The sequence below is a fragment of the Agelaius phoeniceus genome, chromosome 3, assembly GCF_051311805.1.
Source record: "Agelaius phoeniceus isolate bAgePho1 chromosome 3, bAgePho1.hap1, whole genome shotgun sequence".
Classification (NCBI taxonomy): Eukaryota; Metazoa; Chordata; class Aves; order Passeriformes; family Icteridae; genus Agelaius; species Agelaius phoeniceus.
Genome location: NC_135267.1, coordinates 35,837,049 through 36,070,881, shown reverse-complemented (window position 1 = coordinate 36,070,881; position 233,833 = coordinate 35,837,049). Strand labels below are relative to the sequence as shown.

At 38.3% G+C, this 233,833-nt stretch overlaps 2 protein-coding genes across 7 annotated transcripts; both read left to right on the top strand.

Moving 5' to 3' along the window:
- Positions 1 to 58,554: 58,554 nt before the first annotated feature.
- Positions 58,555 to 151,718, top strand: MBOAT2 (membrane bound glycerophospholipid O-acyltransferase 2). Of its 4 annotated transcripts, none has more exons than XM_077175056.1 (13): positions 58,555 to 58,738; positions 76,082 to 76,227; positions 79,610 to 79,687; positions 116,489 to 116,584; positions 120,517 to 120,572; positions 127,680 to 127,734; positions 128,516 to 128,699; positions 134,353 to 134,545; positions 136,840 to 136,943; positions 137,279 to 137,343; positions 142,072 to 142,204; positions 144,676 to 144,827; positions 145,311 to 151,718. In XM_077175056.1, the coding sequence occupies exons 1-13, from the start codon at positions 58,667 to 58,669 to the stop codon at positions 145,531 to 145,533; spliced, it is 1,557 nt and encodes a 518-aa protein (XP_077031171.1). In that variant the 5' UTR covers positions 58,555 to 58,666; the 3' UTR covers positions 145,534 to 151,718. The 4 variants fall into 4 exon arrangements, with proteins under 4 accessions (XP_077031171.1, XP_077031173.1, XP_054486475.2 ...); XM_054630500.2 differs by lacking the exon at positions 58,555 to 58,738 and adding an exon at positions 58,995 to 59,120; XM_077175058.1 differs by lacking the exons at positions 76,082 to 76,227; positions 79,610 to 79,687.
- A 3,707-nt stretch (positions 151,719 to 155,425) lies between these two features.
- Positions 155,426 to 230,902, top strand: KIDINS220 (kinase D interacting substrate 220). Of its 3 annotated transcripts, XM_054629520.2 has the most exons (30): positions 155,426 to 155,583; positions 162,869 to 163,018; positions 167,258 to 167,356; positions 168,752 to 168,850; positions 170,287 to 170,385; positions 171,333 to 171,434; positions 171,866 to 171,964; positions 172,866 to 173,063; positions 174,753 to 174,851; positions 177,198 to 177,296; positions 177,964 to 178,062; positions 179,001 to 179,178; positions 179,696 to 179,860; positions 181,205 to 181,384; positions 181,732 to 181,897; positions 182,778 to 182,929; positions 185,263 to 185,552; positions 189,292 to 189,432; positions 190,041 to 190,284; positions 190,452 to 190,540; positions 191,508 to 191,652; positions 193,233 to 193,395; positions 208,569 to 208,747; positions 211,849 to 212,075; positions 216,219 to 216,329; positions 217,213 to 217,269; positions 223,531 to 223,671; positions 225,459 to 225,557; positions 226,418 to 226,666; positions 228,525 to 230,902. In XM_054629520.2, exons 2-30 carry the CDS (start codon positions 162,911 to 162,913, stop codon positions 229,791 to 229,793), a joined length of 5,346 nt encoding a protein of 1,781 aa, XP_054485495.2. In that variant the 5' UTR covers positions 155,426 to 155,583; positions 162,869 to 162,910; the 3' UTR covers positions 229,794 to 230,902. The 3 variants fall into 3 exon arrangements, with proteins under 3 accessions (XP_054485495.2, XP_077031168.1, XP_077031169.1); XM_077175053.1 differs by lacking the exon at positions 217,213 to 217,269; XM_077175054.1 differs by lacking the exons at positions 216,219 to 216,329; positions 217,213 to 217,269.
- The last annotated feature ends 2,931 nt before the right edge of the window (positions 230,903 to 233,833 follow it).

Here is a 233,833-nt window from a genome sequence, read left to right as displayed (position 1 = left end):
ATTCAATATTAATATCTTAGGGTCACAGTATTTGTGAGGTATGCCCTGGATGCATGTGAACACTGCTGTGTGTTACCTTTCAGGATGCCCTCAAGCAGTGCCGCCCCTCTCAGGGAGCCTCGGGCTGTGCTGTGCTGAGGATGAGGCCTCAGGCCCCTGGGCTATCTCAGGAATGCACATAGAGGGGAAGCCCTCCGGGATACTGACTCCTGTAGTTACCTTGCTAGAGTCCCAGAGAGGTTCTTCTAACATGAATCTGCAGAGCTTGTGTTTCCCCTGGCTGGGCTGCTCTCTCACCCTGTGTCACCATCCCAAACCACCACAGCCATTCAGTCTCTGCACTGGGCCATAAACCAGCCTGTTGACACAAGGGGAGGAGAGTAACTTCTGCAGAGGAAACTCAGTCTTTCTAGTACCCAGGCAGTTGTAAATTCTTCTGCAGTCACAATGTTCACGAGAAGCACATGGGTCGCTTCTGAAAGCTGAAGGGTCACTTCTCAAGCCTCAGGTCATGCTGAACCTGTCATCATTCCTGTCAGTAGCTCAGCTGTGTCTAAAGACTACACAATGGAGGTACCCTTACACAGACATGGCCTTTTGATCTTATTCTGATCCTACAGCTCCAGATCACCAATGAAAATAGGCAAGGTCAGCAGTCTGTGGGCCACTTTTGCACTCACCAGACCATATTCAACACACTACTCTGTTGTGTCACATCCCTGATGTATAGCTTGAGATAAGGTGATTTCTCTTCTGAGAAATTAAAGAATTACAATTCCGTGCCAGAATCAGCAAAGTTTCAGGTGACAGCACTTACATGGAAGACAACTGGATCATGTTTAGGAATGAAGAGACATTAGTTCCCATGGGCACAAAATGGGCAAGATGAGGAATGTTCTCAGATTCAAGAATTTTTAGAAAGAAAGAAAAGTCTGTATTGTTGTCAAACACAAAGCACCTTTATTCCTCTCATAAATTTGCTGTAAAGGACCAGTTCCTGAAACTCAGTTCAGAAGACAGCAGTGCTCCATTGCCCCACTGGAATTTAGAATCTTGAAAGTGGTCTGTCTTCAAAAAGCTGCTTATAATACTACAAAACTCTAAGAAATTAAATTCAGTAGACAAAGACTGTCTAAAACCAAGAACTAAGACTGAAGTTCACCTGGCTTTAACATGGAAAACAAGCATAGCAATTCAAAGTTTCCCCATTGTAATAAGGTATGGCTTAAAACAAAGTAGAATTTAAACAAAAGAGCATAAATCTATTTTGTTTCCCAGAGTCAGGCTTGCAATCAAGAGTGTAGCATATGAGATCAAGCACTTCATGAATGTCTGCTAAATAAAATATGATGACCTTTAAAGTGAAGAATACATTTAGAAACAAAAGTAAGCCTGCAAGCCTGGCATCTTCTATCCTTGTATGGTAAAGTCCTCACTTATTCAAAAATATGCAAGATCAACTGCCTTGAATGGGAATATCTGGCAGTGATGAACTTAAAGCAACATGCTCTAGTGGAAGGTGTCCCTGCCCTTGTCAGGGGCATCAGAACTGGATGATCTTTAACATCTTCTCCAGCCCAAACCTATTCTATGATTATATAAACTTGGATGCCTTTCAGGGGCTATACTTTGCTACATTTTTTGCTTGCCTGCATATGATGACCTGGAATCCATAGTAACGGTAGAAAATTAGTTTGGTGGGACAACTTCTTGGTGGTAGGGGACATGGCAGGTCCTAGGCAGTACAGAAAGGAACTCTTTTCCGAGTGGTGGGTTCTGCTCTTGAATTTTGCCTGAACATCATAGTCCAGAGGTGTTCTGGACTATGGAAGCTACTGACACTTGTACTTAGCTACTTGGCATTCCAGGCTTACAAAAGGCCTGCATCCTCCTGTGGGAACTGTTCATAGCTGCTCTGAGTGGTAGGGAAAGATGCTACAGAGACTGTACAGCTTGGGCCAACCCCTGCCTAAGGAGGCTCAGGCAGAAGGATCCAGTGGAGAAGTTATACTGAGAAGACATAGTTTGTATAGCATGGCACTGTGGCTATATGGATAGACTGAAATTGAGTGTTTCAGCTGGAAGGGACCCACGGTGACCATCTGTCCAAGTGCCCGACCACCAGGGCTGACCAACATTAGATGTTGTAAAGGTTGGTGTCCAAACACCTCTTAAACACCGACAGGCGCAGAGCATTGTCTCTTAAGGAAGCCTGTTCCAGTGTCTGACCAACCTCAGAAATGCTTCATGATGTCTTGTCTGAACCTCCCCTGGTGCAGCTTGGAACCATTCCCATATGTCCTGTCACTGCATCCTGGGGAGAAGAGCTCAGCACCTCCCTCTCTCCCCATGTCCATTCCTCAGGAAGCTTTAAAGCTTCACCCTCAGCTGCCTTTGCTCCAAACTAGACAAAGCCAGTGTCCTCAGCCACTCTGTGCGGGACATGCCTTCCAGCCTTTTCACCAGCCTTGGTCCCTCACTTTGCTAATTATGGCTGCTTCAGTCACAATGACTCTGCACTTCATGCGTTTGAATTTAGCATTTTGTGGGTTTTAAGCACATCATTTTATTTCCTGCACTGCCATCTAAAAATAACTCTGCAGTCTGCTCTCATCACACTTACCATAGTACCACAGTCTTAACTTTCCTTGTATCTTACCTGTATATGCACAACCTGAGTCATTACCCCCCAACACTAGCAGCTATCCATTTTAAAATGCAGTCCTGAGTATGGAATTGCTGCCAGGCACTTTCAGAACTCAAGGGGAGATCTAGCAGTATTTCTACAGTTGCAGGACAGTGTATGTAGGGACCGTCCTAGGATAATGTGGTCGTGTTAAGTTAGACCTAATATGGCAACGGAGTTTCTTAGAGTACAATTATAATGTTTTGAAGTACACAAGAAAAGTATGTGGGAAATGGTGAACAGGTGAAAAAGCAAAGCATGTGGATTTAAATAATCTCTGCTGCTTCAAGAACAGCACAGGCACTTAGGCAGTAGAAAGATGTGCATGTCAGAAATGAATAGATTAGCTAGCACCTAAAGGCATGTAGACTTCAGAGAGAAAACAGAATGAACTAAACCTAAATCAACACAGCAAGATGTGTATTAATTTTCCAGTCTTCCTTATTACTTATTAAATGCAGTTTAAGGAAACAAAATAATTTCATTAAACAGGGAGATTTGGGATAACTAACTAAGCAACTTTTAACTCTTTGAAGACAACTTTTATGATGGTAATAATAAATCCACCACAGGCGAAACATTCTAGCTTTGAACTTTATCCATGAAATCATTATTTTGCCACTGAAAAGAAGACCAAAAAAATCAACTGTTTATTTATGAGGCATTTATTTTGGATAGAGAATTAAATCATAAGCATGAATTATATATAAAACATTTGTGCTAAATGGAAATAACGAAAAAGCCTGAGAAAATACAGATTTGTCTGAAGCACTGCATTATACACACTGTTAATGTTTGCTAAGTAACAGACAATCTGAATGAGGCTCAGAAGGTCTTCAATATGTACAAAAACCCAGAGTGCTGTAACAAAGACCCCCTTTCATTGGTGTTATCTGCAGCTGATCCCTACTGAGCTTTGTGGGATTAGTGGCAGACAGTGACGAACTTCAGTAGAAATGTACAGACTTTTGGATGCCACAAAGCTCAGTCCTTTTACATCAGCTTTATTTGTATTTGAACTGAGTTACACTCACTTCTCTTAAGGTATCTGACAGTCTTTCTTTTGGTGTCACTATCTAATATCTAAAAGATAGTGAAAAGTAGTAATGAGCACACAGTTCTCAGTGGCTAAAAGAATGTGTCATCAGTACCTAAAGGAAAAAGAGAAAACAATCCTTTGGTAAAGTCCAGATAGGATGAAAAATTTACATAATCGTGATATGCATTAAAATAGCAATAACAAAAAATATTGCTACCTCAAAAATGCATTTAAATAGTCCACTCAGAAAATAGTAACACTTAGAACCCAAGGAGATGTAATAAATACCCTGTGCTGCAAGTAATTAACTTTTCATGCCTCAGCACAAAAGGCTCTGAGCATATTATCAATGAAGTGAAACAAATCACATGCCAGCGTGTTGCTTGGTGCATAGGAGATGATTAAAAATAATTTTTTTAATCCTTCCTTTATGCTAACATAAACATTTACAATATTGTATGAAGCAAACAAAAAATAAACACCAATAACTGACTTGCCATTAAGAATTCAAATGCAGCAGTGCTTGGATGCAGGGCACTTGCTTACTGTGATGCATGTAAGGAGCCTTAAGGCAGCCCCTTAATTCCTCTGCATTAGCATCCCAAGTAGCAGCTCAGGAAGGAAATCTGGCTCCACAGAACTAGACTGTCCATATGGGTCAAAGTAAGCTGAGAAGAGGATTTGCTTCACAATTGCTGCCTGCATGAATGGCAAGTTATGGAAAGTATCTTCACTGGCCTGAGAGCTGATGCAATCCACTCCCTCCTGTGGTTTCTGAGCATCTCTGAAATGATGCTACTCTGGTGTAAACTGCAAGCAACCTAATTTGATATTTATGGGCTTACAATCTAGTTTTGTCCTGTAGGAGAATAATAAATTCGGCTAAAACTTATAAAAAATTCCACTATATGCTTCAAAGCACATATGTTATTATGAAGGCAGCTCAGACTTCTTCTGACACATTTTTAAGTGTTAGAAAACTTGTTGAGTAAATACTACATTGTTTCATCTCTAACCAGGGAAAAGAATTAGTGCAGTAATTGCAAAGCAATTTATGAGAGTCAATCAAGAGGTTTGATATAGCATTCCAAGGAAATCACATGATTTCCATTCACATATTTTCATTATCTTTGCACTCGCAGACAACACAACACTCTGTTTCCAAAGCTATTGTAAAAAACCAACACATATATATATATATATATATACATATATATATGAGGAAGTTCTCTAATGCAGGATGTCTGATTATTTGCCCAGATTGATCTGCGATCCTTATGGCTTGAGTTGTTCTGTTTTTACTTTTTCACGTATACAACTGCAAAATTGGAACAGTGTAGGTACACCCTACCAATGAAAATTTTTAGTTTCCTGCACTTAAACAAAAAAAAGTCTAGATATTGGCAGGTCCTTTTAAAAAATTATCATGTAGGAACAGGATAAACATAGCTGCACACTGTTTTTCAGCTTCTATAAATGTACCAAAAAAAGGTAAACAAAACAAAAAAATTGAAAAGAAAAGAAAAGGAAAATAAAAATACATAGCCCATATTTTCTTTTATACAGGAAAATTTATGGAAACCTAGAAAGTGGAGTTAATTTTCACATACATATATAATGAAGTATAAAGTGCTTGTATGTTAAATATGTATCATACTGGTGGAGCCTTTATAAATGTATAAGAGAGAGATTTATTATTTATATTGCTCCAGGACTGTACTTGATTCTTTTCAGTAAAAAGCAGAAGGATGTGTCTCCTTCCTCAAAGAATATAAAATGCCTCTTAAGCAAATATATTGGATTCTGTACCTTTAAATTTGAAACAAGCTATTTTATGGGGATGGGATGGTGTGCAGAATGAAATGTAGCCATAAATGTTAAGGTTTGTGACATACTGTGTATGGTTCAAACTGTTATATCTATTCCTATATGCATTCAATTAAAGAACCCATCTTCAATGATGTAGTCTAGTACACTCCTGGGAACTAATCCAATGTCTTTAGCTATCTGTTTTACATGAAACCAATTATTGTAATATCTCTAATGTCTAAGTGGTATTGTCCTGAGTGCTATTTTCAGCATGGTCCAAAGTATTGATTTCAATGAGCTTATCTATCTATTCTACAAATTTATTATGCTCTCAAGAATATCCATGGAGTGACATTAGCATATTTTTATTCCACAGCCAAATGTTCAAGCAAAAGTAATATGAAATAAATAATCAGCTGACTAAATTTAGTGCTCTCCACTTCTGTTTACATAAAATGACCTCTTGCTTGATCTCCCTCTGTCCTCATTCGGAGTTCCCTGAGACAGCCCACATCCATTACGTGTTTTAATGCTGTTTTTCCCTGCTGCTGTGTGATGCTAGCTCAGCTCTGCTATAGACTGCAAGCACTGTCCGGAAAACTCTGGAAAAGATAATTAAAGCAGTGTTATAGGAGTTTGCAGAAGAAAAGTTCTGTCTCTAGCTACCACAAATTATCATTGTTTTACAGCAACAATAAAACATACCCAGAGGCACTGAGGTCTCAGTTAGGCCACTATTTAACCACGTCTGAGCTAATGCAGTTCTCCCTTGTGCAATTCTGCTTTTCCAGAAGTACAAGGGGGATAATTATCTAGTCCTAAAGAGTGTTTAGGCTTTGTGCATTAACATAATGCCTGTTTGTTGCAAAACAATGTGTTGTTTTCATACGCTATTGTTAGCAGGTTCTGACTTTCTGTTTGCATGACAAGTGCAAGTTTGTGGAAAACTTCGAGCAACTGCAAGGCAGCTACACATCATTATGACTTCTGTTGCCATTGGCAGGGTTTGTTACTGGTAGCTCACTTTGACTTGCTGGCACTGTCTAACACACACTCTGTGAGCTCTTCAGTGACCTCATGTAGCAATCCTGCACTGACCTCATTTTATAACAAAGTTTTCATTTATGCCGAGATTTTATAAAACTTAGCAACAGAACAAGTGGAAAACTTAGATTTGGTGATGCTGTGGAATGCCTTTATTAAAGGAAAATAGCTAAAATGCAATGGAGTGACAAAACCCAGTACTTGCATCTGAAGCACAGGAAGGGGAGGTATGCAATGATTCAGTGGCAAGGTGCAGTGGGGTGACCTGGTTTTCATTTGAGTGAATTTACTGTATGTCTCATGAGGAGCTTGCCAACAAAGCTTTAAACAAAGACCATGTTTTAGGGTCTGTCTTGTTAAAGAAGTCTCAGGATGATTCAAAACTTTTCAGATGAGACAAGTACATACAGCAAAGTGTGTTGTTTCAAAGGAAGAACATGAACTTGCTGGTATGACTGTGGGGACACAACAGTAAAAGTGCAGTGAGGAGGGATGCCTGCATGAGTAGAATAGTAAAGGTACCAGAGTAACACTAAATATCTGTCTGGAAGCTCATCTTGTAAGCTGCTCTTGTCACAGGTAGCCAAGACATTGCATGCCACACTTATTCTAGGATAAAATCTCTCAATGTACTTTTGTCTGAGAAAATAAAAAAAAAGAATTCTGCACAGGGAATACTAAAAAAATCTTCTGTCTTTTGAATGGCCAGGACATAATAATTTTTTCCATCTCAAAAATCCCAAGATGTCTCTCCTTTCTGATGAGTTTTCTGTTGGAAAAGCATGCAGTTATCGTTTCTTCCACTAGCACTGGATGTCTATTGAGACTGGAAATCAGCCTGAAGCTGAATCAGGCTTATGGACTCAGTAACAATGGGAAATACACTTCTGTTGGCTCCATCTGTCATATGCTTATCAAAACTGCTAACACATCGAGTGTATTTTGATATGTAACATGTAATAGAAACAATAAATCCTTTGACTTTCACTTCATGCAGGATTGTATAGAAACATAGCCAAACTATAGATGTGTTTGCTTCCATTTTCCTAATTTCTGGGATGTAAGTTCTTAAGCACTAGCCTGCACTATCAACCTATTGAATTAAGCTTCCTCATGCTTGTGGTGACGGTGATTTTCAGCTAAATCTATAGGAAATATGCATTGGAACAAACATTATCCAATGGCAGTTTTAAGAGAAAGGAAGTTGTTATTTATTGAATATTGCTGGAGGGGCTAAAATAGCATAAATAAACAGAAGAGAAGACAAAGGCCAAGGGAAGTACAGTCTACACAGCTAATTTAAGCATATTTGAAACCTCTGCAAAATTCACATGAAAAATAAAAGGATTGCTTTATGATATTTTTCTCCACTTGGCCCAAATTCCTATATTGCAATAAAAAAATCAGAATTTATCAGGGCATCCATCAAGGATGAGTATACAGTTATGTATAGTATTCCTCATTTAAGATTAAGAAGATACTAAACACTTCCATGTCAAAAAAGCAACTGAAGCACCAGCTGGCTTCATCCAAAAGAAAACACATATATATACAGAGGAATTTGTTGGGTATTGTTTCATTCTTTCTGGTTTGTCTTTACAAAAGGAGGCAGAACCATGACTTGGACAAAAAAAAAAAAAAAAAAAAAAGGATAGATAGGGAACACCCACCAAAGTCTGGTGATCTGAGAAAAAACTGAGAAAGAAGAAGGGATTTTTAATCAGATTTTGAATCGGAAAGATTTGAGGATATGAACTATAGAATTATACAGTTATTTTGATTTTTCTTGTGTTTTGAATAAAATAATCTGTTTGGAAATAAAGGGAAGAATAAGAGCAATTGCTCTCAAACCAGCTCCCCCTTCTCCCTGGCACAACCCCTCTAGAACCCAGTAAACTGGTCAACCTTTTGAATCACAAGGCAATAAGAGTGTGTGTTTGGAAACAGGAGACTGGAACTATTAACAGGATCCAGAATAAACCTGCAGTGTACCAGGATGTCTGTTCTTCCAGGACTCATTTTTCCACCAGAAAATCTGGAATCAGATGATGACAGCTTGTATTTTACATTGTCATTCAGCACTGGAGTGTAAGCAATAGCAGAGCACTAAATGACATTTCAGCCTGTCCCTTGGGACACAACAGGCACCGCTTCCAGGCTTCCTCTTCTTGTAGCACTGCATGAGCACATCCAAGCAGCTGAAATGACACAAACAATGAGATTCAGCTACACAAAGGCATGAGCAAAAGGACAACCTAGCTGCTAAAGGACAGTAAAAAGTGGAAAAGCTCAGCAAAATTACTATTTCCATAGAGGAATTTAACTGAGGAGTACAAATAGTTGAAAGAATTTCTGTGCTGATCTTCAGTTTCATTATTATTACTTTCAAATCAGATCATGCATGTAGTTCAATAAAATAGGTTTGGTTGACAAAATAATTGCTATACCATTCTGATGTATCTTAAAAGAGAGGAGGTGATTCCAGAAGCATTTTCCCAGAGTGTACTTGTTAGTGTAACACACTGAAGGACTTGAGGAGAACTGGATAAAGAACTTAATATTATTTAGCAGTCTTAATCCAGAGAATAGTGCTCAAATAGGTGACAACATATAATATATACAAAAGCACGACTTATTAAATCCTTCTTATTTTGGTAAATATGAGCAATTATTTTTATTTGAATTAAATTAATTCAAGCAAATTATAATAAAGGTAATTAAAAGAGCAATTGAATAATAACTTGAAGACTGAAGAGGAATGGTGTTGGGAGTATGGATTGCAGAGTTATCTGGGCATCTGATTTCTGAGCAGAATCCTTTCAGTGTGCTAAGAGGGGACTCTGATTGCAGCAATATTCTTAACCACATCCTGGTAATTCTCTTTCATACCTAATAAATCTCTTTATTGCTTTGTTTGCTCTAGGATGCAAATGCAATGATGTGTATAAATTATAAGATCATAAAAATTTAGTCAGTGGTGGCACAGGTCATCAACTCATCCCAAGATTGTATCACCAACTTCCTCACAAACCTTATCTGAACAGATTCTAAAAACTTAGTGAGTGTGATTGCTGCAAACAATGTAATTCTACTGCTCTGCTCCTCTGCACTAAAAAGTTCTGAAGGCTATTATGAGGCTTCCCTTTGTTTTTCCTCCACAGGATAAATATCCTTTATTCTTCAATTCCTTCCTTGTGTTTCTAGACGTCCAATTCCTTTTATTGTTCCCTCATGGTTTCTGTCCAGATGATGATACCTTCTGTGTTTTTGTTGGAGAGGGAGCAGCTGATGGAGTGGTAGTGCCAGTGGCCAAGGGATCTCTGCACTTTGTGCCACGTTCTGCTCTCCTGCAGCTTCCTCCACCACCACACCATGGCATCTGTGCCCTTCATGTGGCAGTTGTTGTATTTCCCAGGACAACAAGATTCCTTCTAGCACTGAAAAATCCTTCTGGGTGAGGAGCAGTGGATTGTAAGAGTCGCTAGATGGGATGGACACAGAAGGACGCATGATGAGATTCTGACCTTTCCAGCTCTCCACAGTCCCTCTGCCTGCCGGACCTGCCCCGTCTTTGCATAGTTCAGCCTTTGTTACATTTAAAAAAAAATCTGTTACATTTTAACAGCTCTGGGTTCTCTGCCCTTTTGCCAAGCAGAAAAGTTGCAAGAGTAAATTGGAGGATTATTAACGTGGTGTTGGGAATAATCAGTGAACCTCAGCTTGGGGGATGTAGGCCTTGCCAGCCCTGTGCCAAGTCTGGGGTCCAGGGTGGATGCAGGAATAACACCTTAGAAAAGACTGTGAGCAAGCTTTGCAGAGCACAGTTGTTTACTGCTTTCACTCCAGCACATGTATAATTTCCCAGCCCAGCAAGCAGTGGTCAGGGATTGTGCACAGCACAGTCGGTCAGGGCATTCTCCTCAATTTGCCCCTCCCACTTGTCCCGGGTGAGTGAACAAGCTGTGGCAGGCACAGGTGGTGACCGGGGCTCCATTTGGGCTTCTTGCTCTCTGTCTGGTGCCATCTGCTCCTCTTTGCTCCTGCAAATTCCATGCAGGAGACAGCAGAGAAGCAGAATCATTTTCAAGTTAGTCTGAGATTTTTCTTCCCTTTAAGGAATATTCCTCTGGCCTTCAGGTGATCAAGCACATTTTCTCCAGCCACCCAGGAATGCTCATCGCACAGCTATGAGACACCTCCTTTCCCATGGGATGATTTCAGAGGGGGAGTCCCTTTATTCACATTGCTACAGTGACTTCCTAAAGCCTTAGTTGAGGCCTCTCTCTGTTTACAGTGCTATGGCACCTGGAGATGTCACATCTGAGCTGCTGATTTCCTGCTGCCCCACACAGCCCAGCCACGTTCCCATCCCTCACATTGCACAAGCTCACAGAATTATGTGGTGAGCTGACTCTGAGAGCTGCTCTGACAAAAAAAAAATCACTTTCTTGGCACAGCCAGCTGTCAGCCCCCTGAACTGTCTCAGCATGTGGTTGAATTAGAAGCGGTGGTAACAAAAGAAGAAAAGAATGGGAATGTAAGTGGGAAGTCCTGCAGATGGCAGAACTACAGTGACCCAGATTTAGTACCACTGATAGCCATACAATTGCACTGTCCCTTTGTGGTGTGTGTGATGAGCTTTAAGTGGATCCATTCCTCTTCACACCGCTCTCTGACCACTTCCAGGTAGATATCCAGCCTACTGCTGCTGCTGAAGGTACAGGTGAACATGGTGTGTTGCTCATGTGGCAATAGGCTGGAAATTAGGATGATAAACATTGTATCTACTACTAAGTGAGGTGGTAAAGGTGAGTGATTGAGCAATGCACAGGTCCCACATGATTGTGGAAACATGGCTTAAGTATATAGGTTTCCATCACTTGCTCTGAATTCCCTCTCATGTCTTCTGATTTTTTTCGTACAAATCCAAACCATTTTGAATTCTGATCCTGTCAGTCAATGTCCTTTCAGTCTTCTGCAGTTTCATGTTGTCTGTAAATTTAATAGAAATGTTGCCTAGTCCATCATCTAGGTTACAAATGAAACTTTGAATGAAACTGGACCTGGGCCAGATTTTTGTAGCCCCAAGCTTGATAAAAATAGGCTTCCTGATCAATCCCTCAATTTAAAAAGTGGGTCCATTAATAACTACTCTTAGCATATTGGTGTCCAATTAGATTTTGTACCTACCTTCCATTACTTTCAACTAAATGTCTTCTGAAATTCATCCCTCCCAGCTGCATGCCACCTTCACTGTATTAATGGAATCTCATATACCAAGATGATAAGCATTTTCAGGGACAGTTTATTTCACCTCTAAAGGCAGCTCATTTCTACACTTAAGGCCACCTGAATACATAGTAGCTAATCTTCCCACAATGGTGGGAAATTAATATGGTGATTTCACAACAGAGTGACAATAAATAAATTACCTGTCACTGGTCTGCAGTGACAGGTAATTTCTGTGAGTGTTTGCAGAGTCTAGAAGCCAGCATCTTCCTCATCCCTTTCTTTCATGCCTGTGAATGAAAATACTTGCTGACTTTTTTTCACAGAAAAGCAAAAGAAGCAGAGCCTCATTAGTGGTGGCTGTTCTCCATAGTTTTGCAGCCAGCAAGACTGTTTATGATTTCTTTATGGAAGTGGGGCATATACATGGCATCCCCATGGCAGGAGAGCACACACATTGTTTAAAACAGTAGCTCCTTGCACATTTTCATAACCGGTTGAGGTTGCAAACCCAGCTGCTCCCACAATAAGCCTTTATATTCTAATGCTATGATATAGCATCTTCAGTATTGTTCTTCGAAATATTCTGTTGTTCTTTTATGTCACTGTCTTACAGTTCCCTACTTTCTGCAGGCAATTGGCACTAAAGGGAAGGAGCTGGCAGGTAACCCCTGCCTCATGTGTACTCTCTGTTTAGACATTAGTTTCACTGGTAAACTGAAAGCCAAAGAAAAAGGTGCATGGCAGTGGAACTGTAGAAATAATGTCAATTGATAACAGCTAAAGGAAGAGTCTTTCCTTCCACAGAATTCAGAGGAAAGCTTAACTGCAGGCTCACGACTGATTCAATTTCATACATGAAGCAGTTCATCTCTGCTTTTGCAGAGTGCTTGCAGTGGTTTTGCCAGTGCTTGCAGTAGGTTGTGTCTAGAGGCGGTGCTGGCTTTGCTTAGTGAGAAAGTATTATTTGAAGTGTCCCACCAATCTTTAAGGCACAAGACCTCCTGTACACATAAGCAGAGAAGCATCTGAATATAAAACACTTAATTTAGGTTTGCTGTCATGGGATAGCATTTGTATGGTGATACAAGTTCACTGTGGTGATGGTATTAAGCGCAGAGAAGTTATTTTCGCTCTTCTTATACAAGAGAAATTGTAGAAATCACCAGATTTTTTTCCCTTTCTAACTGAATTATTTTGTTGGTGGTGATAAAGATGTCTCTGTAGTAAGATGGACAGAATTATGTCACAGCAACATGCAGTCAGTCTCTAAGTCTGCCAGATATTTCAATTTTGACCTTTACTGTCTGCAGAACTGGAGTTAATTATGACTGGACAGTACTTACCACTTTTAGTCTTCACGGAGATCTCTTAGCCAAACTGCTTGTTAATGATAACATAGTGTCTGTTCATAACTTCTGTGTTTTTTAATGTCTGTGTTGGCACGGTTGTAACAGACCATGATAATGACCTTCAAATTGTGTTACACTTAGATGTCACGTCTGGTAATCACTTAGCACACTGATACTACATCAGTGTGGTACAGGGGTCATGAATCCCCTTTGCCCTGCACCTTGCTAGGTAACACATGTTGCTATAAAAATCAAGGTAAATATGATACAACTCTGATATTTAATATTTTATAGTCAGTTTCTGGCATATAAATTAATACCTCACCAGGTAGAGGTGAAAAACATCTTCAGGCAGAAGGGCTTAAATTCTTGATCTTCCTCTGTGGCAGAAAATCCACAGGGTGTGATACTGCATGTAGAATTGTGATTTAGAATTTTGGAAAATTTTGCCAGAGAACTTCCAAAAATATGTTGACACTACCCCACTATTTGGAAGTAGTAGGAAAAAAAATAACAGGAAAGCCCCAGTCACCAACAGAAGACCACCATCTTGAAACAGAGACATTTAATCTGACAGCTCTGAATAGAAACAGATTTCTCAGAAAAATGTTCAAGGTCTGTTTAAGGGGATGTCTCCTGGAGAAGCGTTAGGTTATTGTTCCCTGCAAGCAAGAAAAAGATCAGAGTCACAGTAAGAGTTGTGTGGGATGTCCTTTACAATATGCCTTGATTATAGAAAAATTAGTATATGTTTAATTCTGATTTTACTGCCTGAAAGAAGAAATAGGATGCTTATGAGAAATTTATTCCTACATTAAGTGAAATCCACCACAGTCTAATAATTTTAATGCCAGGATATCTTCCCACAGTCTAATCAGAGAGACATTTTATTAAGCAAACAGCATCTGACATTACTATTGCAGTGTCAGCCTACTCTTGCTAGAATGAAACACCCAATAAAGCTATGTAGGATGCAATTTTAGAGTTTTCTAAGCTGCTTTTTTCACAGATATGGAGATATTTCTCCTTAAAGCAGAGGAAGTTGAAATATCAGTAACTGCTGTTGTAGGTTACCACCCTCCAGACTTTCTATGAATGAGATCTAAGATTTCAAGGTTAAAGCACTCATTAATTTTTTTAGCTCCCAGTAACTACAGTATCCACTTTATTAAAAACTCTTTGAAGATTCTCAGCAAGTTCATGAAATCCAGCTGGCTAATTCTAATAAAAATGACTAAAATTGGGAGGTTCACCTTAAGGATTTGCACTTCTTTGTCAGTTTAGTTAAAAACCTGTTTGACCTGAAGCAACACAATACAGCAATGATGCATCCCAGATGACAAGATGAAGTGCAGAGAAGGAATCCTGTAAGGGGGGGTGTGTTCAATTTTCAGAGTCATAGTTCCTCTCCACAACCAACACTTATCCTGTTGGCTTAAACATTGAAGACCTTGGTTTGTTGTTTGCTTTTGGTTTTTTTAAATACTTTTTGCCCCCCTAAATTTCAGGCTTTAGGATAAATCTACAAGTTACATCAAGGTAGCAAACATACTTCAGCTGCAAGTTTCCAAGGCTTTATTATGAACAGTAATCTGCAGAAATGTTGTTTTAATACCACTTCCTCATAGACATTCTGGATACTCATGCCACGTATTTATTGTCAACAAATATTTGCAACATCTTGCAAAAAGATTTGTTCATTTGCCCAGAGCCTAAATTTAATGTGGCTCAAGATGTAAATATCATTAAGCTGTTGCAGTTTATTAGAGACAGCCACTACATTTTTAGCATTTGTTTTTATATGGTTTCTTACAGACATGGAAGAGACTAATTTCTCTCCCTAAGCATGGGAATAACAGATGGTGTCAGTCAGGTAGAACTGCCAGGGTGTGTATGAACAGACAGTCAAGAGACAAGAAGATTTACTTTGGAAACACAGAAGAGAACAACAGCCAAAATGTCCCTTTTCATAACTGCTTGGGCAAGAATTTTCTCCTTCCTTCTTCATCTTCTCCTAAGCCCAGGGCAGTGGTTGGGAGTTATTTCAAATGTATTCATATCCCTCTTCAAAATTTGAAACGGGAGTTTGGAACAAGGACCAGGCTGAATGTCTTGCAGGAGGGGCTTAAATTCCCAAAACTTCAGCTAAATGGGCTCTCACAAAATATGTAAACTTTGCTTTTCCATTTAAAGGCTTGTGATGGATGAGTGGTCAGAAAAGCAGACATAAAGTCTTTCAGTCTCTAAAATCTAAGAATACGTTCAAGTGCTGCCTTCCAAAAACACTTTTCTGTGCTGCAGCAGAAACTTACCTGATTGTAGAGTCTTGGTAGTTTTGTGTGGTATTTGCAGTCTACCAGAGATGTTCCTGTAGGGGGTTTGGGTCAGTGAGAAGCTGCTCATGAAGCCAGTCACCATTTCCCATGATATGTGGACTATGTTAAGAAGTAGTGGCTCAGGGTCCCATGCTGAAGATGAAAAATTCTGGAAAACTTAAAAAGGTTGAATAATTGACTGGACTTGAGGCAGCATCCTACAGCCCTGGAGGGTTTCTCACATTTAGATTTTCTTCTTCAGAGATTTCTTGACTGAAGAAGTTACATGAAAAATTGTCTGTTTTCCAAGGCATTGGTTCATAGAAAATCATAAAAAATTGGAATACCCAAATCATCTGCAAAGCTTTTCCCATGACAAAAGATTTGATGAATCTCCACTCATAGAACACTTTGTGTGAGAGTGTGAGGCTGCCAAACCAAGTCTGGCAGGCCCTTTCAACTTTTGGTCATAGCTCTGCCCATTTCATATCTCCATGATCCATTCTTGACCAGCTAAAGGGATGTGATTTCCCATCACAGAAACCCAACCTGGGACATGTCTATTTGTGCAGATGTAGAACACAAGATGCCTGATCAGTCCCCAGCCTGGTGGCTGCATGGCGATGGTGTTTGAAACAGATTGCTTTGTTTCAATACCCTCTCTCTAAAATGGCATAATGTCAGGCTTAAAAGAATATTTATAAGTGGAAATTTTTTTAAAAAATCAAGTGAATAGTGGGTTTTTTTCTGCCTCTTTGAAAAGCTAATAGGTTAAGGAAGGAAGCATTTCACTTCTATGTAAAATGCCTGTTTACAATTCTTATATTTATAATTCAAATATTTGAGAATTTCTCATTTTTACAGGCACTTGTAGTGACAGGGCAAGGGGGAATGGACTCAAGGCAAAAGAAAGTAGGTTTAGATTAGATATTAGAAGGAAGTTCTTTACTGTGATGGTGGTTTGACATTGCAACAGGTTGCCCAGGGAGGCTATAGATGTCCCATCCCTGGAAGTGTTCAAGGCCAGGCTGCAGGGAGCTCTGAGCAACCTGATCTAGTGGGAGGTGTCCCTGCCCATGGCAAGGGGTTTGGAATGACATGGTCTTTACAGTCACTTCCACCCCAAACCATTCTATGATTCTATGATCCTGGGATTTTAGAAATGTCCCGATTTAGAGCAAAATATTAAAAGGTCTCAGTGATTTTGTTTCTGGTCAGCTCTAATTATTTATGCCCACCTACATATGGGCAAAACCTCTTTATTTTCAAGCAATTTTGTCAAAAATTTTGTCAGATCTTTGAGGAAATTGCAAGATGAATGAGGTGTGCATAAATTCCAAGTGCTCTGGAGCTTGTGGCAGCAGTGCATGGGACAGCCTGGCCCTGAACTGCAGGACAACTGGGTTGCTGTCCATCTGCACCCTGTTCTGGCACTCAAGATCATGGGACATCAGAAGTTGACTGGTTATGGTTTCCCACAAGCCTCCTCACAGCAGTGGTCCTTTTCACACAGCTCCTGGGCTTGAAATTCCTGTCCCCTCCTAAAGTCCCTCTTCCCCTGAAAAAGAAAGTGCACTTAGTCCCCATTTCACAGCCTGGGTAACTTCCAGGATGATGGGAAGAGATGGAACTTTGGGCAGAAATTCAGGTAATAAGTGGCCTTTGTGGCAGATTCATCAGAGGAGTTTGTCAGACACTGTTTGCTGCAGGGATTCTGGGGGGATTTAGGTTGAGATTAACCAAGTAGCCCGGCTCTGTGCTGGGCTGGCTGCTGCTCTTGCTGGTTGCTGCAGGAAGGATGTACCTCTTCCCACACCACTGCTCCAAAGCCCCTTGCAGCTGTTCCCAGGGACCAGAGTATCCTGTTTGCTATCACAATAAATTATATCCTGAAGTACACAGGGACATGTGTAGAAAGGGAACTACTTTTCAAGTTAATGTGAGACAAACAGGCCTTTGTGAGCAGAAATTTTTCTTCCATTGACAGCTGTCCCTCACCTTGGAGGTTTAATCTGTTCCAGTTTACCCAGGAAATTTATTCAAACTCTTGACCCATTAAAAAAATCAAACCAAAAACCCAACCAAAAAAAACCCCCACTTGTACAAAACTTCTGAGGGATGCAAACTTCCAAAATTCCACTTCCAAAAATCACCTAGTGCTTTGGCACTAAGCCGTGGTGTGTGGGAAGCAGGAGCTGAGGACCTTTTGGGAAGTTGCAGACATATCTTGTGTCTGCTTCTGTTGCTTCCTGAGGACTCTGGCACTCATGGAGCCACAACAAACCCAGAAAAACCCTGATACTTCAGGGTGTATTAAAATCCTGGTGCCTTAGGAATACAAAGATCATTTTTTTGGACCTTACCCTTTACTGGCATGAGGATTTATAGCTCTGTCAGTAGCATTAGTCACAATATTTTGGATCTTTTTTCATTAACTGATAAGAGTTCTGCTTTCAGATCTGAAGTGCAGCTGAAAACCACACTAATGCAAAGAATGGTTTTAGTGATGGGTGGGAAAAACAGGGATTACCCAGGCTACTGGAAAAACTTACTCCATCCTGCAGTCAAATTCCTCATGAAGTCAAAGGGGAAAGCAGAGGCTTTCAGCGATTATAAATTAGCCTGGCAACAATAACTTTAATTATGGTACGGCCACAAGAAAGTTCCTAGTCCACTTCATCCTTCCTTTCCAAAAGTCAGTTTAGATTTCTTCTGACAGACACATATCAAAGATCTTAAGAACAATTGAGTGTCCCATTTCCTGAGTGGGACCTTAATCTTGTAAAAAATATTCATTGCACTCAAAGGTTATTTCTGTCTTGTTTTGACGCTACAGATTTAAAGAATGAGATCATTTCTGTTGAATGTCCAGCTGTTTAGATCTGCATCTCTATTTTAGAAGCACAAGAGGAAAACACAGTGTCTTTGCCAGAAAAACAATCAGATAATAAGATTGCATTCTGTTTAATTGGGAAAAAAGAATTGGACATAATATATTGTGTGGATGAATCTGTACTGATAAGAATTCCCAGGCCCTAAAATTGTTTAGTCTTGAAGTGACTGCCATTCTGTGTATCAATTTACTTTTACCTCTTGCACTATATTTTTTCATCTTCATGCATAAGGTATTCCTAATATGCTATATTTCCATGCTGAGCTAATTTTCCTGATTTTATCACAAGACTTAGGGCTGGTGTTTATCTTCATCATGCCCAGTTCTGGAAGTGATAGAGGAGGAATCTTAGATATTGTTTTAGTGAAAGGTTAATTTCTGATCACAATTGCTACAGTAAAAAATTACTAGCATAATGAACATCAGCCTAGAGTTTCCACAATATTTCCATGATACTCATCACCAAATGAGTTTTTTAAAGCAGAAGAGTTTATGTGTTTTAGATCCTTACAGAATTAATAAAAAAAACAGTGGAAATTAAGTAGAAGTTGTAGCATGCAGCAAGACGATTATTCTAAATTTTGCACCATGGTAAGGTGAAGGAGAAATGCTGTGGGCTTTGCTCAGTTGTTGACATACAGTCATTGCCTTGCTGTTGTGGGATGTTTTGGATGGAATACAACATGGTCACTATATTATCAGAGAAATTATATTTTTCCTGTCTTTACTATTCCTTTAGATTATTTCTTATTTAACCTTGTTTATGGGCTTTGAAATTAAAGAACTATTATAAGAGTTTGAGATACAAGAATTTTAGTAATTTGAAAGATTTTAGCATGATGATTGATTTATTATGATGTATGCAGCACAGAGAGAGTGTTTAATTATGGCACAAGGCACTTCTCCTTTACATGGAGCTGTTCAATTATGAATTCTGTGGTGGCTCTGGAGATGGAATGATTGAGCTTGAACAATAAAGCAAGACAGACACAGCTAATGCTGTACTGGGATGTGGTAAAGACAGACCTCATGGGAAAGCAAAGTACTCACACAAATACAATCACCACATAATCCATTAATTATAATTTAGAATATTTTCCACCAAAATCTCAATGCTGACAAATGAAAACAAGTTCTGATGCCATCCCTGCTGTTATGCCCTTACCCTTCTAAATGGACATGTAGCGTTTTATGATTGCTGAAGACATAAATACAAGTCTTCCATTTAGTCTGCTTTGATGATGTCTCAATGATTTGCTACAGTGAGAAACATTTACACAAAGACATACTGGATATCAGGCAGAATTTCCTTCACACACCTTTAGTATTTTTATAACTAAAGTGTAGTTGAAATTTTAAAAATATTAAGTTCCACTGAATATTTTTGCTATGTTCCTACTCTATAAATTGGCAATTGTAAATCCCCTTCTACTTGAAGAGGCTGACCCATTTTCCTGTTTTGCTGTTGTCTGCATGAACTGAATTTTGCATCTTGAGTCTGCCACTGTCTCCTACTTACAAATTGTCAGAGTGGAACAATCACTCTTAAATCCACAAAAGACGTTTTTTCTTTTGCACCATATTCAATAATGTTAGGAATTTTCAGGCATTTGATGCCAAAAGAATAGTATAATTTAAAAAAGGAAACAAATCTCTGTCTCACAGGGGTAATTGGAGGCACAGGATGTGAATGCTAAGAGGATACAAACCACCCTTCACATTACCTGACACCTACAGAGAATGCAACATGCTGAAGTGCTTTTCAGCTCCTTGTTATCACACACTGCTCTATCACTACCATATTAGAGTCATATCTTTTGTCTTCTTGACCTCTGGTACAACACCCTTTGCCTCCTTCCTAACTTGTCCTTTTGGAAAGCAGTTTGCCAGAGGCCATGAGCCTTTGGAGAGGACCTGGCCATGGCCTGCTGGGTCAGACTCCTCTGAGCAACGCCATCGCCAGCAATGGCAGGGGGAGAAGGAGCAAATGTCTTTGTAATCTGCTTTACAGGTCTGAAGAACAGCTGGAGAGAGTAACTTGGCAGTCAAAAATGTCCATTGACCATTTCTGGTATGCTGACATAGCAAAAGAAATAGGAAGAATAGATACAAGTTCTCTTAGTTCTTGATTGGAACTTATTTTTTTTTCTAAAAGTTAACTAGCAGAAGTTGCATTGGAAACAACACTGGTCTTCCAATTGAAGACAAAAAGATATTATAATAGTTAATGTCTGAATTAACTGTTGGGTTAATTCTTGGGTTGTTTAGCCTGGAGAAGAGGAGGCTCAGGGCTGACCTTACCCCTCTCTACAGCTGCCTGAAAGGAGGGTGCAGCCAGGTGGGGCTTGGTCTGTTCTCCCAAGCAACAGGGACAGGACAAGAGGACACAGCCTGACGCTGTGCCAGGATAGTGTGTTCTTCATTGAAAGGCTGGTTGAGCATTGGGATGGGCTGCCCTGGGAGATGGTTGAGTCACCATCCCTGGAAGTGTGCAGGAAATGGCTGGACATGGCACTTAGTGCTGTGGCTTCATTGATATGGTGGTATTTGGTCAAAGGCTGGGCTCAAGGTTCTTTTCCAGCCTTAATGATTTCAAGATTCTATGATTCTACTCTATGATCAATCATAGAGAAAAAACTTAAAAGACACTTCAGCCCCAAGAGGAAGGCTATCCCAAAATCACATGGGATTTCACACATGTGTAAGAGAAGGCCAAAAGGGATAAGTTTCAATTTGATGATCCACATGAGCTGAGGCAGCAACTGCTGCCCAAGTGGACACTTGGTCCCATCCCTGTTGGTATAATGGTAATTATTCCAACACATCCCCATGCCACCTCTTCCCATACTGTCCCTTGCACTGGAGCTTGTCTGACCTGGTGCCTGAACTAAGGGAGCTGAACTGGCAAAAATTCATTGACTCGTATTTTTCAAGTGGGTAGTGGGTAGTGTGTTTTCTGTCAGTTTAGACTTCTTAACTGGCCTGGGATTTGATCAGGCAAGTACCAGCTAAAGGGCTAAAGCCAAGGGTGGGTAAGGGGAGGCAGGCTGTATTTTGGAAACTTTGCTGTATTTGAAACGATACCCTTGTACTCATTTCTTTGAAAATTATTTTGGTTTATAGTTCTACCATTACCAATCACAGTAGAACATTCCTCCTCTAATTTAATTGTTAAATAATCTTTAAGGATTGGGAAGCAGTAAACGTTGCTGTGGTTGTAACTACTACTTTCCTCTGTGTTAATTTGTTTATTTTTTCCTAACGCAAAAAATGTGAGAGCCTATAGATGCAAGAGCCTTTACAAATGTATTTTATCTCCCTTTTCTTTTTAATGGTTTGTGTCTTCTTTTGTATAAAAGCTCTTAAGTTAGCTTTTAAGAGGACAATGGTTCACAGAGCAATTATGACAAATGTAAATCAATTTAATTCAAATTGTCATATTTTTATATGTCAAACACCCTTTTGAGGTGATAGTTTCTTTGTTAATCAGTACTGATATTCTTCTCTGCATTTCTTCAAAGTGTGGACTACTGTTTGTGTTTCTCTTCCTTTTCCTTAAAACTATCTTGGAAGAGTCATATGGACCACTAATCATCCTGTAATATTTTATTTTTATCTCTAGGATTTCCAATGTCCACAGCAAGGATGTAAAGAACCAATCCAAGACAAACTGCTTAACCCAACCTGTAATTTCTAGGCCTGCTGCATGCTCGTGCTGTGATCATTGTCATCTTGTACAGGTTTTGTTTTGTATTCACCCTCATCAACTGCAAATCATTTCTGAGATTCCTACGCTTTTCTATCCCAGTCCAAACCCAGCTTGCTGTGAACTCTGCTGAAAAAACTCCTTTCCAAATTAGAATAAGTTAAACCAGTTGGTAGTGGCCACCTTAGCTGCATGAACAATTTTAACAATATTTGTGTGCATTTCTGGCTTAGCTGTACCCCCTCCTGAAACTCCACCTTTGCAAATGAAGGAGCAAAATATTGTTTGACATGCTCTGTGTATCACAGTAAGAAGCACTTTAAGCCTTTTCTTAGATCCTCTCATGAAAGGGGAGTTGGCTCTATAGATCTAAAATTCCTTTTAATGTTCATTACCAGCTTGAGGACTTACACAGCCTCAGGCACCAAGAGTTTGCTGTCTGCATCATCATAACTTTCAGAACGGTTTTCAATATCACAAGTGCAGCACAAAATCTTTCACAGCTTAATGGAAATACAGGATATTTCTGGTGGGAGATAGAGCAGCCACTCAGTAAAGTGTATTTTTTAAGCCAAAATATTTTTTTAACTGAAAGAAGGATATTAATTCAGAGATCGATAAAGATAGATAGATAGATAGATAGATAGATAGATAGATAGATAGATAGATAGACAGACAGATCATACATACGTACATACACGTTCCAGCATAAAAAAACTCCCAAATCTATGTGTGCAGGTATTGATTTACTCTTGGCTCCACCTCACCGTGTGAAGAGCGAGAGTCGCCCATGGCCCTGATGCAGCAGCGCCTCTTAGTGATGGAAGTCAATTCTGCATTTGGCTACTACGGGAAAAGGAATATTTTTCTTACCTTTCAGTTTTCTTGATTCCCAAGTCACTAACACAGCAGACAAACATTTTAGCTTCCAACAACTTATACTTGAGCGTTATTGTTATTACTCAAAACACATTTCTTGTTGTTTTTGTGGATAGGCATCGATTTGCACCCCAATCTCCCCTTCAGATCATCAGTTGATATTTCTCTTTTTTTATTTTTTTTTTTGCTTAGATATACTTTTAAAATCTGAAACACATCTTTTAACTGGTACTGAAACAAATTCTCATCTTAAATCTACTAAGGATGCTTTTAGATTACAAGGTATTTGATTTGCTAACCAGTAGAATTTCTAAACAGTTTTCAGTCTGCGTTCTTCTTTAGGAATTTTTTACCAGCTTAGCTGAAATTAAATGGAAACCTTTTATTTATACACTGATACTGAAATATAACTTTTCAAGCCACCTTTGCCTCTTGCTTGCTTTCAGTCTGATAGCATCCTTTACAAGCATGGTGGAGAGCAGTTTATTACTGGGAGACCTGACCAACATGAGTTCAAAAGACTCATGAAAATGAAAAAAAAAAGGTACAAGAAGAATGGAAGGGACTAAGTGAAACTCATTTAATTCAACTGGTCTCTACAATAAAAGTTGATTCTGAATCCTTGATACAAATTACTCCAGTTAATGAAAAAAAAAAGAGGTGTATTTGTTATTTTTAGAGTCACAATAGTACACCTTTTATAAAATCCAGAATATTTTTTTTGGGAAAACCTGGTAGCCTGCGTATCTTCCTTCCTATGCCCAGAAATACTTCGTTTTATGCCAAGTATGTTTCAGAAAAAGTGATGATGCAACTGGTCGGATGGGGGACTATGACACTGAAGTCCTACACATGTGGGGCCCAACTGAACGTGCCTAAAGCCCTGAGTAGTTCACGCTGGCCTTCTTGTACGCTTTTCAAACCTTAGCATTAGAAACTTCATTATGGACTAGTTTAGCGTTTCCTCTGGTTCCTTACCATCTTGTGAGACTCATTTCGACCAGGCTGCTTTAGTCCCCCTCACGTCAGATCAGCTGGGTCGGGCGGTTCCGGGCCGGCTCCGCGGCCTCAGCCCCGCTCTCCCCTTTCCGCTCGGGAGTGAGCGGGAGAGGGGCCATTCCGAGAGCTTTTGAAGCTGCTGGCAAATTGCAGCCGCATTCTCCACAAGGATTGGTGCTGCAAGGCAAATCACAAAGCAAGTGCGTCCTGTCCCCGGGGCGCGTTGATTTTCAGCAGCGTTTCGGTTCTGCCAAAGCGCTTCTCCCGCGGGTCTCTGGGCCGAGGAGGGCAGCAGTGGCTGTTGGAGGCCTCCAGAGGGAGATCCTGCTCATGTCAACCCGAACGCCCATCTGCTGTCTAATTCCACACAGAATTCCTCAATGTTTGGTGAAAGAACATGATCAGGGCGTGGAGGGGGAAGCTAGAAACCCTGTGGCTGAAGAAACAGCTGCAGCACGAGTTCACTTTAAATCGAGAGAGACTCTTACCTGGAAAAACATCCCAGTCCCTCCAGTCAGGGGAAAAGCTGAAAGCAGAGTTCACAGAACCCATTATCCATTATCTGGAGAACCCACCCAAATTACGGTCTGTAATCGTTTATCACGAGAGAATGTGATATTGAATTATCAGTCTGGATATGAGGACCATACTGAGTGTTAGCAGTTCTTTACATAGCTCAAAAAAGAACACACAGACATGGAGGAACAGCTGTGGTCACTAAAAGATGGTTCAAACCAGAAGCAAATCCCTGCAAAAACCAGAAATGGATGTGTTTTCAATTCAGGGAGTTCAATTCACTGGAGTGTGGTTATTTCTATTTAAATGAAAATATGTTATAGCAGTGGTTTTGAGATGTTATTCTCCTGGGATGAGCACTAGTAAACAACTACACCTTTTCCAAAATGTTACTTGTACTGAACTGGCCTAGCAAGTGCTTAAATTGCAGCAGTTTAAAGATCACAAGCAGGAGGGGATACCAAGGAGTGTTGGCTGTCCAAGGCAGATGTGATGAAGCCCCTGACTGGGCAGAGCCACAGCTCTGCATAACGCCTTAGCCATGATGGCAGTCAAAAAACATCAGAAAAGATGGTCCTCACCAAAAATCCTCAAGGGGGCAATAAACGTGACCAAAACTACTGTTCTATACCAAAGAGCAGTGCCAGAATTGAAGAGCCTCAGACTTCCTTAGGGATGGGTGAGAACTGATCAAATCACACTTAACATATGTGGGAGAATAGATTGTAGGAGAATAGAGATAGTGCTGAAGGCAATCTCGCCCCTGAGGAGTTGCAGCTGCACTAATTACCAAAGAGTAGGAACAGGCCTGCCCACAATAGGGCACAGCTTTGTCCAATAAGGATGGGTGTTATAAAAGAGTGGGTTAGCCCCTTAAGAGGGGAGCTGGAGATTGTCGATTGTGCTGTGAGGAGCAGTGAGGGTTAGGTGGTTGTGCAAGGGATAGGCAGGAGTCACCTGGCCATGCAGAAGGAAGAGAAAAGGAGTCTGTGTTGTGAGAAGCTGCTAGTGGGAACTCACAGGGAGCAGGTATGAAAGTTTTATGGTAAGGTGATAAACTGATGGTGACAGTCAGATTGGTGCCAAGCACTGATGCAAACAATTGGTGGCCCGTATGGGGATGAGTCCCAGCAAACATAAGCTGTACTAGACAAAGTTTTAGTTTAATCTGTCTGACAGTTGTTTGCTATTGCCACCAGTAAGGTGTTTGTATCACTTTATTTGGATCTGGAATATAATATTTGGATCTTGTCCTTTAGCTCTGGATTACTGGTCCTGACTGAGGGTCCCTTTCCCAGCCTTGCCACCAGGAGCAGCTGGTGAGCGAGTGGTGAGAAGCATTGCCTGGATCACCTGCCCTGACTGCAGAGTGGCAGCAGTGCTCATACCAGCTCGTTAAAGGAGCACTTGTGGAAGTTCATCAGCTAAAAATATTGAAGAAAATGAATGTGATGGAGAAAGTGCTAAGCCTTTGCTATGTGTGCCCCAAAGGGCTCTGCCCTGATGCTGTGCTCCAGTCTGGGGTGAGGCTGATCTTACTTGCTGCATTTTTGTTAGAGATTTCTAAAGACTCTTCACTCCTAAGTGAAAATATCCAGGTCTGTCAGGTTTATATTGCATGGCTTCACATCCTCTGTCCCACTGCCTTGTTCTCTACTCAGTGTTGGGGAGGCTCCATCTGAAACACATCTTTCAGGAGGGGTTTTTTGGTCCAGTTAGGATGGAGGCAGAGAAAATGGAGGGGAGGATGCCAGGATTGTCAAGGGCCTACACTTACAAGGAAAAGTTAAAGGAGTTGTATTGTTTCATCTGGTGAGAGGAGGATGAGGAGTATGATGAAAAGGTAAATTCTGTAGGAAAGAGACAAATATCAGGTGAAATCCCATGCCTATCCATAGATCATAAGCACAAGGCCTTATTGATAACATACTGTGCAGTCATAAGGAGCTTGTGATATCATATGGTTACTCTGATTGAATTAAAAGTATTTTCTAGTTGTCTAGCACATCAACATATAAGGCAGTCTATGACACTTCAGAGAGAAAAAAGAATTAAGCTATCAAGTAAACATAATGTAGAAAACCTGCTACATTCACAAAAAAAATGCAGAATGCAAAGTTTGGTAAATAATTCTAAAGTTGGGATTGAAAGCAGAAAAATCAACAATAACTTTTAACTATAAATAAAACTATGGTGAATAAATAAACTATTAACTATAAACTTTTAAATGTTTTAACAAAGTCCTGATTTGTGAAAATATTTATTTGTCAGTAGTTTTTACCATAAAAAATGTTTGATGCTGATAACAAAAATCACTACCTTTCTTGAGGTAGAAACACAAAACCTTGAATTCAGGCTGGTGAAAGCCAAAGACAAGTTATGTAAACCCTTTAACTAGCCCTCAGTCTAACATTCTTCATCATCTTCATTTTTCCTTTTAACTGGCAATCACCATGTTTAGGTGAGCCAGCTGGCAGCTGGGTTTTGCCCAGCAGTACCTAAGAATAGCTATGCTGCTTTGGCTTCCTGCTCTGAAACTTCTTTTTTCTGAACATTTGATCCCTTAAGTGTGCTGACAGTCAAGGCTAGTTTGAGTCACACTCTTGTAAGAATATTTCTTGAAGATTTGAGTATTACTACAAGATCTGTCACAGAGTGAAACGTAGTGTGTCATGTTCCTGCTTAGAAATGACTTGCCTGAAAGCTGTGACCCTGATCCTGCACACAGAAACACACACAAGGATGTTGACACTGGAATAACCCCCAAAACCACTGGAAGTATCTCAGGCATAAAGCTATCCATATAACCATGTTTGTGAGTTGCTGACTACTGCAGACACATGTACTAAGATGATTATAATGCATTTGAATACATAATACAATCTAGCTTTGGTTTAATAAGGTGAAAACAAGTAGATGAACAAGGTTCTTTTTTACCCACAAACTCTTGAAACCTGTCCTCAGCAGGTTTAAATCAATTTAGAGCAGAGTACCTGGCCCAAATATTTTATAACTTGGAGAGGGAAGTGAATTACAGAAAAAAAAGGAGTGAAATGCATCAGAGCACTGAAACTGATAGGAGCAGAGAACTAAACTGATAGAGGCTATATTTTTCTTGCTTCCACAAATAAGAAAACTATGCTGAATTAAATGGAGAAACACAGATGTTTGTCAGCATCTTAGCCTGGGTTAGGCAATCACAGAATACATGAAATGATCAAGGAAACAGTAATTGGCCTATGAAGCCTTCTTTCTTTATGTTGATAGACAGCTGAATACAATAATAATTATGATTAATTTAAGATAAAAATTAACTCAAATAATGAAACCAGTAAACTCCAATGATTTAATAGTTAGTGGGGCTATGATTATCAGGTCTGTTTATGGACAAGTACAGTCAGAGGCTACAGCTGACTTGGCAGGACTGTAGGCTGCAATGCCTTGCTTGTGGCAGAGGTCAGTTTTGCTGGGTACTAATGAATCCTGCTGAAGGTTGACTGGCTCGGACAATTCCTCTCCCAGTAGCAGGTGCTTTATATCAAGTGTTTGGGCTTACTATTTCTAAATAAATCACAGCTTAAAATCACAGCTTATTTAAGCTTATAAGAGTAGACATATGTTACTTATTTTTGAAACTTCACTAGTCTGATTTCTTTAATTACTGAGAAAAATTTAAAGATATGAATGCCAGTATTACATTTAATTTCCTTGGACTAAATGGATGTAGTTTTCTTTGAAGTGATAAGGAAACAGAAATCTGAAACCTGTTCTGGTTTGTGTCCATGAGTCTCCATCAACTGTTTCACCTTCTGATCCAAGTACCATCACTAAGCTCTGGCCACTTGCTCTCAATTACATTGTGTTAGAAGCCAACCATCACTGTTGATTGAGCCAGAAGGTGAAGTGAGGAAAGAGGAATCTGTGTATAAGAAAGTACAATCCTGAGGCTGTAGTTGCCTGAGAATGCAAGTTTTACTTAGTGAAACCTTAGCCAGTGTCCTGGAGGCCCTCCTGATGAACTTCCCACAGGGAAAACATGACTCTTGTGCAGCTTAAAGCGCTGTTGCACCGCAGGGTGCTGATGTTTTGCTCCTAAGGAACACCACCCTAGGCTTTGTGAAGTGGGGCATGCTGCCAGCGTGGCACTGAGGGAGCTGAGCCACCCTCTGCTCCCAGCCCCGGCCCGGCGCCGCTGGAGCTCGCTCGGGCCCCCACTCTTGGCAGAGTTTCTGTGTGATACAGTCAATAGATCTGGATCTCCTCATCCAGCAGCTTCTCACTGAGGCTGCCCAGAGAGGGACCTTCCTTTGCCGCGGGAGGTGAGCGAGGAGCAAAGCCCGAGCAGCACTCGTGCTGCTGTGCATTACCCAGTCTAACTCTGCCCACACCAGCACACACCTCAAGCATCTCTCTCTGAAACCCTTTCCCAGGCTGTGCCTCCATCAGCCCAGAAGTGCTGCTTTGCACTGCTGACCTCTGTCCCAGCAAAATTATGATGAATATAGCAATTTGTTTCCTTGGCAGAGTTTCTGTGTGATACAGTAGATAGATTACATCAATCAAACAAGCAATCCACCCATCCCAAAGGGATAATAAAAACCTGTAAGGGCTGATGTATTGAACCAGGCCAGAAGCCCATCTAGTTCATTAGTCTTCCCTGAAAGTGGCTTACACAGGGTGCTTGGGAAGCATGTGGTGATTCTTCCCCAGCTCACCACCCATTCCTCAGTGATCTGCAGTTAACTGGCTTGCTGGGAGTCGACATCTTTCTTTTCACTACACTAGAGGTGTTTTTTTTCCATGAATCTAATTGCTTTAGGAACATGCACAAAATTTTGAAATCCATGACACCCTCTGGAAGTGTTCTGCACCTTTTTGCTTTGGAGGTTTGCTTAATTTCCATTTTTGTCTTAACCTTGCTCACCTTGTTTTATTAACTGAAAGCCTGATGATTTTACTACTTTCTGACTAGTGAGTTGTGGTGGATAATTTAAGGAAGGTAAAGAAGGTACTGGGGGATTTAACAGGGAAAGAAGTATTAAAAAGATGTAAACACTCATGATGCTGAAAAATTTTGTGTAGTACTAAGAAAAAAATGAAGGGAAGAAAATGAGAACTCTGTTTAGGTTGTGAAGAAAAATGCTGTCCAACAGTGCAATGTATTCCTATCTGAAATATCTAGTAAGAGATTGTCTGTGTCTAAAAATGGACTGGACTGGAACCCGTAGGAAAGACTGGGTGAGGATACTTCTGCATTGACATTAAATAGCTACTAGATGCTTTCTCTCTTTGCAGAGTTCCTTTATGTTCTTCCATACATGAGAACCAAACTGCACATCTCATGTTTGTGTCCCTGATCTTTGTGCCTTGGCATTTGATCTAGTTTGGGTTTTCTTCCTTTAGTTTCAGATAAGAGTTCTAAATGGATCATATAATCATCATTATATGTTAGAGGAGGAAGTTTTAAATCCATTTATTGCTTGTCCATTTTATCTCCCAATATCCCATAAAGATATGGCTGGTTTAGGAAATAGTTTCAGAACAATTATCTGATCAATACCTGCAGAGAATTAGCTCAATTGGCTCCAGGTGCCTCTCATCACAGTCAGGCAATTGTCCTTCCTTGTGCCCCCTGGTCCTTCTGCACCTGGACACACACAGGGCAGTGGTATGGAAGCAACTTCTGCAGGGCTTTCTGTGTTGTAGGATTTTGCATCTCCTCCATGCCCTCTGAGGACACACAAAGAATGCAAGAGGAAATAGTCAGGCTTTGCATCTGTGTGGATTTACTGCTTATTAAAACACCAGTATTTCTGGACATCAGATGCCCAGACTGGAAATCTAAATAAGTTGGTAAAAATAAACAGGGCAGACAGAACTCAGTGCTTTAGGTCTAATCCCAACGATAGCGTGGCGTGGCCTCATTTCACACTGGGAGCTGGCAGAGGTAGCAGATAAGGAGAGAGTGGTGACAGATGCCAGTTGGCACCAGATGAGGAAGCCTGGGTTTATAGCCCACACTGTGAGTTAATAATGGCCACAAAAGAGGGCACACAGACCAAATTGTATGCACTGGTGAGAAAGCTTCTTAAAAGTCAGTCCCAACAAATGAAAACTGGGGTTTCTGTGCTCCAGTGTAATGATTGTGCTGAGCAGAATACATGCACTGCTGTGGATGCAATTGCCAAAGACCTTTTCAAAATTCCTTTAAGTTTTCCCTTCCTTAAAAAAAATCACATAAAATACAGCTGAAGAAAAAAACTTTCTGAATGACTCTGGCTTATGAGTGCAACTTCTCAGTCTGTTATAGCAAAGGATGGTAACTGAACAGAAAAGTGTGCTGGGATTCATCAGCTACAGAGTGTCTTTTTAAAAATTACTAAACCTCTATACTCAGAGAGGTTTATACTTCCTTTATACTTTATACTTCCTTTATACAACTTTATACTTCCTTTAAGACGTGGTGCGCTTACAAATAGGTGACTAGGAGAAATTAAATGTCGACATACATCTGTTCTGGTTTTTTAGAGTAAACAGAGAAATCTTCAAGTTTTCATTCCTTACCTTGGGGAGAATGAGGTGCCCTGCAAGGCAGATTCTTTCACTGCTGCTGCTGTGTGAGGCTGTGCCTCTCACCCACATCACAATGTAATGTGAGCAGAAGTCTAGGAAGGAGTTTACTAGGAAATAAATGCTTGGAAGTGAGACGTAGGACACGGGGTGTGGAACTAAGTGAGACAAGCTATTACTACAAGCAATACAATGAGGAATTTTCATAGATATTAAAAGATACATCTAAATGCTTTGAGGTAAGATGTTGAGCAAATTATTTCATCTTCATACAATGGTTCAAAATGAGGATAATTATACTTACCCTATTGAATAAACTAATTAGAGATCTAAACATAGAAGCACAGTATGTTCCTAATGTGATTATCCTCAGCTCAGGGAAGAAAGCATACCAGAGAGACAACTGGAAAGGGAAACAAAAGGAATGTCAGCCCTCGGTCTGATGCCAAAGTGGCAGAAATGCCTCTATGGCATTTAGATAAGGACTGCCATGAGAAATTCATCAGGCACCTTCACAGCTCTCTTCCTCCTTCATTAGCATCAACTCATGTACCAGTGGTTGTTCAGGTGCCAGTAAACTAAATGGAAGTGGCATCTTCTTCATTTGACAATGTGCTAACTCCAGCATAGGGCAAACAACTCCATTGTTTCATCTTCTGATCCTCAATGGGCAGCATGTGCTCCTGTGCAGACAACCTGTCACTAACACCAGATATAAGATGGAAGGGGGGATATTTGATATATTTGGTAAGTCCAAGGGGGATGTGGGAAGAAAGCAGAAGATGAAGTCAATTGTTTGTTTTTTTAATAGCCTTCAAAATGCAATACAACATTGATACAGTGAGGAGTCTGTGCTAAGTCAATATGTTGGTACCTAATTATTTTCTACACTTGACACTGATCAGGCATCCAGCAGGGACAAACAGTGCCCTTCAGTACCGGAGACTGAACGTAGACCAGGAAGACCTTATAGTAGAGCTCAAATGGAAAATCAGGAATCAAAACAAAGCCAAACCTTTTTGCAACCCTCCAAGTTACTCTTCATTTCATTGCTCCAGACTGAAAGAGGTTTAAACAAAGTCTTTATTATTTCTCCATATAGAATGCAGCATGCTAACCTCAAAAGCTTGAAAATGGAGAGTAACTCCTGGTTTGGCTTTGGCTGGCCTAATCTTCTCATTCCTTTTCTGACACATTATACTTAGATATGAAATACTGAAAGGTAAAGTTTTGGAAAGCAGTGCAGTACACCTGTGCTGGTAGACCCTGTCAGCAGAGTGGTTATGATAAGTACCTAGATTTTGTAACATGGCAGAATTGCAGCTCTCCTTGCTGTTTTAGTGAAATAAATTATTTGGGCATTTCTGTATTACATAACTGGCTCTACATCCAAATCTTTAGTCAATAAAAATTCATCTATTGCAAACCATATTGTGAGCTGGCAAAGCTCTGACAGCAATAGAGGACTTGGCTCAAGTAAACTGGGCTCTATCCCACCAACTCTTAGCTTCTAATACTACTTCTTTGCATTGTTTTTTCAGCTGTCTCCAAAGCAGACAAACCTAATGAGAGGAGATTGTCCCATCTCTGCTCACTCCTCAAAAGAACACTTCGAGGTTGGCTCCCTAATTCTTCTTGCTTTTTGTCAGAATACATGGAGAAGTATCTAAACATGAAACCATTCTTTGAATCTTGGTTCCAGGGTAAAACTCACCCTGCAATGGTTATGAGAAATAAATACAGTATTCTAGGCAGATTTTTCAGAGTGGTGATAAGTATCCTTCAACTGCTAAATGCAAGACTGACCTATTTTCTTTTCTGCTTTCCTAAAATTCCATTGGTTTCTCTTTTTTTTTACAACAAGGTGGACAGAAGATTTGTTTTCAGAGGTTTCTTGGTAGCTAAAATTCCTTGGTTTTTATTTTGTTTTATTAAAGGCATGCAAAAATCCCTCTACAATGCGCTGCCTATCGGGTTCACTTGCTTAATTAAGTTATTGTGGTGAAGTCATTAGAGCTATTACAGTTTATATCAATTACCTATAGCTAGCCCACCATTAGTAATAAAATCTTAGTATCTTACTTTGAATTCTGGATGCTACCTTTCTGCTAGGGGGCAGAAATAATAACATGACCATGTAATTGAAAATGTTGTCTCCTTTTTACAGCCCAAAGTGAATTTTCTCTCATTGTCCATGTATGTATGTCCTTTCTTAACTACAACAGTAAACGGATCAAAAAACCCCTAAGAAATAGGAAACTGTTCAGCAACAAACTTCATAATGTGGTGTATAACTGGATGTTGGTGAATTACAAATAGTGCATCCATATGATTGCCAAACTAGGCATGATTTGAAAGGAATATGGATATCCACACCAATCACAACTTTTGCTAAGTATTGTTCCTACCTTGCTTATGGCTATATGGTTTTTCTCCAGGATTGAAGCTAAGTTTGAAATGAACAAAGAGAGAACGGAAAAGGTGCACATGAACATTCTTGGTAGGCACATCATAAATTAGCTACTGTAACAAGAATGATAGGTCATGTGCTCTTAAAAGATCAAGGAAACAAAACCTGAGGTTGAAACTAACAGTGCAATTCACCTGTGGGAGAAGTGGCCAAATCCAAAAAACCCTCAGGACTTAATGTCTTCCATAATGGCCACATCTGATTCTCTGCCCACTGTAGTCATAGCACAGGATATTCTCTCAACAAGTCAGAGCTGTTGTTCAGTAGCAAGTGGGGCTTTGGGATAAGAAAGAGAACATTCAGCATTTGGACTGAATTTATGTGTATTTAAGATCCTTATAAAAATTAAAATGGATAACAGTCTGTATAGGTAGCCACTGTCAATAATAAACCAGCTCCAACAAGTTACATAGCTGACATACAATATTTCAGACTGCTTTTTGTGTCTCTTGTTTTACCACAAGCTTCTTGTGTTTGCCACAAGGATTTTCACTGCTACAATATTTAGTTGATATAAATAAGAGCCTCTTTGAATTAAGAGGGTATGAGTACCAAATAAAACAAACTATTTCCTGGATGTTCTGTGAAAGCATAAAACAGCTGTCCATATTGTGCAATCAGCTGCTGGTTGTCTGTGTGCTGGTCTATATTCTACTTCTTTTGCTTCAGTATATGAATACAATTATTGAAAGAAAAAATAAAGTTGCTGGAAATGACAAGTCCATGTAGTTTTTCAAGCATGAAGTCAGTGTTCTATGGTGCACACCACTACAAAGTCAAGAGCTGTCTACTCTTGTGAAGCGCTGTACAGGAAAAGGGACCACATAACTGAAAATGTCTTTTTTTAAAATCTACAAAGGAAAAATACATTAGGTGTAAGATCCAGACATGATTGCATGGCTATTTTAAAGAGTAAATTACATTTAGCGGAGGCTATCTCCATCTGATTCTGTGAAGCTGCACAAGGGATGAGTGACTGCTTCTAGGCAGGACTGGGTCTGCCTGAATAGATGGCCAGGAGAAATGCCCTCTGCCTTACCTGCAAATGACACTGATGCTAGATAGAGTCTGCCTGAATAGATGGCCAGGAGAAATGCCCTCTGCCTTACCTGCAAATGACATTGATGCTAGATAGAGTCTGCCTGAATAGATGGCCAGGAGAAATGCCCTCTGCCTTACCTGCAAATGACACTGATGCTAGATAGAGTCTCACTACAGACAAAAAACAATTGTAACAGCCAGACCTTTTTGCAGGTTCCTTGTTCATTTCTGTTGATTTTAACATCAAGACATTATATTTGTGCTCTAGTTTAGACAGCACAGGGCAACCCTGTGGCACTTTATGCAGGAGGTGATACTGCAATGACAGCATGATACTGCTGAGGAGGTGATACTGCAACTCCAGCCTTCTTGTGAGCAGAGACTCCCTACACCTATAAATGATGGATGCTGGAGGTGAATAGGAAGAACAGAGCCAGCTCCCTACATATTCAGAACTGAGGGAAATGCTTTTTTGCCTTCTCCCTGCAAAATGGAAGCCCAGTCTGAAGGAGTTTCAGGTTCAATGCATTATAGTCAGGCACTGCCAATCACTGACATTGTTATCACTTAATCAATACTCACTCAGGAGAGGTCTAGGCTGGATATTAGGTAAAGATTCTTCACCCAGAGAGTAGTCAGGCACTGAACAGGCTCCCCATGGAAGTGGTCACAGCACCAAGCCTGCCAGAGTTCAAGAAGTGTTTGGATGATGCTTTCAGGCACATGGTGTGATCCAGGCTTGTCCTGTGCAGGGCCAGGAGCTGGACTAATAATCCTTGCAAGTCTCTTCCAACTCAGGATATTCTACTGATTCTATGAATACATTTTTTAAAATGAACATATATTCAACATTTCTCTTCAAATGTCAGTGTAAATCTTTTTCAGGCATAAAATACTGAGTTAGCTGAATTTGAATAGAAGTAAGGTAGAGAAAATACCCATCTTTATTACCCAGTTTGATGATTTAACACACTTCAGCTTTTAAATTATTTAAGCAGCTATACATTAATTTTTTAATCCATCACCCTGAAGACTGCATAAAATAGCTACTCTCAAGAATTAGAGAAGAAAGGTTTTGTCTACATAGCGCAGTGAAGTTTTGTAAGAAGCTTCCCTCTGACTAGCTCAGAGAGCAACATTAACATTCCACTTCTGGGTTATCATGGGCAAATTGCAGACAAATTCCAAATCTGTATCCAGTCTACTCATCAGTCATCACACTGGCTGAGAAATTGTTTGAGCTTTGGAGTTGGTACATAGCTAAAGGGAACTGGTGAAGCCTGGAAACAGCTGGGTTTACTCAGCAGCACAAGCCTTTAGTGAGCTCCTCTTGAGCTGGCTTTGATATTCCTGTGCAGCACAAAGACTGATGGAGTGGAAATTGAAAATGCAAACCTAGCTTTTATAGGCATCACTTACTGAACAGAGTGCAAAAAAGTATTGCACATTTTAATATTGACAAATAAAGCAAGAGAATGAAAAGTCATATTTGAGAAGGGAATAGCAGCTTAAAACACTAAAAGCCTAAAAAGTGGCTGCAAATCAGCAGTTAGAGTGAATAACAATTATAGTGAATAACATCCTCTGCTGTAGAAAGGCTGTGTCTCAAAGTATACAACTATCAAATATATCAATAATGCATGAACTGGCATTATGATTGCCAGGCCATGACTGGAATAATGGACTAAAGACTTCTTCCCATCACACTCCAAGTATCTCACATTCTGTGTCTGAGAAATGAAAAGCACAGCTCAGTTACAGTGCTTGCAAATATTTGCCTGAACTATCCATGGACCTCAGGTTCTCCATTATTTAAGGACTACTAAACCAGCTGTCTACATCAAGAATTGTTTTCTTTATGTGCTGGACATGAAAGAAATGTGGGAATCCAAATGCTGACTGTTTGATTTGATAAAGTGCATTAGAGTTGCCCTTTCAAATATCCAGTAGGTCTCCTCTTGACTCATTATATTTTTAGTTTTGTAATTGAATAATATTTATTTTTACAACAATGCTTCATTCTTTAAGTATATTATATACAGATGTTCTGCATATTTCTTTGGTAATTACCTCAAATGAGTAAACTAGAATCTGAAACAGTAGATACACAGTCATATTAATCATTAACCTGCCATTGTTCCTGTAAGACTAACCGAACTGCCTAATACTTGGAGCACAAGACAACAAAGTGCTGACAATACAGAAAAGGAACTACTATAAAATATTAATTTTAGGCTCTCTGTAACAAAAATGCATATAGAATGCTGATGGAGAATTGCAGGGGTGTGATACAAAAGGGAAAGTTTACATCACATTAGAAAACCTATCGAAAGACTTGATGCCAGACTTTATCTTGTGGATTGAATTTTTAGGAAAAAAGACAATGGTTCATGGAACATAATTAAATCAATCAGTTAGTACATATTATAGGTCTTATAATGCATGACAGCTCTGCTCATACAACATAAAGCCTGTGTGTGAATGTGGGTTGTCTACACAGGACAGGGATTTGTGCTTGCTACTGCCTTTCAGCATTGGATTTCACTGGTTGGTTTAGCCCATTGCTATTTCTGGTGCGAGGAGCTGAGACTCATCCCAAATCTGTCTCCTTCTACCAGCCCTCTGCCATGGATCCTTCCAGGGGAGTGTATCCACCTTTCCTTGTCAGGACTGACTGCTATTCCATGTCAGTAGGTGATTTCTAGGCATTGCATTCATGGCACTCTCTTTCCAAGCCTCTAACTTCTTTTTCAAAACTCTGTCTGTGGTGGCCTCAAGATGATAGAATCAAGCAATACTGCCCAAATTTAACTTGAAGGTTAATGTATGGAACCACTATATGATTTAAACATACAACACCTCAACAAGCAGCTATGTTTTATAAGTGTACCAGGAATAAGAGCTAGTGTTAATATGTACTTCAAAAAGGGTTTCCACACAAACAAGAGATTTCCTTATTTAGACAAAGGTAGAAGCTTTATTTATGTAGATGAATAGTTGCATTGAAATTGGGAAGATTATTTATCTGCATTTAACTAACCCCTAATCCTCAGCCACATGGTGCTGAGTGTGAATGGAGACCCAGCTGACCGAGGTGCAGCAGGCCTTGCAGTATTGACAGCCAAGTTACAATATTAATCACATTTATGTAACATCTCTTGCACCTCCAAGCACTTTACGAATGTTAACTAACAAGAAGCCTGCCCATGCTCTTTTTGAAGTCAGTGGCAGCTTTCCAGTTGTCCTCAAAGGGAGCAGCACAAGCTCTGAGACTCATAATAACGTAAAAGTAGGTTAAGGATCTCTGTGTTCACTGGAGAAGAGAGGGATAGTGGAGCTGAGGAACAGAACCCAAAGGGCTTTTCTCTAACTGTAGGGCTGCCTTTCTCTGGAAGAAACTGTAAAACAGTTTATTGGTGAGACCACAAAATGAACCATAAAGAGGGAGCTGCTTATAAAGGCTTAAGCCATTGTTGCTTTAGAATGTGATCTTTTTCTTATTCCAGTAACAACAGGAGACAAAGCTGGGCTTCCAGGGATATCCCTCTACAATTGCTGCAATGGCCCTACAAAAAGCTGCTCCTTGGAAAGGCTTTTTTTTTTCTCCCTGAGGCATTCTCTACAGAGGTATACAGCATTTCTAGAAGCCTAGTTGCCTTACTACTACATTTTCTGTGCCCATGACTGACCTGTTTATTCACCAATGCTCTTGATTTCTTGAGCCACAGTAAATAATTTTAGAAGGAAGTCAGTAAGTATCTGCACTTGCACCTTAAGCACTTTCCTGGTAGCTGTCCTCAGCACTGATTCCCATTTTAGCCAAGTGCTCTGGCATCTCATCTTCATTCAGATTCTCACAGGCAGCCAGAAGTGCTTCTTTTGTATCATATGCAGAGGCCCTTGTGCAGGCATGAGGGTCATGGCTCTGCCAGAAGCTGCAGGCTTAACCATCCCTTTTGCAAAGATAAATAGTGAAATGGCACCATTTCAGCAGTAACTGGAATACAGTTACAAAGAGGATATTATCAGAGACAATAAATGAAAGGGGAGGATTTTGCAGTATAATTCAATATATTTCAAGAAGGCCCCAACAGTGCATCCAAAAGGAAGGAACTGGAAAATAGCCTGTAGTAATTTTCTTCTAGTCTGCCTATATTTTAGAAGATTGAATTAATTTTTTGTGGATGATTCTGCCAGGGAGCCTACAGCCTATTTCCAGGCAGCTCTCCATCAAACACCCATGTGACATAGAAAATGTATATGAAGGCACTGGAAGTTCCTGTGATGCCATGTGTGCTATGCTGTCCATGTGGCTCAGCAAGGAGAATCGCTGTAGCAGGTTTCACCAATATAAATTAGATTATTTGGACCTTATAGAAGACATCTTCACAGAAATTGTCTCTGCTTAGCAGTGTGCAGAGGGAAGAAAGGCTCATAAGTGTTAAGCATTATGTTCCAATTCATCCACAAAGGAGATTTAAATGGGCACTTTTATGGGTACAGACAGGACCACCTTCCTGCCTTATCCATCCCATCACTCTTTCACTCTTTTTCTTTTAATATATGCTACATGGCATCAGCTCTAGAGATGTAGAAGTTATCTCTGCAACATGATCCCCCCCGCCCCAATTTCTGACCAAATTTGCTGCCTGCCTCCCAGTTTGCAGTCTGCTCACCATCCGTCTTCATTGACTTTTCCCCTACACCACTGTGAGATTAGAACACCGCAGGAAATTAAAGGCAGTGCATATAAATCATGTTTATTGTTGCCTCAGATACAGAAAGATAACAAGAATCAATAAAAAAGGAATGATGACTCATGGTTTTATTAGTATACCCAGTTTTTCATGAGCTGAGTCTTCAATGGTCTAATTGGGCCACTGAGATCTTGATGAATTCATATATTCCTGGCTATTTATCTTCTGAAACCTCAGTTCCTGCTTTTCCATAGCACTTAAAGTCATGAGGGAAAGAACTTTACTACTCTCAGAGAACCTGAAAAATTCCCGAAAGCTAAAGAGGTTTGTGAAGGCAGAATTCATCTTAGCCACAGTACCTGAAGCAAAGAGGTGGTGCTCAGGTCTATGAGCAGCCTAAACTGGGGAGGAAGATAACTGCCAAAACAACAAACATAACTGGTGGTCCAGATGACTGAACTGTTGTCCTTCCATCTTCTACCCTCACAAGGCATAAAACCTCCCACCGCTAATGGAACTACACTTTCTCTCTGTGTAATTAAAGGATCAATGTATCAGGAGAACTTTATTTTGACCATTCCCTGTGATTTTTGGTCTTTTATCGCAACTTTTGGTGATAACTTTATTGCTATAAAAAATTCATTATCATATTTGAACTTGTTACTACTATTTTTTTTCTGGAAAATGTTATTCAAATGCAGTTTGAATACCTATGGACATCATAATATAAAATTCATATAATCATCTGCAATAAAATCAGATGCAAATGTGTTTCCCTGCTTACAGCATAGTTCTTAACCATGGTTTTCTCTTTCCAGCAAATGGGATTTGTTTCCTTTACTGCTTCATACACTTCCTGCATCCTTTTTAGTTGTTGAATTTTGCTTTTATCCCTCTCCAAGAAGTAATCTTTGCTCTCCCCAATGTTCTACAATAGCAAATATATTATTTGATACAACAAACCTCTTTTGCTTGAAATTGTTCATTTCTAACTGCACTTGTGAAAAAAGTCTTGATAAAATCACATTTGACTAACAGTTCTTTATTTTCAGTGCTTATCAAGTACAAATTATTGAATATTTTGGCCAATTCTTTCCATCAATTTTTTTTTTTATTTTTCCACAACAAAGTTTAGGGACTGCAGCTAAAAAGCAGTTTGCTACTAGATTAACTATTGTGTTGTGGAGCATGTCATTCAGAACAATTTGTCATAACTATATCAACAGTCTAAGAAAGGGGCAACCAACTCTCTATGGAACAACATGCACTCTTGCTTAATCCTAGAATAAAAATGGCTATTGGAGTTACATTCAAAGATGTTAAGAGTGGAAAATTTAATTTAAATCTGAATTGCATGAGGCATGCACTGGACTTTATGCTTAGGACTCACTGGCTCTTACAGGTTGTGGTTTATGTCAGGTAGCACTGGAAACTCACAGCCTGTTTTTCAATAACATTTTACTTCTGATTTTTTGCAGTACATAGAAGCAAAATTAATAAGTTTTTCTAAATGCAAAAGCAATGTTTTCTTCTTAAGTGTAGGAGAGCTCAGTAGATTCCTCTGACTGTTTGACAGTGGTTTGAAAATTACTTAAAGTGCATTGAACAGCTGTACATCCAAATGTACAGCATTTATTTAATGCCAGCAAAGGAAGTGTACAGCTTTGTTAACTTGATGTCCATTCTTTCTGCTAAGGATCCATGGACATTGCCAATGGAAAAGAAAAAAATCTTGTTATGCCAGGCAGCACAAGTGAACACTGAATTCTGGGCTGTCAATCCAATCCAGCATGCTGAGTGGCTAATTCAAAATAACACCAAATTTTATGAATGGAATGGTTAAAGAAAACCTTTAAAACACACACAGCAAAGTAATAGCAAATGCAGTTCACTGTAGTTAAATTGTACTTGCAACAAATGACTTGTACTGACTACTTTAGGGCACTGGCAACAATTGAAAGAAACAACACACAGATAACTTAAAATACTGGAAACAGCAACAATGCCAGGTGCCCTGTAAGGGAAGGCTCCAGGGCCAGCAGTGGGAATGGGACTTTAAAGCAAATTGTGAGTTAAAGAAGCAGATGAAAGGAGGTGTGCTCTTCAAATTAAAGCACACAGTAGGTATCAAGGTACCCAAGTTGAGTTTTACTGACACTAGAATAAACTACTGAGTTCTGAAAAAACTTTCCAATGGGAGTTACAAGGACAAATAATAAAACAGAGCTTATAAACTGATTTAATTAATTTATAGAAGGAAATATGTGAGGTGGTTGTCAAATAAAACCAGAGATTAATAAAGCCAGAGGTTGTCAATAAAGCCAGATAGCCAGACAGGCTATGCAGAGATGACGCTACTCTGGTGTTCCTCTTATACTTTTTTCTTCAAATATCCCATCTCAAAGCAGATGCAGTTCTTATATGAAGAGATGTTGTGCCCAGCCTTCTCAGTGACACAACCAGTGTAACTTGTCCCTTTCTGGAATTTGACAACCATAAAAAAGAAATAAAATGAGGAAATAAAAAGCTTTCTTTTCTGCCTTGTGATTACAGTGTCCCACCCTATCAAACCCTTCCTGCCCGTACAGCCCTTGCCCCTTGTCCTACACAGGCACTCCCCAGTTCCTTTAACTGGATTTTGATTTTGATTACACAGTGAGTCAGGCTTAGTAAATCAGCGTAAAGCATTACACTTTTATTAGTCACATGCATTACCAGAGTTGTTTCATGCTGAGTGCCCAAATTTATGCTTACTTACATTATCTTGGCACTATCAGACTAACTCCATCAATATTTGTAAAGTGCTATGCTCTTGTATAATAAGAACTGTACATATATAATTAGTAGTAATTACTACACTTTATCATTAAACAAAAATTTGCATTTAAGTCTAAATTCCTGAGTAATCTTGAGCTCAATCTGGACTTCTACTTCACAGCACTGCAAAGAAGAGAAAAAAGATAATTCTAAAGACAATAGTTTTATGGTATTGTCAAAAGTTCTTAATTAGATCATATGTTAAATCAAGAAATCTCAAGCTTATCGTTGTTGGGAAACAAGGATGTAGTCACACAACGAAAACATGTGCTGGATGAATCAGGATGATGTGGCCACTTGGTTCTCCCCTGCTAGTTGCCCTCTCAGCCATTCCTTGGAAAGACTCAGACTGCTCCACAAACCCAGGAGAGTGCCTGCCTTCCTGGGATGATGCAACAGCTATACAAATAAAGAAAATGTGTGTCCAATCTTGCTATATTTAAAATCTTGCTTATGGGCAAAACCCCCACATTCCTTATGAGGAAAGACGAGAATTTATTTTTGGTATAATCCAGTCCCTGAGCACACGCCAGGGACCGATGCCCAGCTGGGTTGGGAGTGAGTTCCTGCTCACGCCTCTGCCCAGAGCCCCCGGGAAGCACCTCCGGGAAGCACCTCGGTGCTCCTGTATCCACTCTGTGGCCTAAGGGCAGCCTGACTCAGGGGGGCTCAGATTTCACCCCTGCACCTGCTTCAGCTGCTGGCCCCACTTCATGCTGTGCATTTGCACTGTGGCTGCAGCAGAACCACAAGCTGCTGGGAATTAAGCCAGTACATCCTTCATTCACCATCCCCAGATCTCCTGTTCTTTGGACAAACTTGCCCATTTTGCTGCTTTGGGGCACTATTGTAAAACTCTGTTTGGCCTACAGCCTCTCATTCCCAGGGGCTGCTCCAGGCTGTCAGCCCAAGTCATGCACATTCCTGACATGCAGGCATCAGTAGGAAGGGTACAGTCAAATCCTGGAATCCTGGTAAGATCCCGGCAGGGACACACGGGCCCCGTGACTCCAGCTGATATATTAAGCACATTGCAGCAGTGCCATTTTGAGCAAGGGTGCACACAGCAATTTGAGGGGAGCAGCAGGCATATGTCTCTAATCTCCTGAAAGGCAATGGATCTGAACTGTGCCTGGACATGCCCTCATCTCCAGTCTTTGCTAATTAGAGCCCAATAAAGTGCTTATATTGCCTTAAGTACTGAGATTTCTGAATTTTTTTTTTCTTTTTAAGAAGTCACTGTTTCAAAGGACAAAAATGACAGGAGAGTAGAAAGGCATTCCATGAAGTGTTACTGTGGCACATATGTGACCATTTATCCTAATACCCTGTCTGGAACATCTTCCTTAACAAACAGTTCCCTCACAAGCTAGAAGAATAATTGGGGAACCTGATGCACTAGGAGAAATCTTTCCATGCTCTGAGTGACATTGTCAAAATATGAAGCACTGACTTTGTTATGGTTTGACAAACATCTCTGTAAACAGGGAGGAGATTTCTGGACAGAGGGTTACGATCTACAGTTAGAAATGGAAGAAACCAAGTTAAAACTTTATGGCTGCTGCTTGCATGGATGACTGCCAATAGGAGGGGGTTTTATATATATAAACTGAGCAATTGTATCACTTTGAATTTGCATAGTGTTGGGTGTTTTAAATTATGTAATACAGCATGTCTCAGTAATTGTCACAAAAGGTTAATATATTTAAAATATGCAATTATGTGTATAAATATTAAACTGGCAAGAAGTCTGGTTTTGTCGTGGTTGCAGCACTTGAGGACAAGTGCAGTCAATTCACATGGGAAATAGCTTTCAGAAGCAGCTGACAAATTGTGCTGCATTACTTGGTTTGAAGGCTGTCTCCAGCCAGGTATGGGATAGTGATCTACAAAGGAAACCATCTCATCCAGTTTTTCCCCCTAAAATAAACTGCCTTGTATACTTGGCCAATTTCTTCACAGTGAGACATCACTGATGGATGTGCTGTTTTGAAACCCATGATGCAGCACCTTCCCCAACACTGCCTCAGTAAGGGCTGCAGAACTGTTAAATCAACTGTATCCTTAAACCTCTTTCTCCAAGGTTAATTTAAACTGGCAATATCTGTTTTTATAGAGGGTTGTCCCCTAAGTGAAGATGGTTTAAGGTGTGTGGTAAATTTTGCAACCTGTACTTCACTAATAATCATTGTTATCATTGTCTGTGGAAGGATAGTGTTTATGAATTAGTCTAAGGAAAAGTTTAAGCAAAGTTAAGTTTTGATTAACTTTTAAATTGTGAGGCTGCTTTAGTTAACATGAAAAGTCACCAGAGGTCTGTTCTACTGGTCTGTTTTAGGTGGGTGCTGTCCCAGGCAGTGCAGCAGCCAGCACTTTTTGGAAAGGGGTCCTTTGAACAGTCACAGAGGCAGACCTCTCACATGGGAGGTCCTGGAGATAAACTACACACAGCTCACTTCTGCCCCCTCTGCTGCAGCAGATAAGCCATTCTTGTGGCAATGCTGGTTGGCAGGTGGAACTGAAAAAGTAGTTACTTCAGATCAGCACTCTCCCAGATCTATACAAAAAATAATAATTGACAAATTTAAGGGAAAAAGCATTTCAGGCAATGGATTTGGTCAAATAATAGTGCAATTTGTGCTTGAGCTTTTGTAGTTCAGAAAATGTCTCACTTACATATTATGTGTTCAGAAGGCTATTCTAAAACTTTGCAGAGCCTGAAGAGAATGTTCAGGCCATGCTGGGCTTAGACATTCCTTCTCTTCTCCTTTCAGAGATCTCTAAGATATAAATATCACCAGTGAGTTGCCCAAGCTAAAAGAAGGTCAAACAGGCCCAAGACTTAGATGCTAATTACCTGTTTAGACACATTAATACCAAAAGGAAAACAACTTCCATAGGAAGTTAGTAAGCTATAAAAGGTGATTTAAACAAAGCAACAAATAACAAAAGCCACTTTCTCACAACATGATATGTTGTCACTCTGATATGATTTCCCAGAAACTTCTGAGGTCTGCTGAGCTCAAAGGGGAAACAAGAAAAAAATAAAATTAAATCTGCAAACTGCAATTCTGTAATTAATTCTCAAATTGAAAATCCAGGTCTTGATATCTGAAAAAGAATATTGAAGAGACTGGTTTTTCCCACTGCAAATACTGTGAAAAAAGGAGCATGAGTACATGGTCACCACAGTGTGAGGCCAGGAGAAAATGCACCCCTTACCCACATTAAGAGGTAAAAAATCGCGAAAATTATTGCAGGCATGGGGGACTTGCAAACTCTGTCAGGGTTCTTGAAAAATAAATTCTTTTGTGGACAGAGACCAGAAATACTTTGAGCATTGGCTCAGTGACGAAGCCACCACTGGCACTTTTGCCAGGCTCTGAGAAAAAAAGTCTCCCACAGACACAGGGACACATGATCCCCATCCCATAAATCCCCCTCCAGGTTCAGAGGCAAGCATCCCAAACTCCTCTAAACTTTGCTCTGTTGCTTTTCAGAGAATGAAAAAGTCAAAGATGAGCATTTTATCAAATGTTTGTGTGACCTCCCATAGTGGCCATAGTCCACACCAAATGAGGAAGAGATCTGTGAGAAAAGAAAACCCTCAAATGCAGAAGAAATTACAACTCCTGTCCCAGGCCAAACATTTCACAGGCTGAATTTTGGCTTGTTTTCATACAATACCACAGTTTAAAAGTACATTTACTTTTTCTTAGCAATCTGATGGGGCTACTTAAATATTTTCTTGTACATTTTGTGAATTATCTCTGACAAAATACCCCAGGCAGAAGAACAGACACAAAAATTAGAAAATTAAGCAAATATAGACCACACAGGACAAAAGAAATGAGGACAATGTGTTGTGAGGTATTTTGCAACTTAACACTGTAAATGGTTGCAGGCAACTACTTATTAAAGTATCTGTAAAGGGCAGGGAATTAACTTCAGCATTCATTTCACTAGTGCCTCTTGGCTTAGGTCAACATTGTTTAGGTGACTGTTTTATGACTGTGGAACTCTGTTACCTATAAACAACTAAGAACAAAGTGTTCTGCACATCCCAAATTGTGTCAGGTTGCTTTCAGGCCACGTCAGAAGATGACAGACTCAGCTCTCCCTAAACTGTGATAGAGAAGTGTACATGTAGCCATAGGTTTTGGCAGTACAAGGAGGGGTGGGCTCACTTGTTTCAGAACATGTTGAAACAGAGATTTCATCAAAATGCGCTTGTGAATGTTTCCCAACAGTCTCCTAATCCTGCAGGACAGAGGAACACTACTATTTGAGGTTAACTTGGCTCTTTCATATAGTGCAGTTAAGGGAATATTTGTATCCTATAACTTGAACACTCTAAAAACTAAAAAATATTTCAGGTGTGTTCCTGATGACATGTCTAGACAATTTAGTCTCATAGTTTACTTCCAATGCCAGTCTAGGGTAGCCAATCTCTACCATTTCTTACTAAGACACCAGAGATTTCAGGCAGATTTTCCTGCTCTGAAAAGCCTACAAAGTATCAAGTCTTCAACACCTGTACTGCTTCCTTCCTGCTTTATCTCCTCAGTGCTGAATTGCCTCTGTGCACTAAGTCTGCCCATTGCTTCCCAGAAAGAAAACATGACTTGCAGACATAAAGAAGATCCATGTTTTTATTGCTGTAGTTTTGTTTTATTTTGTTTGTTTTGAATTCACTTTGGTAAGCAGGAAAGTCAGAATCTAGTTCAGTAAAGTGCAGACATTGGAGGATTAAAATAGCCTCTAGCTTTGGACTAATAAAAAGCACAAATCACTTTCCCAAGGGGAGAAGAGTGTTTTATTGGGTCCTGCAGGAAACCAGAAACGCTCCTCCCAGTAAAATACAGACCAAAGTTCCAAGCAGTACAGCATGCACATGGCTATTACAACCTTATAAAGCCTTCAGGAAGCAGACAGGGATAACAAAAAAAAAAAAAAAGCTTTAGATTTTCCAATTTGCAGGACAAACCCAAGTATCTATCTATGAGCAAAGGGGAGAATAATGCAATTAAACAGCATAAACTTTTCAGTGCCTTCAACACAAGCACATCTGTCAACAGGCTTTTTCATGTCAGGTATAAAACACATACATAGTCTTCTAAATGCTCTAAGATTTAAAAACAAATTTCTGCCTTTTTTTTTTTAGGATCTATGGTGGAATTGTATAAATGAGATATTTACTTCAAATATTGAATGGATTAATATTTTTATGGTTTGTGATGCAATTTACATACCTGCAGGAAGTCTTAGTGATTAATTTCTTGGCATTTTTGTCTTTTTTGCTGTAAATTTTTTGAGAGGAACCATGCTTTTTTATTTATTTGTGTAGAACCATCATGCCAGAGACCCTGCTACTCCTCTTCCATAACATGGTTTAAAGAAAGAATCTGACAAGGAAGCAGATGGCTGAGAAATAGATGTCCAGTCTTTGTCTTCTTTCCCAAATACACAAGCAATAACACCCATCTGTTACTGAAAAACAAGGAAGGAAAGCCTTTGCAGTTGTTCTGGACAGACTAATTATATGTTGGCCAAAAAGAGACTATTGGAGCCTATGATGAAAGGAAAGGGAAGTTGTTGAATCTTTGCTGAAGTCCTCACAGCTGAAAATGCAGATCCATGAGAAATGTCTGAATTTTGAAGAATGGCTGTAGAATCTCCTATCCAAGGGAGAACCTGAAGCTTAAGTGTGGTGTGTCTCCAGGTGTGTGACATGCCGTTCTCCACAAGGAGATGGGAGGGGAAATAAAGAACACAGGGAAAAAAAAAATTAAAATAAAGACAAAAAAGGGAAGGGAACTTAATCCAGAGTAGGTAAAACTGCAGCTAAGAATAACCTGCAGGAAAAGAAGTGATTTACTTGAGTGCTGTACCTGGCACTATCCAAAACCTTACACCAGCCCAGACAACTCCAAGATCCATAAAGTAAATGGGAGCTACCAAACAAAGATTCAATAAAATGATGGAGAGAAGCATCTTTATGCTGCTTCCCCTTTATTTAGTGACATTGTTGCACATGTACATAAAAGCCACAACTTGCAATTTCTTCGACTTGAAAGTTGAGTTGAATCCTTCAAAAATACATTAAAAACACAAATCTCTGCATGGTTAAATAATAGGGTTTCCCAGCAGGCTTCTTGAATTAACAAAATTCAACAGAAATTGAGGACTTTAAATTACTTTTTCATTCAAAGGTCCCTCTACAATTAAAAATCCCAATCTGTGTGATATCCATTAGCAAATTAGTACAGAATGCCAAAAGGAAGAGTTTAGGTCCACTCTGCAACCATTTGTTTTTATATGTATTGCTCTCCTGATATGCACAAATCCTGTATTCTTGAATATTCTTGAAACTCCTAGCCAACAATTTATCTTGAGGCTTTACCTTGCTCCTTATGCTCTTACACTCCATTTGTAAATAGCAGAATGTACCTCAAACTTTTCTGACTATCCTGATTTGATAGACTCACAGAAGAGTAATAGTTGAATCGTGAAGGGACCTCACCAGAATGTTGAGTTCAGGCCCTACCCTGCTCAAACTTTAGTCAGCTACAGCAGGTTGTGCAGGACCTTAGCAAGCTGGATTTCAAGGGCCTCCAAGGCTGCAGACTCCACAACTGCTCTGGGATACCTGTATCAGTGCCTGACCACCCTCACTGTAAAGAAGCTTTTCATATATTTAAGTGGAATTTCCTGTCTTTTAATCTGTGCCTATTGCCAATTGTCCTTTCTGGGCAGCAGTGAAAAGATACTGGTTCTGTGGTCTTTTACTACCTTAATTCCTTCTGGTATTTATACATATTGATAAGGTCTACTGAGCCTTCTTTTCATCCAGGTTAACATTCCAACTCTCAGCCTCTCCTTGTATGACACATCTTCCATTCTCCTAATTATCTTTGCAACATTTCACTTAACTTTCTCCACTATGGGCATGTATTTCTTGTGCTGGGGAGCCCAGAACAGGACACAGGTCTCAAGGTGTGATCTCACCAGGAAGAATTATGTCCCTTGACCTACTGGCAATGCCTGGATGTTGTTGGCTGCCTTTTCTCCAACTGCACATGGCTGTTTCACAGTCAGCATTTTGCCCAGCAGGAGTCCTGGATCCTTTTCTGTAAAGCTGCTTCCCAGGCTCCAATGTGTACTAGTGCATAGGGTTAATCATCAGCTGCTACAGGACTTAGCATTTCCCTTTGTTGAATTACATGGGGCTCAAGAACAAGAGTTAGCCCATTTCTCAAGCCTGATTTCTCAAGCCTGATTCCCTCTGAATGTCACACACACCTGGTTTCAACCACTCCTTTCAACCTCCTATTGTCTGGAAACTTGTGGGTGCACTCTGACAGCACCACCCAATATAAGCCTTGGTATCAATTGCCATGGTACTTTCTTACTGACTGATCTCCAACTGGACTTTGTGCCCAGCACAGCCCTTTAAGGCCAGCAGTTTGTCCAGTTTTCAGTCCATCTCACTGTCCATTTATCTAGTCTGCACTTTATCAGTTTATCTATATGGAGGTTACAGGACACAGCATTGAAAACCTTGCTAAAGCCAAGATAAACAACATGTTTGAGTCTCCTCTCATCCACAAAGCCAGCTCTTCTATCACAGAAGGCCACCAGATTGGTCAGGCAAAGTTTCCTCCATTTATATCCATGTTGAGAACTCCTAATCACATTGTTCATGATATATTTGAAAATTATTTTCCTGAGGATTTCTTGTATTATGGCCTCTCAGAGGTTTAGGTGAGGCTGACAGGCTTGTAGTTCCCTTCATTTTCCTTCTTGCCCTTCTGGAATATAGCATGGACATTTGCTTTCTTATAGGCCCCAGGAACCTCCTCTGATTTCCATGACCTTCCAGGTACAATTGAGAGCAGCCCTGCATGCATGGTTGAATCCCACCAAATCCTACTGACTTGCCTGTGCTCTGTTTGTTTAAACATTTCCTAACTCAATCCTCCTCTGCTGAGGTTAAGTCTTCAGAGCTCCAGACTTTTCCACTGATCTCCATGGCCTAGGATCCCTGAAGGCAAATCCTACCAGTAAAAGCCAAGGCAAATAATTTAGTTCTGTGGTATGAATAATTCAGTTTTATTTAGCTGTGACACTTTTGTATCTGTATTAGAAGTAGCAAATGAATGCAGGCAATGACTGAGGGATTCTTGAACATCCTGCACCTGAACAATATCTGTTTAAAACTATTGTTCTTAGTGGTGAGCATGGACCTTGAAAGATGAAAAACTGTTATAAGTAGCTGAGGGCATTTTCCTGCAGAATCATATTGTGATATTGGCAACATAAATGTGGTCTAGGGAAAGAAAGAAGAATGACAAATCTCTCACAAAACTGGAACAATATTTTAATTATCATAAAAAAGCAAAATTTTTCCTTGTGAAAAGAATATGAGGAAAGTATTCTTTTTTCAAATAAAATCCGTAACTTTTATACCTAAATACTGCAGATAATGCAAGAATGAGAGCAATCGTTATCAGGCCTTTGAAAACTGAATTTTGAAGTTTCTGATTGAATTCCTGTTATTGTATTGTTAAGGAAGTGGCCTTGTTCACTGAGCTGAAGCAACACTGGAAGAGCTTCCTGTTTAAAGCAGCAGGGAGTGCAGCCCTGAGAACATCAATCACACAGTTCATGATATTAACTTGACTGGAGCATTGCAGGAACAGGGCTCCAGTCAGCTTCAAGGGTCCCCTGCAGTGTTATATATGGCAAGATCCTGCAGTTAGTATTTCTTCACTGTGACACAATAACTCTCCAACAGAAATGGGAAGAGAAGGAACACTAGGGAATTGATCAGTGGTTTAGCAACCTCTCTCTCCCCAGTACCTTTCAAAAAGGTGTAAAAAATTTAGAAGTCAATTACATAATAATCTACACATAAGTTTCTTTGACAGAACCGTAATTTCTTAGCTTAATAACTAAATGTCCAAAGCTTAAAGATTTATATCCTTTGTGATTTTAAATTATCTCTGCTGTTGCTCTTATTTTTTAAAATACATTTAAGAAGGCTCTTATGTTCTGGTAATGATTTCCAAAGAATAAACACATACTTTTAAATTTGTTTGTTCTACATTCTTTCATGAAATTTCTAGACAAGGAGATACAGTGGTCCTAATAATCTTTAATAGTTAATTCTTTATTAAAAGTAAACATGATCATAGTTGGTCAATAAAAATGCCAAAACTAGGAGCAGGATTATCAAAAAAGCAGCAATGTCAGATTTGCTGTCTACAACAAAGATCTGTGGACAAATATAATGAAATGGACTATTCTGATCGGCATAGCAGTGGATGTTATGAACAGATTTTCTTATATGCAGACATAAATCCTGATTTTCAGAGAAGTGATGAAGGTGCTACCAGCTTGAAGAAAGAGATGGAATACTGCTTCTTCATTCAGGTTGTTTAATCATTCATGACCCTAAATACTCACACCTTGATTAAAGTACAGTTCAGAAACATTAAATTTACTTTCATCATAAACACCAATCTCAAAAACCATAGAGGAGATAATAGACAAACCCTGCTTTTACACACAATGTAAAGGGTGAAAAAGAATGAAACACAGCACGATAAATATATCTAATGATTTGATTATGATTTAACTGAACTATCAAGGAAAAAGAAAAGAACTTATATATACCAATGAGTATATTCAATTTAATAAAATGCTTCTTCAGTTTCCTAGATAGGTTTCCTGAAAAATAAATTTATATCCTAGAGTGTTTCAGGTACACATACTGCAATTTTAGGAAGAGTGCTCCTTGACTGAATGGTTGAACTTTATGCAAATGCCTTCAATTATGCAAGTAACACCACTTATAGAAATGGAACACATATCTGAGCTCATGAATTGAAATAACTCTCAGAAACCTGAACACCAGCATGCATCTTTGACTACTCTTCCCAGAACATTACTTAGTAAAGTTTTGGGCATGTTGTTAGGAGGACTATGGTATAATGACTTATCTCACGAATTTGTATTTGGAGAATGTTACATATCCCCTTGTGTTTGCAGATGGACACTTAGCAGACAGGACATCAAGCAAAAACACAATGAACAAAAGTAAACCTCAGTGGAGTATTTTTATGCTCAGTGGCTGACAGTGAGAGGCTCTTGGTCCATTTCCTCTCAGGTCTGGAGATCTCTGAGCTGACCAGCCTGTCCTGCTGCTCTGACCAGCAAAGGCTCAGCTCTAGAACAGCTTCTCACGTGTTGTGCAAAGCAAGAGAAAGGCACTGGGGGAGCAGGTGAGTACCAGAGCAACTGCAGAAACATCCAGTGATGAATTCAACTGCACTGGGCTGTTTCTGGCTACAGCAAACAGGTCTAACATCCCAAGTACCTACTTTCCTTTCATCATGTCCCTCAGCCTGGTTCTGCCACACACCACCAGTTCTGATCACTAAAAAGTCCATTGTGACCTAGCGGCTGTCAAAGAGGAGGCACCTCAAGCTGTGCTGACTGATCTTGTTGGAGTCAGAAGCAGCAAGGGAGGAATTTTAAGAGCAGGAGTACCAATACTATGTGGAGAAGAAAATAATAGGAATGATGGGAATGAAGTGGGAATGAAGTGTTTTACGTCCAATCTTATCCTTTTTAGTGCAGATATATGCAACTGAAATAAAGAATTTAAAATGAGTAGCAGACAATGAAACTAATAAGGCACATGAACACTGAAGATGTCTTATGACAAAAACTTAAAAAATGTTTCAAAAATAGGAGAATAATTTAAACTCAAATGAACACGCAAGACTAACCCCAGAAACCCCTGAAGGAAAGTTTCCTCCTTCTTACTGAACAGAAATATGATCAGATTGAACATGCATAAGAACAGGAAGAACCATCCCAAACTAAGTAGCAATGACCATGTGGACTGAGAAAGTTATTTAGTGCAAGCCAATCCTGGGACACTGGAAACAAAAATGCCACAGTTATCCCTTTCTCTCCTTTAAGTTAACTGTGAACTTGACGTAACTAAAGGAAAACTTACTCGGTAAGCCTAATTTTATATTGCATTTTTGTTATTTACTTTGCATCCCCTCCTACAGTTCAACCTTTGCTCTTACAGTAAACTCATTTTATTCTGAAAGCTTATCTTGGCATTAAAAGCAACTCTAAAGCAACTTTGGGATGAATAAGGCATATTATTATTTGAAAAAAAAATAATCCAAATAAAGAAGAATCTCAGTCCTATCTTGTTGCACTCAACCTACGGCAAGTGGGAGGAACCTTGGGAGCTGAGCTCTCTAAGCAGCAAGGATCAGTTTGAGAACTTGTAATATCTGGTATTGAAGAAAGTCAGGTCTCCCCTTTCAGCCGAGGAGACATGATACACAGACATCCCAGAAACCTGAGAAACTTGTAAAAGGTGTTATTTCTATGCCCTGCTGTTACAGTATGACAGGAAATAAAACTTAATTATATATTCACTGCACACTTCCTCATATACATTTCACCTGAATATGGGTTTTTTTTAGTAGTTAAATCAATGAAAAAGGTAGATTTGCCAGTTTTTTGCTACTGTTTTATAGTAGGTTCCTTGCAAGGTTATCACCAGCCTCTCCCATCCACTGTATCTCCCACAGTCTATAATAAATATTTAATTAAGCTCAAAACAGCTGTTCTTAAACTCATAACCTAGCTTTGAAGTTCATTGCTTTTATTTCAGTTCTGAAAAAAGAGCTTCTGTTCCCTAAACTTTTCAGAGTGACAACAAAACCCCAACTGCCTGTGGCACTGGTTATTACATTTTGAAATGCTGTACATTATCAGTTTGGAATGTTTCTCCATAAAAAATTTTTGGTAGAATTTACTTTTAAAAGGTAACCCCTTTATCAAAGTATCTTCTTGTCGAAGTCAGTTGGCTTAGCCTTGTCATGAAAGCAGGAAGTTCCTTTAGCAAATAAATTACAACTTCTAAGATCTGTACATAAGGGTTGATATTTACAGCTAAACAGTAAGCTTTAGTCAGCTTTCACTCATCCTTCTTTAGAAGCTCTGTCTGATTTTGTTAACTTTGTCCTGTAATTAAAAACCAAAATGGTCTGAGCTGAACATGACTCTGTTTTTGAGACACTGACGCATTTCCCCATAAGATAATTTCTAAGATGTAAGCACTTAGAAGAAACAAAATTGATTTAAATAAATTATATGATTGAAACTGATTGCTGTCTTAATAACAGAGACTGTTGTTCACTCTCAGAGCAGCTCTAAGACTAAAATAAGTCAAAAATCAGAAACCAAAGCATTCTGCTAAAAGAGCCAAAGGGAGACTTATCTGTCTTGTATCTAAGCTGTGGAAAGGAATTTATATTTTTCCTCATAAGTAGAGAGAGACAAACAAATGTTACTTGAACTAGCAATTAACAGTATCATCATGAAGAATTCCAACAAATATTAAGGAATTACACAGAGCACTAAATTACTAAAATAGCTGAAATGGCTAATTAAAGATTATATAATTTCAGAAAACATCTGATGTGAGGTTTACTATGCTGTGCAGAATATTTAAAGATATAGCAAAAGACTGCTTTGCAGGAAGGGGAGGCAAGAATACAAATACCTGAATTTTTAGAGCAGATTTTTTAATTAAAAGTATTTCCATTTGACTGGCATCAGCTTTTGCAGAAACATTCTTCTCTTTGGAATGAAGTCTCAAATACTTCAGGCTAAGCAAGCTAGATAGGAAAGTCTAAAATAAGACTTACTGTGCAAAAGTGGTTGACTCTCTAACACTGAAACTCATTTTCCTTTTCATTTCTTTTGCTGGAAGGAGTTTCAGTAATTGTTCCTATTTTCTGACTGTGAATGTGTTCCTAGAATGGCCTTATCAAACAAGGAGGAACAAGAACTGTACACAATGGTGCATCTAGAAACTTTTATCCCTTCCTGTCCCCTGCCACAGTGCTTCTCGTTTTGTTATTCTATTGTAGAGTCTCATATGGGAAGACTGGTATTGTTAGCATCTGAGAATCTTACAGTGTCATTCAAATAAACAAAGAAACCTCTAGTGTTTGTTACTTCATTCTGACAGATTGAGGAACCTCTGTAGGGCTGAGATGCCTTCGTGATTTTTTGTAACCAAGAACTAAAAGCATTTAGAGGACCATAAAAACTTAATCAGAAGAAGAACATCAGAAGTTGTTCATGGTATGCCAAGCCACTCTCCTGGAATTACTTAAATCACCACATCTTCCTGTATTCTGTCTGACAGCCTTTGGTGGAAAGAATTTTCTTTGTGGAAGTATCACTTCTTGTTTTCTTACATGAAAATATTTTAAACAGTAGGAATGTAAGTCATGTTTATTGAAAACTGTCCAATTCACATGAAATTTTACAGATTCACTACTCTCAGTACATCAGCTTCTGTGTATCACTCACCAGTCTTCCTCTTCACAGCATCATTTACCTTTCAGGACCAACTGCACTGTCATTGTGTCGATGTGATGCAGAATGCTGCCTGTCGCCAGACAATGCTTCACCTTCCCACATGCAGTATTCTCACACAGGCAGGAAGTTCTCTGAAACCATCTGTAATAAAACCTTCTTTCAAAGAAAACAAAGAGGAAAAGCAGAAGACCTAGTTTACGGCAGTGCCAGTGACAGCCCTTACCATACATTTATACAGCAGACATCAAAGACAAGCCACATTTTCTCTGTCAGAAGTCTCTTATTTTCCTGTTACTTTCTTCTGAGCAACATTTGTACACCTCACTTTTAATTGCAAACTTCGATTTTCAGCTCTGTGGGGCAGGACACCTTTTGTTCTTCCATGTAACCAATCTCCCCCACCAAGGGAGGGTTTCAACAAACAGACTATTATTTTGTAACTGTTTTCAAGATGTATTTCTGTGATGTTGTGTTCCCTAACACACACCTTCCTAAATAAGAGCACAAGTAAGTCTTCCCAAAGCACCACATTTCTCCACTGAAAACTTGTGAAAGACATAACTATGTAACTTAATGCCATAGGTGCAAGCTATTTTTGATAATACTGTGATACACAGTATAGATGTATGCTTGACAGATGAACTCCTAGGAGTCATACAGGAAAGAATATTTTTGCTATTTTCTGAGCATTGCAAGAATACTGACAAAAGAATAAAAGTTACCAGAAAAATAAAACACTGTGTTTTAAATCCAACCAACATTTATGCTGCAATATAATGAGTTTGTTTCTTTTGTTAATTGGAAATAAGGAGTTTGTTCAGTAGGTCAATTCTTTGCTGCCAGTATTTCATCAAAGTGTCAGTAATGGCACCTCCATAGATTTATACAGATGCACCAGAATAATTGCTTGTGATTAGACTGATTCAGAATTAGGTATCAGCCTTTTCTAAAGCAGCTCTTCTGTGGCTTCATTTGAGAATGTTTAGGTTAAGATTTCCAAAGATTTCGTGTGTAGATATGTATCTTAATAAAAGAGAATCAGATAAAGTGAGCTGAGTCTTCATATACATATATACATATGTATAGCGTAATGGAGCCTGTACTGAGCCTAGTGACACTGCACTCCTATGGTGTTATTCACACATATATATAATTTGCAGGTTTAGATTTAAGAGACTCATTCAGAATTAATTGGGAAAAGTTTGAGGTTTTTTTCCCCTTTGTGAAAGCAGCTTTTTTTTGCTTTACCACAGGAACATTATGCTATTGCTTCTGCAGATGCTACCTCAATTGTAATTGCCTGTCATGCAGTGAAGCAATCTAATTAAAACCACTTATTTGCACCTATTAACCAGTCTCTTTAAATTCAGACAAAAGACCTTACCACAAGCTAAAACATAACTACAGAGTGTGGTCTGCAATTCAGCAAGAGAAACAACGTGTGTTTTCAGATAATTACACTTACCTCCATTTCCCTGCTATTAGCAATTAGCACTAGCCATGAATTTAAATGGCTATGTAAATCACTACACCTGGCCACTAATCCAGACACGCTCAGACTGCTAGCAGAATATTGGATAATGCATTTTATCTTTTACATGCTTAAAATGGTGACTTTTTTGTGTTGAGGGCAAATTTCTGATTGTATCGTGGTTTAGAGGTGCAGCATACAAAAATTATAAAAAATGTTTGATAGACTGCAAGAAATAACTTGCAGTTTTATCTCAAGAAACACAGGGATCTTGAGCAGTTTTATAGATAGACCAGAATATTCCTTTGCAACCTCCTTCACCACGAAAATATTGTCTTTTAGAAAAATTAATATTTCAGTTATTTCATAGGGAAAAAAATCTACAGAAACCTCTAATGTAAATAGCAGGCAGGGCACTAAACCAGAATAGCTTAATAAGTAGCCTACTGCATAAGCTCATCTGGTAGAGTTTTCTGCTCTTCCCTGAAGTGCTGCCTTCACTGAAGTGCTTTGTTTCACACTGGGTAATGCTGACTGGACAGGTGGAAGAGTTGTGCTGTGCACAATTCAGTACTATGGCCATCACATCACTTCTTGCTTTCTTTAAGGAAACAGCACTGCTAGATTGAACCCACTGAATAACTGATGCTTTTGTCATTTCACGTTTCTGGTTTTAAGAAATAGGCCAATAATAAACTAAAAATATATATCTTACAGCATGATAGACAGACTACCTTAAGTTCATGGGTGGCTTTAAAAACAGGATTTCTTTACCCATTTTTCGTGCCACTTCTGCAGGGCTCCAGGCCATCCTCATGCCCAGTGTGTATCCATCCCTCATCCAGCTCTGTGTATCCATCCCGGCCCTCTGTGAGGGCCCGTGGGCCCGTCTGGGAGAAAGGGCGATGGCTGGGAGCCAGACGGGCTGAGCTCCTCATTACCTCAACAGTTACCTGCACCCACACGGTCTGGGCTACCCCCAGCGACAGACACGTCCTCAGGGGCCACCTGGGCCAGCCATCCCGCCAGCACCACGCTCCCTGTCGGGCTGCCCCTGCTCGGCGGTCCCTGCCCGGCTGTCCCTGCGTGCCCACCCCGCGCAGGGAAGTGTCGTTTCCCATGAGGTGCCCGCATCGTTCACCCACCCGCGCCCTCAGCGCTCACCCCGCACACCTAGGCGCAGGTCAGCGCTGGGAATCACAGAGTCAGGCAGGAAGAGACTCTGAGACCATCGGGTCCAGCCTACGAGCGAACGCCACTAAGTGAACTAGACCAGCACTGAGCGGTCTTTCCTTAAACACCGCCAGGGACGGCGACTCCACCACCGCCCTGGGCAGCCCATTCCAATGTCTAATAGCTCGTCCTGCGAAGAATGTCCCCTAATACAGGCTGGGACCGGGTGAGACAGCACCGGGCCCTGCGCGGTACCTGCGCGGTGCGCGCAGGTCCCTCCCACTCTCAGCGCGGAGCGGCGGCCGCGGCACCGCCTCGTCCCGCCCAGCCCGCTGGGGGGCGGGGATTGGGCGAGCCCGCCCGTCACTCCGCGGCGGAGCAGCGCAGCGATTGGCCGCCAGCGCTGCCAGTCATCGGCGGAGCCGCGCCCGCCCCTTGTTGTCACGGCGCCGTGCGGGGCTGGGGCCGTTCGCGCCGCTGTTGTTGCCGCCGCCGCGGGAGCCCGGGTGGGGAGCGGCGCCCCGGCCTCGCCATGGCCACCAGCACCACGGGCTCCACTCTGCTGCAGCCCCTCAGCAACGCCGTGCGCCTGCCCGTCGACCAGGTGAGGATGGGGAGGCGCCCGCCCCGCCGCCGCTCGCGCGGGCTCGCCGGGGAGGGACCGCACCGCGCCCCCGCTCCGCGCCGTGCCGCCCCGCCCCGGCCCCCCGCGGCCCCTCCATCCGTCGGCGGGGCCGGGCCGGGGCGGGCGGCGCCCGGAGCGCGGGGCGGCCGCGGCTCCTCTCCGCACCCGCGGGCGGGGGGGCGCCGGGGCGGCGGCCGCGCTTCGCGGGCAGGTGCGCCCGCCCCGGCTGGTCCAGCATCCCGCCCGCATCCAACCCTGCCCTGCCCGGCCCTGCCTCGCCCCAACTTGTTGGCATCGTCAGCCGGCCAGATGTGGATCCGCAGCTGGGAGTGGGGCCGGGATCGGTTCAAGGGATGCAAAGGTTGGGAAATAATTGCAAATGCAAAGCAGCGCGCTGCGCCTGGATGCGCCTGCCAGGGGGGTTTACACGCGGTGTTAAATAATGTGCGCCGCACACAATGCTGCTGGGAATTCCTATGTGCTTCTAGGCAGAGCGTTTCTGTGGTATCTATTGTCCAAGTGATATAAAAATTCCTGAAGGCTGTTAATCCCGGTGTCTTCACAAAATATCAGAAGATTACAAGATAAGATTGGGAAACTGAGGTTTGCCTAGTTTAATCACTGAAGCTGGACCAGAATGTTTGTTTATGGGGGAAGTGGTCTAGACCTCAGAAATCTACAGAATATTTATATATTTAGGAATACATAAATACATATCAATTTTGTAGAACCAAGAAATTTCATGTGAGGAATTTTTATTTTTGTTTAATGCTTCATTCATGTACATATGAGTGAAACACATCAAGGAAAACAGTCTGTGCTTCAGAAGAGGGAGACTTTGATGGCTTGTTTTTACAAAATACACCTGATGAGTGAGAGAAGTAACTGGAAATGAAATACAGAGGAAGGAGCATGCTTAGTGAAAGTATTTTGGAAGTGACTGAGTTACACATTCTTCTTTTTTCTTCCCCCATTCCCCAGCCACTTGTTTGAATGGAAGGATGGTTAAGGATATACATGAAAAAGTACCTTCTAGAAAACTGGTAAAACAGGCAAGTTGAAATTGAGCTTGCTGGGATGGAATGGATACTGTGCACCCCTTGCAATGATACCTGTGGCTGGGATCGATGGCACCTCGTGGCTTGGTGCCTCCTACCTGCAGGTGGTGAGCTGCTCTTGCCAATTGCCATGTGGTTATTTCCATAAAATGTGCAGCTTCTACAGGATAGTGTAAAACACGTCAGAGTTGACAGTCTCTATATGGCATGATGTCGGTGGTGTATAATTTTATACTCACAGTAGTAAATTTATAGTCATAAATTTAATTGTTTATGACATGGTGTGACTACTGCCAAAGTTGTTTTTAAATTGTGGTACAACATTTTGATGCTAACGAAGTTACTTTTTATCAAAGCCTGGAAAACTTCCCTGTATTGAATGTTTTGCAACAGATGCTCCTGTAGAGCCAAGAAGTTTTTATGAATTGCACTTTGAGCTCTGTTGGTGCTTTTGAGAGTAGTCACATTGGAGGGTGGCTAGTTTAGAAAGTTTGTTATAAGCAGTTGGAAGTCAGACATACATTGTTTTCAGACTGTACATAATATAGGTCCAGTTGTGTATGAAGAGCACTGATTGTGACTGGAGTAGGAACTGAAGAGCTTCAAAATTTTGCTGCACTGAGGAGAACATATCTATAAAAAACTTGTTTAAAAAAAGCAGTTTTTTGCAACCTCAGCTCAAGATTCTATCTTGATAGTAAGTTTGTAATACAGAAGGAATGTGAATTGTGTTCAGTGTAATCAAATCAAAGGGAGTGAAGGAAGATAACGAGGTCAGGGAAGAAAAAGGAAGTTCTGATACTCTGATATGTTTGCTCAGGGATTATGCTTGACATTTGGTGATACTATAAGCATATTCAGAATGAAAATGTAGCACTGCTTTGAAAAAATAATAGAAGAATGAAGGTTTTTGGTTAGTACATTGTTTCTACTACTTGCTCCAAATGCGTACTATGACTACAGTCATACCATTATAGCAGCTGCTTGAAATAGGCACTCTGGTATAATACCAGCACTCAACTGCTGGAGATCAGTAGGGGGTTTTTTCTCCATTCAGTTTCAGTTTTGACCACAAGCAGATACTAATCTTTCTCCAAAATGTTGCTTAAATTGTGATTTAGATTTAAGCTATTACTATCTAGTTATCCTGCTAAGGCGTATAACTCTTGGAAGACAAATTGAGGTAGCATGTGTCCGTGTTGCCTTACTCTCTGGTTCTTAAGGAAATGAATGGAGAGCCTTCCCTATTTGGCAGTGCATAGAAGTAGAAATTAAGTTCAAGGTGAAGTTGCTATCTTTAAGATTAATCAATCAGATCCACATCTGTGTGAGAGAAATTGATTACTTTTGTACTTAATGCTTGGCAGAACTAGAGACAGAGGTTTGAGAATGGTGTTGGTTATTGGCTAGTTGGAGGTCAGTGCAAAATATGAAGGGTGAGCTCCATCAGAGCCATTTGACACAGCAGTCTTCTCCATGTGCCCAGCTGCATGGCAAAAGAAAAGCTTTGTTGCTCTAACAACTTGCTGGACATTTTTTCTTGGAACTAGAGTACTGGGTAGCTAAAGGAATGGAGAAGAACTTGTTTTCTTCTTCTGTGTGTGCCTCCCAACAAGGTATTGTGCAGTTAACTCGGTGCTTTGGCTCTCGTTTTGTCTTGCACCAAGTTAACCTAAAGGGCTACTTGGAAAAGTTAATCTGTTCTTTATAGGCTTCTTGGGCCAGTTTTTCTGTTGTTATTTTCAGTCATTTGATGAAAGGGAAGATGCTTGGTATCAGCAAGAACCTAGAACAAACATACCTTTCTTCTTGTATTTTGTAGTAGGAAAAAAAAAAAATCACTGCTTGGGAGTGAAAAGCCTGGTAAAAACTGTTTCTTTTCACATCTTGGAGAACGTAAATTGGCTGCTCAGGAAAGGAAGCATTCTGTCAACAGCTGTGGCACATTAGGTCCTTAAAGTTAATGAATGAGTGAATAAATATTAATGTACTTGATAGTCCTTGTGCCTTCTCAGGGGACAGAAGGAAGAAAAGTAGCCATGTCCTTCCCAACCTGGACTACTTCCCAAGAGAAGTATAGGAAGGTTTACCATAAAAACTTGGCTGCAAGAGTATCACATGTTGCCTAATGCATTGAGGTTGCAATTTGAATTATTTTATTGTAGTTACATCTGTCACCTAGCTTTATATTTTTCCTGTCTGTTCTTGTGTAATATTTATGCCTCTGCTTCTTTCTTCTTTCTCTAAGGTGAAGCCCGACAAATAATGTGTTGGACTTTGGTCTGTTTCCAATTCTATCACTACCTTGCTGATTTTCTATTGATAAATGACTTCTCTTGATGTGTCACCTTTCCTGTCATTAAACTGGAAAGATTTAAATTTGCTTTGACAATGATTCTAGGAGAGCAAAGCTTTCTTTTTGACCTTTTGGTCACTGTGGGGTTAGGGGAGTTCAGAGAATAATCATTGCTTTCACTGCTTCCACCAGAGGGAGCAAAATTTTTTTACTGAAAATGTACAGAAATTGTAGGGGTTATTTCTGCCCTTCATTTCTTGTAGGAATTGGTAATTTGTAGTAGAGAAAGACTTGAACAGGGGAGATAGGAGACTGACTACAACAATATGTGAACATCAACTTTTTATATGAGTTGTCTAAAAGATTGATCTTGAGATCCTGAAATAGGGTCTGAACTTCAGTGATTATCTTCTACATAAGAAAAGGAAGAATGTGGCTTCATCTACTAACAGTATAGATGTGTGAAGATTTGTGGACAGAAGAAAATGTCATGCTTATGATTATGCACTTGACTTAAACTCCAGGATGTAAAAATATTTTCAACAGAAGAAAAAACGTTCTGTGCTATTTCCACACTTTTCTTGGTTTTTGGTTTGTTTGTTTTTTTTCCCCAATCCTAGTCTTAGCTTTTATTTGTTAAAGTTTGCTCATTTATGTAGAATAAATACAATTTTCTACGTGGGTGCCATCAATCTTCAAAGGATCTAAACTGACTTTTTTCATTAAGAATAGACATAAAAATCCAAGTCTTCCTAAACATGGATTGCATAAGCCACACAAACTTCCTTCATTTAGTGATCATAAGCCACACAAACTTCCTTCATTTAGTGATCATAAGCCACACAAACTTCCTTCATTTAGTGGTCATAAGCCACACAAACTTCCTTCATTTAGTGATCATAAGCCAGCTTGCTGTACCTGTACATAATTTTCTGCATACGCTTCCTTGTGCAGACTGTTATCCAAGTTGCTTTCATCATGCCCTTAACATACTTGCTTCCACATAAAAGCACTGGTGTATGTTGAGCCTGTGTTTCGTGTTTCACCTTTAAGCCCTCAAGGAGAGTGGACAGGAATTTTTTTTCCTTGTATATATCTATGAAATATTTGTTTCTTACATGCATATCATGTAAGAAAGCAATTTTTCCTTCTTTATTTTGATGTCTTGGAGGTGAACACAGCTGTAGTTTGGAGAAAAGGCAAGTCTTGGAGGTGGGATAGGGAATTTTGCTGAGAAGCATAATGTGTTTGATTTGCCTGCAGGGTGTATCTGAGTATGTCTCCTAGTTAGATCTGTTATTTCACAAAATTTTGAGCATTAGTGATGTCTTCTGTCTTATCATTTTAGATGATGATAATTCTTTGTTTTCTGCCAAGGCAACATAAATTAGCCTCCTGAGGGCTGAAATGTTTTAGTCTGATAAAAACCTTTTTGTTTAAACATGGAATGGATATCAAAATGTTTGTCCTGTATAACTGTCCAGAATTTAGATGGCCTAACATTTGACTGAAGCATTATCAAACTAGAAAAATGAATAAAGTGAAGAGTGTCCCAAGTTTTCTTCTTTCAACATGGATTCTTAGACCCCTGTCTAAGGGTCTGGTTGTGGAACCCAGAGCAGCTTGTTACTGATTTTTCAGATATGACCCAGGAAATTTATAAGGAACAGCTGTGAGTAAAATTAGCATTCAAGGGTGTGTAAAATGCAAACACTGAAGGCAAGGGAGTGGTAGGGATAAGGAAATTGTGCCCCTACTTTGCCTGGTATTTTCCTTATGTGCTGCTAGCAGCAGTCAGGAGAATGAAGGGTGGATGGCAAAACATGATCTTATCTGATGATAGATGGAGACTGTAGTGGGTGAAAAAAAGGTGGAAATAAAGTTCTGTTCTTCATTCTGTATGTGCTGTTCTCAGTGATGTTTTGAATTGTTTGGATTTGCTATCCAGGTTTTTCATGGTTTCTTAACTTCCATTTGAACTCTTGGAAGGGAGGGAATGTATCATCAGGAGTGTCCTGAACAGTGTCACCTTTCCCAGGTTTTACTATTAGTGGTTAGGTGTTGACTTACTTAACAAACATTAGGTAGAGAGTTAACTCTGCAATGAAAAATACAAAGAGAAGGATGAAATGGTTGGGATAAGAGGAAAAATTGACAAGAGACAGTGCCTATCTTGAAGGAAGAGGTGAAACCTGTCATGAGCAGAGTTGGAAAGGAAAACAAACACTGGGTTACAGTGTTAGAAAAGATGGGCCATTTATATAGTGATAGTGATTGGTTTAGTGCAAGAAGAAAATAAATCCTTGTTATTCAGGTTCGTGAATATAAATTACCAAGCTGCTTTAATTCTTTAATATTTACAGAAGCAGCAGTGAATTTTGCTCTCCCACATGCTTTCATAGGGTCTGTTTTCTTCAGTTTTTTGTAAAGTAGTGGAAAAAGTCAAATGTAGTTACACCTAAGGTTTCTACAGTAAACATTGACACTAAATATTCTTTACCTGAACAGTTTATAGTCACCTGCTTTGTTTTGTCACATTCTTTTCACATCCTTATGCAAGTCATTGAGGCTGTGTGTGAACATGTATCTGTGCTCATGACAGACAGTACAACCCATTTCTGAATCCAAAATGGGGTACAGGAGTTGCTATGAAAATACTGCAGTTCTGGGATTTGTTGAAAAGAAATAGTGGAGTGCTCAAAGAGCAGTCTAATAAAGAAAAAAAAAAAGATTAAGGCATAAGGAAGGTAACAAGAGTCACTTTTTATGGAGTGCATGGTTACCACTGTGTTGCTTTCTGTTTCTGAAGGGTTTCTGCTGTTAATCTCTTGTACCACAGCTATTAGATCTTTTTTCTCTGTGGGCCTTTTCTTGAGTACTATGCTGACTTTAAGCAGGAGTTTTGAAAAAGAAATAAAACTGAAATAGATGAGTCATCTTTATCATTCGGTGATCCTGACATTTGTTGACTTTTCATTCTTGTTTACCTGTTCCTGTGTTGACCTAACGAAGCACTGTGATACATCCTTTGCAGACTTGATTACAGAATACTTTCTTCACATTTATTATTTTGACTAATGTGCACACTTTTCCTGAGTAATGTGCTCATTTCTTTTTCCTTGTTCCCCTTGAACTAGGGAGTCTAGACTGGAGTTGTATTTTCTCCTGGAAAGTGAGAACAACTACACGTAGCCAAGTGAAAACCTGTTTGCTTGATGTGTGCATCTTCACAGTATTTTTGTTACCAAGAAAGTTAATGTAGCTCTTCAGTATGGATATTTTATTTTCCTTCTTTCCTTTGGGAAGTATTTTAAATTCAATGTCAGTTGAATCAGCATTGCTAGTCTTTTAGCACTGAAGTGAACAGATCTGTTTGAGAATTTAAATTTCTCTGCAAATTTAGAGAAGTCCTCATTATGCCTGCTTGTTTTAAGTGATCATTCTGATAACTGAGCCATCTTTTGCAAAGAAAAACTTCCATAGCTCTGCTTTTTATTCTAGAATAATATATCCAAAGGTGAAGAAGCTGCTTTGGTTTGACTATAGTATAAATTTTCTGTAGTTGGGATTTTGGCATTTTCTTCTATTTTCAGTTAAAGTGACCTAAGCTGTAGAAGGTGTACTTATTCTGAAATGTGGCTTTTGAGCATCCTGGTTGTATTACTGCAGTGGTAGAGTCTATATAGTAATGTGACCTGTACAGGTAATTCTTAACCCTTCTGACCTGCCTTTTGGCTGAGTAATGTTCTTGATTCTACTGCTTCTTCTCAATCTTACATATATATGTAAATACACACACATATATATAAAACCCCAATTATTCAATTGACTAAGCATTGAAAAATTGGACTGAAGGCCCAGATTAAAATGAATTGGGTTTTATTCTTCATGGTGGAAAAGCTAGAAGGAGTTTGAGGTCATCACAAATCTGCAGAATTTTAGAAGTTCAGTAATGGCTGAGGTTTGTAGAAGGTCTACTTGTAGCATACATTAGCAAATCATTTTCTGTAATGGAATTGAATGTAAGAGGTCAGATAAAATATTTTAATATAGAAGTATAATTCTAAATTTTGCTAAAGTATTATTAAAAACTGGATTAATTTGAAAAGATGTAACATCTCAAAGTAGTGTCCATTGCTTGTGTGGATTGCTGCATGCTGTAGATGTTTAAAGGGCTGCTGTTGTGGTGCTTGGAGATGAGGCTTGGCTGATCTCATGGGAATGATTCCTGAACTGGGAAAAGCAGGAAGATAATAGACATGGAGGAATAGAGACTGTGTTGGATAGTACTTCCTTCAAGGGAGAGTGTAATGAAGCCCTCTCCTATTTTTTTCCTTCCCACAGAGAGCACTGAGAAGCTGGCATTTTAAAGATGGGGAATATTTGTTCTACTTGCTAATTGAAAATTACTATTGCTTATTTTAAGATGTATTTCGGTTTTTCACATACCAGGAGAATATAATTGTAGTGAAGTAAGATCTTAATTGAGAAAATGTCAGTTTCTGGTTGCATTTGAGAAAGATACCTCCATAGATGTTGGTTATTTTGCTTTATTTTTAAATGCCTAGGAAAGTGAGTAGCTTGTGAAGTTTTTGTCAAATTTCAGACAATGTAGTGGTTCTCTGGGATTTCAAATAAAAGCTTGTCATTCAAATACACATTTGAATATCCTGTATTTATATATGACAGAGAATAGACATTTTCAGTTCCCCTGGAATTGCTAGATGGAGCTTAAAGATTAACTAGCAACAAAAGAATAAAAGAATGTAAAAGTATGCACACAGGATGATAAACATAGCTGGAACTATTGGATAAACAGATAATGAGGAATATAGTGGGTTTTTTGACAAACCTCTAGCTCAAGAAGTAACAGCTCATTCCCAAAAAAAGTTCAAGGAAAGGTCACCTGTAATACTGGGGCACTCATTGAGTATGACCACCAGAGACCCCCTTGGACAACCTTCTAGGACCTTAAAAGGGCTTCCAATAGGAGACAGATGCATGCAAATTAGTTCAAGGAAAAATGATGTTTATGTATTAGCTAGGAAGTACACTGTAATGAGTATGTATGATCATGATGGGATAAATACCCTGTTGTAAAGTTTCACTCACACATTTGATTAGCAAAGATATCCTCTGAAAGTGTCCAGCACTTTAATGAAGAATGCAAGCTTTCTAATATTTCAAATTGTGTTATTTTCCAGCTGATTTTGTTGTCAGTGTACTGCTGATACATGTGACAGAGTAGAGATTTTGAGTTCATCTCATTATGTGCATGTGCACTGTGAGTGTGTGATAAAAAGCCATGATTTTAAAAGCACAGTAACTGAGCTGGTCCTTGTTTGGGGCTGTGTTTTGCCAACATAATGCCAGGCTGTGATGTTCTGATGGTGTAAACTCTTTTTCCTTGGTAGTCTGAGATCTGCAATCCTTAACTGGCCAAACCAGTTTTTGCTCAACAGAAGCAAGTGGTTTAGGTCCTTATTGTTTCTGAAGAGAGAAGAAAACAAAACACACAAACAAAAACACCCAAGCCAGCATTCTTAGTCTGATTTCACCTTTGAATCAAACTTGCATCCTAGATTTTGGGTATTCCCATGAATAAATAGCTTTTTTTGACAACTTGTGATCTGTAATGGTGAATTCTTAAGCGCCTATCAGAGACAACACCCTTCAGCCAATATCTTCCTATCCTTAATGAATTAGTTTTGGTTGTTCTCACCATAAAATGTACATTGATGTTTCATTTTACATCTTTAGTCATACAGTTTATTTTGGAGTAATTCTGAGTAATGATTAAGTAAGCCTTCTTTGAATAGGCTTATTGGATTTGATGCTCATTTATTGCACAAACCAGATTACTACTGCCTCCATCATGTTGTTTGTGATGTGCTTTGCTCTCTGTCTTGCATACTTTAAAATTGCAAACTGGGAGTTAATACTGGAAATAGAACTACTATTGCTAACCTGTGTCATAACTGGATTTGATCTTTTGGAATGAAACCAACTTGGAAAGAAAATGTTCAGGATCTTATGTTAAGTCCTTTCATCTGCCAACAAATTAATGGGAAGATGAAGTGTATGTGTCCAGTATTAAAAAGCATTTGCTAGTGATGTTGATGCTGACTAACACAAATGGTTAGAGCATGCACTTCAAGGAAGTGGCTGATACTAGAGGGCTGTGCTTGGAGTTTTCATCTGAGTAAGTGTCCCTTCACACTGGATACTGTATAAACATTCAGTAATACAGTCTTTGCTACAAAGAGCATTGTGCCTTAATACAAACATCTCCCATGCTGGTATGATTTCAAAATAATCGCTGCTGCTTATTCTCCATTTCTTCACATTTCACCCATGAAGCAAGGTTGAGTCTTCACAGCAGGAGTGTTAATTAGTTATATTTTCATCATGTAAGGCAGAGTATTAATTGAATAAAAAATACGTTTGAAAGCTTTTTTGCTGATGTATGATGTATGATGCTTTCAGTTGAAAGAGGAATCTTGTTTCTTATCATTCAGAGAAGAAGGGTTCTCTGAACTACTCTTAAGTATCTGTCAACTTTATCAAATACCCTTGCCAGTATCTCTGAACTCATCTTGCTGACATTTCCCGATAAATTGAAGAAAATTACCAAGTGGTTTGATTTTTGAACCTTGTAATGGAATGACTTTTTTCAGCTTTAGTGTGAAAAATGTTATTTCCTTTTTTTCCCCCTGTAATAACTAATGCAGCAACTTTGAGGCAGTAGTTGGAAAATTGACATGGGTTTCAAGTAAGTCATGCTCACTTTTCAGTTCTTAGCTGTCTGGCATTAAGCAATTATTGGATAATTGTACAAGTTGTTTTTATACTTGAAGAAGGTTAGAAATTGGACAGAAGAATATCCATCCATGCTGCTGTCTGGTTGCTGTGGAGAAACATTAACTCCCCTGTATGTTATGAGCAGCTTTTTGTGAACTCTTGTAGATGTTTTTCATTCCTCAGCTCATTGTTTTTGTGGGAAAGGGAGATAGTTTTGACTTAACTTGGAGCAGGAACAAGAAAATAATGATGTTTAAGGAACAAGGCAGAACTGATGCTTCATTAATTGTGGTAAGGTTTGGCAATTTTTGACAAGTATGTGTCAACAAACATCATGCTTGAAGAGGTTTGTGTTTAAAATGTTACTGCTAAAGTGACCCTACAGATTTAGAAAAAACACCAAAGCCTCGGTTTTAAGGTCTTCATAAGGTGTATGTGCATTATTCTGTCTTGATCTCTTAGCTCTTGCAAGAACTCATTTTCAAGTGGTTTTGTAGTTCATATTCTATTTCTTTTCCTAAAAAGTATTTTTTCTCTAATAGCCATAGATATTGAAAAGAAGGGCTAAAGGCTGGAGAAGAGGAATGCTGCTTTAGTCCACCTTGCTCAGCGGCACTGTCAGATACAGGAGGAAGCATAGGTCATCACTTTGGCTGTGGCAGAAGGGAGGGCCAAAAATTACTGTAGAGGGAAACAAGTAATGCTGCTATCTTGCACCTCAGAAAAACTGAATTCCAGGGGGGAAATGTACCATGGTGTGGCTAAGAGGGGTACTCCTGAATCTCTATCTGCAGAATTGCTGTATCCACAGGTTCTTGACTACTGTCTGTAAAGCATCTTGCATCTTGTTAGTTTAGGCTCTGCACATGATTGAAGGTAGGTAGGCTTCAGTGCTCCTGCTTCTGTCTGGGTAGTCTTTTTTCAAAGCCTAATTCATCAGCAATAAGAACAGAAGTGTCTTCTTATTTTTCTTCAGGAATAACTTAGAAAAAATGCACTAAAGAACGAACAGACAAAAATCCACAGAAAAACACAACCCCCCAAACACAACCCTCACATCAGCTTTAATTTATCCAAAGTGTTGTAGTGAGGCCACAGGCATTCACTGCATTTTAAAGATTTGAATACTTGTTTTTCTTCTTATTGGAGAAAATTTGTTAAAAATGAGAAAATAGAGATGCACCAAGACAAGGCAACTTGCCAAGAGTTTGTGTGGGTTGTTGGCAGAAAGAGTAAAATGCAACATTCCTGGGTCATCTTTGGTGCTTCACCTGCTCAACCACTGTTTCTCTTGTGAGGTGCTTTGTTGTAAATGTTGTTCTTTGGGTATCTCTCAGTACCTTACTATAGTTGGTAAGCAAAACTGTGCCATTGTGTTGCTGCTTTTCAGTGGATTGTTAGTAGGCTGTACAGTGTGGGCCTGTATGATTAACTTGTGCCATCCAGTTAGGAATTATCTGTATCAATAAAATTCCCTCTCTGCTTTGGCTGCTTTTCTGAATGAGGCAAATGCCTTCTGTGCTGTGAAGTAGCAGGATTCTGGAGGATTCTGCTGCAATTGACTGCAGCAATTGGCTTTTGATACTAAAATGTAGCTGATAGGAAGAGGAAGCTTAGCCTAAAATCTGAATTAGTAGATAAAATTTGCATGTATTAAAATTAGTTTTGTGGAAGAAATAAACTTTCTTCTGTATTTCATTTTAGTGTGAACTTAAGTTTCTTTAACAATTCATTAAAGATGCTGTCTGTGTTGTAAAGTTGGAGACTTCCAGGTCTTCAAATCCAATGTTATGTTAGAATTTCCTCTTGATGATGAAAATCCTTGTGACAGTGACCTTTTTTTTTTTTTTCTTTATGTTAAGAATTGCTAAGGGAAAAGTATTTAGGGAATCAATAAAAAGCATGGCATAAATTACATTTTCTTCTTTTAAAATACGAAAATAAATGTCTTTAGAAGTTTCATACTTTCTGTTGACTTTTGCAGAGGTCATGCATATAGGGAGTTTCTTATGTAGATAGCTTAATACAGTTACTGATATAATGGATTTGTATTTTGTGTAGCTACTCCAAATATTGAAACTGTGAATTTGTGTTCATGTTTTACTATTACATTTGGCATGAGTTGTGCCTATGAACTGCAGTGCTTGTATGACTAGTTTTGAACCAAAATAGTGGATTTAATTTTGAAATTGCTAGGCTACACACAGCAGGATCTGTAATAGCTTAGTATGTGTAACACACACTTGCATCATTCATTGCTGAATAACTAGTGGTGATAATTTACATTGTAGTTGTATGTTTTTTATTCTTATGTGCACATAACTTTCCATTACATGTTGCTCTCTCTGTAAGATTTTGAGGTGTTATTCTCATTGGCTGAGCTTTTGATATCCTGTATGTGAGGAGGAATAAAAAATTGTTTGTTTTCTTATATATGTGCTAAATTGTAACTGCTCAGGGTGAAACTTGCCATTCTATGGCAAGATGGTTTTTTTCCCTCCATGAAATCTCAGCTTTAAATAGATCTTGGTTAGGTTTTTTTAAAAATTTTTTCTATAAAATTGAAGCTTCTTATTGGAACAGGTTTTGTGATCTCATGGAGGCACATTGCAATTAGGTTTAAAGAATGCATCATGCAGCTTTAGGGAACGTGTTGTCTTTGTTCTTTGTGGGTGTTCTGCTCACATCTGACCAAGTCATATGGTATTTAGAAAGTTGTATTTTGCCCATGCTCACAATGTTATAAGAGCTTGACATAAGTTTTCAAAAGGTACATAAGTTTACAATTCCCAGTTGTTGAAGTTTGTATATATAACATTTGCCAACAAAATCGCTGCTTGGTTGAATGCCTGGTTCTCATGGAAGCTTTCAAGGTGGTGGTGTCCAGCTCTGTCCTTGTTCCTGCTCATTTGCTGTCTGTTCCTATTGTCTATTCCTATAGACAGCCAGGTCATTTTGGTCACTCTTTCAAGGCAGGCTCTGTATGTGAAGGGAAGTTCTTAATCTGTCTCAGCATGTGCATACAAGGAAGGTGTCTGTCAATTCCACACTGCTCAGCATGGCTTAAGATGGGACATGGAGTTAGGAAAAGCCTGAAAATTAAATTTTGGCATTGTTTACTAAACCAAGTAGTACAGAAAGAAGTGTTTCTGTGGGATGAAGCGGTTGGCATTGAGGATCCAGCCTGGGTGCTTTTATAATTTTGGGAAATACTGCTTTTGCCTAGGTTGGTCCGTGGGCTTAATGTTCTGTAACTTTTGGAGCAGATACTTAGTTCAGTTTAGTTTAAAGGAAATCAGGGTTGTGTATCCAGACACCATTGCACACCACTTACAAAGCACGTGAAGTGCAGATAACTGGGAGGCTTCAGGAGCCCCCTCTGATCTGAACTAAACCACTGTGGAGATGACAAACTATCTCACTGCTGGAGTTGGAAGTGCATCCAGTGGAATTGGGGAGCCCACAGAGTCTGTTTCTCATTCTACTTCCTGTAGTATTGGCAAGGCATGAAACTTCTTTCCATGTGGAAACGAGTACAAGTGGTAGAAATGAGTACTGTGGACTGAAAGCCACAGGTAAGTTTTGATTTTTGTTGTAGGAATTCTGTGTTTTCTTTTAAAATGTAAGTAGTCAAGTATTCAAGATGTTTACCAAGAGAATATATAACCTGTGATAGCAGATGCTCAAAAATCAGAATAAGTGTCAGATGAAGATTACCCCTGTGACTCTAACACTGCCCAGCAGTGCTCACAAACTCTTCCATATGACTTCCTTGATTTGGAAGGCAAATCAGTAGTAAACCAGAGGGTTTTTAGGAACTGGAGAAAAAATAGATTGTAGTGATGACTTTAAATTTTGCTTGTATTTTTAGATACTTTGGGCCTGATTTAGAGGCATGCTGGATAATCAGAATAGCAGCTGAATTTATATTTTCAAAACGCATTTCTAGTTAAAGTTCTTTTAAAAGTACTGACTGAAAAACTAGGCACAGAGTGTCTGAAATTCAGCAACCAAAGTTAGTGGGCATTTATTTTAATCCTTTGGGCTTTCATAATTTTTGTGCCAGTCATTCACCTTTAGTATAGGAATACTGATCTTAGGAAATTATTGCAAAGTTTACATTTATTGTATGTAGTCTTACTATGGGTTGGACAGAGCTGCATAACATGTAAAGTTCTTATATTCAATGTAGAATGCAGATGTTAAGCATTTAATGGGTCACAGGATGAGGGCAAAAACTGGGCAATTGTCCATTTGCTGAATGAATCAGAAATACTGCTGGGGAAAATAGAATAAAGCAGCAGAAGAATACAGTCAAAAGGTAGTTATGTATAAAGGCTAAACTCAAGTTGCATGGCTTTCAAACCTTAACTGCTGCATAGCTTGGTTTTACAGATATGTATTTAAAGCTTTGGGAGCTTGGTGCCTTGTAATCTGCATTTTGGTGCACTGAGACAAGGATAAGAATGGGATTGGTAAGAGTAGAGAAGAAATGCAGGGTGGTGTGTGACTATTGTGGTGATGCCTTAGATTTCCAAGTATTGTATATGTTTATGCCCTTTTTGAGAAGAGCACTTTAAAAATATCCACTGGCAGTTTTGGATTCATTTGTGAGGAAGGCTTTTGGAAAAGGCTTGTGCTGCTTGGGTCACTTAGTTTCATGTTCAAAAAACTGACATAATAAATTCACATCCCTGGAAGTTGGCTTGTGGGGTTGATCTGAAGGTGTGTTATCCTGCATTTCATTCCTTTTCTCAAAATATTCTTCTTGGGGAAGGTGCTTTGGTTTGTTTGGTTTTTTTTTTCTTATCAGGTTTTGTTTGTTTTTTAATTAATGGGATACTGTTTTTGAAATACAGATTGGATCATTTGAGTAAATAGCTAAACAAATAGCAAGTGCCCAAGAAAGGTACCACCTTTTCACTCCCTACCAACTGAAACCTTTCTCAGGTTTGCTTTTTGTGTTTAGTGTGAGGATTTTACTCATTCCTAAACCTGCAGGCTCATCCTGAATTGTGAGATTCAAGGTTTGTTGTTTTGTTATTGTCTGCTCCTAAAGAGTTGGTGATACAGGTCAGAAGTGCCAAGCACTTCTACCCTTTTCACAGTAGTAGTAGGAGACAGATGATGACTTTCCTTTTTCCCTGGATCTTGCTAGTTTGCTTTTAGTAGTAATCTGAAAAAGAAGGACACCATGTGATACCAGTTGGTAAATTATATTGCAGTCAAAGCACTAATGTCTGGGCATTCAGTAAAACCAGCAATGCAAGTGTGTCCATTTCAGGACAGGTATTCATGCTCATTTCTTCCCTCTGTCTCTTTACCTCAGCTTCACTACAAATCTGTGAATGTGCAACCTTCTCTGTCTCCCTTCCCCTTCTGGTCTGTCTAGGATGTGAGTTCTTTGGGTCAGAAACATGCTTTGTGGGTTACATGGCATAATTTCTGTAACAAATATTCATACAAATGTTGGTACTGAAGTAATAATTTTTTTGTTTTCATTTTTGTTTCTTGCCCTCTTTTCTCAAACATTATCAGTTTGTTTCCCTTTCAGTAGTTCATTTGACTGTTTTGTATGAAACTTTTTCACTAAATGCATAGAATCATCTTGAGTAATAAACCTCACTCTGTTTCATTTGCATCATTGCTTATAAAGGAGAGAAAACAGGTCAAGTTATGCCCTGGAAGAATATCTCCTCATTTATTTAGGATTTTTCAAATACTGTTAAAAGCATAATAGAAATGCAGTAGTAAGAGAACGGATGGAAAAGTGTACATGACATTTTAAAGAACAGTTTAATTTAGGGAATTGTGCCTATTAAAAAGCACAGCCCTGCCTTTTGAGTCTTTCCCTGCTAGCACTTAATGCTTGAACTTGATGTTATGGGTTTTGGAGTGGTTCAGTTGTTACAAGAAAGAGTTCTGTAGTTGTTTTAATTGCTACTTCAAAAATGACCATGTTTTCATACTCTGACCCTTACCTATTGTGGCCTGAAACTTGGTTGAAAAATGATTAAGGAATGGACAAGGTGAATTATGGTACTGCAAGTGTGCACTATGTTGCTGCAAACATCAATATTACACTTGCTGTCAGGAGCATAAAAATAGTATTGTCATTGTACCCTGTGGTGTTAAGATTAAGTATGTATTTCAGCTAAGTGCCATCAAAGAGTCTAAAATACTGTTGTGCAGAGAACCAGTGAAGCATGCAGGATGTACAGTTTCTGTTATTGAAGTGCTTAGAACCTGAAGCAGTGGTTCCCAAGCTGTTGCTTGTGATGACTTGGGATGCCACTATTAGACATGGAAAATTGTTAGGCAGTTTTCTATGTGAGTAAAAAATAAAATCTATGAAGTGAGAAATGTTACTTTCTAAATAAAGTAATTTTTCCAGATTTTTGTAGCTTAAGCTACTTTTGGTAGTTGTTGCTGTATTTGAGGAGTTTCTTTCTTTATTGTGCCCTTACTGTTACATTTTTTTCAGGCCACAGTCAGAACAATTCTTTGTACTCACTGATTTAGTTTTATTCAATTCTGCTTTTGCTTTCAATGCCCTAATGTCTTTAAATATTTAATATACAAGAAATTTTCTGTCTTCAAGAATAAATGGCCTGAAGGGAGGAAGAATTTCCGAAACTATCCTACTTGAATGTACAAGAAGAAAATGCAGTGTGCAACCAAGCTGTTTATCTGATTACATAGCACTGCAATGCACTGCATTGGGCCCTGCTTCTGCCCAGGCTACTGAAATGATCTATAGTGATCTATCAGTGATTTTTGGAACTGATATGTAGCTTTGAGTCCTGCTCACTTAAAAAAGCAAATAAAACTGCAGCTCAGATCTTCGCGTTACTGGGAGAGTAGAGGTGATTTAATAGTTGATAGTGGTTTGGTATTCAAAAAATCTACAGCAAAAGACATTTTCTTTTCTTGATTTAAGCACATACTGCTTCATGTTCGATGCATCTTTTCCTCTGAGCTGCTTGGGGGAGCACTGGTTTGTGCTTTGGCCTGGGAGGGACACATGGGAGAAGCTCTTAGACATGCTGTGGTAAAAGCCATGGCAAAGCTACAGGTTCTGCAAATTGCTGAAAATGTGTGGATATTGCTGTTAATTTTTAATACACACTTGTGTGAGTTCTTCTTTCTTTTCTTTTTTTTACGCAGGTCAACTTTGTAGTGTGCCAACTGTTTGCCTTGCTTGCGGCTGTTTGGTTTCGAACATACCTTCATTCAAGCAAAACTAGCCCATTTATAAGACATGTTGTTGCAACACTCTTGGGCCTTTATCTTGCACTTTTTTGTTTTGGATGGTAAGTTACACTTAAATTCATTTTTCAGGAACTTGTCAATTTTTATTTCTGTGTTACAAAGAACCATATTGCCTAATTCTGTGGGGTTTTTAGCTGCTGCAAATGTACTGAAATCAGCTTAAATATTCTGATGAGGCCCACAAATTTTGAAAGGTCATCTGTAAACTGGTAACTACCATACTGGCTACCTGTGGTTTTGGAAAGATGAAGCAGGTGCAGTTTGTTTAACTTCTACAGCTTTTTTTTCTGTGAACTTGCTGGAGAGGTATTCTCTTGAGGCACAGCACGGATGTGGTGACTAGGATAATTCCCTAGAAATACTCATGACATGAGATAACTCAGGGTCTTTTTCTAAATATTGAATATAATGTGACATTTTAAGGAAGAGTTGCTGGAACTGTAAAGTATATCTAGTGACACTCCTAGTAGTATAAAATGCCCTGTTTCATGGTTTCTTTTTTTTCTTTAATGATTTGGAGGGAGGGAAGATGTGATTGTTTTTCAGACATATATTTTGTGTGACTGCTGTTTGCATATCTTGATCTTTCACAGTGTAGCAAGACAGAATGTTAGTAAAGTTAGAAAAGGGTATTCATTTAGCTTGGTGAATTTTTTTCCTTCAAAAAATAGCTTACTAAATGGCTCACATCTTCCCAAGATGGTTTGAGTGCCAGTTTCATTTTATTGCATTGTAAACAAGGTGCTTACTTGGCTTCAATTGTATAAAAGACTCTTATTTATGCTGACTATTATAGAGCATTAGTGAGCTAGGGGGGATTAATCAAGCTGTTGTGCAGGTGGGAAACTGCACACAGGGTGTGCCTGCATCTGTCTCTGCACATGCAGAATGTGTTGGCCTCTATGTAGGCATGTTGCAGAACTCTCCCAACATTAATTGATATATCTTGTTTTTAAATTTTGGGAAAGGAAATCAGTAACCTTTATTCTTTAGATTTACATGCATGACTGACTTATATAAAACTCTACTATGCCAGTCCGTTTCTTAAACAGGTGGCCATGGTATTCTGCTTTGGGGAATGATCTGATCTCAAAGACTTCCAGTCTTAACACTACAGAAAATGAGGAGGTTATGGGAGATAGGAGGTACTATGTGAGGATTTTTTTGAGAAGCACATTGTTTCCATTGCTTTAGAAGCAGAAATCATTAATTGTAACTTGTAATTAGAAGGGTTACTAATATATTCACATATGAATTTTGGATATGGGAGATTTTGGAAAGAAACAGCCTCTACTCCCAACAGACATAAATAAAAATTTGTGGAAGCTTCTCACCAGCAATATGCCCTGGAAAAAAAAAAGATGTTTTCTTTTTAAGAGGTTAATTTCTACTTTACAGTTACTGAGCTAAATACTATTTAAAAATTATGAAAATAACATAATTTGAGTTGTTGAAAGTACACATTCTTTAAAGATTGGTACTTCTGCCAATGCTTTTTCCTTTTGGTTAAGTACATGTTACACAAGCAGGTTTTTCGAGGGTTTGGTTTTTTTGGTTCCCCCTTTCCAAGAAATCAAGGATGCATACAGGTTACAAGCCCCTGATAACATCTTCAGTGACTCTTGGTTTGTGCTGCTATAACATGATGAACATTTATGAACGTATATAACAAGAAGGAAACTGTTACTGTTTTGTTATATAGTGTTACTAGTAAATGTAGTAACTTGTAGATCATGCAAATTTAAATGTGGGAAGTAGTTTGTAATCTGCACTCTTTTAAGGACATTAAGTAGTAGTTATGTTATCTTCAAGTGTGTTAGTTTTCAGTCACTTGTAATACTTGTGAGGGTGGTAGAGGAAAGGAAGAGAAGCAATAATTCCCTTTGCATAACAGCAAATAGCATAAAAGGCCCTGAATATGTACCCTTTGTATGTAGTTAAAAATCACTATTCTCTGTGGTATCTCAATACATCCCTTTGAATGTTTGAATCAAAGAACATATTGCTATTGTTAGCAGCTCTGAAAGAGAAATGTTTTCAGTGACTGTAATCCTGGTATGGTACTCCATGTCAGTCCACACTCTTTTAGGCTTTGATATCTTAGTCTCCTTTCTCTGTAAAAGAACAAGCCTCTTAAGTTTTTTTCATTTCACTAATGTCTGTCTTTGCTATACAATATTGCTAATGCTTGGCAGATAAGAAAAGGAAGTAAATACTTTTTAAATTGACAATTACTATATTAAACTTGAATTTTAGGTAGTCCTATCCTAAATGAGACTAACTAGAAGTGAAGCATGGGAGAGCATGTACAGACTGGCTCTTCTGTAAAAAGTCAAGATTTTTCAAGATTAATTCATGTCCAAGTGAATAACCTTGAATCCAAGTTTTGGCTCGGTTCCTGCTGTATAGGATGAAGGATTTTAGTTGGATAGAACTGGTTTTCTTGTTTGAAGTCACTTCCTTGTTAGTAGAGGAGGAGTGAAATTAAGAAATTGTTGGTGATAAGCTGAAAGAAAATAGCGTCACTGTAGCAAAATGATTGCTGCTTTTTAGGCTGCTTTTCATGGGGGAAAAAAAAAATCCCAAATTAGATGAGTTGTGTCACTTGAGCCTATGTACATCTGGTACTGGGGCACTTGAGGTACCAGAATGAAAAAAAACCCAAGTTACTGAAGATCAGCTCTTTTCCCATTCACTGGCACTGCTTTGATGGCAGTGCTCTTCAGCTTACTGAAGTATAACTCCTTCAAAGGCCAAAGCAAACTCCCAAAGCTGAGCTGTTGGATAGCTGTGGTGGTAAGCTGTGGAAAACAAAAGGAGGAGCTTAGAGCATCTTTGTGAAATAAATCTGTGGCTTGTTGGTGTGTAGGGCTTTTTTTGTGTGTGTTTTTTGTGACCATCACCACCATCCCGTTAACAGTTACTGACAGCCTGGGACAAAGAGACTGGCTGGACACAGTCACCATTTCTGTTGAGTGGGAAATCTTACAATATTGTGGATACTAAGAAATTGTTGGCCTTATCTGGAATATCTATTGCTGTAAATGGGTAGAAAGATGAATATGGAAATAAAACCACAAAACTTTCATGTTGTTTACAGTTATTTACTCATGAAGTAATGCCAAATGGAAGACATAAGATATATTCTTTGTGTTTTAATAATTATCAGCATTTGCAATATTCTTGGTTGAGCTGGAGCATTGTAGCTGGGTGTCTAGGTTTTGTTCAGTACTGCTCTCCATGTAAACGGAGAAGTTCTCAGCAGAAGGAAGGGTAACAGAAAACCTAAATAGAATAAAAGGAGATTTTTCTTTGGGAGCAGTGGTAGCTTTAAACTTTGAACCTCTTTAATCTCACAATAAATGTGTGCAGTTGATTGTCATTAAAGAAAATGCTATGAGGGTTTACTTTTTTTTCCCCCAGGTATGCCTTACATTTTGTTATACAAAGTGGAATTTCCTACTATATCATGATCATAATAGGAGTGGAAAATATGCACAAGTAAGTTTCCATTCTAAAATTTATTTTACTTTGCCTTTACAAGAATGCTACTGTTGAGAGGTTTTTTTATAATCATGCATATATACCATAATTCTAGTTGTATCATAACATTTCAGTATTTGAATTCTCTAACCATGGTTTTATTTTCAGGTGAGAAGATGACTTATTTGGGAATTTTTGCCAGCCTTTTGAAATATCTAAAGCTCATTAAAATAATACTCCACTGAGACATATTTTGTGTTTCCATATTCTTCTTTTTTCATCATTGTTTAATCTTAAGTATTTCTTGGTGTTGACAGATGAGAAATGTAATTTGAAAACAGACAATGCTAGTAGATGGAAGATGTCTGAACAGAAAACAATTTGTTTGAGAAATTTCCTTAGCAACTATAATATATATATATAATTCCTTTTTTTTTTTTAGTATCAGTATGAATGCTGTCTTAGGTTAAGAATACATTTATAAAACACATACAGAATTATTTGAAGTTTGAATGCCTGATTATATCTTGTTTGAGTATCTGAATCCATATAGAAAAACACTTGGTTCTCTTTTTCAGTCACTCTTAAAAGCAGGGAAGACATTTATTACTGTATGCATATGTTTTACTATTCCAGTAGCCTAGAGATCAGAAACAAATTAAGTTCCCACTGTGTTAATTCCTGCATAAATGTTTAGTAAAATAGCAAATCCTTGCTTGAATAGGTTCCTGAAGTATGTGAGCCTGTGAGAAAAATGCTGGTAGAAAAAACAAAGAGGAAAATTGCTTTACACAGAAAGCACAAAGCCAGGGCAGCCTTAGTTCACGATCCTATCTGTTAGAATACTCTGCTGAATTCTAGTGTGATAGTGAGTGTAGTTTTATTGTCTTTTAAAATATCCCATATTAGGCTCTTATGTTCAGGATTTTCTTCAAGGTCTCATATATTCAAAGTACTGTGGATGTGAGAGAATCTCATTTGGTTGGATAGCTGGTTTATAGACAAACAGCTTCTTTGATTACTGGTTGTTGTAAAGTAACTTGTTCATGTAAATTCCTCTTTAGACATTCAACAATGTAAGCTAAAACTTATGTTACTTAATATTCTAAAAGAAATGATTAATGTGGTTAAATGCAGCAAAGGGAGGTGCCAGTCAGGAGCACTTTGGCCTTTACCATAACAAGGTATGTAGGTTTCTCAAAAATGGAAATCCAGCAGTGGTTTACATTCCTAATAGCGTGAGACAGGTAGGCAGATTTCCTGCTCTGTGGCAAGGGAACAGTAATTCCTGATCCTCCTAATTCATCCCAGCTGCTTTCACTGCATGGCCTGATCTGCTGAGATGTTGGCTGTGTTATACACAGCTGTTACTGTGCAGCTGGGAGGGGAACCTAGATTTGATTACAGAGCTTATATTGCTTTGTCACCATATGAATTAGTCTGCCATTGGATAAAACTAAAAAGCTCTTCTTTCAGCGGAAGAAAAAAAAAATGTAAGAGTCATTTGTTACTTTAAACTGTGGACAATGTGTGGATGCTGTATGGCAAGCTGCAGGAGCCACTTCTAGTGAAACAGGCAAGACTACACAAGGTTTGCTCCTTCCACTGCTGGAGTATCCCAGAAGTGATGATGCCTAAGGAATGCACCAGGTACACTTAATTTTCTGTCAGGAAAATGCCACTTACAGCTTTCTGTTTGGCAGTCTGAATAGAAACCAATGTGAATGACTCCCCTCCCCACCTAAGTGTTTGTCTTCAGGCTATGAATGTGTCTCATGGTGCCCAGGGGAGACTGAAGGTTAAGTACTGTACAGCAGAGTGCAGCTGGTACCAGCTGGCCTCAGGACTGGAGAATGTCAGTGTTTTATGGGGATGTGTGTACAAGTAATTATAGTGCTTGTATATACCTGCGTAGCCCCAGGTTTGGTATTTACTTTTTACGTGGTAGAGGGACCCATTGGCTGGCAGTCCTATCTAGATGTTACCTGCATTGTTCAATGAGCATCTTAACCTTGGAGTTGAACATCAAATACCTATATGTGATGTAAATATAGATTCAAGTGGACTTTGTATTGGAAAAGCAGTTGTGTATTGTAGAAATGATATTTGTCTATTATCTAAATTGATTCACTGACCTAAGTTTCCTTCTTTTCCCTGCCCTGCTGGCTGTCCTGCAGATTTCATGAGTGTATGGATAGGAAAAACATTATTCCTCTCCTTGCTGTTTTCCTTACCTTCTAACATAGCTCCTCAGGGTCTCCAGCCTCTCTAAAAATTGCTTAAACAAGTAAGAAACAACTAAATTTTTAAAAATGCTATCACTTCAGTTGCTGTGCACTGCTTAAACAGGTTTCCTTACCCTCTGAAGCCAGGAGAGGTTTTTGATAAATTTTTACATTCACCAAAGCACTTTAACCTTTCATGGTAGCTGTTATGTCCTATTCTGTTTGTTTTGATGGGCATACAGTTCTTTGTACTGTTCCTGTGCCCATGTATGTGAGCTGTTTGAACATGATAATGTAAAAAGATATTTGAATTAGAGTAAACAAACTTTGGTTGTAACTGGTCTGGTATCTGTGGAGGTACTTCCTGGTCATACCTTTCTTGGAATTTTGGAATGTTAGTCTTCAGTAAGTTCCCTTACACTCAAAGCTAGAGCCAGGACTGAGAGGGAGGCTCCCCTTTGCCTTCACTCCTTACTGTGGAGTTGATAAACAATAGATGTGGCAAAGGAGGTGTGGTGAAGATTTGATAGTTTTATCTTAAAAATCTCAGATTGGAGCCAAATAAGTCTTGATCATCTGAGTAAACTAATTCCCTTGGCATGCTAATTGTGGCACCTAATTTGTTAGTCAGGTGTTCAATGATGCTGAATGTCTTGATTTTTCTCATGCTTACCTAGAAATCAGACTTGTACTCTAAAGTTTGTGGATGGAAACACTGACTAGCACCAGGCAGTGATTTTCTGTATATTGGAGATTTGACGATAACAAAAATAACCATATAAATGGATTGTAAATTGTCTATCTTCAATTACTTGGAAAAATAAACACTTGTTGATGTTAACAGCTGTGAAGGAATTTCTTAGTAATCCTTGTGAATTTCTTCTAAAAAGAAGAAATTGCTCTAAGTAGCTATTGCAAGTTCATCCACTCTGGTAACTTCCTGTAACACTCCAGGCTGAGCCTGTATAGAACTCAATGCATGGCTTCAAACAATCATGTATAAGTTGAAAAATAAGTTGAGATATCCTTCCTAAAATTGGAATATTTAAATGGAAAGGCCTTTAATGAGCATGTATTTTGTAATGACAGGAAAGGAGTGAAAAGAGAACTACAGTTTGCTTACCTGTAGTGCCTATCACTTTTTGCTGTACTTTTAAATAAAGATTAAATACACTTATTTAATCTTGGGGGAGGTGTGTTTGTGTCCCTATAGAGGTATAGGGAGAAAGGATAGGAATCATCCAGTATCTGCAGATTTGTAAATGTTGGTACTGAGGTAGAGAGGCTGAAAAAGATAATGCATGGGCATATTTAGTATTATAGCCTTCTCAGTTGGTTTGGTACAAAAAAGATATATGCTGCCTTAAATGCCACTAGGAAAAAAATCTGATGATATTCTTGTATTTCCAGAGAGGAGTGAAAATCAGTCTTTTTCTTAAATCCCCACCTCCTTTTTAAAATTTTATTTCATTTTATGCTTGATTGCTGATGTTACTCAAAAGAACAGAGTTCTCAAAAGAACAGGGTTTTTAAATAGTGCCATTGACACATAAAACCTCTTATCCCTCTTGCAAACTCAGGTAAAAAAAAAACTTATACTTTGGTTGTAGGAAGTAGCTATGCTTCATTGAGTGTTGATGTTTACCTGAAGGAGGGCTCCCTTACACTGTGTGCTTCTGTAAGCATGTGGAGGACAGCCCTGTCTTGGAAGGAAGCTGTAGTGTAAAATTGCCTGGGTGTGTTAGAAATCTGTTGGGATGGAGCAGCTTTTTGGCTTGCATATAGATTTTTTTTTTTTTTAATCTTTGTGCTCAAAGTGAAGCTGAGCACAATCAGTCAATCAAAGCAGAGTTGATAAAGTTGTGTTTTGGGGCTCTGTATTTGTTTGGTAATCTCTGTGGCATCTATACAGAGTTCTTCAAGGCACATTACTCTGCCTGTCATGCTGCCAAGCAACTTGACTGTTAGCAAATGAGCTCTGAGTCATGGTATCATTGCTGCATGGTTTATTACTTCAACAAACTATTGATGTCAAATAAATCAGGCTCTCTACAAAATGAAGTGGCAGAATAAATTGTACCTAGAAGAATTCAGTGAAAGCTATGTTCTTCTTCAGCTCCTGGCAAAGACAGCCACTAATAAGAGATGATTAAAAATTCTGGTTGCATGGCATTGACTGAATGGAGACAGTGGTGTTTGGGATAAAGAGATTATGTGCAAGGGTACCATATATTAGAGTTAATTTTCTTCTCTAGGAGCATAATTATCCATGGCTATTTATTCTTTGGTGAAATTTCTTGCATTTGAGACAAATTTCACTTGACTAATTACAACAAGCTCAGCAAACAATAATTTTCATTGTTCTTAATGAAACTGCTGGCTGTAAGTTTGGCAAGTCAGTTTTGCCTGCAGAACTGCAGGTGATGGTGTATGAAGTGTCTGAGTTGGAGCTAGAAGATCATGACCTTTGATACCAATGCACTGCAAACCATAAAAATTCTGTTTCTGTTTTTTTTCTTTTCCTTTAAAGGAGGGTGGATGTAAATAGAAAGCATTGATATTTAAGAAATACAAACATCTTAATTTTAAAATCCAGTGCCTCAATTAAAGATATTAAGTTTCATCTAGCTTTTAAAGCTGGTCAGTTTTGCAGATCAAATATCTTTACTGGAAGTTAAAGATAGGATCACAGAATCATAGAATAGCTGTGGAGGGAAGTGTTTCTGACTCCCACCCTGACTGCTCAAAGCAGGATCAGCTAGAGCAGGTTGCTCTGTGAAATCCAAGTCTTCCTTAGTACTGACATGAATAGTTCCAGTTGTCATAAGCATGCTAGCCATTTCCTTTTGGTGTCTTGCTTCAATGTTGATTATAGTTTAAAATTTATTTGAGGTGACTTCATGCAGCTTAGTTTTCCCATCTGTTTTGAACTTGCACAAAAGCTTTTTATGCTTTAATTTTCCCTCACCCAATAATTGTCCAGATTTGGTATTGTTAATTTAAATTGATCAGGCTCATTTCAACTTAAGGTCAAATAAACCAGCTATACTTGAGACAGTTACTTTATAGGAGGAGACCATATTAGGCAATGAGTAGTAGCATGTCAGTTTATCCTTTTTTGTAAGAGGAAGCATTAATAATAAAAAGAGGGGTGAGGGCAAAACACATGAAACAAAGACTATGTCAAGAAAAAGTACAGAAGTTTTATGTCTTTAATCAGTAGAAACAGGTGGAAGCCTGGCTGAGTAATGCAGACATGTCAGAGGAGTATTTGACACTGCAAGTTTGTTTTACTTTGATTTAACTTTTCAGTTATGTTCGAAAACAAATGTTCTTCCAGTTTTCAACCAAGAAATCTCTTCTTCTTGACAAAGATAGTGAAGGATCTTGAGGAGAAGCTGTGTGAGGAGAGGCTGAGGTCACTTGGTCTGTTTAGCCTGGAGAAGGGGAGACTGAGGGGGAACCTCACTGCAGTTACAACTTTCTTGTGAGAGGAGGAGATACAATCTCTTCTCTGTGGTGACCAGAATTTTTTGTATTGGAAAAGCAGCTGATCTGGCATCTGTGGAGGTACTGGACCAGTGATAGGAGCTGAGAGAATGGCCTGAAGTTGTGTCAGGGAGGTTTAGGTTGGATATTAGGAAAAGGTTCTTCACCCAGAGGGTGGTTGGGCACTGGTTCAGGCTCCCCAGGGAGCCACAGCACCAACCTGACAGAGCTCAAGAAGCATTTGGACAATGCTCTTGGGCACAGGGTGTGACTCTTGGGGATGGTGCTGTGCAGGGCCAGGAGTGAGACTCTGTGATCCTTGTGGATCCCTTTCAACTTACCATAGTCTGTGGTGCTAGAAGAAGATAATGCAGTTGATTTACTTGTACTCCCATCATTATGGACAAATTAGATTTCTTGCACATAGCCCTCCTGAAAGCAATTTCCTTATGTATTGGTTGGCATAATTTTTAATTGAGAAGCTTAGTGCTTTAGAACAGTAAATTTTAAACTTTCTATTTAAAAGTTACATGGAATTATGTTGGAAGAGAAATGGGTAAACTAAAGATAGAAATCAGAGTACAGTTTAAATTTACTGTAGAATTTACAGTACCTATCTTAAATTTGAACTTCCGGTGTTCTGTTTTCTGGGGAATTTTAGGTATGTGATACTTTAGCAGGTTTGTTGTGTGTTTACATCTGGTAAGAAGATGCAAGTATCTTAGGCAACGTAGCATGGAGTTTATCTTCAAAACTGGATAATACTGAAATAAAAAATACTTAGAATAGCCAAGTGCTAAGCTGTTCTTGCAGTCATTACTCATCACAGGCACAACAGGAACTGTGAAGTCAGTAGGCTTGCGAAAGGAAGCTCTGGGTAATTTGCTGTATGATTACTTAGAGTGAATAATCTGTTTTATTAATAGATCATACCACATGGAAATGCACAATGCATACAAGTAATGCACCATTTTAAACAAGAGTCACCTGAGTAACTTTCTTTTTCTTGGTATACTGCTCTCTCTAGGAGTGTCTGTTTAAAGTCCCATATTCTGGAAGCTCTTTAATAAGTGTAAGCGTTTTCAGGTCGTTGAGGTTTCCTCTTTTGCTGCCCTCCACTGTAGTGTCCACTTGTGATACCATGTTTAATATTTGCTGTGTCATCATCTGTGTGCCTAATCACTGTCTTCTGGCTTTGATACTGAGTGCTGGTTTTAGTGGTAGGTGTTAATGTTTCTGTAAAAAGCTTTTTGTCCTCAAATAATACTAATCTCTTGAATACTTTAGGGATATCTTGAGGTGTAAATGAGATGGTATGCATACAGTGGGATTAAATAATAAGGTTTTACCATTTCCCTACATAAGATGTACAGGTGTCAGCTAAAACTTGGTAAATGTGTTACAACAAAAGAAAAACCTATAGAGTCATTCTTTTTTTCCCTACAAGATGAAAGGAGGTCTCATTGAACAGTAGTAGCCACTTTTCTTCAGTTGTTATGAAACAAGAGTGTGGGCTTTTCTGGATCTCTTTCTCTGCATGACCATGGTGCTCTGAAAAGCTGACTGGTACATGCTGTGGCTACATTCTTCTGCAGAGAGAGAACATTCATACAAACCTAGAGTCTTAGTGGTGTTTGTTTTCAATTGTCCTCACTGCAGTAGGTTTGCTTCAGAAATCCATGTAAGCAGTGTAGTTGTGATTACTTTAGAGTTGTCCCCACAGTAAGTTCTTACCATTTTTGTGATAACAAAATTAAAATTTGGTCTATGTGACAATGATGTGGTAGATTCTGATTCTGTACCTGAGGTACCTTTCCAGAATGGAGCGAGTGCCTTACCAAGCTTCTATCAGAGCTGCAGTCAGAAGCCAATGGTTTCATCAATCCTAGCTGCTGGAGAGCAGAATTTATGTAAAACACAGCTTTTGCTGTGTTTTATGTAAATATCTAATGTGTCAACATCCGTGTCCAGTTAGGATATCTTCACACTGAAGAAGGTGCAGCTTTTGGATGTGAGAACAAAACTTGATTCATAGGTAGCTTCTGAAAAGTGTTAAAATAAAGCTTTATTCTGATCTTGGTTTGATGTCAAGTATGGTTAGTTTCTCTCGTGTTTTTTCCATACTTGTTTGAGCAATTAGTATATGTGACACAGTCTGTATAAATAGAAGAAGGGGCTAAATAAAGGAGCCTGAGACATCTAGAAGCAGAATGTTTGGTTTGTTGTGCCAGCTATGTTTTGCTACTCATATAACTACTCAGTGCATTTTTCAAAGATACTGAAAATGTATTCCCTTTGCAGTGCAGAAGTGCAGTTAGCTCAGGAATATTAAATGATTTCTGCTCTTATACATCACCCTCTTACACATGAGAGTTGAAATAAAAGCTACAACATAAACACACAACGATCAGATGCAGTCCTTGTCCAGTTCTTATGGTAGAAGAAATCCTTTTTCTGGAAGTAGAAAATCCCATATATAGTAGCAGTTAATAATAATGAAATCAGGTAAGTGATGCTTTGTGAAATTGGTAAAATGGGCAATGGTAGAAGCATTAACAGTGTTTGCTAATACATCAGTTCCTTACAAGCATCACCACTTCGTGTTTATGAGCAGAATCAATGAAGAAATAAAATAATTCTTAATCTTTTAAATCTTTTGCTGTAGGTGTCAACTGATGTAAGAACATGGTTTACAAGAATTATATTGACTAATCATACTCTTCAGGTCAGCACTGAGAGGCATTTGTTTAAAGTATATTATCAGGATGGTAATGACCTACTGTGTGCTTGTGTTCATTGTGAAATGAAGCCATTATTTGTCCATAGTGTATTCCTGCAGTGTTTCATAATCACATATTGAATTTTTTTTCCTTGGTCTCTCATACTCAGAGTGAAAATATCTGATCAATCAGAAAATAGCTTCTGTTTCTTAATTGTGCTTTCTATCTTCTGCAAACACATAGGAGCACTGTGACACTGTCTAGTTTGTTCTGGGTGCACTGCCTCAGTTTTCATGCCACAGGGCATGAACAGTGATAACATATGTTTAAAATGGCATTTGGTCAAGTCACTGAGCAGATGTCTGAGCAACCTGTTTTAGGTCACTTTCCTTTCCTCTCCTTGGCTGTGAAAATTCTTGCTCTTTTCCTGTCTGCCTCTGTGTGTTAAGAACTGTAGTAGGTTGTGATTAACAGGTAACTCATGCAAACTGTGCTTCATTATGTAGTTGAGAAAAGATGAAGTGGTGAAGAGGAGACCAAACAACCCAAACAGAATAACTAGTACCTGAATGACAGACTTTGTGTACTTATGGTTGTCCTGACCTGTTCTCTTATACTTGAGTAATCAGACATTGTCATGGGGTAACTTCAGCAGGCAGTCCTTGAACTATCAGTGTGCTCAGTTAAGGATTCTCTGTTAAAGGGAATCTTCTGTAAATGGAAATATTGATTCCTTTTGCCAGAGAAGTTCAGAATACCCTATCTCTGAGAGCCTGAGGGATTCCAGAATAGGACTCCTGCCAAATGGATGCTGGTTGGTGGATGCTTTAAATGCCAGGAGATCTCAGGAGATAGAGGGAGAAAATGGATGGTAGCCTCAGTTCAGCCAGACAGTTCTTGTTAAAGGCTCAGCAGTGAGCCTTCCCCTGCAGCAACTGGTTGCTTAGTCTGCTCTGTCAGCATCTTATTTTCTAATGCCAAAGTTCTGAGCTTGGGTTTCTGGGATTGACTCACATGGGAGCAAGTCCTGGTTTTCTGATGTGTATTTTCTGAGATAATCTCTTGTATTAATTGTAACAGCCTAAAAAGTCTTTGTGGAATTTGAGATTGGTAGAAATTGGAAGGAACCTCCCAGAGATCACCTTCCTGTTGAAACAGGGCAACCTAGACCCAGTTGTCCAAAAGTATGTCCAAGTAGCTTTTGAGTATCTCTAAGGAGGGAGAGTTCTCAATGCCCCGAGGAACTTCTGCCAGCTGTTTCCTGCTGTTCAGAGAGCACCTTCTGTGTTTGAGTTTGTGCATTGCCTCTGGGCACGCTCCTGTCACTGGGCACCATTGAAAAGAGCCTGGCTCCATCCTCCATGTAGCCTCCCTTCAGGTATTTACACACATTGGTGACACCTCCCTGAGCCTTCTCCAGACTGAACTCTCCCAGCTCTCTCAGCCTTTCTGTGTAAGAAGAATGCTCCAGTCCCTTGTCTTAGAGGCCCTTTTTGGATTCTCTCTGGTATGTCCACACCTCCCTTGTATTGGAAAACACAGCACTGTACCCAGCATTCCTTGTGGCCTCACCCAGTGCCTGATAGAGAAGATGGGTTACCACCCTTGACCTGCTGGCAACGCTTTGCCTAATGCAGCCTGGAATGCCACTAGTCTTTGTGCTAAGAGCATGCAGCTGGCTGCTGTATGAAATAGGCTGTTTTCTAAATACAAGGAACATTTCTTCTGTTCTGAGGGTTTGTTTTTTTTTAAGAAAAGTTATTTAACTACTTAAGTCTACCAGCTTCAAAAAATCTGAACTTGCTTTTGTAAAAGTGTTTCTAGACATGTTATTTATTTTTCTGATTTCTGTATCTGAAGCTATAATGGCTTATTTTGGTTTGTTTGATTTTGCTTTTATCTTTTTAGTTATAAAGCAATACCTGAAGACATTTGCAGATTTCCAAAGATCAGGTCTCTGTTTTAGTATTAATGGGGTTAAAGAGTTGTGGTCAGTGGCCCCATGTCCTAGTGGAAACCTGTGATGGGTGGTGTCCCTCAGAAGTCTGCACTGGGATCAGTGCTAAAGGATTGAGTGCACTCTCAGCAAGTTTTCCAATGACATCAAACTGTGGTGTGGCCAACACCACTGCAGGGAAGGGTGCCATCCAGAAGGACCTGGACAGGCTTGAGAGGTGTGCAGACCTCATGAGGTTCAGCAAGGACAAATGCAAGGGGACAATGCACCTGGGCTGGGGTAATCCTAGGCAAGTACAGGCTGGGTAGAGAGCAGATTGAGAGTAGCCTTGAGGAGGACCCGGGTGCTGTGTGCTGAGATGCTCAGCCTGTGCTGGCAATGTGCACTTTCAGCCCAGAAAGCCAATTGTATCCTGGGCTGCATCACAGGAAGCGTGGCCAGCAGGTCAAGGAGCCAGTTCTGTTCCTATGGGACCCTACCTGGAGGGCTGTGTTCAGATCTTGGTTCCCCAACATAAGGACATCAGACTGTTGGAGGTAGTCCAGAGGAGGACCATGAAGATGATCAGAAGGCTGGAGGACTTCTCCTGTGACGACAGACTGAGAGAGATTAAGCTGTTCAGCCTGGAGAAGGAAAGGCTTTGGAGAAACCTCAGAGCACCTTCCAGTACCTAAAGGGGCCAGCAGAAGAACAGCAGAGGAACTGTTCAGAAGAGCATGTAATGATAGGGCAAGAGGGAATGGCTTTAAACTGAAAGAGCAGAGGTTTAGTTTAGATGTAAGAAAGAAATACTTCCCTGTAAGGGTGATGAGGTGCTGGAACCACAGCAGTTGCCCAGAGAGGTTGTGGATGCCTCATCCCGAAAAGTGTTCAAGCCCAGGCTGGATGGAGCCCTCAGCAGCTTGGTCTAGTGGAAAGTGCCCTTGGGCAGGGGGGTTGGAACTAGATAATCCTTATGGTCCCTTCTGATCCAAGCCATTCTGTGATCCTATGAATTGTTGTTCCACAGTTCAGTCCCTTTCTGGTTCCTTTTGATTCCTAAAAATGGAAGATGGTTATGGGCTGTATGTGATTGGTTTAATCTTATTTTTTTCAATCCCTTAATGAATAGAAGCTAATGCTGTGCTTGTGCATTTGAAATTGGCTGACTGGTTCAGTCAGCCTGAGCATAAATTTGACTTTTATAAAGATAGTTTTCTTTGCATGTTATGAAAATTAGAAGCTGAGTGAAGAGAGTACTGTCATTCTAAATCTGTGATGTTTTTCAAAGCTTTTGCCCATCTTGTGGACTTGATGTATCCTGTAGACCAAACTTTGCCATTCTTTTTTACACTCAGGATTCCCTTTTGGTAGCTGGACCTTGTATTTCCATTCTGAGTACCTACTAATGGTTGCATTCTTGTGAACTGGTGCAACTCCATGCTGTTTTTCTTCTGCCTGTCTCTCTTTCCTCTGTGGAGAAACTGTGTGGTGCCATGACCTTTGTGTGTGAACTGCCATACCTTTCCGTGCTTTGCAGTTTGAAGGGTGTGCTTTTTTTTTTTTTTTTTTTTTTAATTTGAACTGGTGATCTTTATCTGGCTGTTTTGTACTGCATGCTCTTGTGTTTTTCTGTATCTGCTCAAGCCTGGGCAGAGGATGGGCTTGTCAGCTTCAGATAGAATTTTCTGTCTCTGTCTTCCAGGACTTTGTGTTGGATTACGTTAATTAGAGCCTGCTACTTCCAAATTATTTTAATGCTCCTGTTCTTTTCCAAGGGATTAACTACTCTCTCAAATACAGGATGCTGTCACAGCATCTATCAGAATCTCATTTCCTTTAGGGATCTTTTAAAAGATCATTTTGAGATAATCTTTTTTGCTAGGGTATCTTGATTGTGAAAAACATGGACAAACAAACAAATAACCAAAAGCAAACAAAAACTGAAAAACCCCACCAAAAAGCCTCACTCTAGAACTAAGCCTCAAACCTCCCCAAACAAACAACGACAAAATGCAAATCCTGAGCATTGATCGTTGTTTTATAATCTGACATAGTTCAGTATTCCAAATTCTAAGAAGAGGGAAGGACAGCAAAAAAAATGGAAAACCAAGTTGGGAACAGGACCTCTGACTTAATTAGTGTACATAGGGACTTTGGTAGGTGTTACTATTTTCTACTAATATAGTTGTGACGGTTTTGGTTTTTTTTTAAATCTTTGCGTCATGCTTTCTGACTAAATCTTGGGGGAAGGGGTGATTTAATTTCTCAAAGGGAGCTAGTAGCTTTACCCTTTAAACATCATAGGCTGTTTTAGAGATTATTTGGCTGCAGTAATAAAAGATGCTGTATTATTCATGAAATGTCAATCTTCTTGCTGTTTCAACTTGATAAATACAATGAAATGTGATTTCCAGAGATTACATAAATTGAGCTCCAATTCCATAGGAAGCATTTCTAGATAGTAAGAGCATTTCTGTTGCACTGGAACACAAAGCTGTCCAAAATACAGGGTGCAGGAAGTCTACTGACCAACTACTAATGCAAAAGTCACCATTTAAATGAAACAAGTATGCACCTTCCTTTTAGACAAGCTTAGACTTTTAGAAAGAGAGAGATTGATTCTTCAGGATCTGTTGGTATGAAAATGTTAATTGAAAATTGAAGGCTTTTTTTCTGGAGACTATCAAAAGTGTTTTCAAGTTAATATGAGGGGGTTGTTTGCATTTTTGGTTCTGTTTTTTCTCCTTAAAAGCAAAGGAAGTTTCTGTATTTAAGTGTTTCACTATGGTTTTGATTTTTATACCCTTTGGTAGACCAGATAGACTATGAAGAAACCAGCAGAAATAAAAGAGTATATTAGAAACAGTGTTCCACTTCTTTCTACACTGTCTTCTCTGAGTTGCTGAAAAGGAGAAAACAATAAGACTTTTGTCAACAGATCAACACTTCTGGAAGTGTCTTTCTGAAGGAAGAAGCCTTCATCTATTTTCATGCTTGCCAGTCTTCCTGTTTCTTACTTGTTCTCATCAGGGCATGCCTTGTGAGAATCAATGTGTGGGTGCAGTTCTGCTGCAGAGTCCAAGATCTCTGCCTGAGGAGGAGGGACAAAGCTTCTCATGGAATGTAACTCAGGTTCTTAATCCACAGCTTCTCTACACCTGTCCCCAAGGTATATATGCAGAATTGGGTTTTTATAATGAAAATTTTAGAAATAGCTTGTCTTACAGTGGATTGCTATCTATGTAGCTTTTGACCATGAGCTTTGTACCCCCATTTGGGATGGTGCTGAATCAAATTAGAGTGCTGTTTCTAGGTTTGCTTCTTGCTCATTTTTCCCCCTTTTATGGAAGTTAAGAAATCCATTATTCTAAGCATGGTCTTTGGATTTCTGCATTTCTTCAGTCCCAGCTTTCCCAAAGGAATTAATAAGAAATGCTACATCGGGCTTTTCAAGGAGACAAGCATGTAGAGTAAAGGCATGCACATATAGAAAGGAAAAAGTGTGGGTGAGAATTTCAGCTCAGTTCAATTTTTTACACTGCTTGCTTTTTTTTTTTTTGGCATTCAATGATGTGTTCTGTGGCTGATTGTAAACAAGTTTAACACACAAAATATTTGAACAATCTGTGAATTAGAAGATAGACGTTGTAGGTTACCTCTCTCTCAGCAAGCAGAAGTTTCTGAATTTACTGGTGCTAAAGGCTCATCCTCACTTGAAAATATTTGTTTGCATTGATCGGGAGATAAGGGAGGTGCAGACTGCCCGCCCTCACAGCATAGCTGAACTCCTAATCAAAGTTTAACATATGGAATGTGTTCAAAACCAAGTACATGACTATAATGTGAAATCTTTTCAGCAAATGTAACCTTGGTTTGACAAGATGGGAAGCATTTAAAAGAAATTTGAATAGTACTAGAATGGTATGACACAAAACCAGCTCCTGTGGGTGTGTCTTGTTCCTGTACTTGATTTGTCTTGCCAGATCATCAATATCTTGACTGGCTCCCACAGCTGTTTTTCCTGCCTATTGCATCTGGTCTCTTAGCGGACTTTAAATTATAAATATTTTAAATATAGATGTCTCTTCATCTATGTACTGGAAAATTTTTTAGGCAGATTCCTTTTCTCTCATTTTGAAAAATATTTCTTTGGTAAACAAAATCCAATATAGAATTCTGGAAATGGAGGCTGAAAGGGATTTGAGAGTTTATCTGGACCTCTGATCAAAGTCAGTTTGAAAGCTTTAAAAATAACTTAAAAATTCTACGAAGATTTTGGTCTTATTTGGCAATCTGTACAGGTGCTTAACTATGCTTGCAGTCAGGTTGCCTTAGAAATTAGCCCAAGTTTAGCCTAAATAATCTGTAATTTGAGCCCCTTTCATCTGTGTAGGGAAGTGTATTTCCCTTGTGTTTGCAGGAATCTTCCATTTATATTGTCTTCTTTCAGTCCACTAAAGCCTGAAAAAGTCTCTTTAAATCTCTACTTAGGTTGCTTGTGTTTTCAAGGCCTCTTTCCTTTTTTTGTGTAGCTGCTTTTGGAATTCTTCCAGTTGTTCTATGTCATTTGGAGATGTGCTTCTCAAAACAGGTTGAGGTATTTGTAATGCTAAGCAGAGTAAAAGGCTTATTCTGCCTGTTTAGCAATGCTGTTACTTTGCATGGATCCTTTCCTGCTCTAATGCTGCCTAATAGTTGGTTTCCATTACAGACTTTTATGGTTGATTATTTACCAAGCAAAACTGTGCTTTGCATGTAACTTAATTGAGCTCCATTAGAAGCTTTTAAACCTTTTTTAGTTTTTCTTTTTTTCCCAAGATTTTCTGATCAACTGAGTGTTTGCAATTTTTCTAATGTAATGTCTACTTGAAGCTTTAATTAGTGTACTTATGGTTACCAAACTATTTAAATGTTTCCTGTTGTTTTTGTAGGTTTGATTAGTGGAATGATGGCTGATAGAGCCTTATGATTTGATCGTATTTCATCAACTTTTTTGGTACAATTTGAATTTGGGTTGATATTTTCCAGCAGCCCAAATGTTAGAATTAAGACTGACTGGCTGTAGGCATAACTTTAACTATAGCCAGCAACTAAGTACCATGCAGTAATAAACTAATAAAAAGGGAAACAAAGAAATAAAATTGCAGAGAAAGAAGTGATGCACGGTACAATTGCACATCATACCACTGACTGATGCCCAGCATGTCCCTTAGCAGTGACTGGTCCCTGGAGCCAGTTCCCCCCAGTTTCTATCCTGAGCACGATGCCCTATGGTGTGCAATATCCCTTTGACTGGTTTGTCACCTGCCCAGGCCATGTTCTCTCCCAGCTTCTTGAGTACCTCCCTGCTGGCACAGCATGAGACACGGCCAAGTCCTGGACTTGGAGTAAGCACTGCTCAGCAACAACTGAAACTTCAGTGTGTTATCAACGTTACTAGGAAGCAAATCAACTTTGTCCCAGCTGTTCCTCACCCTGGCTGTTCTAAGGATAGCTTTGATCATGTATGGTGGTCATGCTTATGTGGCAGACCACATCTGTTAGTTGCACTCATATAATCAAGTTGTACTTGTTTTGGACAAGCTTTTGATTCAGTTGTGTTGCACTGTTTACCTTCTAGGTGTTTATAAATATGTACTGTGTAAAAAGCCAACAAAACCTTTATAGTATTTAATTTCCAGTTCAAGGGTCTATGGTTTTTTGAATTGCCTTTCTACTTTTAAAGACAATGTTCTAAAGAAGTGTAGCCCTTTTTTTTTCCAGTTTCAAGGAAATCTTACCCATGCAAATTTTTTCTCGGCGGATAATTATTAAATATGACTAAGCTTCATTTAGCGTAATATCTTAGGGATTTTACTTGTATTTTGATTTGTCAGCTCCTACTTCTCCAGATTGTTTCTGAACCTTATCTTCCATTTGCTTTCTGAAATTGTCCATACTGCCTTTATGATTTACAGGCTATTTGATTTGTGTTTTTGAATGCATTGTGACTGTTAAAAAGAAAGATGTCTCAAAAGCAGCTCTTTGTGAATTGCACTTAAGGTTTAAGCATTTGTTAGAGAGAAGGAGCTGCTGTCAATTGTCACCTTCTGTTAGGAAGCTAGTAGAAATAAGGTATCTGGGTGAAAGTGCAGTAACCACACAACTCAATTATGGTTATTAATGATCTGAAAGAGACACTAATAACAATAGAATCACAGAATTATTGAGGTCAGGAGGAGCCTGTGTTAGCCACCTGGTCCAATTGCACTGCTCAAGCCAGGCCACCCGGAGCATAATGGCCTGGTCCATTGCCCAGGTGGCTTTTGTGTGTATCAAAGGTGAGAAGACTCCACAAGCTCTCTGGACAACCTGTGCCATGTCACTCTTAAATAAGAAAAGGTTTTCTGCTGTGAACAAAGCACCTTGTGTGTTTCAGTTTGTGTCCATTGCTTCTGGTCCTGTTACTTAGAGCAACTGTAAAGAGCCTTGCATACATTGATGAGGAACCCCTGAGCCTTCTTGTTTCCAGGGTGAACAGTCCCAGCTCTCTCAGCCTTTCCCAACAGGAGAGAAAGTCTAGTCCCTCCACTATCCTTGGGGCCTTTGGGACTCTCTCCAGTATGTCCATGTTTCCCCCTTGCTGAGGAGGCCAGAGCTGTACCTACTACTCCAGATGTGGCCTCATGGTGCAGCTCTGTATAAGGAGTATGTGTCACCTCCCTTGAATTACTGGCAACACTTTGCAAGGTTTGGCTGAATGAGGCAAGTAATAAAGAATAAATGGACCAAAAAAAGACAGGCTTGGTTCAACACTGAAAAATCCAACAATACATACTTGAGTGGAGGCTGTTCAATTGTGCGTGCAACATGGTGGCTTGAATTTAGGAGTGGGATATATATGTCATGGACAATCTCCAAGAGAAGCTTTGTAAAGCAAACTGTGTGAAGTGGAGAATAACAGGGAGGACACAGTGTTGTTACATGGATAGGGGATGTGGTATAATTCTGAGCCCAGTGTCAGGGACTTTTTCACATTGAGTACTGCAGGTTATTGTGGATTTGGAGAAGATAAATTAACACAAGAACAATAGGTGTGGAAAATTCAGATGAGGCATTGTGGATGTCTGAGTTGGCTATCTTGAAGAAGAAATTATTTAAAAGAGATGGAACGTTGTAACCTGCCTAAAGCTGTTTGTCTGCACAGGAGACACTGCATTTCTCTTGTACCACAGTGGGGAGGAGGCTGGAAAGGGATCTGGGATGGAAACCTGGATTTCATCCTTCTATTGCTGAGAAAAGCAGGAGTTATGATTGTCCTGTTAAACAAGACTACTCATTTCTAAAAATAAGTATTTTTGTTCATGGTAGTCTCTTGCCCTAAGCATGTACCTACTTTTAACGATATACCCAGTTCTAGCTATGAATGGAGATGCATATGAGCATCACAGAAAAGTCAGCTTATTAATTTTTCCCTCAGGAAGAATGTAAATCCAAATTGCTTTTAAAATTCCCCTTTCAAAAGGGGCGGGCGTTTGCGTCTATCTCAGTTCTTAGTGGAAATACAGGTTGTAATTTTCTTAGAAGTTGCTGGGGCTAAGACTAGAAAAATGCCAAGAAGAGCCCCGATATCCTTACTGAAGAGAAAGTTTTTTGGAAGGTTTGTAAATGCCAGGTGTCAGTACCTAAAATGGTTTCCTACTGTAAAGAGCAAAGAAAAATAAATTCTTCTGGAGACAGACTTTTAAAGGAAGATTTTTTGAGTTCACCTTGGCTTCTGATGTAGCATAGACATAATATTTCCGTGGTCAAACCAGTAAGTTGTTTAATTAAATGTATTTCAAAATCAAGATTGGATGCTTTTGTGTAAGATTCGAAGAGTCAGAAAATGTTTTCCATTAAACTGGATTCTGGTAATCACTTTTATTGATTCTAATCTGAGTGTTTTGAGCTGTATTCCTGGCATTATTTCTTGTTATGCCTGCCTGGTTTTTGCCTTTTTACTGAGTGTCCTGATGTAGCTCTCATTCTTTCACTTTGAAAGTACCATTTGTCTTTTAACCAGGTGTTTTCTAGTCTGAGCTACTGTGCCATGTGGTTCTCACAACTGCTTCTGATATATCTATTCTGACAAGGGGAGTGTGCTAAGCAAGCCATGGGTTTGATCCTGTATGTAAAACCTATAAATTGCCTAAGAAGTATCAAAATCAATAGCAGTGAACAGAAGGCATCATGCCTGCTTTCTCCTTTTGAAGACAAGGATAGGTGTAGGTAGAAACTGTTTCTTGCCATGAGAGCTTGCTTAGGGGTTAATGGACTGAGAAGTGTGGCAAAAGGAGAGCTGCAGATGCCCAGGGCTCCTCGAGGGGCTGCAGGGCTGTGGAGAGGAGCTGGGAACAGGCAGCCAGTTCTCAGAGGGGACAAGGAAAGCTTCTGAGGGATTGGGGTAGTTGAGCAGAGTCTGCCACTGTTCAGAAAATACTAGACTTGGCTGGAAGTGTGGGTCTGTCTGCCAAGGACACAATGAACAAAGGCAGGGATGTGCTTTGTGTTCTGGCTGCCCTACTTGCTCTCAGATTTTACTGTTAGGAATTTAAGCTTCTAGTTCTTGTTCTAGTAAAGTGTATGTTGTTTTGTTTTATTGTGTATCATGTTCCCCCTTTTTGTGTCTGCTCTCCTCCCACCCCCCAAAAAGAAAATTTAAAAGCCTTTAAAGCAATCCTCAAAAACTGCATAAAGAGGAGAGTGGTATGAGAATCCAGACACATAATTTTAAGACTGTGGCTAACCCTGGGTGCTTTGCATAAATCCTGTCCTTTGACTAAGCACTTTGGGTCATTCACATGTGGAGGCTTTCTTACTGAAGTTTTCCCACAGCGAATTGTAGTGACTGATGGAGCTTCTGGTTATTAAAGTAAATTTTTCTTTTTATACCTTTCTTCTCAGATGCTCATTTTCCAGTTATTTGTTTCAAATTATCTTTAGAAATATTTGGTGTCTTTGATAAAAATGGTAATTTTTTACAATCTCTGCCACCTGTACTAAAAGTTGAGATGACACATTTGCTCTTATAGTTAGGGGCCTCTGCAACTTGAAAATACGTACTTGGGAGTAAATAGTTTTGTAGCTGGAGTGGTAACAGAAATCTGACTTAACTGTGATGCTTAAAGTGCAACAGAATCTGCTATTTAAATTAACATTTTAGGAAGTTTGTGTAGGAGGTACATGTTCCTACTATTAAGTTAAAATATTGGGATTTTAGAGTAAGAGGCTTTTAGTACAATTCCATAAATGCAGCAATAGTTTATAACTTGCTGTATGGAGATATATGGGTACTGTACAGATGAAGCTGTGCAAAAGTATAATAATTACATTTATCCCATGTGGCCCCATCTCAATTGTGCTCCAGTATTCTTTGCTGCAATGTAGTTTCTTTCAGTAGGGTTTGCTTCACCCTGCATCTGTGGCATTCTTTTGTGCACCTGTCCCCTACTGCAAGTCCTAGGAAGGATTAGGATTGTTTGAGGAAAATTAACTTGTTTTGGGACAAAGAGCTGTTAAACATTATTGGTTTGTATTTGAAATGCACATATGATGTGATAGCAAGCTTTAACAAAAGAAATTGCTTATTTTCTTTCTCATTTTATCTTAAAAATTAACAATTAATAAACTCTTGACAGTTAAATAGAGTAAATTCATAAAATGAGGGACATCAAGGTCTCTGACTCAGCCTCCTGCTCAAAGCAGGGTCAGTGGTGGGAACAGATGAAGTTAGTCAGGACTTTGTCCTGTTGGGTCTGGAGTGCCATCCTATGCTTTCTCCTTCAAGCTGATCATCAGCTAGGAGTAGATCTGTATAAGGTTGAGGTGGACCTTGACAACAAAAACTTACCCAATGCCTCATCATTCACATTGAATTAAAATTACCTGAATTACCACTTCATGAAACATCTCTGAGGCCAAACAAGACAAAGCTGTGGGCTGCTTAACAGCAGTTCTGATTGTCTGAGGTTTCCTTCTCTACCTTGCAAACCTGGTCTCATGGTTTTGCAGTGATCCAGTGTGATTGGGCCATGATAAATTACTATGTTTTTGGATTAAAATCTTTGTCCCTTTATTTTTGCAGTTGTAGATTTTATAGGAGGCACGTGTTTTCACTTTTTTATGTATCATTGCATTCACAGGCTTTATTGGTTCACTGTTGAAATAATTTGAGAAACGAACTCAGGTCATTGCAGAAGTGCAACATGTCTGTGTCTTGTTAAAATAATCAGTTTAGGCTAGAGGTGTGCTAATATAGTAGTCTCCTAAAGTACCTTCTCTGGCCAAGGCACAAATAACTTAGGGGTGCACTGCTGATTTTTTGGCTGTGTCACTGATCTTAATTTACTAACAGCTGAAGGCTAACCTATGTACTGCTTTCAACTATAATCGAAATATCTGACCTGCAGAGTAGAACTTCATAAAGACTGAAAATACTTCAATAAACCATCAACTGAAAGGTTTAAGACTACTGTGGTTACTTATTAAATATATAATTCTCTATGAATTGTGACAGGACTGCATCTCCCTTTTGTAGGTGTCCTTTATACTTGATGCTGCTTCAAGTAGAATGTTTTTTCTCACGTTGGCTTCTGTTGTTTCTTTTTTCCCCATCCTTTCTCAGTCAACACTTGTTATCTTTGCATCTCCAGAGATGAAGTATGACAAGGTTCTGGCATTCAGCTGAAATCACTAAAACAAGATATGAATCTTACAGTCTGTTTGCCTGTTTTTAGTTCTGTTGTCTTCTCACAAGACTGCCACCAACCTTTTTCTTCCTGTTGCTTCTTTCTAATTTGAATGTGTGTGCTGGCATAAGACTGTATGTGAAGTAGTGTTACAGCAAGCACTACTTGTCCCTAGAAGAAGACCCAGCTGAAGTTTGAAAAGCATTCCATCATTAAATTTTTTCCCATCTTATGCCTTTGTCCAGCAGAGAGCTACTAAATTGGTCTGGAGAATCTCTCTTATGGGGAAAGCCTGAGGGAGCTGGGCCTGTTCAGCCTCAAGAAGAGGCAATTGAGAGGGGACCTCATCAGTGTGTATAAATATCTACAGGGTGGTTGTGGAGAGGATGGAGCCAGGCTCTTGGTGGTGCCAACTAATAGAACAAGAGGCAGTGCACAGAAGCTGATGCACAGGAAGTTCCACCTGAACATGAGGAAAAGCTTCTTTACTGTGGGAGTGGCCATGCACAGAAACAGGTTTCCCAGAGAGGCTGTGGAGTCCCCCTCACTGGAGATACTCAGGAGCCATCTGGACGCAATCCTGTGCCATGTGTTCTAGGATGACTTTGCTTTGGCAGGGAGATTTGACCAAATGACCCACTATAGTCTCTTCCAACCTGACCCATTCTGTGATTGAAATTTTCCAAGTAACAGGCCTAAGTAGAATGTGCTTTCAGACTACTAATGTCTTTACAGAATCTTTTCTCAGCTCTTCCAACAGCTACAAGTGGGAGGAATGATTACTAGTAGCACCAGAGCATTGTAAGTTATTTAAGAGCTAGCACTCCAAGTATTCAATAGCAATTAAAATTTAGCCCTGGCTGGATGGCTATCTGGTGATCTAAAGGTCACCTGATGAGATTTATTCACATTGTGAAAACATATTTAATTAAATAGCTAGTGACAAAATATAGGTGTATGAACTCACCATGTTTTGTTTGACAAATAGAATTCAGCTGATCCAAACCCCTCATGGAGGAGTTCTCATTATTTTGGTCTGAGACTTCATGAGTACTTCTAGATTTCAGTCACCAAAACAGTATGAAATTGTTTACTTAAAAGATACTGTCAATTTCCTTTCATATTCTCAAGTCACTACTAAGTGTCATAATCACCAAACATGTTAAACTGTGTTTTTTTAAGGCATGTAGACCAGGACATGCACATTTAGCTGAAAGATTTCTTCAGATTTGGTTTATAATGAAAATACAGAAGGAAGTGAACTGCAGTGATACTGCCAGGCTTCACAATAATGAAAAATCAGAGTGTGTTCTGTGTGCTTGTATTACAGATTAGTCTGTCTTGACTGTTATAATGTATGTGATTTTTCAAAGTCTTGACATTCCTGGCAAGTGCAGCGTAGGAGCTTCTGGATGCATTCTAAATTTCTGGCTGACTGGCAATCACACTATTTTTAGACTTGAAGGCTTACAGTGTAGAGTTTCACATGCTTTGAATAAAATTAAAAGTTCTATCTGAAAATTAGTGATTTTGATTAACTTGAAGACCATTTATAAGTATGTTGCACCCTTCTTATTAAAAACTTGTTTTGGAGAGTAGACAAGTTTAGTGTTTAGGTGTTCTTATTATAGTGAAATAGAGCAGTTCAGCATAAATTAAAATCGGGGAAAACTACAGAGCCCTGGGAGTCCAAATGAGAAGTATGAGTATTCTTCTATTGTGATGGTTAGAGGAAAGGGTGCAGCCAGAAAGAGATGTATGATGTGAGTTAACTTCTGACTTTGTGGCTCATCATCATCATGAGGGTTTGAGCTTTATGACAATGGGACATTCTTTGATGACTGTAGTCTGTTATGGAGGGGTGGGATCCACCAGTGTGGAAGAGGTGAGGGAGTCTGACAGCAGGCTAACCAATTTGGTGAGGCTGGTTTTTAAGTGAAGGGTCCAAAGTGGCAATGCTCACATACATCATCACATCCAGCTGGGGAACAGGAGGAACTGGAGCTCCTTGTGCAGCCACAAAGTTACTATATCATAGAAATAACTGAAACATGGTGGGCCGGGTCATGTATCTGGAGAACTGCCATGGACAGCTGTAGGTGTTTCATAAAGATAGGTAGGGAGGAAGAGGAGGAGGAGTTGTGCTCCATGTTAAGGAGAACCTTGAATGTGTAATAGCCATCTGCGGTGATCATGGAGATCCTTTTGAATGCTTCTGGGTCAAGTTCAGAGTAGTTGTCTCCAAGGGGAGTCTTACAGTAGACATCTGCCATTGACCTCCAAACCAAGATGATAGGGCCAGTGAAGCAAACTTAGGTCACTTAAGCAAACTTCAGGTCAACAGAACTTGGTTCTTATGGGTGAATTCAACTACCCAGACATTTCTTGGAAGGACCATACAGCAGTTCATGTGCCATCCATCAAGTTTCTGGAATGCACTGGGAACTGCTTTCTCGTACAATTGTTAGATGTGCCAACCAGGAGTGAGGCACTGCTCAAAAATGGACAAGACCTGTTTTGTAATAGCTGAATTAGTGATAGCCTTGGTGGCAGTGATCACAATATTGTGGCATTTGGGATCTGGCTGAGCATATTGAAGGCAGTACTGAGACAAAAACTTTGGAGTTTAGAAGAGCACACTTGAGCTCACACAGAGCTCAGCTGGGAGGGATCCATGGAGGATAAAGGAGCTAGTGAGTGCTGGGAGTTTTTCAAGGATGTTTTCCTGGAAGCACAAAAGCAGCTGATCCCCTTCAAAGGTGAGGGGAGTAAGCAGAACAAAAGGTCCCGTTGGCTTAACTGTGAGCTTCTGAGTGTGTTCAAAACCAAAAGAGAACTGTAACAGAGATGGAAAAGTGGTTGCACACCTGTTGAAAAATACAAGGACATCGCCAGTGTGTGCAGAGATGCAGTTAGGAGAGCACAGTATCTCTTTCCACTGCAGATGATCACAAGTCAGATGAAGTATGTAGTTGGGAAAAGCCAGCATGGATTCCCCAAGAACAATGGTGCTTGACAAACCTGCTCGACTTCTGTGACAAAATAGCCTGCTTGTTTGATGGGGAGTGAAGGATGGATGTTGTCTACCTGGATTTCTCCAAGGCTTTCAATACCATTTCCTGTGGTTCCCCCAATTTGGGCTTGATATTGGGCCCAGTGCACTTTAATATCTTCAAATGTAATCAGCAAGATGGGATGAAACCAAGTAGAGAAGTAGGCACTTGGGAAGAGACTATCTTCCTGTAGAAAGACCTGGATAGGCTGGAAGAGTGAGCTGACAAGAACCTTGTGAAGTTCCACAAGGGCAGGTGTAAGGTCCTGGGAGAGCAAAGTCCAGGAGTGCAGCACAGGCTGGGATCTCCCTGTCTGGGAAATGGACCTGGGGGCCCTCAAGGGTGAACATTGTGCTGCTGCTGCAGCAGCAAAGGAAACCAACAGGATACTGCTCAGGGACATCAGCAGCAGAGAAAAATAAATCATTGTCCTAAGCTATTCAGTGATTGTCAGCCCTCATCTGGCACACTGTGTTCAGTTTTGGTCCCTGCTCTGCAGAAAAGGATGTGGACAGGCTGGAGAGGATCCAGAGAGGGGCACAGAGAAGGTAAAAGGACCAGGCAGCCTGCCATATGAGGAAAGGCTGAGAGAACTGGGTTTGTTCAGTCTTGAGAAAAGAAAGTTCAGGGGAGACCTTACCACTGTATTCCAACATTTAAAGTGTGGATATAGAGAAAATGGAAACTTCATATGATTCCTTCTGGAAAAAAAGGGGAAAAATGACTTGTAATGGGTACAAGTTACTCCTGGGAAGATTCCAATTAGATACAAGAAGAACATTTTTCACAGTGAGAGCAATCAAGCATTAGAATAATCTCTCCAGTGTAGTGATGGATTCCCCAGTATTGGACACTTTCAAGATTCACCTGGAGAGGGTACTGGGCTATTTGTCTAGACTGTGCTTTTTCCAGGAAAGGTTGGATCAGGTAGTTCTTGTCCCTTCTAATCTGGTATTCTGTGATCTTGTTATTCAGTTCAGTGAATTGTAATCTATAATACACTTGCTCATGGAATGCTCTTGTGCACCAGGTTTTTCTGTATGTGTCCTATAGATGGGCCAGTCAGAGGGATTGAAATAGCTCTGTAAATTTAGCAACTAAATATCAAGGTTCTGTGGATTTATACAATGGGAATTCGAATGCCTAGAGAACAGCTGTATAAAGAGCAACACTGCATTTGTGGATCTTGGTTTAAACCACCTGTTGGTAATGATATGATGAGTCTGTGATAGGTTTCCCAGGCTGTTGGAGTCCACTTATCTTCCTTGATTCTGCCTGTCTGTGCTTGCTGTTCAGTGGTGTTGTGGTGAATTGTCTAATGTGCAGTGGGACCTTTGCCACTGTAATCGTAGTAAACTTCTTCTATATCTATGTAATGTGTATCTCTTGCTATGAACAAAAAGGTGTAAGCTATTTCTTGTAAACTGCTTTTTTAATTATTGCTCTGAGTTTAACAAACTTTGAATTTATAATATTTGGCTTTTAGTAAATACTAAGTTTTTCACTGTATAATGGCTCCAATAATGATGAAAAAATTTGAGCATATTTCCTAATTCTGAATAGTGCCAGTTATGAATAGTGCAACTCAAGATGAACTCCCTTCTTAGTCTCTTTTTTGTAGTTCAGGTTTAAAATTCATACCTCTCTCTTTAGAATTCTCTTGTGCCTTTTGTGTTACCTGTAGATAAAAGAACTCGAGTAATAAAAATTTTCACAAAGGAAGCTTTGAGCTGGCAAAAACGATTGCAGATGCCTTCTTTGTGTGTAACTTGCTGTCTCTAGACAGTCCTGCTAGCAGCAGAAGATTTTGTTCTTTTGCAGCACTATTGATAAATCAGTACTGCAAAAGATTTGGGAGTGAGAAGTTCATTTGTTTGGACACCCTGTTTGTAATGAGGAAAGAAAGGTCTTACCCTGCATAAAGAATGGCTCATTGTGTTTGGTCATATCCCTACTTCTACAAAGCAGAAGAAACCAGTAATATAAGAAATTTCCAGATAGTGAGTATGAAAAGTGTTTGAATGCTGGGAGAAAGAAATTATTGAAGTAAGGTTGATGATAATTTGTTTTCTTCAGAGAATCTTAAATGGCTTTTCTCTATTATGTAAATTCAGTGAATTGAAAGTTGAGATCTATAGTGAGTTCTTAAAGTAGGAAATATAAGGGAGACAATAACTCAGGAAGATAATGAAACACCTTGATGAAGAGTGATAGACAAATGGCAGTAATATGGGTATACATATAGGTGAATAATTCATTGATTCATTGTTTTAATCCCATGTCTCAAAGGATAATTGATGAATAGCCTGAAGTTCCTTGTTAGCATTGACATCAAGACTGCATTTTTACAGAAATGTAGCCTCTTGTGCTAGCATATATTGTGATTAAATCTACCCAGAAGTATCTATTAGTTGACTTCATGCAACTTACTGTGAAGGTCATATGATTAATTTGACTGGAATAACCTGAGCTATTCTAATTTTTAAAATTTATTAAAAAGTTATTTTTAAAAGTTATTTTTTAATAAATTGTGGGATAATTTGATTGCACTGGGCATTTAAAGGGAAATTTTTGAAGTGTACTGGAAAACAACAAACATGAGTGGTTTGTATGTCTCCACTGAAGAGCAGGGAGGTGACAAACCAGAGTGCAAGCAGTTCAGTGGCTGTGGTAGGCCAAAAGTGCCACCAAATTCAAATATGCATGAAATAGGTTCAAGACAGTATTCCAATAAATCAAAAATTTTAAAAGGTATGGGTTATATAAATACAAATATGTGTGATATGTACATACATATCAGGCAACATAGTTACTTTCTAATTTAAAGATCATAAATACATCTTTGTGTAATATTGTTTGCCTGTGGTTGAAGTAGGTCATAAGTGATTGAGCCATGACTTGGACTGTCATTGAGTAGGTGTTTAATTTGCTGTGGGGTTTTTTGTGTGTGGTGTTTGTTTGTTTGTTGGGGTTTTGTTTTTGTTTTGTTTTTATTTTGCATTACTAACTGGAAGCATGAAAAAGGTTTCAAAAATAAATGCAAGGCTTTTTCATAATGGGTTTCTTGTGTATCATTGTTTTTTGTGGAGTATATCAAGTTCATCCCCAGAAATAGTCATTAGTATTTCTCACATGCAGAAGAAAAATCTACACAAAAATAGAAGTTGCCATCATCTATTCCTGTGTCAGGCTTCATCATTGAGCAAAGAAAATGGAGCTACCCACAGGTTTTCTCCTGACTGAGAGCAGGAAACAGCTGATTTAGGTCTCTGCGTGTGTTTCTGCAGGACCATATGACAAATACTGTGACAGTGGTGACGTTGATGCATCATGTGAATGTGATATACATCGGCATGCATTGATTAAAGGATGCAGAAGATAGGACAGTGTAGCAGTGCTTTAACTTAGCTGGGGGATGGGGATTGGACAGAAATGAAACAAATCATCTGAAGGGGGATAGGTCTTTCCAGGTTAGAGGAATGTTAAACATTGGAGAAAAGCAGGTGTTTCATTTATGCTATGTTTTAAGCAAATTGTATTTTTCAGAAATTGTTTCAGAAGTGTTCTATTGTGGCCATTATGCTGTTTGAGATGTGTGTCTGATTGCAAGATGGTGTAAATAGCTCAGCAAGGTTATAGGGCTGCACTGTTGGTGCAGGTCTGACCAGCTGTGTGGCTTACAGTTGATTCAGTACCCTGCTGAAAACAAAGAAATGTTTGATTCCTTCCTATAGGCAAAACAAGAAATAGGGTGGGAAATATAAATACCATCATCCCCTCTGATAAAATACTTCTGTAGGGCATTTTGTTTTGAGAAATGGTTTAAAAGAAAATGCAGCTATGTTAGGTTGTTAGCACAAACTCCTGGCTTTCCTTTGGTCTTGGAATCATTAAAATACTTGGTTTTTGTAACTAAATCTGATTCCTGTGTCCTTTTGTTTTGCATGCTGCTTGCAGGGAGCTGGGTTGTTTATTAATCTGCTGGCTGCCCTGTGTACTGATTCTGGCTGCACAGCCACTTTCTCAGCAAATCATATCCCGTATGTTCCCCAGCTGCTGCCATCCTTAACACATGCAGAAAATGTCTCCTGGCTGGCTGAACACAAATTCCAGCTGGCATCACCTCGTGGCTGAGCAAAACCTGGCCTTTTTCTCCGCAGTGTTGCAGCCACACCAGTTCTCTGCCTCGGTTTTTGTGTCTCAAGGCAAAGATGTGGGGCTGCAGCAGAGATTGGAGGGCTGAGGCAGCTGGGAATGTGCTTCTTCCCCAGGGAACATGGGCATGAGCATGGGGCACGAGGGAGTGTGTAGCTGGAGCAGGGTGATGAGTGGGAGAATGGAAATAACAGCTCCCTCTTATCTTCATCCAAGATGATACTTGCCAAGTGCCGAGTTAACAGCAGTGATGGGTTTAATGATTGACCTTGCTATTGTTTTGTCATCAGAAAACTTGTTCTGTTAAACTTCCTTTGAGCTCTTGTATAAAGCTAACTGGTCCAGTGAAATAGAATTATTACAAAGTACTTTGTACTTAGCAGTTCTAGTTTACTGTTTCTAAACCATTGTGACTATTAAACATGTTCTTTAAAATAGCACTTGCAGTAGTCCCATTATTGTAGTGTTCCGTAATGACATTTTTATTTCCTTAAAAATACTCTCAGAAGTTGTGTTGCTGCCACACACCTAATATGAGACTGTTTTCTGACTCTGTGGACAGTGGGTTTCTGCTGGTTTGCAGAATTTATGATAGTTAATTTTGCAAACAAGTTCTGGTGTTTGCAGAAAAGTTACTTATGTATCACATAGAAGAAAGAGTAAGCATAAAATTACTTGCATGCTGTGATGCTGAAACATCCTAGAGCTAGGCAAATATTATGTAGAAAAATGAGTGAACAGATGAAAATTCACAGCACCAGCATGTCAGCTATTTGTTTTCTGAGTTATGAGTACTCATTTTTGTCAGAAGATCTCAAGATTCTACTTCCTTCATCAGGGTTTTGTAAAGGCAGATTCCAGCATTGTGGAGTTCTGCCTTTACAGGTTTTGTGTTGTGAAGCTGTTAGGATTTGTGTTTTTAAGTGCTCTATACTATTGTTAACTTTTTGAAATGCAAAGGTCAGACTTGGTGCTCTTATCTGCGTTGTTTACTGTTACACTTACAGTGATTGCAGAAATAGGGGTTGATATGACCCAATATGGGTCATATCAAGTTCTCTCCAGTGAGAGAGAACTCAGGTGACCCCTCATGTCTTATCTCAATTTAACATTAAATTTTGGGCATAGTCTACTTCAGCTCTCAGCTTTGAGTTTTCTAGGGGAGCAAATATTTTTTATTTCCACTTTCTTAGTTCTGTGTTCCTTTTGGAGTCTTACAGGAAGAATGAATCACACAATATGTGTCTTCCATTCCAGGGAAGATATGAAAGCACCCTCCCTCTTGCCTGTCTTCTGTTTTAGATGATGTTTCTCTCATTTATTAGAGTCTGAAGCTGGTCTCCTTGTCCTTGAGATGTTCCAGAATTAAAAGGAGAAGGGGGGAGAGCAAGAGAATGTAACATTAGGGAGCACGTGGAAGAGATGAAGTGTTCTTGCATGTGTTTTTGACAAGAATATCTGTGTTGCGTTTGTCACGTATTAATGTTGCATTTGCAATATGGCCTGTAGCTATAACTGGAATGATCATTTAATTTAGCCTGGTAAAGATTTACTTTACCAAACCATTATGTTGCCATTATGTAGCAAAACATCAAAATACATTAGTCAAGTGATAATGTTAGCAGCGGATCTGCAGTAAACAAACGGTCAAGCCACCACAAATGCTTCTGGGACAGTTGAGCCAATGAATCATTGTGTACCCAGCCTTGTGTGCACGGCACCGAGGGGCCTGGCTGGTGTTTTCCCTGTGCTTGAGTGTCCTGGTTTAGGGCAAATTTGGGAGAAAATCTCCAAAGGGGGCCCCTCTAGAAAGCAAACCCACACGGCCCCTACCCCCAACTGGTTCGGGTAGGATTTCTTGGAGAGAAGTGAAAGGAACCCGTTTATTTACCAGGCACAGCACCCCCAGCACACAAAATGAACAATTCCGAATGACACCACTCTTTCACCGCTCTGAAAAAGATGACAAATACAGAAAGTCTCTCTTGGGGGTGGTCACTCTGTTATCAGTCCCTCTGGCACTGGGGCAGCTGCTGCAGGCCACAAGGTGCAAACTCTCGTCGTTCCCAGGTCCCAGTCCAGAGCAGGTTCGAGTGGTTCCAAGAAAGGGAAAGGAAAAACAGTCCAGGGAAAAAATCGGACTGCTTAGCTAAACTAATGAGCAGAAGCAAAAAGCAAGAGCAAAGCAGGAGCAAAGCAGAAAGCCAAGCACAAAGCAAAAGTAGCACCATGTATTGCCCTGTCTGCGTGTTGTGCCAGCCGTGGGAGAGCAGCTGATAACAAAACCAAAACAAAACTTCGCTCTTCACAGCCAGTCTTGAAGGCACAGAACATAACATAACACAGCATAAACGGAACACATGAATGGGAATACAAACATCATAACACCACCCTAGGACACTGAGCAAAACCTGCCGTGGGCCCTGGGGCTGCAGGCTGGGCGCTGCTGGGACAGGCAGGCCAGGCCAGGCCGGGCTGCTGGGGGCCAGTGCAGCCTTCCTGCCAAGGGTTGGGTCAGGCTGCTGTTGGATCTGAGGGTTGGAGAACTCTGTCCACTTGTTAAATTTGCTTTAAAATGCCTGTCAGACCCAAAAATCTTCATCTGAGGGTTGGAAATGGGTGGAATGTAATAGTCAAATTGCTTATTAGCAAAGTATGATGGTATGAATGCTTCCTTCTCTGGAAATGGGCTCAGAGACAGCCTGGTTTTGTCTTTTTGTTTGCTGTTTATTTCAATGCATTTTGGATCTCTACTTGAAGTAATCAGGAGGGAAGGATTAGTGTGTGAATCAGAAGCTTCTGAGTGGGCAGGAGGATTATTATTATTGCTTGTATTTTAGAGGCACACACACTCTGAGGCTGTTATTGTTTACATCATAAACCTGCTCTGTTTCCTAAGAAGTAGCAATTATGTATGTCAATAACACATACATTAAAAAAATTATAAATAGACAACTTTTTTTGGCATAAAAAAAAGCAGATTAAGCAGAGTAGCTTACCTTGAGGCTCTCAGAGAGTCAAAACTAAGCTAATTCTAATCAGTATTTTTCTTGGTTTGTGCTGGATGATTGCAGAATTAGATGTTTAGCTTTGACACTTTGGACTTTCTTTTGATGTACATTTTTCTCTTTAAAGTTTTATAAGCAAATATTGTATGTTCTAACTGCACAGAGTTGAATTTCCCTGTGTGAACAATGCAAACTGATTATGATCATTAGAATTAAAAAATAATATAGCTGGATTTTAATAAGAATTTAGTTCTGACCCTAGAGGCAAGAACTTAATTTTTTTAGGGTTTTTTTTTCTATATTCGGCATAATCTGTAGAAAAACAAACAAGCAAACCCATGCAGCAGCTTTCAGCACAGGGCTTGGGAAAACTCAGAGGCTATTCTGTTACCTTTTCTAAAAATCAATGCAGTATAATGTTATGTGGTGTCTAGGTCTGCCTTTTGAAATGGAATAATTACACATTTAAAGAAAAAAAAAAAGTACTTTTTCCTAACATAGTGCAATAAGTAGATCTTGACTGGACATGAAGCCTTTATTTCAAGGCTAAATCTGTAGTATTTGCCAACTAGGTGGTAAAAAAGCACCCTGTGTTGATTGGTTTATTTAACTTTCTTCCAGCAAAATAGCATATTGTGCTGTTGTCCTTCTACTGCATGAGAAAAGCCTAAAATAACAGAAGCTGTTATGACATCTCTCAAAGCCTGCCTTTGTCAAGGTCACTGTTCTATTTTTGCTGCATTTTGTGCAATCAGAGATAGGTACAGTAGGAATGTACATTTTATAACTAAGATGCTGAGTCCCCCAAAAGTGTAAAATGCAAAAGCAACTCCCACGCTTTGTTATACAAAAACATAACATATATTGGCTGATTGTTAGCCTGGATCTCTGTGCTGCTTAAATTGCTCATCACAGAGGCAAAGCTCTAGAATTAATGTGTGGATGTTCTTTCTTGACTAGCAACCCAAAATTTCTGAGGAACACAGGTAAAAGATGGGGATTCTGCCTTTAAACCACATATGTAATCTTTACATTCTTAAATATGTGGAAGCTTTATATAAGTGGGCTCTGCTGGCTCATTCAGTTCTACCAAATTTGTGTATGGTTATGCTGAAGATACTGAGATGAGCAGCTCTTTCTCAAGTGTATTTGGAGCAACAGAGTGTGGCAAAGATGAGAGTGTGCTATGGAGCCAGAAGTTGATAGAGGTGTAGTATGCTGTAAACACGTGGATAATGGGTTTGAATCTGGGACTATGCTGATGGTTTTAGTGTGGGAGAGCACTGGGAAGCAACTTCAGTGCTTGTTCTGCTCATCTGCATTCCTGGGCATTGGTGTTTGAGCTCCTGCTGTGGACAGTTCTGGAACCTGGGCTAGATGGAGACTGTGTCTGAACCTTTATGTCCTCCTGTTACACAGGATATGCTGGGCAGGATGGCTGCTGTATGCCCTGCTTTTGACTGGGACAATGTTATTTTCTTCCTAGTAGCTGGTGCATTGCTGTGCTTGGGATTTGGTATGAGAATAGTATTGATAACACACTGACATTTTGGTTGTGGCTAGGTAATGCTTGCTATAAGGCAGATGCATGTCAGATTCCCATGCTCTGCCAGTGAGGAAGTGCACGAGAAGCTGTGAGGAAGCATGGCCATGACAGCTGACCTGAGCTGGCCAAAGGGATGTTCCATACCATAGAGTGACATGGTCACTGGATAAACTGAGGGGAGTTACCTGGAAGGGGAGTGATCTGCTCCTCAGTAAGCAGTAAGGTGATGAGCAATTGTACTGTGCATCTCTTTTCTCTTGGGTACTATTACATGTTCTTCCTTTCCTTTTAATTTCAATTATTATCAGTATTAGTATATTTATTATTATGATATCTAGTTGCACTTAATAAATTGTCTTATCTCAACCCATGAGGTTCACCTTTTCTTTCTACTCCTCCCTTTCCCCGTGGGTGGTGGGTGTATGGTGGAAGCAGTGAGGGAGTGGCTGCCAGCTGGAGTTACTGTGACGCTGTGTCATGTGGAGTGAATTCTAAGGTGACACTGGATAAAAATGCTTTGCCTGTAGGAAAAAAAAAATCAACTGTTCAAACAAAATCCAACCACTTTACACTGAAGTGAGCAATGCTGTTAGTGTGTTGACTGTGCTAAACTTGTGAGGACAATAAAAAAGAGGAGTACAGGGAAGAGATTGAAGTTTTCTTCATTAACAGAAATGGTGTTTCAGGAGTCATTCTATGTAATGTTAGCAGTAGAAAGTGTAATAGAAAATGTGTATCAAATTCCATCAGGATGTTTGGAGACTAGAAGAAAGTTCATGTAATGGGAAGAAGCCAACCCCTGTATATCTGTATATCCGTGTGTGTGTACATATATATATATAGATAGATAGATACATACATATAGATAGAATGATGTATTTTGGTTTTATATGTATTCATGCAGGTAAAAATTCCTGATATGTATGTTGCTAAATATTAGTTGTCAAAACAGGACTAGACAAAAAATAGTGAATAGGACAACGTATTTTATTTGCTAATAAGATATTAATTTGCCTTTGTTAAAAAAATAGAAAAAAGTGGATGTTCTCTTTATGAACACCTTCTGTAAAGAAGTTCATGGAGAGGCTGCTTACTTAGAATTTTCTATATATTGTAGTATTTATGTGCATAGTTAAGGTACTTCATTTATAATATGCTAGAATATACTTCTAAAAAACATTGAGTAGTTTACTTGATACATTTCTTTTTAAAGGAAAGATAAAATTTTATGAGTAAAACATATTGCATACTGTTTTTAGTGTTCTGAGATGTTAAAAATTGTAAGGAATTGAAATATTATATTAAATACCTGTACAAGAAAAGCCCCTCTATATAATAAGCTATCCAGTATTGTTGGCTTAATTTCTTTCTTTTTTTTTAAAACTTTTAATTAGGAGTTAAACATATCTGGTTTCTGGTACATGCTACAGTGTCTCCCAGATGTGTCTGAATTTGGTGCATCTGTTGATAGATAAAGTAAGGTTGTATTGACAAAGATCCTGGGAATTAGACATATTTTAAATGAATGTTTTTGGGTCTTTCTGTTACATAACACAGGTATTATGTTCATTGCAGGTCAGTTTGTCTAAAAGTTACTTGTAATAATAACTGTGTTGTGACTTGCTTGTAGCTGTTCATCTTCAGTGTGAAATATTTTCATCTTTCTGCTCACAAGAACATTATACAGTGAGAAGCAAGTATAGAGTAACATTGACTTTTAAGACCAATTGCATTTCTGCTGGTGGAGAAAGTTGGATAAATTGCATTTGTGTGAAGTTTGTAATTAGCTGTATAGTTGGGTAAAGCTTGATGTGGTTGAGCTCTGCAAAACTTCACTCAATTTTCTGATCTAAGGGTTGTTGAATGAATTATTGAAGAGAGTAAGAAACATTGTAGTAAGAGGATTCTAGAAAGTTCTCAAAACATTTTCAGATCTTATCTGATTTTTTTAAACTAAAGATGGATTTACATGAGAGTTAGGATGATCAGCAAGTTGCACTACAAACCTGCAGAAGAAATAACAGGAATGATGCAAGCTGTCATAAATCATTTAAGTTCCTTAGGGGAGAATGTATTGCTGCACTTTGCCTGGTGAAATGACCTTTCTCATGAACAAGGGATGTGGTGTGGCATGACTAATGTGCAGAGATGCAGGTGGAAGTTGAAAAGCATTGTATGGGTTGCAAGTTCCTGTGTTTTACTCATCAATTAAAAATTTTCAGTCTTCCAGTCTGTGTGTAACTTGGAACTGTGGCTGAAATAACTGGAAGATAGTTAAGTTTCATAGTTGTATTTGGTGAGTGCAACAGCAGCAAATTTCACTGCTCTGTCAGAAGACAGCTTTTGTTTTAGACTGGAATTTGGAATCAAATCAAGAAGTTTAAGGTGTTTTGTTTTTCTTTCTTCCATTTCTGTACTTTAACTTAAGTGTGGGTATTAACTGAATGTTGTGAGAAACCCCTACCATGTTGGTCATGATGACTATTGTTTATTTCATATAATTGTGGATTACTTTGAATTTAATTTTAAAGGACATCTAGTCCACCCTGCAAGGAACATCTTCAACTAGATCAGGTTGATCAGAGCCCTATTCAACCTGTCCTTGAATGTTCCCAGGGATGGGGCATCTGTCACCTCTCTGGGCAACCTGTGCCAGTGTATTCTTACTATAAGCATTTTGTACTAGTTAGTCTCCCAGTATAAAACTGTTTCTGGATTGTGAATGCTAATGAAAACATAAAATAAACTATTGCTAAAACAGACCCTCTAATTTTTTTTTTCACCAAAATACATGTAATTTAATGGTATATAAGGAAATCTGTGATTTCAAATTGGATGCTTTGAAATATTCAATGGTTTATATATAGCATGTTTTCCAGTTAAACTGCAAGTGTCAGATTGAAGAGTAGTTTCTAAGACCTTAGATTTTTCTTAATGAATTCTTGCAAAATATTTATTTGGAAAAGAAAGTCATGTTCCAAAGTAGTCTTGCAGTGTCCCTCACTGGTTCACCTAAATCCAGTCCTGGCTGTCATTTTCAGTTTGTTGAATGAATATTTTCATTCTAACTGGATTTTAGATGCATTATGCAGTCTGCTGCAGGGATTGCACTTCAGTCTTGTGCATGAAGTAAAGACTGTGGAGTTCATACATTAAAGTCCTAAAGGATTAGTTAAGTTCCTGCTGGCATTCACTGTCCTTTTGGACTTCAAAGAACATCTGGCAGATTTTGTGAGGTGTATTGGCAGATCAGTTCTCTCTAGTGTGTTGTTGAGAAAATGGTGTGTAAAACTAATTTAGTCATACATAGAACACTTTCACAGTTCATCTAGTTATAACATTGTAACAGTTTTACAGTTCCTATATGCGTTTTTTCTTACCTTTGCTCAGGATCAGCTTAATAGAAGACAAAAGGTGTCATGTTTCTTTTTCACTCAGCTGTATTTTAATATGTGTATTTGAAAATTACTTGACTTTTCCAGTTCCTTTGAAAACAGCAGCAGTACGATTTGTGGTACTGAATTTTGAATGCATAGCAGTATACATGCAATGGGAATTATTTGATGTATCATTTTCCAAACTTCTATGCTCATAGAGACAAAAATTAGCCCTGAAGTACAAAACAAAAAACAAAAAAACCAACCTTAACAGATTAATTTTCTCTTTATAGGACTTGCAGTTTTTACAGTGGTGCTTACAATTGTAAATTCTAGGCTTCATTGGTGTGATTAAGTATTTTGGCTACTGACAATAGAATTTCTATGGTTGAACTGCACTTTCAAATAAAAAAGTATGGGCTTGCATAGAATAAACATTGCAAAAAAACCTCAGGCAGAATAAAGTATAATTACAGATTCCTATTATGTAATATTTTGTAGAAATAATTGGAGATTAAATTCTATTGAAATGATACTTTATTAAGTGGAGAAATGTTTATGATTTTTAATTGAATTTCTTTCCCCATTTTCTTTCCAGATATTGCTTTGTTTTCGCTTTAGGATACCTCACTGTGTGCCAAATTACTAGGGTCTATATCTTTGATTATGGACAGTATTCTGCTGATTTTTCTGGGTAAGGACAAAAATAATCTTCCTATCTTTTCCTCCTAAGTGATACTGTATCTGTTGTTGCTGGGGATTTTTTACTTGTTGCTCTCCCCTCTTCCCCGCCCCCCCCCAATTAATTGTGTCAACCTTTAAAACTTTGGGAGAAAGCTGAGCATGTATGTGCATATTGGCACACGTGCAAATATATAAGTAACTATGCTTTAATCATACAAATTGAGAATTCTTGTGAACAATTGTTCTTCTTAGAACCACCAATGTGTTATTTATTGCCTCTTGTTCCTGGCTGAATGGCATAAAGGATTTGGTGGCTATGGGAATTTTTTCTCTTTGATTTTTCCATTAAAGTGTCTGCTATCATACTTGACAGCATGATGAACCTTGAATTGTGTCTGGTGTACTTACTTGCCTGGCACAGTCTGATACCACTTTTTGAGGAAAATCAGAACATTTTATGGAATTTAGCTTTTAGCTTCTTTCTTTTTTTCATTTTATGTTAGATGTTCCAGAAGGAGAAAGCTAAGGAGACAGGCACCTGGATGTTGAGGTAGTCACAGAGAAACAGAAAGTTTTGTCTGTTTGCCCTCATATTATATCGTGAACTTATACCTATATTTGACTTGAACTGTATAGGAGCAAAACAGAATTAAATGGGCAAAATAAAAATAAACCGTATTGGTAATTCTTCTTTCTGCTGCAGACACAAAGAAGTGAAGTGCAACATTTCTTACAAATAAGTTTGCTGCTGTGATAGTGCTTTTGTTGATTTAAAGGAGAGTGTATATTCTGGAGGGGAAAAAAAAAAAAAGAGAGGAGGAGTACTTGCTAATCTGCTTAAAATAATGCATTAAGTACTTTCCAGGGATACTGTGAATGGCAGTGGTCTTTGTAGTTTAGCATAACCTGTGATAGAATTGTACTTGTTAGCCTTGTTACTTCTTAGTCTTTATTGATAACAGGCATGTAGTCCAGAAAATTAACTTGTAGGCTGAAGCCAAAAGCTCTTATGGTTGAGTTCATCTTTTCTGTCATCTTTATCTTCTTACCTTCTATAACATCTTCCTACATTTGTCTTACATCCAAGTGTCTGCCTTCAAGCCAGATACCCAAATTCCAGTTGTAGTCAGCAGAGATGTGATTGATGTGGACAGTAGAGGCTGGAGGGCATTGCAGCTGACCCAGCACTAAGTGTCTACCTGAGTGTGAACTGGGTCACTTGCCAGATGTCCCTGACTCTGGACCACATCTCCACTGGCTGTAATGAGAGCTTGCAGCACAGTCATATGCATAAAGACACTAGATTTACTGATGTTGAACATAATTTCACCATTACTAGTGAAACTGTAATCCAGATGCTGTCCCTTCCAGTTCACTGTAGGGCCAAAGTGTACAACCCTGGCAGTGATCAAAGTTCTGAGCTGACTGTGGAAACAGTGTAATTACACTTTGTTGTTCTCATTCTCAAAACATTTAGTAGAGCTTGAGCACACCATTGCTCACATGGGACTGTACTGCTTTCATTTGTGGCTCTGATGGTTTGGTGGTAGCTCAGAGATTTCTGTTAGGTCTAAACACATCCAAAGATACCCACATCCTATGGGGAAGTTCAAGGCCAGGTTGGTTGGAGCAACCTGATCTAATTGAAGGTGTCTGCTCAGGGTAGGGATGATGGAGGTAGATGATTTTCAAGGTCCCTTCCAACCCAAAGCATTTCATGATTTATGAGCTCTGTGCTCTGGACAGAACTGTTCTGAAGCCTGGATCCAACTCTCTGATTGTGTGTTTGAGATGGCAGATTTCAACCACCCTTTCATGCACCAGTTTGGGAGCTTGATGTATGCATATCACATTAAATCTCTGGCATACACTGCATGTGCTCCCTTGACACGAGACAGAGATTACTTCCAAAACAGGCAGAGAAAGAAAACTTTCTCTGGTTCTGGGAGAAAACAGTAAGCTCAAAAAAACCCCTAAAGTTGCCTAACTAGCTGCTGAGCTCCAGTATGAGCAAGTTCTTCTTTCTAAAGGTGTTGATATGGATTTGTACAGTGGTTAGACCCAAAAGAGCTTTAATGTGTGTTTACGTAGATATTTCTCCTAGCATGCAGTGCTTGTCTGAGGTGCCCAAGCTGAGAAAATCTGCTCAAAATTTGAAGGAAGCTCTCAGTGCACTGGCAGAGGAGAAAGCTGGGGACACCTCATGCTGGAGATGCAATTGCTTGTGCAGAGCTGTGTGGTCCTGGCTGCAGTACTAACAGATCCCAGCTGCCTCCTTTGCCTTTCTGCCAGCACCTAAAAGGGATTGTTAAAATCCTGCTTCACAGCCTCACTGTGCCAGGAAGGACTCTTCCTCTTTTAGTCTCCAGATTTTTGCTCCTCAGCCAAATATTTGATGGTACTGGAATAGCCACTTCAGGAGAAAAAAAAAATAGAATACCAGGGTCTGCTATGATAACAATGACAGATTTATCAGCTGGAATTAATGTAAGGGCTGACTGAGCTCCTCCTGGACTCCATCCTTCCACCAGGCAGGACCCATGCTGTCACATGTCTGCTTACAGAAGGAAAACCCATTATGTTTAGAGTCAGTTGGGGATTTCTGCCAGCACCAGGCAGGCCTACAGATTAAATGCTAGAAAAAGGTATGAGGGATTTATCAGACTATTTGTTCCTGTTTAGTCTTCTTCCTTTATGACCCTTGTGTGTCACTTTAGTCTTGGTATCAGGATTTTGGGGTACTGGTAGTACTGTAGAATTTTTTTTCCCCTGAGTGTATGTTGAGGACTGGAAATAGTTGTGTGCTTTAAAACCATTTTAACCATTACCTAAAAAGAAAATCAATTTTATGGACTGAACCATATGGTAAAATACTGCCTTGTTGATGAAGGTGGACTTGATGGCTTTTGGATTTGTGTTTCCGTGCCAACATAACATGTTACAAAGATGCCAAGTACACTCAAGACATGAACAAAACTAAGTGCCCATTGTACAACATTATTTTTTTATTGTGAGGGTTTTTTTGCTTGCTGTTTTTTTGGTTTTTTTTTTTTTTTTTGGTGGTTGTTGTTTGGGTTTTTTTTTTCTCCAGCTCAGATACTTCTAGGTAAATTCAGCCCCTGATGTGTTTTTTGAGATCTGATTTAAAAATTAAATTTCTAAATTGTAGTAGTTCACTTTATGCATTCCCCATTGCTTCCCTACCCCAGGGAGGGGGTTCATAATTTTGAGAGTCACATCAGGCAAAAACTCTTAGATACTATGAAAATGGTATAATTTCTCAGTACAAAACTGACTTGGATAGCCATGGCAGAATATTTCTTGGACAGTTTAAGATTCACTCAAGTGTACCAAATTCAGAACAAAGTGAACTCTGTTTGAGTCATCATAATTATGCTGGGTTTTTGTTTTGCCAGGTATTTTGCCATGTTTACTTGGAGCAAATAATAATTCTTGATGGAAAAATCAAAGATAGGATCAGGTGTTAGTAGAAACCATGGAAGTGGTCTGCATAGCTAAATAACTTATTTTAATATTCAACTTCGTTATAATTTTCTTGTCTTTTGCTTACTGCTGCTGTATCTTGCAATGAATATAATTGCTCTGTCTTTTCTTCTTTACTCTTCTCCCTGTAAAAAGAAAATAAACTATGTTAGTAAAAAATAAATGTGAAACACTTCAGCTGTATTTGTAGAACCTAATGCAGCAATAAAAGACCGGTGTTATCAAATACTGCATTTAAGGCTTAAATTCTTCTCATTGCATTGAAAACTCTGCAATGGCTTGAGTGAAAAAACGAAACACTTTGTTCTTGCATTGATGATGTTCCAGCTTAGAGTAGTTAACTTGGAGTCCTAATATAAAATTTCCCTGGTATTTATAAGTGAAAGAAAATCCTGAATTTGTATCTAAATTGTTCTTTCTTCCCTTTTTTTGTGACAGTCCAATGATGATAATTACACAGAAGATCACTAGTTTGGCATTTGAGATTCATGATGGTAAGATTTCTTTACTGTGTTTAATTTTCCATACAAAATAAATTTTACCAAAGTTCATCATGAGTCAGTGAATTACTTTAGACCACACTTGTGTTTCAATGCAAAATAAATTTCTGTGCCTCGGTTGTTTCATTGATGCTTATTAATGAAAGTACTGGGAAATGTTGTTCTGACTCGACAGAAGCTCTAAAAATGCTGGCACTGTGCAGAAGATATGACTTATCAGACCAGTGACGCTTCTGGAGTCAATGTCTAAAGAGCAATGATACTCTTTTGGGCTGGGGTATTGACTGTGAGAGTTAACTAAAGAACTTCCAGATTCAGAGACCTCTGTCACTGACAGATGGATAGAAAAGGCACATGTAATTTCAGCTGTTGAGCACCTTTTGTTTTAAAATGCTAATTCTTGAGCACTTCCCTAGTTTGTGCCATATATGCTGATTTTTATAAAACCTTTGTGTGTTTCATTTTGTTTAGTATCATAATTACACTCATAGCTAACAGATTGCGGTGAACAGGGAGATTATCTAATTATGTTTATGTCTTTTCTCCTGTCAGATGTATCCATCAGATAAGTGGGCCCTGTGACAATGAATCCTAATGTTGGCTTTCATGGGCAGAATAGCTAGGTTTTTAGTTACCTTAAAATTCAAAGGAGTAATTATCATTTTAAAGTTTGAAAATGTCATCTCATAAATCTGTCCAATTAGCTTGAATCACTTGGAGCTACAGATGTCAGTTGAAGATTTGGGAGTGTAGCTCCAGACACCTGGATAAAGACACCTGCTGTTCTGATATTGCTTATTAACACTGTGCATGAAGTTTAATATGTTTCTGCCTCATATGTATCCTTGCTTTAGTGCTCTTGGTGTTTAATGTTTTTTCTATTGTTAAGTGGCACTGTCTAGAGAAGCCTGTGGGCAAAAACTTTCAGGAATATGAAAAGTTGGGTAAAGACCTTTTAAAAATATTTTTGTGTGAATGAAAATAAATAATGCTGGGCTTATCTAGTTGGTCAAAGACATTGATGTTTACCTTCCAGAGAAAATATTTTATTCGGAAGGAAGTAGTAATTTTGCAATCTATAATCAACTAAAGTAAAGAGTACACAGGTTAGTGGAAACAGGTTATTATAAGGAAGTAATAGTTCTGGTATCAGGCATGAATGCTTCCTCTTACTATTATTTTGCTGGGGAAAGAGCTATTCTGAATTTGCTGACATCATGCACAAATAGTGGAGTGGTGGTATGGAACAAGCATGTGAGTGCTCCTGGCAGTCTTGAGACAAATGTTTCATTTAGTCAGCTCTATTCTTAACTTTCATCATGAACTAGACTAGATTTTTTCCTACTTAAATTAATTCAGATAATTTGTTTTTTCTTCTGGATTTCTTTATACATTGAATTTTTAGTGTAAGTCCTGACATTTTGTTCCTCATTGACCTCTAAATTCTTTGTCAGCCCTTGAGTAGTAACTATATTGGAAAAATTTCTCTGGTTGTGTCAGCAGTTTAGCAGATTCCTTGAGTTGAATGGTCACAGTTGTGAACACGACTTTGAAAAGTTGATGTGACCAATGTGAATTCAGAAGCAGCTGATAGTCTGGTGTCATGAGATGATAAGAAAAGATGTGCAGGGAAGACTAAGATTGCTTTAAAGCAAAATTTTTTAATCTTAGACAACCTAAAAGGGATCCTTCATGAAAAATTAATGAAAACAAGCCCTGCTGTCAGTGGGCTTTTGTTCACTCTACAAAGGTACATGCTTCCATTGGAAATTACTTAGAGATATAGGGACAGGAGAGGAGATAATGTTGCAAATAATTCTAAGTGATTAATGACACTCTGAGTCTCTAGTTACATCAGCTTGGCTATATTAAACACCAATTACTTTATTTTCTTCCCTCATTTTTTTTACCAGTACATCCAAGGAGTGTAATGAAAATAAACAGCCGGGAAAAAATGTTGCTGTGTTGGAAGTTCCTGGTAAACTTCAAGGTTCCATTGGTAGCTGGGTTGGTTTTTGGTAAAGGCCAGTCTTCTGGACTTGATCTTTCCATGGCAGCCAGTTTGTTGTCTTCAGCTGGTTTCATTTGAAGGTCCTGGAGTGAACTGAGTGTAGCCACAAAGGCCACTCACTCTTGCTGCATATTCAAGTGTCTGTCTAGCTAAGTGGATATGCTTGATTCCAAACTGAAAACTAGCATGGAATCCCATACACAAATAACAGCTACCCCTATAACTGTTAGACCCTTGTGCTCTTACCGTGAGGGATTTTTTTAAGCAGGGAAATTAAATGCAAGTTGCGTATGATTTGGACTTGATGATCCTTGGGGGTCCCTTCCAATTCAGCCTATTCTGTGATACTGTACTTTAAGCTTGCTGTACAATACAAACATTCCAGAAGTTTGCATGGATCACAAACTTACACCTGAAGAGATTTGGTGTATGCCTTTCATGTATTCTGATCTACATTTTGAACTTCAGTCTTTGGTAGTTCTTACCTTGCAGTTCCTTGTTACTCAAATGAGCAATGCCAAAAATGAGTAGTCAGTGTGTTAACATTTGCTTTGTATTTTTTGCTGATTACCCCTGGCATCTCACATGTATATTCTAAAGGGATAAATGTTTTTATGTAATTTGGAAACTGCTGATGTCCATATTAATTCTTTATGTGAAGATTTAGATTTATTTAAGCAACACTTCAGGAAAATAACAGAGTTAAGAGAGAAAAAGGAATTTTATTTTTATTAGAACAAAAAATTTGCAGCTGTTTAACAAAAAATATTGCTTTCTAATATTTCTGTTAATTATATCAGTGAAACTGTCATGGTGCGGTGCTGTTTTGGGGTTTTTATTTGGTAACTTGCTGCTTTCTTATTATGGTTAGGATTATCATTAGGATATGGTTATTATGGTTAGGATTTCCTTTTAATGCTCTGTCTCCATCTACCTCTTGATTTTTATTTATTTTTTTAATGTGCTCTCTGTTATGATAGTGACAGCACGGTGATTATTGTTTCAGTATCAGTTACCGAATTATTTTTTTATCATATATGTCCTTAGTGGTTAAAAGAATTATATTGTATTTTTCCCCTTCTAAGTTTCAAGTATAGTTTTGTGCCTCTGTTTTGCTTGTATGGCTCTCTGGATATGAAGACTTGTACATTTTCTTGCTTTTTTGGTAGGTTTTTTCCAATTTTACTCAGTGGGCATTCTACCTATTTACCTTTGTTGCTGCCAGTGCGGTAATAACAACTAAAACTGTTATTGGCTGTCTTTGGATCTTAAAATGTTTTAATAACAACAGCATTTGGGCTCAGTTGGTGATTCAATTCAGAACTACAAAAATTTACTGTAATTGCAACAGAACCGGTGATAGGATCTATGGTTATTATTAATGTATAATCCTGTGTCTAGGCATTTTTAGTTACTGATTAGCCAGATTTCCATACAAATATAAAAGTGGATAAGTTTAACCACAAAGATGGGGTGATAATATTTGTAAATACTGTTGTAGTGAGAGCTCAGAAGCAGTCATAATATCCCATAATAAAGTCTGTGTGGCAGGATAGTGGTGTGTGCCTAAGGGTGTTGGGTTTGTTACCATTAGGATATGGGCTCTTGAGAAGGAATGTAAAGACAGAACTTCCTCATGATGTAGACCACTTGGGAAATTTTTTTACTGATGATTTACATAATTCTTTTACCAAGGAAGGAACATAGGAGTATTTCCTGCTTTACAGATGAGAAAATGGAGTTACAGTTGCTGAGTGACCGAATTGTTTCACCTCTCTAACAGATGTTCAATAAAACCCATTTTCTCTAATCTCTGCCATGTGATTTTGTAGTAAGAAGGAGTTGTTGTGGTAGTCTCTCGTTTTAGGACAGAGGAAAGCAATTCTTAAAATCCCCAAAGGAATGCTACAAAACCTCATGAGTTCCCTAGCAGCAGTGTGCTGCTGAAGTGGGAGCTCTTCATCTCCAGTGTGTAGTAGGTAGGGAACAGCTATGGTTTATCAGGTCTCTTTTCCCATGGGCCTGGGAAGTAGTGAATGTGTATTTATTAATTCATCTCATACTGAATAAGCAGCAATGTAAGAGCACCTCTTCCATGTTTATTTTCTATGATTTAAAAAAATCTTAACGGTAGCTTCCAGAAAGCTTTCAAGAGTGTGACAGAGATCATCATGTTCTTGCATGCTGTGCTAGGATGATAAATGGGCCTTGAAGACACTGAGAAGGCATTTAAAAAAAAGTCCCAGCAAAACAGGGAAAGCCACTAACCTGACCTCAAAGAATCTGCTGGCTGGAGGGAAACCTTCTTGAGATAGGAAATGAAAAATTAACGGAGGCCTACTTGGATGCAGTATATTTTAGACAGCAAGTGCATTGCTCACAAAGGGCCTTAAATGACTTCATATGTATATATGTAACAATTACATACATAACATAACTAAAACCTGTTTTAAACCTGTTTCCTCCTACCTCTCCAAAACCACAGATCATATTCCATTGATTAGATTCTTCTATTTCAGGTTTGAGGGTCTTTCCTCCTTTTTGGTCACACATTTGTAATATGAAATATTTCATTTGACTAATTACCTTTATTTAATGACTAATCTTGCTTTATGCAAGTTCATTTGGACACACTGGGTGATAGCTTCCTCTTTCTGACTTCAGGGTAAAATACTTATATGGAATATAATGGCAAAGGAGGCTCCTGCTCCAGTCAGTTTACATTGTGTGGGCTGTGAGAGACTGAAGGCTCTGAATGACACAGTTCACTATGTGATGGGATCTACATCCATCTATAGGTGTCTTTGTGTTAAATTTGTTTGTATTAAAATCAGAGATTCACTACCTGAGAACTGTAATATTATGGCCTTAAAGGTTACAGAATCTTTCAAAATGCTTCTTTCACATTTTTTATTCAGTGCCTTTATCAGCATAAAAGCCATTGCTACAGAACCAAGGAGAAGATGTGAAAATGTAATGATGAGGAAGAGAAGGTGATGCCTTGAAAAGGCTGATCTAGAGCAGAGACTAGACAGAGCTAAAGAATAAAGTAGGTATTTATTAGGAGGCCTCAATAGATCCACCTTGGGCAGCACAAGAGCCCAGCCAGGGCTACACCCAAGGTGAACCCAAAATGGTCACAAGAATGGATGAGCGGGCACGGGGTCTCTCACTTTTATAAATTCTGGGCCATTAGCATATTGGAGCTAATTGTCCAATTACAGCTTTAGCTTGTGAAGTCCCATCCTTCTTGTTTTTCTGTCTTCAGTCCATGTTGTTTATGCTCTTGGGCCTGAGATCTGGATCAGCTGTCCTTGGTTCCCAGCTAGAGAAGGAATTGTTTTGTCTCCCTACTCTGCGAAGAGAGCTCACCATCCCCTAATATGAAACCCAGACCCACACACTAAAGCAGCACAGAATCTGAAAAATAGAAAAGCTAAAACCTGAGGCATCAAAGGTGCTGCATGAAGTTAGGGGGTGATAATTTATTCTTCAGTTTTTTCTTGCCTTGAATGAGTCTGAATGGTGATAACTTTTGACTGTGAAGGATCAGGAGCAAGGAAGGCATTTTCCCTGGTCATATTGAAGCAGAGGAGGTGGCAAGTTGGTAACTCCCTCTGTATTCTCAGCTTTGTTGAGGACTTAAAGTGTGGTTTTGAAGTCATAAGTGTGTGTGGATCGTGGCCATAGTGGAGTCACACTCTAAGGCAACAGAATTTCCTTCGTTGTAGATAACAAGTGTTTCCATGAGTCATAGAATTAAATTAGCTTTTACTTCCCCTCAGCTCCTCAATCTTTTTTGTCATAAGGCTCACTGATTTTGATATCTAAAAAAAAAAATTGGCTCCAGTTGAAACTTAGCCTGGATCAAGAATAAGGGCTCCCCTCTTTGGATTTACTGGCATCAAATAGTGGGGTTGGAGGCAACCTTTCTATGACAGGAGGAGTATCTTCTATAGAAACATCTATTTTCATAAAGCACATTAGGATTTCATATTTAGATTGCCCTGCTCTTTTGTCAAACTTGATTAGAAATTGGCTGCTGGGTTTAAGCACTGCTGTGAAGAAAGATAATTGAAGTGTGATCCCATAAATTTGATTTCCTTTAGGAAGCTATGTGGATAAAGTTTTTAGTAGTTGCAATTGTAAAGAAAAAATGAAGTACAAATAGCAGGAAATGGCTGCATGTGGGAGTATCTGAGGCACTGGAGAAGGCTGCAGGAGGAACTGAAGTGGTCATTCTGGCAGGCAGTGCTGGCTGGTATTAGCCAGGGCTATCTGAAGGAGGGAGCTCTTACTTTTTTTTACTATACCTGAATTAGTATATTTCATAATAAATGAAAATGTTGAAAGTCTTATTTTTTACTTTTCTCTTTGATGAAAGTAAAGAGATTTTGAAGACTATTTTACAGGGATAGATTGCCAGCATTTCAGAAATAGCCACATATGGCAAGAAGTAAACTCAGTCTTGTTGCTGAACTTAGACTTGGACTGCCCTCTTCTGCTAGTAGGGGTTAGAGCTTTTCTTGTTAGTGCTCAGGAAAAAGGCTGTGGCACCCTTTACTGCCATGCCTGCTTCACCGGAGCTTGGTCATGACCTTTATTTGCAGTGCAAAGTTGTTCTTGAGATCTGTTCTAAGTTTCCAATTGCTGAAATCTCTCTTGGACTGTGTCCATTTCATGCATTGAAACTGCAGTGACTATGGCTATGACAATGGCTGTGTTTTGGGGCTTGTCCTGTTTCCAGAATTGGAAATAAAGGGTTTTAAAACCTGCAGACTTTGAAGTCTCAACTAATGTAGAAGAATTGTTTTTGTTAACACATTTTTCAAGTTGTCATTGCTTTCCTGAAATCCACATGATTTCACGTTTAGGTACTGCTGGATATAACTGAAGATATGAGAGTTTGTGATTTTGTCAGTAAGAATTGTTTGATCCAACTCCAGCAAAAATGTTATGTGACATAATAGCTCTGAAATCGATTGAGGCATTAAGAAATTACATTGCAGCATGAGACTTGTTCTGCTGAGTAAAATATGGGGGGATTTAGCTTTTCTTTATTTTTTTCTTTTTCTTGTCCTCTTCCCTAGGAATGTTTCGGAAAAATGAAGACTTGACTCCATCACAGAGGTGTTTAGCTGTAAGGTAGGCTTTCAGACATTCTGCTTTGGGGATGTTTTGTGTATTTTCTTAATGCTCTCTGCAGTTTCTACAGCTCAGGTTCAAGACAGAGTTTATAAGGTCATGTAAAACAGATCCATGTTTCTATATATTTTTAGTTTAATTTGTATATCTGTTCTTCTGAAAAATATCACTAGGAGGAGATTTTATAGTTATTTAAAAAGAACATTCTAAGTTCTATGCAGTCTATGCAAATGCATGCCATATCAGATAGGAGTACACATATGAAGTAGCTGGTGAAGAAACATTGTTAAATTTTGTTTTTCAGTATTTAACTTGCCTTTTCTCAGTACTTTATTCAGGACACTTGAAAATAGTATGTTGCTTTGGGCAAGAGAGTGTTGAGACATCTGTTTAAATTGAAATTATTGCCAGTTAGGCCAAACCTTTGTTTATTGATTCAATTGTTGAGGGAAAAATAGTTTACGCAGTGGAACAAACACTTAGGAAAACAGCCCTCCCTTTCCTTCCTCAGGCTCAGCTTCAGTCAAACACCTCTGCTGGGCAGGGAGAGACTCAGTAGAGTTCAGGAGGTCTGTCTCAAAATGCCCAGTATGGATTGGAAAGAAATGCTATGTGTAGAATGTTTCAAGCTGTGATTACGAAAGACAGACAAACTGCTCTTGTCCATGTGGTTTTTACTGCAGTTAGAGAGAGTGGTAGCATGGAGTGTGACTTTTCCTACTGTGGAAATCCTGAAGAACTACACAATCCATCTCACCAGTTGCTTGTCTTTGAATTACAGACGCATGCCAAGTCTACTGGAGTATTTAAGTTACAACTGTAATTTCATGGGTATCCTGGCAGGCCCGTTATGCTCTTACAAAGACTATATTACTTTCATTGAAGGCAGATCATACCAACTGCAACAGTCTGAAGCAAATGGGAAGGAAGATACAAAGTATGAACAAACGGATCCTTCCCCAAATGTAAGATGTGTGACTCTTGCAGTGCTGATGCTTATGGAATCATTGCATGGAAAGCTTGGTTTGCACTCTTCATTTACAGGCATAACTGCTGAGCTGAGTCTGGAGTTCGTTCATCAACGGAATAGTTCCTTGTTCAAAAAGTTACATGCTTATTTTTTAAAGGCAGGTTTTCTCCATGGTTTCCAGTCTGGATCTTGTGGATAAAAGCAGATTAATTTGGAGCTTCCTAACAAGTTTATATGGTAAAAAGCCATCTTTAAATGAAAACTGTTCATGCATGTTCACTTCAAAGCATATACTGTGCATAAAAACCCAGTCATATGTAACAAATTGAAAAGGTCATAGAAATAGTTTCATTTTTCATGCTTGCAGTCATGTAGAGAGGTATTAAAGAAGGATTTTGATCTGAAGGTGTAGTAAAAGATGTACTACCCATAACACTATGAACAATACTTCAAGACACATAAGTCTTTTTTTTCTTTGGTCTGTTACTGGAGAAGAGACCAAATACATAGAAAAGATAATCCAGTTGATCATGCCTTACAAGAGAGATTGTATGACCTGAATTTAAATCAAAAGCTCACAAAACTTTTAAAATTTAGTCCAATTAGGTTAATGCCCAGAGTATTGAATATTATCTTTTCACTCTTTTCATATTATCTTACGTAGTAATGTATCAGGCGTTTAAATTTACATGTGCCTAAGATAATTCTTACCTCCCATAAGAGGCAGATTTATCATGGGGTCACATGGATGGCTTTTGCTAATTCCAGCACCAGTTGCCCATGTTCTGCTTGTCTTGTGAGACCAGCTGTTGCTGGAGCAGATGGAGGTGTTTTCCCACATGGAGCTGCTTGTCTTGTCCTACCATCTAGAGGTCATGGCCCCACAGCTGGGCCAACAGGGAGTGCTTCCCAATCACTTCCATCCTTGGAAAGGTGGGTGAGGACTCTTTGCATGTTCCATTCTACCCATCTTGTGTGATTGTAGTAACTTGCACAACTGGAATCTAAACTCATGGCTGGAGGATGATAACACTTGAAGGTGCTCCACGAATTGACAGAGCATGTGAGTTCACGCAAGTGAGCTGTGGAACATGTTAGGAAGGGTGAGACACTGAGAATTCCTTGTGTAGATCAGCATCACATGGCCCATGCTCTGCTTTGATGTGTTGTATCCACAAAGTTACAGGCACTTTTGTTTCTAAATGTTGTTTTGGCCCAGTAAAGTCTTGTGTACTGAAATCCTATTTCTGCAGAAAACTGTTATATAGTAAAATTATTGCAAATAAATGGAGGTAAACCAAACCTGCCTGTATCAGTACTTCTGGACACACATCCACTGATTGCCTGATAGGACTTCCTGGCTTTTTACCACATAATCTTGCTAGTAATATGGAGAAGGTCAATAGAAATAAATATAAACCTATGATGGCTTCTTCTTTCAGGTAAGTGCTTTTCCTTAAAATTATTTGCTCTTAAATGCTTGAAACTTTTGCAATTTATGCTGCATTAGCTTTTGACATAAAAACAAAGAGAAGCTGTTTATGCTCCTGATATTTCATCTCCCAACTGGTGTTAGAGAAATCTGGCTGCATTTTATAACACCAGTGAGTATTGTGTGCTTTTGGAGAAAGATGAATGACACAATTTCACTGCATTTGCTGTATCAATTAAAATATTCATTGTCTTGTTCTAGAAGAATGTTTAAATACCATTAACTTTATATTAATACTTAAAATTTGTTATTATTTCAAGAAGAATAAATTTTTACGTAACTCAAAAAAGTTTGAAATGTAGAGGAGATCAGCAAATGTTAATGTCATAAATAAAAAAGAATCCTTGAGCTGAGTTACAGTAAGTTTCATTTATTGTTAAGTAAAATTACATAACTGAAGTAGTTCATGCCAGCCTCCTCCCCTATAATGTGTGTTGACTGCATGATGTAAACTTGGATTAGTACTTTTGCTGTGTTCATTGCATGTTAAATGAAACAAGTCACCATATTAAAACTTACTTCTTATATCCCTCCTATTGTGCCTTTTTGCAAGCTATCAGTTGTTGGTGCTCAAAGTGGTGTCCACTCTCAGAAATTAATATCTGTCTTTGTAAGTTTCTTTTTATTATGGCTACCCTTAAAATACAAGATTCCTGTCAGCAGATATCTGCTTTCTTGCTTATTATGCAGAATCTTCCTACAGGTTATAATGTTCTTGCTTAAATATCTATAGTTTTTGTCTGAGGCACCAACCTCTCCAAAATAATGTGCTTTAATACCACTAAATATTAAGTACTGATTCTTTATCAAATTAAGAACAAGTTCATTCAAATAAAATTTTTCAAGATTCCTCTCTACTTTTTAAAATCTATTTGTATATGTTATACATGCTTATGCAGTAATTTATTTCTAAACTTTCTGAGCTCTGTGAGTGCTTTACCTTTATTTCTTCAGTTAGAAAGCTGCTCCTGAACTGCTTTCTCCAATTAGGTATCTAGCTTTCAACCTAATTATATTCCTATCTAATTTATGCACATCTAGTTTTGTCCTGGCACTGTCTTCTAGCTTAAGTACCTCCTTCCCTTCCTAGTGTTGATCATATTTCATATTTTTATACAGGTATGCTCAGTTGTTCATCAAAACTGGATGAGACAGATCTTTTTACTTTTTTGTTGTAAAATAATTTGTATTTTGTGCTTCTTCTGAGGTCAAAGTTATCCTGCATTTTACTGTCTTTTAATTTCTTAACAGAACAGTTATTTTGCTATGTTGAAAACTTAAAAAAGTAAAATAAATGAAACTACAAATTACTTCATCCTTGTAAAAATTGATGAGCCCTTCTATGTGACTGTGCAATTCAGTGATTTCCCATTTATGCCTTGGCAAAGAAAGGTTAATTAAGTAATAAGAAGTGAATGAATGTTTTACCAAATGCATTTCAATAGGTAATTGAAAAATTGAACAATGATTTTGTTGGTATCATTGCACAGTGTTGTAGTTTGAGTCAGATAATTTGATTTGTCTGAAACTAACTTGTCGTGAAAAAACAAACAAAACCCCACCAAAACTTACCAGACATACCACCACATCTTCCCACCAAAAAATTTCCAACAAACCCCCTCCTGCAAAATGCCAAAAATCTAGGTTTTCATCTGATTTGTTTCTCTAATCTGACTCAGCCTAAGGAGCCAAACCTTCAGAGAGGGAGTGGAGGCAGGGCAGGACTCCTTTGCATTGCAGCCTGTGTTTGGCTTGGCCTCAGAAACTCTGCTTAAACCAGTCTGGAAACAGCAGCTCCCCAGAGGTGGGAGATTTATTTCCACCACAGTTTTCTAAGGACCCTGTAATCCCTGATTCTGATCCCTGTAAGTGGTATCAGCATGCTGGGATTTATAATTATTGAGTGAAGTAGTGTAATTTAAAAAAAATAATAAATGTTTAATTCATGACAGAGTACTGTATGAGTTCATTATTTGTTCTTAAAATAAATTTTGTTGAAAATCTGATGCTCCTTCATAAAAGAGGTGTTTTCCCCTCCACAATTTATTTAACAACCTTCAGAGAAATGCAAAGCATATTTGGTGTTGAATAGGCAGGTGAATGACATCTGTTTACTAAAAGAAAAATTGGCAAATAGAGGCAGCGGCACAAGGCAGGTCCTTGAACAGAGATAACAATATAAGTGGCCAAAACATTTTTTGAGACTTTGTGGTCATCTTCAGATGGAAAGAACCTATTTTATATATTCATACTTCTGTTTTAACTTGCATGTTACTGTTACCAGCTTATTGTTTCTCCTGCAGAATTGAACATGACTTGTAATTATGGCCTAGGCCTTAAAGTTAAATCCTTGCAAATGTCTTCAAACTTGGGGTGATGCCTTCTGATACTTACAAATATCAGACTTTTGTATTTGTCACCAGAATTGCCAGAATTAAAGATTCATTAGTATTAGTAGTAACTGATTTTATGAACATACTTTTCTATTGAAGATCCTGAAGGCATTAAGCCAACTGAACTTTTCCTCTGCTGTAGCAAAGAGAGGGATTATGAATAGTTCTGAAATAACCAAGGAATGCTTTTAGAAAATTAATGCTCTTCACGTTGAGCTCTTGTAATAGAATAAAGTATTAAAATGAAGTTCATTAGAAAGCAAACAGATAATTAAGCACCAGCTTTAACCATTAATAGGTAGTTGCCTCCTGAATTATCTGGCAGATGTTTTTTGTGAAATCATTGCGATTCCTGATCCTTCCTCTCTGAAATATCTTCTGAGATGAGCCAAGTGAAATATATGCAATATCCAAAAATACCCTCACTGTTTTAGAACTTTTCCAAGTCTCACTCTTTAATCAGGTTGTACCACTTCTTACATCTGTGCAACTGGGTGAATCCAATTTGATATGTTATGTCTTGCCAAAGTGTGTGCTTTCAGTTGGACATTTACTGCCCCATTCTGTATCATGGAAAAAATTGCCCTTTATTTTGGAACTAAATGAGCTGAACTCTCAGAGAAGCAGGATGTTATCTTTAAAAATTTGGGTGGGTATACTGGAAGCAGCACAGACAGATTCTGGTTATATTTTTGTTCTGATGCTTCAAACAAAAGTAGATTGATTGTTTTCTTGTCAAGTTTAGTATCTGTATAATTGTAATGTAAATTAAACCAGTAATGTTTAAATATTGAGATTGCTTAAAACAAAAGCTTGAAAATTACATTTCTGTGAATTAGCTCTCGAGCTTCTCTTGTTGGTGCCTCCTTTAGTATGTTACTGGGGTCTTTCACAAAATATGGTGTCTGCCTTTGGGATGTGGACCAGACTAGTGACTTAAAGCAGTCAGTGTCACTCATATATTGCTTATATTGCTCTGTATGTTTTATAATAGAACCTTAGAAAAGTTCTACTGAAGATACATACTCTTTACTGTGGTGGTTATAGCAAAGCTGAGTTTTGAGAAAATTTGAGTAGGTCCTATCTGAACAACACACTTGTAACATATCTGTGAGCATACTATTTGTACCATTGTAGCTTGATCACTCTGATTGGGAAAACAGGTCCATCTAGAACTGATTGGCTGAAATTTGGGCTGAAATTCATAAATTATTTCAGTATTTTAGTTGGTTTAGAATTTAGATGCTTTGAAAATGTAACAGAGATGATTGATGTATTGAGTTGGGCAGAAATTGAACACCTGCATTATGGCAAAGGGTCTTGAAAAGAAACTGGAGTTTTGCCATTATTCTGGAATCTCTGCAGTAATAATCTTACTTTGTTCTAGATTATATGTTTTGTGTTATGGTGTCTTAACAATTTAATTGCTTCAGTAATTTGACAAGAAAATAAGAAAAAAAAAACCCCGACTTGCAAAAGGTGCTCTGGTTATTAAAAGGACTTTTAGAGAGTCAGTGTAGTCAGACTGGATTTATTGCATTGGCTATGGGAAGTGATGCTCACTACTTGATCAATATAACAACATTCCTTGAATCTCTATAAAACAGATTTTTTTATAAACTATTTTAAAGTTGCTTGTATATATATTACTGAAAAATTAACATATATGTATGTCTGTATAGGGAAGGAAGATTATAACTTTCCTTTGTTTCCAAAAGATAAACAAAAAAATGAAGCTTACAGAATCTCCCTTAAATTTTCAGATAGCCGTGGCACAGAAGCTCTTGATCTGTGGACTGTCCTTACTCTTCCACATGACTATTACACAAACTTTGCCTGTGGAATATAACATTGATGATAACTTCAGAGCTACAGCATCATGGCCTGTAAGGTTTTTCTACCTGTATGTGTCTCTTATGGCTGCCAGACCCAAGTATTATTTTGCATGGACTTTAGGTAAGTATATGTTTAAAAATATAATAATAACAACAGAAATACCATTGTTGAATATCAAAGAGTACTGAGAGTCATCTGAGATGTGCACACTTCAGTGTGTATTAAAAAGTGGCAGTGCCCTCTTGAGGCCTTAGGAAAACCTGATTGCATTTAAGTCTTTCAAGGTATTAAGTACATTGAGTAGTGTCTCTTTTTGAGAAGTGATCACTCTCTTTTTGGAAGGTGATAGTGTTCCAATGAACAGTAACTTTAAAAAAAGGAAAAGTAGTGGTACATCTGTTCTGATGTACAATCCTTTTTGTTTATGATTTTTAAAAATTTATTTTGATACCTTTATTTTTGGCATATCTTCAGAGTTAATTTTAACCTCTTTCTGTGGTTAGTTATCAGTAATTTGCTTGGTTTTATTCAATCACAAAGGAAAATTAATACTTCGGAATTCAGGTACATGATACTGTTGTTAATAGTAGGTGGCATTTTCAGAATTTGATGGGTGACACTTCAGTTTTAGCCTTAGTTTACTAAAAGTTTGAATGACTGGTGGGATAACGTGCTTAGTAACTTATTTAAGACACTTGAATAGATTATACCATTTAAAGAATATTTTGCATTTCCCTTTATGTTACTTGTAAAAAAACAATGTGTACAACAGGAAGATGCTTTATTTAAGTAAGCTGACATCTTGAAAGTGGCTCACACAACAGATTTCATCAGCTTCCTCCTCCTCTCCAATTTTGCATATTTGTCTGATAGTTCTTTTGAGAGAAAATCTGTGGGAACAATGCAATAAAGAAAGCTTTAGGGTAGCAGAGCAGCATGACTCATTTACAGCTGCTGCTTTCATTCCTGGTCAATGAATTAAATACTTTCAGCTTGTCTGGATATAGTAGTTCTGGGGCTTGTTGTGGAAATAAATTTGAATATTATGCTCTTATACACCCGTATCATCATCTATAAATAGTAGTAGTCATCTGAAAAGTGAATAATTTCAGTTGGGCTTTTTTTGGCCTTTAATACTTCAGTTGGATTCCTCTTTATGCACTTGCTAGCAGTGTAGAGCTAGCATTCATCTGTACTTCTAGTTTGTTAGCCTTCTTCCTTCCACTTTGTCTCATCTAAACCTATAATGGTAGGAGTAGAATGTGAGGGGCTTTAACAGTTTTACTGGATGTTACACCTTTAAGGTGTTCATTGCTATTCTTTATACTTTAAAAAAAGTATTAATGAAATTAATTACTTAAAATGAATACTAAAATGCTAGTTAATAAAATGAGTACTTACTCTAGTTACAGTCTTCGCATTCTAGCTTGCAAAAGATTATGGAGTTTGTGTTTGCAGTTGTTTCTCATTGAGCGTAAAACTATTGCCCAGTATTTGAAGTTGGCATAGCAATGTCAGATGTAAGGCAGCAAATTTTGTTACTTTCAAAGATATTTAGAAAAAATCCACAAGGAAGTAAAAATATTAGAAATTCAAGCACATGTCATTTCCTTATGTGTGGCCATCCTAATTTTGAAAATACAGGTAAGGAAATGTTAGTGTCTGAGCTAACAAAGCTCAGGCGAAGGTGGTGACTGAAAGCGACAGGCAGTAGAGATCCCTGGTATTTTCTTGCATAGCCCAGATGACAGTAGAAGCTTTTTCTCCTATGGAAAAATATTGTTTGCTTCAAACATCTGACCTTTGACATGCACTGTAAACACTTCACATTCAAAGGTGTTGTAACAGTGGCCTTGTGCCATTAGTGGAAGTTTGACGAGCTCTGCATTCCTTAGAAAGTTCCTGGTTTTGTCTGTTCGCTTTGCACTGCTCTCCATGGGGTGCTGTGAATGTGCACCTGCATGGAGGGAATCACACAATTTAATCTTTATGCTTTTAGCATCACTGTTGCTGCATAATGAAGACCAAAGACATGCATGTGAACATTGAGCTGCTGTTTCAAATCATTAAAACCAGCTACTGTTTTATAGTCTTGATGCATCTCACCGAGTTTGTTTTTCTGTCTGATTGCTCAAGCAAGTCTAAGTAGGTGGTATGGGAGACAGGGAACATCTGTACTGTGTAGTAGCTAGTGCTACCTCTCATTCTTAGGCTTTTGTGCAAATTTTTGAATTGGAAGCTAGTGTTGCTTGGATTGTTTTCTGTTTGTTCAAGTGATCCTCAGTATTTAAAAGAAAAATTAAACACGGTCTTTAAAATGTGATAAATGTTTTGAATAAACTACCTGTTGTGTGATGCACAGTTTGTAATACAGACAGTTGATAATTCATTTGTTTCTTCTTGTGTCATTGCAGCAGATGCAATTAATAATGCAGCAGGGTTTGGTTTTAGAGGCTACGATAAAAATGGAGTTACACGTTGGGATCTAATATCAAATCTGAGAATCCAGCAAATAGAGGTTTGTTTCTGGTTCTTTCAAAAAAACACACATGCCCATGTAGGTAGTTACTCTTAATTTCAATAACTTTTCCTACACATTTGTTCCTTTAGATAGTGAATATGTTCTAAGTCAAAAATGATGTGTTCACACCTTTAAAAAAGGGTGGAAAATAGCCTGTTTTGAACATGTCAATTGATTTCCAAAATATTCTGTGGTTATAAGTAGTTGAGTAAATAACTTGTTCAGCTCATCACAAATTTGGGTGAGAGGATTTATAATTTATACACAAGAATTTTGAAACACATTGTGACACTCTGCAATTACGGAAATAATTAGTTTGTTTTACTTTACAGTTTTCCACAAGTTTCAAGATGTTTCTTGATAACTGGAATATCCAAACAGCTCTTTGGCTCAAAAGGTATTTATTTCTTAAAGGAAATTTTTTTTTCACTGAAAATTCTGAGATCTATATTTCTTTGAAAATGGTATAGCATTTGGAGCTAATGCCCACAAAACATCACTTGTTTAGCAACTGTGCAGGAGATTCTTCTTGTAATACTTGAAGTAAAGCTTCTGAGTTTAGGACTTCTCTCATAGTGTAAACTATCAGGTTATGATAGATTCTGTTTTCCTTCACAGGCCATAGGGAACCTAAAACTGTTAATCTGTAGAGGTGTCTTTTTCCCCTCTCTTAGCATTCAGCCAGTGCACGTTGTTGAGAGCAGCAGGCAAAGTGTACGTCTCGGCCTGTGAAAGCTCTGCATTATTTTTAGCCACAAAGTGATACAGGAACTTCTCCATGTTCTCTGAGAGGACTTTCTGTGCTCCTTCCATTATGAGTGTATGACAGACATCAAACCCTACAATGTGCTGTCAGCAAAAATTCCAAATGACACTCTCTCAGCTGCACTCTTTTTCCTTGCCTGGGGAACAGGTACAGTCCCTGTGAATTGCACCATTCTGCTTCTTTGTGGTAAGGAGAAAGTAGAAGTGTTCTTGAGTAGCTCATGGGTGTTGTTTCCCTTCTTCCAGTCAGACTGTTGAGTTGATCTCCTATCCACAGGTGCAAGTTTAACTGAGGCCCCTATCTTGGGATCACTTAGAGGACTTTACCCCTTATTCTAGGATAGCTGGCAACTGGATGTCTCTTCCATCAGATTTCTTCATAGTACGTTCTCTTTCTTCCATAATTTCATCTCTAAATATTTTGCGCACCCAGTTTAAAAAAGAAGTTGAATTTTATGTGATTATTCTGGTTGGCTCAATGGTCAATGGAATCTGTTTCTATGACAGTCAACAAAAAATTGCATGTTTGCAGGTATTCAAATGTAGCATTTCAAAAACCAAATATGTAATTTAGCTGTTTTGATTTAGAGAACAGAAGTTTAACAGTATTAAAACATAATAGGACAAGATTAACTTTCAACAAACTTTCAAATCTGCTAAACAGAATGATTCTAAGCAAAAATTATTAGTGAAGAAGCATAATATTTCTGTTAAAAATTGAAAGAAAAAAATGCAAGTCAACTGCTCAGGGTGATAATAAAAGAAGATGTGAAGAAAAATTATAGCATCTCTTTTAATAAGTATTTTTTAAAAACAATAATAAAAGAATCCTTGGGGATGGTCTAAATTGATTCTGTCAAAGTGAAAGGGTGTGGAAAGGTGGATGTTCTGTGAAAGTTTTGTTGCAAGTAAAAGAGATCCATAAATAGTGGTAGAGAATATATACTTTGTTACTAATCATTTGGTTAGTGGCAATGCTCCAACAATTTGCATAGAGGACAAAGTAATGGATTACTTTAAACATCCACTTTTAATAACTCACTTTTTTTACCATTTATAGAAGTACCTAAAAGTTCAGCCATTCATCTTACATGAAATACCAGATAGTAGCATTTGTTCTGTTCTTTTCTGATAATTGTAGAAAAGGAACCATCAGTTAAAGCTTGATTGTGTGTAAAAACAAACTTGTAAAAAACACAGTTAATGGAGCTACAGATCACAAAGAGGTTTAGTAAATATTTAGTGTAGATCATAGTATACAGCAATTTAAAGGCATTATTATTACAAGCATGCAAGTTAAAATAGACATTTACATAGTATCATATGTAGCATAGTTACATATATAACAATATATGTCATTATAATGTTTCCTGGCTGGGAAAGCTATTATGTTCCCCTCAGCCCATTCTTTCTCTTTTTTAAAGAAACCATCTCATTCCATTTGTCTTTGGTCATGTTTCCAAAACCTCTGTGGTTCTTGTTGCTCAATTCTGACATCTTTCCAAACCTTCTGTCTTCTTAGAGTAGATGTAGTACTTCTGCTAAGACCTTCAAGATTTTTTCCCTGGCTTTTTAGAGGCAGAGTTGATTAATTTGAGTGGATTATTTATAATTATTTTCTTTGAGTAATACTGTGATGTGTTAGAAAGGGTGTTATCTGTCTTTTTTTGCAGCAGCAATCTACTGTTGATTCATGCTTAGCTGATGCTCAGTGTTTCATACTGCTGATCCATATTCATATTCAGCTACACTTTTTGAGTAAATGTTACAGGAATGGTACTGGTTTGTGTCTTCCACTTTTCTTATTAGATGTTCTATGCTTTGGACTTCATCTGGTTGATTTCAGAACATCCTTCAAGTCTGCCAAGAACATTTTGGATTCTAGTGCTCTCTACTAAGAAAACAATGTCAATCTTGTCCATCCCACCTTCCATCTCAAAAAAGGAAGGGAAGACAAGGTGGAAGAAATACTTCTCAGTCTACTACCTAAGTTAGTAAAAAAATCATAGAACCAGACTGAAGACAGTACCTTGCTGAACAGTTGATGCATCTTCCCACTTCTAGAGCATTATGGATAACCTGAACCACCTATATTTGAATAGATTTTCTCAACCTGTTGTGATGACCATATTTCCTTCATTTGTTTCTAGGATCATCAAATGAAGTATTTGAACAAGATTTATTATTGCCAAATCCATGGAAGCATTTAAGTTTACTTTTTACTCTTTGAAATTGAAATCTGAGGAATTTTTTTTGTACTGTTTTATCCCACTTGCATTGATACAGGTGAAATTTGGTTAGTTAATTTAATGAGTTTTGTTCACTCCTGAATGCTTTCCAGGGATAATTTCAGTACTTTAAACCAAATAAAGATTGAAGACATGTATCACTTTATTAATGAGATGTAATTAGCCACCAGTCATATACATTTAGAATTAATAGCAGTATTAGAACACATAACATTTCACATGTGTTTAGTGCTTTGGAGTAGTAAACATTTTAAAACACTCTTCTGCAACTAATCTCAAGCAGATTAAAAAGCACACCTGTATGTACACAATTACATGCAAACTGCACCTCCTCTCCTAAGGATGTGTGGGACACAAAACCCTGCTGGCATGCACTGCCTGTGGGAGATGTAGGTACTCCAGCTTGGTGTGCATCTGGTGATTTCACATGCCCCCTAGAAAAGCCTGGCACAAATCCATGTGCCTGCAGCTGACAGGGATGAGACACTGCTCCCTCTCATGGTGCACTGCACTGACAGGCCCCTATCTGGATGCAGCTACTCTGTGTCTAGCAGGGATGCTCTGTCTTGGCCAAGACAGAGGTCATTGTGTTGGTGGGATGACTTCTGGCAGTGTCAAATGAGGTTTTGATGAGAAGTATTTTGCTCCAAGATGTCTCCCTGACTCAGCGCATTTTCCTCATGCTTTGCTACTCCCGAGGCTGATAGATTCTCTGTCAAAAATGTCTCTATTTGCTATTCAGCCTGGCCAGTGTTGCTTTCCTCTTTAAAGTGATCTGTTTTGGGCAAATGTCCTCAGACAGTCTTAAGTATTAGGCCAGCCCCATGTTCTCATCTTAATTGCCACTCTGAATGAAGCCCTTTAGCAAGAGGAGGGAGTTGTGCACATATCCCACTGAAGACCTCATAAGATAAAACTTACCACATCTATTTGACTGAAATAAACTAAATTAGAAAATTACACTTTTAATCTTCCCCTCTTCAGATCCTGTCTTTTTACCTTCTGTTCTTCAACATAGGCTACATCATTAGGTTTCAGTAATCTTTTTGTGGAAGTTGCAGTAAAGTAGTTAGATTGGTAGTGGATGTTGCGGCTCTCAGTATCATTAGCTTGTTATCTTTGAACAACAGATGTGCATTCTCTTATCTCTCTCTCTTACTTGCTGTGTGGTTATAAAACCTTTTAACATATTTGTGTCTATAGCTTTTTTAGTTAAAACTCATTTTTGTATATTAGCTATAGATTCGTGCTCATGCATGCTTGTGGTGTTTATTTTTGCTTTGTTAGTTAGTATCTGTTTCCATTTTTCCTATTGCTTTTTGGTTTTCAGATCATTAAAGGCATTAAAGAACTCTTGATGAAGCTATATCAGGACTTTACCATGTTTCCTATCATTCTTCCACATCATGATGGTTTGTCATTGTGTGATATAATGTTGTCTTCTAGAAACCACCTTTCTTGGATTCCTTTTTCCCTTCTTCCTTCTAGAATTCCTTACTATAGGACCTTGCCTAGTAATTCAGTCTCAGTTTTAAAAAAAGCAGAGTTCAGCTTTCTCCTTATTTAATACTCTCTCAGCACTAGCGTATTTATTACAATTTCATTGTCATGCTCACTTAATTGTGTCACACAGACACGTTTTCAACTGTAGTTTCTTTATTATTCAAAATTGAAGGCAGTTATTAGTTTTCCCCTGTTCCTATAAGCTGCTCTTATTTTATGGAAAACATACCTGACTCATCCCAAGAATCTGGCGGTGGTTTGTACCTTCCAGTGCAGCTTTTCAAACGCATTCTTTGATGGCTCAAGATCCTGTATTAATGCCAAAACTCATCTTTGGATGCTTGTGTATCACTTCATTAGGAATAAGGACAATGTGTGATGGCACTGAGCACAAGTTTAGCACTGAGGGCTGGAATTGGGAGCTGTGAATAGCTTTAAGTGTTTTTTGTAAGCCATAATATAGTGACAACATTATTAAATAATAGAAAACTGCAATTGCATTGAAACCTCTTTGTTGGAGATGAAACTGGTAAAAGTATCAATGATAGCTGGGAAGACTGGGTGATTTGTTTCATGTTACTTATCTTGAATTATTTCTGACTTGCTAGAGTGTGCTATGAGCGAGCCACCTTCAGCCCAACGATCCAAACCTTCATTCTTTCTGCCATCTGGCATGGGGTTTATCCAGGATATTATTTAACATTTTTAACAGGAGTACTAATGACACTAGCAGCACGAGCTGTAAGTACAAACCACGTATCTTCATAAATAATAAGTTTTGTAAAAGCAAATTGATCATGTTCATTGCTCCAAAGATGCCCTTTACTGTTAATACACAATCTGTCTGATAGTGGTGTTTACTTTTTTTCGTTATGAGAACAATGGGGATGATTAATGAAAAGGAGGGCTTGATTGGTGGAAAAAAACTAGACTATACACAGCCTGTAACATCTTTGTAGCACCTTTGTATCTTTTGTGGAAGCTCTTCCTCTATATTAACTGTTAGTGTGTTACTATTGCATGCTGAACAGTTGATGTTATCTAAAGTAATTTTGAAAACATTAGTGACGATGAGTAGCTTAAAATTTGGGTGTCATTGCTATATATTTCTAGAGTCTGCCTCATTCCTAATTTCTCTCCAGTACTATTGTAAGGATGATAACTAAAGAATGTTCCCCCTCAAGCAGCACATAAAAGTCTCTAGTGCAGTTACTATTTCAAGCTGGCCAGCCAATAGTGCAGTCATATTAACAAGCTTTTGCAGTTGCTATTCAGAACCATATGGAGACAGCAAATCTGCCAAGAAATCTCTCACTGTTCTGCCTGAGAAAGCTGTGTAAGAACAGACAGGTTTATCAGTCACTCAGTGGAAAAGAGGAGCAAATTACACATCAGATCAGAGCAGCATAACAGAGCACTTTTTTGTTGAAAGAACCAGGGGAGTGAGAAATGAAGCCGACTGCTCTGTGGTTGCTATAATAGCTAGGGGAAGGTGGTACTTCAGATTAAGATTGCTACTACATCAATAAACAAATGCTTCTCTTTCTTCACAAAATATGGGTATAGTCCTTGTTTGACAGAACCGACTCCTTTCTTTATAATAGATACAGCTTTCTTCTTCTTCCAGATCTATCACAGGGAACTTTTGACATTTGTCAGCCAGGGGCTGGAGCAAAAGCCAAGGTTCTGGGACAGTTCACAGATAATAGTTGTTTACTTAGTGAGATGAGCCCAGTAAGTGGAGTGCTCACTGCCCTTCATCCAGGGCTACTCTGGTAGACTATATCGTATTCATGTTTCCTATGTATCAAATCAATAGGCTAGTAAAAAAGTATTTTCAGTTTCTGTATCAACAGGTACTTAATATTAACTAAGATATGTTAGAGCATATTTGTTATTTAATTCTACTAGCCTTTAATTGCAAAGTTTGGCAACACTGATCCACACTTTGTTCTGTTATGCCTAAGCATGTATCCAACTTATTTTACTACCTTTAATCATTACAGATTTCATAACCGGGTGTTTACTAGTGGCAGCCATAGATTTGTGTTAAAAGTTGTTCTCCAAGTCCTAAAAATACAAGATTACAAGAAAGTTTGTGAAGCTTCATCTGGGTTCTACAGAACTCAGGAGCAAGTCCTTGCATGTGACCATAGGAATAATTAGAGGGAGATGGCAGAATGAAGGGTATGTAGCTAGAATTACTTGTTTGACTTAGCTTAACTAAGAAAAGACTGAGTGGGAATGTGGTATCTACAGGGCAATTAGAAGAACCAGAAGGGTCAAAAAGGGTTTTTAATGTGAAGAATTAAATCAGCAGGAGGTAGTTTTGGATACATTCTTTAGAAGGAGGAGTTCTAAAGAAACTGGGGGTTAAGGAGGCTGAACAGTATACTCTGGTGTGCAGCTTTTCAGAGAGCACTGCTTCAGTGCAGGTGACTGGGAGGTGGAACTGTGATATGAAGTGGGGTCAAAGGCTGAATTGAGCCCATTTTGGTTTGTCAGCACCTAAGACAGAGTGTGAGCAAGGAGAACAGTTCAGTCAAAGGAAGGAGAGGCAAAGTTTTATTTATGTCTTTATAATTATAGACTTAAATAAAACTGGACCCAACCCTGTGTGGGATTTGGATTTGAGTTTTTAAATACTTCTGGTATTCAATCTTTTGAGCAGAATTTTAGAATAAAAGAAAATTCAGCATAGAAATTTGAGTAATTTTATAATAATCCCACTTGACAGAAGTTAAGACCCCTGAAATATGTTATTAGAACTGATATTTTGTATATTCTGATATATACCCTACTTGCTTTAAAATATATTTTTATTAACAAGTGTACAAAAATGGCTTACTCTATATAGAGGCTTTTGTCAGAAAGATTCTGGCCTTCACTTACTCCAACCCTCTATATTTACCGTATGGCTTGATAGAATACAATTTCTGCCTCATTCAGACAATCAGTGCAAATTTGCATTGGATTTAGGGTAGGATTAATTTATTTAAATTCTGTTTAAATTGATAAATGCTTAATTCCCATGCTGAATGAATTGCAGGGAATTTGAACCAATTCTTGAAGTTAACGGGCATTTTGAATAGTTCAAATATATTTGACCAAACTGTAACATGTAAATTCATCCTATGACTTTTTTGTCAATGCAACAAACTGAGCTCTCAAGGTTTATTCCTCAGCTAACTCAGTATTACCTGCTTTTTCAGATAAGAAACAATATCAGACACTATTTTGTTCAATCTCCTGCTGTTAAACTATGTTATGATATTGTAACATGGATGGCAACTCAAGCAGCAATAAGTTACACAGTCGTGCCATTTGTACTGCTCTCTGTAAAACCCTCTCTCACCTTTTACAGGTAAGCACATTCTACCTGTTTCCTTTTCTTTCACTTGGAATAGAAATATTTTCAGTGGCAGAAGATTTCTGAAGCTATTTTAGTGATACAATTCTGAGATTGATTTGTAGCAAATTTCTAGTGCTTGAACAGTGTGTCTTGTGTTGCTCACACTTTTCTGTCATAACAGACTTATTTTTCAGGGGGCAAGGGAAAAATCCTAGCCAAAAACAAAACCAGAGGATACCTTTGAAATTACTATTTGCCCTTGGAACATTTTATAGCAAGACTAAATATTGACTTCCCAGAAATAACTTCTGAAAAAAGTTGAAAGCAGACTTCTGTTCACTTTATACAGTCCTAAATAATGTGAAGGAAGACTTAATTTTCCCCTTATTTTACTTTTCTTAAATAAAATATTAATGTTTTCACATCTTATGTGCCAAGTATATTTGTTAGAGTGCTCAGAGTTTCACTGATTTATTATTTCTGTTTGTTTTTTAGCTCCTGCTATTTCTGTCTTCATATTGCCAGCATCCTAGTGTTGTTGGTTTTTCCATTGAAAAGAACTCAAAAAGGAAGTAAAAAGCATGAAAGTGTCCAGCCTGTGTGGTCCAGAAAACTAGAAGAAGAAAGTCTTTTGCAAAAGAACAATTATTCCACAACAAATAATAGTTTCAGTCAGAAACAAGAAATAACCTGCAGATATCAAGCATTAAAACAGTGATTGAGGAAATACTATGATGAATATATTTTGTATGTTTTCAGAAACCCATTTTTAGCACCTTTTAAAGGGGTTTGTATTTGTTTGCAAAGATATTTAGTAAGAAAAGAATACATTACCTAGGAAAAATCACATACAATAGCAAGACTGGAAACAAAACAAACTAACCCCTCCCATGCCATGTCCCTGTGGGTCACGCCTTATATGAAGATATTACCATTACTTCAATGGGCACTCAGGACTTGCAACGTATGTCCATAGGGTCATATGTGTGCCCTCTGCTGAATGTACGTTGTGTATCCCAAGGCACTGATGGGGTGGAATAAAATTGTGTCAGTCTAGGATTAACAAATGGAAATTAATTTTCCAACTGAATGACTTGCCTTAAACCCTCTATTTACTGAAATATTGTTTCTAAGTGGGTATTTCAAGTTTGATTTTATGTGGAAAGTATTTCAAATATATAACACTATGTGCTATAAAGAAGATAATGAGAGGAAATGCAAAGTCGCTAGAAGACTTTGGAGTCTTTCAAAGGGAATTGCAATAAGCATCTCAGTATTTGGAGGGTTTTCTTATCTCAAACTATTAGAGTACATTACAGAACTGTAAACATTGATGCCAAATTATAGTTAGGTTTCTTTAATAAAGAGAAAAATTACTCTGAATGGATTAAAATGGCCCTTCTGAACGGATTAAAAACACCTGAAGATTTACCTTTTCCAGGGTAAGCTGGTAGCTGATAGCTCTAATGTAGGTTTCTTTTACTTTAAAGTACCTAAACTCAATAATACACTGCCAAGTGGGCATTGCAGACAGAGGGGGAAAAGCAGCCACAAGGCACAGAAGACAATGTGCAGGCACTGGGATTTCAATGAAAGTGCAGTTTTGCCCTTAAATACCGTAAATACTTGTTCTAGAATAGAACTGTTTTACAAAAAGTAATTTTTAATACTTAAAGTTATTTTGAAGTTTCAGGCATCAGTTAGTTGATGATGCCTTCAGTATAAAATAGCAAAATTATCTTGAAGCTCCAGCACATAGGTAGTCAAACATGAAATGACTATCACAACCAATTTCTGTATGCTTGAAAATTGATGAACCTTTATCCAAAGAAGTGCATGAATTTAAGGAAAAGCTTTTTCTTTGAATTAGAATTTTAGATGCAAATTTCATGTCATATTTCTGGGTAACATAATGAAAGAAGTCCTTCAGAATATCTGTCTGTCTGAATTAGGGAAGTTTAATTCCACAAATCAAGGAAACAATGTAGTGGTTATATCTATTTCCAATCATTTATAGTGATGATGGTTAGTGCTAGAGTACTACTGTTAAAGGGCTACATTTTAATTGCATATATTCTGTATTTTCATAAATTTTTTTAAAGTAAATACAAGATGTTTATCCATGTGGGGTTTATTCTTAATTTAAACCAGATATAAAATAATACCAGAGAAAAATAATGCAGCTGATTGATTAATAACTAACAAGTGATTAAGAAAATTTTGTCATAATATTTTGAAACCTAAAGTTTTAATCAAATCTCTAGCTCCAGTTGGATGAGTATTCTTACTGCCAGAAGTGCAATGATGGTCCTCAGCTTTGGGGATATTGCCACGCATAAATCATCACAGTACTCCCTGAAGAACCAGCCTAAGTTAGGTCAGAGTTGTTTCCTTGCTGTCATAACTCTCTGGCCCTTGGCTCCTTGCCTAAAATTCCAGGAAGAAGAGAACATAACTTCCCATATATGTATGTTAGCACTAATTAATCTACTCAGAAAGAGGGAACTGAATATGAAATGAGAGTGGATGAGTCTGTTTAGATGAGGAGGGATGTTCATTGTTTCAGTGACAGGTGTATTATCTTTAAGATAAAATAATCTCACTTCTAAATCCTTACTTTGATTGCCCAGGTAGACTTCCCCTTACACGGGGTTGTGGTTGTCATAAACTTCTTTGACACCACATTATGGTTTTCTTTTTGTTAATGAGTAAGAGTATGGTAGTTTGTTTGATCATCCTTGTTAGATACAGAATCAGGAAAGACTTTTTTTGCGTTCTGCCCTTGAAGGGACATTTACATAAAGGAACAAATGAGATTTGCACATTTCTGGGTGGGTAAGTAGAAATAGGGTTGATTCTTTCAGCATTTGTTACTCTTGAATTTAAATTCATCTTATTGGTGCAGTCTCCAAATCTATTTAAAAAAAAAACACTTTTGGATGCCAGTACAACGTGATGTTTTCCTATTTATGTTCTTGTACTCTTGATTTACTGTTTTGGCATGCATGCCCATGTGTGCTGTGGAGGCTAACTCTTCTTAATGAAATATGCAAACAGTTGTAAAGGCTCCCAGAAAATAAGGTTTAGGGTTGTGCAGACTGATACTTGAACGTGAGTGAATTCAGAGGTACAGTTTTGTTCAGAACTTTTGTATGTTGTATCTTGGGAGGTTGAAACAACTAAGAAAATACATTCATACTTTCATTGAGCACAGGTGGCAAAATACAGGTTTCAAAATTGGACACAACTTTTTTTTCTTCATGATTTGAACTCAGTAATTGAAACACAAGAAAAATATTTGAAGTAATTCTGCACAGAATTTAAGTATAGTGTCCTAGGATTTACCCTTTAAATGCCATTGTTAAATATAAAAGTACTTTGAATAAAAATCTGCTCTTCACAAGAATGAATTCTCTTGGGGACTATGGAAAGAACTGTTTTATTTTAATGGTAGCACCCTGATTTTAGTCAGACTGGGGTTTTGATGTTTCTTTCCCTCTGCTTTACTCATTTTCTGCCTTGCTGTCACACTGGATCGTTTTTATCCAGTCAGTCAGAAAGTCAAGAGCAGCCAGCCCCAATGCTTAGATAATGTTTAGGTTTTACACACATCATTTGATAATACTGAATTTGAAAGGATGGAAGTGATTCTTATTGCTCTTCCTAACAAAAAGTGTATAAAGTATATTTCCTATAAATGTTTTGGACATGAAGGAAACATGGTTTTCAAAGTATTCTTTCACTCATTAAATAATGTATATCCAAAAAGTAAAAGTGTTTCCTGTATTTCAGATCAGCACACTATGAAAAGTAAATGCAACATATCATTCCTAATTTTATGGTGCTTTGCAGATATTTGCCTATTGTGAACAGTTCATTCAGGCACTTAATGAGTTAATGTTAGTTAGTAAATGCAGTCACCCCAATCATAACTATTTGCTTGCTTAACATTTTTTAACTTATATGAGTCTGTATGAATGAGAGAGATATATATTACATATTTAAATAATACTTTCAGTGGTGACCACTACTGTTGTAATCAAAAAGGCTTTGTTAGCTTTGCAGTTACAGATATGCCCTTCTTATTCAGGAAACTTATTCTTCCCTGGCCATTCCTTAAGTTGACATGTAGACAAGATTTCAGTAATTTGTGACATTTGAAGATGTATTACATGTAAAAATATTGGTATGCATTTCAATATGCTCTTGATTAAAAATCACACTTTAGTGAGAAGACCATGAAGAGACCTTGGTATATTCCCTGCTCTACACTGACATATGGTGTAAGTTTTACCAATATAGTAAATTATTTATTAGAGAAATTTACACTTTAAAAACTTGTTCTGTTTCCCCCAGGGGAATAAGTAATAATATAAATGCTAGGTTTGTATGACAGGGTGCACACCAGGTAGTTTTGCCTCTTTTGATGGCATTGATTTGGATAGTGGTAAAATGTCTTCTGATGCAGAGGAGATGGTTGAGATAGTCACCTCCTAATTCATATCAAAAGTAATTTTAACAAAATCTAGATTTTTTTTTCTCTCAGAAGCTTTGCAAACAAGTTGTTGACAATTTGTTTAAATACATGATCAAATGTGTCTTCGTGTTTGCATAAAAATGTGTAACTTGCTTATATGTAAACTTTCACATGTTCAACTTTATAAGTTGGCCTTGAAAGATAAAGAAATTTAAAAGCACAAGTTATATAATTTAGGCTTTCATTTCCCTTATCTTTAATTCTTTCATTTTGTAATTCTCATTGAATTCTGAAATCAGGTTTGAGAATTTAATTTTCATTGAAAATTTTGAAATACTAGCATCTATGTAGAAAAGTGATCAGTATTAGAAAAACAGATGGAAATAAATTTAGGGTTTTTAATAAGATGCAAACTATGTATAAAAAAATACACATTAGTTCTGTGCTGATTCATGACAGCATTTCGCTACATGATTGACCTTTATGTATTTATTTAGGTTCAGTAATACTCTGAACTGCACTTGGTGTATTTTTTAATTTTCCTGTTTAAAAATCAATTGACAATAAGCACTTCAGTAAGTATTTAAATGCTACTCTGAATAAGTAAGCAGGCACTCTAGTGAACTGAGCCTACTCTCATAAGATTACCAGATCTGTCTGCATCTCAGCTAGTTTGCACTGTTGATCTTCATCCTCAGAGTCTTGGTGGGAAAGGATGGCAGTGGAGAAGTCTCTGGTCAGATCATGTCCCATCTGTGGCTGGAAGGGTTTCCACAGTTCCCACTGGGAGCCAACCCTGTGTGCAGAGCTTGGCAGAGGTTGTGCTTGCTTGTGACCCAGGCTGCAGCTGCTCTGTACTATATCTGGATGGATTTTTGACATGTTTGCTGTCTTAATGTAGACGTTTTGCAAACATCATGAAATCCAGGCATCCACAAAGTCACCCTGCAAAGTTACAATTACAAATACTGCAACACTTGTTTATTGTGGTCAAAGCTAAATGAAAAAAAAAAGATTTCTTAAAACTTATTTCAGAATGGGCTTTTTGTAGGTTTTTTACAAAATCTAACCACCAAATGTATCCATTTTCATCACATTAAATATTTAAACCACAGTTTTGCTCAGTTTAGGTATACAAATGTGCAAAAGCAAATGTTGCCACTTTATCATCATTTGTGCATTAGCTGTGTGTTCAGTGATTTAGACCTGGTCTTGATTGTAGATGGTTTTAGATTTTCTGAACCCATGTGCATATCCACATAAACATTGCATAAATTTTGAATTGAAAAACTGTGTGACTTCAGACTGAGATCTGAGGTAGGGCTACTTCTGGAGGAAGGTTTTTGTCTTGCTAGTGACTCAGTCCAGCACCTTATTCCAAACAAACCTCTTGGCAAAAGAGACCTCTGCACAATCTTCTTCCTTCCTTTTGTTCTCTAAGGGGGAGGTACCCCAGGCTGGATTTTCATTTAGGTTTCACTATAATATGTCATATGAATAGATAGCTGGGGTCCATGCTCTAGCCAGATTAGACTTGAAAACTGGGACAGTGTAATCTGAAACAAAAAAATAGAGAAAATGGGGTGCCTAGAGATTGGTAATCAGAAAATGCAACACTGCTTATTAAAGGTGCAAATATTACTACAATAAGTTAAGGAGTATTTGCCTATGCATCTTTTGCCTTTCTCTATGTTTTTCAGTTCTCTTTACATCTTTTCTTTGTACCTTTTTTGTCCAGTGGTGTTGACTATTTCTGTGGAGAATCTGCTGATGTGTCTTACTGTGACAAAGGTGTCAAAATGCTACAATAGTAATTAGGTAGTTACTCTTAAATCCCAGACCTCAGATGTGTTCTAGATCAGTTAGACGAGAACATTCAAAATGTATTGGATGAGAAATAGTGTAAGATGGGTAATATAGCATTATTCAAAGATGTTGTAATAAGTTATTCAATTTAAGAATTTAAAATATGGAACTTTATTCTTTCCTGCCTTGGTTACACATTCAAAGGAATAGTTTTACCTCAATGCAGAAGTAGTTATGCCTCCAACCACCCTTATGTTAAGGTGAGAGAACACCCCTAAAAGTGGATAGCTACAGTATTCCTAAATTTGCCTTTCCTGGTTCAGATTATAATACATTGTCGGTGAATTTCATTTTTATTATTCCAAAATATATATTTTTTAAAAAGTGTTATTTTTCAACAGATCCATAAACTAAGTGTTGGTGTATGGTAAAATTAAAATACCACTGTTAGTTACACTGTGATTGTGATATTTTAATAATTACTTATTTCTAATTTGTCTCAGCAGTGCTGCAGAAGCAGCGTGCTGTTATGTTTTAAAGGTGTTTTTAACTTGCCTATAAATGTTCTTTTCTAATTTGTGTCTTTAAATCTGATTAAACTGTAGTTTAAAAAAAGCAAACTTGTTTTTCTAAATTCTTTGCTGTCTGTCTTTAATGAGTGGTGAAGAAGAAAATTATTTTAATGCAGTTTCTCCTTTTAGATTGCTAAATATACATTGCATGCATTTACACTGTTATTTGGAATATTCTAGTTCAAAATTGCATTTATTTTTTTGTTTTCTAGAGCTTATATACAAGTATATGTATATAATTATTTTTCAGTAGAGCTAGTAAACAGAATTTTGAGTCTAGCCCCTTGTTACTTGGGAAAGGTGCTGAAGCAATTTAAAACCTCTATCTCAGAGCATATTGCTACCCCACGAGCGTTGCTTCTGGATGTGACAACTGGGGTGTTTTTATCTTGAGAAATGGAAACCTCATAACTGAGACATCAAACTCGGTGCTTTGGAGAAGCTGTTGCTTTAATTGCTGGTTCCAAAGAAGCAGGGCTAGATGTGTACCATACATGCACATTTTTTTCTTTTTGAAACTCAGCTTCCAGGACTCTGCTAAGGCAGTTTCTGTTGGCTGGTGACAGTATGTCAAAGCTGGCTGAGCCTCCTGGACCTGCAGGTTTTTACTGTGTGAGCTTAGAGTGTTGGAGAAAATAAGAGATATCAGGTGTCACTACTAAAGAGAGGCTGTTTCCATCACTTCCTGTCACACACTGAAGCATTTTCTCTCTGTGTTTAGAATTCTCTTTTAGCAAGTGGTATCACAGGAGATGGAAATACTTGCCATTCCAACTCAAAGGACTACAGATGAAATTTTAGAAGGTCTGATGTTGTCATTTTTACTAGAAGTTAGACTGCAATGGAAATTGCCTTCTCAAATACACATTCACAACAGAGTCATTCAGGAGTGTCCTCATGAAGTGTTGTAAATGAAGTGTCCTCATAAGTGTTGTAAATTGTTGCTGCACAGAAGGAGTCATAATTGAGAGCATCCTGGAGCCAGCAGATATTTTCCTGTGCCTGTAATTAACTTAGTTCCATCTCAGTAACTTCCTAATAACATGCAGGATGTTTCAGTACAGAATACAGAAGTAGTTTTAGGGAGAGATGTCTTCAACCTAATTACTAGGTGAGAGTTGGACATCTGTCCAGAGTTTGGCAGTACATCTTACAGCTCTTCCTAAGGTGGTCATATATCGTAGCAAAGGAGCTATTTCTCCATGGGGGCTGCACATGATCTTTTCAAACTGAATAAATAACAATTGCACCATGTTTCACTGCCTATGTGAATTAGTCACTGGTGGGAAAGTGTTGCTCCTAATCTAAGCAAGGGTAAAATTTAGAGGAGCACAAGGATGTCAGGAGCTGGATCCATCTGTAGCAAAAGTGGGTGATAGTGAAGGACCATACAGAAAACTGCCTTTCTGCCTCCACGTTCAGAGTGTTTGTACAGTTCCTTTTTATGCAGGAGGGAAGGAGCTACTGTTTATGCCTGAAATTTGTAACTACAAATTAATGGTGAGAACACAGCTAAGACCTGATGGGTGGGAACATTATGATATGGGAATAAGGATTTGGATGATGGGAGATAATGAAGTGAGATACTAATACACATTTTTGTATAAAGTGTGAAAAAAAAAGAGTAATATCTTGAAAGTGTTTCAAAATCTATAAACCTTAAGAGGCTAACACAGGCAGTCTTGTCAGACTGTGGTTTCTCTTAGGTATACAAGATTCTATGGATGCCTGAAGCATCAGGACTACTCTTCTTGAGCAGTGGCCCTTATGCATATGTTCAGGTGGCACAGAGAGCCCTTTTCAGCCCCACACTAACTTGCAGGGACTCATCCTCCATTTGCTCACATTTCATTTCTACAAATAAGTGTAAAGAAGGAGAATGTTCTTAATTTTTCCATTTTTTAGCTGAAACAATGTTTTGGTGCAAGATTAAGTGGATTTAGCTTTTGAATTTCACTGCTTGTGCCTTTGCTTTGTGTTAACAACTTTAGAGCAGGTAAGGAAGCTGTGTATTTTATCAGGGTGTGAAGACTTTAAGGTCATTGGAGAATTCATGCTTAAAAAAATGAGCAAAGCCCTTGCTGTGTGGCTTCTGGTATATAAGTATTTGGGATATAGAGGAAGACCTGTCAGATGTTTCTTTAAGAAGGAAACAGTCATGGCTCTTTACTGAGGTTGAAGATCTCAGTCTCATAAAGAATTAAATCAATGCTTTGACGCTTGAAACTCAGTAACCTTAGAAATCAGCAGTACTGTGGGAACTGTGCTCCTTTCCCTGGCTGTTCTGTTGCCATCATTGGTTTAGGCAAGGTTCTGTCATCTCCTGTGGAGATGGTATTGCTGTAGTCATCAGAGGTCATCTCTCATCCAGTTGTCCAGATGAATTACACGCATCCATTATCATGGATTTGGACTGTGCTGAAGATGGAAATTTTCAAAATACCCATAAAGCTTCTTGGAGATCTGGGCTGTGGGGGAGTCTGAGAGAAGCTGGTGGGTCTCGAGGTATGTGGTGGTATTGCAAAATGTGCATTATGTCAAAATTATCTTAAATCAGGATGTACTTGATATTTGGTCTTTATATACTTTCAAGTCTACTCATCAAGAAAGGAGATATAATCAGTAGAACAGATAGCAGCTAGCATCCCTTAGTCAGGACATCCTGGAGCTAACAAGCTGTAAGAATGAAGTAAATAAAGATATTGATGTATGTCTATGTATATGTTGCCACCTTGGCAAAAGATTCAAGGTCCATGGATCCTATAGTTGGTCTGTCTTCATTATTATACTAAAAATCACTCATGAAAGTCAAAAAGACCTTGCCCATGTGAAGACCCTTCTCCTGAGCATGCACAGAAGCCAGCTGTGGTTATGTAGTTTGTATGGAAATTACAACCCAGCCATGAAGGAGGAGCTGCACTTGGGAGGTTACTGACACATCTTCTGTGTATAACCACAGAAACATAAAATACTCTGAGTTGGAAGGAACCCATCGGAATTATCAAGTCCAGCTCCTGGCCATGCACAGTACAACCCCAAGAGTCACACCATGGGCCTGAGAGCATTGCCCAAACGCTTCTTGAACTCTGTTGGCCTTGGTGCTGACAACTTCCCTGGAGAGCCGGTTCCAGTGCCCATCACCCTCTGGGTGAAGAACCTTTTTCTAATATTCAGCCTCAACCTCCCGACTCAGCTTCATGCTGTTCCCTCAGGTCCTGTCACTGATCACTACAGAGAAGAAAGAGATCAGTGCCTGCCCCTCCTCTTTCCCACATGAGGAAGGTGTAACTGCATTGAGGCCTCTCCTCACTCTCTTCTCCAGACCAAAGACAAGTGACATCAGCCACTCCTCGCATTTCCTCGGCTCAAGGCCCTTCACAACCTTCGTTGCCCTCCTTTGGACGCTCTCTAACAACTCAATGTCTTTCTTATATTGTGGTGCCCAAAACTGCCCGCAGGGCTCAAGGTGTGGTCCCTTTCCGCGGCGCTGCTTTCCAGCCTCTCGGTCCCTAGTCCGTCCGTATATCAGGCACCAATTATTCACTACCCTTTCCCCCCTTATTTTCTGTCAGAAAGCACCCGGGGGGTGACTGCTGGTGCCATCCTCTGGGCTGCCCAGCGCTGCGCTCCGGCTCAGCCAGGCCCACTCCGCGCCGGGCCGGCGGTGCCCGAAGCTCCCGGGCACGGCAGTGCCCGTGCCGGCTGTTGCCGCCGCCCGCGGCGATGGGCGCGGCCTGAGGCGGGCGGAGCCGCCCCCGCGCGTCACGGCCCGGGCGGGCGGAGTGCAGTGGCGGAAGATGGCGGGCGCCGCCGGGCCCAGCTGAGCAGCGCTCGGGACCGCCGCCTCCTTCCGTGTCAGGCTCCTGCTGGGCCCGGGCAGCCGCCGCAGGGGCCGTGACCGCCCGGCCGTGGGGTGAGTGTTGGCGGAAAGGCGGGGGGTACGGGCCGGCCGCGGAAGGGCAGGGGAAGGGCACGGGCTGTGGGGGAGGCGGTCCTCCCGCTGCCAAACAAAGGGCGCGGCGGGGCCGCTCCGGCGGGGCCTCGGGGGAGCGCTGGGCTCGGGCGGTTCATGGCTGCCGTGGCTCCAGGGCCCGGTCTCCGTCCCCTCACGCTCCGGTCCCCTCAGTGCAGGGCTGCGGGTCCGGGGCGGCGGCGCGCCCGCTCCGGTCTGCGCTGGGCATCCCGGGGCTCCGGCGGTGCCGTGTGCGGGGCGGCCCGGGCTCGGTGTGCGGGTGTCGGGGGCACCACCCCGTGGGTGAAGCGTTCCGCAGGTGCCGCGGGCACGGCCGGGGGGCCCTGTCACCCCTGTCCTGGGGGTAGAGGGGCCTCTTGGACGGTGTTTCTCTCTTGTTGACTTGGAAAGGTAGATAAAGGTTCGACTCGTCCGGAAAGTTTTTGGCATCTAGTTTATAAGGAAGGTAAAGAATAACAGAACGACTGAGGATGGGAGGGACCTCCCCAGGTCGTAGGGTCCAGTCCTTCTCCTCGGATAGGGACAGCAAGAGTGGATCTCCCGGACCGTGCCCAGAGGGCTTTGGTGTGTCTGCAAGGAAGGAGATTTGGCAACTTCTCTGGGCGACTTGTGCCAGTGCTGGGTCACCCTCTCAGTAACAAGTTCAGACAGAGACTCCTTTGAATGCAGAAAAGGGCAGCGAAGCTGGTGAAGGGTCTGGAGCACAAGTCCTGTGAGGAGAGGCTGACGGAGTGCGGGGGGTGTTTAGCCTGGAAGAGAAGGAGGCTCGGGGGTGACCTTATCCCTCTCTACAACTACCTGCAAGGAGTTTGTAGCCAAGTGGGGATCAGCCTCTTCTCCCAGTTAACAAGTGATAGGACAAGAGAATGTAGCCTCAAGCTGTGTGGGAGGACGTTTGGCTTGGACATTAGGAAGAATTTCTTCTCAGAAAGAGTGGTTAGGCATTGCGATGGGACTGCCCAGGGAGATGCTGGAGTCACTGACCCTGGAGGTTTTTAAGGAATGACCTCTTAGTGCCCTGGCCTGTGACATAGTGGTGCTCAGCTGCAGGTTAGACTCAATGATTTCTCAGAGGTCTTTTCCAGCTTAATTGATTCTGTGTTTCAGTTTCTGCCCATTGCCTCAGGTCCTGCCACAGGACATCACTGGAAGAGTAGCAAAATGTCTTAAAGGTAGCAGGGCTTTGCCACTTTGCATATATGCTTAAAAATTGGTTGGAAAAGTGATTTCCCCTCTGTAACTTTTGGTAAAGGATTAGTGATGGAATAATGCAGTAATATGTCTTTTGCTGGAAAAGTGTTTGAATCATTACCTGATTAATTACCTTCCACTCCTCCCCCCTTCAAATACTAAAGAAATGGACAGAAAAACAGAGATCTTTTTCTGAGATCAGAACATGTAAGAAAACCCATCTTTTTGTCTACTGGATAGCCATCTATTTTTTGTTCTGCCACAGTGTTTATTTAAAATAAATTGGTTATTAAGAAATTAATATCTGCTTGAAATTCTATGTGACCACAGCTTATGAAATGGTGCCATATTAGTTTAAAGTTCTACATCACACCATTCACTCTTTTTAAGTGGAAACATTCCAAAAGTTAGGTTTTTTTTGTCATATAACTTGTGTCTGTGACTAACATACCCTTGATTTTATGATACAGAGAAACGTGTTGGCCATATGAGAATGTATCAGATGACCTTGCAGACTTCCTTGTGCTTTTGTGTATTTTGTACAGGTTTTGACAATTGATTTGTGTTGGTTGGTATAATTTTAAGAAACCCCTTAATATTGGTAACTTTCTGTTTGCTTTCTTTATCTGATGTATTTAAAACCTGAAATAGTGATTTGTAGGACTGAGCACCTTGTGTTTTGTTTTGGAATTGAATTTTGTCTTACAATTCAGATGTTCTTAACAATATGTTACTGTTCATTGACCATATTTAAATTTTGTCTCAAAGATGGACGGATTTCTCTGATAAATCCTGTTGTCAGCTACTTCACACATTATTTTAACTGATTTTTTTAACCAGAGTGGAATATGGGCATGTCTGATAGTTGCTGTCATCTGACAACCAGCCCTGCATGTTAAGTATAGATTTACATCTTTCCAGTCTTTTATATGTAATCCCCAGCCTCTTTTGTTTTATTAAAACTAACAAAAAATCCATCACAACAATATTTGGAAATGGCCATTGCTTTGAGTGCATAAGGTAGAAAAGAAGGCCTTGTGTATTATCAATTTCTCCTCCTTCTTGCTGTGTGCAGTTTTGATGATGACAATAGAGACCTCCTTTTATGCAATTTTTTTAGTTATATTAGTTTCAGGTTTCAAAAGAAGAATGTCTGTGTGTCTAGCTGTAGTTCACTTTTTGTGTCTTTTGATATTTTAGAGTTACACAATTTTGTTCTTTGTGATAAAGTAACAAAAAATAAGGTAATTAAAAAAAAATCTTCTCACCTGGATAACAGAAATGTGGTTAAGAGAAGTAGAATAAATGCTCCCAGATAAATAGGGAAAAGCAGAAATACAGCATAAGGTCATTAGTCACACTGGAATTTCAGACACTGGAGAAGAAGTGTGGGTGTAGACTACTTACAGAAACTTAATTTGTTATTTTTCTCTGACTCTGGATACCAGAAATTCATATTTTTAGAGACTCATTTCAGCTGTTCTGAAAATTTCTTCTTTAAACAGAATCCTGGTTGACTCAGTCCCAATAGAAAGAATATTTTTAAATATTTGCCACTTCATGTGATGCCTGACTTTTGATCTCTTGATGTTTAGGAAGTGTATCAATTTAGGAAGGGATTACAATAAATTATTGTTAAGGCTAGGCAATGCTTGTGTTACTAAGATTCTGTGTGCTGTAAGTAAAGGTGATGTTTCAGCAGGTTTTTCATTTCTTTATGCCATCATAAAGCATAAAAATGTGTGAGAATATGAAACTGGATTATGTTAGTTTTTTATAATAAATTTAATGTGTACAATTCTTATGTTTCACCTTTTTTAAATTTTAATTTGAAAAGATGGCGTTTCCAGTTCTTAAGGGTGAAGTGCTGTGCAGTTACACATTTGAGTTGTACGTGCTCAGATTTCAGCAGCATAGTAATTATTTCCTTTTATAGTTAGCTGAAAGATCTGCCACAGTGTTGCATGTTGGGAAGGTGGCTTTTGTGTCTGGAAAAGGAAGGAGGAATTAAAAAGTGGCAACAATTTTTTCATTGTACAATGAAAAGTATGAATTTAACGTTATTACTATCTTGACTTTTTCTCTTTTTTTTTGTTTTCAGTAGATATTCTCAATAATGCTAGAGTTGTTAACCAGTTTTGGTATTTATTCATAAAAGATCACCGTTTGCACAATAAATAAAAACAGAAGATCTATGTAAAAATTGTGATAGTTGGAAAATTTAGTGAGTAATATTTCTTATATAGTTAGGAACTCATAAGAGGTTCTGAGAATACATAAAATACCTGCAGATTTGAGTTATCAGGACCTCTGCTATCAATACTGGTGCTGTTGAGAGAAACTATTTTTTTTTAAATTGACAAATTTTTGCAGTCTTTCCAAAACAGTGATAATGTATGTCTGCTTCAGCTCAGGATGCAAGAGCCGTACAAAAACAGGTTAATCCCTATGCAAACATTGCCTTCACCTGAGCATTTGTGCACTTTATATGATTTCATAGTTCTTGGTGTGTTGTTAGTTTTGTAAAATACCAGGATTTGCTGCCCCAAGGGCATAGTGAGATTTCCAAGCTTGAAAGTTTGGGTTGTGAATGAAGAGCAGGTTTTTGCACTGGAAATTAACTCACTTAGGTGGGAGAGAAAAATAACAGCATGAATCCTTATGGGAAAAGGGATTGGTTTCCAAATAGAATCCTGGTTTTAACTGAAATTTTTGTTATAGGTTGTGAAAATACTTCTGTGTCAAAGAAAGTAATTGTGTTAATTGAGCAATTAAGGACCATTTATGTATAGGATGATCTTGAATGATCCTGGTTTTGCACTCTATTTATGAAATTTGGCAGGGATTAAGTTCTCATCCTTTAATTTGGTCAAGGGTAAGCCTTAGAGTTTTGTTTTTTTTTTTATTCCAGGGTTGTTTGAAAACTGTATGAAAATAAATTTCAGGAGCTTTTTTTATTAGAGGGACCAGAGTAGAATTACTTCTTTAGCCAGAGACTGTTCCTCAGAGTCTTGCTTCAGTTTTTATGATTATTTAAAATAAATCTGAAGCATTGGAAGAAATCACACTTTAGTGACCGGCACACCTATGAACTTTGAGTACAATGCCTGATTTTCATAACATAGTAACATACATTTTGTTTAATGAAAAGGTGGACTGTGACTGTATTCAGCTGATGTTGAGTTGCTGTCATGAGTGTATCATGAACAGACCTAGTCAGGCTTATTTCAGGCATGTTCTTTGTTCTTGGTGGGGAAGAAATAAAGCAAAGTTTTCAAAAACCTTAATACCACCATTTTAAAATTTATCTTTGTTTCTGGAGTGGTGAGGAGAGTTTTTTTTGTTTGTTTGGTGGTGGTTGTTGCCCCTGAACTGTGCTTTCCTAATGCCCTCCAGTGATGTTAATCTTTAGGATGCTCTAAGAAGCTTGCCTGAAAAAGGGCAAATAAAAGTATAAGGATATAAAGTATAAAATGCATAATTATAGCATCTGATCTTGTGAATCTTGTTTTTATAAAAGAGACTGTTATTAATTCTAAGAAGGAGATGTTATGTGACAGTGAAGCATAGGAGACAAGAAATACTAATATTCGTGAACATGTTTCACTGGTACAGATCTTTTATGATTTATAAAATAATACTAACATGGAGTTTATAAACACATTTCTGGATGTGTTCATTGGCATCAGGTGTTTTGCTGTTAGTCAGAGGTTTAAGATATCTCTAAGGATTCAGCTCTGCATGGAGGCAGAAGCTGCACTGTTGCCAGCTGGGATTTCTGAAGCAGGATGCTTATCTACAGTGCAGCAGGGCTGCCTCTGCCTTTAGGAAATATGCCCATAGGGAGCATCAAGGGAAGAATCTTACTTTGAGGAAAAAGCAATGCTGAATACTTTCTTTCTTTTCACACTAGCTAAGAATTAATTGGTTAAGTTTTGATGGCAACTGCAGAGTATAAATCATTTGGTGAGAGATTTTTAGTCATGTTTTGATGTTCTTAATACAGTTCTCAATTTAGTATGTGGTATGGAAAATAGCATAGGGATTGATGGTACAGATACAGGAGAGAAGCTGGGAGATAGCAAAGGAAAAACAAAAAATGCCTGTGGTGACAGTGGAGCTAGAAACAAATCATGTTTCATTTATTTCTGTTGTTGTACGTAAAAAATAATGGGAGGAATACAGGTGCATGTGAATATCTAAGGTCATTTTAGGTGCCTGAGAATATCTGAGACACCTGTAAGATGCTGCTGTAGGCTGTAAGGGAGGTGGGTTGTCCTGGACTGGCAGCTGGATGCCAGGCAAGATACCACATACTTTCCTGATATTTTTAGTGTCTGAAATGGCAGTAGGAGCCAATGTGTCCACACTAAATCAGTAAAATTGCCATTTCTTTTCAAACCTTTCGTATTTTGTGTGGATTAGTGGGTTTTCTGTTTTTAAGTTTGCCACCTCTCAATTGGCTCTTCCTCCTACTGAAAAAATGGAGACAAAAATACAGCACCACTGTTGTGCTGCTCACCCCCTTTGATGGTAATTTAACTGTAGGGTAAACGTGGCAGACCTTTTGTGTTCTTAGTTTATTTATAGCTTGCTTGTGGGACAGACTGGCTGCTTGGGCAGTGCCTAGGAAAACTGCTGCTGGGCTTTAAGTGTCAAATCTAGATTTTATTTTTTTTTAGGTGTGGGTTTTAAACAATGCCTGTAGTTTCTTTAGTCACTAGTCATTCATGTGCACCTGAATTTCATTTGCACATACAGAGAGCTGCTGTCATCTTAACTGAGGTATTAACTGGCCTTATTTTGAACAAGGCATTTCTGGAAGTGGGTCATCTGATGGCTGCAGTGCTGTACGTGAGCTCAGGTAGTATCTAACGTACCTTGGCAACAGTGTGTATGACTATATATACTTAGATGATAAAGGAGAAAGGATGGTGTTAGTGACTATGTAAACAATTTAAAGTGGAGCTGGATTATTTGATTTAAATCTCCAAATCTAAACTAACTTCTCTGTGCTAAGTACAGTGAAGTTCTTGCTGGCTTCCTTTCATTTCTTTTTTCCACTTCAGTTGGAAGCACTGAAGAAAAATTCATTGTCTGCTTTGATTTGAGAATAAAAGTAAGAATAATTTTCTGGGAAACCACTAGTCTTTGGCTTCTCCCTGTGAGAGAATAGCCCAAGCTTTAGCTAACAGTAAACTGGAGATTTTCCTCTGCTGTTAAAAGAAAAAGCCAGAGAGCATGATCATGTCAGCCACTGGTGAGGAGAAGGGTGTGAAGGGATGGTGGAGTCTTGTATTTATCCCCATGACCTCTTCTGCATCCAGTGAAACTTAATTTTGACTCAGCTTCTGTCCCCTTTGTATGTGTAAATTTGGCACAGTAGTACTACTGGTGCTGTGAACTTACTGGGCACAGCTTTTTATGAAGTCTGAAATGGCTCTTATTGGTCTGCCTTAAGAAAGAAAAACCTTTGCTGTCTTGCATATTAGAGCTTAAAAACATAATCAGTTAACAGAAGCCATGTTATGTTTGACTCTTGAGTTAACAGCATGCCATCACATGCAGGCATGTCTGCATAAAGTTGGTGATAACTGATTTAGTAAATTTTGTTTCTCAGAGTTCCATATGGCTGCAATTTAGATAGCATCACTGTATTTTGTAATGCTGATTAGTCTCAATGCTCTGCTTATACACATCAAGGATAAGGATTATATATATAAAGTATGTAGCATATACAGATATTCCTATAATGTTGTATTTACTTATGTGCATTCCATTCAAAATATTTATTTAGACAACACATAACAGAATAATTTCTGTAATTTTCTAAGAACTAGAGGGAGTTAAGACTTTTCATGGAAACGTAGTGCCTTTTAATGCACATCTCCAAAGTATTTTGTTGAAGAGAATGGCAGGTGTTTGTACCCAGCCAATAACTTATTAGCATATGCAGTTCATGCTTTCTGATGTCAAATGTCATAGCTGTTACTTATGCTTTGCTGTTTTTTTTTTTCCCTTTCCTGAAATACAGGTAAGCTTTGTTATCTGGAAGCCCTGCAAATAGTGTGTGAAGATGGCGAGTCTGATGAGCCACAGTCTGTTGACCTACGTAGAAGAAGGAAATGTTCCTGCTCTGAAAGCACTTCTTGAGAAATGCAGGGATGTTGATGAGAGAAATGAGGTAAGATGATTTTTTAAAAGGTCAATTTCACATTGCAGCTTATTAGCTATAGAATGAATAATTAGTGAGATCATATTGGTTATTTAATATACAAATTTCAGTCTTGTTTTGAAGTGATTGCTTACTTTGCATAACCTGAACACTGCATGTTCAGTCTCTGACAGCGCCTCAAGCATCTTTCATAGTATTTGCTTTCTAGAGAGTTCTTCTGAGCTGGAAAATGCAGGTCTGTTGTGAATGGAGTTTATACCTGTATTTCTGTGGCTAAGAATTGTTTCTCAGTTCACACCTCCAACTGCATATGCCCTGTTCATGTTGTGGTGAAACCTGGTATGATGATAACCCTTGCCTCATAACATGGTTTTCAGTCAAGAGATACTTTGTTATACAATACAAATGAGAGCATGTATTGCAACTTACATGAGCATATGCTCATCTAGGTGAAAAAATAGGTATCCAAGAGGTAAGTCTAGAGTTTACCAGGAGTACACAAAAGTTGTGATATGCAGTAGGGAGTTTATAGGACAGTTTTTCAGAATCTTTTATTTTGATAGGTGTTTCAAATCTGCATAAGATGGAAAGAATATTTTTTTGGAAAGAAATCCAATAGCGTATATTACTCAAACCCAAAAAGCATCATGCAAATGTGACAACAATGTACAGAATTTAGCCTTACTGTACTTGTTAGATCTGGTTTCAATTAAGACAGCTTTCTTTCATTTTTGGCACATTTGTTCCATGCTGTGTGTGCACATATGCTGAGGTATTTCAGATGGGGGAATTTTTAAGTTTCAGAGCATACACATGAACCTCACCACCTGGCATTTAGCATATCTGAGAAGGGGAATGTCTATTTCCTCTGCTGGCAACTCCTTTCAACAACATGGCCGAAATCAGAGAGATCGTGTTGATATTATCAAGTGTAACCGCCTTCACCTTCTTTTCTAAATTTTTCTTCACTTATTGGTGGGACTAAATGTAGTCTTGGGTTTCGTTAACTGCCTTTTTTGCAGAGATCATTTCCCCAATACCTGTTGTTTTCAGTCTTCTTATCTGTTGCATTGGAGAAGGTCATTTCTGCAGACAGAGGTGTGTGGTTTGCATCAGTTTCAAACCCCTTGCGGGCATGCTCTATATGTGTAATGATTGGAGCTTTGTTTAAATGGTAGCTCTTCCTTGGAATTCAGTGGCTTTGAGTGCTGTTCAGTTTCCAGTTTTGGACTTACCAAGACATCTTTTCTTCTTGGGTAAAAAGAAAATACCAAAAGGAGAATGCCTTTGGACTTCTAAAAAGATTGCTGGCAAGCTAAGGTTTGCTAACGCCAGGACCTCCCAGGCTGCAGTGACTTGTGACTTGGTAGGATCACCCACATTGTTACCAACCCTTTTTATCTTGACTGTGGTCAGTTGCCAGAAAAGCTGGGATGTCCCAATCAGTTGTGTATGGATAGTTTTATTGCATTAACACCATCAGTTTCAGTTAAGTGGGGCAAGTCTCAGCCTCTCTGTCTTTTCTCTGCACATCCTTCTGCTTGTGTGATTTTTTTCTCTCTCATACCAGACACATGAATTAGCAGCTAATGATAGACATTTGCTTTGTGTGATGCAGTTTGATCCTAACAGCCTCCACTTTCCCTTGATGTGCCTTTCTTTCTGCTCTTGGTACTGAAGGAGCTTCTCCATGTTCAATTCTGAATCTTCTGTCACCGACTGTGAGAGCGCTAACCTGTAAGGTGACACTACTAATTGATTTCCCCAAAAAGATGTAGGTGTGCTCCTTTATAATTTGGTTGTTCCAACACTTACACAGAGCTGTGGTGTACAAATAGACCGTACTTGATGTGTATGTGAGAAATATGGCTTTTAGTTGTTGTGGAGTGTCTAGACTCTTGGACAACTTTTGAGAATTAATCTGGAGGTTACAGATACAATAATTATCTTTTGTTTCTGTGTTGTGAAATCTTTGTGATGGTTGCTAAAACCTTATAACATTAGGAGTCTTCTTACAAAAAGGGAAGGATGTTTTCAGTACCCCTATAGAAAATTTTACATCTGTCTCAGAAAACTAAAGCCAGTCTGCAGCTGTATGACACTTCTTACAGAAGGGAATAATTTTATCATCCACAGCCTCTTCTTATCCAGACATACTTTTGTTTGGAATGTATTATGCTTTTGTGTTACCCACTTGTGGAAGACAGTCAGAGTGATAACAAAAGTAACTGTTCAGAAGGAGGTGAGAAGAATGGTCAGGCTAAAATAGGGGGTTTTATTTGTTTTGCCATAGCATTGCTTGGAAGGGATCCCTGGAGATTATGTAGTCCTGTGTCCTGAGGTGGGTTGGTTGGAGCCAGCTGGAATTGCCTGTGTCTGGTGCAGCCTCTCTTCACCAAGGTTCAGTGCAGTTCCCTCTGGACATCCCAGCCAGACACCTGTACTCATTGCAGTGAGGTTCCTGTCTGCCCAGCCCCTCAGTGCCCTTTGCAGAGTTGCATCAGCCTCAGGTGCATCAGCCACTCCTCCCAACTTTGTCCAGGCTCTGAAGGTGCTGTGGATGCACTCTGTGCCATTGCCCCATCCTTCATGAAAGGGTTAAATAGGATCCCAGTATTGATTCCCTGCACTAGGGACTGGCCTCCAGCTGCACTTTGTACTGCTGATCCCAGTGCTCTGAGCCCAGCACTTGCAGCCAGTTTCAGTCCACCTCACTGTCCATTTGTCTAGCTTGTACTTCATTAGTGCCCCTGGTTGTGGGAGACAGTGTTGAAATCCTTGCTAGGTATGGCATAAACAATGTCTCAGCTCTGCATCCACTGCCCAGTGATGACATCACAGAAGGAAGAGGGGTCAGTCAGGATTTCTGAAATCACTTGGCATGTGTATTCCCAACTTATTAACTTGCATATCTTAAAGAGCAGAAGTTATGACTGTTTTCTCCTCCAAAGAGAGCTGTTCTTTTCTAAAAAGTAGCATTTTATTTTCTCTTGATTTTTTGAGCATTTTAATTCCTTTTTTTTAATGATCAGACCTAAAACTACTTCTTGTTGATACGAAAGATACTTTAGGATCTAAAAGCAATGGTGTCCTTTTAAATGTATACAATTATAACAACATAAACTTACATGAGGGCGTAATTTTTCCTTGTGAAAAATTACTTCCTAAATATAATTACATAAGGAACAGCTGATGGGCCAGCAAGCAATTTTGAAAGAATCCATGCATTTCTGTGATTCTATGTGTGGAAAGAGCAGAAAGAATCATCAAGTATCTTTAGTAATCATATTGTTAATAGTTTCAATTATGGAGATTAGTGATATTACTGTATTGTGGTTCTGCATTGATTTTTATTCTTTCCAGGGAAATTGCTGGTATATAGCTCCTAACATGTAGCTTTTACATTATTAAGAAACTAGTTAATTTGGTTTTCTGTATGGTGCAGAGAAAATATAGAAGCAAGGTCAGGAAAAATTCTCGTATTTTTTTAAACTTGTAATTAATAAATTTACTGTAAAATTCAGCAAGTTTTACTTTTCAGCATACAGAGGAATTGTATCTCAGAAATTTGCTGACACAAAAGTAGGCTGATTGAAGGGTGACAGATTCTAACTGACTTTTAAAGTACTTCTGAAGGCAAATAAACCAGATTTTCTGTCTTTCATCTTCCCTGAGATGAGACTGTCTGCTAAGAACCCATGTTGCAGAGGACAGGAGTGATGTCTGTATTTCCTGTGCTGTGAGATAAAACTGGGGTATATAACCCGACTATTTTTTCCAATGCTTTAGCAACTGTTCCTCTGAACCAGTGTGCATGTTTTAATGGCCATTGTGGTTCCAGAGCTAGAGATATTTCTTTATTAATTTTTTTACAATGTGAATGAGTTATTCTAAGTTGTAGCGATGTAACATGTACTGATGATGTCTGCAGTGAGGAAATCATTCAAAAAGGTAGATATTTAATAATGCAACTTTTTTCCTTTTAGTGGCCCTTTTTAATGTCTGAAATGTTTGGGTTTTTTTCTGTTTGTTTTTTAAAGCCCTATGGGACAGGATTTAATACCATATTCTCCATTTTTATTGCAAGTATGCAGTGTGGTTTCAACACCACTCCTTCTTACTACTTCTCAGTGGTAATTAAAAATGGAAACAATGTTGCTCTGTAGTTTCTGGGTTTTTATTGTGTGGTTATGTGTGTCATTGTCATAATTTCCCAGTGCATCTATTTTCCTGTCACTTTGATTTCAGAATGGCCAGACTCCACTTATGTTGGCTGCTGAGCAAGGCAATTTAGAAATTGTCCAGGAGCTTCTCAAGAAGGGAGCTAATTGCAACTTGGAAGATGCAGTAAGTATTAGTGTTTTATGTGATGGCACCTAACAGTGGAAGAAGAAGAAATTTCAAGGAGTGGGAGAGGAGTGGGAATTTAGGTTAGTGTTGAGCTCAGGAGGGAATAAAGCAGGTGGAAAATGATGACACATAAGAGAAACTTTATACAAAATTGCTTAGCTCATGTATTTCTCTGAGCCCTCATGAAGAGTAGGGATATTCCTCAGATGTTTAAAAAAATCTTAATCTCTGCTGAATTTGCTGGTGTGTCTTCTGGGAAATCAGAATGGAGAAATACAGCATCAAAGATGAGGTCCAAGTATTTTGCTCATCTCAGTGTTGTTGAGGTATGTCAGTGGGTTGAATTTTTCCTTATTTGTTTGGGGTTTTTTAATTTAGTTTTGGTGTTTTTACAGCAAATACCTAGAGAGAATTTAGGTTAAAGGATTATTTCAGAACAGTGGCAGAGAGAGGTTTCACATCTATGAATTGTCTTTGTGCCTCAGCAAGAGGTTGACTCCAGATGAAAGATGCTCAAAAGGGGTGAATGGAACAGAGATATTGTTAGAAAGTTTTGAAGGCTCCAGTGAAGTCTAGTATAGTCCAGTGAAGAGTGATAACCAGGGGAAGGATATCACTTGTTTTTTTTACTTCTGCACTTAGTTTAAGTGTAGTAACATGGATATCCTGGAAAAGTCTTCTGTGGAATCTGTCACCTAAAAAATCCAAACCAACCAAAACCTACCAACCAACCAAGTCTCTATTGTTATTGGACATTTTATTACAGTTGCTGTAAATGCTACAATTTCTATACTTCTAGAAGGGCAGCTACCTTATAAACTGTTGCTATATTTTATAAGTATAGCATATAAAAAATCACACCTGGATGAGCTTTGAGCGGTGGGGGGGAAATAAGCATAATGCAAGGGGGAATGTAGCTTCCTGAAGTGATCAAAAGTGTGAAAAGCTGTGGTCCAGATTACCCTGCATATCAGTCCCTTGAGTGCTGTCACACACTATCTGTGGAGATTTACTGCCACTGTTTTCTGTTGTCTTGGTTAGCATCTCATTCCCTCTCAGTAGTTTTTAATACCTTGACCTCATTTTCTAGTCCTTTGTAGGTGCTGCTTCCTCCATATATTTATTAAGATAACCTGCAGTGAACTGAGGAGTGGAAAGGGCTAGATATTGGATAGGAGAGCACAAAACTGGAGGGGATATTTGGAGTAATTGCTCTGAATTTCCCTGGGTATAACTGGCATGCTGTGAGTTTATTAGTATTGTTATTTTTTTTAAAGGACAGCTATTTTAAGGGCTTCATATTTCCTGTTGTGGATTAAACATTTGAAAAACAAGGTTACTTGTATTGAAATATTGAATATTACTTTATAACATTTTTTCCTTTTTTCCTAGGATAACTGGACAGCCCTTATTTCAGCAGCTAAAGAAGGACATGCAGCTATTGTAGCAGAGCTACTCAATTATAATGTCAGTTTGGAGCATCGGGATTTGGTATGTGTTGGCTTAGTGTAAAAATAAAATAGAAAAACACTTGTGTGAGTTGGAGGTTTTCAATTCCATAAAAATAAGGAAAGATCTTTCATTTTTATGTTATGTACCCAGTGCTGCTGAAAGGAAAAGAATATATAGTTAAATATTGCTTTTTACAGCTGTCAAATGATTGCTTTACTGTTAATAATGGTAGTTTACTAGGGCTGCTATTCCCCCCTTAATTTGCTTTGGAAAAAAAGCTAAACTAAAAAACAGTTTGATTTTGAGGTGTGTTTTGTGTTGTGAGAGTTTTTTGCAGGAGGAGGATTGGTTTGTGGTTTTTTTTTTTGTTGGAGGTTTTTTTGGGTGGTAGTGGCTTTTTGTGTTTTTTTAAGTATTCTGGTAAAATAAACATTATCTTTCCCAGAAGATACCTGTCCGTATTTACTTTTACTCTGGGCAGCCATGATTGCTTGTACAGCAGCCCTTGTTTTCAGTCTCCTAATACTTGCTTTCATTCATCTTGCCAAATTTTTATATGGCAAAGTGGGGACTGCAGTCCAGCCCATCTAAAGAGTTACAAAAGCTGACATGAGTCTAAGGTTAGCTGGCCCTGAAGAGCTATAAACTGTCCCCATTGACAGAATATGGAATTAGGTACCTGCAAGGACTAATTTTGTTCTGCTGAAGTTAAAATGTGGAAAACCACTAGGGATGAGTTCAAGTGCTTCCTTTAATTGAAGTTCCACTCTGTCTGAAAGCTGAGGCATCTTCACAAACCAAGACTTTTTGTTTAACGTTAAGCACATTCACATGGCCAAGTGCTTGATTTCTAGACCTCTGCCAGTCAGAAGGATCTTTCACATCTCCAAAAGTGAATACAAAGGATACAAACATTCCAAAAGTGAATAAAAAAAAATGAATAAAAACTGTGCTTACGGTTATTGGAGGTATACTGTTATTTTAAAATGATATTTGTTTACCTGACCTGTCAAATGCCTTAGGCAGTGAAAACCTTATTGTCTCCTAGCTTACAAACTTAAATGAGCACACCAGTGTAGTTTGAATTGTAGTTTAATTGCTCTTATTACTCCCTGCTACAGAACTCAAAGGTAAACTTTCCGTGTTAATTGATTTGGAATCTAGACTTTAAGACATTGATGTGTTTCTTGTTTTTTTTTTTTAATCCAGTGGTTGGATTTGTATGCATTTGAAATCTGAATCCAGTGTTCAGCAACATTAGGAACGTGATGTTTTCCCAAATTTTGCATATAACAGGAAATTAGTACTTCCATACAGGAGCTTAATATTTATTTTGAATAAATAGAATTACAACATTGTGTGGTCAGTCCTTACTATATTTTGAATTTGCAGAATAGTTTTAGTACAAATGCAGAATGAAATAAAAGTTATATTTCTAAGTATTTTTCAGTTTTTACAATTCTTGTGTTTGCTAGGGAGGATGGACTGCCCTGATGTGGGCATCATATAAAGGTCGCACTGAAGTGGCTAAACTGCTGCTTGAGAAAGGAGCAAATCCAAACATCACAGGCATGGTAAGTTTTAGTCTTAAACATCTCCTCCTCCCAAATGTTTGAAGTCCTGAATTGTACACTTATCTTATTATCTTGATCAAACATTTTGCATTTTTTGCAATATGATATTTTTTTACTGTACTTTATAAAGAATTTGCTTTAATAATCTGTTTTAATGCCACTGGCTTTTTTAATAATTTTGAATTTTTTTAAATTGAAGCAAATTAGTGTATAGCTCATATTGAGATTCAAATTATCAGGAAAGGAAATCATAGAAAAGATAAGTAGTGTATCTAATGTTACTTGTATAACAGCTGTCATTTTTCTGCAACTGTAGAAGTTAATGGAGTAACTAATGTGTGCAGTGTAGAAACCATAATTTGCTTTAATTGTTTCCTAATAATTTAGATTATGTGAACATATACCATTCATATTGGAGAATAAAATAACATAAGATTTTGAGATTTAGCTCATTTATAAGCATCTTTTACAAAAGTGCAGGCATTGAACAATTTGTTTATACTGTCAGTTCTCTGCTGTTTGAGGCAGTGAACAATGAAGGAAGAATCCCAGTGGCCAGAACAACCTTTGTGATGGTTGACTTTTCCAGGTTTATATATGCAGTTCTGTGTGCATGGCACAACTCCTCTGCAGTCCTGATTACTCAGGGGTATTACACAGCTGTCTGTTGCTTCCTTTCTACCTTACAACTGTTCCTATTAAGACAAGGATGTGAATTTACAAACCTTGTTTAAAGAGTTATAAATCAAAACTGATTCAAAACAGTGGACATCTTCCTAGATATCATCTAGGTAATGTACTAGATAACAATTATTGGTAATGTAGTTGGATTTATTTCTGTATGTTCATTCTTCTATAGGTTTAACCTCTCTTGAGACTTGTTTTGTTGATGTAAAATAATTAAAATGCATAAGACTATAATTATTTATTTGTTTTTTAATTCTAAGCAATACAGTGTTTATCCAATCATTTGGGCAGCAGGACGTGGCCACTCAGATATAGTCCATCTCTTGCTGCAGCATGGAGCTAAAGTGAACTGCTCTGACAAAGTAAGTTATACCTATATAACATTCAATTTCTGTAATGTTTGAATGAATGTTAATGAATTTCCTGTGAAAGGAAATCTGTGAGTTCTTAATTAGAAAAACACTTGCTGTTGTATTTTACCCATGAGGTTAGAATTAGTGTGTAAGTTGTTATGCTTGAAAGAGGTTTTTGCATAGTACACTCAAGATGGTTTTGATATTTCTATTTTCAGCGCTGTTGGAAACCTTGCTATCCCAGGTTGTATAGAAAAATAATTCTTACAGCTATCTACAAAAGAAAAATTGGAGTGGCTTTTCAAATGCTTGTGTTAATTCATAAGTCCAAATTATATTTTTGTAAAAACTAGAGCAATGAAGTATAGGATAAGTACTAGATTGTATGGGATACTAAATACAGAAAGCAATATGATAAAATGTTGTGAATGTTTTTTCAGTATGGAACCACCCCACTGGTTTGGGCAGCAAGGAAAGGTCATTTGGAGTGTGTGAAATACCTGCTGCAGATGGGAGCTGATGTTGACCAAGAAGGAGCTGTAAGTAGCTGCATTTTAATAAGTACATCTGTGTGTCCTATTTGGGGTTTTTTATAAAACAAATACCAAGAAATACATGCGACAAGATGAAATGTTGGTGTTGAGATGTTTTGTTTTTCAGCTGTTTGCTGACTGCCTGTGAGAGTTACTGAAATTTCTTAATGCCTTTTAATGATGTAACTAGGGAGTTGTATTGACAGTGCACATGCCAGTATGTTAAGTGTAAATTTTAATGACTGTAAATTAATTTAGGTAATTGTTATCTGAAGATTAATGCTATCAGAATTCCTTCAGTATCCACGCCTAATACATCAAATATCCTATTCCTCAGTGCCATTTGAAAAGGAAATCAAACACAAATCATCTTTTGAAAATAATAATGTTGACTGCAACTTTTCAGAAATTGAATTTTTTTCAGAAGTTTCAGCTGCATTATGTTTTAAAATAAAACAGATTACATTTAAATTGCTGGTCCAAACAAAACCAAAGTCTATTAAAAGTTAAGTGGAAGATTAGGAAAACTTTTGGTATTCATATGATTATTTCTGAAGTTCTTTAAGAATCCTATTTGTGAACAGTATTGGTAGACTGGGGTGCTTTGATAATACTATGTTCCTATTTGATAAGAAAATTTTTTATCATACATATGACATTTAGGAGATAGAATAAACTGATCTGAACTTTACTTTTTGCATTTGAAGTGTTCTCTACTATTGCTCTTAGTTTATTTCTTTGTTTTTAAAAAGCATGTGTTTTGGTGCACTTTAAAACACAAAAGTGAAGTAGCATTTGGATGATTAAGAGAGTGATGTCAGTGAGTGTTCTCTTCTTATTTGATCTGCTGATATAATGATGATTGCTATATCCTCTGTACAGTAAAATCTTCTGGTTTTATTTAAAGAATTCTATGACTGCACTTATTGTAGCAGTGAAGGGTGGCTATACTGACTCAGTAAAAGAAATACTGAAAAGGAACCCAAATGTAAACCTAACAGATAAAGATGGAAATACAGCTTTGATGATTGCATCAAAGGAGGGACATACTGAAATTGTGCAGGATCTTCTTGATGCTGGAACTTACGTGAACATTCCTGACAGAGTGAGTCAATTTTCATCATAATTGTCATTTTATATCTATATAGTTTATGTTTAAATACCAGTGTATGCAGATTTGTAAATATGTGATTTTTCTGGCTTTCTAATTTTTCTGCCATCTAGGGGTATTTTTGTGTATTGCTCTTTTACAAGTACATTAACTGTTAAATGTTGCTATGTGGAGATCAAGGATAAATTACTGAAGCTACTCTTTTTCTTTGAGATGCTTGAATTGAGAACATAGGGCATCTGACACATCTGTAACATAAGACTAATTCTGAACTAATCTGTAGGTTTGGGGTGGGTTGGTGCTGCTAAAACTGTAAATCATGGCTTCTGTAAAAAAGAATGTATTCAGCGTGTACCTTTATCTTTTACAATAAACATTTTTACTAGAAAACTTGCATATATGAGAGGGAGACTTCAGCTCTGGGTTAAGAGATGTAAATGTAATGCTGTGTACCTGACCCATAATTGCATTACTCAGCAGAGATGTGACATGAACAGTGCCCACAGTGGGAATCCGCTTGCTGGCAGTTCAGGATAAGTTGGATTGCTTGGGGTTGCAGAGAATAGAGGAAAGCTTTCTAATGTTTGCCTCATAAATTTAAAATTATTTTGGATGCATTTTCCTCTATTTCAGGTGTCAATGCGTTTCTTAGATGGCAGTGTACTGAGCTACAGTCATGTTATGACAAATTTGACCTCGGGCACATAGCAAAGCAAACTTAAAATATTTAAGAAAATACATTGCAATCCTCTTAGCACCTCTTTTGCCACAATGTTCTACAACGGTCTGCATTTCTGTGCTTTCAGGAAGGAGAAATTACAGCTTTCAGCACAGCTGACTGCGTTCAAAAATACACCTAACAATGAGTACTCTTAGTTTCAGATGCTGGAGTAGGTTTTGATAAAGAAAATTTCTTGGTTTGCAGCCAAGTATGTAATGACTGATTGATGGGGCATTTCCTTCTGCTGAGTTCTCTCAGTTCCACACCTGTGATTTTGCTACACTTTTATTTATTTTTCCTGTTTCATCCTAAAAGGAGTAATAGGCAGTTTCAGAACTGTAAGGTTTCAGAAGTTTCAGAACTGAATTTCTGAAATTCTAGCATGTCCTTAAGTGTGTTAAAATCAGAAGCCTTAAGCACAACTATAACTTTGTATTATGTATATACAGCTTCATTTATTTACCACACTACATTTTTTTTTTATCTGAGATGAAATTAGCCTCTTGCTTTTTTCTTTATAATAGCATAGTGTATGTAAACAAGATAAATTTATTTAAAATTCTTGAGGAGCTTTTGTCAGCTGTGAAACATCTCAAAGAGATTGACAATATTCTTGTTTGGTTGTAAGAAGGTTATTACTATGAGTACTTGGTCTTCCTGGTTGGCTTTTTTCATATTTATTATTAATTTATGCTATTTTTTTTAGGATAATGGTTTAAGCTAGATGTATTTATGGAGTGTTTGTTTTCCTGAACAATTGAAAAAAAAGTCAAGATTTTTTTCTATTAAATACCCATTTTTTTAGAGATAGTTCTTTTTTCTGTATCTTTTTGAAAATGAGTGGCGATTTCTTAATATGAATAGGCATAGTGCATATTTGGAAGCTATAATTCATTCTGTGTTGCATTTCTTATTGGTAAATAATGTTAATTCATGTTGAATATTCTTTCACATTTTTTTAGAGTGGAGATACAGTGTTGATTGGGGCTGTTAGAGGTGGTCACGTTGAAATTGTGAGAGCCCTGCTCCATAAATATGCTGATATAGATATCAGAGGTCAGGTAAGTACAAGTAACAACAAGTGTAAATACTAGAGTACTTCTTAAATAGCATGTGAATCTTTATACCAAACAATTATACTGTGTTCCTGAAAACAGGGCATTAAGGTTTGCACTGTCTACTCTGTAGGAAATTCAAATTCCATCAAACAGTAAGATACATCATGTTGCTGTGCAGGTTTTAAGCTATAAGATACATGTAATTGTAACGGCTTGTTAAGCACAGTTTTTTCACTCAATTCTATAATGGTTGAAAAGCAAAAAATGTAAACTGAACTTCATCTGCACTACTGAACAGATTTAGAATAATGACATACTTTTAAAGGCACTTAATATAATGATTTAAATCATATTTTAAACAGAGTATCAATGAAATGTGATGCACCAGAGATTATATCTGTTGTCAGAGCAATTCTGTCACTATTCTATCAAGCAATTCTGTGCTTGATTGGCTCTTGTCTCCACCAATTTTCTGTGTTGCTTTCTGTTAAATACTGTTAGTGATTTCCACGTTTTCTACCTACCTCTTCTTTCTTTCTTGTCCTTTGATCAAGGTATTAGTTTTACTCTTCTACTGGAAGCTCTCTCATTCAGCATGGTACTTGTGTTTGTTACATTCAGTTTGCTTTCTTTTGCTTGAAGTTATTCAAATCACTCTGCTTTGTTGGCACGTGGGTTCTGCCAAGTTGGTACAGAAAACTTAACTAGTCACTGAGAGCTGCAAAGGTTCAGTGCCTGCTGCTTCTGCAGAGCGTCTCTGAGGAGCCAACAAGTTCTTATTCTCAAGAAAAAGTAGTGTTTGAATCTCTTCCTCTACCCTGACATTGGCAACCCATGTGTCTCAGCTTCTGGCTGTGACATGGGTTTGAAAATCTGAAGCTTTTCAACATCTTGCTGTGACAGAAGCAATACAGAAGCAGCAGGAGGATGCAGCATCTTTGGTAGCAGGGAAGCTTGTGACTTCTGGCAATGTGAGGCTGCTTGAGTGGCAATTTGCAGTGGTTGATCTAGAGAACACTTCTGTGGCCTTACAGGAGGCACAGCAGGAGTCAGTACCATCAGAGCAACATTTTGGCTCCTCATAGTTTAGGACCAGCAGTATCAAAATTGGACATGAGTGCTACTTCCCTGCTGGGAGCAACTTCCCTGCTGTTTGGCACTGCAGCACCTGCCTGCTGGCCTGTTCTGGGGAGATGTGTTGACTGCCCAAATTTGTGATGTTTCAGAAATACTGCTGAGTCTTGATCAGCTTTCCAGCAACAGTGTTCCTGGCTGATCATTCATTCATATGGTCACTAGCTGGTGGATAGCTTCAGCAGATAAAACGTGACTAAAAGGCCATTGAGAGTGGGTGTTGGGGCAGGTGAGGGCTCAGAGTTTTCCTCAGCCCTGCTGGGCAGGGCAAGGACCCAGATGGGAGCACCTGGCTGTGTGACTGATGTACAGCTCAGGCCGATGTCTTAGAAGCCAGCTCACTGAAGGACAGAGAAGATGAAACTCAAGTGATTGGAGAGGAAAGAAATCTTAGTGACTGGGCTTGTTAAACTGTTGAGAAAGGCTTTAAACTCAGTTTGCTGTGGAGCCCATGAGTGGAAGAGAAAGAGCTGCAAATGAAAGAAGCAGGCTAGGTAGAAGGCTGCAAGGGACACTTTGACATTCCTGCTTAGAAGTAGGTGTGTGTTCAGAGGCTATTCTTAAATGTCTCTACACAAATATGCATCAAACAGAAAGAGTCATGATGCAATCACTAGGCTACAGAAAGATTGTGAAAGTCTTCCCATATGTGAAGACTTTCTGGGTAGCACTCATCCACACATCACTGGGAGGAAAAGAAGATAACAGAAGCAGATTTGTGGCTGTGAACCTTCCCCCAGGTTTACTGATGAAATGTCTTGCTGATCTGCATTCTGGTATTCTGATCTGCATTCTTTGTGTTGACTTTCTTGTCCATCTACTTTTATAGCTTCCCAGCTTCCAAAGCCTCTGAAAAAAAGTTGGTTTATTTCATTAGGTAATTTGTATATTTGAGTTAGAACTGAATACTTACATGTAGTTTCAGAAACTTTTTCAAGACAGATTAAGTCTGCTTGGATTGTTAAAGCTCTTAAAACATTTCACAAAGGTTTTCAAAATAGATTTATACTCCCTAGCCAAATCGTCCCCTCTAAATTCTTCTGTTATGCCAATTAGATTTGTTGACCTTTCCCTTTGCCTTCAGCTGTGCTAAAAATTGCTGTATTATATGCAGTTTTCAATATATAGTAGTTGTACTTTAAATACTTTTTTTGAAATTAATCCAACTAAGTGAAAGTACTGTTAGTGTTTAATACTCTCTTTTTATTTTTTTAGGATAATAAAACTGCTTTATATTGGGCAGTTGAGAAAGGAAATGCTACAATGGTGAGGGATATCTTGCAATGCAACCCTGATACTGAGACATGTACCAAGGTAACAATTAGAATTTTAATTGAATTGCTTTTTTTAACATCTGTTCTTTTCTCAGCTCTTGTGTGATGTGAAGATCATACCACATTCAGTTTTTGCGAAGCGTTGGTACCCCTAATACTGTTAATTTATTTTTTTTTCATGAAATAAGGCTTCTCAGCAATAGTAATGTTCCCTCTGTTGATAAATATGATTTGCTGTTAAATAGCAAACAGGGATAGGAGGGAGCATGTGGATTCTTTACCTCAGCATCATTGACATGACCAGCAATAAGAAGTAAAGAGCAAATGCTACTGGAAGCTGAGGAAAGAGGTTTCTGATATTACTAGGCATGAGTTCAGGCATGTGCAGCAGTAAGGAAAAAAATAAGAGAAGTAGTTGGCACAGCATTGAAATATTTTCAGATATCTTGTGTTATATCTGAATTTTGTCTTTCTCTATTTGACACTGTTATTGACAGAAATGTATTTTGTTCTTTGATTTTAATCAGTCTATAACTGGGTCTGGGATACTTTTTCACAGACATAGGTGCTGAAGTGTTGTTGCTTGCACAGTAGCACATTTAATTATCTTAAATCTTTTTGTTTTAATTTGTTACCCAATCACAATTTCTTTTTCTTGGTTTTGGATATATGGAGATCTTTATATTGGTCCTACTTTTCCATTTTAGGATGGAGAGACACCGCTTATAAAGGCAACCAAGATGAGAAATATTGAAATAGTAGAGCTTCTTCTGGATAAAGGAGCTAAGGTCTCTGCTGTAGACAAGGTAAAGAATATTTGTTTGTTTACTTTAGTATATTTAATCATTTTAGTTTTGCAGCAGGATTTTGGAGAGAGCTGTTGAGGCTAATACAGAAAGAGAGCTTCCCATATGGTTAATAATTAAGTAGACAATAAGACTTAAATGCTTAGTCTCCCATATGTTTAATAATTAAAAAGATAAGAACACTTAAGTGTAAATTTGTTTCCACCATTAGTGTATTGTTGGGTTTTAGTTTGTTTTGTATTAGGGTGCTCTTAATTACTTGAAAAAAAATCCAGGTGAGGAATAAAAAACTTGCACACATAAAACAGCTAATTTTTAGTACACTTGAAGAAGAGCATACAGAATGGTTGCCATTTGTCACTAATGTTAGTTTTTGATTAATAAACATGAAACTAAAGGACACCAAGGACAAATACAGCTGGTTATTGCTGTCTTGTTATGCATTACCTACTTTGACTGCAAACCTCTTAAATACAGGAATATTTATTTGGTGCTTTTTTTAACCTCTTATTTAGGGTGAATAAGTAATTATATTGATTTGATGCAATAAGAAAGCTTTTACTGCGAAGCTTTTGGGGAAGTCTGAGCAGACATTGAAACAAGCACTATCTCTTGTTCCAAACAAGTCCCTGAGTTTGCCTGTAGACATTTATTTCTACACAGAGACTACAGTTTTCATGAGCTTTAAGATATTAATAAGCATTTAAGAAAGAAGGCAGTGTCTGAAGTTTAGCATTCTAAGAACTGCTTTTTCACATGTCTTCTCTGAAGCATTTGTAATGCTTTTTCAAGGGCAAAAGTGCTTGCTGTAATGCTTTTGAAACTGTCCTAAAGTTTATTTCAAGGAAATAGTGCTTCTGAAACAGTGTTGAACATATAGTGTGTCCATAGTTTTAGGAATTCCTGTTAGATATTACTGGCTTCTCACTTAATTGCAGAAAGGAGATACTCCACTTCACATTGCTATTCGTGGAAGAAGCCGTAAACTTGCTGAATTACTCCTAAGAAATCCAAAAGATGGTCGATTGCTTTATAGACCTAACAAGACAGGAGAAACCCCTTACAATATTGACTGTAGCCACCAGAAGAGTATTTTAACACAGATATTTGGTGCCAGTAAGTATAAGTTGTTTTTTTTTTAAATCACTCATATGTTGACAATCCAGTTTATTCAATTATGTTTTGAAAGGTGACTACAGATTTTTTAATGTTTTAATGTTGCACCTAACAGGAAGGCTTAAAAATAATGAGTTGGGAAAAAAACTCATCACTCTAAAAGCCTGGCAGAGGTAAAATAACCTTTTATTTTGACTTTAGGTGTTAGATACTACGTGACTTCTGTTGATTGCTTTGTTTTTATTTGGATCTTGCTTGTGTGGAATTACTTTCTTTGACTTCCTGTGGTTTGGAGTCTTGAATCTTGTAGTAGACTTTATAGTTGTGATAATTATGTATCATTTTTGTGGATGATTTAAAATTCCTTTGAACAGGAATGTACAAAGAACAAGAGCTGTTATAGGGCAGGAATATATACACAGATATGGGTGAACGTGTCATGACTTTATGTATGAAAATTGTTGTACTGAAGAGCTTTCTTAGAGCAAAGTTGTGTAGCACAGTGTTTGTGTTGCAGGACACTTGTCTCCCACTGAATCTGATGGTGACATGCTGGGCTATGATCTGTACAGCAGCGCTTTGGCTGATATTCTGAGTGAACCAACCATGCAGCCCCCCATCTGTGTAGGCTTGTATGCACAGTGGGGAAGTGGAAAATCTTTCCTGCTTAAGAAACTGGAAGGTAAAAGCTTGATTTAGTCTTTTCAGTATTTACAATTTTTCTATGAAAAGCATCACATTGGAGTTAGTAGTTTTTGTGAGGTTTGTTGGTCCATGTGATGTTGTATCTGGTCTCTGTTTCTATGATGAAAGCATTTGAATTTTACTGTGGTCAGTTCATCCATAGATTGCTTTGCTCATTCAAACAATGTCAAGACAGTCTTTAAGTGCTTTTGTCTATTTTTCTGTGAGTTTCCTGCAGCAGTGAATCTATCCTTTAGGTACTGCAGAAAGTCTGACTGCCAAAATATGCCTTGCTGGGCCTGTTTGTGTGTCAGATCAGGTTCAGACCTCTTCCTGCAGTATTTATTTGTTGTGCATCCTATGTGTCTTTTTCTTTTCAATGCCTAAGAACAATTATCAGGCTATTAATCTTTTATTCTCTTTAGTGTATGTTCTTTGCACCTAGTTTTCTTCCCCTTTCCTGTTTCTTATTTTTGTATTTTTTCTGAAATGACAGAGGAAGGCAAATGCAGTATATGAAGTGAATCAATATTATTCCTGATGAATATAGGCATCTTATTTAGTTTTAGCATTTTCTTATAAAGGGTGTTTTTCTGAGAAGTTTCAATATAATTCAAAATAATTCTACCAATCTTGGTGTTTCTTACTTTCTGTGATTTCTCTATTAGCCAAAATGGGATCTCTGCATTCATTTTTTCATCTCCTGTTCTATGTCATAAACAAAAAGCATATACAAAAAGACTGCAATATTTGTTACTGATGAGCTTTTACATTTCTAAAGCACTTTCTCAGTGTTTTCTTCCTGTTCCTCATTCCTGTTTTTGTTCTGGATTGTATATCTATTATTTCTTACTCCATAGAACCAAAATAAGTTCCTTCAGGAATTCCTATTTTAGTAAATAAGAATCCACAAACAGAAATAATACCACAGCCTTCACATTGTACTCTTATATCTGACTGTTTGAGGAACACAGTCCATGTTTCAGTGATTGAGATTTTGGGGTTGGGTGGGGTTTTTTGACAGATGTGGTGGATTTATTTTTCTCAGAGTCATAAAATACGTTTTACGCTTTGCAGGAGGATTGCATGACTTTTAATATGCTTTTAGAAGTAGCAAATCTGCAGCAAGGAATCTGAGTATTGTGTATTTAAATATTTCCATTCATTGCATAGATGAAAACTTAAGGTTTTGTATTGATGTTTGAAGAAGAATTCAAGCATCATTGTCTTTTTGGATCAATAATCGAGATAAGTTATTCAGTCTGCTGAAAAAGTTCTTTTCAAAAATGATCTGTTCTTTAGTGACTTCCTATGTTAACTGGTCTTTGTGTTTTTGTTTCAGATGAAATGAAGACTTTTGCAGGACAACAGATTGAACCTTTGTTTCAGTTCTCTTGGCTTGTTGTATTCCTCACACTCATGCTGTGTGGAGGTTTGGGTTTATTGCTTGCCTTCACTGTGGATGCAAAGCTTGGAATAGCAGTGTCACTCAGCTTATTAGCTGTTCTCTACATTTTCTTTAGTAAGTCTTGTATGGAATTCATGAAGGTTTTTATCTATTTTTGGGATTAAATATTGCTTTGTAGATATGCTTTGCTATTCAGAAAAAATAAATGGTTTTGTAGACAATAAGACCCCTTTGGACCTTTCGTTTTGCTGGTAATTTGTGAGAGGGCATTCTTGAGAACAAAGAAGGATTTTGTTTATTAATTTCATTGTGTTACTATTACCATTCTCATTTTTAGCCTAACTGCTAAAAGTTCATAACTTTTTTTACACAACTCCATACTTTATCTGTTCAAACTTCCTGATTCTTTCAGCTGTCAATGTTGACTAAATTAAAACTGTAACATCTTTTTAATATTTTAGCTGTAATTTACTTTGGTGGCCGGAGAGAAGGGGAGAGATGGAACTGGGCCTGGGTGTTAAGTACAAGGTTGGCAAGACATGTTGGATATTTAGAGTTGCTGCTCAAACTCATGTTTGTGAACCCACCAGAACTACCAGAGCAAACCACTAAAGCTTTACCTGTCAGGTTAGTTATTTCATTTATTTACTCTTGAATAAATCAGTCAGGCTTGCTCTGATACTTCTCAAACTGTGTGTTTAATGTGCATGTTAACTTCACAGGAAAAGTTATTGAGATTCCTGTTAGAAAAACAGTAGCTCTAGAAGATCATAAACTTTTCAGTGTGAAGAAGATAGTTTTTCTTGAGAACACTACTATCTGCCAAAGTTGGTGGAAGTGCTTTTTAGAATTAGGGGTTTTGGCTGTTGTACTAATGAAAATTCATACCAGATAAAATAAGAATTATGTATGTTGTGTATTATCTATGTTTAATGCTTGTTCCGCTGATTACTTCTGTTAAGGTTTGGGGTTTTTTTTCCTCCATGCAAGTAGAGCAACAGACTGTTCAAAGCTTCTAGTTTACCTGAAAGCAAGAAAATTTATGCTGTGTGTTTGAAAATTTAATTTACATCTATTGCTTAAAGACTTCTATTTTAGCCTCATGGTACTTTTATGTCATCTTGTGTTTCTGTATTTTTTCTAGTCCTCTATAAATATTTGAAAATAGATCAGAATGCAGTTTTGAAAATATTTGTCAATATTATGGTTTGGCATCATAAAGATATTTTGATGTTTTTACTGTCATCTGAGGTACTATTAGTGATGTGACAGTTTTTATCTTTAAAAGAAATTAAGTTTTAGAATAGGAAGTGGGGCAAAGAAGAGGTTGATAAATAGGAAAATAGTTAAATTCCATGTAGATTTAAAAAAAAATTTAAGTGTTTTACAATTTGTACCACTTAAAAAAACTTCTAAGTACAGAGATGCAGCAAGACTTTTGTTTAAGTTGCCAGAAAATATTTAAAGTTTTCTAAAGTATACAAAATACATGCTTTTTCTCTTTCAGATTTTTGTTTACAGACTACAATAGACTGTCCAGTGTAGGTGGAGAGACTTCACTGGCTGAGATGATTGCTACCCTCTCTGATGCGTGTGAAAGGGAATTTGGTTTCCTAGCAACAAGGCTATTTCGAGTTTTCAAGACAGAAGATACACAAGGTGGTTGTTGTTTTTTTTTTTTTACCTGAATGACATTTCCAATTATTCCATTTCAGTGCACTGTTACCAGGGCATCTGTTTTTTGCATTATAAGCTCTTTTTAGAAATTGTTGTAGCCATGCAGAAATTCATAGAGAAGGGGAAACTCTTTGTTTGGAATGCCTCGTTTTATTTGCTAATCTTGATTTTTTTAATATAATAAAGGAATATATCCTGTGAAGTACAGTTTTCAGAAATGTCAGTGGAAATATATATTTATATTACATCCTTATAGATGCAGCATATTTCCATAGAAATTAAGTCAATGTGTCTGAGTCAGATAAAGGGAAATGTATGTTTTGTGTATTGCTATGATAGGTTTGTTTAGTTTATTAGATTTTAATTTAGAGCTTTTATGAGTGACCACTACTTATTCTTGGAAATAGTAAATATGTAGAACATGTTGGTCCAATCCTATAAATTGCTGTGATTAGGGGGATGAAATGTACCACTTGATCCTACAAGCTTTTTCATTCTGCTTCATCTGTAGCTTTCTAGAAAAAGAAATTTGCAGAGTAGAGTATGATGTTGTGAAGAAGGAGTACTAGAGCTTAACTTGCAATTAATTGAGGATTTATTTGTACTTTAAGTTTAGTGTGTGTCAGTTATTTTTCATTTCTTTTTGTCCAGAAATTGAGGAATCTGTCACCTCTCACAAAGTGAAATGACTTCTGTTTTGCAGAGGCTAGAAAAGACACGCTATGTTTGCTATGCTCAGCTGTGTGCTGAACCAACTTACTCCTCATTGTTCTTTTTCAAATTCACTAAGTGTTCTTTATGAAAGAGATGTGTGGATTTTTTCACCCTTTTTTCCACGTTAGGTTCTGCAGTTCCTCTCTTTAATCTCAGTGAAACAGCTTTCATGATGCTCTAATTTCTCCTGAAGAGAGTGGCAGTGTAGTGTTGGCTTCTTGTGATTATTTGCAGTAATCATCTTTTCCCTTTCATTTGTAATCTTACATTCACTTGTATTCTTTGCCCTGTTGCCTTCCTGTGCTCTGTCTAAATATCTAATTGATTTTTAAAATTTATTTATTTGATGATTTTGCACATTCTCTCCTTTTTCAGGTTGTTTACAGGTCCAGGGTCATAGGTTTATTGCCTCTAGTTGTTCACAGAAATTCCATAGAGGCTTATTTTTGGCCTTCTGTATCTTAATTTTTGCTATGTCTGTAAACTTGAAGACGCACCTCTTTCAATTGTCATGACATTGTTCATGATATTCAAGTGTTTCTCTAATCCAGTTCTGTCTCTTTCTAGTAAGAGGATGCTTGCATTTTTACTTAAGCCTAGAACTGAATCTAATTATATCTGAGCTGTTCCCCTTCATTTCTTGCCTCTCACTTCTGTCATAATGCATTTCTGTTGCTTTTGTCCTGCAGCACAATCCTATAAGTCATTTATGTCAGCAATGTGAAAAACCTTTGCAGCTCGTGCCTTTGTATAGAGAATAATATGGGCCACATATAAACCTTGAGTATTCTTTCTACTTAGAATATTAAAAGTTTGATTTTCCCCCTGTAGTTCAAATACTGATGTTTAGCTCTCATAATTGTGCTTCAGATCATTGCTGTTCTGTTCTTTGTTATCAACAAATGTGTCCAGAAGATAGCAATCTTCTAGATGTACCACTGGATCTGTACAGGTCCTAAAGGCAGAGACTGCTGCTTTGGAAAACTGCTGTTTCTTTGGTCACTGATTTAGCTGTGCTAAGCTCCAGCTGCAGTATTTGCTTCTTTCTTATCAGTCCAGTTGAAGTCAGGAGCTCTGTACTCTCCTCTGGGGCCCTTGTGAGCTGTCCAAAGTAGATTTACTGCAGTTTTGCTGTTTGTGTGTGTTTTAGCATGCAAGAAAGGATGGCCTCAGGCTGCAGCTTGCAATTTTGGTTTAATTCTTCAATGGTACCATTACTATTAGATTATGTAAGTACCAGGTTCCAGTTTAAAACTGAGTAGTTCCTGTACTGTTGTCCTACAATTTATTTACATAAATACACTTTGCAAAGAGATGCCACAAAAGGGGTGATAGCACTGATACAAAATTGTCATTTCTATCCAGTGTGGATTTCTTAAAATGATGGAAATAAACTAAAGATTAAAGGAATATCTCTGCTTCATAATTTCCAAGAGTTTTGGCAAATAATAGATTTTTTTCCTTCACTGGCTTGTGACTAGGTGGTAACACTGCAGTAAGCTTTTGTGCCAGTTAGTGTTTTATGAGAAGTGTGCAAGTTAATAGATTTTTCACTCACCTATCGTTGTTCATTAATTCTAACAGCAATACCTGTTTCCTAGGTAAAAAGAAATGGAAGAAAACTTGCTGCCTCCCATCCTTTGTGATTTTCCTATTCATCTTGTCTTGCGTTGTTTCTGCGATCGCCCTGTTGGCGATTTTTAATGTGGAGTCAGCCAACATGACAGTGAACGTTATTCTCATAACAGTGACCTGTATTGTTGGCTTGGCCTTTTTCTTGAATTGCCGCACATGGTGGCAGGTGATGGACTCGGTTTTGAATTCTCAGAGAAAACGTCTGCACAGTGCTGCCTCCAAGCTTCACAAGCTGAAAAGCGAGGGCTTCATGAAGGTGAGTGTTTGTATGAATTGGCCCTTAAAAGAAATGAAACAAACCCCCAGACATGGAGCATTATTAATTAGGGGCACCATTAATTTAATCAGGCTAAGTCTCACAACAGGAGAATGAGACTTGGTGAGTTTTTACTGAATGGAACACTTCTGTGCCAGTGGTAATTGTGCTTAGTATATGACATCTATCTGCTTAATCATGAATGTTAAATTTGGGGTTTCAGTTTTCTGATTTTATTTTTGCTGGGAAGAAAGTACTTGGAAAACAATTCTCAATTTCCATTATTTTGTAAAAGCTTACTTTAGATCACAAGATGAGAAAGAATAACTTTGAGAATCTTTTAAAGGTGTAAAAACAAGCCTAACTTTGTCTGTCTGCAAGACCTCTTTGCTAAGAAAGGAATTGTAGCACTGAAAGAATGTTACAAAACACTCCACATATTTAATGAAAAATGGGAGGAAATACTATTGTTTTGCTGATTTATATCTATAAACTGATAAATATACTCTCAGGCTGTCATCAGATATGCTATATGCTCCTCTTTGAAAGTAAAATGTAGCATCGTGATTTTTAGCTTTGTAGATTACAGCCAATGTATAAAAATCTGTTGTACAAATATTTTTCATACAGTCATAGAATAGTTTGAGTTGAAAGGGACCTTTTGAAGGTCAGTCAGTGCAACCTGACCTTGAATATTTCCAAGGATGGGCATCCACAACTTCTCTGGGCAATCTGTACCAGTGCTTTACCACCTCATTTTAAACAAACTTCTTTCTTATATCTAGCCTAAATTGACTGTCCTTCAGTTTTTAAAACCAATCTCCCTTGTCCTCTTGCAAAAGGCCCTACCAAAAAGTTTGTTCTCATATTACCTACAGGCCTCTATAGGTACTGGAAAGCCACAATAAACATCTCCCCAGAATTTTATCTTCTTCAAGCTGAATAATCCAAATTCTCTCAGCCTTTCATCACAGCAGAGGTGCTCCATCCCTCTAATCATCTTTGTGGCCTTCTCTGGACTTGCTCCAATGCATTGGTGTCATTGCTGTATTGAGGAGTGCAGAGCTGGATGCAGCACTGCAGGTAGGGTCTCACTAGAGTGGAGCAGAGGAACAAAATCCCTCCCTCACCTGCTGCCCACACTGCTTTGGATGCATCCCAGGACACGTTTTGGCTTTCTGGGCTGCAAGGGCACATGGCTGGGGCATGTCCAGCCTCTCACCCCAGCATCCCCCAAGTCCTTCTTGGCGGAGCTTCTCTCAATCTATTTATTCCCCAGACTGGAATGATACCAAGGATTCAGTACACAGGTAAGTTTGGCCTTGCTCTTGGCCTTGTTGAACCTCATGAACCCCCTTCCTGAGCTTGTGTAGGTCCTTCTGGATGGCATCCTGTCCTTCAGATGTGTCAACTGCACCACTTATCTTGGTGTCATCTGCAAACTTACTGGCCATGCACTTGATCCCTTCATTCATGTCAATAATGCAGATATTAAATAACACTGGTCCCATTGTGGATCTCTGAGGGACAGGACTTGTCGCTGGTGTCCATTGGGATACTGAGCCATTGACACTTTGTTATTTTTTGCATCTCATGACAAGTCCAGCTCCGGCTGTGCCTTGGCCTTCCTCACTACATCCTCTCACAACCAGACCGTGTCCCTATACTCTTCCTAGCATACCTGTGCTTGCTTCCACTGCCTGTGCATTTATGTCTTGGTCGTTGGTTTGACCAGCAGGTCCCTACTCAGTGCAATCAGCTTTTATTCTTCCTTGCCAATTTTCTTCTTCTTCTAGGGATTACAGGCTTTTGTGTTCCATGGAAAGCATCCTTAAAACATCTGCCAGCTATGTTGTCCCTGTAGTCAGTTTTCCAGGGAGTCTGTTGACTATCTCTTTGAAGAGCTAAAAGTTTGTTTTCCTGAAATGCAGTGTGCTGACTTTACTCCTTACCTGACCCATATCCCTCAGGACTGCAAACTCCAGCAGTGTGTCATCACTGCAGCCCAGGATGCAGCTCCAAGCTTGACATCTCCATTTAGCTCACTTACATTAGTGACCACCAGGTCCAGTGCTGCTCCCCTTCTGGTAGGGCTTGTCTGTTATTACCTAGCTGAATTCCAACAATCTCCTGGATTGCTGGCAGCTCATGGGCCTACATTTCCAGATGCTGGCGTCATCTAAGTTCCCCAGGAGGATGCAAGCCCATGAGCATGATGCCTCCTGTAGCATCCTTCATGTAGGACACAAAGCCTTTGCCAATAGGTTCCCCTTGATCAGGCCTGTTACAGACACAAACCCCAAGGTGTCATTTATTGGTCTGGTCCTCGCAAATTTTTTTGCACTGACTCCACCAGTTTGTGGCTGCTTCTCAGAGGCATCTTTTTGTGATCTCTCCATCTCTTGATGTAGAGGGCAACCTCTCCTCCCCTCCTTCCTCTCCTGTCCCATTTGAACAGCCTGCAGCCATCAATAGATGCACTCCAGTCATGGGATTCATCCACGAAGTTTCTGGAATGGTAGCTAGGTCAAAGCTTTCTGGCAGCACAGTGGCTTCCAGCTCCTCCTGTTGGTTGCCCAGTCTGTGTGCACTGAGGTAGGGGCACCTCAGCTGGGCTGTCAGCTGTGTCACCTTCACCTTTAATTCCTTTGAAGTATTTTAGTGGTGTTTCCCTGTTGGCTTCTGTAACCTCAGTAGTTCCTGCCTCATCTCCATAAGACTTCTAAGTATGCTCCAGTGTGGCCAGCACATCTCAGATGAGGGCCCTCACTAGCCCTGCATCCCTCTAACCTTGGTGTGTCATACCACAGTTTGTGGTGGGCAAGCCTGATTTATCCCACTTCTCTTGTTTAAAGCTTTGTTAGTTAATCCTGCTGGCTCCTGATCAAAGGCTCTCTTTGCCCTTTGAGAAAGGTGAATCCCCATCTGATGCCAGCATGCCTAGTGCCATGCTTTTACAGTACAGAGGACCTGATTGTGTCTTGGTACTGTGTTTCTTGACAGTTGTTTGTTGAGTGGTATTTATCTGACATAACTTCAGCCTTTAGGAGTTAGGTTCACCCTTTCCTATCAAAGGAGAGAAGTAGTTATTTCAGGAGAGTTATTAATCTCATGTTTTATGTCATCTTATTGTGCACATTCTAATGAATCTACTGGTTAAGAGATCAGATTTTAATTCTACCTGTTAGCTGCTGAAGTTAGGAAAGGCAAATTCCACCTTTGTTTCTATGTTATGTTTGGTTATTACATGTGTAACAATGTTGAAAAGCCTAACAAATCTTCAGACTGCCTGTCTTGAAGAGCATTGACTGAGTATTAGAGTAAGAGCATAATGTGCTTGGTTGGAAGGCAGATAGAAAACTTTGCTGTACATTTTATGCAGAGCAATGTTTGAGGACTAGCTGAAGCCACAAATGCTCTTTTATTTACTTCTGTTTTACTGTGCATAAATATTATTTTCTTAAATAACCTTGTAATGGCTTTTAAATAAGGATAGTTTGTTATATCAAAGCGGAATATATGTTTCTGCTGTACATTTTTGTTCAAATAGGAAATTAATATGTTGGAAGTGACATTTTAGGACTTTTCACTTTGAGTATTTGTAAATTTATTCTTGTAATCTTACTGAAGTATTTTCAGGACAAATAGCAATCTGCAAAAGGAAATATATGTATTTTTATCAGTTTTAAGTATTATAGACATGTCTTTTCCTTCTTTTTTTTTTTTTTCATTTTTGTAGGTTTTGAAATGTGAAGTGGAACTGATGGCCAAAATGGCAAAAACCATTGACAGCTTCACTCAGAATCAGACAAGGCTTGTTGTAATTATTGATGGACTGGATGCTTGCGAACAGGACAAGGTTTTACAGATGCTTGATACTGTGAGTTGGATCATTTTATAAAGATAACCTCTGGATTAAATGCATGATCTCTTCCACAAATGAGCTCAGATAAATACAGTTATTGTATGTTTTCTGTAGAAAGAAAGCTGTGTGGTAATTAATATTTGTGTACATTGGCATACTATAATGCTAAGAGTGATGGGCTTTATTTATTAAATTGCATGTTAGTACTTTTGAGAAGGTTTGAAACAATCAAACATAAACTATGGAAAATAATTATTCTGTTGAAACAAGCTTAAAATGTTTGGAGGGTTTTTCATATTTTTACCATTGAAGTACTTTAGATGAAGAATACTTAAATGCTAAATATTTGTGGGGAACTGGAGCATTACTGCATGATACATCCTTGGTGATGACTTCCACTGTAAATTCTGCTGTTAAATTGCTGCGTGTGCTTATTTCTAGCTGTGGATAAGTTCCTAATGTTAGATATTACATATAGAAGAAGCTGACATGTCCGTTCATCTCTTGGCCTCTCAGGTTTATTCCTTGAACAGAATGAATATAAAGTGTTGAGCCAAATGTTCAAGTGATCTGCAGCTACAGTTAGTTGTTACTAACAAGGTTTACTGTCTACTTTTTTCCAGGTGCGAGTCTTGTTTTCGAAAGGCCCGTTCATTGCGATTTTTGCAAGTGACCCACACATTATTATAAAGGCAATTAACCAGAATCTCAACAGTGTTCTACGGGATTCAAACATCAATGGCCATGATTACATGCGAAATATTGTCCATTTGCCCGTTTTTCTGAACAGCCGAGGGCTTAGTAATGCAAAAAAACTGATGGTAGCTTCAACAACCAATGGGGATATTCCTTATTCAGATAATGTAGGTAAGGTTCTGCAGGACGGTGATATGAGCATTACAAAAACAATGATCCAAAATCTGTGTTCTGGAAAAAATTGTTTAAATAATTGACAGATCCTTAGTGTTATTTTTATAGGTCAGTCGAATGTATATGACTGGAGAAGATGCCTACCTTTGTTTTCCTTTCCATAGGATTGCATGAAGAGGTTGACAGGAGAGTTTCTCAGAACAGTCTTGGAGACATGGCCAAGCTTGGTAGCAAAACTGCTCTCAACAGGCGGGTGAGAAGGATTTTTAGTCTAAATAGATACTGGTAAAACCTTTTTTTCTTTTCTGTTTATTTTTTTTTCTTTGACATTTTCAATAATATCAACTTGGAAGACTTATCAAACCATTCTTATTAAATTTTTATAAATGATCCATATAAGAAAAGTCCATTCTTACATGAGTAGATGGATGCTCTGTCAAAGAGGAAAAAGTTTGCTTGCTCTCCAAAGTATTCCTTTCCACAAAAAATAAATACAGCTCTCTGTGAATGCTGAGGTGATACAGCAGATCTGGTAGGAGCTATGGTCTGTGTGTGAATTTTGGATTTTTTTGTATAAGCCTGACATCAGTTGTTGCAGGATGTTGCAACAAGAGACAGTAACTGAGTTAATCAAAGCAATATTAAGTACGAGACTTGTACTGCAATGTCTACCACATTCTTTTCCTGCTTTCTATTCTTTCAAATTTACATAAAATCACAAACTGGTTGAATAAAAGGTATCTAGAAAGTTGTGAAAAGCAACACAGCCTCTGAGGCTACTGAGGTTTTGGAGCTGCTGTTGGTAGAGACTTTGGGAGTGTTGTAGTGGAGGAGCCTGATGGTCACTTGAATTTTTACTTGTAGTTAGTAAATGGATCATATTAATTCACTAGAAAGACAGACAGAAGTGATGATGGAAATGCTGAAAGTAGTAATCTTTCTAGAAAATATTGTGCTATGCCACTCTATTTTGCCCTCTCAGAATTCATGTAGAAGTAAAATGTGTAACTCTTACCACTTCTTGGCTTCTATGGAAATAATGTTCAGCTTTTACATAGGTAAATCAGAATTAAATTCTTGTGTGCTTGATATTACCTGTCAGCCTCACAGACTTACTCACAAAGGCTCTAACTTGATTATCAAGTAAAACTGAAGTATTTGAAATACATAAAAGCTTTTGATACTAATCAGTGTTCCTTGGGTTTTTGTTTCATTATCAGGATACTTACCGAAGGCGCCAGATGCAGAGGACCATTACCCGCCAAATGTCATTTGATTTGACCAAGCTGTTGGTTACAGAGGATTGGTTCAGTGATATCAGCCCTCAGACCATGAGGAGGTTGCTAAATATTGTTTCAGTGACTGGTAAGCATGACATGCTGGTGTGCAGTAAACAGGATTGTGTTTTGGCTCCTTCTAGTTACACTCAGACTTGTAAGTATGTAAACTAAATTGAACAAGTCAGTCCATGAGTTGCTTTTGAAAGTCCTTCTGAAGCAAACTCTTCCAGAATGTAAGAAAACATTATTGACCATTCTACATGGAATTTGAAAGATACATAATATTTGTTGTTTCATTGACTTCAGTTGGGAGACAAATGATGCTAGTCTGCATTTTTAGGAAATTTTACATTTTTTTATTTTGAAATGGTATAAGAAAATTACATTTTTCCATTTCATAATACTGTGGTGTGAGCAAAGATTATAGTGCTGACATGTGAAAATGTAAGGTGTGAGTGGAAAACCAAGTATATATCCTGTTTATTTTTGCTATGAGTATTTGCAGTTCTTTTTCCCTAAATGATTGTGAGACTGATGAAAGCATTTTGTCACCTGTTTTTCTTCAATAAAACACAGTCAAGATATTGGTATCTCTGAACTTTAAAAACTGGAAATAACTGGGAAAGGGCTTACAGAGGTTTAATAAAAACATGTTTCGTGTAGTAAGTGAATGGGGAGTGATTATTTAGTGTCTTTTCTATTACGGACACTAGAAGGCACTGGGTAGCCCTACAGCTATCCAGAGCAAAGAAAGTGAGTTACTTTTTACACTGTATAGTTAAGAGAATAAATCTGCAACAGACGTCTAATTCTGGGCTAATGTTTTAAATAAGTGTCCTCTCTCTTAGCTTGTTACTGCAATTTGTTGCATGTAACCTGTCTTGTTTTGGCAAATTACAGTGCAGTTGTGAAAGTATAACAAAATCACAAAAGTTAGTTGTAAAATTAAACTTAAAAAAATAGACCTTACAAGAACACTTTAGTGTAGTATAATCTGTGGTTAGACATGGTGATTTCATAAACACCTTTATGAACAGAGTCTTCAGGCTGTAGGTTACATGTAATTGCAGATACTAGTAATGGACTTACAGAAAATTTGCTGAAACTTCAAGTGCCTAAATTGTAGCATTGACTTTTTCTGGTTTTTAAAATAAAGTTATTTGTAATTTATACCTTACCTTACTAACCTAAAACCTTTTTTTTATAGCTATTGAAGTTGGCAGTTGTATGCTTAACTTGTTTTGACCACATTTCATATGGCAGTGCATAGAAAATCTGTCAAAGTATTAGCATAAAATTCTGTGTTTAGATGGAGAAATTAATGCTGTGTGAAATTCTTTATTGAATTTGGTTGAAGTAAGTTAAGATTCACCCGCAGCAGGATGATAGTAATTAGTGTTTAAACTGGGGCTGAAGTTGACAGTTTTGGAGAGTCTCATATTTTGACCAGTATTTGCAAGGATTTTTATTAGACTGTAAAGTTATATTTTTAGATGCACCTTGCAATGATTTTGAATTTACTGAGCTAAAAATGTAATAGCAGGAAGTTCACACATCAGATAATGATATAGTAACATAGATGTTACTTTGAGGGGAAAAAAAGATGTCTTTCAAATGGGAGAAAAAATCCTCTATGTTTTCTTTTATTCTTTCTTGTTCTTTTAGGTCGTTTATTGAGAGCCAATCAAATCACATTCAATTGGGACAGACTGGCAAGTTGGATCAATCTCACAGAGCAGTGGCCATACAGAACATCTTGGCTCATCCTGCATCTTGAAGAGACTGAAGGTGTTCCAGATCACCTGACTTTAAAAACCATCTATGAGAGGTAGTCATTATTCTGGTAATGGTGTGCAATTTCAGTGATTAAAATAGTGATCGTTATTAATGATCACTAGAATAACATGGCTTTCAAACATTTATCAGGTTGTAATCTAAAATTCCCACCATCTCACCCTCTTTTGCTGACTTTTGAAAACTTCTAAGTGAGTTTCATTGCTATTTGATGCATGTATGAATGAATGAGTGCTTTGTATTTAAACTAAAGAGAACTGTACAGGTATTCTTTCACAGGCAGCTAACTGTACTTTTGTCTCTTGATATCCTTTTCATCTTTACCTTGGCCAAGCTACAAGTTGGGTATTTTTTCCACTTCTTTGTTAATCTGAAGTAAGCTCAGCAGAAACTGGCCTTACTGATAAAAATCTCTGAAGGTTTTGTGCTTAGCAGGTGTGCTATGGCAATGCCATGTGCTGCAGTTAGGGATGTGAAAAAAGAGGCATGATTTTCTCCATTTCTGCTACTAGCTGCTTTCCAACAGAGCTGTCTAGGTATTACTACTGAGAACAAATTGCCCAGTGTTGCCAGTGAACATCTCTCTCCAGATCCCTCTGCTTGTAAGGAAGGATTTGTGGGTTGTGACCTGATGACAGTGAGAGGAATGGAAGAGAGAGATGTCATTGAGAGTGGGGCCTATAGAAGAAAAGCAGAATCTGAGAATCAGAGTCGGGGGGAAGAAGGAAAGGTTTGACTTGGATAAAATATAATGGAGATCAGATGAAAAGAACAGCTAAGGTAAAGAGAGAAGATTGTGACTGATTGAGCAAGTTATCAGAAAATCTAGAGATTTTGCCGGGTCCAGGGCAATGAGTTTGGAGAGAAAATACAGAAGTGTGCTCTGCAGTGAAAGTCAAGGAGTAGGAGATGAACTGTGTGAGGGTCTGGAGTGGGCTGAGAATGGTTGAAGTGTTGAGAATGGAATTAGGATTGTTTGAGAAAGATTGAACGAGTTGTTTTAGAAAAGTTGAAGTGCAGTTAGGATCTGAACACAGAAATCTCAGAAGGTAGAGGGATAAGAGTAGATTGGGCATGATGAGGCTGAGGATTGAAGACAAATGAAGAGGGCAAGTAGTAGACTGAAGTAATTGACTGGCTTGAAGCTGGAAGATGGCTTTAGAAATACCAGACTTCACAGGTAAATTTAGTGCATGTTTAGAAAACACTCTCCTCTAGAGTATGGACCCAGTTTTTGAGTTTTGCATTTCCTCTGTGAGTATAATATACCTGTGAAATCAAAGCACAGGGAACCCATCTTTCCACTGTATATGTTCACACAACTAGTGTCACAAACGTTTATGTGATCAGCTAAGTAAAGTAATTCAGAATCATCAGGAATTCCCTTTCCTGTCATGCTTTTTATTCAAACTTCTCATTGTTCAGATTTCTGTATAGCATGTTTCACAATTTTATATTTTCAGTATTTACCCAACAAACTCATTACAGTTTTCTGACTGTTGGCACCCAGAGTAATAAATCACTTTGGGATGATTGAAGTCCAAAGATGTCTTCAAGACATAACAGTGTTTGTCCTCTGATAAACCAGAGGAGGTATTAGAGACCTGATTTATTCTCATAAATGGGTGCTAGTAATTTCAGTATTCATGGATGTTAAATCGTAGTAAACCAACATAAATAAAAGAAAAGGACATTCACAAGTGAATGTGAATAACTTGGGTTCTGGATTGTTTGTTGTTAGCACAAACACTTGAGTTGTTGATGCTTAGTGCCAGCTGGAGCATGTCATGGTTTATTAGTTAAGGTGTGGAGGAGATTCATGACTGCTGCTATGTTGTACCTCTTGCTATGCAGGTTGTTTGGAAGTGATACAGCCACTTGAGTAGACTGCTAGTTCATAACTGACAATTACAAGTGTATAGGTGATTTTTTAGTGTTTAAAACCAGAGTACATAATGGGAAGAAACAATGAAGAACCCTGTACAATATATTGGAAAAGGGAAGGTGATCATCATCTTTTAAGGAAAGATGTTTGTATTCTATCTGCAATACCAGAAAAATGAGGAAAAGGAAAGCAAGACCAATATTCAGGATTTTCTGTTTAGCAAAAAAAATACCAACAGGGTTATTTGGTACAAAAATGATAAAGCTAAAAGAATCAGCTTCTTTAGCTTGTTAATAATTAAAGAAAAAAGTTTTCTAACAATAATGTTGCTGCATGCTCAGAAAGAGAATTGATGTGTCTCAGCCCCTTCTGTTGAACCTGTGTAAGGAACTAAATATGTAACTCTCCTGAAGTATTGACAAAGCTGAGGTCTCATCTGTCAGGTGATTTGGGTGATCATCTTTACCATATGCTGAATGTGAAAAGGTCTGTGAACTCTTCTCTGGGATTATATAGAGCTCTAAAAATTCTGTTTTATCCAAAGTAATCTTTTCAGTGTCTTTTTATCTGCAGCTGTTCAAAGTAACGTGACTCAAATAACTGTTTCACTATCATTTCAAAGTTCATTCCTCTTCTAAAACTTCAGTTTCAGTTTTCTAAGTTTTATTAGTTTATAGAGCAGCTTTCCCATTTGGAGTCTCATAAATAGATACCAGATATTGATAATTATGTAGCTTGTTCCTGTACTGAGTTTGTTGTTCTCTGCTTTTTATCCTTAAGGGTTTTCTTTTAATATCTTGATATTTTAGATCAGAATCAAGAATATAGTTTTCCTAGTATTTAATAGTTTTTGTCAAACTACTTTTTATTGTGACACTGCAGCTTTAGGGTTGCTGCTTGGATATCTCGTCGCTGAAAGGAATCTTGTAGGTTCTGTGTTACATGTAAGAGTTTCACACTTGATCATGTTCTCTATAAAGAGAATCCTTTGATATTACAGTTGCTTTTCCAGATTTTAAAAGATCAAGTGTTAAAAAGTTTTTGAATCACAAGGATTCCCTTGCAGTGAGAGCTCTCCATTGCCTTCCCCTCTGCTGCAGACGGTGCAGAGCAGAGGGTGACCGCGCTGGACTGACCAGTTACAGCTCCCTTTAGCGGAGGAGTTACTGTGGATGGTCGCTGTGTGCGGTGGGGGTGCAGCGGTGGGGATGGGGCAGTTAACCCCGTCTTGCCCTACGGCTGTGTCCCCAGCGGTGTCCCCGAGGCGGGCTGTTCCCGCCTGTGCCCTCCGAGGCGGGCTGTCCCCAGCGGTGTCCCCCGAGGCGGGCTGTCCCCAGAGGTGTCCCCCGAGGCGGGCTGTCCCCAGCGGTGTCCCCGAGGCGGGCTGTCCCCGCCTGTGCTCCCCGAGGCGGGCTGTCCCCAGCGGTGTCCCCCGAGGCGGGCTGTCCCCAGCGGTGTCCCCCGAGGCGGGCTGTCCCCAGAGGTGTCCCCCGAGGCGGGCTGTTCCCAGCGGTGTCCCCGAGGCGGGCTGTCCCCGCCTGTGCCCCCCGAGGCGGGCTGTCCCCCGCTGCCCCCGGCAGCGCTGTGCCGCAGGGACTGTGCAGCGCGGCGCGGTGCCGGCAGGTGGCGCTCCCGGCTCGGCCCAGCCGCGGAGAGCGCTGGCGCCAGAGCCTCGGCTCGCTGTTTCCAGGAGAAAGCGATACTTTCATAACATACAAAAAATACAGGAAAGCGGGAAGAATCGGGTAGTCAAGCACTAAGAAGCAAAAGAATAAATATAGTCTTTAGTTAATTCTCCTCTATGCAGGCACAATGATATATGATTTCCATGATTACATGGTATTTTGCCTCCGTGAGATTCCCATCTTGTGATGTCCAGGATTTAATTTTGCAAAGTGTAGTAAAAGAGAAAGCCATTTTCTGTTACATTGCAGTGCTATCTTTTGGAGTTGAATGCAATAACTAAAGACAATGAAACGCCGTTCCACGACTATTAGAGTTTGTGTGATGCTGGACTAGTCACCTCTGTAGTACCTTTCACTTGGATAGTATTCATGCCTCTGTGGGGAGGGAGGTGGTGTACAGCTTATGGTTCTGTAGGCTGATATTGCTAAGTATTCAGCTATATCTGGAGCTACTGGGAGCTCTGCTTTCAGTTGGTGGAGTATTCTGGAAAAAAATGCATACCTCAATTTGGTAACTAAATAAGTATACTTGTTATTTCTGTGATTCAATTTGTCATTAAAAATAAAGCTAGCTAATATATTCTTATTATGAAGGCTTGTTGGGGAAAGTAAACTTGTGTTTTTCTATAGATACTGTGAAGAATATCAAAGACTAAATTGATGAGTATGAAACCAGGTCTGTCAGGAGAAGTGTATAGTTCCTGTTTCATACTGTGCAGAGATGAAAAACCTACTGAATATCATATTGGGAACTTTCTTCCACGGTCTATAACAAAAAACCCAACAAACAAACAGAAAAACCACCCTCACAAAAAACTCCACCAAAACCAAAAGAACACAGACTCCCCCCGCAAAACAACAACCAGAAACAACAACAATGACAACAACAACAACAAACCAACCAAAAAACCAAACCACACAACCAATTAGAAAACCACAAAAAATCCCAACCCCAGACAGAACCCACTCCCCCCCAACACTCTAAAGAAAATTAGGGTTCAGTTTGTGACACAGGCACATTTCTGTGAAGAACCTTTATGAGCTGGTGTCACTTAACATCTCTTATGGTAGCAAGTAGAGACTCTATGCTCTCAATCTTTTTAGAGGGGAACAAGCCCATGCTCTGTCACTGTGGCAAATTTTGAAAAGAAAATGCTGAATCTGCTTTGTTGGCTTTCAGTTTATATGCTCGAGAAAAATGTCTTTACTCTTTTTACTTCCTTAAACTGACCTGCTGTATCATCTCACTTCCATCCTCTCATTTCAGCCTCTCTCTATCTACTTGTCTGGTTGGTCTTGCTTTCCACCTGGTGTATTTATTAGTAGTAGTATTTACTCCTTCAGGTAACATGTTGCCTTTTCTCATCATCAGGATTTTCATGTAGTCTCTCTCCAGGTTAAGCTCTTAATTCTGATTTTCTTTCTCCTTCCCCTTTTGTGTTTAGGTTCTTTGGTGGTCAAGCTTACTGTTGTCATGACCCATATCTCCATCCTGGTCTAATTTAATTATCTTCACCATTTTATTTATAACTATGACATAGAGTTAATATTTCTCTACATTTATGTTGTGCTGCATTCTCTTCTATGTTACTGTAAAGAGTCAATTTTGTGTAATACCAAAGTGGTTTGCAGAAATTGCAAAAGGCAAATTTTTAAAGCTCTGAAGTGAAATAAAATATGTAGGCTTTCTGCAAATAAATTTCTAAGAGAATTAAGTTGTCAGATTAAAGCAAGTTTCTTTTGAATGTTTGGAACTGAGACTTCTCAGACTTGTAAATTAGCCAGCTATGGGAATGTGCTCTCTTGCAAAGGCAAGTAAAGCATCCATGACACCAGAATTAATGACAGTGTCAGATCTAAATAAATGATATCTTAGGAAAAGTCACTGTGGCTTTTGTAGAAAAAAGATACATTTCACAAAACTGAATTCTCAACTGAGTCAGTGAACGTAGGAAGAAGACAAGGAAGTATTTTGAAATTTAAGACATTTTAAGCAAGATCTTAATCTAGAACATCTAAACATATTAAAATCTAGGATAATAACAGGCATGATTGCCCCAGGAAAACAAAAGAAGGAAGCAAAAGATAGTAGTATGTGTGTCGTGAGAAACTTGCAGGTGAGGTTTCCAAAGATAATTCTTGTGCTATTTGACATACCAGTGAATGGTCTGACAGAGGGAGGTGATGCCATGTGGGCATATAACCAGGGTAACAGTTTCACAGAGGGTTGTAGAAGTAGCTGTGAGTAAGTTGCAGGTCAAAGTCATTGTGGATATAGATATCATACCCTGCTGGGGAAAGTAATCTTATCTATAATCCTGCTAACACAGTAGTGGGCAGTAAATCTGCAGTAAGGAAAGGAATTTATCAATTGTTGCTGATTTCTCTGAACAATGTTTTGTGCCCCACTTCAGTCAGAAAATGAAACAGTGTCTTTAGGAGTTCCCAACAAATCAATGGAAGGGCAGAATGTATTGTATTATACAAATCTGTGATTTTTCTAAGTTCTAAAGACTGATTTTCTAATAATCACATTTCAAAATAGTTGTACCAAAATAGAAATATTTAAGAGGCTGAGGAAAGCTGTAGTCTCACATCAAGCAGTGACGAGCCCCAGTTTTGCCAGACTTTCTCCTCTCTTTTCCAGCATTCCTCATTCGTAAGGCATTTGATTCATTTCTTTCTTTTCCTCAAAAGTCCTAATTTTTTCATTTCAGTTTGAGGCTTTGAGTCTTGGTTGTCTTTGTTTCTTGATATTTTCTACTTCTTAAGACTAAAGGTGTCAGGGATTGATATTACCACCATGTTGATCAAAAATCAGGCAATTAAAGCTGATTGTATGAGAAGAAATGTCTTCCCATCCCTTTCCTCATCAATTTGCCTCACTAAATAAGAGGCAAATAATAATCTGCTGAACACATTTTATCTCTTTGTATCCTTTTTATCATGGCAGAAATCAAAGTCTGCAGTACTTTGGCAATTGGAAAATGTTCCTAGAAATAACTGAAGTAATTGCATAACTCTCTTGCCTGTCCCTCTGGAGGCTTTTGTCCTTCCAGAGGCATTAGGGAGAGTTTCTGTATCTATGAGTGAACCTGTTCTCCACTAGATGTGGCAGATTTACCAGACTGCCACTTCTTGGAGCTGTTAGTTGTTGGACTGTAAGATTATACAATTGAAAGTGAAACTTCAGGCATGCATATATCCTGAGTTCAAGAATGTCTCATATGGCATTTCAGAAAATTATTGTAAATTTCTAGACACTTGAAAAACTATGGACTATGAATTTTTACCCCTGAAGGTCCTGTGCAATCAGTGGTTCTGCTGTGAAATAATTCTGTTGTGAATGCACAGAATTGCTAAAGCAAGGCCTACCTTACACCTAGAACCTATTCAGTCAGTAACTGAAGCCCTTAAAAAGCTAAGTAGAAGACAAAAAACATGTGGTTTGAGCATGTTTGAAGCAGGAGGATAAAATGAGGTTCAGCACAAAGTACAGCAGTAAAGGCTACTTTAAGATAAATGTGTCTAAATTAGTTGTACCAGGTGCTGGGACAGGATGTGTGACAGGTTGCAGGAACCTTCTAGTGCTGGTGAGCAAGATGTGTTGTCCAGCAGGCAAGGAAGGCCACTGTAGAAAAGTTCCAGTTGGCCTTTGGAAAGAAAATGGCAGGGAATGCACTGCAGTCTGCCAGAGCAATTTAATGATCTACCTGTTACAGAGGGCCCTTTGGAAAGAAAAAAGTCAGTATGAACTTGATGACAATCCATGAGAATTTCCTCATGGTCATGCTCGGATACCAGACATTCACCCAGGTAGATATGTGGTAAATATTGTTGTCTCTCTTATGGGATTAGGATCTAGGTTCTGTATCTTTCTGAATATAATTCTGGCCATTAACCTGCTGAAACTGTGAGAAGTGTGAGGCTGGTGTATCTGAGGAGATAGTCCTAAGAGAGACCATGAGATCAGTGCTTAAAGATGCTGGGGAGGGGAGGGGAGGGTGCTTGTCCCCCATGACTGAATATACAATTTATTTAATGCTACAGAATTCAGGTATTCACACAACCTTCTATTCAGGTGCTTCCTACTGGCTGCTTTTGATGTTATTCTGCTTTTTGGGCTTGATGTCACGAGGGACAGTCCTACCTGTCATTCTTTGCCTGAATTTTTACCAAACTCTGGGGGTTTAAGACAGGGGCTTTGAGCAAACTGGAATATTAAGACAGAACTTTCTGATTTTTTATGAAGATATTTGAAAATAGCTGATGGTCCCTAAATTTCTGTGACTATTTTTATATATTTATTAAAAATATTAGAACAGAAGAGCTTGGCTCAGGATAGAAGAAACTCATGAGCCATCTGTTCAGATTACGATCTCCACCCTTCCTTAATCTCCTTGAAAATACGCTTTTTGGGAAGCTGAGAGAAACTATGGAAATTAAGAACTCTTTGATTTTGAAAAAAGAGATTTCTCAGGACAAGAAAATGGTTATACTTTTTTCAGAGTTGTAGGTAACCATTATTTAAAACTTAGCAACGTGTAATTCATCCATCACTTGGGCTTAATTTAACCTCTGTGATAAAGTCTTTGTGCACATATGTGTGCATGCCTACCTATGATGGATGGCAAATTGGATGGCAATATGATGTGCCGAGGCAGAACACACCAAATTTAGAAGAATAGCATAACTGCTTTCTTTAATTCAGCATCTTTTTCTTTTTTTCTTTTTCTTGTTGGGAAAAGGAGGGAGGGGGTTGCAGGGATGAGGGGAACCAAAGGATCTAAGCGAAACATAGCTCATGTATTCATTTCATTTTAATGCTTTTGCAACTCTTACAGCATTCCAAGGGATGGATTATGGAATATATGCTTTGTCTAGTTTATCAATAATAGAAGGAATTGTTGTTTCTTAATTTTTTCAGTTCCAGTCCAGTTTCAGCACTGGTATATGATTTTCCTTGGGTTTTTTTCCAGTCTTTAGTGAAGTTACCCCTTCTTGAAATAAACCACAGAATGGTTTTTCTTTTATTTTTTTCCTTTTTTCCTGAAATTAAACTGGTTTAAGAAATGAATTGATTTATAAGTGAAACCGCAGTTCATTACTATAGATTTGGAGTTCTATAACATAGTTTCAGTGGTGCCATGTTTTCCTTATAGATTCAGATCTCTTGTGTAATACACCCATGGTAATCAAATTAAGAAATCACTTAGTCAGGTTAAAACATTTTTCTGTGTCATGTACGGTGGAATATTTCTCCTTGATTGTTTACTACTTCAATTTAAGAAAGTATATTTATAGCATACTAAAAATATCACCAAGATATAAATGATATGAAATTATTTTATTAAAGAATTTGATTTCATACAAAAATAGTATTCTGTAGCACTAGTAGTAAAATTTATTTTTCTCCATATAAAGGCTCATTTATTTTTATAGCAATTTGATGACACATCTGCTTGCTTTATTCAGCTGAAAAGAAAATGTTGGTTCTTGGTGTTTTGTAAAATTGCTTTGTTAAATTATTTTCAAAATCGTTCAACTTTTAACAAATGACATTTGATACTAACATTGGAAAGCAATTTCAGCTAATTAAGTAGATCCTTCTATAAACCATTGGAACATTAAGATGACAAACTGTTCATTCAGGATTATTTTAATTGGTACAATTATTGTAATTTTGTTGCAATTATGTGTTGAGCTAAAAGCTTTTGTTTAAATCATTTGAGGTTTTTTTGTTAATATACATAAGTAAGAAGAAAAGAAGTAAAATAAAAATGGAAGATAAGCATTATCTGTTTACTTTTTCATTACCGTGCTTTAGACAAATATCTATTGAATTATTCTTTTAGGAAAGTATGTTACATGCTTTCAGCAATTCTGTAGAAATTTTATATGTTAAAATTGAGCAAGATCATTGAAATGTAACTTTTCTGGAAGGTTATTATGTTAATTCCAGTTTTGACACTGTTTAAATACCTTTTAAGAAAAAGGGTGAAATGAACTTCTGAGGGATTTGTGAGTTGCTTAATGCCTATTGATGTATTAATTTAAGAAGTGTAGCTATTTAGTGATTATAGAAATTAAAAATGAAAACGCTGTGGAAGGTGCCACATTCATCACTCTGATGATAATGTTCTCTGCAATCATCTTTGCCCAGGCCAGGTTTAAATAAATCACTTCCTTTAAGTAGACAATTTAGTATTGTAGACCTCACAGTGAGGCATTACTTCTAAAATATTTAACCTGCTTTTTGTTTTTTGGTCTCCTTTTATTGCCTCGTACTTAAAATGCAGGGCACATAAAGTTATTATGTTTCTTACTGTGCTAATAGTGTGGTCTCAATGTTAAAAGGCAGTGTTCCAGTTGAGTAGTAGGTGGTTGATGCCCACCTTTTTTAAAATTCTTTTGCCTTTTGTAATTCAAATAGCACTGCAAAGCTGTGAATGAATCCGGGCATTTGTAACTGCTTTAACACTTTATTTTAATCATAAAGTGTGCCAGAGAGTTGTTTAAAGAACAGAACTTTTTAATATGGCTCAGTGACAGTGTGTGATACCGGGTGTGGGAGATTAGTTTAATAAATACCAATCTTTTAAGCATCAGAATAGGTTTTTTTCTTTCTGAAATGATCAAAAGCAGGAACACTTTAGGAGGAGAGGTGGAGAGGTGGTTTATCTGCTGGTACTTGAATTGAATAGAGTCAGTTTTGCAAATCAAGCTTTCCTGAATACCTATGGTAATAGGAGTTTTTAAATAGCTATTGCATCTGTTCAGTGAAGTCTCTTCTGCTTAATATGCGCTGAGGGGACTTGAATTTTTGTCTACATAGATATATCAAACTATAGCTTTCTCTTTTTTTGGTCTTTATAAAGATAAAGCATTTGTTCCCTTATGTTATGTTATTGAGTGTGTGATGACTTTTTATTCCTATTTTTATATGAATGGGCGTATAAGCGAATGTTCTTTTTCAGTGTCCAAGTGACCTGTTGCAGTTTTCAGTTTGAGAGAGTATTTGTAGCACAGTTGCTGATGTGCTGAAAATACTGCAAAGTTCCTGGAGTGATTTGTGTGAGAGCTTTTAACACTGTCACTGTATTGACCAGACGTGAGAAGAGTGGGATAAGTAACTTCAGTGCAAAGCATAGGATTTGATTATTAGGTATTAGAGATCAGACATCAAATTAGCAGACTGTTAAGCATAAAAATTTCATATTGCATTCCATAGCAGCCAAGATTTTGTAGTTTTGTGTTTCTCAGTATCAAACCTGTAGAAAAATTTTTCTCATTTTTAATGACAATTATTTCATTATTTTAAGCAACATTTTTGACTTGTACTATCTTGAGAGAAAAAAATTTAAAAGCCCATAATAGATAAAACATGACATGCCTTCATGCTCATGCCTTCTGTTGCTCTATTATTTAATAGCAATTAATGAAGTAATTTGCTTTTTATGGAGTGAGAAAGTTAAATTATTCTTGTCCATGCAGTTGCTTGCTCCTGTAAAACAAATGAAGAAAAAAGTTAGGTGTGCAAAGATCAATTTGAAGCATTTCTTTGTTTTTACCTTCAGGGAGAGAGGTTTGGAAAGAGCAGAGAGAACAGCCCTTTGGGGTATGAGGGCTTGTAGAGAAGTCAGCCTCCCATCAGTGTGGGAACAGCAGGGTTCTGCTCCATGAGCGAGGGTGGGCTGGGAACTGAGGAGGGCTGCGAGGCAGGCACAGCACTGTGAGCAAGGGGAGCAATTCCTCAGTAGCCAAACAGGAAAAGTGGAGCAGGTTCAGTGACAGTAACCAGGGACAGTAACCAGTCAGCAGCCCCGTGGTGTGTAGCCACAAGGCGCAGCTCAAGGCAGGAAGTTAAGCCAGTGCTCAAGGTTAAGAGCAAAGGTGCATAGATGTAGCTTGGAGGAGGACCAAGGGCAAAGGTCTGACCTTAAAAGCTGTTCTTAGCTCAGGCAGGAGAGCCCTGCAGTGAGGCTCCTCACAGCTCTTGTCAGCAGAGCCTGGTTACCCAGCTACATTGGGTCAGAGCCAGCCTGCCCCAAAAGCCCTGGCTGGGGGAAGAGGTGGGTAAATCCTGTTGGCATATTCCAGGGCCTGACACAACCAGTGGCACAGGCAATGTGGGCACCTCCAGTGCAGCCTCCAGTGTGGGTGAAGGTGGGTAATTTTGGCTGTTGCCATTTTGGCACCACCTAGCAGGGTAGTGAAGGAGATGGTCAATAGGTACAACAGCTTAGCACCTTCCTCTGAGCTGTGCTGGCAGCATTCAGTGCTGGATACACTGTCAGACATGGTTTGGTTATTTTCTAAGTCAGTCATGGAAGTACAAGGTGAACATAATTAGAACAAATTTGAATCTAATTTACAGAATGAAAGATAAGATGATGTACCTCTGTGTACTTGTACTAAATTGTCTATATTTGAGGAAGAAGCCAGGAATAATTCAACATTGTTGCAATGTAACTTACTCCCAAATGAAAGCAGTTTTTAATTTCAGCTGCTCATGGGAAAGCGATACGAAGAGTAGTGGAATTAATTTTTAAGGTTTGCTTCAATCAATGAAATGTTTTGTTTTAGCTTCATTCCTTCTAAATTCAAGTAGTTTCTCCTGGAAAACAGACGGTCTGTAACACTGACACTTTCTGATGTTTCTGATTTAAAAAATAATAATTTTGCCTCAGGAATCTAGCCCCAAAATGAAAAAAGTGTGTTCACAGTGCTTTATTTTTAGATCTGCATGCTTGTATTTTAGCAAAAGTAACTTCTAAAGTGCTTTAAAGGCTAACCTTTTATTTTTTTATCTGAGAAGTGCAGGCACGTATGGTTTTTGTGGCTCTTTGCCAAAAGATTATCATTTACATAAATATTTCTTTCAAAGGCGTAGTTTAAGACATTGAGCTCAGAAGGTTAGAATAGAGACCTCAATCTGCACACCAGCAGTGGGCTATTGGCTTCTGAACAGTAGCTTTGTTCATCGCATTCGGAACACTGTTCGCATTCAGACTTAAGTAGAGCTGGCATTAAAAATCAGCTAATTTGTTTCATGTGATTCATCAGCTGTGTGTTTTATTTAAATCTATGTCACATTCTCTTTTGGCTTTTTATTTTGTAGATTGAAGTGTTGAAGTAGGCCACTCTTTAACTCTTCAGTTCCTGACTTGAAAAGTGACTTAATTTTTACATTTCCAGTGTTGAACTCTTGTCTAAAATACAAACAGTAAATATATATAACAAATATATATAGCTAAAGTGTGCATTAAGGATCTTGGTTTTTTTTCACAATCTGATGTTTGATTCAAAACATACACATTTACAGTCAGTTTAGTTGTAGTTTTATGAAAGGCTAAATAGAATAACATAAGGTAGTAGCTAAATATTAGTGTAAAATATGCATTTCTCAGATTCAGTGGAATATACAAGTTTTACTTTGATACTGCCAGCGTTCTTCTTTTTTTTCTTTTGACCCTTCACTTCTTGAGGTTAGGAATACTTTTAGCTTCTACTAGATTTCTTTAAACTCTGCCAGAGAATGAACTGTACCCATTATTTGAAATTGTAACCTTTGAGTGTCAAGTTTGTCTTCTCACAGAAGCACCGCCTTTTATTCTCTTAGGGCTGGAGTCTCTGAAGTCTTACATACATTGAGCTTCCCTAAACTGGATAATCCAGCTGCCATCTGGACAATGTCTCATAACAATTTGTTCTGCAGAACCTTTGTTAGAATAGGCTACACTTGCTTTTATGCTTTATATTTGTTACATTTTTCCTGTGCTATAAAGTGACTTCTCACTGTGAATATAGTTATTGCAGACTGTTTATGACAGCATGGTATGGCAGTATCCTCTGTCTGTTAGGTACATGGTCCATTGTTTTCTGATAAAATTTATAAGAATTTGTTAATTCTTCTCTTAGTATATGGCTAGAATGTGGTAAAAGATCAGACTGAAAGATTACCACAGCTGAAATACATTTTTAATGCAATGGAGTTGCACTTACTTCAAGCATGTAGCATTGATTCTCAATTTTTTTATTTTTCTTAACATTAAATGCTATGTATTCTGTGTAAATCTGCCACTTTTTTTTTCTGGAATAATCCCATGGTACATAAAATTCTACTTTCTGTGGAGGATTTAAAAATAAAGATTAAAAAAGATTGTTGCTTTTAAAAAGCAGACAAATTGTGAAATAGGGTAAGATTGTTCAACTAATGGTAGACTTAGTTCATTAGCTCTCTTAAAATACAATTCAATTACTATACTACCAGTTGGGGGCTTCTTTTAAGTGGTTTTTTTTTTCTTTTCAAAGACACAATGTGATTGCGAATTTATTTAATGTAAGAGATTCCTAGTGTATTGGTGATTTATGTAGTGTGCATGAGTCTCCTGCCTTCCTTCCCATCCATGCATCAGTGCACTCATTTCCCCCGTGACAGCATTGGTAGTTGCCTTAGCTCTTCTAATTGTCCAGTAGTTGAAGAAAACACACTTTCTTTGTTCTATGCTACCTTCTTCTTTTAAGCAAGTTACAGCTGTTCACAGAGCAGCCAACACATGTATGCTGTTCCCCTTTATCATGGAGTTGTAGCCTTAACATGTCTTTGAAAAGAGCCATTAAAAATCATAAATAATTTTATATTTATAGGATTTTTTTTGGTTTTTTCTCCTCATAATTTTTTTTCCATTTTTACTTTATGTATAGTGTGGTTACTTCACTGGTATCCATATAGAGTGGTGTCACAGTCACTTTATAGCCATTTCTGTAACTGTGTTCACTGTTCTCAGTACATTCTTCCACTGTTTACATATTTATTATGCTAGGTGTGAGTACTTTTTCATAATCTTTAATTTAGATTATAATTTCTCATTTGATACGTGATGCCAGTATTACGAGATGAAATATCAAGTAAGATAGGTCCATCTAACCAACAGTGTCAGCCTCCATCACTTGCTTGGTAGAAGCTTTTCATAAACTTCCACAAGACTAACATTTAATCCTACTTGTTCCTTCCTGAAACTCCCCTTTATACTACTGCTCACAAAACCCCCACTGTTGCTTGACAGTAGTCATAATGCATGAACAGTCCCTTACATTGATCATGTCTCATGGTTTTGTTGTTTTCATTTGTTTGTGGCTTTTTCTTAGAAGGTGAATTGCTTGAAAGCAGGTGGTTGTTTTCCCACTTTTTACAAAGAATGCACAGTTAGATTTTGATCAACTTCTGAGATGCCTGTTCCTGTTACAAAAAGTTAGTTTAAAAATGAGGTTGTTTTTCCCATGGAATTTCTGAATTGGGTATAGGAATTTGAATAGATGTTTGGGGTTAAAGTTCACAAATGTTAACTTCCCCTTACTTGGGATTTGACATTACTGATGTATGGCTTCTTTGACTTTTCTCTGAAGCATACCATTAGATCAGATTCTTCAGCAGTTTAAGGTTTTTTGCATATTAGAAAACATTACATTGCTCTTTCTGCAGACAGAACAGCTTTTTATGGGTTCTCTTGTTTTTCAGAGAACAGGGAGAATGGGTGCAAGTGTACTAGTATTTCACCCTAGAATACTACTTTGTAAACTGAAGTCACATTCTTAATAAATATGGTTTATGATGTATCTAATTTCACCCCCCAGAATTTCAAAGAATATTCCTACAACTAAAGATGTTGAACCTCTACTTGAAATTGATGCAGATATACGGAACTTTGAGGTATTTTTATCCTCACGAACACCTGTCCTTGTTGCACGTGATGTAAGAACCTTTTTGCCTTGTACAGTGAACCTGGATCCCAAGCTACGAGAAATCATTGCAGGTGGGTATGATTTCAAATAAATGGAAAATCACAAATCTGTCATTTATTTTAAGTTGACCTACTTGGCATGTCACACAGAACACTCATTTCATGTTCATCAAATCATACCTTCAGATTGTCTGATTTGACTTCAGTAAGAGGCCATTCAGTTTCACTTTATAGTTTTGCTGTAACACCCAGACCATCCTGGACTAAAGCTTCTCTTCTGGAGGGTGAAGTCCTATGTTCTTGCTTTGCAGAGTGCTTTAGGAGATGGAAGAAACCAATACACACAACAATATTTTAGTAGAAGAGATGCAAGTTGGCTTCAGATCTTTGTTAACAATTTTGAAAGTACATGTAAAACCCTGTAGAAATTAAGTCAGTGAAACAAAGTCTTCTCTAGGCTGGAGAACCCAAATTCTTTCAGCCTTTCCTCCTAGGGGAGTTGCTTATAATGGCTTAGGTAGGAAGGGACCTTAAAAACTAGTTCCAACCCCCCTGCAATGTGCAGGGATACCTTTCACCAGACCAGGTTCCAGAAGCCCATCCAACCTGGTCTTGAACACTTCCAGTGTTGAGGCATCCATAAGTTCTCTGGTCAACCTGCTCCAGTACGTCACCACCTTCATGGTAAAGAATTCTAAACCTACTATCAGTTTGAGGCCATTCCCCCTTGTCCTGTCACTACATATGCCTGTAAATAGTCTTTCTCCACCTGTCTTGAAGGCTCTCTGCAGATGCTTGAAGGCTGCAATTAGGTCACCCCAAAGCCTTCTCTCTGAAAAATCCCAATTCTCTCAGCCTTTCCTCATAGTAGGGGTGCTCCATCCCTCATCAGTCATCTTTGTGGTCTCCTCTGGACTTGCTCAAATACATTGATGTCCTTCTTGTTCTGGGGATCCCAGAGCTGGATGCAGCACTGCAGGTGGGGTCTCACCAGGGCAGAGGGACAAAATCCCTCCCTCTCCTGCTGCCCACACTGCTTTGGATGCAGCCCAGGACACGTTTGTCTTTCTGAGCTACAAGGGAACATGGCTGGGTCAAGTCCAGCCTCTCATCCATCAGCACCCTCAAGTCCTTCTCAGCAGAGCTTCTCTGCATCTGTTCATCTCCCAGCCTGGATTGTTACTGAGAGTTGACCCAACTCAGGTCATCTTACTAAACCTCATAAGATTCCCATCGGTCCCTTTCTTGAGCTTGTCCAGGTCCCTCTGGATGGCATCCCATCCCTCAGCTGTGTCAACTGCACCACTCAGCATGGCGTCATCTGCAGACTGGCTGAGGATGCCCTCATCCATTCATGTCATTAATACAGATACTAAATAACACCGGTCCCAGTACGGACCTGATGGACATCACTGATGTCTGTTGGAACTCTGAGCCATTGACCATTACCCTCTGGATACAGTTGTCCACACCCAATTTCTTATCTGTGTAACAGTCTACCCATCAAATGTATCTCCAATGTAGAGAGAAGGATATTGTGGGAGATTGTGAAAAAGCTTTGAAAAGCTTTGTAGAAGTCCAGATAAATATAGATATCTATAGACATCTGTCCAGAGAGATATCTCTAGCCCTTCCCTTGTCCACTATGCAGTCCATCACAGAAGGCCACAGGGTTGGTCAGGCAGGACTTCCCTGTGGTGAAGTTGTTGCTAGCTGTCTTGAATCACCTCTGTCCTCCATGTGCCTTTGCAAAACTTCCCTGAGGATCTGGTCCATGATCTTCAGAGGCACAGAGGTGAGGCTGACAGGTTGCTAGTTCCTGGGGTCCTCCTTGCTACTGTTTTTAGAATTTGCAATCTCTCCATCTCTTATGTTGAGTGCAACCTCTCCTCCCCTCCTTCCTCTCCTGTCCCATTTGAACAGCCTGCAGCCATCAACAGTTGCACTCCAGTCATGGGATTCATCCACCAAGTTTCTGGAATGGCAGCTAGGTCACAGTTTTCTAGCAGCATGGTGGCTTCCAGCTCCTCCTGTTGGTTGCCCAGTCTGTGTGCACTGAGGTAGAGGCACCTCAGCTGGGCTGTCAGCTGTGTCACCTTCTTAGAGGAGCACCCTTTAATTCCTTTGAAGTATTTTAGTGGTGTTTCCCTGTTGGCTTCTGTTACCTCAGGAGTTCCTGGCTGGTCTCCGTAAGACTTTCAGTGGAGGAATTGTTTCTGATGTCCAACATGAATTCCCCTGGCACAGGTGCCTTTTGCTTGTTATGGGGAGAATACAAGGTCCCCTGGATCTCGGCTTTTTTCTGGTGGCTGTTCTGTCTCAGGGAGGCCAGAACGTGATTCCAGCAGTCTCTGTCCTCTGACTCTCTCATACTTCTTAGTCTTTCTGCCTCCTTACTTAACTCTTGCACCAGGCTGGACCAGGGTTGTCTCCCTGGTCATGTCTCACACACCTGTTGTCTCTACTACATCCAGCACTGGTGACAGGCTCTGCCCCCCGCAGCCTGAGACCTGGATGGGAGCTCTGTCTGTGTTGTCACATCCTTTCTGGTGAGTGCAGAGGACTAAGGGTTTGTGCCTTATCTGGATGCCATATCTGAGCTCCTTCTGAGAGGATGATGACCACCCAGGGGGCTCACCTCTTGGGTAGGGTGACTGCACCCGTCCTGTGCCCTGGCCACTCAAACTACCTTGTCACACTCCCTGGCCTGAGGCTTGTTGGGGACCTTTTTTTCTTTGGCAACTCCTGGGTCTCTGTAGCACCTGCTGTGAGAGCATTGACAGCCCCTGATGGATCAGAAGAGGTCCCTGTGTGCTGAGATTTGTCACTCTGCCATGGTACAGACCAGCCTTGGTGCAGCTTCTCTTGGAGAGTGACTGTTAGGTTCCTTTATGCCACATTTTAAAAGAATCTAAATGTTTAGAGAGATTTAATATGCTACATAAGTTTATGTGATAAACCATCCTACCTTTCCTAAAGACTCCTGTGTAGACGTGATCATCAAGAGAAATCAACCAAATCCAGCTGAAATTTGACCTTCTTGATGTTCTATTTGATGAGCTCTGATTGGAGTTAAATATACAAAAATGTACTGTATTGAAATGGCAAACAAATTAAAACTTTTCCAAATACTTCAGGCAAAATCATATTCTTGTTACCAATTTATTTTTCAGATGTTCGTGCTGCAAGAGATCAGATGAATATTGGAGGACTTCCTTATCCCACCTTGCCTTTACATGAGGCACCTGCTAGAGGAACATCTGTCTTCAGTCAGCCTTCCTCAGCTTGCTCTTCTACAACCTCTTTCAATGGGCCTTTCAATAGTGGAGTTTTGTCCCCCCAGCCTCACAGCAGTTACTATAGTGGTATGACAGGACCTCAGCATCCCTTTTACAATCGGGTAAATAATCGAGATCCAATTAACATTCTTCTGATTTAGTCTGGTAATACTGCAGATGTCATCTATTAAATATTAAAATACCCATGCAAGTTTTATTTAGGAGTGGAAAAAAGTCCAAAAGCTGACAAATTTTGCAGTAATGTTCAGTAGCTGTTGTTTGGGGAGAAACATGGTAAATGGCATCAGAAAAACAAATTACAAAGGAAAAAAAAAATTTTGAGACACTGCTCGTTTGTAGGATATTGCAGGGCTTTTTGGGTTGCTGGTTTTTTGTTTGTTTTTGTTTTGTTGGGGTTTTTTTGTTGTTGTTGTTTTTTGGTGGGGGGGCGGTAAACTGTGCTCAGTTTTTCTCATGCTCACAGACAGTGGAAGGGATCCCGTATTTTTTTGGTTACTTTTGTTAAAACATACAGAAACTCAAGTGGGGAGATAGATTATAAGAATGTATGTCTGTCTTCCCTTCTGTCTCTTTTTAAAGTTATTCCTATCTTTTTCCTAAGCTGGTGTTGTACTAGTTTAAAGGAATTACCATGAATTGCATAAAACATACATTTTTGACCTATTTGTGGGCCTCAGAAAACATAGTCCTGAGAATGGCTCACGTGAAAATTGAATTAAGTGCTTTACTTAAAGTTGAAGAGTGTCTAAACTTTCTGGTTTTGTGGGATGTGTTCAGTATTTTTAAACTTTATTTTTCACTTTTTTTTCTGTAGTACTGTCATGAAAAAAACCACAGAGAGCTGATAAAAGTCATAGTGTACTTCTATATACAGGAAATAGTTTTAACATTAAGTAGATTTGACTGTAGATAAACATATAACCTATTAAGGTGAAAAGTAAATTGAGTTATTCATAAATCGGTGTTTGTTAACCAAGGCAAAAAAAAGTATATGTAGGCCAGAACTTTTTAAGTTATCTATTCTAAAATGATTCTTATATACCTTCAAGGCAGTGACAGTATGCTGTTTTGTTGAAAATAACGTAAAATAACATATTTTGAAGTAGTCCAACATTGATAAATGCTTGACACATGAATATTTGTGTTGATACTAACTCAGCTTAGTCCAAGTAGCTGTTTTGTTAGAAGCCCTGGTTTTGTGTCTGTTTTACCCTGTTTTGTGTTACTGTACATGACAAGGTTTAAAGTCAGGGGTGATAAGCTGTTGAAACCTGTATGGGGGTTTTTGGCTCCAGTAAGCATTAGAGAAATAATTATTGGTGAGTCATAAGCTGTTCTTACAAAGAGTTTATTATTTGTTCATTTGTCTTAAGGCTTACAGACCGTGCTTACTTTTTTGCCTGCTGAAGACTAAAATACTTCAATTTTGTCCTTTCTCACTGGAATTTTATACTACCCTTCTAAAATATAATTGTTTTTAGTGTGTCACTTAATAAATATTGTCAGAGAACTGTATTCATTACTCTGGACTCCTAAAGGTACTGTCATGAGCGCCACATACTGAGATGAGTGATGAGAACCTTTTAAAAGTAGAAAATTCATCCTGAAAAACTGTTTCCTTCAACATTTTCAGTCATGTTTCATTTCTCAGGTATTTGTAAAAATGGTGTTTAAAAAAATGAATAGTAACTCCCCAGTAGAAGTTTCTGAGAGAGGTCTTGGATACACAACACATGGTATGACACAACACAGTGGATTCAAATACTTCTGTGGAAATGGCTGGATTTTATTCAAAAACACCCTCACATCTGGGGATATGTGCCCTAACCAGTAAATGGTTCCTGTCCTATTGTCTTTAAGCATTAATTTATGCTTAAGAAAAACCTCCTTCAGCTGTTAGGGAAAAGACTTTATTTTTAGAAAATATGGGGTTTTTTATTATGTATGTTTCTTCTTTTTTCTTTAGATTCTCCTATGTTATGGACCTGGCACTTCCAGTGATGTAATCTGTTAATTTTTGGTTTAAAACCCAGTTCTCCCTATGGCTAGCTGTAAAGGGAAGATTATGGTCCCATTTAGAAGCTCTTCAATTTAGCACTCTGGCTCTCATATAGAGTTAAGCTGGACATGTACTGTTTATCACTGTCTAATGGCCTGGCTGAAAGCTGAATTCAAGTTCAGCTTCTCAAAATTGCTGCTCTCATGGATCATTGTCGAGATGATGTTTCTTACAGGGAAAGTCAGAGCTGTAGGCAAGTCTAATTGGGATTTCCTAGGTGAGAGCAAGAAATCATGGTATGTGAACACTTCCTTTTTTTTTACAAAAGAGGAGACAATTCTTTGATATCTTGAACAAATGATGTTTTGCTACATCCATTAAGGTTTGTAGGCTATCTGCAGACTCGAAGAGCAACTCTGCATTGCTTTATGCCCAGTACATATTTATATTGATCTCATGTTTTCATGATGCCTGTATTGTACTTCAAATGAAGATTGAGTCTAAAGTGCTTGGCCTGTAATGAAGAATTAATTCCACAGTTGGGAAACTGTGGAATAGCTGAAATGAGCCCAGGGGTTATTAGAAGTTATGAGAGGATTGTGGGATAATTGCCTTAGTGGACAGTTTTTTTTTCCATTGCTTTGTAGTCTGATATCATGCAACCAGCAAGCTCCCTGTGTGTTTCAGAGAAGAGGCTCTGCAGTGAGAGCTGGGCACTTGAATGCAGTTTGATCATAAAGCATTTCATGCTTGGGGGTTTTCCACATGGTTTAAGCTGTTAGTGGAAAACTGAGGCATTAAATGATTCTGTGGTATTTTCTGGAAATTAATCTCTTCCCAAAAAAGAGTTTGTATTATTTGTAGAATGTGCCTTATGACAGTGGAATAGTTTTAATTCAGTGAACTTTCCTGCATCATTCTCTACTAGCTAAAACATGTAGAGGCAAAGACTAGGTAACCAAACTTCTCCAATTAGACTGATGGTTACAATGGATATTGTGTAACTTCATATGTTGGAAAAGCATATGAAATTTTTGTGGTAATTATGTGAAAGTGCTCAGAATCTATCCCTAGCAGCTAAGAATATGGAACCATTTTTATTTTCCATAGTGCTTGAAGTTGTAGCATATGCTGTCTACATAAATGATATACTCAGAAATTAAACTTGAATTTCTCAGTTCATTTAGAGCTGCTTCTGAATACAGAAGTTTTTAAGTCCTTATTGGCAAATCTAAGGTGGAATATTTCCACAAATTTCACTCCTTCCTCATAGATTCTCCCTTTAGTCATAGAATTATTTACTCTATACTGAATTTAGTGCTGTAGACTAATCAGAATCTTGTCATGTGCAGAAACACAAATCAGATAATATGTTCTCTTGTGAAGTACCTGGGTAATACAATTTTGAAAATGCTACACATAGAAACATCAGAATTCAGTAATACAGCCATTGTTTTGAGATTTTTTGTTTTAGGTTTTTATGGTGTTTTGTTGCTTTTTAGATTTTGGTTTTTTTGGGGGGAGGAGTTTTATTAAGAATTGGGCAATGAGTTGAAAGCAATGAGTGCTGTAATTCTGCTTTCCCTAAAGTCTAAATTAACACTGTCCTTTAAAATGTTATTTGTATTGAACAACATCCATTAATGTATTTCCAGCAAAAAAAAAAATTCCAATACTGTCTGCTCTAAGCATCTGTTCATATGTTTATAAAATCTAGTGTTTGTGGAAGCCCCCAGGTTGGGTGCCACAAATATGGGAAGTTCTAGTGTTGGATGCTCTTATGTATCACACTTCTTGTTTATTTGGTTCAATTGTCTCGCTATTACAAATGACTCAAAGTTTTACTGAGCACCTGATATTTACTTTAGAAGGTCAGAGAGTAAAATTGTCAGAATTACTGTTAAATTATCCTTTTCCCATATTGAAAGCAGATGTTAGAGAGTAACTACCAAAACCATTCTGACTCTTTTCCTCCAGGAAACTGTACGAGAGCACCCATTGGCTTGGAGGGAATAAAAGGGGTCATTTGCTGAGTGATTTTGAAGAATTCACTCCAGAGCTTTTGATTGAATTCTGTTCAATGGTTCAATGCAAAAGTAAAGAAAGCTATTAGTAATTGCTCTTTTTTACTTTATGAAACTCAACTAGAGGATATGTTTTGTTGTAATGATTTTTATTTTATTATTACATTTTGATTTGTGTAATTGTTTGTCCCTTTTTTGTTACACCTTTTTTTTTTCCATAGCCATTCTTTGCCCCATATCTTTATATGCCAAGGTATTACCCTGGCAGTTCTCATCTCATCTCACGTCCACCACTAAAAACGAGTTTGTCCAGAGATCAGAACAATGGCCTAGTAAGTATTTTGAAGGGTAATTCAAATACTAACCTAGACAATAAATATAGTGAGTAATGAAATTGAAGGTTATTAATGATGGTTCTCTGTTAGACAAGTATAAGCTTTATATTTATTATAAATATTTTAAGCAAAGGTGTTACTAACATGTAATGTAAATGTATTTTGTTTTAACTTTAGAAATTTCTTACAGAGGAAAACCAATTCTAGCATCTATGTATAAAGATTAGAGAAGAATGACCTTTGATACTGGCAAAAATATATTAATGAAAATGCCAACTATACTATAGTACCAAAATAGATGTAGTGATAGAAGAAAAATGAGTGCTACTTGTAAATTTATATTCAGGTTTTTTTAATAATGTGTCACAAATTCTTTGTACCCGGAGAAGATAAAATTACATCCTTTAATGTTGTAAAAAATGCTAGAAACTGGAAGATCATATTTAAATGTTAAAAGAAATATATTTAATATTTAAGTAAAACAAAATACATTTTATCTGAAGTGTTTTTGAAGTACATGTAATCCAATTTTACCCATTAGAAGGGCAAAATTAGCAGACTTTTCTAGCTTCCTATAGAATAATAAATCTCCTATTTAACAGTATTTATTTTACTGACAGATGGCTGTTCAAATGGAATTATGTACTGAGGAAAGATAAAAAAGTAAAAGCCTCACTTGTTGGTTGCTTTAATTCTAGGGTACTTATACAACGAGCAAGGCTGTTAAAAGGTGGTAAAAGCTTTAATCACTTAAAGAAAACAAATGTCTTTCCATTGAATTATGTATTATTGTGAGATCAGTCTCATTCACTGTTTACTTCATAATTTTTGTTGAGCCCTTGATCATTTTACCCAAACCAAAATATTTTGTTGTTGTTAGGATGTTATCAAGGAGGATGCTGATGAGGGGCTTCCTTCACCCACAGACCCCTCAATGGTAAACGAGTAGTCATGTGGTGTGGAAATTTTAGCATCTCATTGCTTTTTCAGCAGTAATGAGTCTGCATTAATCATAACTGCAGTTCACTAACACTGCATCAGTGGCTTTGGTGGGCAAATAGAGTAGTTGAAAACTAATGTAGTTCGTGAATGAATTTAAAAGCTAATATTTCACTTGTAAGATGTACTCTGTTTTCCCCTGTAGTTTTCCCCTTGCCTTTCTCAGTAGCTGTGGTGAGCTTTCAGTTAAGTGTCGTGGTAGCTGAGCAGAGTGCAGAATGACAGCTGGTCATTCAGTGCTTAAGTTTTAGAAGTAATTGTGTTTTTCTGCTTCAGTCAACTCTCTCTCCCGAACCTACTTCTTTAGTTGGTGACATAAAGCTATTGCAGGTAACACAATATAAGGCAGCTTTGATAGAAATGGAAAAATAAAATATTGCTGGTCATAACTTATTCATGAGTCAGAATGTTAACAGTTACCTTTTCTGTGACTTCTTTTGTTTTATCCTAAGTATTCATACTTAGGATGTCATCTTTGTGGTACATGTTTTAACTCTAATTATGGTAATCGTGTTTTATACCAAAACAAAGAGTTTAATGTGACTGTCATGATTCTCTTAATATTTGCTGCCAGTAGTTGTTGGCAAAAGTTATAGTTTGATTGCATTTACTTTTTCTTTTAGTAAATAATTGCAAAAATGTCTTTCTACTGTTGTGCAATGAAAAAGCAATCAAATCCCACACAGATTCCAAACTCTGTTTAACTGTACATAACTTTCACTGAGAAACCACATATGTGCAGTGCAATGGAAAAGGTATGCTAAGTTTCTCTCTCCCAAGTAATTTTTTACTTTGTGTGAAGGGATGACTGTGGAGTAATTTTTCTTTTGGAAATGCCATCCTTGTGTTTAATTCCTTATCTCATTATTCCATTCTTTTCCCAGACCTTTGAGACTTGCCAGTGCAAGGAAAATTTATGGACTTGCTCAAAAGTATTAGCATGATGGCTGAGGACTGTGTGTCTCTGTGAGTGTGACAAAGCACACAAGCCTGGAAAAGCAGGATTTAGTCTTGGAGCAAAGTAGTGAATGAGTTCCAGCAGCAGAATTGGAACTGAGTGCCTCTTCTGCTTGCTGCTGAGTGTTTATCTTAATGCACATTTAGGTGCAGCTTCAAACAGCAGTTTAAAAGACTCCTGTAAGTTAAGTAACCAATTGCCTCTAAGTAAGAAAATACAGGAATTAAAACATTAAAAAGAAACTTCCTTTGAGATAATGATAATGGAAGATTTTGTTAGATCTGTTTTTTTATTTAATTTATACTAATGTGAGTCTCTAATGCAGCATATCAGATCACATACTTTTCTAAGACTTAGCACTATTTAACCTATGGTGTAAATCTAAAACTTGGGATTTTTTTTAAAGTCTCTTGGAAAGTTGACAAGAAGGTTGTTAGTCAGGATATGATACACAATGTATTTTCAGGGTTTCATCTACTCTAAATCCACATCTTTTGTCAACTTTATTGAATTTTCCATGGAAGGAAAGAGTATTATGTTTGTATTATGTGCTACAATTATCTGTAGATGATGGGTACAATAATTTCATCCAGCTATTTAGGTAGCTCTTAATTGATGGGTCGTTGCTACTGTATAAGTGATCCAACTTATTAAATGGTTTGGTGCATGCAAAGTAATTAAATAAACAAAAAAAAACCCTGCACAAAGTAGTTAATGAACACCAGGATGTGTAATTGGTTTGGTGATTGAAAACAAGAGGAGCATGTAGAATCAAAATTGTCTTTCATGCTAAACTGGCAAGGAGCCAGAAATGTTGCAACTCCTGTGTAAAATAGAGAATAATCATTGTTTTGAATGTTTGAGTCATAACAGGGCGAAAAAACAGGATTACTCAGGAGTATAATTTTTTTCACACACATCATAATTTCTGCTTACTGCATGAGTTGACAGAGCTGTGTGGAGGCTGTTACATGATCTAGTTATGGGTCTGCTGTTGTTGTCAGTCTAATGTTGGAGTGACCAAATTCTGAAATTCCAGACCACCATCAGTAGTCTCATAATATCCAGGTTAGCTTAGTAAAAATCAGGAATATTTTGAGTATAGTCGTCCTGTAACAAGCATTTTACTTTAGTCACCTTCCGTACTTAGATTCTGTTGCTGCTGATAAAACTTGTCTGTCTCAGACCATAGTTTACTGTTTTTTGCTCAATGGATCAAAACATAGATGTCAAACTGGTGAGTTGACCAAATACCATCTATTTAGTTGTATCAGCATGAAGGTGCATTGCAAATTTTAGGTTATCAGCTTGAACCACTAATGAAAATAGTCTTAAGATGCCAGCCTTTGACATCTGTGATGGAGACAAACATGCATTTCTGCTGGTTTTACTGTACAGATGCTTAGTTTTGAATAACTTCAAAAACTTCTAGAATGCCCTTTTGAAGGGTTTGTAGATGGATTGCAGTGTTACCAGTCATGGAATGGTAACCTGGAATGGTTCACAGAATCCCCTTTTATGTTAGAAATCAAACTAGCATTAGCAGTCCTTATCTGTCATAAACTTGATTTTGTGCTTTAGTTTGCATTGTTAATTTTGACTTCTTAGGAAGTAGCTTGTTCCAATATGATTGCTTTGTTTAAATACATTTTTTCATACTGCACTGAATATATAATCCATTAAGATGTAGTATTAGTATTATGTGTGCTTTGAATGAGGACTAACGTGGCTCAGAGCATGTAGTATAGATAAGCATAGAGTAGTTCTTAAGAAGTACTTTTCAAAAGTTTGAGCATGAATGAAAATGTATGGCATGGGAGTTTTCTTACAGATTTTCCAGTGCTTTTGTGTAGCATTTTTGTGCTTTGAATATTTGTGCTTATAAGAAATAACTTTTCTATTCTGTGGGTGGTGCTGGTTTGTTTTTGGGGCTTTTTTGGGCGGGTGGGGGCGAGGGGCGTTGGCAGATTTGATTAGATAGGAGTTTGAAAAGTTATTTGAGGTACATTGGTAGTATAATGGGATCTTGAGATGGCAGGAGAATGTTTCATTAAAAGGAGGATTTTCTGTCAAAAACAATCTAAAACCTTTATGAAAAACAGAATATAGCAAGGGGTTTTTTTACAAATGCAAAACAGAATAGTATGCTCATGAAAATAGTATTTGTATAGCATATCCTAAATGTATATTTTTAAGACCTATTTTAAAAGTTTCATCACATTATGAAAATATCCTGTGTCTATCCTAACCCTGATCTCCTGTTTACTTCAAAGCATGTTCTCTGTATGTTCAACCTTTGTGATGTCACTTTAAGCTGTTGTTTCTTTTAATTCTGTTTTGTCCTTTTCTCAAAGCTGTGTAAGTCTGAGTTAAACAAAAACAGACAGGTACAGCCACTTCCTGTGAATTCTCATTCACTTGTTTCAGTCATTCCAGAAGCTATCATACTGGTGCTTCATGCTGGGCTGTCTGTAAACTAATGCTCATTACTAGCCTTGAGGTTTGTTTTGACAAGCTGCTTTTAGCTTTTGCATGGCAAATACTTTTCAGACTAATGTTCTCTAAGCATCTCTAACAAAACCACTAAGGCTGAAAAATGTGTCAGTTTAAGTACAGTTATAATTCACTTACATGATGACAATATCCCTAAAGCTATTACATTACTTATTCTTCAGAGAGTGCTTTTCATAAAGAATGATTTGGATTAATGTGCATCTATTTCAGACAGTTCACACTTTAACAAAAATAGTCTAAATATTTCAGCTTTTATGTATCTTTTTTTATACACTGAAAGCAAAGTTTCTAAACTAGGTCTTAATGCATGCAGAAAGAATTGCTTGTCCTTGATTGTTAGAAAAATATTTTGATCTGAATGAGAATCTGTTAAATTAGATGTGTTTAAAACTTCTCTTCATTTATTTCTGGGTATATCATAGATAATGTATTTGATAGATTCTGAGAACAAAGGCAATTGCTAACACATGTTGCTTAGGGACCATTTATTTTAGTGGTGCCACAAAGTAATTTTGGCTATAACAGTTTCTTTTGTTTTAATTGATAAGCCTTCTTTCAAAAAATAATTAAGATTTGAATTAACTTAGTATCTTGTCTTTGTTGATGTATTATCTAACTCATGCCAATAGTAAATAGTGTGTTTATGAGGAAATAATGGATCACAAGCTGGTATTCTGAAGAAAAACCCACAGCGATCTCTTAAAGAGGAAAATTAAAGATGTATAAAAGAGGTATATGATAAATAGATTATGGGTGAAGCTTCATTCTGTCATTTTCATCATTTTGATGATTGGCTTATATCCTCGACATGATACAGATTTTAAATGTGCTAAAAATCAGACTAAATTAAGATCTAAAATTTGTCCTTTAGACATTGCAGTATCTGAAATGTAGCTGGCATGTTCTCTAAAGGAGTACCAAGCCCTAGTTTAAATGCCTAGACTGAAGTGGAATTAAAATGTTTAATTTTTCTGCAGTAATTTAGGTAGATTGCCTTCCCAGAAAATGGGATATATCCTTTGTTTGTTTATTATCGAATTGACATGACATTAAAAAAAATAGGAATGGTTAAAGAAACAAAGATTGGTGCTCCAGCTATTTCCAGGCAAGTGTGTGAGCTGCCAGGCTCAAATTCCCTACAATCCCCAGTAGCATTCCCAAATGAAGCTGATAGTTACACACTTTAAAGTCCATTTCAAGGACATCTGGTGGAGAACTTTAGGGGAATTACATGTAATATTACCTAAACTTTGAAACTCAGAGTAGCTAGGAGTGTGCCTAGCTCCCCAGATCAGGATATCTTTGATAACAGTAAGTCAGAACTCTGAGGTAGTAGATAATGGGGTTTTAGATTGCTGCCTTGGAATTACTAGTTGAATAAATTCTTTGTAAATATCCTGGTTTAGATAATTCAGATAAGGTTAATGGCATTCTCTGTGATAACTCCTGGTTTTCAGAGGGATGGAGATTTAGTAATTTATCTAGTAATTTATATTAATTCTGAAAGATTAAACATCTTCCAAGTAATTAAATAAAAATGGGAGACAATATTACAACTCCAAAACCAGTCTTCATTGGTGATTTGAAGAATATAATAAAACTTGATTAACTGGATACTCAAAATGCACTTTTACATCCCAGGGCTTGTGCATGTGATGATGACCTCTGAAGCTTAAAAGCTCTTTTGCATCCTCCAAAAATGAGCTGTTTGGTGCACAGTCTACAATGCTGCACCCAAATCTTAATTTTAAGAAAAAAGGGAAGGTGTAACCTCCCTCACAAGTGGAGAGTATACAAATATTTTTAACTGATAGAACTGATTCTGATTTTGCTTTTTGAAATTTGGAATCACTAGTGTAACTGCATGGGTTCCCATCCAGGGAGAATGTGATTTTTTTTAAGGAACATACTGCCTTAATATACTTTCACCCTCAGTATGCAGATGCATTTGTTTTAGTTTTCCACCCTTTCTTTGAAATTCCCAAAGGTAGCAACATTAACAGGACAACTCTTGTGTTACAGAGCTGAATAATTAGAAATAATTTCTACCTGAGTCTTGCCCAAGTTTGGGGTACGTGAAGCATCCTCATTGTATCTTGTAGGGCAATTGCAGTGCTGCTGTTTCAGTACTGTGGTATACAGCCCCTTGGCTGATCTTGCATAAATAGAGCTGAAGGAACCTCTGGAAAATAAACAGATATTGTTAAAATTATTGTTAAAGTTAATCCAAGTAGTTGAGGAGTTGTCTTTGTTTTGAGTGTCTTTGAGTTTTAAGTCATTTTTGTCTGATAATAAACCAGGAGATTTTAAGACAGAAAAATCTAAGTTGTATGTGCATTATTTGAGAAAAAAACCCCAAACATCCCAAAACCAAAGTAACTAAAGTTAGGGGAAACCTTGTGAGTGAAACTGCATTGTAAATTGATTAACCTGTGCTTAATATTTCTGATCTTTATGTTTCTTTACTTAAAATTGTGTAAGAGGGTTATTTTGTCACAAAGGCAGGACTCAAGGTGCTCATCTTTTTCTCCTATAAATACATATAATGAATGTTTCCCAATATATAGATATTCTGATAGTAATTAAAAATGCCTGTGCATTCTTATTCTCATAACTTTATTTTAAAATATAGTTGAACACAGCTTGATTTGTGTTAGTGTGTATTGTGAATTTCTGGGTGTACTGAGTACTGGAACAAGTCTTACGTGCACGTTTTCTCACTTACAGGGAGCAGGCACAGGGTCAGCCACAGGAGTATCCCATGTATCTCTGAGCACAATGAGTGTGGAAGCTGTGTGTGAGAAGCTAAAGCAGATAGATGGTCTGGACCAGAGCATGCTACCTCAGTACTCTGCAACTATAAAAAAGGTATCAGCTGAACTTCATTATGTGTTTAGTTCCTAAACGTGGAGATACACAAGGAGAGGAAAATATTTAGTTACCTCTTTTCTTGAAAATGTTCATTAAACATATCAGGTGATAAAATAACATCCTAAGTTCTGTGCGTGACAAGTTTGGAGGACATTTTAATACAAGCATTCATTTTTCAGAGGAAATGCTCTGTTGAAAAGGACAAACACTCAGAACTATAAATGCTGATGAGACTGGTTATTCTAAGAAAAAAAGCAAGAAAAATATTTTCAAAATTGCCATGTGTAATGAAAAAATAAAAAGGGTTGCAAATGTCTTCTATATCTAGGTAGCAGTATCCCTTACTTTTTTTTTCTCTGTGAAAAATTGGCACATCTCTCCTGTTGTAAATGAGTGGTCAAGATGGTTCCATTTCTTTATCATAGTCCGCATCTATTTGCTTCAGAAAGAGATCACTCTATATTTTTCTGTCTCTCCTCATTTCTGTGATAGATACATTAACACTGAATTCTTTTTTGCTCTTGAACTTTTTTTTTTTTTTTTTTCACAATTCTGTGTGCTCTTTTTTACAAAGAAGGGAAAAATATGAAGGTTGTCATTAGTGGATTTGCTGAGCTCACTTTGTCCTGGAACCTATTGTATCTTAATATGGAAGGATTTGATTCAAGGATTAAGAGACAGGTTTTTCATAGGAAGCTTCAGCAAAACTACTCAAAACAAGAAGTAGGATGCTAGACTGCAGGTCATTAGGTAAAGCTGCAAAAAATTTTAGTTGCTTCCTTTGCTCCAGACTGAAAGAAGGATGTGCTCATTAGTTATCCTTAATGAGATTCCTCTTATTTATATTCTTGCATTGTAAGAATTACAAGGGATATCATGCAAAAAAGAAGAAAGAAAATGGCTCTGCCTGGTCTTTTTCCTGGTTTGACTAAGACCATCTGCTGGGATATGTGTACAAAACCATTGAGATCCCTCAGTATAGGCAGAGCTCTCAACTTGGGTCCTCCATTTTCTGGCTGCTCTCCTAAGACATGGTTCCTCTTTTACATTCTGTCTATGCACTGATACATGGTATAAAGATAAATACCTCTCATTGTTATGTAATGAAAATGATTCTGTGTTGAATTTGGTGCTTTTGGAAGTTAAGGACTATATAAACATGCCAAATGTAAGGAATATAGATCTTGTTTAAGCATTTCTGTGTTGATCTCTGATTGATGATGAACATTAGAAAGATGTCTAATCTTCTGTCCCTGGGAATTTCTGATGATGGGAGGAATGTAAGCCTGTTTCATGCAGAGAGGGAACTTAATGGAGGCAGTACTTGATCTCAGATGCTTGAAGCCAGGGGTCAGATGCTGCCTGGGACTTCATTGTCTGATTATCTTCAAATGCTTGGATGTCTGCTGTCCATTTCTGTTCTGAGTTGGAGAAATATAAGCAGATCAGTGTGGCTTATTGTCCCTGAAATTTTCCACCACTTACATGTTATTTCCTTATGTCTGTATATAGGACACTATCTTATTGCCTTTTTTATACACATTTTTAATGGATTTAATATTTCCATTTTTTTCCATGACACATAGGTGTTTCTTGTCCATCAGCAATTATCACTAAATATACTTGTATAAAAACATATGGTTTTATATAGAATTGGACTTAATAGTGACTTTGGGAAATTTCTAGTAGTCTGCATCCAGCTTTACCTCTACCGTTTTAGTCTGTTACTGCTGTGCCATAATTCTTGTATCCATAATTTACATTATTTAGTTGTATTTTTTTAGGCAAATATAAATGGCCGTGTCTTGGCTCAGTGCAACATTGATGAACTGAAAAAAGAAATGAATATGAATTTTGGTGACTGGCACCTGTTCAGGAGCATGGTAAGACTTTCTGTTCAGTGTTCAGGTCATCATAAATTAGTCTTTTTTAATATGAGTCTTTCTTTCTTTCTGATTGCTTCCTTATTGTCATCATCTTTAAGTTTGTAAATATTATCTTAGAGCATGAATGCATCTGCTATTTTGTTATTTTGTCTTTTTGTCTTAAGCACTAATGAGTAACTGTTTGCTTGTGAATTTGCATCTTAATTGATTGTGACCTCTGAAGTTTTTTACTCCTTTTTTTGTGGGATCTGTTTTTTCCTGTGTTGGTTCCCTTTCTGAAATTTGCTTATTTTAATGAAATGGTCAGAACTTAACTCTTTTTAAAATCTCTGTTCTACTGTTGAAGTTAGTCAGGGAATTCAAAGTATAGGTAATAATAAGGAAGGAATTGGGCAGGCAGGCTGTTACAGTGAGGGTTATGCATCACTGAGAACTGAGTTTTCTCTCAAGTATTTTTAGACTATTGCCAGTTTTCTTTCTTGAAATAACAGTGTGTCTCTCAACTGTAAGTCAGTGTTGAAAACACCAAGAATTACACGATGAGATTTATTGTTAGATATGAAGTGTTTGGTTTTGCTTTAAAATTTGTAATTTATCACGTACTGGTTTTACAAGAATTTAAGTATTTTTGTGGCATGTGGGTTCTTTCAAGGGTTTGAGCAGTAATAAGAATAATTTGTAAATACAAAAGAATTAGCGAGTGATTTTTCTACTTTTCATGGTCAAAACTGCATATACAGGTACACATTTACAGCTGCGAATTCCTCATTCCTATTTTTAATGGAATTCTCAATCAATTTTGAGAACTTTTTCTATTTATGCAATTACATTTAAACTGTCTCTCTTTGCATGTTAAGATACTTGAAATGAGAAATGCAGAAAATCAGGCTGCTCAGGAGGATCCTCGTGGAGCAGCGGAGCACGGTACAGCTGCGATTCCTCACAGTGACCTTACTCGCCGCCCTGGCCACAGCACCGAGCTGCCTCACACTGAGCTGACAGGGCTTGCTGGCCAAGCTCCCTACACACTGAACTTCAGCTTTGAAGAACTCAACACAATCGGTCTTGATGAAGCTCCTCCACGCCACAGTAACTTAAGTTGGCAGGTATTTAATAGAGAAATGTATTCTGCTTATTTACCTGTATGGAAAAGAGGTTTTTTCCAGGCTTGCTATAGACAAGTCAAGAAATAAGGCTCTAGGATAGTTCAGATGCTTTCAGTTCTCAGTCTAGGTAAAGCCTAGTCCTGCAGAGATGTAAACTCTAACCATACTCTCAGTTGAAGTCTTTAATTTTTGCCATCTGAAAAGTACTCATCTGTTCCAGTAATCACTCTTCATGACAAACAACCTAAAGCTATCATACTTTTCTCATCTAGCCTAGGGTGGTGTCTTCCAAGGCTTCTGTATTTTTGTATTATTCAGGCTTTGTCTATTAAATATTTCAGCTATGTGCTAACCAGACATTAGCCCATAGAACAAATGTATTTGTTAGGTTTTTGAAAATAGACAGTGATCCATGACATCAGAACCTTGTCCTTACAATGCATAACCTGTTCATAAACTCCAGAACTGACATCCCTCTCCAGCTGTGGTTTCTGCCATAGGTTTTCTGCCATAGGTCAGTTTTCTTCTGTATCTTATGAGACCATGTGAAGTGTTGGGTATTCATTTGTCTATCCTTAAGAAATAAGACTAATCAGTTGGTGGCTAAGTAGTGGTTAGAATTAAAAAAAAAGAAACAGCAAACCCAGTGGGGTGAGCCCTTTTCATCTCTAAAAGTAAATGATAAAATCTTGAAGGTGCAACAAAATAAAATTTTTTCAAATTCCTAGCCATAGGTGATACTTTCAGTAATCAACATTGTGAAAGTGGGTTTGGGATATATAACTCAGAGATAGATTTCTGTCCCAGACACTTCTGAATGTGTGCATGCATGCCTGTGTTTATTGGTAGGATACAAATCACCCTTACTACCCATATCCATGGAGTATCAATTCATGTTTTTTCTAGACATTTTTTCTAGACATGTGGCATTATACACATTTGATGTATTTGAATAAACAGTGCTTCTGATGCCTATACAGTTACCTAAAATTGAATCAAAGGAATGAGAAAGGTGGTTTGTCCTTAAGAAAACATTGGAACACCTGTTAGAATTTTTAAGTTAACACTGACTTGTATTTCAGCTTCTCTCTTGTGGTGAGTTGGCCCTGGCTGGATTTCAGGTGCCCACCAAAGTTTCTTTATCACTGCCCTCCTCAGCTGTGCAGGGGAGAGGATATACAATGGCAGGCTTGTGGGCAGGGAGAGATCACTCACCAGAGACCATCATTGGCAAAAGAGACTGCACTTGGGGAAATTAGTTTAATTAGATGTCAGAGTAGGGTAGTGAGAAATAAAACCAAATTCTAAAAGCAGACATGGGGGCAAAGAGGGTCATGTTTGTCAGAAAACTGATTTTTCTGAAAACAGATATGTGGAATTTTGCCAGGATATATTGAAGTATGTATGGTGGAGGTCTCTTAAATATGTTTTTGAGATTTGTTCAACATTTAGATTAATTCTTGCTTTCTTTCTAATATAAAATGCAAATTTTGTAAATGTATGAAATGTATTAGAAAAGCCCATCTTGACATACAAATCCAGTCTTTGTAATTATACATTCAAGAGTTAGTCTCAAATGCACTGGATGAAATGCTTGTTTTGTGGAAATTTTTCATTATGGGAACTAAGAATAGGAATATTTTCTCAGTTTAGTTTGTGTGTGTGATTCCATATATATGTTTATAGTAAGCATATTTAGTGTTTACAATTTCACTTGCATAATCTTATTTGCAGCAATGAAAAGAATAATTTAAGTACATATTTAATACTCTGAGTTATTTCATGTAAGAAGATTGATAAAAGTAAAAATAGATAGTTCATTTAACTGTTACCTTTTTGTCTTTTTTTTTTTTTCCAGTCACAAACTCGTAGAACTCCAAGTCTTTCAAGTCTTAACTCTCAAGATTCTAGTATTGAAATATCAAAGCTTACAGACAAGGTGCAGGCAGAGTACAGAGATGCATATAGAGAGTATATTGCTCAAATGTCCCAGTTAGAAGGAGGTGCCAATTCTACCACAGTAAGTGGGAGGTCCTCTCCTCATAGCTCAAGTGCTTTCTACATGGGCCAGAGCACGTCGGGGGGCTCCCTGCACTCCAATGCAGAACAGGAAAAAGGAAAAGACAGTGAACAGAAACAGGATGATGGAAGAAAGTCCTTTTTGCTGAAGAGGAATGATGTTGATTACAGTACTTCAGGTGTTTCTACTAATGATGCATCTCCTTTGGATCCTATAACTGAAGAAGATGAAAAATCTGATCAGTCTGGTTCCAAGCTTCTGCCAGGAAAGAAGTCTTTGGAAAGAACAAGTATTTTTCAGGCTGCAGATTTGAAACTTAAGGGAGTTACTCTCCGGTACCAGAAACTTCCCAGTGATGAAGATGAGTCAGGAACTGAAGAATCAGATAATACTCCACTTCTTAAGGAAGGTAAAGATAAGAAAACAGATATCAAAATAGAGAAGCAGCCCAAATCTCCAGAACATGGTTCTGAACCTATTAGAACCTTCATCAAAGCAAAGGAGTATTTGACAGATGCCCTTCTGGATAAAAAAGATTCATCTGACTCTGGTGTAAGATCCAATGAAAGTTCTCCAAATCATTCCCTCCACAATGAAGGAGCAGATGATTCACAGCTTGAAAAGGCAAATCTCATTGAGCTTGAAGATGACAGTCACAGTGCAAAAAGAGGAATTCCACACAGCCTTAGTGGCCTTCAAGATCCAGCTGTGGTTCGCATGTCTATTTGCTCAGAAGATAAGAAAAGCCCTTCTGAAAGCAGCCTGATAGCAAGTAGCCCTGAAGAGAGCTGGCCAGCCTGCCAGAAAGTCTATAATTTAAACAGAACCCCTAGTACAGTCACCTTAAATAACAACAGTGCTCCAAGCAATCGAGCTAATCAAAATTTTGAAGAAATCCAAGGTATCAGAGATCCATCTCAAATTATCCTGCACCCTGGCTCAGGTTCCAATCCAACTGCAGTTCAGAATGAGAACCTGAAGACGGCTGCTCACAAGCGAGGCCAGCGTTCAAGTTATACCAGGCTTTCAAAAGATTCATCAGAGCTCCACACCGTCGCAGCCTCAGAGGGAGCTGGGTTTGGAGAAGAGAGAGAGAGTATCCTGTGAAAAACAGCCAGGTTGAAAAGAGTATGCTCATGAATAGTAGCTTGGAATTCTTTGTCAGTTTGTGGTTACATTAATCTCTGTAGTTCAAGCTTTCGATATTGTAAAAGATGGCCTAGATTATTTTCAGTCATTTTCTCTGAAAGGAGGAGTAATTTTTACCAGAAGCAAATTACTTCAGACCTTCCCCACATATAAAAGCAGTAGTTGTCAGCATGGAAAATCAGTTCTTTCTAAAAACACTGTGCAAAGGATTGGTCAGGGGCAGATTTCACAGAAATATGGTTTAATTATGAAAAGTACAATGTGATTTTGCTTTTCTCTTGGGATATGTATTACTTATCCCATCTAAACATTCCGTTAATTCTCCATATTAGCAAGTTAATGCTGTCCATCCTTGCCATTTGATGTTCAAGATGCCAAAACATTGAATAGCACAACCTTACCGAACTTTGCATTAATTTATGAATTAATGTGTGCAACATAAATTACATATGTTGAAATTTGAGTGTTAAGGTACTTGTTTGGCTATATGTATGCTTTTGCTCTCTGTACGTTCAGTAGTTACTGTTGGATTTGTGAACTTTGGGTAGAGTGGTGATACGGTTTGTAAGGAATGTTGTCTTGATGTGTCACTGGAATTGGCAGTTATTTATAAGGTAATACCTTATCATTGACTTAGTGGATCCATTATTTATTATAGCTACACAGTTTGCAGTCACTGAATAGATGGTCTCCGTAGGTGCAACCACCAGATTAAAATACTGGAAGGGTAAAGTATGAATATGATGTTTGAATTTATGAAGCATTTGTGGCTGTGTGTGTTTTTTCCTTGGTACAGTGTTTATCATTTGGTTATGGAAAGAAAAATAAGCAGTGTTTGCCATTTTAAAACTAATGCATACCTTTTGGAATCTTGTCAAAGCTGTTCTCCAACATCTTTATTTCTGAAGTACAGTGTTTGAAGATTTTTTTTATCATCTAAGTAATGTACCTGAATGATGTTATAGCAAATACTTGTACTGTCTGGTGAAATCTGCATGGTTTTGAGGAAGAATTGTTCAAGCTAGAGTCTGCTAATAGAAAGAAAATAAAAAATAAATTGGCATGTTGGGCTTGTGTCCAAATTTCTTTTTATTTGCAGTGCTTTGTTTCTTCACTTGATAAAAATGCTAAATCCGTGTTGTTATGGGTTAAAGTACTTCACAGATTCAATTCTTTAACATGCATTAAAGCAATATACTTTTTAATAAAATGCTAAATAAATATACAAATACATTTGAGAAATGAAATTGCCAAAGCAAACGTTTCTAAATTAAGTGCTGTGAGCTGCAGAGAGGTGGACACCTCTCACTAGTCCAGAGCAGTATTGCTGCTGTTTTGGCAGTTGTTGCAGTGTGATGTAATACCCTGTTTCAGCCATCCCAGTTCCTTTCCCAGGTGTGCCAGTACTTTCTCCCTTCCCTTCCCCTTGCCTCCTGCTGAGAGCTGTCCGTCAATCTCAGTAGGCCAGCAAGGCCATTGTCTGATTGGCAAAGCTCAAAAGATGCCTCTCAGCCCTGGGGACATTGGGCTATCCAGGTGCCACTTGTCTCCTGAGACTTCCCCCCTCCTACCTGGTTGGTGGCACACCTACCCCTTCCCTCCCCCTCTCCCCGGGCTTAAAAGACATGGGGACCATGCGGTTCTTTGTTCTGTTGGAGCTGTTGCAACATTCAGATGTCTGTGACCTAGGAATAAAGCTCTGGATGAAAACCCTCCAGCAGGACCCGTCTCCGTTTTCCTTCACCATCGCCCAAGGCCTTCCCACCAGAGGTAAACCTGAGTTCCTGCATGCCTAGACCTGTTCCAAGTGCCAGCTGCCACATCCAGCCAGCCAAAGGTGGCTCTGAGGTAAAACCACCTCAGCTGCGCCTCTGGTCAAGCAGCAAGGGCCAGACGAGCCCAGGCGTGTTCCACCTGGTAATATTGGGATCTTATCTCAATAGGCAGTCGTATGTGTAACTGCACAGCTTTGCTTGTATCCCAGTGCATCTCCAGCCAGAGGCTTCCCAAGGGACCTTGTGGTCTTGGCCTTTGTTTTCCAAATCAAGAGGATGCATTTCTATGCCAGAGTCAACAGAAGTGTTTCTGCCTTTATCTAGGCTCTCTATTTTTTCAGTCCATGGATGTCTTATACTTACAGGACTGGAGATGTGATCTGTACATTTCTGGATTTGGTTGGTATGTTATTTGGTTGAATTAAAATTTACCCAGTGTTACAGAAGTACTGGAGACTTGTGTGCACTATTAGAATAACAGTTCAGCCAAAAAGCCTCCCAAAACAAAATACGCAGCCCCCAAAGCCTGTGTAGCTTCGTAACACTTTGCCAAATCTTTGGGAACAGTTTTTTGGGCTGGGTTCTTTGTCTTAAAAATAAGAGTACATAACTCTGCTCTCAGGCATTTTTGGGATGTGAAAGCTTTTGACAGAAAGATATAATCATTGTTTTGTAAGAGAAAACAATTGTAGCTGCACATGGGATGTGGGTACCTAAAGTCATTTCAGTTCCAAACTGTGGTTCCGTCCAGTTTCGTGGACTGCTTTAGCTGTGTTATGTAGTAATGCAGGCTGTAGTTTATATCATCAAATGTGTTCATGGACTTTTTATTTAATGCCTTCCTAGCAAAGTTCCTAGAATTGGGAAATTGAATACTTTATGGCCAGTTTAAGAACAGCATGCCATAAAAGCTGGCTTTTAACAGGACAATAAATATAACTGACTCTCAGAATCTTCTTGCATAAAAATAACTAGACAGAGTGAATTTTTCTTCTAAGTTTTTTTTTGTACAGGTGTTCATAAGCTAACAGAAGAAACTGGTAGTATGATGAAGGGAGAGAAGAGAAAACAAGGAAGTGGAATACTTAATACAGCAGAGTAGTAAGTGTCCTTTAGTACATAACAGAAATATATGTTAGTTACTGTTTAATGTTTTTTCACATGTAGAATATAATGGAGTAACATTTGCAAGAATTAAAAATACACTGCAGTTTCCCAGCTGAAACTTGTTTTTTTTCTCTACCGCAGTTTCTATGGCTACTTGCTTGCACAATTTTTCGAGTTAAGAAACCATAAACAATTTCCAGTGTTGAAATATTTAATGGTAGCTCTGTGACTTGTGGGAATCATAGAACCCAAGAGTTCCATGGAAAATGGAAATGAATGAAAAGTATAAAACAATAAGACAACTGCAAACTTATTTCTGGTAGTGCCTGCTTTCCAGAACTCTTATAATGATAGTTTATGTATCCACTCTAATTTTGGATGGCTGAATGTACAGGAACTTGAAACCATGACTACTTTGTCTAACTGAATCTTAAGAGCACAGTTTGGCTTGTCCTCATGTTATGATGCCTGGATAGGATTGCATGGTAGGGTGAAAATAAACCACTTTTGGAAGGAAAAATTGGTTGCAAGTAACATTCCAGGTTTTATATGAGACTCTTGTGGCTATTTGCCAGCCTTTTCCAGGATTTCAGTTTCTGAGGAAGTGAGAGAGGGAAGTTCTTACATTTCACTTGTAAAACTTGTGACAAAATGATGGTCTGGTAAAATTCTTGGAGATCTGGAAAAGAAGTTTGCAGTTTGTGCCTGTCCTGGTCATTCTGGGATATCTGATCACCCTGTGTGACTTTGCCCACAGAGCAGAATGGGTATGGGATGTTGGTAAGTTTTCAGACCCTAGCTTTCTTAACTTTTCTTTTCAAATACTGTTAACATTTTTTGGTTTCTTCCCCTTTTTTTTTATGTAATCTTTGGGAAATTTTCCTGAGACACGCTTAGCATGAGTTTATACAAAATGCTGAAAGTAGGTAGTTTCTCTTGTGGTCTGGGGCTCAACTGTTCACTTCTGTCAAAAGAATCCACAAAGTGTCGTTTTCACATGTGCAGCTCTCATGGGAAGCTTTCTGGACCTTGCTGTAAGAATATGGGAAGTTCTCTGTACAGCTACAGCATAACACATGCAGAGGAGCCACAGTTCAGCATGTTGCACCCTGTGGC

What these genes read in the sequence shown, in the direction of transcription:
- KIDINS220 (XM_054629520.2), top strand. Translation starts at nt 162,911, where the DNA reads ATGGCGAGTCTGATGAGCCACAGTCTGTTGACCTACGTAGAAGAAGGA. An exon ending in ATCCAAACATCACAGGCATG is followed by an intron (nt 170,386 to 171,332) that starts GTAAGTTTTAGT and finishes TTTAATTCTAAG; the next exon opens with CAATACAGTGTTTATCCAAT. An exon ending in CAAGACAGAAGATACACAAG is followed by an intron (nt 182,930 to 185,262) that starts GTGGTTGTTGTT and finishes CCTGTTTCCTAG; the next exon opens with GTAAAAAGAAATGGAAGAAA.
- MBOAT2 (XM_077175056.1), top strand. Translation starts at nt 58,667, where the DNA reads ATGGCCACCAGCACCACGGGCTCCACTCTGCTGCAGCCCCTCAGCAAC. An exon ending in TTATTTTGCATGGACTTTAG is followed by an intron (nt 134,546 to 136,839) that starts GTAAGTATATGT and finishes GTGTCATTGCAG; the next exon opens with CAGATGCAATTAATAATGCA. An exon ending in CCCTCTCTCACCTTTTACAG is followed by an intron (nt 144,828 to 145,310) that starts GTAAGCACATTC and finishes TTTGTTTTTTAG; the next exon opens with CTCCTGCTATTTCTGTCTTC.